This window comes from Chionomys nivalis, chromosome 2, assembly GCF_950005125.1.
Source record: "Chionomys nivalis chromosome 2, mChiNiv1.1, whole genome shotgun sequence".
Taxonomy (NCBI): Eukaryota; Metazoa; Chordata; class Mammalia; order Rodentia; family Cricetidae; genus Chionomys; species Chionomys nivalis.
In genome coordinates, this window is record NC_080087.1 from 106,557,772 (window position 1) to 106,834,479 (window position 276,708).

At 47.9% G+C, this 276,708-nt stretch overlaps 4 protein-coding genes across 5 annotated transcripts in view; 2 read left to right on the forward strand and 2 right to left on the reverse strand.

Moving 5' to 3' along the window:
- Ackr3 (atypical chemokine receptor 3) overlaps window positions 1-10,231 on the reverse strand; it is an 11,552-nt gene extending 1,321 nt beyond the window's left edge. The window contains exons 1-2 of the mRNA XM_057761946.1: window positions 10,164-10,231; window positions 1-543 (exon numbers count right to left, since the gene is read on the reverse strand). The exon at window positions 1-543 is cut by the window's left edge and continues 1,321 nt beyond it. Of these exons, the coding sequence (XP_057617929.1) occupies window positions 1-517 (517 nt within the window). The 5' untranslated portion in view covers window positions 518-543; window positions 10,164-10,231. The remainder of the gene's footprint in view (window positions 544-10,163) is intronic.
- A 47,327-nt stretch (window positions 10,232-57,558) lies between these two features.
- On the forward strand, window positions 57,559-179,620 carry Iqca1 (IQ motif containing with AAA domain 1). The gene is made up of 19 exons (XM_057761984.1): window positions 57,559-57,830; window positions 66,536-66,860; window positions 69,493-69,612; window positions 72,171-72,362; window positions 73,882-73,953; window positions 85,807-86,012; window positions 109,686-109,770; window positions 115,932-116,075; window positions 128,011-128,086; window positions 134,797-134,903; window positions 135,058-135,150; window positions 137,911-137,978; window positions 140,597-140,679; window positions 146,221-146,328; window positions 149,764-149,963; window positions 160,785-160,871; window positions 166,366-166,543; window positions 171,796-172,034; window positions 179,069-179,620. The coding sequence occupies exons 1-19, from the start codon at window positions 57,820-57,822 to the stop codon at window positions 179,189-179,191; spliced, it is 2,517 nt and encodes an 838-aa protein (XP_057617967.1). The 5' UTR covers window positions 57,559-57,819; the 3' UTR covers window positions 179,192-179,620.
- A 30,632-nt stretch (window positions 179,621-210,252) lies between these two features.
- Asb18 (ankyrin repeat and SOCS box containing 18) lies at window positions 210,253-273,988 on the forward strand. Of its 2 annotated transcripts, XM_057762263.1 has the most exons (6): window positions 210,253-210,457; window positions 230,998-231,120; window positions 234,093-234,360; window positions 256,429-256,936; window positions 271,958-272,071; window positions 273,117-273,988. In XM_057762263.1, the coding sequence occupies exons 1-6, from the start codon at window positions 210,253-210,255 to the stop codon at window positions 273,300-273,302; spliced, it is 1,404 nt and encodes a 467-aa protein (XP_057618246.1). In that variant the 3' UTR covers window positions 273,303-273,988. The 2 variants fall into 2 exon arrangements, with proteins under 2 accessions (XP_057618246.1, XP_057618247.1); XM_057762264.1 differs by lacking the exon at window positions 230,998-231,120.
- On the reverse strand, window positions 243,449-243,847 carry LOC130869817 (40S ribosomal protein S12-like). Its single transcript, XM_057762265.1, has one exon. It carries the CDS (start codon window positions 243,845-243,847, stop codon window positions 243,449-243,451), a length of 399 nt encoding a protein of 132 aa, XP_057618248.1.
- Window positions 273,989-276,708: the final 2,720 nt, after the last annotated feature.

Sequence of the window (276,708 nt, forward strand, 5' to 3'; positions counted from 1 at the left end):
AGGCCAACAGCCACACCAAGACGCAGACAACACGGCGTGCCATCTTCTTCTTATAGCTAGAGGTGCTAGTGAAGTAGGTGATGGAGAGATAGCGGTCCACACTCATGCAGGCAAGGAAGAAGATGCTCCCGAAAAGGTTGATGGAAAAGATGAGGTGTGTGACCTTGCATGTAAGCTCACCCATGGGCCACTGGTTATGTTGCACGAGACTAACCACCCAGACGGGGATGGTGATGACGACCCACAGGTCTGCAATGGCCAGGTTCAAGATGTAGCAGTGTGTGTCATAGCCTGTGGTCTTGGCCTGGATGTTCACCCAGACCACCACGGAGTTGGCAATCATGCCAATCACGAAGATGAAAATGTAGATGAAGGAGAGGGTGTACAGCAGCACGCTCTTGTTGGGCATGGTGGGGCACTGCACCGTGTCCACCACAATGCAGTCACTGCTGTTGCAGGGCCAGTTGATGTCGGAGTAGTTCCCAGGCTCCGCGTAGTCAAACAGATGCACATCCATGGTCTGGAAGAGGGCCACCGAAGGACCTACAGCAATGGAAAGTGGACAGACAGAGAGACAAGATCATTTCACAAGGAAAACCTCAGGGCTCGGTCAAATCATTCTTCTGGGGTCCTGAGAGTGCTCATCTGTTTGGCTTTTGGTTTATGATGGCTTCAGAAAGAAAGGGGGAAAGAAAATAACCTCCGCGGACTGAAAGAAGCAAAATCAAACACACGCCAGCTACAGCTACATGAGGCCGGAGAGACGCTGTGCTTGCTTTCTGTGCATTTCCACGGCTGTGTTATGGAGGCATCAGCTTGGCTGTGTCCTGGGTGTGAAATCAACATGATACAGGGGCCAAAGAAATGTCAGACAGTGGAGCCCTGGCCACAGCAATGCTGACGGCCTGCCTGTGCTCAGCAGGAGTCCACAAGAGCCATTTTACTGACATCCCCGAGAGTGTCAGGGTTGATTTGCTCCTGGCATGAAAATTACAAGTGTATTGCTTTGGTGTCTTAATGAAAGCACTTTAAATTCTCTTGCAAATTGCGTTTAAAATACGACTCTCTTTTTAGCCTTTTTACAATATCCATCTGCTAACCTGGACCCTCCCTGGGTCCTCCCCTGCCCTCAACTGACAGTCATGAAGGCCACAGGAAACACAGCCAGCATGTATGGAGTGCCCTGCCATCTTATTGTACCCCAAGCTTGCAGATTCTGGGTTTGCTGGGAGTTTTCAGCCAAGGGCAACCAGCCAGCTGCTTCAAGCACTCGGCATTTGCTTGGTTTTCCAATTCTTCCTTGCTCTATGGACTCAGGAGCACTATGTGCCAAGACCCAAAGCACATAAGCCACCAGCCACCTGCTGTGTATCTGGAGGGCTGGTGAGCTCGTTGACCTGTCTGACTGGAGGCCAAAACTCTTAGCTGTCACCATGTCACACCTAGTGAGAATATGACCCCAGGGTAGCACTATGCCTGCGGTGATTTCTCCGCAGACATTGTAGGAACTGCCGGGAGCTGTTTTCTATTGCCCATCTGTTCATGGTTCTGGGACAATCGACCATGTCATCACAGCCAAGCTACACTGCGGGACCAGAAAGAAGAGGCATCCAGTCACTAGTGATAACTGACACAGGCAAGCTGGTCTTTCAGGTTCACTTGTAGTGGCCTCTAAGAGACACATGAAAATTCCCATGGGACAGCAATTTTTGGGCCAGTGCCATGGTGGCTGACCCCAAGGTATGAAAAACCACCAGATCCATGATTGGACATACCTGGGTTAGAATTATAGCTTCTCAATCATATCTAAACTAAGATTTAACTACCTGTGTCTGCTGTCCCAGGGCAGAAGGGGACAACACAGAATCTGAGAACTCACCTGTGCTCCACAAAACCTCACCACAGTACCTGCCAGGACACAGGACCCTCCAGAAGGAAGTTATCCCTCATTACAGCCTGACCTCACTAACTTGAATGCTGGCAATGCGCTCTTAAGAGTACTAAGTCCCCGGCAGGACTTTTTCCTTCAAGACACGGGGAAAGAAATCTTGAAACGAAATGACTTCTGATGCCACCTAGGATCACACCACACCCCCAGCCCACAGCAGATCATTTGCCCTTGAACCCCAGTTAAGGGAGACAGCCTGAAGGCTTGGAGGGGGCTTCCTTCCTGGCCACCTAACTAGACTCCATATCCTCAGCTGCTGATGAAAAGTCTTGCCTTCTGCATGGGAAGCTTCGCCCTTCCTATTCAGAGCATCTCCCATGGATGGAGTGGACGATGGTCCTCAGAGATATCCTGGCAGGTGAACCCAGAGCCCATGCAGTTTAGGAGATGCTGGTTCTGTCCTACAACACAGCTCTGAGAGCTTTAGAAGAGCAGCAGCAGTCAGGGCTGCGGAGAGCATGTTCCAAAGAACGGGTTCTCTGCTACCTGTTAGACTGGCCTCTGATAAGAGTGTCAGCTCCAGGTGACTTAGAACTGTTTTACACGCACACACACACACACACACACACACACACACAGCCTGCTGGCTCTGCACTCTTACTTGGAAGGAACAAACAAGAATTGCATCCTTCATGACTCCAGAGCAAAGATCTATTTTCTTTTCATTCGGTTTCATTAAAATAAGACACATGGGGGTGCACACCTATAATCCCAGCACTCAGGGGATGAAAGCAAGAAGATCCAGAATTCAAGGTTCGCCTCCACCATGTAAGAAGTTGGGGGCTGGAGAGATGGCTCAGAGGTTAAGAGCATTGCCTGCTCTTCCAAAGGTCCTGACTCCAATTCCCAGCAACCACATGGTGGCTCACAACCATCTGTAATGGGGTCTGGTGCCCTCTTCTGGCCTGCAGGCATACACACAGACAGAATATTGTATACACAATAAATAAATAAATATTAAAAAAAAAGTTGGAGGCCAGTCTAGACTACAAGAGACACAGTCTAGACAAAAGCCCTCTCAGTCTCCTCTGACCCAGAGTCTCTAGAGAGCATCAGGGATTGGAAAAAATATTCCCTGGCCCACAAGCAAAAGGAAAGAAGGCCATGGGTACCATGGAATGCTTGGCTGACCGTGGTGTGGGCCCGTCCTTGACCTACTGATCCAGCCTATGGTTTCAGTAATCACAGTCACGGAGGCTGAAAATCCCAAAGAACTGGCTTCGAGCCTAGATGACTTGACCTTGGATCTGAACCTGTCCTACTTCCCTCTCCACATCAGGAGGCAGCCCCTGCTTCCCACCTCCCTTGCCTCCAGTGCCCAGGCATGTGTAGTGCTGGCAATGGTCCACAAAAGCCCCATGCAACACAGGGGACAGGAGACGGTGTCTACCTTCTGTATTCCTCCACTGCAGAATTAACTCTCTGGCTCTCAGGTGCCTTTGCTAATCTTGGCTTTGCTGGGCTTTTAGAACAGCAGTGGACGGTAGCATGGACTGGTGGGCCTCCACCCAGCCCTTTGGCTTCTGGCTTTTACCTTTGGGAAAAGATCCTTGGCTTCATGACCATTGGGCTCCAGAGACACAGCAGTATTTCTTGGGCAGGCACAGAGTCCCAACCACACCTTCCGGTCTGTCCCTACTTCTGAGGCTTCTCGGTACAGTGGAAGAGTCTCAAGTAGGGGCAAAGTTATTAGGGTACCATTCTGAAGGACAGAGCTGAAGCAGGTGACCCCTCCAGGCACTGTGGCTAACAGTCACCTATTGTGGGCAGCACACATCTCAGCCAGTCGAAGCTAGAGAGTCTCACCCTGACAACCCCTACCTTCCCCTGGCCCCTGACGGGATGTCTTCTCCCTGCTAGAGAAGGCTCCTGGAAACCAGACAAAAGGCAGCAACCAGACCCGCTCTGCTTCCAACAAGTGACTAAAACAAAACCAAAGGGTCACCCACAGCCTGACCTTCATCATCTGGACATCTTGCAGGTATTAGGTTCTAACAACAACCTAGCAAGAACAAGACTGATTCTAGAAAGAAAATGAGAACTAGACAATCCATCTGCTTGGGAACAACAAAAGCTGCATGTCATGTGGGTGTGGTCTGCAGCCACAGCCCCTTTGCAGGACATAAGAAGTGTGCCCTCCTAACACTAGTAATGCCTGCCCACCACTGAAGCAAAGAGCCCTCCTCCATTTCTGGTTTAATCCTCAGCAAATGACCTTCAGCGTTTTTGACAGAAGCAGAATCAGGACATGGTAAACGGAATGGCATCCGCCCACAGTCCTTGGACTCCAATTGTCCTGGACAAGCTCTCTGAGCAATCTGAAAGTGAAGGCTAATGGGAGGAAAATGAGACTCTCCCCCACATCCCAGAGAGCCCTGCATGGGGACCTGGACTCCCTGGAGCGGACACAGGGGATTCCCGGGCAGTTCATGAAGAACGCTACATTCCACACAGATCTGGATGGGCAGGGATTTGTGTCCAGAATTAATGTCTCCTGGCCATCGTGACTGCTTGGTTTCCCCATCCTGCCCAGTCACCTGCCGCTGCAATCAACCCTGGTTCCTTCCCTGCTGTCTTTAGGTCAGAAACTAAGAGCGATTTGTCGGGCACCCCTGCAAACGATCTCACTTTTTGTTCCCTCAAAGTCCACCCCTGGGAAGGCCAGGATGAGACCCAATTCTGATGCTTTCCCAATTCCAGTATACCACATCTGGATAGGGAGAAGCAGAGCCTTGGAATGACGATTTTATTCTATGATTTTACAAGGTCATAAACATCTTCTTGAGATACCTGCGTGTCCTCAAGTATACACCTTAGGCATCTACTAAAGCCAAATTTGCTACCAGCCAAAACTGCTGACAGCATAAATGTTCAACAATAGCAGGCTAGTGCAATAAAGCATGGTGGTGCATGGACTGTTTGGACTACAACACAGCTGTAAAGGGGGAGGGGAAGAAGGGGCAGGGGAGGGAGGGGAGCCAGGCTACTTTTAAGAATAAGGGCAGTAAATGGTGCGAAAGGCAGGAAGAAGCAGATGCGCAGCAGTTTGCAACACAATCCCACTGATGTCAGAGAAAAGGCAAAATCACGAGCGGTTTATATGCAAATGCACGCCTATAAAGACACGGACAAAGATCTACAATGAGGAGAAGACGCTGGGCGGGGAAAGTAAAGAGAAGGCAAATGCAGAGGCAGCCTTGGCATTTTTACTCCAGAAAAAACAAAAAACAAAAAACAAAAACAAAAACAAACCCAAAAAAAAAAACGCCCAAATGATTGGCATGTTTACATCAAAATTATGCAAATTTTAACAGAGGGAGGAATGAGCCCCTGACCATCAAAGGTCCCTGCTCCACTTTTCTGGGACCAGAGATTTACCTAAACAGGAGTGTCTGTCTGGGCTCCCTCTTCCCAAGACTGACTCTCTTAGTTCATTCAGTCTTGTCTGCCAGGGACTTTGCCCACTATCTACACACAGACATTACCCACATCTGTCCAGCTCTCCCACAGGTTCACAGCCTATCAAGTGGTTTCAGCCATGCCTCCCAGTCCCAGTGGCCCGGGAGTCCTCTCTGTGAAGTGGAAGTCATTCTCAGAGATATGCCTCTCGCTTCTAAGGTTCACTGCTCTCCATAAAATGTCCTGGATCACACCCAGCTGCTGTGAGCAGCCTGCGGTATCCAGCTGTTTTCAAATGGCTCGCCTAAGCTCCCTAGCATGCCGGGACAGCACCAGAATTAGAAGCATCCAAATTTAGAGTCTCCATGGGGTGGTGGTTTGGGCTGCGATCCATATGTCCTTATCCCCAGAAAGATCCTTCGAGAGAGTGCCAAGTGTGTTCAGGTGTCTGGCTAAGGCTCCCCAAATTGCCTCAACATGTTCGCCACATCCCATCGGAGAGCAGAAGACCCTGCTCAGCCTGGTTCTGTCCCACTATGCACCGCAAAGCTGTCCACGTCACGCCCATCTCCTCCCCATCAGGTCACATTCACCTTTGTTCCACCAATGGAGCATAGGGACCTGACAAGGAGCCGTGCTCCAGGGAGGTCAGCAGCCTGGCCAACACTGAGCTGCAGTCCTTTTCCAGCTCATTCCAGCTCATTCAGCTGATCTTCTTCTCAGAGGCACCGCTCTGGGGCAGGTGAAGGTGTCAAACCAGGACCACTCCCACCCACCCCAGGACCCACCATCTAAAAAAGGCCATCAGGGAGGCACAAAGGCTTGCCACCCTCCCAGGCATGGGTTCATCCTTCAGTAGGAAGGTGGGGAACCTTCAGGAGAAGGGAGACAGATGAGGGACAACACGGGGGCCTTGCTGAGAGGTGAGTCGCTGTCTTCATGGAGGAGAGCAGAGACCAGAGATGACCGTGACCTATGGACAAGGAGATCTGGCTTTAGCCCGTCTATGCCAGCACAGGTTTAGAGAAAGGCCATGGCTTTGGGACAACGAAGGTTTAAAGACAGAGGTTCCACACAGTTGAGAAGGCCTGGCCCAGGATCCCCTGGACAAACACTTGCTGCCCCACAGAAGTCAGACAAGCTAATGTAGTCCCAGAGTCTGCTAGGAAACAAGAGGCCATCTGGACCTGGCAGACCACTGCCTCCACTTCCTTCACAGATTTCCCACAACTCGTGACCTGTGTCCCACATGAAACTTCCATGAGAAAGTGTGGGTTCAAACCAGGAGGTGACATTTGCCCAGCTGCCTTCACTATCTATGCTTCTGGAAACAGGTCAGTGCAGGTGACAAGATAGAGGGATGGAAACAAAAGCGGGCATGGGATGCACCTTGTCCACACTCCAGCTCTGTGGCTCCCACTTGGGTCCTGTGCTGCAGGCACAGGGTTTCCCTTTGGCTGGAAAGTCTACACAGAGGGTGCTGCTGACGTGGGCCAGTCTGGCCACCTCTGCAGAACTGTGGAGCATTTACCCACCAAGAAGGTGATGGCTGCAGTGTTGCCGATGAACCAAATCCTCTAGTAAGTCTACTTAAAACCCATGCCCAACCCGGGTACATCCACCCAGGCAGCTCTCCATGGCCAAATACTAGTCTTGAGTGCAGAAAGGGACTCCCATCCCCCAGCACCAAACCAATGGGAAACAATGCCGTCTCGACCACACATTTGCTGTGGCCCTGAGTGACCTTAATTCATATAAGTAAGGAACTGCTTTGAATTATTTGAGAACTCAAAAAATAATAAATACAGAGAGAAAAATCCACACCCTGATTCCGATACAGGCCACCTATCCCAGGGGATCTTGGCTGAACTTTCCACCAACATAGGAGAGGGCCTCCTTCACCGTAAGCACTCACCAGACTTAAAGGAACATCCCATCCAGAAACCGGATCAGAGCCATTGTGCTCAGGAGCCCAAGGGAGCAGAGTCTGCATGTAGCGGAGAGATCTTGCCATCCCTGTACCACACAAAGGCTGCCAGCTGGCAGGATATCACCAGAGACTGCATTCCCACCAGCTTAGGACCTGGGCAAGACAATGGGAGGTCCAGAGTTCCCAAGACCATGCTATGAGAGCTTGGGTTCTTCCTATATATCACCCTCCAAAGTGTCAGAACCAACAAGAAAACTAGAAGATCCAGTGGGCACAACCTTCAAACTCAGCTTCCCGTGCTGCCCAGTAGCAATTCAAGGCTGCCCAAGACAGCCTTCATCTCTCCCAGCTGTGGGTTACAGAATAAAACACTGTCCACTGTCCATGTCCCACCTACTTGTTCTTTACAAAACTGTGACCACAATATTTCACAACTCCTGGGATGTGCTTACTAAAAATAAAAATAAAAGTGGAGTCTGGGGGAGGGCAGGCTAGCTGTCTCCTTCTTAAACATTTCTAAGTGAGTAAATTCTTAGCCAGAAATGCATCAACTAGCCCCTGCAGAAAATGTCCTTGGCCTGCCACCTGGTCCCCTCTGTTTATTTAGGCTGTTTGCTTTCATTGTAATCGAAGATGGGTGTCCCAGTGTCTGGGGACTTTGAAAATGCTCATCACTACACATGATTATCAATTTTATCTAAACACAGAGATTTCAATGACAAGACTTTATTTACTTATTTTGAGGCACGGTATGTATGCTATGTAACCCAAGCTGGCCTCAAACTCACTGCAATCCTACTGCCTCAGCCTCTAGACCTCTAGAGTGTTGGGATTACAGGCATGCACCCACCTAACAAGCAACAAGAAGCATTTTAATATCGTGCCGGTCCTTAAGAATCCCTGGACTGCTTAGTTTAAAAATACAAATGCCTTCTGGCTCAAATTCCATTCTGTTTGCTACAAAACCTGGGAGAAAAATAAAAGTTCTGAAATCTCTGAGGTCCTTTTGTCCTCCCTCAGTGACTCCTAAAGTTTATAAAGTGTGTCCCTTTCGCCTCAGCTCTGAGAAACTCCAACTAACTTCCCTAGGTGGATTTGAAAATAAGAGCTCTTTGCCTCAAATCCTCACACAAAAAGCCACTGTTCTGATTAACTAGGGTGTTTCGTGCTTTTTTTTTTTTCCCTTTTTCCATCTAGAAAGCCTATCCTTGGCCCAGCTCTGGGCCTGATTAGAAATCATAATACCTTCTTAGCTCCCTAAGGACTCGCTATTAATTCTGAATAAACTAACCTCCAAAGTTCTGACTCGGTTAAGCGCAAGCATGCTGCTGTGTAACTTTCTGGAACCTTAAAATATATGTCTATGTGACTGCCCCGTGTATACCCCTTTAAAAGCAAACTGGAGATGGAGCAAGCGCAACAGGCAGCAGGCAGGCAGTCAAGTTCCCCAGCTTTTACACCTCTCTTTGCAGACATCTCCCTCCTGCCCCTGCCGCCTCCTGGAGGCAGTGGCTGAGCTCAACCACAGGGTAACCCTCGGTGTTTACTGCTCAGAAGGGGGAAAATTGGAGCAAAATGTTTCCAAGCCGGAGCTTGCGCTCTGCTCCTACCGAGTTGTCGCTCCATCTGGGGCAAGCTCATTTTCAGACAGGAGAAAGACGGGGGCTTTCTCCACTTTAAAATCTGCTGCAAGCCACGCACAAAAACCAGACACCCCGCCCCCTTCTCCCCGCACGCACACCCCGCTCTCCTTTCTGGTCCTACCCATTTGAGCTCCACATTCTCCTGAACTAAATGCACACAAAGCCAGCATCTGCTTCTTCAAAGAAAAGCAGAAAGTTTCCACACTGGCACAGTGCAGACTGAGGTCTCGGAGATGCCGCCGCCCCCAGACACCTTAAAAAGATGCTCGCTCCCACTCTGGAGAAATTAATTGATCTTGTTGTGAGCAAATGAATGGAGAGAGACACAGAGAGAAAGAGACAGAAGGAGGAAGAGACAGCCAGTCTGCCTTTCATAGCGCCTCATTCTGCGAGCAGCAAGCAACCAGGAGTCTTGGCTGACCACCCGCCCCTGACCTCACTCTCTGCCGACCTCACTCCCAGGAACCCCGTGAACCTTTACCGCACCCTATCAAAACTCCCCAATACTCACAGTTTACTTGGAAAGAAGATTGAAGTTATAAAATACTACACTTTTTGTGTCTGTTGCCCCCCTCCCAATTGAAGTTGAACAATACTTTCTCAGAATGAGATTAGCAGGGATGCAATGAAGAGGTAAGGTGAGCTGTATTTAACAATCACGTTTACAACTTTCCGAATTCTCGAGGTGAGAATTTCCCCTACAGCACCGAGTTTAAACCCATCCTAGATTCAGACACACTTAGCTCAGTTGTCTGGTTTACTGGAGGAAACCTCTGAACACAGCATATGCCCTTCTGAAAGTATGATTATGTTTTTACAGCCAGTTCTAAGTACTTCCAATCTGATAATTTGAAGCAGAACAGGTAAACAGGGTTACCAAGCTCACTCCCAAGCCAGTTTGGGGCAAGCTAAATGGGGCATTCTCCATTCTCTCCAAAGTTCCTCTACCTCTTGGGACTTAAGTACTCACAGCAACAAATCAGCGTCCAGTAGCAAACAAGTACACACGGAGATTTCCCTCCACCAGTGACTGAACTCGGATCCCCCAAATTAGGAGTAGTTTGCAATGCAGGAGTGCAGCAGGCAATCACCCTGAGTTTTCAAAACCAGACCTGCCGGTTCAAAGGACACCAGCTCTGGGAGCCAAGAGTTCTGTGAAAAAGCCCAGTTCCTGTAAGAACCGGAGCCCTGCCCCTTGTTGTTGTTGCTCAGCAAAGCTGACACAGAAAAACCGCTTTCTTACCTCAGGGCTGCCTGGGCTGTGGTTTGCCTTCCTGGCTGTGAGCGCTGCAGGCTCCTTCAGTGCTGAGCAGTTTGTAGCAACTGAGATCTCTCAGGCTCCGGACTTGCCTTTTATATACACTGCAGGAAGGCGCCTCTAGGTGGCAGTTTTGCAACCCTCATTGCTCTCCCTCCCTCCCTCCCAGCAGGCGTGCACGCTTGTATACGGGCACACGCCCTCCTGCAACCCTCTCTGGGTTGTTGTTTTCTGCACAAACACACTCTTGGGAGCCTTCAACCTCCCTTCCTTTGCAAAGTCTAGACCCCATGGGGGCAAATGTCAACAGAAGAAAAACCAAAAGAGATCCTAGTGTTTTGCAAAATAATCAAATACTGATCTGGTCTCAGGTATATATATCTTTAATAATTTCATGAGCATGGGGGGGGGGGGGGATCCTTTGAATGCCTGTAGCTTCAGGGAAGACTTTGTTCCCAAGACAGATTACTCTGAACTTCTGAACTTCGGTGTTGATTTGTCAAGCTTGCCCTTTTCTCTGTCGATGCCTCCGAAACAGAAGTCACACTTTGGAAAGGGAACAATTAATCAGCCCTGTACCGCAGCACCCAGAAGTGAGGAGCAGTGCTTTTCGGCTGAATTCTGCTGAAACTCTTACACAAAGTCCTTGGGACCCTCTCAAGACCGTGTTCTACGGAGCAGAACAACGCCAATCACTGATAAGGTTTTGTCCCAGGTGAAGTAGCAACCCTTTATCACCGCGATGAGGTTAGCAAAACCTCTCTATCGCCAGCGCCATCACCATTATCAAAATCTACATTCTTATCTAGGTGCTCATTGTTAAGATTCTGTGTAAAAATGTGTCCCATGCAATGCCCCATTTAGTAAAATCAAGCATGAAATAACCCAGACTTTTACTTTTAAAGTCGAGTCCCTGTAACGCCTTCCCCAGAGTCCCCCATCTTCCAAGTGCTGGCTGCCACCCTGCTCTTCGCTTCTCCTGAACTTCTAAAGAGCTGTTGCAGTGACCAGAGAGGAGGCGTCAGCTGTATCAGGCGCTAGAACTTGCTGAGTCTACTTTCTGAGGTTCCCGAGAGCCACTGAACGCAGAAACCCGAGGACTCTGGTGGGTCAGAGTCTCGCGCAGACTAAAGAGCTTCGGTCTGGGGAAAAACCTTAACAAAAGGGATGGCTTGTTTAAACAGCCTTGTACTTTACTCCAGGCGGGGCAGATCCTGCTCAGTGGGCTCCTGAGGAGCACACCTGCTTTCCGGGCTGTGGGAGGGCACTGCGTCTGCAAGGAGTAGTGTGAGATCTGGGTGGGGGGTCGTGCGGCTTCCTGGGGTGACTGTGGCTTCGCTGCCGGGGAGTGGTCCTAAGGTCTGGGGGCGAGGTCTATGGCCCGGAGGTGTGTCCTGTGGTCTCTAGGGTGGATCTGGGTCTGATTAGAGAGAGGGCGGTTCTGTGGCCACAAAGACCCATCTGTGGTCCCAGGGGGTGGGTGGCTTGAGTCAACAGGGAGGGAGGGTCCGCACGCACAAGGCGTGTCCAATAGCTCCTGGCAGGAATGTCTGAGGCCTCAGGGTCAGAAGGGAATCTGGGGCCTAGCAGGCAGGCCTGCCCATCCTGCCCATCCTGCCATCCTGCCACGGGCTTTCTAGCTTTCATTCACTAAAGACCCGGCTCGATTTGCTGAGTAGCAGACCGCCCTAGCTTCAGAGTGGGATGCTAAAGCGCCTGCGCGCCGCTGCTTGCAGAGGCCCCGAGGCAACTCCTAGCAGGGAAAACTCCTAGCTGCCTTTGTCCACAGTCCAACGCTGTCTTGGAGCAAAGCAGAGACCTGCCCTCGTGCGGCCAGCCCAGGATGTCCACAATAGAGGACCGGTCGACTTCCACCGCGATGCATGGACCATGGCGGACCGCAGAGGATTAGACTCTCCCTTCAGGAAGTGCACAGAGTATGACAGAGCCACGTTGATCAAATCATGCACTTTCCAAGGAGGAAGACACAAAGTAAAATTTTAAGAAACATTAAGTATATATCCAGCCTGAGCGCTCCAGATGGTTCTGCCCCTTGCCAGAGTATCCTACCTCCGACTTCCTGCAACCTCATCATGTCTCAGCAACATGGGTGAGGGTGGGCAAGATAGTGCAGAGGGTAGAGGCGCTAGGGGCCAGGCCTGATGATCTGAGTCCGATCCCCAGTACCCAAATAGCAGAAAGAGAGAACTAATTTGCAAAAGTTGTCTTCCAACCTCCATGTGCTCATATCTCAATGTGTATGTGTGTGTGTGCGCGCGCGCGTAAAAAACAAAGGTAAGAAAAAAATGCATTGAAAATAAGTCCAGTGCCCAAAGGTATAGGCCATGTCCTTGAAACCATTGCTGTTCCCCAGCTCTAGAAAGGACTGTCTTGGTAAGGTATGCCTATTTGGTTGAGATACGACATAAGGTCCTATTTAATACCTCCCTGCTTTGATCAGGAACCTGTTTGGTGACTCACAATAGGACAAAGCAGGTACTGGACACTGTCCCCGCTTCCCAGAGTTCTGCTCCTAGATGCTACAGTCCTCAGGGACTGAGTGAGAAGTATCAGGTGTCTCCCACTCAGCTCCACGCAGAAGCCGATACAACAGCTGTGCCCTCTGGAGCTCCACTGTCATGTTAACAGGCTGTTACCTCCTGTCTGGAGCCTCCCTATGCAAACCACCACCCCTTGAAGGGAGGGCCAGGGCTGTGACAGGCTAGACCCTCCCCTCAGGCCGCAGACTAAGGCTGTGACAGGCTAGACCCTCCTCTCAGGCTGCAGACTAAGGCTGTGACTGACAGACTAGACCCACCTCTCAGCCTGCCGGGTAGAATGGAAATATTGAGTTACTGTGAATAGGTCCGGAGTTCTGCAAGCAGCTGGCCTGGGGCCAAAGCATTGCAATGTCCTTGCATCGCAACCCAGGAAGAGGCGTCATCACTGAGTGGCCAGGTGGGAAGAGAGTGCTTCCTGCTGGACAGGACGTCCTTCTGGATTCCTGCAGTATCTGATCCCTTCCTTAGAAGTGAAGTCAATACCCTAACCTCCAGATGGTTCAAACAGCCCCATCTTGGAACTGACTCTCCTGTCAGCTCTCCACAGGGGAGTCTCTTTGAGGGCCAGGTTGTCTGTCATCTGTAGTAAATGGACCTTGTGTTCTTGCTGGATGCCAGTCAGGATTCAAGGAGCAGGTGCATGTCAAGGGTACCCAAGAGGGGCTCAGACAGGCCGCTCCTCCTCCTCCTCCCATCTCTGTAACAGCCTAAACTCTTGGGACATGGAAGTCTTTAAGGAATATGGTTCATTAGCTAATGCTAGCCACACAAATACTTAAAAGTGACCCTTGGCCATTGCTAGGTGTGAGCACTTGGCTTGCTGCCTCTAATCCCTCTGAGGGTCCCACCCACATTCTTCCTTGCGATCCTCCTCGCTTAAGTCATGAAGAGATAAAGACCCAGAGAACAGGTAGCTGTGCATGTCCAGAGGGGCATACAAAATTGCATTTGCCTGACTCCTGCCCCATACCACAGAAAGAAGGTTAGAAACCATGTGTGAGATGTGTCTCAGGGCTGGGATGTGGCCTGATGGTCCCCAGATCTATCTATAGGCTTAGTGTGGCTCTGAAAAAAAAAAAAAAAAAAAAAAAAAAAACCAAGAAACTGGGTGTTTCTTTTAAAAACTGGTGTGGTAATCGCTGAGCTTCGTGGAAGGGCAAAGGATCTACGTGTTTCTAAAACCATCTTTAAATGGAAGAATGTCAGATGCTCACGCTTCAAAGCTCCCTGACTTATCATGAAGCTATGCGATTGACCTGGCTTTGTGGCTGAGAGCCCAATCGGCCCTCACAAGTGCATTCCAGAGAGAGCTGGGCCCGAAGCTCGGTGGGAAAGTGCTGGTCTAGCATGGCAAGGTCCCGAGTTGCCGCGGGAGAACAGCAACCAAGTGCACACAAGAGATAGCTAACAGCAGCAGCACAGGGTAGTTAGCCGTGGTGGTTTCGAAATGGCCCCCACAGGCCCCCAGGGAGCGGCACTATTAGGAAGTGTGGCCTGGTTGGAGTAGGTGTGGTTTCTGTTGGAGGAAGTATGTATGTTCTGGGGGATGGGCTTTGAGGTCTCAGAAGCTCAAACCAGGCCCAGTGTCATTCTCTCTTCCTACTGCCTGCTGATCTGGATCTAGGATTCTCAGCTATCCCTCCAGCACCGTGTCTTCCTGTGTGCTGCCATGCCCCTCACCATGATGAAAAAGGTCTAAACCTCTGAACTGTAAGCCAGCCCCCAACTAAATGCTTTCCTTTATGGGTTGTTGTGGTCATGGTGTCTCTTCGCAGCAATAGAAATCCTAGCTAAGACATTAGTAAAGTTAAGAATAGCTGTATTCGTCTCAGGCAATATGAACAAAATGGTTATTAGCCTGTATCTTTCACCAGTAACAAAAATCACTGCCGGACTTGACACTGTGAAAGTCAAAGTAGGGACTGTAGAGGAAGCAGCTCGGTGTGTTAAAATAGACAAGGGATTTGGGAGCACCATCCTCAAAGTCCAGGAAACAGAAGCAAAAATAGGTGAACAGGATTTCACACAACTCCAAAGCATTCACACAGTGAAGGAAGCGGTCAGCAGAGTGAGGACCCTACCTCAGAACAACGGGCAGTGCAGGGAAATGCTTGCAGCACACACACCTGTCAGGGAGTCAATACCCAGAGTATAGAAAAAACCCGAAACGCAGCCTGGGAGCATGGCAAATAACTCAGTAAAAATGAGCAGCAGACCAAAGCACACACATATCCAAAAGAGGCATAAAATTAACCATTAGGCATGTGAAAAAACTGTCCAGCATTACTAATTATCATAAGCATGCAAGCCCAGGGCAAACTGAGATGCCACTTCACTCCACTGAGGTGACCAGAATCTTCACAAGGGGATAACAGGATCTGGCAGGTAGACAAAGAAACAGGAAAGCTTGCCCGCTGTTGGGGGGCTAAAAACCGGTACAGCCACTGTTGGAAGTTTGTGGAGGGACCCTGATTTAAAAAAAAAAAGTTCCAGAAGCTTCACTACCAGGTGTGTATCCAAGGGAGATAAAGTGGGTATGTACTCCATGTTTATTGCAACACTGTCCCCCAATAGTGAAACACAGGCATGGCCCGAGTGTCCATCAACTGATGGAGGAGTGGCAGACTCATGATGGAACACTGTCTTTTCATATTGCTTCTATCTCTGTGATAAACCACATGACCCAAAGCAACATGGCAAGGAAAGAGTTTATTTCAGCTTACAGTTCCGCCTCTCCTAGGGAGGTCAGAGCAGGCACTCAGCTGAGGCCAAAACCTGGGGCAAGAGCTGATGAAGAGGTCTTGGAGGAGTGCTGCTTCTGGGCTTGCGCCTCACAGCTTGCACAACCTGTTTTCTTATATTCTATGCCCACCTGCCTAGAGGAAGCACCACCCCAGTGGGCTGAGACCTCCCCTATCAATTGTCAGTCAAGAAAATGCACCATTGGGGCTGGAGAGATGGCTCAGAGGTTAAGAACACTGGCTGCTCTTCTAGAGGTCCTGAGTTCAGTTCCCGGCAACCACATGGTGGCTCACAACCATCTATAATGAAATCTGGTGCCCTCTTCTGGTGTGCAGGTGTACATGTAGGCAGAACATTGTATACATAGTAAATAAATCTTTTAAAAAAGAAAATGCATCATGGCCTACAGGTGGGAGCATTTGTCTTGAATTCTCCCTTCCGAATGATTCTAGCATGTGTTCAGTTGACATAAAACTAGGCATCACAAGTACTACTCAGCCATAAAAGCATGGAATCATGTCATCTGCAGTAAGATGAACAAAACACAGCTCACTGCAACGTTAAACAATATATTTTATTACATATAGTATTTATATAGTATACTACATATGTATACACTCATACCCACACACATGATGTGGAATATTTATTTACACTGTAAAGATGTGTCTTTGCCAAGGCACCTTCTGATTGGTTTAGTAAAGAGCTGAATGGCCAATAGCGGGGCAAGAAGAGGTTAGGCAAGAATTCTGGGGATAGAGAGGACTCTGGAAAGAAGAAGGGTAGAGTCACCAGCCAGCCATGGATAGAAAACAGAAGGTAGAAGATGGAAATATAAATGGGTTAATTTAAGTTATAAGAGCTAGTTAGGAATAAGCCTAAGCTACAGGCTGAGCTTTCATACTTAATGAGAAGTCTCCATGTCATTATTTGGGAACTGGTAGTCCAAAGAAAAATCCGACTACACACAAACATAAAGTTGAGGGCAGAATGGTGGTTACAAGATACTAGGGAGTTGGGTGGGAGGAAGAGATGAAGGGAGGCTGATCAGTGGGTGTTGTTGAACAGTAGGATAACTGTAGGTAACAACCATGCCCGTGCATTTACACCTTTAGAGGAAGAGAACACACAGGGTCTCACTATACGGAAATGACAAAGGCAGAGGAGCTTACCTTGATTTAGAACAATACAGTGTGTTTGTGCATCACAAAGGCCACATGGTGCCCCACTGATGATCTGTTTTGAGTTTTAGGTGTCAATTAAGAAGATGTTTTATTTGAGCTAAGAAGATGACTCATGGCTAAGAGCACTCACTATGCAGGCATGAGGACTCGAGTTTGCGTCTCTACCCTCTAAAAAAAACTGATGGCCATATGAGCTTTCAACCACAGTGCTTGGTGGTGTGGCAGTGTGTGTGTGTGTGTGTGTGTGTGCGCGCGCGCATGTGTGGAGCAGAGTTAATCCCACAAACTCAGTGACCAGTCACTCTGGGAAGAGTGGATAAACACACACACACACACACACACACACACACACACATAAAAACTGATAAGCTCCAGGTTCATTGAAAGACCCTTTCTCAAGGAAATAAGGAAGAGAGTAATACCAGAGGACATTTGTACACAGCTGCACACACATACTTGTGCACACACATACATGTGCATACACACTTTTATTTCTTAGACATTGCCTCTTACATTTGGAATTTTTCATGCCCAGCTGTCTTTAAGCAGATGGAGGGGCCAAGTTCTTGAACCTTTGGCGCTAAGCACCCTTTTCCTTGCTCCTTCCTCGATGTGAAGATTGACACAGTCTCCTGTTATCAAAGAGGCTAGAAACTTCCGCCCTGAGAATGTCTCAAAGCTTGGAAAGCCTAATGAGATACCGAATTCCTTGGGTCAGACCTGAGGCTCATTTTCCCAACTTGGACACCCTTCTAAAGCCTTGCGATTTCAAATCCTTGAAACTACAATGGATAGATATTAGCTTCAAAACAGTTAAAGCAATTCAGTTTAAAAATACCCAGACTCTGAAGGCCAGCCAAGAACGCATGCCTTAGCTGATCCTTCAGCGATTTGAGCTACATGCTGGTAGAACTAAACCTTTCCCTTTTCATTTATGTTTGACATGCCCTGAGTCAACAGAGAGGTAAACTGAGTCAGGAAGACATTGCTTCCCCTTTCCTTTTGGTCTTCCTTTTCATCTCAAAGTCACCACAAACCTACAGAAACGTTTCTGGTAAAGAAGAAAGGACATTTGTCCTGGCAACCCAATGCCTTTCCATTCTTACGTGCTGTTTCTCACCTGCAGGAATGTCCTCCTTGTTCGGTCACCAGCGGCAGCAGCAAATGACAGCACCCACCACCTCAAGCTACCAAGCCCCACTGGAGTTTGGGAGGGTTTTGATTGTTGTTTTGTTTAATGTGTGCACATGTGTGTGTTTGCACATGCATGGTGAGAAGTGCCTGCAGAGGCCAGAAAAAGGCGGGTACTACTTGACATGGGTGTCAGAAACTGAACTCAGGACCTCTGGAAGAGCAGCAAGTGTCCCTAGCCTCTGAGCCATCTCTCCAGTTCCCGTACTGGGGTGTTTGGTTTGGTTTTTCGAGACAGGGTTTTTCTGTAGCTTTGGAGCCTGTCCTGGAACTAACTTTTCTTGCTAGTCCAACAAGCATGAACAATGTCAACTTGTTCTCATTCAGATGCTCTTTTCTTTGATCTTTTAAGGGGTTTCCTCACCTTTTCTCTTTTTCCCTAACTAGAACACACTTTAAATATCTCATTCTTTCGTAAACGTTCAATTTATTCATTTGTTTATTGACATGTGGTTTTCTGAGGGTTTTTGTTTGTTTGTTTGTTTGTTTCTGTTTTCCAGAGATCAGGTTTCTCTGTATAACAGTCCTGGCCATCCTTGAACTCACTCTGTAGACCAGGCTGTCCTCGAACTCACAGAGATCCACCTGCCTCTGCCTCCCGAGTGCTGGGATTAAAGGCGTGTACCCCCACTGCCCAGCATGTGGTTTCCTGCTTTAGTTGTTGAATTATAATACACTACTCTCGATATTTATTTTTGCCGCTCATCTCTGTATTCCCTCAGCAAAGAGGAGCTGTCTTCTATCTTTTTAATATATTCCCATCATTCTTTGGATAGTTAATTGTTGTCCAGCTAAAGAGTTGGTCCGTTCCCATCTTCTGCTTTCTCTATCCTGCCCTGAAATCTGTCTCTTCAAGGAGCTTAGCGATGATGCTACGTAAAAGCCAGTGGATACAAAGTATTCCCTTAGCTGGCCTCAGGAAGAACAGGACAGGGACCCCAATGGTGTCACTATCCCATCATCTCTGTTCCTGATGGTTAGTGTTGATGTTGCACTTACTGGATTGCGGGCTGCTTAGGAGACTGATAAAGAACACCTGGGCCGGGCGGTGGTGGCGCACGCCTTTAATCCCAGCACTTGGGAGGCAGAGGCAGGCGGATCTCTGTGAGTTCGAGACCAGCCTGGTCTACAGAGCTAGTTCCAGGACAGGCTCCAAAACCACAGAGAAACCCTGTCTCAAAAAACAAAAAAAAAAAAAAAGAAAAAAAAAAAAGAACACCTGGGCATATGAAACTCCAACGCGTGTGACACCATTCATAGGGGCGGGGACGTGATAAAAGGCGAAACAGGAGGAGGTGTGGGCATTCTTGTTCCCTCCTTCAGGTCCACCATGATTGGAGCTGCTTTCTGTCACACACTCCCTGTCGGCATGTGTTGGGGCTCCTGAACCATAAGCCAAACCAAGCAACCCCTTAGTCAACAAAAACTCAGTAAAGCCAAAAGAGAACCAGTTAACGTCTGCAAAGAGCGAGCTCTGGGCTCTTGGTGGGAATTAGCTCAACTTCACTGCATCTCACCTGAAGTGATTTCCCAGCCTTCTCTACCGTGGCTACCCAAGAGAAAAAGGACCTTCATACACATAGTTATGAAAGTTACTAGGCAAGCAAAGTCTCTCACCATTTACCTTCAATTTTCAGTCTCTCTTGGTGCCTCCACGCCTCTGTAACTGTCTGTGGAATCCACTGTGAGTTCCCAGGTTGGCCATGATGGTTAGTCCCTGACAGTATCTTTTTCAAACAGGTACCGTGCAGCATCTTCATTCATTGAGTTCAAGTTCATTGGCCAATGACACCAGTGTCTCAATGCTTTTAGTGTCTTTTTTCCCCTCAAGGAAGTATAAATCAGTCAGTCAATTAATCAATCCATCAGTCAATCAATCATGCTGCCCTTCACACCATCCCTGTCAAGCATTTTGTCACAGTCAAGTCCATTCTGGAAAATTCACTACTTCTCTTAAGTCTCTTTATCCTCTCAGGCTGGAATCGGGGCTGCAGGCAGTTGATGGGGGGCTCTGTTGCCAGGTACAGAAAGAGCTAGCAAAGCCCCATTTCTGGTATAGACAGTCACACAAGCAATCACTCCCTTAGATACATCAACTGCTGGGGTCAAAGAGGCAAAGCAAGCCCTGAGTGACATGCCAGAAGATGACCTAACCCCCTCTGTTGGCACCCCTGGAGCAGGGTTTTGAGGGTCTTCATCACACCTGAGCATGCCTGGTTTCTGTCAGTGAGACCTGCCCATGCTCTTTGGTCCCCAGAAGCATCTAAATAACAACAAAATTGGAACGTGTGTACAGTTGATAGGGTATAGGAGGACTGGGGAAGAAGCAGAGTGAAAACATCGATAGATCAGAAGGGCCGCTGGGGGACAAAGCTGGTGTGTTCAGGACCAGATCTGGCCCAGGAAGCCGGCTCAGTTCCAAGACCTACTTCTCAACCATCCAGAGGGAAGCAGCCTATAGATAGGACACCCCACCACAAGCTTGGCAACTGTTTGATTGAGGTGCGAGGCTGTGGGATTCACGCCTTCAGTGGAGGGGCCAGAGGGTTTTGACAATGAAGGATATCATTTCCAAAGCTGCCATTATATGAAACTCTCCCAAGATGTCTAAGATCTCACTGCAACCTGGCTACAAAAGCCTTTGTGTCTCAGGTTGGTCCTGTGGACAAGATGTGGGTCACGGAGCATTCTCACTGTGCCAGCTGAGGATGGTGTTCTTATGCAGGTCAGGAGAATGTACCAGGGATGGATGTGGGAAAGAAGTCTTGCCTCCATGCTGGGCACAGTGGCCCTGTGGGCTTCCACTGTAGATGGGACTTCTCCAGTGCCAGGTTTCAGAGGTCAGGTAGCCTCAGTTTCCCTGCAGAGAGATGTCTCATCTAAGATTCTCCCCCAGCTCTATAAGATGGTCCCTGCCATCCTAGGAGCCCTGCCTTCTAGATACCATCTGTACCTTATTCCTGAATGAGTCTTCTGCGTGTGTCTCAGCCTTGGGGTCTGTCTGCTCTGAATCTGGGAATCCCTCTTTCTTTCCAGTCCTTTTGCTAGTTAGTTCCTCCTGCCTCCTTTCTTGTTACTGTCTTTTGAGTTGCTGATGTGGATATGTTAGGAACAGAACCCAAGGCCTCACATATGCCGGGCAAGCAATCCATCGCCGAGATACACCCCAATCCCTCAGAAATGGCAGCCACTGTTTGCGGGATCCCATCACCAGGCTTACTGTCTGTCTCCCACTGACTGGCCCTCTTCAGTCTAAGCACCTTTTTGTCCCTGCTGCCCTGACCCTTCCTGCTCAGAACTCATCACCCTCGAGGGTCCACCCAGGGCCTCTTCTGATCTATCGGCCCTGGCTGAACCATGCTTCCTGCTACAGTTATTCGTGTGACATGCATAAAGGAGTAATAACCCTCAACATCAGGGACTACTTGTTTTCCAGAATAGAGAAAGGTCGAGATCCACAGGGGTGGGCTGTGGGGGCTCTCTGCGGGGGTCTGTATCTGTGACCTTCTGTCTGGGACCCTAGATAACTGTGACACAGTTGCAGGTGTGAAGCAGGTTCTGAACAAAGCCACACTTGGAGAGGATGGCGGAATAACAATGCAAGGCAAATGTCCCCTGATGCTTACTTAACAGGTGGGGTGGATCCATGAACACATCACCTAATAAAGCACTTTGTCCCTTGAAGGCTTTATTTTCCCAATTTCTTTCCTGCATCAAATGCCAGCCAAGCAGCCCTCAGCCCCACAAGCCTGCATGACTGTTCTAAGCTGCTGCCGCAGCACTTAGCTGTGTACCCCTCTGGGCTGGAATCTTTGTGCACCAGTGATGCTGTGGGCCGGCCAGCAGATGTGTTCCTGACCCCTTCCACAGCATGAGGAGTGCCCTTCCTGAGTTCCAGCTAGGCTCGTCTCTATCTCATCTCTAAAACACTCACTTTGCTTGTTCCAAGCTCAGCCTGGGACCCCTGGCACCCTGTCCATTCTCTCTTTTTCTGACTCTACTTTCCCAACCTCTCCATCAACTATTAGCAAAATTGTAGTTCCTTTTAAAGGGTACTAAGTATAAACACGCTAAAACTAGCCAGTGTTTCCTTTAGATATGGCCAGCCTGGGTCTCCTGAACTTTGTGGTAACCTGTGAGTCCTGACTCTGGTGGCCATCCCTGGCTGTGTCCCTTTGGTGACCGCCTGATGTGTGTTAACTCGGGCATCCCTGCAAACACACCTAGGTAAACGAATATACTCCTCACGTGACTACCACCACTACCCCTGTGTGTGCTCATTTCATTCAAAGTTTGTAGCTATCAGCTAAAGCTCGTGCTCACTGTTTTCCACATAAAACGTCCCCTGCCCATCCCCCCCCCACACACACACACTCCCTGTGATCAGAGAGAGGGAGGAAGGCTGGGAGGAAGCACATCTTAAAGGGGCTTGCTGACAGGTCCCTTTGCTCCACCTTCGCCACTTTTCTCAAAATTTCCCCAGCCAATTAATGAGCTCCAGATAAATAACAGTCTTTTCTCTGTCCCCAGTGCCTGTTCCCCTGTGGCCTTTGAACACAATCCCAAGGACACACTGGCAAGTCCTGGGCCTTTGACCTGGCAGGGAGGTCCTCCCCCACTGCTACATCTCCTTTCAGGGACTCACAATGCGAATTTACATTCTAAAAGACACTCTTCATTCTGCCCTGAGAAATGCCAGGGTCTGTGGCAGACAAGTGTCAAAACTCTGAATTGGGTCTGAGACAGCAGACCCAGGCAGAGAGTTGCAAGATTGCATGGGCGCGTGTATTAGGAGAGGGGTGAACCAGGTTTCAACTGCAAATCTGCAGATGTGAAGAAAGACTGCAAGGTCTGAGCAGGCGGAACAGCACCTAACCAGTCAGGAGTAGGACCAGCAGCATGATGGGAGATGGGGACCCCTCCAACCCCAACCCTAACTGTGGCTGTGACCTCCCTGGGCCAGGGTAGAGCTACTAGCCAGTGGGGTCCGCTGGGGCCATTCTTCAAAGGTGCCAACTGCAAGATCAGACAACGAAGGAAACAGAGCCCAGCAGAATCAGGTCTTGGGAGGTCTAGACTGCAGTATGAGTCAGAGCTGGCTGACACTGGAGATGAGAGGCCATCATTCTCCGCAGCCCAAGGCACATTTTGCCATGGCAAGTCCTTCACTTGGCATCGCAGAGGCTCTCCTGCTGGATCAGAAAAGGGGGACAAGTGAAGAGACACTTTGCTACCTGCTTGCACGCTGGGGTCAGTGAGTGCATGAGCCTGCTGCTTCCTGGGTCTACTTGTCACAGACAAAGGTTGAACCAAGTACCCTTATCATGCAAGCTACCCAGGATCCCTCCTGGTACTCGTCCTACCCTCTGGGTATCACAGGCAAGCACTTCCTGTGTGTTTACAGAAGCGCCTAGAGTTTGTTTTCTTCCCTATAACCAGACTGGCCTTGGGGCCTTAAAGTGGCAGAGGAAGAAGGTGTCTAGGATGCAGGGAGAAATCAGTGTGTTGTCTAGGGCTGGCATGTGGAAGGAGCCCTGAGTTTCAAGAGTCTGACACAGAAGTAGGGAGATATATCATCCAATGGTATCACCTCTGCCCTCAGATGGATGCAAGATATATGTTTCCATCAGTGCTAAGGGAGGCAGGGAAACTGAGGCAGGGCATCTGAAGAGAACTCCTCAAGAAAAAAAAAGAGAGAGAGAGCTTTGTAACAAGAGTCGACACCCAGGCTGGAGGCTTGGTGCCAGAAACTAAGAAGCAAGGCAGACACTCCCTGTGTGCCCTGTGCGCCTCTGGAAGAGGCGGGAGCAGACCTGCACCTGCCCATCAGGATAGCTGTGCGTGATGACACATGGCATGGTGCACAGCTGTTGTCAGTGACGAGAAGGACAACAATACACACGAACCAAGAATCTACTCTGGAGCTCTAGCAATAGCCCTGCAGAGGGTAAATGTCCCCATTTCACAAACGAAAAACCCAGGTCCAAAATACTACATGTCCAGTCCGCAGCCTCTCATGGGACTAAGGTCAAGTCTGTCCATCTTGGGCAGACTCAGATCCACCTGTTCATCCTGCCCAGAGCCAAAGAAGGTTGTTGGCTCAGTGTGAGATGACGGCTCAGTCCGCAAAGGACCTGCCTCGAAAGCCTGCTGAACCCACATTTGGAAGGCTGGGTATGGTGGTGTGCTTTTGTAATCCCAGAGCTGGGGATGGGCAGAGACAGACAGTCTCAGGGCTCCCTGGTTAATTTTCTGACCTAATTGCCAAGCTCCAGGCCAATGAAAAACCCTACCATCTCACCATAGCAAGATAGACGGCACCTAAAGATTGACAGTCAAGTTTATCCTCTGGCCTCAACAGGCACATGAACACACGAACAGGCTCACGCACACATGAACAGGCAGTGCACACACAGACAGGCACATGTACACACAGGCAGACTCATGTGCACACACGGACAGGCTCGTGCACACATGAACAGGCACATGCACACATGGACAGGCACGTGCACACACGGACAGGCTCGTGCACACATGGACAGGCTTGTGCACACATGACCAGGCTCATGCACATGAACAGACAGGCTCGTGCACACACAGACAGGCACACACATGCATGTTTTTGTTGTTGTTTTAACACATGTTGGTTCTTCGGTTGCAGCAGCATCTCTGGAAACTGAGGAAATTCCCTTCATTCCAGGAAGAGCACCTGGTCTGGATAGCACAGGCAGCAAGAGATCCAACCTGACTCTAGCAGCAGAGCCCACTGGGCCCCCGGAACAGCATAGGGAAGTAAGGTTGTCATTAGCTTGGCCTCCCATGCCATCATCACTGCATAGACTGGCCAGAGGCAGACCTTCTCATGACCCTGAGGACAGAACAAGACCAGAGTAGGAGTCTCCATCACTGCCGTCTGGCTACCGACAGTAGATCTGGGCCGCTCCGTAACTGATATTCCAGAGTTCTCAGACAAGCTGGTAAGCATCTGGGCAGGCAGATGGAGCCCTGGGCAGACAGATGCCACCCTTTGCCAGCCGCTATCTGCAGGCGCAGTCTCAAGAAGAAAGCCATGGTCTGTGGGTGGTGATCACGCCTCAGTCCTGTGCACAGGTCTCACACACATTTGAGGTTCTCTTCTCAGAGGTACGCCCAGCTTCACCACCGCTTCTACCTGCCACAGCATACCTGGGGTCATACCAGGTTTGCCCCATCCCCTTCTAGATGAGTCATGGACCAGGCACGAGCCTCTCAGCCCAGCTGTGCCCTGCTCCTGCTCTCACACACAGCTGCAGCAGGGGAGGTGAGCATCAAGGCTATGCCACAGGCTCTGCATGCCTGGCCCCCTCTGATGCACCTATAATCGACACACGCCCAAGTGACAAAGGCCAGGTAGGTAAGGCTGACTTGTAGACTGATTTTGACTACCAGTTATGGCTAACTGAGAGCCATGGGCCCTGGGAGGATAACTGTGTCCACTGAGAAATGAGGAACACTCGGGCTCATCCTGCTGGTTATGGGACCCAGCCATGACAAGCTCAACATCCAGGTACACCGTAAAGACACTTTGCCATGATGAGGGCACAAGGGGTCTTCTGAGGAACCGCTCTGGAGGGAAAGCAGACTCTGAGGAGAGTGGACCACAGCACCAGAGGAAGCCACAGTTGGAGAGAGGGAATTTCACAAAGAGCTGTCAGCCTGGAACAGGCAAACCGGGTCATTAACTATGAAGAAGGGTAAGACCACAATGGGCACAAGTTGTCAAAACCAGCATTTTTCTACCAGGAAAACCTCCTTCAAAGACTTTTAGGGACTGGTTTGTTTTAATGTTTTAAACTTATGTGGCTGCCTGTGGCTGTGTATGGGTTTGGTTGGGTGAGTGCAGGTTCCCATGGAGGCCAGAAACCGACAGACTGGGTGCTGGGAACACAAGTCCGATCTTCCACAAGAACAACTATTTCTCCAGCCCTATAAAGCAATTTCTTAAGAGGTTCTGCTGCTGGGGGAATAAAGAGTATTACTCCAGGAACAAAGAACAAATCAGTTATAAATACTTATCATCATCACCATCACCAATATCACCACCATCACCACCACCATCATCACCATCATCATCATCACCATCATCATCATCACCAATATCACCACCACCATCATCATCATCATCATCACCATCATCATCATCCCAACCACTATCATCACCATCACCAATATCACCACCATCATCACCATCATCACCATCACTATCATCACCATCATCATCACCACCATCATCACCATCACCATCATCACCATCATCACCATCACCAATATCACCACCACCATCATTACCATCACCATCATCACCCATCTGTGACTAAATATAAATATCCTCTGCTTTGGGTCAATTCTAAATCTGCCTCTTGTTGGTACCTGAGATTCAGGAACTGCACTTCATTTTTATATGGTAGAATCTGAATACGTAGCAACAATAATCTTATTTTAAATGGTTTTCCTCCGCATGTGGAAGGGCTTTGGGTAACTCGCGCTCCCATTATTATGTGTTTGTGAGTTTCGCACAATCATCTTCGCTGCGATCCGGCATTTCCACCTATGACCGTGACAATGTGTATCTGTGGCTGGAGGCAGGTTCCAACTGTGCTTTGTAGCCAGGGGTGGGAGGTTGGGGGGTAGGTGATTGGGGAAGGGGATCCCAAATGAGAACATCAGAGCAGAAATCTGCCCCGACCTCCAACTCCCTTACACCAGAGCCAGTGCCCATGAACCGCCACCCAGAGTAAAGGCCAGTGAACAAGGCTGTGCCACCTCTCGGGATGAAAAGGGGCACTTCCTTTGCTCTGTGTAGTGGATCACCAGAGGGAAGCAATATGGAAGGAAAGTGGTATCATGGGGCCCAGCTAGGCCAAAGGGGACAGAAAAAAATCACAGTCCCCAGGTAAAACACAGCGTTAATCCTTTTTGACACTGGACTAGATCACCAACCTCCTGGCATAAGCATCATGTCCCTAGGCAGGGTCTGGGCGGTGACAAGCCCTGGTAGTTTCCTCGGACTGCCTGATTCCTCTTCCTTAGTGGATGAGCCTTGAATCAGAAGGAATCAGGTCTGGCAGTCCAAGACTCCTAGAATATCAGACGTCTGCTCACCTACGGATAGTACCATTTAAATCACAGAGGATACTAGACAGTCTTAAATCTCACCCCTCAGTGGGGCCCCAAGAGCTGGCAGCATGTACTATTACATGTGGAGCTGGGGGGGGGGTGCTACCGATGTAACTTAGACAACAGAGTGCTTGATCACCCTGCATGACGTCTTGGGTTCCCTCCTCAGCACAGACTAAACCCAAGCATTGCAGTACCCAACTGCAATTCTATCACTCAGCAGCTGGACGCCGTAAGGGGCTTAGAGGCCAGTAAGCGCTCCACGAGACTCAAAAGGAAAGAGAATTTGGAGTGAAAAAAAAAATGTTAATATAGAACCGGATAATCCCAGCACTTGGGCTGGCAGAGAAAAGCAGCTCTCTGTGAGTTTGAGGCCAGCCTGGTCTACAGAGCGAATTTCAGGACAGTCAGGGCTACACAGAGAAATCCTGTCTCCAAAATAAATAAATAAATAAGTCCCTGTAATAAAGTGATTCATTATACAGAGAGACAAGTGGAGGAAAAGCAAGGAGATTCACTGAAAACTGAAGGTGACAGACCTAAGTGGCCAGCACTGAGGAGCCACCCTTCCAGCAGAAGCCTGAAAAGGGGGCCAAGTTTCCTTCCCGTCCTACCAATTATCAAAGGACCCATTTTTCTACAACTAAGTAAAAACGCAATCCTCACATGACAAAATCAACAAATGTCACTGGGTATCTAGTTTCTCGAAAGATCAGGGGTCACCAGAAGGAACGTTCTAGAACACCAACACAGCATTATGTCACACACCATGAGTCCCTGAAAAAGAAGTAAAAGTCACTGGGATCAGAACAAAACCTCTTATCTGTAGCCGGGCCAGATGGCCCACGCCTTCATATCCCTACACTGGTGCTGAGAACCAGGGGCCTTCAGTTCTCATATGCTGGGTGTTGCAGGCATGTGGGAGAAAAAATTATGCAAATTATTTAATAAACGAACATGATTTGTCTTTCTAGCAATGGGAAAGCGTGTGACTTGGAAAACACTGTGGTCTCTCCTCCTAAGAGCTACAGATTTTCTCCCAAGGGTGTCGCATCACATCCCCAGGGAGGAATGACCCCACAGTACCCTCCCTGAATTCACTGTTTTATTACCAAATTGTGAAGTGCAGCATCGTGAACATAAGGTTCCTGCAGAATCTGGTCCCTGCCCCAGCTCACCGCTGAAGCGCAAATGCGTCTGGGGGATAGAGAAGCTGAAAGCCATCCCAGATGACTCCCTGACCTTCGCACTGGAGAGAGCCACAGGTTAGTTTCCATGGTGTTATTGACTTCTTACCTGCCCTGCTTCATCCCTGGAGCACAAAGATTTTGTGTATACCGGGGAGTGCAAAGGTAGGTGGGTGCAAAAGTGTGTGGGTGCGTGTGCACATACATGTGTGGACCCAATGTTAAGAGTCATTTCCTAAGTCACTTGTCCCCCTTTATTTTTGTGATGGGTGCCTTCCCGGAACCTAGAGTTCACTGATTGGCTGAGCTGGCAAGATGAAGCTAGAGCTCACTGATTGGCTGAGCTGGCAAGATGAAGCTAGAGCTCACTGATTGGCTGAGCTGGCTAGTCTACAAGCTCCAGGAACTCTTCTATTTCTGCCTGTTTAGCAGCAGTGTTACAGGCTCATGCCACACCTAGCTTTTTTATGTGGGTGCTGAGGATTCAAACCCAGGTCCTTATGCTTGCGTGGAAGCTCTTTACAGACTGACCCATGTCCATAGTCCCGAGTCCTAATACCTTCTTCTTTCCTCTTGCTGCCAGACCTTGTACAACCTCTCATAGGGTGTACATTGCATTACTTAATCTCCATCTTCCTTCCTTAATACAAGGCCCTCAGACATCCACCCGAGACTATGGAACACAGGTAGGGATTTGGAAGTGCTTGCCACTTTATCCACTGGGAACATAGAGGTGCACTCTTCCGGTAACTAAAGATGGTACAGAGGGTCCCCTGCAGAGTGAGCTCGTTGGAATGAGGCTGGCACCACTGGGCATGATTCTCAGATGAATATTTGCCTCGTATTCTTCAGTTTCTAGAAGCAAAAGTCTCTCTACCACGTGGAAGCATCTAAACAATGAGGAGTGTGTAGAGAGGTAGCTGGGCATCCTGTAGAACCCAGAGGAAGCCAGTGCAGCTCTAGCAAGAGACAACCATGAACATGAACCAAGGTGATGTCCATCTCTAACTTCTCCCCGACTGCCTGTCATCACCAGCAGACGAGATTGTCCCTTTTGGGGAAAAACATAAGTGCTCCAAGTCTCCTATGAATTTGTTCACAAGCATCCAACAAAAAAATCTTCTTTTGTACTTTAGTGGATTAAAATAATTGCCTATACCTTGAGTCCCTATTTTCTTTCAATTATATTGTTTTAGTGGGCCTCAGATTCTGCAGCGAATCAGTTGTCTTCTTCCTGTACTCCATGCCTCTGTGTTTCTACAGCTCAGGGTGACCACAGTCCCCTGCCTGCACTCGCTTATCCAGGGAAGTTGCTGCCCTTCTTCTTCTTCTTCTTCTTCTTCTTCTTCTTCTTCTTCTTCTTCTTCTTCTTCTTCTTCTTCTTCTTCTTCTTCTTCTTCTTCTTCTTCTTCTCCTTCTCCTTCTCCTTCTCCTTCTCCTTCTCCTTCTCCTTCTCCTCCTCTCCTCCTCCTCTTCCTCCTCCTCCTCTTCTTCCACTCCGTCTTTCTTCCCCTTTCTCCTCCTCCTGCTCTTCTTCTTCTTCTCCTCCTCCTCCTCCTCCTCCTCCTCTTCTTCTTCTTCTTCTTCTTCTTCTTCTTCTTCTTCTTCTTCTTCTTCTTCTTCTTCTTCTTCTCCTTCTTCTCCTCCTCCTCCTCTTCTCCTTCTTCTCCTTCTCCTCCTCCTCCTCCTCCCCCTCCTCCTCCTCCTCCTCCTTCTTCTTTTTCTTCTTCTTCTTCTCCTTCTTCTTCATATTCACATTCAATGCTCACTTGGTCTTTGTTCACACAAACTATCCTCTAAGTCTTTCTCTAATATCAACTGTGCTCCAGTTCAGAGACTCCAGATGTTCAGAGCCAGATGTTCCCCAGCAGCCCAGTCACTGGTCTTCTGGCCTTTAGTCAGCGGCCATCTCCTCAGGGAGGTTACCTGCTATGAAAGACAGCTACAGAGCTACCTCCCCTGTGTGGAACATATATGGAAACCCTCTGGGCCCTGGGACATGCCTGTTTTGAACAGGTAGAAATAGCTGTAGCCACTACACTGAAGAGGTTCAGTCAGTGAGTTTGAGTCTGTGCCAGTTCTGTTGGGACCCTTCATATCTGTACCAGGAGGTGCATCTTCTGCCACAGCACATTTTGCCATCTGTCTGTCCTAGTTTTCTCTCACTGTGATAGACACTGTGACCGAAAACAACCTGGGGAGGAATGGGTTTATCTGACTAACATGTCCCTGTCACAATCTATCACTGAGGAGATTCAGGGCAGGAACTCAAGGCAGGAACCTGAAGGCATGCACTGAAGCAGAGACCACAGAGGAACATTGCTCACTAGTTAGCTCTCCGCACATTGCTCAGCCTGTTCTCTCACACATCCCAAGTCCACTTGCCCAGGGATGACACGCTCTACAGTGGGCACAGTCCCTCTACCCCCTACATCTATGATTAGTCAAGAAAGTCCCATGGACTTGCCTCCAGGCCAATCTGATGGTGGTAGTTCATCAAGTGAGGTTCCCTCTTCCAAGATGGCTCTAGCTTGCGTCAAGTGGATGAAAAGAAACAAGTCCCATCCCACCGTCCCCACTCACTGTCAGCTGATCAAAGTGTCTAAGACAGTAAAGGAAACAGCGTTTACACTACAAGAAGAAATGAGTGTTTGAAGGGATGGAGGTGCTGAGCCTGCCTGAGAACAGTGCAGGGGACACATGCTTACAAACATCTCACGGCACCCCACAAGGATGTACAATATTTTTATTCCTTGTCAATTAATAAAAATTAAACATGCCCAGGGTAGTGGTTTAATTAAGATGTAGCCTGCCAGCCATCTGCAATGTCTCATGCCTATAACCCCAGCACTTGAGAGGCTAGGACGGGCAGGAAGAGTGCCCTAGATCAGCAGTTGTCAACCTGTGGGTCTCAACCACTTGGGGGTAGAACCGCCTCTCCATAGAAACAGTTACATTACAATTTACAACACTAACAAAATTACAGTGGTGAAGTAGTAATGAAAATAATTTTATGGTTATGAAGGGGTCACCACAATATGCGGAATTACATTAAAGGGTCACAGCATTAGGAAGGTTGAGACCCACTTCTCTAGGCTATGTGGTAAGTTCCAAGCCAGTTTAGGCTATAGAGTAAAACCTTGTCTCAAACAAACTAGCAAAACTATGTATGCCAGTCCCTTGGAGCTCTACCTGCTTGTCAGCCCAAACCTCCTATCAAAGGGCAGGTACCTGCTCAACCCCCCACCTCCATTTGTATTTACCTATCTACAGACCCAGGAGTAGGGGTGGTCTGGGACACAGCACTTCCCTAATTCTCCTAAATCTGTTTCCTGTCTAAGCCCTTTCTAAAGGCTCACTGTGGGTGAAGAGCTAAGAGCTATGGGGTTGCTTTGGCTTCCACCATCTCCTCTTTGGTGGCCTCAAGCCGCTTTGAAACATGGCTTCCACCTTCTTGGGTATCAGTTCCTACTGCATAGAGTCATTCCACATTAAATGCCCTATTTCACATCACAAAGCATGACCCCAACTCCCCAAGTAGCTTGCCTGACACTGAGCTGCACACCCCCACGCAAGTCCTGAGAGGCCTGAGGCTCTAGGGTGCTCCTGCCTTCCTTCTGTGGGAGCATAATCTCCTTGTCTTCTCCTGGAGTCACTCCGGCTCAACAGAACCTAGCCCAGGGAGGTTTCCATTTAGAGCCAGCAAAGAATTTGTCAGACTAAACTAAGAGTGTCTGACATCACTGTGTCCTACAATAGATTTGTGGTTCTAAAGAACTGTATCTGGCCATGCCTGGTGGGTGGTACGTCTTGTAATCCTAGCCTCGGGAGGTTGGGGCAGGAGAGTCATGGGTTCTAGGCCAGGGTTGGCTACATGGGAATCTTTCTCGGATGGATATATAGATGGATGGATAAATAGATGGATGGATAAATGGATGGATGGATCAATAAAATAAAACAGAGCAAAGGGCTAAGAAGATGGCTCAGCAGGTGTAGCAATTGTTACACCAAGCCTGAGGACCAAAGTTTGGATCCTCAGTATCCCCAAAGGTGCTGTCTCCAGCTTGCAGTAGGCAGAAAGAGGGATTCCTAGAGCAAGCAGGCTAGCCAGACCTGGGCAGGACAGAAACCCCAACAAGCAGGCCCTCATGTTACACAGACCAGCTGAGTAATGAGCTCTAGGGTCAAGTGAGAGACTCTGCCTATAAATATAAGATGGAGAAGGTTTGAAGACACACAATCTCTGCTTCTAATATCCTCACGCATACATATGTGTACTTATAACCTACATGTACACATAAGTAAACCTGCACATGCACACACACAGGCCCACACAAAGACGAGCACACATAAACACAGGAAATTAAAATGAAATAAAACAACAGTGAAAGTGTTCTCTCTTCCTACAGCCTTAAAGCCCACAGGGCCTGTGCACAGCAGGTTCTAGAGCCGTCATTCCTAAGGCATAGCTGAAGGGCCCCGAGGGAATGACCTCAGGTATCAAGGTTACGGAATGTTCTCCATATGAAGGGGGAAAATTCCATGCTGGATTCTCATCCATAAGTGCAGTCCAGGATCAATCAGGCTTCCCTTTCAGGCTCAAACTGTTTATTAAAACTGCCATGTACTCTCTAGTCCCACGAAACCTTAATACAAACTGAAACGCCCTGTTTCCAGAAACACGGCCGCACTGTTCAGAAAAGAGCCCGCCCCATTCCTGCCTAACCCCAAACACGTGCATGTAAGACCATAAGGCTCTCATTGCCAGTTTGGTCTGTTGTAGTCACAGACCCAAGAGATGGTTCGGGGGCTGTGGGTAACTTCAGCTGAAGTGAATTGGGAGTGTTGCCAAGTCTTTCCAAGTGCTGAGCCGCTCTGCCTAAGGAGGCCAGCCATCCTGGGAACAGGGCAGCCGTCTTGCCTGCACTTGATAGAACATAGGAGGGGCAGGAGAGAAGTCAGGGGCAGAGAGGCACACCCAGAGTGGACCCCTCAGGCCCCACACACTGACTATGCACTGTCTCCAGTGGGGTACCCTCTACTAACAGGCTGCAAAGTTGGTCTTGGGCTTGATTCCATCCTGGTGTTACAACTGAACACAATGTGTTCGCGTGTCTGTCCCTGGCAGGAGGATGTCCAGCTCCAAAATCAGCATCTTGTGTGGAACAAGCCTCTGTGAAAACATGGTCATCCTCCAAGCAGGAAGCCTGTACAGGTGATGCGGTGTTTTCCACATATTGCTAACGACTTAATGACCATTCCTTGGGGCTAACGGTAGGACATCCTGACTTTGCAGCTCTTACCCACTCCTGTGCTGTAAATGCTTCTGCCATGGCTGACCTCAGCTTACAAAACTTACCTCGCTGACTGCAAGTGGGAAGAGATAAGCACCGCCCACTTATGCAAACTATCACAAGTGAGTCTCATGATGGGCCATAAATTGCCATTGCCTGGAAGTACCAAGAACTGTTCCACTGCTTATGTGTGCATTCGCCCTGGAAACATGATGCGCCTACTGTATACATGGTGCTATGCCGGGTCTTACTATGCAGGACAACAGATCTCTACTGGGGGCCAGGACACCACAAACTGTTGTGCTCAGTGAAGTATCAAAGACAGCTACAGTTTGAACATTTGAACCCTTGACCCCCAGCGGACAGAGAGGAAGGATCTTCAGGAGGCGGAGCCTGCCCTGAGAAAATTGGGAGGATCTTATGGGTCACAGCCTGGCTCTGGTCCCATCCCAAACCTTCTGCTACCTCTGTCAGCATGATGTAACCAAATGCTTCATGCTCCTTCTGCCACACCTGTGACCCACTCCCGCCACCACATCGTCCCAGCAGGATGTACGGTGTCCCCTCAGCCTGGGGGACAAAATAAGACCTTCCTGCTTTATTCCGTCTCTGTCAGGTGTCCATCTAGTCATGATGAGGCCGAGTCGCCAATACAATCACAGAAATTCTGATCACTTAAAAGCTAACTGAAAACTGGGAAGATGGCTCGGTGGTCAAAGCACTGGCTGTGCACGCATGAGCCCGGGAGTTTAGGTCCTCAGAGCCGATGTAAACCCTGGGTGGGCATGACAGCCCACCTGCAGCTCCACCATGAGATGGTAGAGACCAGAGAGCCCCAGAATCAGCTGACTAGCAAGACCAGCCATATTGGCAAGCTTTGGGTTTGACTGAGGGATTCTGTGTCAGTAAAAAAAAAGTAGAAGGGCTATTGAAGATGACCTTAATTTCTTGCAAACACGCCCATATAGACGTGTTCCCACACACTGGCAAAGAAAAAAAAAGACAACAAAAACAAACAAAAAAACCACGAACACCCCTCTCTGTGTCTGTCTGTCTGTCTTGTCTGTCTGTCTGTCTCTCTCTCTCTCTCTCTCTCACACACACACACACAAGAAATGGAGAAACAACAGAAAGCTGAGCTCTCCCCAAATAATCTGACACACACCGGCATGGAGCTGGCTCACAGAATGGCTCAGAAATCCGGGGGGAATTGTGGGAAGGCGCTAAACAAAGGAGGTTTCACCGGCAGCAGCTTTGTGGGAGAGGAAATGGCGGCAGCCGCTGTCATTGGGATAGGACCCTGCGTTTGTGTTTGTTTGCTGGGTAGCATTTTAGTGGCAAAAGTCGAAGATACTGAAAGCTTAAAAGTTTAAAGTTTACGTGTGTGTGTGTGTGTGTGTGTGTGTATAGCTAAAGTTTAAAGTTTACGTGTGTGTGTATATATATATATATATACATACATACATATATATATATATATATATATATCAAACCTTTCTATTGTTATGCCTTAAAATGTGAAAAGCGAAGTAACTGCAAAAGACAGAGGGGAAATTTATACCTTTCTCCCTCTTATGAACAGTATGTAATGATAGGCAGTGCTGTCTATGTATCAAGACAGGCTAAAAGGCCAATAAAGGGACAGATAGGCTGGGCTTGCTGTGTGTGTGTGTGTGTGTGTGTGTGTAAACATACAAGTGTACACGTGTGAACAGAGAAACACTTTGATTCCATCCAAGCCCCCAGTTATTGGACAGTGCCCCCAATATTCAGAGTAGGTATCCCCTACCCCCTCTGCTGCCCTCTCTGGAAATGCCCCCGTTCATACATACGCAGAAACCTGCTCTACTAATTTGGTGGACATCTCTCAATCCAATCGGGACAACAATCAGTACTGACTATTGACTTACCACAGGGGCAACGACAGGACAAATCTGATGGGACCATTCAGGTTCACTGACAGTCTGTCTGGTCCTTCCCTGCTCTAAGTCAGGGTGGCCAGGGTCGGCAGGATGCTCAGCTATGCTTCTACTTCAGACAAAACCAGGCATCATTTTAGGACATATGCAGCCCCAAATAACACCAGAGCTAGGACAGGTCAAGGGTCAAAAGGTCCTGTAGCCTGGCCTCACTCTGTCTGCTTCTCAGACACGGACCAAGCCCTGCCCAGGTCAGCTTGAGCATACAACCAACTCCTCCACATACTTGGTGCCCTTTGCCCTGGGCTTCTCAAAGGATCCACCCCATCTTCCTGTCCATCAAAGGTTCAGAGGTTGTGATGATGCTCTGAACCCAGGGAGGGCACATAGCGCCCCCTGTGGGTGCAGAGCTGAATCTCTAGCTCAGATGGATCCTCCTGATCAGGTTTTTGTTTTTGTTTGTTTGTTGCCCAGTTCCCATTGTGGAAACACCACTCTGCCGCTTTTCACGTTGGTAATGGGACCGGACGTTCTGCAGGCCCCTTCAGGAGACATTGACAGCCTCCGTTACTCTCCAGGACAGGCTTAACCACAGTGAATTAAGTTAGAAACTCAATCTGCCAATGGCCTTCAGAAAATTTCCCAGAAGTCAAATCCAGATGAGACAAGGTGGCGTACAAGCAGTCACCTTGCACTAGGAAAGGGAACCCTGTTCTGCTCAGAATGATTTTCATCCTATGGAAGGGAAACACATAAACAAACAAACAAAGAGGCCTTTAACTCCAACCCTGTTAAGATTTTCTCTAGGAAGAATTTCAAAGGTTCGGTTCAACAACAGCGCATTCTCCAAGGCTACTTTTAGCTTCCCTCCTGTCAGTGAAGGAAAGGTGCAAAAGCCAAAGGCGTTACAGAAGCGCTCTGGGAGAAGGGGTGTGAGTGCACACTCAAGCCGAAGCAAGACTAAACTGGAGGAGGAAATCACACATCTGGGGGAAGGTGCAGAATAGGAGAGAGGAGATAAACACTTTGACTGAATTGTTATGAATGCCCCCTCCCCCTGGATCTCTGAAGAAAATTACTAACTTTGAGTCATTAAGCCACAGTTTTGTTTTGTTTTAAAAAGGTAAGAACAGAATGAAAAACCGTGGCTCTAAATTTGGGAAGGGCAGGCTATGAACTGTGAACTTTGGGGAGGGCGAGCTGTGAACTGTGAGCTTTGGGGAGGGCGAGCTGTGAACTATGAGCTTTGGGGAGGGTGAGCTGTGAACTGTGAGTTTTGGGAAGGGCAGGCTGTGCACTGTGAACTTTGGGGAGGGCAGGCTGTACACTGTGAACTTCGGGGAGGGTGGACTGTGCACTGTGAACTTCGGGGAGCTTAGGCTTGCACTGTGAACTTTGGGAAGGCCGGGCTGTGCAACTTTTTGTCCTAAGATAGGTTCTGTGCTGTGAGCTGGCTTACGCACTGAAATAACCCAGAAGGAGCAGAGTTAAAAGTCTCTGTTTCAGACACTGTGAGGACACTACACTAAAATCACAAACCTGCTACCTAAAAGAGATACCTAGAAGAGACAAAGATATCAGACCAACAAGCCCAGCAGACTTAGACACTCTCCCCGCCATTCATTCAGGTTAATCAACTTGTGCCATGCAAAACCAAGCTCAGTTGTGGTTTCTCAGAGCTATGACTGTTGGCCACTGACCTCTCACAGTTAGCACTGGCAGATTAACCTTTTACCCCTATGCCCTTCTTCTCTGAAGATGGTACTCTAAGACTTGGATGGTGACATTAGTGGTCCCATTGCTGTGGGACAATGGTCTATACCCTGTCCATTATATTTTAAATAAACGCTGATTGGACAGTAGCCAGGCAGGAAGTAGAGGCAGAGCAATGAGAATAAGAAGCGCAGTCTGCAGTCGCCTTCCAGACACAGAGCAAGCAAGATGTGACTGCCTTGCTGAAAAAGGTACCAAGTCACATGGCTGTCATAGACAAGTATTATGGGCTAATATAAGAATTAGATAATAAGAAGAGCTTGGCGACTAGGCCAACCAGTTTCTAATTAATGCAGACCTCTGTGTATTTCTTTGGGACTAAACAGCTGCGGGACCTGGTGGGACAGAAACCTTCATCAACAGTCCCATGGTCCATGGCCAGAGGCCATCAAGTATGACCTAAGCTTCAGAGAAAGATTTGGAGCAGGCTGTGGGCTGCCAAACCCCTCCTTCCCCTGTACCTCTGATAGAAGAACCTGCATGTCTCTGAGTCTGTGTCCTGTGAGAGAAGATGCTAAGCGTAGCCACCTTGGGTACCAGAATGAACACCCATGATGCATTTTGGCAAGACACAGGATGCTCATTGGGTTCTCCAGAACTGCAGGATGCCATTGTTGCAGCAGCCCACAGTCCAGGTTATTCTCTTTCTGCTTTCCACCGAGAGTCTGGCTTGACTGTAGCACGGGATTTAAAAACTGAGAGCTCTTTCATCATCATCCATCACTCCTAATTTGTCAACACCACGCAAAGCCGAAGAGGCAGGAACAGAAGAGAGTATCGCTCTCACTTCAGAGGTGAAAGACTGAGTCCCGGACAGGCCAGGGAAGCTCACTTTCTAGACTCCCAACCCTAGTACCGCCCTCCAGAGCCAGGCCATGGGGACAGAAATCCAGAAGCTAAAAGTCACCTGTGTACTTTTCTCCAGATAAAAGACACAGGTTACCCACATGTGCCACCCAAGCTCCTGAATCATCAGAGGGACTGCTGAACCCTGATGCCCGCACACACCTCAGCTATGACTCAGGCCCTGAGGCAGGTCAGAGACCCATCCCTTGACCTCCCAGCCTACCTCTCACCCCAACCATTGCGGTATCAGCCAGCTTCCTGAATGAGGGGTAACTGTGAATTCTTCACCTATGATACCTGCTTGGCCCACAGGCACGGACACTCACAGACACAGCTCGGAAGAACAAGAGGTGCATGCAGCAGCCTTGAACTCGGTACAGGGATAAGCGAGAAGGCTTGCTCCCTCTTCCCCTGACTGAGAATTCTGAGAGGTAGACCCCACAGTGCTCCAGACAGGGCTCAGGACTGCATGGCCTACAAGATCAGTAGCTATATGAATTAGCATATATATGTGTGTGTGTGTGTGTGTGCGTGTGTGTGTTTATATATGTGTATGTATGTATGTATAAATACACACACACACATATATATACACATATGTACATGCAACTCATTTCATAGACAGTGGACATACATGCATACAGATATGTATGTATCCACACACACTGTGTGCAGCTCTCTTTATAAGCAGTGGATAGTATCCAATGACCCAAATGCACACATGTGCTCCACTTGGACACAGTGTCTCCAAGCCCTCGGCTGGTGAGTTGAGCACATCCCCGAGAGACAAGAGCATCCGTAGACGCGGTGGAGGTGGGATGGTTTGAATGTGAAATGATCCCCGTAGTCTCGGTCCCTAGTTGGGGGCTCTATTTGGGAGATTTAGGAGGTGCAGTCTTGTGGGTGGAAGCGTGTCCCTGGGGGCAGGCTTTGAGAGTTTAACGACTCTTGCCATTTCAAATCCTTGCTCTCTGCTTCCTGCCTGACATTTGATATGTGAGTTTTCCTCAGCCTCTGCTGCCGTTCCTGCCTGCTGCCGGAATCCCTACCATAATACTGATGCACTCTCCTCCCTCAGGAGCTGTGAGTCCAAACAAACCCTTCCTTCTCTAAGATGCCTTCGTCACAACTACAGGAAGATGACGAAGACAGGCTCCTAGTTGGCAAGTGGCCCAGGCAGTGATGGTGTCAGATATCTGCTCCTTTATAATTTAGGGCTGAAGAGAATGAGCCACAGCACCTGCTGGAGGCTGGAAACTGAGTGCAGCTCTGAAGGAGTCCTGAGCAGACCTGGAGGGAAGGGAAGAGTCCTCGGGCTTCACAGAAAGGAGATCGTGATGATGGTATTGGGGATAACATGATAAGAGTACACGCAGCTGCAGTGCCAACCCTCACAATCTCAGCCTGGGTAGAGTGTCATGCCCCCATGTGATGGGTATCTGCACGCCCCATAGCCACCAGGGGAAATCAAACTGTGCAATAAGACTAGAGCCAAGCATGGAATAAGCTCGCATGTCCTTCTCTGGATGAACTGACAATGAGAGTGTAGCAGATTTACTGCCAGAATACTACTTGGCCATAAAAAGAATGAAATCCTATTATTCTATAGAAACCAGTAAGCCTTCCTGTAGAACAGGTGGAAGAGTGGGTCCCTGGGAAGCTGGTACAGACATTCAAGAAGAGGTGCCAGGCAACTGAGTGGAGACCCCCTTGATTTTGCTTAGCACTGTAAGGCAAAGGAACCAATAGTATGTTTCTGAATGGCCACCACAGAAATGACAATGCCCAACATGTCAACGTGGTGAATGCTGTAGAGATGTCGGCTGTATTAGTCTGCTTCCCATTGCTGTGAAGAACACCTCATCCAAAAGCAACTTGGGGGACAGAGGGGCTTTGAGGGATGTCAGGGCGGAAGCAGGAACCTGGAGGCAGGAGCTGAAGCAGAGACTGTGGAGGGGGCTGTTCACTAGCTTGCTCTCCATGGCTTGCTCAGCCTGCTTTCTTCTAAGCCCAGGACCCCAGCCCAGGATGGCACTGTCCACAGTAGTCTGGCCCCAGCCACATTCGTCATTCATCAAAACAACACCCCACAGACTTGCTCATAAGTCAGTCTGATGGAGACAGTTCCTCCATTAATTCCTTCTTCCCGGACGACTTTAATTTGTGTCAAATTGACAAAAACCAGTCAGCACAGAGATACTTACTAGTCTGAACTGTTACACATAGCTTCACATACTAGGCATGTATGGGCTTAACATCGTGTGTGCCTTAAAGCTGGATGAATTGAAAAGTAAAAATAAAATAATAATTTTCTAAACTTAATTGTTGAGCTGGAATGTTACTTTCCTGTATCTGCTCTGTGAAAAATTGTGTGTGCGTGTGTGCGTGCGCCTGCCTGTGTGTCTGTGTGTGTGTTGGAAGATAATTCAGTTTCCACTGCCTGTCCAAGCATAGGGTATCTTCATGCCCTCCATGGTTCGTTGTGGGTGTTCTGATGACCTTGACTCTCTTCAAATGTCATCACCCCTGTTCATGAGTGTGGCCCACCCACGAGTCATGCAGAGTCTATGTGGAGGATGACAGAAAGGCAAGCACTGTTAGGCACTGTTTTCCTTCATATGTGGAAGGTCTGGGGGTTGCTGGTCAGTTTTCTGGCTGTTCATCTGCTGTTCACACGGACACTGTTCTAAAGATACTCAATGTCATATCCTCACTGAAAATAAATATTCAGACAGGTTGTTCCCGTTAGGATAAATTCTCAGGAGTGAATATTCTTAATCATTTCCCTTGAGGGGAAATCAATGACATCTCCTGGTTACATTAATGAGTGGACACTTTCCATCTTACTTACTAATTGGATTTATTCTTTTGGAAATGTTTACTAATAATTTTATCCATCTACAGATTCTTACTATTCATAATTTTCATCAGTTTAGTTAGATGTTGCTATAACATGTCTTTTTATCACTTGTGTGTGTGAGAGAGAGTGTGTGCATGAATGCATGTGAATGTGAGCATATGTGAGCATATTATAGAGGCCAGAGGCTAACCTTTGACTTAATTCCTCAGGTGTCATCTACCTTGTTTTAATTTACTCATTTTAGTCAGTTATTTTATTTATTTATTTATTTATTTATTTATTTATTTATTTATTTATTGAGAGACGTTCTCTAACCTGAACCCGGAATTCACAAATTGGCATAGACTGACTGGCCAGCGAGTCCCAGGGATCCACTTGTCTCTGGTGCCACAGAGGTGGGTTTTACAAGTGTACAAACACACCAGTGTTCTCAACTGGGGTTGTGGGTTCCTCATCTTACACGCTAAGTTGTCTTTTGGGTCGTTCATCATGATTTTTATGAGTTCTTTCTATGCCTGACTTGGTAAGCCACCAAGGGCCATGTGTCCATAGCCTGTGTTGTATAGGTGCATCTTAGCTGATCTACAAAAAGTCTAGTCCATCACTCCTTGAGCGAGTTCACGCTCACATGACAGAGGAATTTCAGAGACTGACACCCACACTAACAGTGTTGATTCTACCGTATGTTCTCTATAAATGTTCCAGAACTTTCTATGCAGTATCATTCCTGCTTTAGAACCTAGTTTTTTATCCACTAGTTATATTTGGCTTGATGAAAAGGCCAAGCTCCATACATTTCTTTTATAGGGGAGTTCATTCAACATTCAGTGATGAAGATCAGCAAACATTCCAAAAAGCAGAAAGGGACATACACATCTGGGAACTTCTGAGCAAAGAACATACAACAGTGTATGTGTGAGGAAGTGATGGGTCATAGTCATTGCCCCTGGGCTGGCAGGATGCTCAGCAGGCAACTTACTCACTGTGCAAGTCTAAGGACCCAAGTTCAAATCCTGGTATTCACGTGAAGATGGAAGGAGAGACCAGCTCCACAAAGTTGTCCTCTGACCTCCACATGGACTCTGTGGCACTCATGTATCCACTTGCAAACACCTTACACACACACACACACAGGGAGAGAGAGAGAGAGAGAGAGAGAGAGAGAGAGAGAGAGAGCGCATGTGTGAACGTTCACACACAAATAATTTAAAGAACCGGTTTCACCTTGTTTTAAAATAATTGGCAATTTAAAAGTGATTGGCATGTGACATTTCCCTTCCTGCAGCCTCAGGTGTTTTCTTGGTGACCTGGTGTGCCAGGACGTGAATTACAGTTTGTCCAGACTGTGCCTTCTACTTATGCTGAGATGGAGAGACTCAGGGCTCATGATCTGAGGTCTGATGTGGAAGAGACAGCCACAGGTGATATGGGAGTGATTTTTTTCTAATCTGTTGCTTTCATTGGTTGATTAATAAAGAAACTGCCTTGGCCCATTTGATAGGCCAACCCTTAGGTGGGTGGAGTAAACAGAACAGAATGCTGGGAGAAAGAAGCCGAGTCAGGAGTCGCCATGATTCTCCCACTCCAGACAGACGCAGGTTAAGATCTTTCCTGGTAAGCTAGCTCGTGGTACTACACAGAATATTAGAAATGGGTTAGATCAATATGTAAGAGCTAGCCAATAAGAGGCTGGAACTAATGGGCCAGGCAGTGTTTAAAAGAATACAGTTTCCGTGTAATTATTTCAGGTAAAGCTAGCCGGGTGGTGGGACGCAGCCCTGCCGCCGCTCCTATTACAACAGAGTGAAAGCTAACTGGGTGGCGGGGACGCAGCCCCACCACTTCATAATTCAACACACAGGCTCATGAGCAAACAGAGTTTGAGACTCACGGCTTCAGACAGTGACTCAGCAGCAGCCACCTGCTTCCTGCCCTGTATCTTCTGGGGCCCTACCCTTGGACTACAGCAATATTTTTTGAGCTTTTAGTCACTATGGCAAGATACCGATGTAAACAGAATAGAAAGAAGAAATAGGTATTTTTGCTCACAGTTGAAGGGCTCAAAGGCAGAGAGAGCATCTTCAGTGGTTTTCAGAGCTGACTGGCATTTTGATTTTGTAGCCACTGAAGCTGAGAACATTGCTTCACATAAATCCATGGCACAACATGGCCAAAAAGACGTATAGGCCTGCTCCAGAAGTTGTTGGGGGTTCTATCCCGGTTCCCAGCCAAAATTCATTTAAATACTTTTTAAAATGAAGCTCAAGTCAACAACTCAAACAACCATTTTTAGAATCAGATATTCTAGCACAGTCCAACGCGATGGTAAACCAGCCCGACCAGTGTATGCTGAGGAATGATGGTAGGAGATTAGTAGAAACCTTTGCTTTCTGCTGCTAATCCATCCCACCTCCGCAAGAGCAGGAGGCTTTGTGTTTTTCAAGTAAAACCCTTGAAGCCCGTGATCCACTGCAGTCTCTCATAGTCTGAGTCTGTGTTTCAGTGCTTGCTGGTGTCGTGTGGCCTGAGGGTCCGAGTAGTGCAACCTCTGTGTGCTATGTTGGGAACCAAAGTGGCCGTGCAGCCGTGTGGCTTAGTCAGTACAGGTGAGTTCTGCCAGAACCCCTCCGATTCACTGCGCATTTAAAAATCTGAATTAATTTTCATGGTTGTATGTTACAGAAACCTTTTCCTGCCTCTTGCCAAACGTTCTGCAACCCTCACATTAGAAACCATGGTTTAAGAAGCTGGGTTCTCAGCTAGAAAAGTCATGAGGTAAAGTCTTGACTTTGCTCCTGCCGTCTGGGCTAGCCTGGGGAAGCTCCTATGCCCTCCATCTCTTTATTGATGGAATAAGAAGACATCCAGCCCACTATGGTGGTGCAGGACAGTAAACACAGGGACTCGGGAGACTGAGACCAAACAAGTTCAAGGGCTAGGCTGAACCACACAGTGAGTTCAAATCCAACCCAGAAAAATTGCTGAGAACCTGTCTCAATTTTTTTTCCTTCAGGAGTTTTTTTTTTTTTTTAATTAAATCACTGCTTGTCCTATTAGCTCTAGCTTCTCATTGGCTAACTCTTATATTAATTTAACCCATTTCTATTAATCTGTGTATCACCACGTGTGTATCACTAGGTAAAGTTCCCAGCATCTGTCTCCGGCAGCTCCATGACTTCTCTCTGACTCTGCCCTTCTTTCTTTCAGCATTCAGCTTAGTCTTCCTTGCCTAGCTAAGTTCTGCCTTGCTATAGGTCCAAAGCAGTTTCTTTATTTATTAATGGTAATCACAGCACACAGAGGGGACTCCCACATCATACCTCTGTTTAAGACATTTTGTATATTGATGATATGATTTGATTTATTTATCATATTGCATTATACATTTCTATCTCAAATCAAGATACTTACATATTGTTTACATTTTGAGATCATTGTCCTCATTTGCTTCAGCAGTGTTTTAAGGGCTAGAGATAAAATCCCACAGTACAGCAATGTCCTAGTACGCACCAGGCCCTAGGTTTAACCTTAATACCACAAACAAACAAATGAACAAACAAACAAAAATGTTATTCAGATAGCCTATCACCTACAGGCCAGTAACTTCCTACGTTGTCAGACTTTCAGCTTGTGGGTGTGGGTGGCTAGCTGGAAACAGGCTAGAGAAATTCAAGACAGGCACTGTGAATCTTTCTTTGAGACTGAGATGCCAACAGACAGAAGAAAGAGAGCAATCCCTGCACCCAGCCCCAGTTCAGAGACTCCATCAGCCCCAGGTTTCGAAGGGATGCCAGTCAGTAAACAGCTAGTCAATTTAAGCTGTTCACTACCCCCACCCCCTGACATTTACAATCTTAAAAACATAAACAACCCAGCCAGAATTTCTCTGAGAAAGAACCCAGGCCAAGAAGAAATATCACCATGGAACTGGGGTGCCTCTGGCCTTTGAAGGCAGCCTAGGGATGAGGGATGTGGAAACAGGGTACCAGTGAGAGCTGCAACCTAGTGAGAGCTCAGCCATGGTCCTCCCTGGGGTACCAGGTCTCAGTTTAGTGAGGGAGAAATGGAGTCAGAATTTCACTCTCTAGACAGAAGGGTCCAGTGTGGGGCGGGCCATATGAGCTCTGGGACTTGTCTTGGTTAATCTCTCACTGAGGAGATAAGAACCAGCTCTGGTCTGATAAACAGCTTGACATTTCAAGTACCCCGTATTATTGGAATTCATGGTGCCAGGTCAGTCTTAAGTGCAGCATCCAAAGCCCTAAACAGGGGGGAGTTTGGGGTCTAATGGTGGTTACTAAAAGCCGGCCTGATGTGTTTACACTTCAGGACCAGGTATGGCTCTCTGCACCTGAGGAATGAGAAGCGCCATCAATAACATCTCTTAATACAAATTCATACCAGGCCAGCATAGCACTAATAATTCCTGCATGCAGAGATGGATGCTGGCCCCACCACAGGTATTTATTTTATGCTTTTCACCAGTTCTCAGAGGGCAAGAAGGCTTTGGGCTCCTGATGGGTCTCTGCCCTAGTTGTTCCTGTCAGAAGACTGGGCTTGCCTCCATCTGGGAAGGTCACAGCTAGGGGATGGGGCAGTCATCCCTTGGAGGAAACCCTAGCTGAATGCAGAGAGGCTAAATGGCTTTAGAATAGTAAACCAGCATGCTGGGATGGGGTGAATGACTGGGAAGCCAAAGATGGCCTTGATGAGCCCACAGATGCCCTCTGTCAATCAAAGCATGCTCATAAAGGGATCCAGAGCATTGGGAAGGAAGGTGGCCCAGATGGAGCTCAAGCTTAGCACAAGGCTGTGAGTAGGGAACCAAGGATACCATTGTTCACTTTGACAAGTGGGCTGAGACAGTCACTCAGAGCCCATCTTCCATGAATTCTACCCATTTGTCCTCCTTTTCCTTTTGGCTTCTTCTTCGCAGTGGCCATTAACTGCCTCTGTTCACCTCTACTTGAATTCTGTGCCCTTCACTCAACATGGCCGCCATAGAGCCTCCAAACCACAGGAGAGGAAGCCACCATTCGCTGGCATCTCTGAGCCACCCAAGGTCATGAAATAAGCAGAAAGAGGGGGACAAGTGAAGTCTGTCCTCTGGTCCTGTGGAAATGGGATTGCATCCTTGTCACAGAAGCCTGTACTTTCTGTAAGTAAACCCAAGTGTTTGGTGTGGAAGATGCTTGCCCTAAGAGGCCGTAGCAAGGAGTATTACAGACCCGGTCAGAGCCCTGTGCTGGGATTTTTGAGGACATCACATTCTCTCTAAGAGTCGGGAGATGTGAATGATTGACCGCTGTACAGCAATGTGGAGATGGTAACATATATACCAGGCCCTACACACCTGTCCTCCTGCCTTCTCGTCTTGGGACCCCCTCCCCTCCCCTTTTTCATCTCATGGTCTTTCTCAGGGAACGCGAATGATGGTCTCAATTCCAAAAGAAAACCATGGACCTGCCAGAGTCCAGACTGGTGTGTGGCGCTGAACGGGAAGGCACATTGGAGAGGAGGAACACTAACAGGAACGGGATAAACAGTCTAAAACGGAAGCCAGTGGAGGGCTGAAGAGGTGGGTCGGTGGGGAAAGCATTCGTGAGGAAAGCATAAGGACCAGAGTTCAAATCCCAGAAAATCCAGGCATTGTGCTGGGTGCTGCTCACCACAGGGTTAGGGAGGCAGAAACAGGAGAACCCCTGGACTTCACTGGCCAGCCTACCTAGCTAGAACGGTGAGTTCTGCAATCAGTGAAAGACCTTGTCTCGGGATATATGGTGGAAGACGGGCAAGATAAAGACGTTTATAGCTGAGTCTGATCACCTGAGGTCAATCCAAGGAACCCACACAGAACTGACCCCAGCAAGTTGCTCTCTGACCTCCACACGTACCTTGTGGCACATGTGTGCCCACAGACATGCACACAGGCTGAGACACATGTACACACATGCATAAACAAAGAAGCCTTGTAACTCTGTTGGTTTTGCGTGTCCAACATTAGTTCCAACCCCACAGGATGGAGCTTTGCGACTGGGTGCCTTTGTGTAACAACTGTCTAAGCTCCTCAGTCACGGGTGCGGAAAGCCGCCAGAGCTATGGGTGGAAAAAACAACCTTGCTGATTAGACGGCCCATGCTGTCACGCTGCTTGTGTCAGTTAAGTCTAGACAATGGCCAAAACCTGAAGAGAACAGAGGCTAGAACAGTTCCAAGGCAGAGCATCAAGAATTGTGTTCAGAGATACAATCTATCAGTGAGAAAGAGCCCAAAATACTAAGGGAATTATTAATCAAAATACTAATAATCAATGCTATCAATGTGAATATGAATATTAAATACTAATGGCTGTGTCCCCCTCTGCAGTCACATTGGACCAGTCTCCCTACCATAAAAATCACAGAAGGGACCGAACCGGTGACCCTCCCGTTTTCGAGCTAGTTTTTTTCTTTAGGAGCTAGAAGATATAGAAATTGAGAGAAAAGAGACATGGCTTCCCAAAGACAAGGTGACTCTGGCCCTCCCCTCCCTTGTTGTTCCTCCTGGTTCCATCCAAATGCTCACTCCGCTGGAGTCAGTCACTATGGCCTGGCCTACCTGTGGCAAGCCCCTCCCTCCCCATTGTAGACAGGCACAAAGGGAACCTCCTCCAGCCAATGCCACAGCTCAGGGGACAGGATCCCCACCCTGCTGACAGCTCTGTGCATCAACCCAGAAGCTGCTCCCCCACCCCCTCAGGTGGTTGGGTAATGCTGTTGTGCCAGACAAGCCCTGGATTCTTCAGCCTGTGAGCGAGCAACCCTCTGGCAGGGCCACGTGAGTTGTCCGGTTCCTGATCACAGAACTCACTCGGGGTCGATTTGTTTAAGTGACTGAGGCTGGGGGGATCATTAGTTATGCAACAGTGAATAACTGGAGCAGGAAATAATCAAGAAAACGAATCTACCAAGGGCAGCTTCCAAAAACTACGGAAAAGAATGATAAACTCCTAGAAAGAGAAGTTTAAAGACTGAAAACAAATAACCAAACATGGCAAAGGGATGGGGGAGAGTCACCACGGACTCGACAGGTATTAGAGAAATAGCACGGAGTCACTAAGACCCCACTGATACTATTGAGATGATGGGGAGTCGCCAAAGACCCTAGAGATATTAGTGAGAGTGTGCAGGGTCACCACAGACCCTGCAGACATTAAAGAGATAGTGTCGAGTCTCACGAACAATTGAATCAAAGAAATTCAACAACTTACAAATTGCCGGATGCGACAGACAACCTCCCGGAGCAGACCAGTGAGGCCTAGGGAGCTCGGGCCCTGCTGTACCACTGCAAGTCACACTGACGTTTCTTCATTGAGAGTCCTCCACAAAGAAAATTCCAGACCCAGCTGGTTTTCATCAAACATAAAGACATAATACCAACCTTATGTAAATTCTTAGAAAATACAAGAAGAAAGGAATGTATCCCATCTTATGAAGCCAGCACAACCCTGATAATGAAACGTGACACAGTTGTTAAAAGAAAATCACAGGCCAATTGCCCTTCATTAGCACACAGGCAAAACCCTTCAAATTCTTTTTTTTTTTTACTTATTTATTTATTTTTATTCTTTTTTAATTAAAATTTCCACCTGCTCCCCATTTCCCATTTCCCTCCCCTCTTCCCAAATATTGCCCTCCCCCCACTTCCCTCCCCCTATCCCCACTCCTCTTCTCCTCCCCCCACTCCATTCCCCCTCCCTCTCGATACTGAAGAGCAGTCCAAATTCCCTGCCCTGCGGGAAGACCAAGGTCCTTCTATCTACGTCCAGAAAGGTGAGCGTCCAAACAGGCTAAGCTCCCACAAAGCCAGTTCATGTATTAGGATCGAAACCTAGTGCCTTTGTCCTTGGCTTCTCATCAGTCTTCATTGACCGCCATGCTCAGAGAGTCCGGAATCAACCCATGCTTATTCAGTCCCAGACCAGCTGGCCTTGGTGGGCTCCCAATAAATCAGTTCCACTGTCACAGTGGGTGGGTGCATCCCTCGTGGTCCTGATTTTTTGCTCATGTTCTCCCTCCTTCTGCTCCTCATTTGGACCTTAAGAGCTCAGACCGTTGCTCCAAATTGAGACTCTACCTCGATCCATCGCCAGATGAAGGTTCTAAGGTGATATGCAAGATATTCATCAGTATAGGATAGGGTCATTTCAGGTTCCCTCTCCTTAGTTGCCCAAGGTACCAGCTGGGGACATATTCCTGGACACCTGCGAACCCCTCAAGAGTCAAGTCTCTTGCCAACCCTAAGATGGCTCCCTTAGATAGGATATATACTTCGCTGCTCCCGTATCCATCCTTCCTATATCCCAACCATCCCAATCCTCCGAGCTCCTCCCATCCTCCCCTTCTCATATTTCTCATCCCATTTCCCCTTTGCCCCATGCCACCTCACCCGCAAGTTCCCAGTTTTTGCCCTGGAATCTTGTCTACTTCCCCCTCTCCATGCGGATGACTATATGATTTTCTTTGGGTTCACTTTCTTATTTAGCTTCTATAGGATCACACATTATATGCTTAATGTCTTTTATTTTATGGCTAGAAACCGATTATGAGTGAGTACATCCCATGTTCCTCTTTTTGAGTCTGGGATACCTCACTCAGGATAGTGTTTTCTATTTCCATCCATTTGCACGCAAAATTCGAGAAGTCATTGTTTTTTACTGCTGAGTAGTACTCTAATATGTATATATTCCACACTTTCTTCATCCATTCCTCCATTGAAGGGCATCTAGGTTGTTTCCAGGTTTTGGCTATTACAAACAATGCTGCTATGAACATAGTTGAACAGATACTTTTGTCATTTGATGTGGCATCTCTTGGGTATATTCCCAATAGTGGTATTACTGGATCTTGGGGTAGGTTGATCCCAAATTTCCTGAGAAATCGCCACACTGATTTCCAAAGTGGTTGCACAAGTTTGCATTCCCACCAGCAATGAATGAGTGTGCCTCTTTCTCCACAACCTCTCCAGCAAAGGCTATCATTGGTGTTCTTGATTTTAGCCATTCTGACAGGTGTAAGATGGTATCTCAAAGTTGTTTTAATTTGCATTTCCCTTATCGCTAAGGAGGTTGAGCATGACCTTAGGTGTCTTTTGGCCATTTGAATTTCTTCTGTTGAGAATTCTCTGTTCAGATCAGTGCCCCATTTTTTTATTGAGGCAGGAGCATGACCAGGTTTTCCTCTGACGGTTCCACTCCTTCACAGCACAGGTAGGCTACATTATCTGAAACCTGAGCCTATAAGACGCTGGGCAAGAGTCACAGATGAAACCCAACATTCTGCAGATGTGGACTGGCTACTACCCTGACCCCTAGTCTGTGGGCTTGTTGCCATCCTGACCCCTCGTCCAGGTCAAGGCTAGATCTAGGAATTGTTGAACTTGAAGGTAAACAGTGAATCTAGCCTGGAAGGCAGCAGGGGGGAAGCAATAAAAACAGTCCATCTTCCAGCCTCCTGTCTTTAAAACAAAGATGTTTCTACAAATCCTGACAGTTTAACACGGTAGATGATAAGCCAAGGATTTGTTTTCCCTGCTTTTCAGCTGTGCCTTGCTTATGTCACTGGGCTGTTGGCGATCCCCGTCTCCCGACTCTGGAGTGACTAAATGTGTCACTTTTGTTTTATGAAAAGGCCAGCTGGTGTTTGCAGTTAGCTCCCTGTCATGGGCATCCAACCTATTGTCTTATTATAAACCTTGTGAAAATAATATCGAAAGAGACGGGACGCGAAAACCCAAAACAAACCAAGAGAAGCTGGACGGGGACATGTGTTGTTTACTCGGAAGTATTTATCGGGAGTGAAGTATGGGAGACCGTCGAGGGGGAGGGGGCAGGCAGGCTGGATTTCTCAATGGCTTGGGAAGTTGTGTTCCTTTGCGAAGAGAGCAGGTGTTAAAACAATGAGAAGTGACCTCTGCTCGGGGTTAGGAAGGCTGTCTCAGTGTTTGTTAAGAAACAGGACAATAATAAAAACAACATCCTGCGCTCCGGAGAGAGCCTTTCTACTCTGTTCTCACGCAGGCCAGCTTTATTTATAGACAGCAGAAGTGGCTTAGAAGACGCACACTTACACACACACAGACAATCACTCACACACATTCACACACACTCACATTCACACACACATACACGCATGCACACATTCACAGGCACACACACACACATACACATACAGGCACACACTCATTTCCCACAGGAGGTGAACTTTACTTGACGTAATTCGGCTGTGGTGTCTGTGGGAGCCTTTTTCTCCCCACGAACTCTGTCCAGAATGCTGTGCTCTGCTGCTTGAATCTTTTTTTGTTACCAGCTTCCTTTCCACGACATTGACCAAATCAGACTCATTTCCAGGATATACGGTGCTTGGAGGCACAATTGTGACAGCTGGAGAGAAGCCAAGATTGGCAACCCAAACTGCAGCCTGGGAATGACCTGACCTGGCAGGGTCCCGAGGACAGCTGCTCCCAGAGACACCTGTACTAAGTCTCATCTGCAGACCTGTGTGGGGCAGACACTGGATGATTGGCGTATGCCCTAAGATCCCTAGCTAGTCCCTGGGGCTAGAGGGTGGCCTGAGGGTTAAAGAGCTTGCTGCGCAAGTAGAAACCAGGACGACAGATGCAAATGCCAGGATGTCACGGCAGGGCACCTAAAATTCCAGTTCTGGGAATGTGGAGACACTTCTAGTTAGGTTTTTGCCAGGTTGACACAAATCTAGACATACCTGGAAGGAGGGAATCCCAACTGAATAACTGCTTCTATCAGGTGGCCCTGTGCACATCTGTGGGGCATCTTACTGGTTGCTAATTGATGCTGAAGGCAAGAATGGTGCTACCCATGGGCAGGCGGTCATGGGTTGCATAAGGAAAGGTAGCTGGGCAAGTCAGAAAGCAGCCTTCCTCCAGAGTCCCTGCGTCGGTCTGTCCTGCCTCCTGGATCTTGCCTTGAGTTCCTACTTTGGTTTCCCTTGATAACAGACTGCAAGCCAAATAAACATTTTCCTCCCCAGAGTTGCTTTGGTCATGATGATTTTATGGCAACAGAAAACAGACTCGGGCCCAGTGGATGCCTGGAGTGAGCTGGCTCTTTTGACTGATTGTGTTGAGCTCTGGGTTCAACTAGATCCCGGCTTCAGTGAATAAGGTGGAGGGAGAGTCATTGAGAAAGACTTCAGACATCAACCTCTGGCCGCCACATACAAGGCCACATACATGCACACATGTGCATAGGCACCCCTTCTACATGAGAGCCAGATGTTTCTGGCAGCCCCGGAACAATGCTGTATGAACAGTTCTGGGGAGAACTTCAGACTCCACGTAGCTTGTGGACCTACGTAACAGTCAGCAGAACACAAGTTCAAATTTGCATTTAGGTTCCATTCAGTCCCATAACTGCCTGAGGAGAGCCAGAAGTCTCCCCCTTAAAAATTGGAAACTCCTTAGGGACCTCGGGGGGGCTCTCAGGAAGGGTAAAATCTGTGGTGGTCTCTCTTGTGATCTTGGTGAAGGTGCCATCGATGTATGCCGTAACTAATTCACTAGAGGCACTTGTTACCCTGGTCCAGATACACATGCAGCCATAACGAGCCAGTTCTCATCTGCTCCTTCTGTATGGACTTGACGCCTGACATGAAAGTGGCCCGCCACAACAGACAGCTTCGTAGCTGTCATCTTAAAACACTTCTCTCTGAAGAATGACATTTCTGACTCAGAAGCCCAGAGGCGTTTCTTACATCTCGGTTTGGAGGAGCAGGGCCTTCCAATTCCGAGTGAACTTCGGGTACCTTGACTTTCATCTAGCCCGGTACACTTCTCTTTCTGCGGTCTACCCGAGAGGCGAGCTGGACAGAATCAAAGTCGACCGGAAACTCCTGCTTCCTTTCCACTGGGCCTTGAAGTGCCCATCAAATGATGTCTGGATCCCGAAGTACTGTTCGACTCCCGCACTACAGACTCTGCTCGGGTTGAGTAAACTCATTCTGACAGACTCCACTCCTGCCTGGGCTCAGTGAGGGAACTGAGGGAAGTTGCTGGGGACACCAGAGCCCTGACTAGAGGAGGAGCTGGCAGAGTCTGACCACCGTGAAAGAGTCCCCCTGCCCTAAGGGCTCGTAGGATGTGTCCAGCTGGTGGCACTGTTTATGAGAGGCTCTGGGGATTTCAGGAAGAGAGGACCAGCTACTAGAGGCAGCTAAATGGTTGTGGGTCCTGGATGCTCCGTTTACCTCTTGACCTCTCTGCTTCCTGGACACTGTGAGAGAGCAGCTCTGCTCCACTGGGCTGTTCCTATCACGATGGACACACACCTCTTAACTGCGAACCAATAGAAACCTTTTTCCTTTTGAGGAACCGATACAAAGTCCACCTTCTAAACCATGAGGTAGTTACTCTGAATACACAAGGCCACAGTCCCCAGTTTCTCCAGCACACGGAAGCTTAAAACAAACAAACAAAAATCATTGAGGGCTGCTCAGTTTCAACTCCAGTGCCAGGCAAAGCACAACTACCCACAAGTCCAGCCCCCCAGGAAATCTGTCGCCCTCTTCTGGTCTCTTCAGGTACTGCACTCACATGGCACATACCCACACATATTGAAATTAAAATTAACCCCCCTTTAAAAGAAACTATCAAGGAGACACCACCATGTGCTTTGAGTGGCACAAGGGGTACGCTCAACCTGTAGAGGAAGACTGGGGTTCAGAAGTGTTAGTGGCATCAATCCCAGATGAAAGAACAGGGGCTGGCCATTTTGATTGACTGCAGTTTTACTCGTGTTAGTTAAACATCCAGTTTAGAACCTGGCTTCCAGAGGGCTTTGCATGAGGGGATCTATTCACACACTGCCTATGTCTCCTGCTCACCTCCTAAAAGCACAGTTCTTATTGAAACTCCCTATTCTATGGCTGTATATACTGAACTAAGCATCACACTGAATGGCAAACTGTGCTTTGCCTAGTATTGAGTGAAGGGCCCAGCACGGCGCCGAGCGGAATACTGTGTTTTTCATACTCCTGCAAGAAGTACTGCTTTCAGAGAGGGAGGAGGCTCCAGCAAATATCTGTCCCATTAATTTAGTGTATGTCAAAAGGACAAGGATGAAGAATTTCCCCCAGAGACCCGGTAGCCAGGCCAGGAGGCTGCTCAAGAAGACAGTCACACTTTGAATGAAGTACGGCATCTGTTATTTAAGACAAAATGGAGCAACTGCAGAAGAGATGCTGATCACACGCAAGGACATGTCCAGAATGACAAACTAGAAGAGAGACATGGGCCTCAGATGTCCAGCACAGCAGACCACAAGTGTTAAAATGTTCTTGTAGAGGAAGAATAACCCTCCGCACTCACCAAGGCCTGTGTGGTGACCTCTGGACATGCATCAACAGCTCAGAGGTCAGAGGGGACCAGAGCGGAGCCCAGGCATCCCTGGAAATCCCAGGGCTGCCCAATAAGCCTTCTGTCCTCTTAGGTTGGGTGTTTGTCCCTTGGTTCCTGGTGCGGTTTTCCTGCCTTGATAAGTCTTGTTATTTCTGGGAAATGAGAAGATGTTGGGGAAGGAGGCAAGGAAGATCCTGGGACCTTTATAGGGGGTTTCCGGGGTCCTTGTGGAGACTCACCGGACTGGACAGTGGTGGTGTGCCTGAGGTGGTGGTGGGAATAGGGTCCGAGTGCTGAGGTAGACAAGGTGTGGGTTGGAGTGAAGACACTTGAGTGTGCCTGGGCGGCCAGATTCCTGCTCTGACAGGATTATCGAGGGGCCGTGAAGAATAACATCTCACTGATAAGAAGGTCGAGTTGAGGCCGGTGAACTTCCTATGATCCCAGGAAGCAGCACAGATCATTAAAATGATTTCTGATTCTCTGGACAAAGCAGACATAGCAAGCACCACTGTTTGAGGTTCCCCACAAATGTGCCGGGAAACAGGAAGATGGAAGACTGTGGTTTTGGTTTCACGGTTAAGCACGATGCTGTGACTACCAAAACAGAGCCATGAGTCAGCAGCACCAGCCTCTGTCTTCATCTCAGAGAACAGCTGAGGACAGGGCAGCAGGAGCAAGGTGGGCTTACGGACTGTTGATTGACACTGTGCCTTTAGCTGAGAGGTACCAAAGGCTCCTCAGCTTTGGTGGGCGGAGCATTTTAATCAGTGGCATTGGTTAGATTTGAGGGATTGCATAGACCCTGATGGGATGATGAACCACTACATGACAGAAAACATTGCAGGCTGATAGAGTCCCCTAGCCATGAGCACCCCATGAAACACCAGAGTGGAGCAGGCCCCCAGAAATAGATGAGGTGGGCAGGAAGACTCTGGATGGGCCAATCTGGTGCCCACTGCTCCCTTCCTGGAGGTGGCATCCTTGTTTTCCATTCAAAGGATACAAGGAAGAGGAAATCCTCCACAATATACCAATGAATGGTAGACAGGAAAACTTGAGGGAGACTGGCATGGGAGTTTAAGCACCCACAAAATTGCTCCTGTTGCAGGGGCTTGACAGGGGCCAATTGAGCCTACACACAGGAAAGAGAGGTTTTTATGCCTCCCCACTTGCCAGTGTGGCCTACACAAATGCTCAGGAGCCTAGACTCTCAGGGACAATTCAAGCTGCAAGGGCCAGCAGGGCAGACATACCTCTACTATCCAGTCCGGTGGAACCCCATGGGGACTCCAGAAACCCCTTCTCAAGGACCACTATCCTCCTTGTCCCCCTCCCTAACATATGCCCATTTCCCAGAAATGTGACAGACATATCAAGGCAGGAAAACCCTGCACCAAGGAAGTAAGGGACAAAGACCCAACATAAGAGGACAAGCGGCTCCCAGGGCTTGCTAGGCAGACCAAGCGCCCAGGGACACAGCCACCCTAGACTTCCGGGAATGCCTGGGCTCTGCTCTGCCCCTCTGACCTCTAAACTGTTGATGTGTGTTCAGAGGTCGCCTTTAGGTATTGGATACGGACATAGCTCAGGTGGCCATCCATAGCCACCTCAGGGCCTAGTCACTTTCAAGGAAGTGTCCTTCTGTAAGGAGAGCCTGTAGGCCCCCAATGGCCACTTCTTCCCCAACTACATGAAGGCAATTCACTCCATCAAAGCACTCTGCTGCCCCATTGGACTTTACAAATGGCAACAGAAATGTCTATTTGCCCCAAACACAGCAAGAAGAAACACTCCCTTCTCACTGAGCTGGCAGCCAGATCCTGAGGCGGCGTAAATTATTAAAGTCTGAGGAGGAGGTGGACATTCTGTTTTGTCCACACAGCTACGAGTGTCGGGTTTCCCTGATGGCTAAGTGGCTGGGAACCCACTGTTTGAGTCTCACAGAAACCTGAAAATTTAAAGCAAGGGCAATGTGGGTGCCCACGCAGAGACAGAGATCTTTTGCTGTTTGTCCCTCAGCAGGGCCACTGAGGACCTGTCACGTAGCCATCTGTCTTCTCAAGGATCTCACGCGACAAGGTGTGGCTGTTCCCATCTTTACACGGTCAAAGCCCAACCAGCCAGCGATTCGCATCAACTCCAGCGTCCATTGGAGTGCAGCCTTGAAACCAGTTGCTCATGCCCTCCGGCTCTCAGTTTCCACCATGCATAACTCTCAGCAGTGAGGCAATGGCCAGCGTCACAAGTTGTCATCTGAGTAGACCCATGCTTGAGACTCTAACACCAAACTCGCGGGAGCACCACAGTCTCTGAATACAGATTGTGAAGGGTTATTTAACACAGTGTGTACCTTCTTTGGCTGTCTGAACGCCATCATCAAGTTTGCTTTCTAGAAGAGTTCACGCGTACTCACGCGTGACTCCTATTGACTATATATATCTGGCACTGCCTTCTGCCAGCTGAGTCCTGACGGGGCTGTTTCTTCTACTTCTGCCTGGGAATGTGGGAGAATCAGAGAAGTTTATGCATTCTCAGTGGTTAAGCTGTGGGGTCCTGAGATCTCAATTTGCATTTTGTGAGCATGCTAAGTTAGGTCCCGGGGGCCTTGCTATTTGACTATTAACTTGGGTCCCATTTTTGCTCAGGAGCTTTGCACATTCTACTTGGCATCTAAGGCACTTGTTCCTGAGAGCCAGCTTGACTCCTGGTGTTGTTGGTTCTCCCACAGCACAGCAAGATTTTTTTTTTTTTATCAAATGATTTCATCTTAGAAATGTCTCCTTTCCCTGTGTGTGTATATGGGTTTTGTTTTTGGCTAGGGGAACTGTAGACTCTTTGTAAAGTTTGCCAGTAAATCTCAGCTTCAACCAAGGCCAAAGAAAGAGGAAGCAGGAAAGAAAGCCTCCCTGTTTCTCCCCTTTCAGGAGAGCAGGCCTCTTTGCACTTGCCAGAGTGCTGGACGAAGGAGTGATTTCTGCGCCCACTCTGAAGGTGGAAAGACTAAGGTCTGCTGTCAGGAAGGTCCGTGCCCAAGACCCTTGGCAGAGAGAGCTGCGACCCTGGCCAGACGGACCTCGAAGCCTGACGTAGCTCCCGATTGGAGCAGCTGTAGAACCTGCCCCGCCCCCGTTCCTAACCACGCCCTGCCTTGAAGTTGCCACGGAAACGGGAAACGCGAACATGAACCGCGCAGGCGTAGGCGTAGAGTCCCTGTTGCTAGGGCCACCTGGAGGCACTCTAGTGGGAGAAGTGAGGTTCCAGAGTCCGACGCAGCAACCAGAGCGAGGAAACCCCAGTCCGTGCCTGCGCCCCTGGGGGGTGACGGCAGGGTAACCCACCTCTCCGAGCCTTTCCCTGCCCCAAGCGACAGGCTGTACTCTGTCCCTGTCCCTCCCTCCAGAGGAACCCCCACCTTCTGGGAACCTCTAGGGTTTCTCTGACCTCTGTAGTAGGCCAGCCTTCAGAGGGCAAGGAAGAGCTTCCTGGTGGGTGAAGGAAAGACAGAAAAAGGCAGCCATGTCGAACCTGTAAGTGGTGGGTCACCTGTTAGCCTCTGCCTTCTCTAGGGTGGCTTCTTCTGCTTTTCCCCCTCCACCTCACCTCCTCTCCACCGTCCTCCTCTCTCCTCCTTTTTTATCTTTTATCAAGTTCAATATGTCTCAGGATCGATTATCCCTGTCTCGCTGGCCAAGGACACTAGTCTGTTTCCCTCCTTCCTCAGAGGGAGAGTCTACCTCCAGGCCTCCATCACATGTCCATGGCTGACGGAGGCGTCTTTTCTATTGGTTGTGAATGGGTTGCTTGTGAGGTGAGAACTCCAGACCCTAAACTGCATTCCAGAAAGCTCCCAGGCCATTGCTGAGTATGTCTCTCTCACCTCCTTATAGCCTTGGCTCTGCAGTTACCCCATGCTGTGCGCATGTGGTATGGCTAACTGGAGAAAGTTCCAGGCGGAGCCTTGGTCACCACCACCCTGCAAAGCGGTAGCTCTCAATATTGTTTCCATGCAGAAGAAGAGAGTTCCCGGCACCATGCAGGGCCGTGATTCACAGCGTACATCTGTGGCCGCTGTAGACCGCAGCTCCAGGTCCGTCCAGCTTCTCTGTACTGTCTGCCAGGAAACCTAAGCCTGGGTGTTCCCAGCTCATGGAAGGAAGGGGTGAGAAGTGGGGTATGGGGAAATCAGGAGAGCAGATGGAAGCCCGTGGAGCTGGATGGAAGGCTGTTGAATATCAGGTCTAAGCCTCCTGGAGATGAAGTAGGAACTTGACAATGTGGGCCCGGGATGGTCTATATGAGACATGGAGCAAGTGCAGGTAAAAGGACCAGCAGGGAGAAGAGCTAAGTTAGCTAAGGAACTAAAGCTTCCCTCAGTGGGAAAATGGTGTGTGGAAGGAGGCCAGGCTCTGCTCTGTGCTGCTGGCGTGAGTCTGGAGAGGCAAGAGTGGAAGCCAGATTTGCAGCATAAGGTCCATGTTGGTAGCAGACAGCGGAGTGAGGTGTCGGAAAGATCATTCTGGAGACAAAGGAGAGAAGCCAATGCAGTGAAGGCCCGAGAGTTTCAGTGGATAGGGGACAGAGTGGTCACCTTGTCAGAGGGTGACTGGGTGGCCACCCTGTCAGAGGACAGGTTATACAGAGTCATTAGATGTGAAACCACTTCATTTTAGTGAACCAAAGGAATGCCTGGTGTTGAAGGAACCAAGATTGTATAGGAGGCCAGGAGTGGGCGGGTGCCACTCTTGAGAGTGAGGGCCAGTGGGAGCTCGTGCGCCAGCAGACAGCTCTGGGTACTGACTTTGCAAGCCCAAACTGAGTGTAGCTGGACATCTAGAAGGAAGGCAGAAAAAGAGTGCTCTTCCTAGGGAAGGGCGTGTGTAAGAATAACACAGAAACATCAGAGCAGTAATGTTAGCCCCTGAGGATGCGGGACTCAGAGCTGGGAGCTGGAAAGAGAGTGGGGCTGGAGGCTGTATGAATAGCCAGGAGGCCCCTAGAGCTGCACACAGCCAGGACTGAAGAGTTCCACACAGAAGGGGACCCACATTAGAGAGCACCCGCATACAAACTGCACTCTACAACACACACACACACACACAGAGAGAGAGAGAGAGAGAGAGAGAGAGAGAGAGAGAGAGAGAGAGAGAGGGAGAGAGCATGAGCATGTGGGGAAAAGCCAGGTGTCTCTCAGAGCAGGAAGTGGGAGCACACAGAAAGAGGTAACCATGAGAGGCAGGATGATCTCTGTGAGTTAGGTTCCAGCCTTGTCTACAAGAGCTAGTTCCAGGACAGGCACCAAAAACTTCAGAGAAACCCTTTCTCAAAAAATCCAAAAAAAAAGGGGGGGGGTAACCATGAACTCAGTGCGAAGGAAGGAAGGTTTATTATTGTCTGTCAGTGGCAGGAGGTAATCCCCATTTACACACTTACACACTTAGACTTCCCTAGGAAGCTCAGCTCATGGTCCCTCCCCAGTCATCAGCGGCAGGAAGAAATCTATCAAGCTAAAGAATAGCTATGTGGTCTTTCTGGGCCCTTACCTACTGCCCTCCTGACTCCAGAGTCTGTCACGTTCTAGGTTAGGTTCTCTACTCTGAAATCCATCATGGGCTTTCGAAACCACTAGGCAGTCTCAGGACTGAGATATATCTAAGTTCTCCACACCATCATACCTGTGTGCCCCAACCCCTTGGGGGGCCACCTTAGGGATGGGGATCCACTCCTGAGGATTCTTGAGCACAGGAAGTGACATGGTCTGCCTGTACCTAAATACCTTGAGAGGAAGGAGATGGCTTTATTGCACTCTCACCTTTGACCCCACCAGGCCACAACCAGCGAAGCAATCCCATGTCCACACAAAGAATTGTGTGACTGAAGCATCACCACCCTGCTCAAGGCAGGACAGAAATGTCCCACGGGGCCGGTGTTGGATAAGGGTGTGCCGGCAGCATCATAGGTTGTTTGGCGTTAAACCAAAAGAAGTCCTGGCGTGTGCTACAACAGGAGTGAACTTGCTACCCGGTGTGAGTGTAGGAAGCCACTCAGAGAGTGACTTGGGACAGACTCCGTTTGCAGACAGCTCTAGACTTACGATAGCTCAGCTTACAATCTCTCTGCTTCAGGGAGTTATCAAAAGCCGTCGGATCTAAGTAGACACTGTACTATGATGAGTTTTAGAGGTGGATCTTCTCCTGGGTTAATGATTTGTCTGGTTCTCTGGATGCTTGGCTTGGTCACTTCCTAATCAACAGAGAAACTCCCACCTCTCTGTAATGTGCCATGCTACTGAAATACGTTTTCCTTTAGGATGTGTGCAGCAGGGACAGACATATGCAGGACTGTCTAGACAAGACCAACCAAGGCACACTCAGGATTCATGGCCAAGGGCTGGGAGGAGGCAGACTCAAGAGTGACTGACTGGACTGGATTCTCTTGGAGTGATGAAAACATTCTAGAACTGGACAATGTGATGGTTGTACAGCACAGCAAATACACTAAAGACAGTGTCACGGTTGTACATACAGCACTGTAAATACACTAAAGACAGTGTGACGGTTGTACATATAGCACTGTAAATACACTAAAGACAGTGTGATGGTTGTACAACACTGTAAATACACTAAAGACAGTGTGACGGTTGTACATACAGCAAATACACTAAAGACTGTATGACAGTTGTACAGCACTGTTAATATACTAAAGCCACAGTGTCACACCCTGGAAATCAGGGTTCCTGTTGGTTTGTGAAATGTGTCTCCATGATGCTCTTGTTTGATACCTTGCTGTATCCCTGATCTCATATCATCACGGGTCCTACATGAGTGAAGGGACCAGGTACTGCGGGGATGGTACATGGGCTCATGCACACCGTGTCTATGAAAGAGGTCAGCACTCTGCAGGCTGGTGTGGCTGAGGCATGTTAGTTAGGTCCCTGGAAGGCCAGAGTGGTGGAGTGTGGCTATAGATAGATTGAAGGGATCATGGCCAGAAGCCCTAGTCTCTAGGGAGCAGGCCTGTCAGGATGCGATGGAGCCATCTTTAGTGGTAAAGAAATCCAGCCAAGACATGGTCTCACATGCTCAACTAGCACTCCGTATTTCCCTTCAGCCAGCACCATGCCTCTAGGGTTGTTGAAAGGTACAGCAGGAAGAGAGAGGAGACCAGCCCAGAGGGAGAGTCTGTGAGGCTCCGGTCACCAGGACTGTCCCTGAATCAGTGTTCCATGCCCCCTGCTGCCCTAACCCTGGCTAAAGTGGGTGCATGAGGGCATGGACTCTGTGGCGGGCACAGCCCCTACATGGGCCTGCCTAGCTGGCCCTCCCTGTCACAGCACCCACTCATCCTGCATTTCTGTTCAGTTAGGGCGTCTAGGGATCCCCATGGTGGAAGACTGAGTCCATGGATACATGAGTGGGGTCAAGTCACCCAGATCTTAGGAGGCCGCTTCCTTACAGTACTTGCCGCAGCGATAAGCAATTTGAAGTATAAGTTGCTGTGGTGGTTTAAGAATGGCCCCCATAGGTTCATGTATTTTAATATTTGTTCCCGGTTGGTGGAACTATTGGGAAGGATGAGGAGGTGTGGCCTTGTGGGAGGAAGAGTGTCACAGGAGGCAGGATTTGAGGTCTCAAAAGCCCATGTCATTCCCAGTTAGCTCCTCTACTTCCTACTTGCTGATGAAATATAAATTCTCAGCTACTGCTCCAACCCCATGCCTCCCTGCCCTGGGCCACACTCTTCACCATGATGGTCACAGACTCTAACACTCTGGAACCATGAGTACAGTGACATTTTGTTTATGTTTTAATAAATAAAGCTTGCCTGAAGATCGGAGGATAAAACTAAACCACTAGAGGCCAGGCAGTGGTGTCACACACCTTTAATCCCAGGATTTAGGGGACAGAGGCAAATGGATATCTGTGAGTTCAAGGCCACCCTGGGCTACACAAGATCAGTGCAGAAACAGATCCAGGTGGTGGTGGTTCGCATTTTTAATCCCAGTACTAGGGAGTCATGCCTTTAATCCCAGCACTAAAGGAAATATAAGACAGGAGGAGACAGAGGCTCGGGTCTCAGTCTGCAGTCTCCCAGCCTTGGTAGAGGTAAGACTTCTCTAGTGGCTTGGCTGTTTTGCTTTTCTGATCTTCACCTTGAGCCCCAATATCTGTCTCTGGGTTTTTATTATTCATGCTACACATGAGCCTTTTCTAAGTTTCTTTGGCCACAGTTTGTTATGGTAATAGAAAACGTAATAAGACATTTACCTTCATCTTTTATTGTTTATTCCATCCCCACATTAAAATTATGATATTTACTCCCAGTTTATTATTTCTGGGTTCTTGTTCATGTTGCATTTGCCTATCAGCCCCCAGACTTTGCTGTTTTTATGTTTGGTGTCTTCGAGCAGGAGCAGATCACCCCTTCTGTTTGTTCTCGACTCCTGCACTCTAAAATGCTTTTCAACTGGATCTGCATAGCCCCCCAGTGTTCTTTAATGCCCTTTATTTGAGCTGGGTTATAGGTGAGATTTCTCTTTTTATTCTCATGCTTTTATTTATTTGGGTGTTGTCTGAGCCTTGCTGTTTTAATCAACATCATTATTGTTACTGATTTCCTTGCATTTGGCAGTTAGGCCATTTCAGAGAGCAGTGTTAGAAGGTTGTTGTTGTTGTCAATATCTTCCTCCCTCCTCCTTTACTCCAAATTTCCAGGGTCATGTTGCTCCTGTTTCCCTGATGAGGATGCAGTGGTCCTTAGATTCAGCATCCTGTAGCAACTATCACTTTTGTGTGCACAGGGCATCTTCACTCAGGAATGGGCTGTCTATCAGTTTGCTGAGTATTTTCTCAAATGCTGGCAACTGCCCTGCGGTTTTGACATCCTGTAGCTGTGAGTGGTCAGGGGCTCCTGCATGCCGAGCCACAGTCCTTCCGAGATTCACCCTGCCTTCTTAGAGATGCTTTTCTTCTGGCTGTATTTGGTTTGCTGTGTGGAGCTTCAGATCTGAGTTTGGAACAGAATCAGCCTGTGTGTCTGCTGGCTGAGGCCCCAAGCCCTAGTTTGTCCCAAAATAAATCCTGCGATGTTTGTGTGTTTGATGCTATCAGCTGCTGGTGTGCTCCACCTATGGTGTCTCAGGCCAATGACCATCTTAAGTTGTGTTCTGCTCAGAGTCCGGAAGTCTGGGCTTTGGTGACACGACCTCCTTCTGACTTCACACCTTCCTGACTTAGCATTCTCCAGGTGGATGAGCAGCCCTAGCTGCTCCTGTCCGGGCCTGACATCACCTTTGACTTGTTCATCTGTGCTTCCCCCGTCTTCCCCCACTATCGCTTATCTTTCTGAGGTGTGAACACACAGATGCCGAAAGTCGGGTACCCCAGGTGCTCTGAGCGGGTGCACGTTGCTTCTGCGGTTCTTGCTCTTCCCTGGACGGTAACTGCCTCTGGTCAGTTACCGCTGCCATTCACCAAGTATGTGGGCACTGGGATGTCCTGCAGCAGTCACGGCTCAGGCTTCCTGACAGCACTGCTCTCCTCTGTGAGAAGCTATCTAGCCCTTTCACTAGTAGAGTCCTCTAACCGTTGCTGAAGTTTTAGGAGTGTGGCGCTTGCACACACTGCGGATGGTGTGCCGGATGCCACTCAGTGGGGTGGGAGGGAGGAAAAGCTCTGACTTGGGATTCACGCAGTCTTTACGTCTCATAGTGGCCTTGTGTCTGTGCCCCTAACTATTCACACTGGCTTTCCTCCTGACAAGCAGGAAACATAAAGCTTAGAGGGCAGCAAGGAGCCCGAAAGCCAGCACACCCAGACATGGTGTGCCCTCACACCCTGTGACTTGAGCCATAGCTTCTGAATGCTCTGGTTTCCTCACATCAGAAGGGTACTGTGAGGATGCCATGCACTGTTATATGGAAAGCTCTCAGAAGAGTGGCTCAAGGCATATACATTAAGTAACCTCTATCACCATTAATTCACCACTGTCATTGTCACGGTCATCATCATTGTGATCGTGACATCATTACCAATATGACTATCATCAACCACTACCAATATCATTAGCCACTGTCACCACCACCATTACCGTCATCATCACCATCACAATCATCACCATCATACCACTGGATGCCAGAGCTGCCCTGGAAGAGGGGAGACCCAGAGGCTTCTGAGGGGGCTGGAAAGGAGCTTTGACTGTAGAGCTGTGTCAGGCCATGTGATTCCTAGCCCTGTTTATGACACACTCCAGGGAACAGGTGGCTAAGTGACTCCAGTTCCAGCAGAAAATGACACACGCAAACTGATAGCTGGAGACCAGGCGCTAGGACACCTGAAAAGTGTTTGGACTGGAGCCACAAGGGCGTCAAAGACCACAAGCTCTGACTTCTCCGAGTCAGGGGACACGGCTGTCCTTTCCAGAGCCGCCCTCAGCCCAGACACCCGTGATGTCTAGCTGATCTCATTCCGAGTTCTTAGGTATAAAAGGCCAAAGTTTGGGAAGGGGAAATCTCTCCCATAATTATTTCGGTCTGAAAAAGGGATATTATGCAAATCTCAAGGTAGAATCAACAGAGACAAGAGACAGGGATGGTACAGTGCCCTGGTAGCTCCTTTGGTGAATGATATCTCCAGCCTTCAGCTGCCCTCCAGCCCAGGGAGGGCATGGAACTGCATTTCATACATTCATCCAGCAAACTTCTGGTTGTGTAGACTCCATCTAGTATGTGGGGCAAGAGGACCCAGCAGACCCAGAGCCCGTCAGACCCTGGCTTCTCATATGCTGACGTGACTCTAGGGACAGCAACTGTTGTCTTTAGCTATGGTTCATCTACACTTTCTCACCTCTGTGTGAAGCAGTTTGGTGACTACCCTACAGTTATTCACTGCTCCTTGGTGGGCTATCTCTAGATTTTTGCTATTTTCTTAGATATTTTTTGTTTTATGTGTATTAGTGTTTGTCTTTATGCATGTGTGTGTACCATCTGCATGCAATGTGCAATGCCCACTGCGGGCAGAAGTGGGCATCAGTTCTCCTGGAGCTGGAATTACAGAAGGCTGTGAGCTGTCATATGGGTGCTGAAACTGAACCCAGCTCCTCTGCCAGAGCAGCTAGTACTCTTAACCACGGAGCCACCGACCTCAGACGTCTGCTCTTCTTGTCTTTAAAAATACTGGGGCTGGGGGCTGGAGAGATGGCTCAGAGGTTAAGAGCATTGCCTGCTCTTCCAAAGGTCCTGAGTTCAATTCCCAGCAACCACATGGTGGCTCACAACCATCTGTAATGGGGTCTGGTGCCCTCTTCTGGCCTGCTGGCATACACACAGACAGAATATTGTATACATAATAAATAAAAAAAAATACTGGGGCTGGAGGCTGGAGCCAACAAAGTGTTGGCTTGCAAGTAGGCAGACCTGAGTTTATTAAAGAGGGGAGGAAGCTGGATATGGTGATGCCCCCTTACACTTCCAGCACTAAGGAGGTAGAGAAGGGGGAATTCTGGGGACTCACTGGCCAGTCAGTCCAGACTACTGGATGAATTTCCAGGCCAGTGAACTCCTGAGTCAATAAACAAGGTTGTTGCCTCCTGAGAAATGACATGGTGGTTGGCCTTTGACCTCCACACACCTGTATGCATGCATGCATGCACGTGTGCACGCGCGTGCACACAAACACACACATCAAGATTCCTAAAGGCTAAGGATATATTTTAGTAGGAGAGTACTAAACATGCCCAAAGCCCTGAATTCTTTCCCCAGCACAGAAAAAAAAATATATTGCTACAATTATACTTGTTACATAGTCATAAAATTTTATCCACAAAGTCTGCACACATCCAACTTTACAAGACAATGTGGAATTACTTTCCAAAATGGTAGTTTCATTATAAACTCTATCATATATACATATATACATTTAAATCAGTTAAGATAAGTTCATTGGTCTGGTTATAGATTGCTTTATTTAAATTAGTGCAGAAACACTGGCTTTACAGACATATTGAAGAGTTATTATATTATTTATAATGAGTATTTTAAAAACTATTTACTAATCATAGTAATGCTTGTTTAAAATAATGGGTTTGTCAAAACACTGTAAGTTGTCCAGAAAACGTTCCAGCCACTTACCGTGTCCTGAGCTCGCTCCTGCCTGTGTTCTGTCTTATGACGCCGGTACATGTGTCCAGTGGGGTAAAGTTTATATATGAGGTCTCTAAACTCCATGTCTTCCTCCAGCATGTACAATAAAATGTGGCACCAGACCCAAGAGGCCCTCAATTCTCTGCTTGACAAGGAGTCTCAGAAGATGACCGAACCACAAAGAAACAAAGTCTTAGTTTTCCAGATGTTAGCCACCTTCTACATAAAGTATGTGCAGATCTTCAGGAACATGGAGAATGTCTACGACCAGATCGTCCATCCACAGAAGCGCATGCTGATTCGCAAGGTCCTGGATGGAGTGATGGGCCGCATTCTGGAACTGAAGAACGAGATGGTAGAGTTGGAGCTGACAGAGTTCCATTATTTTGACGATATCTTACAGGACCTGAAGTTGGCGCCGGTAAGATTTTGTTATTATTTCCCTCTTTAGGCTTTTGTTGTAAATGAGACACTTAAGGCTGGGTCCCATTGTCTACAGACTCCTTAGCCATGCTTGCACATGACAACCTTGTTGAATTAAAAGCCTGACCACTCTCTTCACTTAAACCTCACCAGTATGAGGAAGCCTTTGGTTACTTCCTTGTCTGGGTGGGCCAATCTTGGCGCAGCTCGGGGGTCTGACATTGAAGTCCTGTTATCATCACAGAGATGCCACAATGTCACGATGGTTGAAATGGAGTTAGTTGACTGACCTTCTCACAAATACCCCATAGCCCAAAGGCTCCCATTTTCTCTGGGCCATGCCACCAACTCTCTGGTCCACAATGTCCTTCTGCCTGTGTTACTCCATCGTCACTTGGATGATGGTCTTGAATGGCCGGGACCTGTGCCCAGCTGAATGAATGTCTTCCTTTGCTTTGGGTCAGTACTAACCCTGTACGTTTATATCTATGGCCTTTGTTCTTTAGGTTCTGTAGGAGGAGGTAACCCTCTTTATCACCCAGGGAGTCTCCCTCTGTCACCTGGTGACCTGGGCACCTCCTGTGGTCACTCAGCCCCTGCCACTGAACCTTTCCCTGCCTGCTGACAGACATTTGCCTGAAGTTTTTCTAATATCCTGAGTGGATGGACTTTCAAGGGCCACTAGACATCTCATTTCTTCCAGTGTAGGCCCTGTGAGCTCACCCTCTATTTTGAAAGGGTGATTCCCTCAGGTAAAGTTAAGAAGAGAAAATGTCTTTACCACAGGGCTTAATGTTTCTTCACTTTGAAAATATTTTGACTTTTGGAAAGGCCATTCCTTTTTCTGGTGAAGATTCTTCTAATATTGGTATCTGATGACGTCAGAATAGACTAAAAAGAGCAATTGGAACGAGTCAAGGCATTCCAGAATTCGCACGTGCCTTCCTGCATTTCTAAGAACAAAAGTCAGCCGCCAGATGCAGTCAGGTGTGCTTGATGTCCGCCCCCCCCTCCCCCGCGCCCTGTCCTGGTGAAAAGAGGAAGAACAACCTGGGCCAAATGTGTATTGCTTTTTATTGAATTACAGTTTAAATTTAATTAGTAAGGTGACATTCAATGTCTAAATCTAATTTCAAGGCTATTAAACAGTTACAGTCTAAAGAGGTTTGGGGACCCACGTGCTGGGCTACCTCCATTTTCCCTGCTATTTACACTGCCCCAACCTTCAGCTGGTCACCGTCCTTACAACTAGGAAGTGCTGCGGCTGTGAGAAGCCAGCTGTGCCCAGGGAGGAAAGGGGTGATGGGAGCAGCCATCTCCCAGAAGTCTGTGCTGTAGGATGACATCAACAGTGTTTTCCTCCAGCCTTGGAACTGATGGACAAGCCGTATGATGTCTTTGACATGCAGGGGCCAGAACACTGGACCAGCAGTAGCATTCGGGTTCCGTGAAGAGTGTCCTGGCAAAGAAGCAAGCCTTAGGAATATTCCAGGAATTGGGATGGACCATTCCAGCCAGTATCCTCTTGGTCACTGTGGTCATTCTCTCACGTAGTCCATGATCCTTGCTGTTTTTCTGGCCAGCCCCAAACTGTTTGTATGGTAGGACTTAAGTCCTCACCACAGAGACCAGGACACCAGGGAAACTGTATCCCTCCCTGAGAGAATCTGAAGCCAGATAATGATGGTATCTGCCTCTGGTCTCAACTGGCCTCCCAAGCTGGCAGCTGAAAGTTGTGAAGAATGGAGCAAGGAGAGCTACTAGAGCCAGAGAAAGCTGGGGAGGAAAAGCAGGGCATCTTTATTCCCCCACCCTTGCCTTGGCCCTGTGACTTCCCCAAAATGCTTCTGTTGTGCCCAGATTGCGGAGTCTCCCCAAAATCAACAAGGACACCAAGTCCCGCATCTAAAAGTAAAGAGCTTTTATTCTTATTCAAGTTTGAACTCAGACTCTCCATGTGTTCAATGCATTAGCACAATCAGAGATCCCTGAGCGCATTTGGGGTGGGGTTTTTATAGTAGAGGTTGGACTGAGGGATTTCTAAGGTTCAGGATCCCTGATTGGCTGACATTTGTCTAGGGATGCCCTGGTGAAAAGGGGATGGGTGTGTGGACTAAGGAACTCCAGGTGATCCTATCTACAATGGTTGGTGTTTTCTTTGGATGCTGATTGGCTGACATTTGTCTAGGGATGTCCTGGTGAAAAGAGGAGGGGTGTGTGCTGACTAAGGAACTCCAGACGATCCTATCTACAATGGTTGGTGTTTTCTTTGGATGCTGATTTGTTCATTCCTGGGGGGTGACTTGATGGTCTCAGTTTGTGGTCTTTTCTGGAGTCAGGTGTTGCCTTAGGGTAAACTGAGACTCAGGCCTACTTTCTGGTTGGTCTCTATAGAGCCTTTCTTGGCAGGTGTGTACAAAGCTGCCCTAGGGCCTACATGTCCATAAGTAACTACTGGGATTTGAACTCAGGTCTTCATGCTGTGCAGCAAACACTCTGACCCACTGAACCTTCTCTCTACCCGACCCCCAAGCAAGTGTCGGTGATTCACTCATCCTACCATAATTCTAGGTGGATTTGAGTCCTGGCATCCTAATGAAATGGTCTTGCGTGTATTCTCTCTTCTTCAGCAACAGCTGGATGTCCCCATACCCAGGTATTTTTTGAAGGAGAGGCTAGAAGTCATAGAAGGAAGAGAGAAGAACCTCGCTCGGATCTTAAATGAATGTGGATTGGACCTTCCCAAAACGGTTTGTATCATTTTAACAGATGTCGTTCATTGTCTGTAAAACCTCCTCCTCCACACCCCCGACTGTCTGGGAAACATTTGCCTTATTCTCAGGTAGAGAAAAGTGCCTCCCCTCTGCTATATGAGGTCTATAAGAGATTATGTAACTTTGGGGGTGATTGTTAGGGATTTGTTATGCTTGCTTTATGTGAAATAAAAATCAAATGATAATGCCTTGTGCCTTACATTGGGAGCCATTAAGAATGAGCCCGTTACCAGCTGGCCTTTTCCTCTCTGATTCACCAGGTAAAGTCAGAACATAAACCCACCAAGTTCAGAATTCCCACACTCAAAGCTTACTGTGTGTTCTCAGTTGCTCTCTAGCCTTTTATGAGTTCTGAGTGACATTTGGATCACCTAGAAAGACTGCCACTGGAAAAAGAAAGGCCTGGAAGAGGTCTGAGGGAGTAAAGGGTTTTGCACACAGGCATGAGGACCCGAGTTCAAACCCCCAGACCCCTTGTAAAGCTGGATGCTGCAGCAAATGCACCTCTGTCCCTGCAGGGACACTCTCTTCCATGATGCTCCTCATTCTTGTACGGCTCCCTCCCCTGCTTTCAGGACAACAGTGGCCTCACCTCGATCCCATTCAGGTCTCCATGGGCCTCTAAAGACTCCCAAAAACCTTGCTTACGTTTGTCTGCCCCCTAAAAATGGCACACTCCAAGTACCTAGCCCTGTTGTTACATACCCCACCTGAGACCCCACAGTCTGCAGCATGAACCTAAATTCTTTTGTTTATGTGTGTGTGTGTTGTTCACATGCATACAAGTGCATGTATGTGCACTTGTATGTTGAGTGTATTTCTCAATCAGTCTTTACATTATTTTCTGATATTGATGCATATACATGCAACAATTGTAATTACATTATAATGAGATATATATATTCTCACCCCCCCCCCGACCTGGAGCTCACTTATTCATAGACTGGTTGGCCACTGTGCCAAAGATCCAGTTGCCTATGCCGCACATGCACCCCCCTGCACTGGGGTTCCTGACACACAGAGTCACACCCAGCCTTTTAGCTGAGTGCTAGAAATTCAAACTCAGTTCCTCAGCTTTGAGAGTGACTGGGTCCCAGGCCCCACCTTTTCGCACACAGGTGCAAACAGTCCTGAGTGGTTTAGCGTCCTCATCACTGGTCAGTCTGCAGAGGGAGGGACGCGTGAGTCCTCTTCTCAGAAGACAGTTTCCATCGCTTTTTCTCCCATTAAGCAAATGATGGGATTTGCAGCATCAATCGGTATGTCTGATGGACATTTCTGGTCATCTCAGCTCTAATTTGCTATGGAACTAAACTTTTGGGGTGCCACTTAGCTTTCTGTTTGGAAGGATCGTGGTCTGGCCTTTGGGGGCTAACCTTGGTTATTAACTTCTCACGCCTGGGAAGAGGGAACCTCAACAGAGAAATTGCTTCCATCAGATTGGCCTGTGGACATGTCTATGAGGATTTTCTTTGTTTTTACAAAGGATATTTGGTTGGGCTTGGTTTTTTGAGAATTTTGTATGTGAGCCCCATGTTTAAATGGCTTCCCACAAGCTCTTCCTGTGACTCTGCCTCCTTTCAAATTTATGGTCTCAACTTTAGTTACTATTGTTGCTTATAAATACATATACATTATATATATTATATGTAATTGTATGCAGTTATATAATGTGCATATGATATAAATAAATGATTATATATTTATATTTCATTATAATGTAATTACAATTGTTGTATGTATATGCATAGACATTATATATTCTATGTAATTGTATATAATTGTATGGTGTATATATAATATTTTATAATTTATTATAAAATAATGAATATATGTATATATAGTATATATGTATATATATATATATATATAAAATCTACAACCTACTAAGTCCATTTAACATTGCTCATGTGTACGTGTGTTCTGAGATGACCACTTGAGACTGGGCATCCTATTTGGAAACTTGTCCCTGGAAGAAACTAATTCTCCCTCCCTTAGTAATGTGAGGGCATTTCCTTGATTGCTAGCTGTAGGAGATCCCCGCCCACAGTGGGTGGTAGCATCCCTCAGCAGATGGGCCTAGGCTTTACAGAAAGGTAGCTGTCGGGGAGCCTGGAAGCAAGCCAGTACTGCGTGCCTCTGTGCCTCTGTGGTGTTTGCTCCATGCTCCTGACCTGAACTCCTGCCCTGGCTTCCCCTGATGATGAACTGAAACTTAGAAAGTGAAAATGAGCCCTGTCCTCTCCGAGCTGCTTTGGTCACGGTGTTTGTCACAGCAACAGAAAGGCAAGCTAGAACACAGTCCTTAAGTCAGAATCACAGTTCGCTGCTGCCGTAGTATAGTATACAGTTGGCAGCAAGCACAGTTCACTGCTGCTGTAGTATAGTATACAGTTGGCAGCAAGCACAGTTCACTGCTGCCGTAGTATAGTATACAGTTGGCAGCAAGCACCTTTGCGTGCTAAGCCCATCTTGCTGGTCCAGTTCAACATCTATAAATATTGATTTGCCTATTTTTTTTTTTATTTTTGCAGAAATATACTGTAAAGAGCCTAGCATTTGAAGAGGCTATTAAATTGATCCAGATCGCGGAGCGAGCAAGGCAGGGCCGCCTCAGGGCAATGTTCATGAGGCAGATCTTCCTCCAGGAGTGCAGAGCCAAGGAGATCAAGCTGCTGGGCCACAAACTAGCTGACACCAGTCTGGCTGCTCTGCAGATTCAGAAAGTATGAATGTGGGGGCGCTTCTGGGTTGGGGGTGGGAGGGGCAGAAAACATGTTTCAGCCTTTCGGCTGAGCTCTGAAATTCAAAACCCAAAGCTCTACCTATAAGAAAGCTGTGTTGAGTTAGTAAACCCACAAAGATTTATTGGCTTACCCTAGAGAACCATCGTCTTGTTTTTATTTTGTTTGTTGTAAACTAGGAAGTTTAAGATGCAGAACACTGTGTCCAAAGACTTCCAAAAGGGCCCCCCGATAACTGTTGGAAAGAATGTTGCTAGGAGCTTGCAAGGAGGTAAACCCACAATGAGGTTTTTTAAAAAGCTGCATCTGTGCAGTGACAATTGCAAAAGGGAGACGCCAGGAGCAACTCCTGGGGCCTTGAGGACAATCTCACCACTTAGAACATTCCAGCCACCACCACCAAAGGGCCAGAGACTAGATCTTCCTGCTAGTGGGGCCTAGGGGCGGATTGCTCTCTTTATATAGTGTTACTAGTAGTGTATCCTTTACCTAACGGAGGGCAGGGTTGCTTGTGGAAAGATGAAAGCTACAGCCATGTGGCACAGATCAGAATTAAAAAGAAAATAAATGTAGGGACACACTGCAGAGCCTGAGGGGCAGGACACTGGCCCCAGCTGTGCCTGGGCTATCATGGGAGACGGCGGTGGGAAAGGCAGACAGATCCCTTTCTTTGCATCTATCCGGCCCCTGCACCCTAAGCTAAGCTTTGGCTTTACAGTTTTTGGAAGTACCTGAGCTGTTACCTCCCATGTTCCTTTGGAAGGTTTTAATTGTGAAACAGTGAAGTTGTCGCTAGGTACTGCCTCATTCTTCTGACTTCTAGAAGCATCTCTTGAAGACTCCCAAGTAAGATTCAAGAGCAACTATGAGTCATTTCTGTGATTATCCTTCTTTAAAACTGTTGTCTGGGGGGACTGCAGAGATGGCTCGGTGACTAAGAGCACCAGCTGCTCTTCCAGAGGACTTGGGTTCAATTCCCAGCACCTACACGGTGGCTCACAACCATGTATAACTTCAGTTCCAGGGGGTCTGATGTGCTCCTTTGGCCTCTGTGGTTGTCGGTACCTGTGTATTGCACACATAGGCGAAACACTCATACACATCACATAAACTAAAAATGTAAGAAAACTGTTGCCTCGTCCAGCCTTTGATAGGAGGGTTTGTATCTAGTCCTATTGTACCTTGTGCCACGACACTCTTTTCTGAAGGGAAACAGAGGAGCAATGGACCTGGGGGAGCTGGAAGGTGCAGGGGGAGGGGCAGAGACTGGAGGGAAGGGTGCAGTTGGGATGCATTGGCTGAGAGAATAAATGAAAAGAAAAAGGGGAAGGAAGGGAGGGAAGGAGGAAGGAGAAAAGAAAGCTGTTGCCCGTTATCCCAACATTTGAAAAATAATTCAGTGACACCCACAAGTGCAGGCTGGAGTTGGCTGTCAAAATACGGGGACTGGGCAGTTTCTACAGGAGATGTCTGCTGTGAGTAACCATGTATTTGTTCGCAGGTTTGGCGAGGTTTCCATCAAAGCAAGAAGACAGTGAAGGAGAGGGAAGACGAGATGGTATTTTTGGGGATGGTAAGTCTGCTGCTTGAAGAGTAGATTCCATAGGATGTGCATCTTCTCTAGTGATGTCCCAGGAAAGAGGGGAGAGAACAATCCGTGACTTCCAGCAGGAGACCCAAGAGGTTGGGAAGTGTCCCTCACATGTCCCTGCAAGGATGCAGAAGACTCCAGATAGGAGACAGGCATTGAGGCCTTGGCCTCCTGAGTGTCCTGCTGGTGAGACTGGAATTGCTTTGGTCTAGCTGGTATTGAAGGGTCCGTTTCCACAGGGATGAGTTAAGTCATGGGTGCATTGTCGTATAGCTGTGTCAACACAAAACAGTGACTTAGGCAACCACCTGTGTCATGGCACAGGTCCCTGGGTCAGGAGTCTGGCATAGCTCAGTTCTCTGCCTAGAGTGGCTAACTGTTGTACAAGCTGGGCTGTCTCATCTAAGGCTCAGGTGGGGAAGGATCTGCCTCCAAGGTCACGTGGCTGCTGGCAGCATCCCTTGTGGATAGTCAGAGCAGGAACATCAGTTCCTTGCCAGTTCTCAGCTGGATATAGCCCAGCACCTAACTTCATGGACCTGGAGTCTCCCACGTGGCATCTTGCTGCCCCCAAAACAGCAGAGAAAAAGGGTACACTCATGGTACGCAGATCTTCACCACTGTACTATTGTTAGTTAAAAGTGAGTGACAGGTTCCCTCAGAAGTGTTACAGCAGGATTTAGGGACCAGGAGGCAGGGGACCAGCATGCCTTTAGAGTCTGGTGTAAGAGGTCCTCAGTGCCTTCTGTGCATGGAGTATGGGCTTTGTCTCATGTGTCCTGAGCCCAGCCCATGGCTCCCAGAGAAGAGCCCATGGTTCCCAGGGCAGAGCCCATGCCTCCCAGGGCAGAGCCCATACCTCCCAGGGCAGAGCCCATGGCTCCCTGAGCCAAGCCCATGCCTCCCAGGGCAGAGCCCATGCCTCCCTGCTGTAACCCATTCTTGCACACCCCCCAACACACACACCCCAGGTCCTGCTAAAGTACTGGGTATTGTTTCCTGCCAACGCTCAGGAGACCTCTTGTGTTCTTTACATATGACCTTCCTTCAGAGCCCACGAAATCAGCTCTGTAACACTCGCATCATCAGAGATGTGATCATTCCTGATGGGGCCTCGCTTGTCGACAGGCTCAGTTTCCATTAAAGGAAGTTTTAGCTAAGAATACCAGAACCCCAGCAAGTCTCACAGCAACAGCTTCAGGTGCATCACGTGGAGACAGCCGAATTGCTGGGGGCTCCACTCATCCCCTCAGATAAAAACACACCTACAGCAGTGCCGACAGGACAAGGACTAACCGCCTGGAGAGCTCTGCTGAGGCTAAGCAAGAAAAGAAGAGATAGGAATATAAATATACCATAAATAACCACAGACACTAACAGGCTGGGAAAAAAACTATTAGATCATGTCTTGAACCTCTGCAGTCATAAATTAGAAGACACTAAAGAGAGAAGATCGTCTCAGGAAATATAAATATCAAAACTCATGGAAGCCGCAAGAAACCTCAATGAAGCCAGTCACAGTAGCAGAGATTCTGCAGCCTCTGGGTTAGTCGGGGCCTGGGAGAATTAGGCAGGCACCAAGGGCAGAGGTGTTTGCCCAGGGCTTCAGCAAGGTCATTCAGGAAACCACTGGATGGAGCTGAGCCCAGTCAGCGCAGTGGAGGTGGCTCGGGTGCTCCTGTGTAGTGATGACCTCCTGTGTGACTGAGCACCAATGCCGGTGCCCATTGAGTTGGCCTGGTTGGACCTTGGGGCTTGGAGCTCTTGCCCTTGAAGGTTGAGAGGTGCATCTCATTCTGCTCCATTCCTCAACCTAAGCATTCAGCTACCATCAGACTCTGGAGAGGGCCCTGCAAAACCATCAAAAAACAAAACCAATATAATACAGTTGATTTTCACTTGGGAGACAGAGTGAATTACCAACAAGAAGTGGCCTTTGTCATATGCCATTTCTGCAGTAGTTGGGGCAGTGCAGACAACAGTGAAGTGTGAACCAAGACACTGCTCCCCACCAGGGAAGCAAAGTGCCTGCTTGGTGCAGTCCCTGCTACCACCTCCCTGTCACCTCCCTGCTTCACTGGCCTGCTGTAGGCTGCTGTTAAGGAACCGGGACTTACTTTACATGCTTTTGAATTATTGTTGGAAAGTCAATAATAAACAGTTTATGCCCCTTCTCTCCCAAATGACATGTGGTAAAGAGGACAATAAACATCGGGTCAGAATAGAGAAAGAAAAATATAGAAGAAGAAATAAATCCCGGCTATGGAGTTCAGGTCAAGAATAACACTGAACATTGAATAAGCCATCTGAAATGTCACCTGCTCACAACGGGCCCTCCCATAGTAATCATCAACGAAGACAGTCCTTTGCAGATGTGCCCACAGGCCACTCTCACCTGGGCAGTTCCTCTTTTGAGACCGCCTGTAATCCCAGTGTGCAGAAGCAGAGAGGATAAATCCCTGGAGGAAATCAGCTAAACTAGACCAATCTGGTTCGAGTGAGAGACCCAGCCTCCATGTATAAACAAGGTAAAGGGTAATCAAGGCATGTACTTGAATGCACAGGTGTGCCTACACACATACAAATGCCCACACAAACACACCCACATACACACAGAGGTATACATGCAAAAAATATCCTAGTTATATTGGTTGTTCTTACTTTAAAACTCAAATTAGCAATCATGCCATGTGCTTAAGTGCTGTATGGAATTTCACAATGGTCAACTTTTGACTCAACAGCTTCTATTTGAGTAAACTTCTATTTAATGAGATGCATTAGCCTCCATTTACTGACTATCTTCTGTATACAAAAAAAAAAGTCCAGAACCCCAGGCAACAGCCAAAGGCCATTGCATGCACCCTTGACTTGCCTGCCTTGGTACCATTCAGAGGTGGATCTCTCGTGTATAACTCAATCTCCTCCACTTTCCTCTGTAATTCCATGTGCTGGGCTCTAAAGAGATCCAAGCGTAAGAACTTCTCCACAGCGCATGTAGTTTGCCCAACATGAAGAGAACAGCTCCCCTGCTGTGTGTTCCGTGCATGCTTTCTCTGCACGCCTTTTACCCAGCATGCCACCTCTTGATAATACATGTTCTATTGGAATTTTAACCACCGAGAAATACATGGATTCAATTTGTGAAAGAATGTTATCTGCAGTTTGCTGGCTGATGACCATAAAAAAAATAAATCCACTATCCCCAACCAAAGACATGTTTTCAATTGAATATATTTTCCACTCTGTCATTGATGAGACTGTTGCCTCCGCATTTCAAATCTCAGTTTTCCATGTGTTCATCTCAATCCATTTTGTCAATGTAAAAGCCAGTGGTTTAGCCGCTCCCAGCTGTGCTTTTACCTTCACACGAGCCCACCACACTTCCAGGAGCGACGGTTTGGTCTCTGAAAGCGAAATCAGAGCAAAGGGCATCGCTCCGTCTCCTACCCCAACCAAATGTTTCTCTTAGCCATTGGCATATCAATTATTTTATTTTGATATTGCCATTTTAAATATGTAGGTTATAGAGTCTACAGAGGAAAATAAATAGTGGTCTAAAACTCACATAGAGCTATTTTAATTGGCAGAGCCAATGGCGTGGATCCCAGGAAAGGAAACTTAATGAACACAATCCATTCTCTTCTGCGGACCCCCAAAGCCATTCGCCCTGTAGTCAGGGCCCTGTATGTTTTACGTTACCCCGAGCCATCACTATTTGCATTGTAATGAGGAACTCTGGGGCACTTATTAAAGGGGAGGGTCTGTCCCTTCAACAAACAACGCAGAATCCTGAAAACACCACAAAGCCCTATTCGCTTTCAGACTCTACCGCCAAACAAGCTATTTTCTCCACGGCTTTGGGGCTAATAAATTAGAATTTTATTCCTGTTAACCCCAGACAGGCTGGGATAGCCTGTGACGGGGCTCTCAGAGCTCCTGCTGTATCCTTTAACATTGTAAGTGCTGCCTGTCCCCTAAGTGTTCCAGCCACAAGCATTTCTTCTGCACTCACTGTCCCCTCGGGGGCCTCTGGTTGGCACCTTAGAGGCGGACTTGTTACAAAGCCCGGCTCTGTACCTCGCCAGGGGCAGGGCCCCAAGTCTCCCACACCTTCCCTGGGAGCCTTAGTTTGCTCTTTGGCCAGCACAGTACTGCCTGCAGCAGACAAGACAGGGCAGCTGACAAGACAGCCATAGAGCTTAAAGGGAGAGGCCTTGCCAGAGTGTGAAGGGGGAAACACCTCTGAGGAACGTGATTGATGTCATCTTAGAACATGATAAAATGTATGATGGTTGAGTGATCCTGAAAACAAAAACACCTTGAACAAGCCCTGAAAGTTCATGTACAGAAACATAACATAATTCAAACTAACCTCTTGTGTAAAACACATGTATCGAAGACCTAACGAATTCGGCGTGTCTAGGATCTTATTTGCTACGCCCTACTGAATCTGCATACCTAAACTAGCCTGTCAAAATTTGATCTGGAAAAGTCCATGAGGCGGAGTCTGTCTTAATGCTTCCTTACCTAGCTACAGAGGGGCCTTCTAGAGATTTTCCAAGGCAACAGTTGGGAACCCTACACTGGGGTCTAACAGAGGAAAGCCTTCAGAGGTCGCAAGCTGTCCCTCCCGCCCACCATGCCCTCTCATGACGAGGTTTCCCTGAAGTGCCCACTGGTCTCAAAAGCTCGCTTCAGCCAGGCACTGTTCCCCATGCCTTTCATCTTGGACACCCAGAAAGGAGAATGCTCACAGGGTCCAGGCCAGCTGGGGCTACAGTGTGAGGCTCTGTTTCAAAAGGAAGTGAGCATGATCCACCTGTGTTGGAGAAAAGGCGAGGCCAGTGCTCTTTTCTTTTAAGTGGGATTTTACCATCCAGTTGCCTGACCTGACATACCTTAGTTTGATTTCAAGTCTTATTTGTGTATGTATGAATATATATATTCATTAGAAAGATTCATGCATTCATATTCATTATATATATGTGTACATATATGTTATATTATACACCATATAATATATTCATACACATATGATATATATTCATGCAAATATATCAATTATATATTAAGAAATAATATTTTGTTATTATTGTTTCTTGTTGTTAATATTACGGTCCCAGGTTTCCAGGACATCAGGCATCAAGTGACAGAAAGAATTAGTTTCTTTATCCTCCCTTTGTCCTCTGGCCCCAGGAGTCCCTTATGGGCTCCCCTGAGCTGGTGGCTTGCTTTCATTGATCTCACAGGAGCCCCTTCAGAAAGCCTCTCAAGGCTCCATGGATTGTGGGCAAGGCTCAGGGCTCCAGTCAGCCTGACTGGCTCGCTGGGTCTCCCGGGCCTGTTGGTGCCACCATGCTGTCCTACGTTGAGCAAATCATGTGAAGCTGTGTCCAGCTCACAGTGTACGTGAACACTAGGCAAGCGTGGTCCGCTCTGCTCTTCAGAAAGCTTAAGATCCTGGGTTAAATACGGACATCATTTACAACCCAGACATGCCCATTGAAGTGCTAGCGGGTTTTTTTCTTTGTTTCTTAGCCCGTTTAGGTTAGAGAGAAAGCAGGAAGGTTTATGTCACCATAAAGTCTTGAAACGGCGCTGTCGCCGACTCAATAGGGAGAATGCCTTGTGAAAGTCACCGTGTAAGGCAGTTCAGCAATAGCCACCAGGTTCAAATGCATGTTGTTTTCAAAGTTTGGTCCACAGGATCTGTAAGAAACCATCTTCAGACAAAGTGGCTTAAAGCCTGAGACCCAGCCAAGAGAGGCATCAAACACAGAGAGTACGAGTTGCCTCGGACTGGGCGCTGGTGACTGTCACTGTTAATCTCAGAGGCAGGCGGATCTCTGTGAGTTTGGGGCCAGCCTGGTCTACAAGAGCTAGTTACAGGACAGGTTCCAAAGCTTCAGAGAAACCCTGTCTCAAAAAAAAGAAAAGAAAAGAAAAAAAGAAAGAAAGAAAAGAAAGAAAGGAAGGAAGAAAAAAAGAAAGAAAAAGAAAAACAAACAAATAAAAAAAAGAGTAGCCTCAGTCTGTATGTCCTGCCTGTGTGACCCTGGGCAAGGCCCTTGATATCTCTGTGCCTCTATTTTCTCACATATAAAGTGGACGTAGTAACCTTCTCTCTGCTTACGGCCACTGTGAGGACTAATTGAATTCACATTTTAAACCACTCAAACTCTCCTCACAGCGCTGACTTTAAGAGCACAAAGGGAACAGACTGAGCCTCGGTAGCTGACAACCCGAAAGCTCACCAACACCCTATCCTATTGTAGTTCTTAAATAGTACCGGATTTTTAAAGAAATTGAATCGAATGGGCTAGAAAACATTCTTTTTTTTTTCATTAGAAAATTATTTTTATTGTTTTGTAAATGTCTCACTTTGGGCAAACTGAGGGACGTGGTGCTCACAAGAAGTGGGGATAAGACAGGCGGAGGGGGGAGGCCTGGGTTGACCTATGCAACCCCCTCTGGCAGCCTCCCCAACACCTACTGAGGCTGAACCCCTCTCCCATCCTCAGAGACAACAGAAAAAGAGCCAGGTTAGGACAACAAGATAACAAGACTTTGGACACAAGCCTGGAGGAGATATGGTGCTCCCCCCAAGAGCTCATAGTGACGATGCTGAAAGTCTGTATGCCAGTCCCTAGCAGAGCCAAGAGACACACTAGTCTTCTCCACGTCTGGTTCCTCCAGGTTAGAAGGCTCAATTGCTGCACAAGACAGTCATAGTGCAGCGGCCACACCGAGCATGTCACTAGGAGGCTGCTGTAGTCTTCCTGGGGACTCTTGGACACCCACACCCCTAGGTGGATCTCAGCTGGGCATGACCCCAGCCCTACCTGTGCCTAGGGGTATGCCTTTCATCTCCACAGATACCCAGAGCTCAACTGTTGTCTCTGACCCCTGCCAGTCCAGCTTCACTCTCATGCACAGTGTCCTTGCTGGCTTGTGCCCATGGGGGAATAAGCCTCCTGTCCTGTTTCTCCCCAGGAGACTTTTAGGCTGCCTTCTGTGAATCAGTCCCTCACACATCTAGACACAGGTTATTAGGGCAAGCTGGCCTTGCCCTGCCTTTTCATACTAACACCTTAGAATCTAGAGGGACTTCTAGAGGGGCCTCCTCTGTTTTCCAAAGATCCTCTATGCCTGATAGCTGAGCACGCTTGAGAGGCTGCCCCTAAAGGCAGAGAAAATCAAGGAGCTGCATCTGCTCCCATGGATGTGCTGGGATCTGGCATGGGGTCCTTCGTAGTAGGCAGAAGCCAAATATTGGCCTTCTTACCCTTCCCAGCCTGGTCACGTTTGCAGGAAAACTCCCACAAGCCCCATGCAGGAAGCCAAACAGGTGCTGAAAACCTCTCAGCCTATGAAAAGGCAGAAGGGCCACACTGGCTATATTCAGGAAAACAGATGGGACCTATACCCCATGTCACAGTTCCTTCTCTTCATTTCTCAGCTCTTTGCCTTCTTGAAGGTCAGGGTGGGTGGAACATTAATACTTGCACCCACATGGCCAAGACCACCCTGTCCCTTAACTTGGAAGGTACAGGACAGTTCAGGCCCAGGCAGTTTGCATGGGATGGTGGGAACTACTTTGAGGCATGTGGAGGTCTGGTTAGGGCAGAGGAAACCGGTTCTTTGGTATTAAAGCAACAAAAAGCTATGATAGAAGAGCCTCATCTCCTAAGCAAAGACAGGAGACAAGTCATACCTTTCTCAGTATCTCTGAGGAACCCAAGGAAGAGAGGATCAGGGCCTAGCCCTATCAAGCGTGGCTGCTTCATATTCTGTGAGGCCCTAATACTTGTCCTGCTTACAACCACAACTCAGAGAATCTGTGAATGGCCCAGCAAGGGGAAGGCCGGCGTTGCCTAGGCGATAAACCATGCTGCTCTGCCTTGGTCCTGTGGTGCCCCTGCCACCATTAAATACAGGTCTCACAGACAATGGCTGCCTCCTCGGCACTCTGAGGACACCTGGCCCTCTATGCTGAGTTAAGCAAATGGGTTATTTCTCGCTAAAATCACATCACTTAAAGAGCCTGTAGAGTTTCATTTTTTCCTCGAAGAGACAGAATTTCACCCTGCATTCCGAAAACATTTGCTGAGCCCTACTAGCCAAGTCCTGCTTCCTCTGAGTGGCAGCTGGGGAAGTCCAACCCTCTGGCTCACTGGCCAGGCTTTAGTCCCAACCTCTGATAAGACTGTGGGGGAGGCAGTGTCTCTTAAGTCTCTCCTGGGGTGCACACATAGGTGCAGTATCAGGGACAGGACAGGTTCTGGCCAGCGGGCCAAACCAAATCTCCCATGAGGTCCATTCACAGCCATACCTTCCCCTCCAACAAAACAGAAAGTAGGAAACAAGGCTGCCTTTTTAAATTGCAATCAAATATGCTGTCTGAAGTCAGCCAGGGCCCCTGAGCCTGGCCAGAGAACCACCGTGCCACCTCGATGAGAAGATGGGAGCTGGGGTAAGGGTAGAAAACATTCTTATTCTTTAACAGACTGGTGCTGGCTAAAATGGTGAGTCTTAAAGATTCACATGATCCTTCTCATGAGAGGACCAAAGAAAAAGATTCTCTTTCTCGTAGGCCTAAACTTCTGCTTCTGCCTGTCCTTGCGCAGAGTGGGCGTGTTTGTGGACACACAGTACATACATACAGACAGGGGACTCTGACATGACAGGACGTCCACCAGCTGGCACATTCACAATGGGACCTGATGAAGAGTAGGGTGTTGTGCAGCCTGAGGTCTTCCTCATAGGAAGTCAGAGCCCTGGATGTCAAGGCAGCCTTTCTGAGCCCCTCCCACAGGCACAAGTGCACAAATGCAGGCCCGGGGAACCTGGTGTGACACGGGCACTAGCTGAGATCTGTTCCTCTATTTTGGGTGACAACCACCCCCACAGAAAGACGGTCCTTGGATAATTGCCAGCACCAAACTGTGTGACTCCCAGTCTGTTTGGGACTGACACACTGAACAGCTTTTTACAAATGACCGTTTTCCCTTCCTAATTTCAACAAGGGTTTTTAAATGCAAAGCCTGTCGAATGTTAGCTAAACATGGACAGAAACGGAGCGTGGAGTCTCTGTCATCCCCCGCCCCCACTCAGGAAGTATCACTTCATGTCGCGTTTCTTCAGCAACATCAATTATTAATGTGTGTGTTTTTTGCTGACAGAGGACCTCGCTGGAAATGTAGGTTTCGTTATTCCGTTCTGGGTCGTTAACTGTGGAGAGCTGGCAAATGTAATGGCTTGCTCACATGGGGAGCCTTCATTAAGATGCATTAATCTACAGCCCATGCATTTCAATACATCGTGTGTTATCATGTTCTCCCTTTCCTTTTAATATCCCTAATTTATTTTTAAATGAGTTGCTGTTTATGTGGCCAGCTAACAAATTGGAATTCATATGACCAGTGTTGCTAAAGAAGATAAGATGTCTGTGCCCATAGGACAGGATACTCGTTAGCCTAGGGTGCAAATTTATTAGAGCCTTCAAATGCAAAAACAGCAAGCGGAGGGAGTTCCGAATAACCCAGACGTATTCTTGCCCGAGAAAATCTATACGGAGAAACACGCATGAACTCTCCCATCTGAATGACACAGCAAGGAGCGACAACACAGAGGGGCAGGAGGCCCGTAGCTTGCTTCTGCTATCCGCATTGGCACGAGACCTCTGCTTCCACGTCTGCCCAGTGGGATCCTCCACATTCTCATTCCTACTTCCAAAGATAAATTTGAGCATCCCCGAGGAGAAACAGTGCCAGGGCGTATGGGACAACGTACAACCAAGCCATGAGATGATTAGATCAGCCTGTAAGTGATTTTATAGGAGCTAGAGGGATGGCTCAGTGGCACAACGTGTTTACCGTGCAAACATGGGTACTGGAGCTCAGGTCTCCAGCCCCACAGAAATGCTGGACAGACACGGCAGCACCCCCCCCCCCCCCCGTATTCCCAGCTCCCAGGAAGTGAATCCAAGAGCACACTTCCTGGCTAGAATGGCCATTTCCAGGAGTTCTGGGTTTAGACGAGACACTCCAGGAAGATGCTCAAAGCCAGCCTCTGATCTTCATGCGCGCGCGCACACACACATACACACACACACTTGTATTTGCATGCTCACACATGCAAAAAAAGAAGACTTTGTAATTCTCGCTCTGGATCCACCTTAATAAGAATTGTGCTCTTCATATTAAGTTCTCTTTATACTAAGTGAAAAAAACTGGGTCATCTTTAAAAGTTTCTAGTGGGCACATTTATAAAGTATTATGCATGTAGGTTCCTCTTCTGTTCCACTTGACTGTTTGGCTTTAAGTGGATTCTAAATTCTAGCAGATGGAAAGGTGAGAGAATCTCTCCCACATGAAGGTCCAGACGTGTTCCTTAGAGGTGTGTGTGTGTGTGTGCGCGCCCATGCGCACACATGGAAGCTTGTTTGTCCCACTGGCAGTGGTACAGAATTCTCAGAACAACTGAGTCTGGACTTGGACTTGCCTGGTTGTTCTGGGACATGAGCGCCAAAGCCACCAACGCACTGACTACCTCAGCGTCCCCTGGGACTGACCAAGCTACTCCCCCAAGCAGTTAAGAAGAAACTCAAACTAAGGCAGTAGGTGTTGCCAGAGAGACAACAGACATAAATAGCCGCAAAAGCGTAGGTGGCAGGAGAATAGCTCACAAGTAATGAGTTCTGAGTATTGGTCGCTTTGGTTACCGACTTAATTGATTTAAATTATTCATATAATTTTAGATTTAACACCAACATGCGAATTTCCCAGAAATGTACATTGGTTCTCAGGACCCGTTGAAAGGCTGGCTTCAGTGCTCAGTCGCCCTGCTTTTGATGTGAGAGCCTTGGTTGGACATCTGGGTGTCTCTAGAGGCCAGACTTTTTCCTTGTACTGGAGAACTGTCCTGCTCTTGTATTTCTGATCACAGGGATTGTAAGCACCAAGCTTGGCTTCCTTCTCTACGTCCCTTTGCTTCACCGCATCCAAGTCTCCTGTGTGGCACTTGGATAGACTACTGCGTGCCAGCATGGGCTAATCTACCTGAGTTTGCTCCCTTGCAGCTCCAGAAGACCTGAGGTCTGTCCTAACACCATTTGAAGGATGTCTGTATACAGCCTGGTGCAGATGTTGTGCGCGGCTCGAGACTAGGGCCCAGAAGATGCGCCACAACCAACCACTTTCCGATTTGTTGATTGACAGATCTGGAGGGAGAACATTCTATAAGACGTGTCGGGATGTATGTCTGAACCAGGCTGCACGATGTCTTTATGTAGAGAGTCAAGAGTTGACGTTTGAGTCCCTCTGAATAATCAGAACACAGCCCCTTGTAGCCTTCATGACACATCCCTTCCCTGCACTCTGCTTCCTCCCACTGACCAGGAAGATTGGGAAGCTGTGGTGTCTGAAGTCTGGGGACTTTTTAGGCTTCCTGGATGTATTAGTTTTGTGTCACTGTAACAGAATATCTGAGGTGGTCAACTCAAATATAAAAGATTTATTTTACCTAAGGGTTTTAGAATTGTTGTTCATAATCAATGGGTCCTTGCTTTTTTGGATCTGAATACGTGTTTTTTGAGCTATCATCCACCCAGGTGTGTGCAAGGGTGTGGAGCTAGCCCTGTCTTCTCTCCCTCCACAGTGAGTGAGTTCTTCAAGCGCTCACACTGGTAGACGTAATTTTTTTTTCTATATTGGTTTGTGGTGAAACACCTCTAGCGACATCAAAATAGCGACATCACACATTCGATTCACTTATAATATTTCCCCCAGTCCTATGACTTTCAGAATCTCAACTTTTGGGGGATTTTCTTTTCAGAAGCCACCCCCTCTCTTTAACGAAGTCAGTGCTGCCATCGTCCAGTCCGAACACGTGACCCACCTGCGAAATGAGGTGCAGCTGAAACACGAGCAGAACTACCAGGAAGCCTTGGTCAATATCAAGGAGGAGCTGAGGCTGATGGAAGGCCAGGACATCAAGGAGCATCTTCAAGACCAGATCCGACAGTGGTTCATTGAATGCAGGTGACCCGCCGGCCTCTGCTCAGGCGCCTTAGCGCAGTAGCTGGTTTTGCAGGTGGTTGGCTGGTAGCTTGTTTGTTGGTTTTGCTTTGAGATGAGGTCTTGTCGTTCGGTTCAAGCCAGGCTTGAACATAAAAGAAGCCTCTTGCTTCAGTGCTGGAGTGCTGGAATTAGAAACACGAGCCTCCACCTGGCTTGTGTTCTTAAACACCAAGGGGCCCAGGATGGAGACATGAGGTTTCTTGACTTCGTTTCAAAAAAAAAAAAAAAGTCAAATGCTGACACTAAGGGTTCAGAGAGGTTTTGAATTAAATTGCTTCTCTGTCTGTGTTTGCTTTGTGACTACATAAAAGAATGTGTTGAGTAGGGGACAGCTGACCAGGTGTGTCTAAAGCCCATGGAGCTAGAAATAGCCAGGTCTGGCTGCCTTTCCCTTGAGAGCCAGCAATCCATTGCTTATAGGAGCCTTCTTCAGGCTTTGAGCCCGGGTCCTCCATCAGTCAGAGGCAGCTGTGAATTCTGGGTCCTAGGACTCCCTCAAGTGCTGGGTTACTAGTTTTGAGGCCAAGGTCCCAGGTCTATTCTTATATTAGACTTCTTATTGCCTTTAGATGAAATGCCATGTGGCCTGAAACTTGTTTGCTGGAAATGTTTTAAAGTACATCTTTAAATAAAACGTACTTTAAAACAAGGGTGCTCTGTCATGGGTACTGGAGAAGGAGACTTAGACATCTCCTCCCATGCTAGGGTGTTATATTACCCCACCATTAGGTCCTGAGACACTCCAGTGGCCAGTGCTAGTCAACTCATTGGGTCTAGAAAACCCAAATTGTGAGGAGTAGAAAAGTCATCTCTTCTTGAAATAAAATCACAGCCAAGAGTGTATGTGTGTGGCAGGCAGGCTGTGAGCAGACATCTGGGGACCCTCCCCTTCCAGCAGAAGTGAGAGAGCCTCCCTCCGAGTCATCATTCCCCTTCTTGCCAGTGAGGAGGCCTACAAGGGACAGAGGGAGGCTCGCAGATAACAGCTGGTTCCAGCAGCTGGAAGCCAAGCCCTGTCCGCAGCCGCATGAGTGGACTGGGGAATGGACAGAGGCAACGGTTTTCCACCTCCCTCTGTTGCCCTCATCTGGAAACTGAGCACTTGTTCCCTGTGTGATAGTCGAACTTTATCCAAAACTTCATGGTGGGTCTTAGGCATGGCAACTCTATGCTTTGAGCGAGAGAGTTCTTTTTCACTCTTTCTTGAAAATGGCATTTCTCCACCTTTAATGATTTTTCTCAACTTCAACATCGATTGACTTTGGGAGGGGCGTTGAAATGAAGATCTTGATGGAGAATCAGGAACTCATTCTAGGAGACAGGTGGGTTCATCCTGGGGGAGGAATATACAGACCAGCACGCACACCCCTCCTTTCCTTCCTGCCGATCTCCCTGTCTCCTCCTCCTGGTGATGGTTGTACAAATGCCCACATTTGTCAAAACTTATCAAATCCCACTCTTGAAATCTGAGCAGTTTATCACCTGTCAATTATACCTTGACACACTGTTAGGAGCTATGAGATGGGTGGGGTACCAGCAATATGCCAGCATGTCACTTCTTAAAAATCACACCAAGAGCTGTTTCTCAGAATGCTAACACCCAGTGTATCAGCCTGACTCTCAACCCACACCCGCTCACAGCATAAGGGAAAAAGTTGTACTTCTGGCTTCAAGCAGTCGCTTTAGGTCAACTGTCTTTTTCTATATAGATGTATGATCAGTTCAGGTGTCTTCCTCTCAAGCATCTTGCCTGATTTTTTTTCTTATGGAGCCTGCCTGCATAAAGAACCAAACAGCAAACACCCAGCACCATGCCTGGATAGTAAACCAGACTGCAGGTGTAGGCAGATACCTGTCAGTTATCACCTTCATGCCGGGTCACATGGTGGGAAATGAAGCGTTAGGTGAGTTCACTGTTGTGTGTACATCACAGGTACACACACACACACACACACACACACACACATACACATCTGGATGCCCAAGCCTCCCTCCTTCATGACTGGCACCATGATGCTTCTAGATAGTGTGTGTGTGTGTGTGTGTGTATAGGACCTTGTGGGATAGCACAGCACCGTGTTCTGTCACACTCCTCCAAATGTCACGCTGCTTCAAGGGAATGAGCTGTTTACTCTGGAATTCGGAGCTCAGTGTTCACAGACTGCTGCTGACAGCTGGTCACTGAAGCCAAAACCACAGAAGGCAAAGAGCAGATAACGGGCTCCCGAGCTCACAACACAGGGAACACCCTGAGCTTTGTGCGCACACACGGAAAGCATTTGGAAGGGTGCGGCAGAAAGAAACTGAAGGTTGCCTCCAGCTAGGCTCCAGGGAAAGGGATACTCTAGAGTCTGTCTTCTTCTGTTCTGGGAGAATTTTTTTTGTATCAGTAAGTATTGTTTTTATGATTAAAAAAGCAGATAAAAAATATATGAGAGTTAAATAGGCAATCAGGTTGTGTGGATTTAAAATATTTAAGACACTCAGGTTATAGGGAAGTAGAGTGACCTGATGTCTTCATTATGCATGGCTGTATCGTTCCCAGTGAAGTATGAAGTGGGATGGAATCGGGTATGAATTATTTTCCCTACCTGAGTCCTGGGAGGCCCTGACTGTCACTCTGGGAATGCCCAGCTTTTTCAGCATTTATGAGTTTCTTTGAAGATACAGCTGGTGGGTCCTCTGAGGACACTTCCTTCTGACCCCACCGTCTGGGGGCTGGTCCGAGGCTCCCTCGCAGGTACACTGGGCAGACTCCACAAAGGCCTAAGAATTCCTCTTTTTGAAGTCACGTGAGGTCGAGGGTAAATTTATTTTCATAATTGGATTAAAGTCATCTGATGGACTTTGATAAAGAGCTTTGCTCCTTGCTTTTTTAAATCAAAGGCAAATAAAAGCAAATATTGTCTTTTGAAGTATGAAGCACGGTCAGTTCTCAGAATGAATTCCAAACGATGGGCAGGGCAGGGCAGCAGACCATGAGAAGCCGTAAGCAGTCAGCAGACACTCTCAGCTCAGCTAGTCAGCACGTATGGGCTCCAGTTCCCCGCGCTGCGGAGGATGGAGCTGACCTCTGAGGGCGGGGTCACAGTGTGCCACACCATGCCCTCTGACTATTTGCTTCTTAAGCTTTAAAAAAAGAATAGTTTTATACACATATACCGTGAGTTTTGCTTGTTTTCAATCTCATCCTCAGCTCACATCCCCTCCCCCCTCCCACTGAAAAGTTAAACTCCAAAAATAACATATGTTCATTTGAGGCAGAGTTTAGAGAAGACAGTTTGGCCTGCGTGTAGCCTTCATTTCAGCATACAGAGTCAGTGACGGTGAACGTTTTCTGTCTAGCCCCTTCTCGTCTCGTTTCTCTCTAAAATATATTTTAATTAGTTCTATTTATTCACATTTTTGCCAATGTTTAAGTTCGATGTTTCAGAATTGAACTTTCTCATGACCCGGTACTGCTTTCCAAAATATTTTTTTTTTTTAATGAATGCTTGGCATTCAATTGCATGGCTGCACTAGTTAATAAACTGATTGTAATCTTTTTAATATTTTGCAGAGCCGATAAAAAGGCTATGAAGTGATCTTGGAATTTGTATTAATTTCATTTTTTTAAAGACAGGGTTCCTCTTGGTAGCCCTGGCTGTCCTGAAACTCACTCTGTAGACCAAGCTGGCCTTGAACTCAGAGATCAACCTGCCTCTGCCTTTGGTGTGCTAGGATTAACAGCATCGTACCACCAGCCAGCTAATTTAATCAATTGGGGGGGGGGTTGAGAGTAATCCCATTTCTGTTTCTGCTTAGAGACAGGGTCTAAATATGCAGCCTGGGATAGTCTTGAATTCAGTCAAGATCCTCCTGCCTCCGAGTGCTGGGATTTCAGGTATATAGCCCCAACTTACTTGAGTTTCTGTTTGTTGATAGTTCTTCATCTCTGAGCTTTTCTGTCATTTATCTACTTCTCTGTGTCGTGGTATTGTTTTTCTTCAAATGATCTCTGGTGTGTAGTTGTGAATGTTAAAGATTCTTGGCTTTGGCATGTTTTCACAGTGATGGCTGCCTGGGTTTCCGTTTGGCATTAGTGTGCCAGGGAGGCATCAAACCCTTGCCAGGTACCTTGCACACCTCTCCTCTGGTCTGTCTTCTCCTCCTATTTCACACTCCAAGGGCCTAGGATCTCCTGCAGAGTATGACAGTGTGCACGTCATCCGTGCTATGGGGTGTGCTATTTGAAACAGCAGCCTTTGTCAACAATCTCCGTCTGGGAAGCACAACTAGTTAGAAGTGCTTCAGTTGTTGGTTAAAGCAAGAACCAGCTTCCTGGGCTTTACCTTCACCCCTCCTCCTAGCCCCAGGGTCAGACTCAAAAGTGGGATTCCCCGCTGTAGGTCCCAGGGTCTCATTTGCAGTTGTGGCCATCTTAGTGGCTGGGTACATCAGGTGTGCATATGGGGGGCGAGAAGGAACTATTGTTTCCTGAATATTTATTCTAGCTCCAGAATGCTTTGCACCTGAGCTCATTTGATCTTTGTGCCAATTGCTTCTGTTGCCATGTTAAATCACCACAGTCTTGGTGACTTGAGTGGGAGGTGGAAGTCTGAGATGAAGGGGCGGAGCTGTGTTCCCTAAGAACCCCAAGGATAATCCAGTCATTGTCTCTTGTAGCCTCTGGCAGCGGCTGCCACTCCTTGGCTTCTGTGTCTAGGTCACTCTAGCCCTCATCAGTGGTCACACTGCCCTCTCCTCTGTGTGTCTCTGACCACCTGGCACATGTCTTCCAAGGCATTGAAACAACATGGAGGGAATACCACAGGACACAGATAACCCCTACTAGAGGTTCATTCACCTCTTCCAGAGCCATTCTTCCATGTACGGTGTCACAGACTCCAGAAATTAAGAACAAGGGACTTTTCAGTTCACCACTTAGCCCACCACATACCTACAGCCCTGTGAGATAGCGTGGTATCCTTTCCACCCATTGAGCCACACTGAAGGTCTTTGGGACGGTCTAGATAGTTACTACCCAACAGGACTCTCTGCTGCGCTGGAAATGTTCTGGATTCTGCCACCTAGCACAGTGGTAGAAGATGAGTCAGTCTGGGCACATCTAGCAGAAATGACTTTCCTAATTTGAACATGAACTTTTCCTGGGGTGGAGCTATGCTATATGATCCTTGTTGACGGGCAGTAGTGGGTAGTAGAAGGGTAGGGTGGGGCACAGTTCTCAGTCAGTCCAGCGACCTCAAGGAGATTCTGTGGTGTGCTGTATGATCAAGCTGGGATGCTCGGCGGGGTAGATAATATTAAATGCATTTTCCACTTAACATGCTTTCCAACTTATATTGTGTTTATAGGACACAGCCCTGGAAGTTGAACAGTCACTGTATATTTCATTCTACTCCATTCGAATGTAGGTGAGGCAGCCACATGTCCCTGGTGGCTGCCACGTTGAGCAGCACAGCTGGAGGATGTTTGTTTCCAGAAATCGCTTACTGTGCGTGGTGGTGTCTTTACTTGAGATATCCCGTGCAGACATCCTGAAGTTTCAGGGATCAGTTGTGAACATCATCCCAAAGTCTTATGAAGGGGTCTTAGCTACAGCATCATCCAATACAGAGTTATGAAGCAGAACTCCAAAGCCCAGCTAGGCTGCAACATCCAGAGCCAGTCTATAGAATTGGGGCTCTCATCACTGAGGATGCAGCAGCCTTTTCTCCTCCCAGTCACATGCATCAGCACCATGCACAGTTTCCCTCACCAGAAAACCGGGACTAATTCCAGGTCTTAAGGTCTTTACAGAGGAAAATCCCAAGTTTGTTTTGGAGTCTTGTGGGTCCTCTGCTCACTGCCGTTCATTGCTCACTGACTTGGTTTAGTTTCTGTTGCTGTGATTAAACACCCGGACAAAGAGCAGCATAGGAGAGGAGAGCTTCTATTAGCCCAGGTTACAGCCCCTCGTTGCAGAGATATCACGGAGGCAGGAGCTTGAAGCCATCGCTCATGTCATATCCACTCGAGAGTGAAGAGAAACATGCACCCTTGCTCCCTGCTTCTGCTATTCCTCTTCACTCATGCAGTTCAGGACCCAGCCTAGGGAATGTTGTCACCCACAGTGGGCTTTGTCAGATACTATTCAAGCTAATTCCCAGAGATGATAGGCCTACAAGCCAACCTGATCTGGGCAAGTCTCCCATCGAGGCTTTCTTCTCAGGTTATTCTGAGTTATGGCAAATTGACAGTTAAGGCTAACTGTACTGTGGAGGCCACACATACACATGCTCTCATACTAACTCGGGAGTCGAGGCTCTAGAGTAGAGGTTGCGTGGGTTCAGATCTCCACTCTACCACTTAGTCTTTGTGATCTTGAGTCACACCTTCTCTGTCTGCCTTTGTTCCCTCATCTAAATGTGTGTTGGTGATGGGGACAGTCTTAATGCCTACTTCATGGACAGGATAGTATAGACTGATAAATATGATGCCATTAGAATAATGTGGACTCTTGGGACTCTATCAGACACACAATTTAGGGTTCAGAACATGTGTTATATTCCTGGTACCCTATGTTTCGTCCCTGGGTCTAGCACTCTGACGTCTATGGGGGATCTCTGAGTGCCAGCCTCAGTATCCCCTATAGCAAACATGGGACTTAGATCTGAGGGTGAAATGAACTCTCCCCTACGCACTTTTTTTATATCTATTTCTTTATTCCTTTCCTGCTGTTCTCTTCCTATTTTGTAAAGCTTTCAGCTTATATACACACACAAAACAAAGGCAATCCTCTGAGCTTGGATGTTCCTTTATTTTTGAAGGTCCCAAATGTGATCTGTATGAAAGACTCCTTTCCTGACTGCGTGTCCTGCCAAATGGAAGATAGTTGCAGGGAGGCGACTTCTCATGTATCTCAGAAAACAGAATGGAGATATGGCTGTGGAAACCAAGGTTATTGACTGTGTGACTAAATGTCTCACTAAAGGACCCACAGAGTGTGGGAGGAGATGACCTAATATACCAGTACATGGGAAAGAATTGTGCCCAATAATTCATATTCTGCTGGATCTTGCACCAAGGGAGAATGCTTATGGTTTCACGAGAGATCTATTGTAAGAATACCCGATATACAAAAGCACATTGTGAACAGGGTTTATCTCCATCAGAATGCATTCATTCTGGTGGGTCAGCCTGCTGCACTATCGGCTGAAATCTCACTGCATGGTTTCTGCGACCGCAGCAGACATCCACAGCCATAGACATGTTTTGTGGCCTCTTAGTCACAGTGCTGCCTACCAACCTACAAAGGAAGAGGCTGGTGGGGATGTGGGGAGGGGAGGAAGGTCTGAGAGGTAGGGAAAGGCATAGATGGGAGAGGGGTCATAAAAGGGTCGTGACACCAAACAGTGAGTGTGGAATGTGCTCAAGCCCCCAGCATGGGAGCAACTTGTCTGAGATCACCGAGATCACAGGCAGATATGCATTCTTTCTGGAGGAGGGTTCAGTCATTGCCGGGGAGGAGGAGTGAGCTGTTTTTAAAAAGTGCAATTTAAATTGAGGCTGTTCTCCACCCCCCATCTTAGTTACATGTTAACCTTTGGCATTTCGAGACTGGGAGACCCTGGATGCCAGGCCCTGTCTTTTCCCTTTTCATGTACTGGGAACTCTAGAGCCAGCCATCACCGCAGAGTCCCCGTGCTCTGGCCCTGGGAGGGTCAGGCTGGGAGCAGAAGTTTGCTGGCTGTGCTGCTGTCTTCAGTGGACAGCAAACCTGTAGCCTTGACACTGACCTGAGGGAATGGAGTCCCGGTTCTCCCACTGCGGCCCTTGCGCTCCCTGCCTCAACCAGTAGCTCTTCCCGGCCACCTCAGCTCCTGCGAGCTCAGTCCTAAGGGTCTGCCCCTTTCAGATGAAGCCACCTGCCTCCTGCTCTGCTAGAGAGGGGTCTGTGCCAGGTGCTCATAACCATCCTCTAAGAGGCATCTGTCTGATTAGTTTTCTAATCTTCCAGCTTATTTCCCTTCCACGCCTTGCACAATGACTAGTGCCGTCAGCCCACACAGCCATCAGGGCAGCTCCGCCCCCTCCCACCCCCACCCGCACCCCTCCACCCCCCACCCCCACCACACACACCGTGAGCGGAGCCATCCTCCGCTCTGTCATTCTCATTTTAATGTCACCACCATCACTTTGAATTCTTTACATAATACAGATGGACAACCCACCCGTAACCATGGTAACAGTATACCACCAATGAAATAGAAATTAGTAACGTAGAGATTGGAAAGAGTTCTATGTAATCCCTGAATCAGACCTGGGGGCTTTGAGGGATTTCCTCAGGGTTCTTGACTGAAATTCTCTCTCAGCTCCGATCCCCAATGCCCAGTACATCACTAACTTTTCCCATTGCTGTGACAAATACCTGAATTTAAGGAAGGAAGGATTTGCTCTGGCTTTCAGTTTGACAGAGCACTGTCTTGGCAGAGGAGACACGGTGGCAGGAGCATGAGGCAGCTGGTCGCAGGGCATCATGGTCAGGAGGCAAGGAAAGGTGACCGCAGGTGCTCAGCTCACATTCTGCCTTGTATTCCCTTCGGGATCTCAAGCCCTCAAGGGTGTCCCCTCAGTTAACCTGATCTAGAAACTTCCTCACAGACGCACTCAGAAGTTGGTATCCTAGGTGATTCCAGATCCTGTAAAATTAATTATTATTTTAATTAAATATTAAAAATATTAGCCATCACACCAACCTCTCCTGCCACAAAAGACTGGCTGACAAGAAGCAACTTAAATGAGGAAGGGCTTATTTTGACTTTCAACTTAAGGAGACACAGAAAGGCATGGGAATGGAAAAGTCAGGACGCAGAGAACAACAGGAAGTAGGGTCAGGCTATCAAATCTCGGCGTTCACACCTAGTGATGACTCCCATGATGCACCACCTTTTAAAGGTTCTACAGCCTTCTAAAACAGCATCACATGGGGAACTGAGTGTTCAAACACGCGAGCCTGTAGGGGATATTTCATGCTCAACCCCACAATAATGCTCAGGATCGTAAGGCTCACTGGGTACCTCCTGGGAGCCCAGGTCTTTGCCCACTCCTGGTTCCTCCTCCTCCTCAGCTGCTTCATGTCTTCGTGCAGCAAAGTTAAAAGGAAAAGAGGGAGCCACAGAGAGAGAAATAATGGGGTGAGGAGGGAAGAAATGGAGGAGAATCCAGGGATTTAAGAAATCCCTGGCTGTGGCTTGCTCTAGTTCTTTCTCATGAGACATTTGCAGATTATAGAAGTTGGGCAACTTGGCTAGAAGTCCACCTAGTGACTAGCAGATGGAGAATGAAGATGCAGGAGAGAGACTTTTAGACATGTTGGACATTGTGTAGCTCCAGTGTGGTCTACCTGGAAAGGGCAAGGGCTTCCCTCTGAGAAGTTTCAGCGGCATCAAAAGAAGCCACGAGCCTGCTCCTGTCGGATACCCTCTGGGTGGCTGGAGCTGAGCTAATAGCTGTTTTATTCTTCATGGTTTCTGCATTTTCTTCTGGGACCCTGAGTTCTATTCAATGGGAAACAGAAGTTTAAGGAAGGCAGGGGGATGGTCGTACGTGGAGAGATGAGTCAGGGGCTTATTATTGTGATTTCTTTGTATAATTACACATTCCACGAATTTTCAGAAGCAGCTGCGGTCAAGAGGAGACTCAGACACACATGTGGGTGACCCACGTAAGAAACCAGATTAGCTTCCTCCCTGCCATTGCTTTCATGGAAAATGTATGAGGTTGAACAGAGGACACGAGAAAGGGCGGGTAAGGACTCAAGGTCCAGGCACTATTCACTGAGGCTTCGGGGACAGGTGTGTAACCCACATGAAAGCACATGTTTTGGTGTGGCTCATCACAGGAAATTAAACTCAGAGCACCCAGCACCCAGGGCCTCTTGTGGTCCCCCATACAGGTACCAGAGCTCGCCAAAAGACAGATACTAGCCTCTACAAGCAAATACAGTAGGCCAGTTTCCTTTGTCTAGACCCATAGATAGGTCCAGGCAAAAGCCTTGGGCCGTTTGCAGTTCTCAGCTTACCCCACAGACTGCAGGGACAGAACAGTCTTCTCCACGATAATGGTCTCCCAGAAGCTCCGTGGCCACTAGCTGCCCTTTGTGTATCTTCTGTCTCCAAAGGGTGGCCCAAGGTCACCCAAGAAATGAAAACTCATCTTGGGCTTAGATATGGCCTAAATACTCCTAAGTATTTCTGCTGCAGTGTGTTTAACCCTATGGTGACATCACACACAGGTCTTTCCGCTGAACAGACAGAAGTGCTTTATTTCCGCACTTCGTGGTTGTGTATAAACACTGCTAGGACAGAAACAGCCGCACCTTTGTGTTTTATAAATACAGTGGCAGCACAGATGACAGGCGAAGCTCCTTCTGACGGGGAAGCGATGGGGAAGAGGCTGCCTGGGTTTGAGCCATGTCTTGAAGGGAAAGAACAACTAGGAAGAACGGCCTTTGCTTTTCTCCTGACAGGGCCAGCTCTGTCCTGAGCATTAATTCTCCTACAAAAAAAAAATGGCATTTGGGACAGGAAAGTAGAAATATCATCAACATGTCACTTTCTCAAGAGAGGAGCAAACCCACCTAGGCTCTCATGTCTTCCCTAACATATTATTTCTCTTAATTACCTTGTAAAGGGAAGGGCAAGCTGGATGGGGGCGGTGCTTGTTACATTCAAACAAGCAGAATTCAAGATGGTACTCTTGGGCCAAGAAGGAAGCCTTGATCTTGACTAGTACCAGCTAATAACATCCACAAATAAGGAAGGTGTCTATGACTAGATGGACTCTTATCCGGCACTAGGGGATCAAGAGCATGGGCTCACGGGGCTCTCCCGCTCTTCTCTGTACACAGGTCCACTCGATGTCGCAAGGAAGCCATGTAATCAAGTCCATCTGAAGTCCATTGGCTTTATTGAGTGTCTGTGGATTTATAGGCAGCAAGTGACACCTTCAGAGGCTTCTGTGCAGTGGCACAAGCTGCTTACTTTAGAACTTGGGAGAAATTTATGGCGCTGCTGACATTAATGGAGGTGGCTGGATGACTGGGGGGGATCGGCCGGAAACCCCTCCATCCATATATTTTTCATACTTGATGAAACACAGATAAATCTCTGTCTGTGTGTCTGAGACGGTGAGACCCGTCGAAGCTCGGTGTCGGGCCTCGGGGGGAAATTTATCATTTGAGGAGTTCTGCTTTCTAAATCACTGTGAACTCCAGACTGGCCATTTGCACATTTGTATGAGAATTTTTGACAATATCCATAAATTTTTAATAGGCCCGAACTTTACCAAGCACGCCACACCTCCCGTTTGTTAAGAGAAAAATACGAGGCCAGAGAGTTTCCCCTTCAGCCATTCAGATAAAAGAGCAGGAAAACAGCACTCAATGTCCGTCATATTTTTAGTGAGAAAGACAACATTAGTCACTGAATAAATCCTATAAGAAGCCGACATCGTTCCCATCATTTGTAACATGTAAATTGTAGAGTTTCCAGAAATCAAAGGAAACACAGCAATTGTCTCGTGGGCACAGGGTTCCTATTTTTAAAACAATAAACCTAAGATTTGCAGAGATGGAAATGCTCTGATCCCCATGGAGATTTATTAATTTATTATAATTATTATAAGTGTGCCCATGCCACTTTTTAATTGTTACTATCATTATTGTTGTTGTTGTTGTTGTGTGTGTGTGCCCATGCCATAGCACAGGGCTAGATGTTGGAGGACAATTCTGTGGAGTGAGTTTTCTCCTTCTACCTTCCCATGGGTTCCAGGGATTGAACTCAGATCGTCAGGCTTGGCTGGGAGTGGGCCTGAGAAAATTACTGCTGAGCTATCCAAGGGGATTTCCTACTTTATCCCATCCCAGGAACGGCAGCTGCCACGCGGCTTTCCTCATTTCCAGTAAAATTCTGTTTATCGTACACCCCGTCTCCCAGCTGCTTCCTGATCTGGTGTGAGGCTTTATGCAAAGCTCAGTTTATTGGCGTCTTCACGGGTAGTCAGTGTGCTTGCCTGCCTCAGTTTCCTGTGTGCCGTATTATAAGAGTCTGTCACCATACCTGGTGCTAGAACCGTCCTTTCAAATCCTAAAGCAGAGAGGGGGCTGACGGGCACAGACCTGTAATCCTACCTACTCGGGAGACTGGAACCAGAGGATAAGAAATTCAAGACCTGTCTAGGCCACAGAGTGAGTTCAAGGCCAACCTAAGCAATTTAGCAAGACCTGTAGCTCAGTTGTAGAGATGTATGTTCTAAGATACAGAGAGTCATGCCTCTGGGTTCAATCCCCAATACACACACACACACACACCTATGCACACCTCCACACACATGCATACACACATAGACATACACACTCACACATGCACACACATATACACACATGCATATTCATGCACACATGCCTTGCACATATACACACATACATGGGCATATGCACACTCACACACACACATGCACACATACATAGACACACACACACAGTGCCCTTAACACTCCTCTCGAAGGCCCCAAATTCAAGTATGACATACTGTGTTCTCGTCAGAGTGTACACTGGGCTCTCGGGCACTTAGGGACACCCTTTTGTCAGAGGCTGTGTGATGTCCCCTCTTTCATGGGAACCCTAGCTCAGGAGAGCCTGCCCATGTTTTTCTGCTCCCAGAATTGTCTCTAGTGTTTCGTTATTCATTCTACAGACGATGGTAAAGGGGCAGAGAGTGGGCTGGGCTCACATTGTTCAGTTCTTGCTGTGCAGGATTAAATGGGCTTCTGTGGAGTCTATGACATCCTGTTTTGTTTTGATTGCTCACTTCCTCCTTGTTAGTACATCCAGAGTTTCCGTGATTCATTCCATACTTCAGAAAGCACTGTTGGCCTTTCCAAGAGATGAACAATTAGAATGCTAGCTATCTGTCCTCACAAATATAGTTACACAGTAGGGAAGTTGGACATTATGGAAGACATCTGATCACTTCTGCTTGTGCAGAGAGAAAACATTTGATCAAGTTAAATGTCCCTGTCTTATCGTAAAATCTAAAACATGGGGGGAAGGCCATAAACTGTAATGATATTTTACATGACAAAATGTAAGCTGGGTGTAGAAAGACTATTTTATCTTCTACCTGATGACTTTTCTCAGGGCCACAGACACAGTCTAGCACACCACACATACTCAGTGGGCATATTGTGAATGACCGGATGCAGGATGAAGGGACGAATCAAAGACGCCATATCCTCAATAGAGACACACTTCACAGATGATGGGCACAGCCTTTGTCCCTACCCGTAACTGGTGCCCTGATATAAATGAGCGTTGATAACCAGGATAGCACAAGGGGAAGTAACAAGGATAAACGCCGTACAGAGAGTGGGAAACCAGGGAAACCATACCGTTGGGTGACGGTGGACGACATACGCAAGGGAACCATCAGAGCTCCGTGAAAATGATAGCGGGCCTTAAGGAAACAAAAGGATCACTGGAATAGATGGAGAGGTGGACTCCGCTCCTGGCTAAATGGAAAGACGATGAACTGAGCCCAGGAGATTTATAGGGATAAAACAGTTTCAATTAAAATCCCAACAGGATTATTTGTTGAACGGGAAATATAATTATTAAAGTCATTAGGATTAAAATAAGAAGCTAAGGACAACGAGGAAGAACAAATGGCCGTGTATTCTCAAGTACATTATAAAGAAAAATAAGATGGCTGCTTGGTGTTAATAAAGCATGAACGTAGATCAGTGAACGAAGAGGGTGGCCAGGGAGCTGACAGATGTAGATGGGACAAGTAATTCCTGATAAATGCATTTTTAAAAGGGAGCCAGAACATAAAAATACAGTTACGGTAACTACATTGTTAGAGCCGACTGGTAACAGAAACAGAGAATTTAATGTCCTGGGAGAGATGCCACAGAAGCATAAATATTTTAAAATAAAATTGGGCAAACCCACCGCCAAAATGATGACGTCTACTTAGTATTAAGACTCTAAGGAAGGAGCGAACCCAGCCGAGTATGACAGTTGGCCGTGATTACAAATTGTTTTGCTCTGCGGTTTATTTCATTTGACACATCATTCCTACTTGCTGTGCTGAAGAAAGCGATACTGAAGTGGATTAGAGAGCTCAACATCTCTGCTCCAGGCCACCCTCAGGCCTTCCCTGTCCCCAGGCCCTGAAAACCCAAGCACAGAGCATCTCCTGTTGTCCCCTTTGCTCTTAAGCAAAAGCAAGGAGTGCTGATGGCCCCCATCGCTGGGTCTTTCCCACTAGGAGCCGCATCATCGTTTCAGGAGCTGACAGGTGTTTGATGCAGTCCCAGCATCTTGAAAACACTCAGTGGGCGGAAGAACGTGGTGAGCGTGAGGCACAGCTCTGTTCCCTCTGCTTAAAACCATGAGAACTTAGCTTCTGGAGCGTGGTTCTTGCACGGAATGCCTGATGTTGAGGAACAGGCTGTTGTTAGCTGAGATGCCGCCCCCCCCCCCCCACGGCGGCTGTAACCTAAAGTGGCTGAGGTGGGCTGAGTAAATTTGGGTAGGGCAGGGCAGGAAAGGCTGGCTGCTGCCTCCCCATGGGAGTCCAATGCAGGTTCTCTGCCTTGGAGCTGAGAGGTACAGGCGTGTGCTTTTTAATGCCTAGAAAGAGAAACCAACAGTACTTACTGTCCAAGTCTCTCAGAAGCCAGGTAAATGTTTCACAAATATGGTATAAAATCCCCTGTGTGAAGACCGGCCCTGCCAGGCCTGCTGGCCACAGCTGGAATTGGAGGCAGTCTGTCTAGCGGTTCTTGGGCTCCATGGTGCCTGGCCAGGGGTTCTTGTTGGAGACTGAGACAGGCTCCGGATGACGCAGCCACATCTGAGAGAGCCAAGACAGGAGGATGAAAGCCAGGTCCCGAGGCCACAGTCACAATGGAGGAGGAGTGGGGCTGGAAAAGTTGGAATCAAAGCACTGAGAGTCAAGCCCTGTGGTTGATCCTAGAAAAAGAAAAAGAAATGTCCAAGGTTACTATCTAGAACTTTCCCCGCCCCAGTGGAGCTTCAGGGCACACAGCTTACAAAGCTACAGTGGCCTCCAGCAGGGATGAGCACCCCAGGCTCCCCCTTTGCTGGCTAGCTTGCTCTCTGGGCTTTTGTTTCTCAATATTCGAGAGGTGATTTATCATTTAGTGATGGAGAGGTGGCATTCATTCTGTTAAAAATATTAAATAATCTCTAAAATTTAGTGTTTTCGTTGTTTCAATACATTTCAGGAAATGCATTAAGGAAACACATTAAGAAAACTAAAAGTTTTCTTTTGGGAAGTTAATATTTGTCTTGATACAAATAAAATACTATGTGCTGGGGCGGTCATTCATTCAGTAAATTATTTACCCCTTGTAAACTCAGGAACCTGAATTTGACCTCCAGAATCCATGTAACAGACAAGTTAATGGGAAAGGTAGAGACAGGAGGTTCCTGGGACTTGCTGGCTGGCCAGCCTGCTTGGTGTGTTCCAGGCCAGTGGAGAGCCTGTCACAACAAAGGTTGTCCTCCAGCCTCCACATGCATGCATACACACATGCACACATATGAGCATGCACATGTAATAAATAAATACCCCTCAAAGTTGAAATGCTTGCTTTAGAAAATATCAGCCCTAATAAAATAGGCCAGTGTTTGCTTGTAGTGTCGACAAACGGTTCGTGACTTTTGAAGACTTGCTTTGCCAAGACAGCAAGAGTTTTCAAGCTTTCCGTTCCCCGTTAGCTGCCTTCGCTCCCCCACCTCCCCCCTTCTCCCTCCCAGCACCCCACCCTTTCCACCCCTTCTCTCCCGTGTTGTTCTGTAGACAAGGGTGAACCCGTAGGTCCCATGCAGGTGGCTCTGGCTATTTCCCATAAAGCTCTCTGAGAGGTTGTTCCACCCGGTGGTTCCGACGCCCACTTGAAGAGCCTTCTCCCACCATGCCTGTTGCAGCAATTTGAGTGTGAATGGAAATGGGTAAGGAGGTGGGGAGAAGGCAGAATTCTGGAAAGGCTTTTAGCATGCTACCCGCTGCATGTCAGCAAGACAGTGCAAGTTTAAAGATAATCAAGGCTTTAGAACCATAGCTGAGGGAAAGCTGTAATTTTAATAATTATGCATAATCTCAGCATATTGAACATCTCGGAACTGTGCAGAAAATTCTGCCTCAAAGTTCATTTTAAACTGAAAAGATCCTTGCCTTTATTAAACTATTTTCTGGACTGCAGAGAGAGACCCCAAAACTATTTGATGTTCCCCCTTCTTCATTCCACAGATTTGTGTCTCTACAAGATCTTGGGTTGTAAATGAGAGAAAAGTGACTATCTTTGGTCAGTTTATGCCGTGCAGTGTGGTTAGGCAGGACCTGTTGGACACTATGAATTTGAGCAGATTTAAAATGAAGAAACGAGAAGGTGGCCAGATGCACCAGAGCTAGACATGCAGACAAAGGTCCCAGAGACAGAGTGAGAAAGGTTGGATGCAGCGTCTTACGGGGCCAGGGTCATTGGAGAAACCACATAACCTGGTCACAAACCAGGACAGCTTAAGGCCTCTTAAGAATAAAAGGGGCCCTGGTATCAATTGTCCCAGGAGAGCTGGACCAAAGCTTATTCTAATGATATGGACAAGAGTTCTGTTTTGAAAGAATTCGTGTCCTTTGAGCAAAGAAATTGCACAGTATGGCTCATGTTTTAAAGGGGTCACCCCCCTGCCACCTACCCCAGGTGGCCACAAAACAGTAAGAAGCCGGGCGATGGTGGCGCACGCCTTTAATCCCAGCACTCGGGAGGCAGAGGCAGGCAGATCTCTGTGAGTTTGAGACCAGCCTGGTCTACAGAGCTAGTTCCAGGACAGGCTCCAAAGCCACAGAGAAACCCTGTCTCGAAAAACCAAAAAAATAAAATAAAATAAAATAAAATAAAATAAAATAAACAGTAAGAAGAGACCAGTTCATGGTGTAAGCAAGTGCTCGGTGGCAGTGTCCTGGGCCCAGTGCGGTGATGTATACCAGTCACCCTTGACACATGCTAGGAAGGGGGAATGGAAAAGAGACAGCTGAGAACAACTCCAGGCCATGCTCCGTGGAACACATCAGAGCTCTACAGCAGGCGGAGGAAGAGTTTGGGGGTCAGAGTGCCAAGAAGGCGTGGGCTGCAGTCACTTAATCTTGGAACTTCTGTGCTTCCGGGTATTGGGTGGGCCACTGGATCTGGGTCAGCACCAGGGAGAGGTGAGAACTGGAAATGCCATTGGAGCTGAGCATATGGGTGGTGAGTCAAACTGTGGACTGGGTGGGACAACAGGCTGTGAGGGTGGACAAACTGAGAACCGGAGCCCTAAGACAGAGCCCTGAGCTCAAGGAAAGGGGTGGATGCAGAACCCTGGAAACTGAAACAAAACGGGATCATGTGACTTCATGGAGGGTGTAAGTTATGAGGCTGGAGAGATGTCTCAGCCATTAAGTTTAAGAGCAAGAGCCTATATTGTTCTTCCAAAGGACTTGAGTTCAATTCCCAGCTCCCACCTCAGCAGCTCACAACCTTCTGTAACTCCAGCTACCGGAGATCTAACACCTCTGGCTTCTGAGGTACCCACACACACTGCATATGCTCACACAGATACACATACTCACATAGGTAAGGGTGAGAAAGGACCCAGCCAAGAGGATAGGGTTGCAAGGGTCGGTGTGAGAAAGGAGAGCCCACAGAGCATCCCCACCAAGAAGGGAACAGGAACTGTGCCCATCCTGTATGTGACCAGCTGTCTCTGTGGAAGAAAGAAGGTACTCACCAAGAGAGGAAGAAACCTGGAGGGCGGTACAAAACACTGGACACTGAGGCAAGAGAACCTTTATAGAACTAGGACTCTGCCTTCCAATTGGCTAGTTTTATGTCAACTTGACACAGGCCAGTCTGGGAAAAGGGAACTTCAATTTGGAAAATATTCCACCAGTTGGCCTGTGGGCAAAACTGTGTTTTCTAGATTGATTATTGTGGGAGGGCCCAGATCACTGTGAGTGGTGCCATCCCTAGGCTGGTGGTCCTGGGTGCTATAAGAAATCAGGGTGAGCAAGCCATGAGGAGCAAGCCAGTAAACAGCACCCTGTTGTATGAGAGCCACTTGCTCGTTCCTGGCTGCTCAGCCCTGAAATAATCACACAGAAACCATATTATTTACAATACTCTTTTGCCAACAGTTTAAGCGTATTGCTAGCTAGATCTTACATCTAGAATTAACACATTTCCATTATTTTATATTTTACCATGAGGCTCATGGCTTACCAGCAAGTTTTCAACTGGCAGCTTGTATCTTTCTCCTCTGGCAGCTACATGGTGTCTCCCTGACTCCACCTACTCTCTTTCTCTCTCTCTCTGTTTCTCTCTGTCTCTCTCTGTGTGTCTGTCTGTATCTCTCTCTCTCTCTCTCTCTCTCTCTCTCTCTCTCTCTCTCTCTCTCCATATATATATATATATATATATCAGCCTGGCTTTACTCTATTAAGCCATTGGCCTAAAGCAGCTTCTTTTTTAACCAATAAAAGCAACACATATACAGGACTACCCACACCAGCACCTCTCCATGTCACCTGCATCAGCTCTGCTTCCAGATTCCTGCCCTGACTTATCTCAGTGATGGACCATGGTATGGAACTATAAGCTAAAATAAACCCTTTCCTCCTCAAGCTGCATATGATCCTGGTGTTTAATTACAGCAATAAAAACCTTAAGACACAGCATCACGATCAAATGCCCTTTAGAAAGCAGCAAACCCATACCAGGCCATAAGCTGTGTACTAGGATGCTGGACCGCAGCTGTCATAATGACGTCCTAAGCCGGGTGGCTGAGCATCAGGATTGCATTGTCTGGGTTCTGGGCAGGAAGCCCAGAGTGTCAGCAGGTTGGTTCTTTCTGGGGACTGTGAGATGGAGCCTTGTCTTAACCAAGTGCAGCTGCAAGAAACAAGGCCATATCCTGAGGTGCTGAGGTTAGGGTTTCAACGTAAGCATTGGTGGGGTCAGGGTCACAGTTCAATACTCCACACCTGTGAGAGCTATCTTAATGGGGCGGTCGTGCGTGGACAGTTCTCCCAGCTGAGTTCAAGGGGTGAGAGCTAAGGAAAGTGAGCATGCCGAAGGAGGGGCTGCAAGATTCATGGGATCAGATAGCAAGGGGAGGAGGGGAATCAGGGTGGGAAGGAAGTATGGAAGACTAAGGGAGAAAGCACCTCAAGAAGTGTGGCCCCTGAGAAGGCCAGAACCCAGACAACAAAGCCAAGCCCTTAAGGACAGAAGTGTGTCTGAAGGAGGTGACAGGAAGGTGGTGACCCATTGATGGATGGAGTACCTGGCTGTAGGAGCTTGTCGAGATGCAACTGGCCATCATTAAAAGGTCCCCACACCAGTGCTCTCATCTGAAGCGGTCAAGTATTCCAGGTACATGCCTGTGGATGCTCAGTTCCATGGTGGGATGACTGCGTGTGTCCAGGTGTCAGCTTCCACCACCCCTGGGATCCAAGACTGCAGAAGAGAGTGTGCCATGGGGGTGAGGGTGGGGGCAGAGGCATAGGATTCCCCAAGACAGATACTTGGTTTTCCACCGTTAATCAAAAGCGTCTTGGCGCTGACACTGTATAATTTGAGGTCCTGACACTGTATAATTTGGGGTCTTTGGTTCCTTCTGGGAGGGCGGCTCCTTCCAGAAGGGCATCCCCTGCAGTCACAGCTGACAAGCACCATAAACAAAGCTAAAATTGCCATGGAAGCCTAAATAGCGTCCGCCGTTCTGTCTTACAAGACCATCAGCCCTTCTGCTCTGTAGCTCTCACACCATGAGAGCTGCTCCAAAAGCCTAAGACGCTCGGGGATACGCAGAACATAAATTACAAGACATAAAGCACAGTCATGAAGATGAATACATTTAAATTATTTTACAAAAGTTACTGTGAATTCTCATATTAACTCTTCCTATGAAAACTGATATATTCTAAAATTAAGAAGTAACAGGCAAAATGGGATCATGTGAATCTGGTTTTTCGGGGGAGGAGAAATGTGAGTCACAAGGCTGGAGAGATGGTTAAGAGCACATATTGTGCCTCACAGCCTAACACCTCTGACACACACACAATACTTTTAACACACACACATATACACACAATAAAAAGTGTGTGTGTGTGTGTGTGTGTGACTAAATTTGTTAAGATCCCTAGAGAGTTCGAGTTCAACAATACAAGGAGAGAGTCATGATGGCGTCACTTGTAGAGGTGCTGTAGAGATCTTGTTAGTGAGTGCGGTAGGAAGACTGTTGCAAACACATTCCAAACACACGTATTGTGTGACAGGGATTGAGAAATGAAGTGGGGGCACTCACCCAGTGACTGAGAGCTCCCAGGTCTCAATAGTTTCCAGGCAGCTGGTCGCATTGTCTCTGCAGACAGGAAGCAGAAAGAAATGAATGCTGGTGCCCAGCAATACCTTCTATTTTTTGAGATCATATTTTTATCATTTCTCCCTTCCCTTTCCTCTCTCCGAACCCTCCCATAAACTCCTCCTTGCTCTCTTTCAAATTCATGGCCTCATTTTGTACTGCTTGTTGTTATTGTTGGTGGTGGTGGTGGTGGTGATAGTGGTAGTGGGTGTGTGTGCGTGTGTTTGTGCTTGTGTGTGTGCATGCATACCTGTGTGTTTCTAAATACACAAATACAACTTGCTCAGTCTCTATCTCTCTTTCCTCAAGGCAAGGGCTTACTAGATAGACAAGGCTGGCCTAGAACTCACAGAGACCTGCCTTCCTCTGCATCCCAGGTGCTGTCACTTTCCCTTTTACTCCAGTGTGGGATCACAGCCCCTGGGAGGATGCCAACAACATTTAGAGTGGATCTCTCCACCTCAATTAAGCTAGCCTAGAAACTCGAAGACGACCCATCACCGGTCTGGGGGACCCTGAAAACCAAGTAGACCACCATCTTCTAAATGAGCAGGACCTGACATTTCCAGCACACCCTGTCAGACCAGTGACTTAGTGACAGAAGAGATGTTTGCTGAGATGGTTGATTCCTTATCGTGAGCAGCTGCCACAAACTGCACTCCTCCAGCTGCAATGCCAAGTCGCAGCAGGATGTCCCAAGTTGCCGGGGAGACCGTCAACACGCTCCTTCCTTTCACACTTACAGGTGTGCGTAAGACCAGAGATCCTGAATTTCCGACTAGCATAACCTATTGCCGCATATTGGAGCTTGGAAGCAGAGTAGAGCACCCAACAAGATCTCATTAAACCAGACTCCAGTAGACTTGAAAAGTCTAGGACTTTGGAAACTGTGTTTACTGCTCATAGAATTATATCTATTCAAACATATGCATGGTTGGTTCTTGTTCGTTTGCCACTCCTCTGAGCATTTTGTGCAGTGTATGTTGATCGTATCTACCCCCTCCCCAACTCCTGCCAGGTCCATGCCCACTTCCCTACCCACCTGACTTCTTCATTTTCTCTTTTTCCTTCTGCTCTTCAAGGCATTTTGTGCTGCCCGTACATTCTTGGATGTGTGGCCTTCCTTTGGAGTATAGCCAACCTACCAGGGGCTACACTCTTAAAGAGATCTGACTCTCCCTTTTTATTATTGCCAGTAGCGCTTCGGCTAGAGCTGGGTCTTCAAGACCACCCCCGTCCCTCAGTGTTGGGATTTGGACTGGCTTGAGCTCACAGGTCTTGTGCAATGCTGTCACCATCACTCTAAGCCCCTATGTGCAGCTGTCCTATTGTGTCTAGAAGACGTTCTTTCCTTGGAGTCATCGGCAGCGTCTAAATTGTACCCTCTCTCGATCCCTCTCTCGACCCCCTCTTCCACAGCGACTCCTGAACCTTGGGAGGAAGGGAATGTGATTTAAATGTGCCATTTAGGGCTGAGCATTCTACAGTCCCTTGTTGTCTTCATTTAGGCCAGGTGTGGGTCTCTATAGGTCTCTATGTCAATCGCTGTCCTAATTAAGGTTACTATGGTGGTGATGAAACTCCATAACCAAAAGCAAGGTGGGGAAGGGGGTTTATTTAGCTTATGTTTCCTATCATAGTCTGTCACTGAAGAAAGTCAGGACAGGAATTCAGACAGGGCAGGAACCTGGAAGCAGGAACTGATGCAAACGCCACGGAGAAGTGCTGCTTCCTGGCTTGTTCATCACGTTATTCACCATACTTTTTCTTTAAATACAACCCAGGCTGGGCCTTCTCTGACAAATCACTAATTAAGAAAATAACCCACAGCCTGATCTTATAGAGACATTTTCTTAATTGGTGTTTCCTCCTCTCTGATGACTCTAACTTGCGCCAAGTCGACAGAAAACTAGCCAGCGCCATCTTCTACAAACAGAAGTTTCACGACGATAGTTGAGAAATGTGCTAATCTGTGGGTATAGTGATAACTCATTAGAAATTGATTTGGTTCTGTTTCCATTTAGCAGAAAAATAGTAGGAAGTTCTTCCCTGGGGCCTATGACCTGTCTAGCTGTAGGTTCTTGTCCTAAATAACAGTGCTAGGTATGAGTTTCCTCTTGTAAAGCTGGACTTCCATCCAATCAGAATGCGGTCGGTCACTCCCATGACCCTTGTATCGCTGGTGTAGCCATGGGCCTGCCTTGCTAGGCCACTGGTTATTGTAGCTCAGCATGTTCAGAGCTGGATAAGGCTGGTGATTAATTTCTTCCTCTGACAATAGGTTTCTTATTCTTAAGTGAAGTAGAAATACATATTTTAGCATTTTCTGAGTTTTAATATCTAATAGTGTAAACCAATAGTGTAACCCATAGAAACAGAAATCCTTAGAGATCCTCAAAATTTGTTAAGTGTGAAAAAATCGTTAAGTGTGAAAAGAGTACCTTGAAGCAGGAGTCTGAGAAGCTGTTAAACATGGCCACCTCCTCCAAGCTTTGGGCTCCCTGCTTCTGGGAAGGAGAGGCTCTAATTCAGCTGCTGAATTACATATGCATAGTATATTTTCCTACACATGGAGTAAGTGTAACACTTACGCCAAAGTCAGCTTCTCTTATGAATAATGACCACATCCCCCTTTGGTAATTCTCCACACTAAATTCTACAGTCTGCTTTCTCTGTGGAGAAATTATGTGGTTAGAGAAAGAAATACTTGTTGGACCCTATCAAACATGGGGCCCCAGACTTCCTAAAACCTAAAGGTTTCGGACACTTTCAGGACATGCCGTTTGTTCAGCTCCACCCTTCTGTTTAGTTTCAAAGTCCTGTGTTTACCCTAAATTTTAAACAGGAAGAAATGATTTGTGCTTCTGGCTTTGTTGAAACTAAACCACAAAGCATCTTGATATTAAAGGAGGAGGGGAGACAGAGGAGGAAAAATAGAATCCGTCTAAGAGAGAGATGTCCCTCTCAGACTAACATGTCCCCAGGGGCAGGAAACCTCAGGTTGCTTGTCCCTATTCCTCTGCTACTCAGAGACTCTGCCAGTACCAGCACAGGGGCCCCCACCACCACTTACTGATATTAACCTACACGGGTTGGCAAGTGAGACATTACCAAAGACACTCATCCCGCTCTCTTTCAAATTGCATTCTTTCTCTCTGCAGGAATTTAACAGGTACATTTCCAGACTACCCCAACGAAGAAGAAGGAGGCTCAGCTATCATCTTCTCCAACAAGACCCCAGAACAGGTAAGCAATGCATGACAATAAAAAGTGGTTAAGCCATAGTCACTTTTCCTTAGACTTGGATGTGGATGAATTCACAGTGTATTAGGTCTCCAATATTTTCTTAGAATTACTTACATGACGCATCCCAGAGTGAATATCATCACACATATCCCTTCTGGTTTGTTTCATGATCAAGTCATTCTTTCTCCTGTCCAGTTTTGAAAAGACTGTGATGTCATATCAAGCCATTTTTCTTGTCAGTTCCTAGCAGTCTGAGTTCTGGTTCCTGGTACCTAGCCATCCCTCCTTCCCCATCCCCCATCATCAGACCACGAACTCTGGCCATTCACTCCCTTATCTTCCATACCTCAAGCTTCTAACTCACGATCTCCACATCTCAAGATGCTCTCTCCTGTCTGCCCACATCTCAGGCTGCTCTCCCTAGCCCTAAGGTGACTCCTCTCAGACCTAATATTTCCTTGGCAACTCTTACAAATGCAATAAGATTTTAAAACAGACAGTTAGAAATACTTGAAGCATTATTTTATTATTTTTACATTTTGGGTTATTTTCCTAGAAAATGCAGTAATCTCAACATGAAACCATTGACAGATATACAGTTGTCTAGAATTGCAGGGGTAGAATTTGACTGGGGAGGTGAGAGAAGCCTTAGTGAGACAAAGAGAGTGCTGGATCATTTCCCTGAAGACTCAATAAAATAGAAGTATACGTTGTCCATTAATCCCCATCCTTGATGCAGTTTCAACCAAAACCAAAGTCATTTTCATATTGACAACCATATTTTCAAGTTTGCATGGAAGAATGCATGGACTTCTCCAAAAAGAGTTAGTGAAAGAATCCGTAACGCGGTGATGCCACAGAATTAGGGAAAGAATAGAAGATCATGGCCACAGTAGCAGTACATTCACTCACTGAGAGAACGTTCTGTGCCAGCTGCTATGCAAAGACATGCAAATTAACCCTGTGAAGATCAAGCAACCTGGGCAAACTCACAGTTAATAAACTGTGATTCTGAAAGTCAAGTCACAGAGGCCAACTGCAGAATAATGTGTTCAGAAGCCAATTCAGACCCAAATGAGAAGTCAGTCATCCTAACGGTCCCTTTCAAAGGAGGGAGAATGGAGCAGCAGGTAAAGAGACAGCCAGGCCCTCTGTGGCAGAGTTCACTACATCCTTAGACTCCCCTGACTTGCAAAATAAATTTCTTTTGCACTGATTATTTACATGTAAAAACATTAGACTGCAATTGCCAGAAGAAATTTCTGGAATATTTAATAATCAGAAGGGTGGCGGATAACTTTGGAAGCATGTTGCCACAGGCAGAAATCATATAGAAGACAGACGGATATAACTGACTACACAAATCTCAAGCAGTTAAAAATGACACTGCCAGTGAAGTTAGAGTCATGAAAAACTAAGGAAAATGTTTGGCGGCATCTCTGATGAACAGTTTGTTCATATTTAAAGAGTCCTTAGAAAATAATAATTCATCTCCATAGAAAAGAAATGAACAAAACTTTTTTTAAAGAAAAAAGTTTTAATCATTAGCAAAGACCTTTCAATATCAAACAGTTTTGCTGTGTCTCTTTATCCACACAGCTAATAAAAATTTTAAGTTAGAAAACCAGCGTGGTGTGCCTGTAGGAAAATGTCACTCTCAAGCACTATGCCTGGGTAAACTCATTAGCATGGCATTTCTTAAGGGGCATGGACCAAGTTGAGATCCAGAATTTCACTATGGATGCTCTCTGCTCAAGGGACACCAATTTGAAGAATTTATGCTACAGAAAATAACTAGGCAGGTTGACAAAAGTTAGAAATGGCAACCTTTTTCAAACAGGGCAAATAGTGAGGACTTTAGGCTGGTTATGGGTACCCTCTGCCACAACTCAGCACTTCCATGATAGCAAGAAGGCAGCCATGATGGTATGTAAGTGATGGGGCTGTGCAGATCTTCCCTGAGTACCATACCTCATTATCCCTGCCATGTGTGAGTGTAAGAGTTGGCCAAAGTTGGTCATGTCTGCCTTGTGTATAGTATGGATGAAGAACACCCGGGGGGAGGCATTGAAATAGTCTCTGTACCCCAGGCTAGCCTCACATTCATTATGTATCAAGGATAACCTTGAACTTCAGATCCTCCTGACTCCAGTCCCTAGGTACTGGGGTTACTGGTATGCACCACTACATGCATATGTGGTGTTAAAGATAGAACCCAAGGTGGCTTCATGCATGCTGAGCAAGCACCATTACAGCCGGGTGACATTCCCAGCTGTTCTTGTTTGGTTGGTTTTGGTGTTTTGTTTTGTTTTTAAGATTTATATTATTTTACATATATGAATGTTTTGCCTGCATATATACATATGCATACATATATGTATGTGTGTGCATCTCATGTGTGCCTGTAGAGGTCAGAGAAGATGACATTGGATCCCCTAGAGCCGGAGTTACTGATGTTTGTGAGCCACCATGTGAGTGCTGGGAACTGAACCCAGGTCCCCTACAAAACCAATCAGTGCTTTTAACTGCTGCATGATGTCTCCCATTCCCCCAACCCTCCAGTGTTCTTAGGAGGATCTAAGTACCTGGAGCACCATGCAGTGGATGGAGTACCCACTCTTAAGGCCAGGGTCAGAGACTTCACACCAGCCCCTAAGGCAGACTGTCCATTTTGTGCCCCGTTGCCTATGGGGTCAGGTGTAGGGTTCCTCTTCAACCTGGTGTGTTTTGGCTGAACATGTTCTGAAGCTAGCATCATTCTCCTTCCTCCATACCACACTCTGGCCCTCCCCAGAACACTGTAAGCATGCAGTACCAGCACTGTTACCGGGCAGTTTAGCAGGCCTTGCCCTAAGGGACCATCACTTTAACTGTGTTGTTTCTTTTCTTTCTTTCTTCCTCGTGTGTGTGTGTGTGTGTGTGTGTGTGTGTGTGTGTGTGTGTGTGTTTATGTCTTGCCCTGCCGCCAAGTCTTCAGGAACAAGCAGGGTCTTGAAAGTCAGACCAGGGCAAGCAGCCAAACATGCTTCACTGTAGTTTAGAGAGCAGTGATTATGGGATTAAGAATGTTGGTGGAATGTCTCAGTTGTCCACAAGAAACATGAAAAGGAGGAGCTGACTCTAGTCAAACTAAAAACAAACCTGAGGGCGCCTGGTTAATGCATTCCGGTAAAGCAAAGGGGACCACAGGGCAGCTTGACATTAAATGACAGCTGATGGAAAGCGAGAAAAGACCAGCAATTATAAACCGCATTCCACCCAAGGCTGCATCTGCGGCCTGAACCTGCCAGTCTGGAGATGGAGATCAGGCTGGAGCTTCCTGCCTGGACCATGCGTGATCAGACGAGAGAGCATGCATTAAGCCTTGAGTTCAATTCCTAACACTGTGGGGGAGGGTGGAATACCGGCTCACTAAAACTAGCAGCATACTAAAGAGGTAAACTGTGGTGATAAAGTGGCAATCATTTCATAATGCCACAGCCCTTTGAGTTTAAGGTATATGTGAACTCACTGCATCATGGGAAGTAGACTGAAGAAAAGAGCCTGGACTTATCCAATGGATGTGGAAGGGCCGTTTCCAAACCTAGCATCTCTCTCTGATACTAAAAAAATAAAAACCTCTTTTAAGTACTTGGTCAGTGGGGTTCCAGCGATACCCTCAAACATCACAAGCCATTTCTATTGCTCTTCGTTACCTTCCAGAAGTTGATAGTGAGACCCTATTGCTGCAGATACTATACACTTGAGTCACAGGACATGGAGAAATCAATCTGGTATGGACTTAGAAGTTTCATCCTTGCTGGCTAGATTTCATAATGCCAGAAGGTTCTACTTACAGTATTGAGGGAGAAAGTATTCAACCATCTTACCCAACTGTGAACCCCACGGACTGACTGACCTTGCAAGAAAGGCCCGCTGGTGCAATAGTGGGAAGGACGTTCCAGACATAATCAAATACTTTCTGATTAGAGCCAAAGCCTTCCATGAGACATAATTTGTTCCTGGACCCTAAACCCATGGCTGGATGGGTCATAGGCCATAGGAAGAACCTACTACTATTATTTTACTAGAGGGACAGAGTAATAAACTGCTCAGAATCATTGCAAAAAAGGAAGTGGTAAGATTGTAAAAGCCAGAGGAAGAAGATGTCCATAGAGAAATTTTATTTGATGGACATGTCAGCAAACCAGAGCCACTCTGAGTGCATGCATAAGACCTGAACAAGATCAAGCCAGTCAAAACAAGATCAAACCAACCAAAATCCCGGCATGGATAGGGAGGGACTTATGAGATTACATTCCTAGCTAAGGAGCTACTGGAACTTGGTGGCTGCTGGGGAAGGGAAATTCATTTTCTTCAGTGATGTGACCCCTGCGAAGACTACCCATGCTTCAGCAGATGGTCCTGCACCCACCAATGCACATACAGGAAGCGATAAGGGGACTCAGTGTCTGTCTGTCTGTCTGTTTTAAATAGCAAGTACATGAAGCTGGGAGGAAATAGTGGATAGGAAAGGACTTGGAGGAGTTAAAGATGAGGGTGGATTTTATCTAAACACATTATATGCATGCATGAAATTCTCAATAAAAAATTGAAGTCAATGAACTTGAAATATATCCACCCTTCTTTATCATAACAACGAATTTCTATCTTGTTTTGAAACCCAATGTCATGCCTAATTAAATTCATGAGAAACAGTTCCACTAATGGCAGAAACACAGGAATGGCTGTTATACCACCATTATCAAACATTGTTCTATATGAACTGCCGTGCACACTCAGACAAGACAAAGGGCAAGGCACAGAAATTGGAGCAGGCAAGGGATTGTGTACTGCAGATGTATCCTATATACAGAAACAAAGAGGATCAACTGAAGAACTGAATAGCATGAAGACTGAAACAGTAGTCTTCTGTTAGTGAGCAGAGCAGTGGGTCTGTGTGTGCAAACACTGATGGAGAAAAAGCATCATGGAAACCTCTGGCAGCACCAATGCCACCATAAAGATGCAATGCCTATGGTAAACATGATAATGATGGTGTGCTCTGTGAGTTACAGGCAAGACAACGGCGGGGGGCTGTCCTTTGGTTGAAATGATCAGCACCACAAACCCCCACCTCTGCTGAATATTGTTCTATAGATATAATTGATCCAAAAATCCCCATAATATTGTTATTTGTTGGGGCCTTGGGGGAGAGAGAGCAATTAGAGTGACTGCTCTAAGCTTTGGGCAGAAAACAAATAGTCAGGGACACTCAGTCAAACCTTGTTGGGGGAGGCATCTTGTTCATTTCCCAGCTGCCCAGCTGCCCAGAATCCCAAAATAATCACACAGAAATCTGTATTAATTGCAATATTTTTTGGCCAATAGCTTAAGTATATTTCTGGCTAACTCTTATCTCTTAAATTAACCCATATCTATTAGTCTGTGTAGTGCCATGTGACTGTGGCTTACCAGCAAGGTTCTGGTGTATCTGTCTCCTATGGGCAGCTACTTGGCTTCTCCCTCACTCCAGCTATTCTCTTTCTACATCTGTTTGGATTTTCCACCTGGCTTTACTCTGTTAAGCCATTGGCCGAAAGCAGCTTTATTCATTAACCAATAAAAGCAACACAAATACAGAAGGACTTCGCACACCAAACCTCATGCCAAAGTGACCTGTAGGGAAAGAAACCAACTCTTCCAGGTATTGAAACATTATTTATTAGGAGCCGACTGAAGTTTGCAAATGCTGAAAAGCTTTAGCTTCCATATGCACACACATGAGTACACACACATGCATGCACACGCACACATACACACACACACACATACACACAGTCATCATCTGGGTAGAAAACAGAGCAGGAGAAGTCCTCAGGTTGAATGACTTGGGTTTAAAATGTGACAGGACTGACATGTCCTGCTGCCGTTGACGGGCTGGGGAATGCATGGCCTCTTCTAGCGTTAAAGCAACCCCTGAAAAGTGTGTAGCTGTGGAGAGAGGTGTCTGACCTCCAAACATCCCTCTTCTGAGAGTGAACAGACAGCTCCTTGTGACAAATCCTCCTCAAGGTAGGTGGCTGCTTCCAGCAGGGTTGGAGCCCAGCAGGATGGGGAAACCGTCTTCCTCCTGGTCATGGTGGGTGAGGTGCTATGAGTGTTTTTGGTCTTTTCTGTAGGTTATTGAGGATATTTTAGCCAGTCAAGAGGAAGAAGAAAAACTCAAAAAGAAAAAGAAAAAAGAGGAGAAGAAGGAGAATAAGCCCAAAAAAAACAAAAAAGAGAAGGAGAGGAAAGGCAGCACGAAAGAAAGGGCTACAAAGGTAAAGAGTGTGTGGAAGTCTTAGAAGTCTGACTCTGTCTTCCTTCTGCCGGACTCTCAGGTAGGGGATAACCTCGGAGCTGCTAAGGTTGCCTTCAGTAGCATCAGAGTTCGTTGCATTCTATGTTGACCAGCATCCCATCACAATCTTTCCTACATTTTATAAATATCTACCAGGATAACTGTCAGTGTAGACAACTCAGTCAGTTTTTGCAATTTACATAATTATTCCCCAAAATAAACCATCACACCTGTCTTTCTTCAAGGCAAGCTGCTTGGCAAACCAAGGAGTCACGGTGAAGTGTAAATAATCCTGTCTTTTTTAGCCCATGCGTGCTCATGTGAATTCATCAGACACACTCACTGCGGGTGTGCCTCAACAGCATACCTGTAGAAATCGCCAATAAAGTGTAAGCAGCTAGCATTTACCCCAGGGGACAGTTGGGTAAAAAGATATTAGCCTTGCCTTATTTGTTTTAATTACATACTGCCCTAGTTTTATTTCTCTTGTTATGGTAAAACGCCCTGGGGGAGGAGGAAAGCAACCTAGGTGAGAAAGGGTTTATTGCGCCTCACGACTCCAGTTATAGTTCATCATAGCAGGGAAGACATGGCGGCATGGCAGGAGCTAAAAGTAGACGGTCACATCTGTCGAGAGAGGAGAGAAATGAATGCATGCATGTTGCATGCCTGCCAGTTCTCAGCTTCATTTTTCCACTCGGACATAGTCACCTCTGTCTAAAGAATAGAGCGCACACAGTGGGCTGGTCCTTCCAAACCTTGGAGAGACTTCATCTTAGAAATGACTGATTACCTTTTAACTACCTGCTATTAGTAAAAAGTATGCTCTTTCCAAAACATCACACAAGCCGAAAGCCGAACACTCTTCAGAACCACAAGACAGTCTCCAATAATCATCACTGAGACGAAAAAGCCACATGGGTGGAAAACAATGACCTGAGTGAGTGCTGTACTCTAGCTGAGGTCAGCAGTGATGTGGTGTCTGGACTCTAGCTGAGGTCAGCATTGATGTGGCTCAGTGGGATGAGGAAAGGGTGTCTCTGGGTTTGCACATAAGAACATCATCATGGAAGAGCAGCAGGAAGACGGGAAGAGATGGGGCGGGAAAGGAGCAGAAGTTTGCAGGAAACAGTATTTGCCAGACAAGACAGGACCATCACACACATGAACTCACAGTGACTGTGACCACACAGATAAAGCCTGCAAGGGGCCAAGCCAGCCAAAATCCCAGCCTGGACTGGGAGGGGCTTGTAAGTCCCCGCCCCCACCCCCAGCTAAGGAACTGTTAGCACTTGATGGCTTCAGGGGCAGAGGGATTCTGTTGTCTTTAAGGATGTGGTCCATGCAAGTACAGGAAGACCCAGCCGATTTGAAAAAAGAAGACATGAATGGGGAAGAATTTGTGCAAACTGCATTATATACAGGTATGAAATTCTCAATTGACAGAAAAGTTCAAATTAAAAAAAGAAGAAGAACGTTTTAAAATAAAACACCTGTGGGTCACTTGATCCTGCTGTCATAAGCTCAGCGAAATAATTAAAATAATGGTGAAAACAGACATTTCTCCTCCTATCCTGGATCCATCTAGAAACACCGCCACAAGCTTTAAGAAAGAAGACAGATCTTGCAGGCGCTTTCAACTTCATTTCAGGCTAACGGAAGGGAAAATGGAAAAGCCAAAATAACACATTCACATCTGAACTTGTAAATTTCAATTTTTCGAGTAAGAATTTAGAAAGATATTTATGTTAGTATCATAGCCTGGCGTGGCAGCATACACTTGTACTCCCAGCATGGACGGTGGAGACAACTGAGTCCCTGGGCGCCCAGCCAGGCCAGCCCGGGGAACTTGGCAAATTCCAGAGTCCTGAGGGAGCCTGTCTTTAAAAACATGATGGCACTCCCGAGAAAGAGCATTTGAGGTTGACCTGTAGACTCCACACATGTACTTACATACTTGCTCCAAATATGGACACACAAGTGCACACACATCATAGAAAAGACGTTTTCACCCATAGTTAAGAAAAGTAATCTCTCTAAGCTTCACGCCTTCTCTAGATGTGAACTCAGACTGCGCTGTGCACTCGGAGCCCAAAAGAATGAAAATTTGTGAGACATTGTGAGGAGAAACTTCAGGACCAGGACTAGGAAAAGAGCTTTGCAGATTCGTCATCAAGAGTGGAATCCAGGGGCTGGAGAGATGGTTCAGTGGTTAAGCACTTGCTGCTCTTCCAGAGGACCTGGGTTCAAGTCCCAGCAACTGCATAGTGTCACAACCATCTGTAACTCCAGTTCTAGGGGATCTGATGCCCTCTTTGACCTCCATGGGCACCATGCACATACATGGTACACATACATATTCATGCATACATACATACATACAGTAAAAATAATTTTTTTTAAGTAGAACTGAGTACTGGGTAGGTGGCTTGTATATAAAGCCCTTACCAACCAAATGCAAGGACCAGAGTTCAGATCCCCAGAACCCACATAATTGCCAGCTGGGTCTGACAAACGTCCTGTAGGTCCAGCTTCAGAAGACCCAGAGCCCGCTGGCTAGTGAGATATCAGTGAGCTCCAGGATTGATTGACAGTAATCCAGGATGATTCCTATGCCAGCCTCAGGCCTTCACATGCACATGTACACACTTGCATCCCCCCGTACACACACACAGAGGCATATACACATGTGTATACTAACACATTCACAAGAAAATGGGCGCTGGGAGGGGTGGAGTCCCTTTAAACATCACAAGTTGGAGTCCATCAAATGGAAAACCCCTTGCAGTGTGACCGGCCTGACAAGGAGGACTTAAGAGTGAAGTATGCAGCTGTACCTGGAAGAAAATGCGTACAAGCTATCCCACAATGGATGATACATAGCATGCATAATGCATTCTCACAATTGCATGGTTTTAAAAAATACTTTTCAGTGGATTTTCAGTTTGTCATAAAAACTGTTGAGGATTTCAGACAAGGGGCTCCCATTACTATACATCCATGAGGGGATCCCTCCCTAGGGGGATCTCTCAATGAGTGTATACCTCCATGATAGATACCTTCATGTGGGGAGTTCCTCAGGGAGGGAGTACCTCCGTGAGGAACCACTAAAGCCACAAGGACATTTTCTGCCAATGTGTGGTCACCTCTGCAAGCATGCTGTCAACAGCAAAGTAATCTCATTTGTCTGGCTGTGGTTTTCATGGTCCTCATATTGGCTTCAGGAATGAAAACAAGGGAAACGGACCCACCTGACAACTGTTCTCTCTTTGCAAAAGTCACTGGGTACGCCATTATGAATTGTTATCAGTGCACTGCTGGGAAGACCTTTGGGCCCCCAAAGAGCACTGTCATTTCTAAGAGTTCTTGGGTGATGTGTCACCCAGCCAGGACTGGCCACAGCCTTCTGTCTAGTCTCTTGGCCCAAGGAGGAGTTCCTTATTGAAGACTGGGCACCAGCCATGGGATGTTGCTGTCCACATTCAGAGATACACTCTGGACTGTTAGAGTTACACCCATAGGTTCGTTTTCATGGGCATCCTAAATCCGTTAAGTTGGCAACAGAGATTAATCATCACACGTACCTTCAGATAAGACCAGTAAGGGTTGGGAATGGCCTGGGACAAGGATAAAACCCTGTAGTATGAAGACCATATTAAATGCCCACTGTTGACACATTTGGGAAGATAAAAAACACATTGCTTTCTGTCCCTCCGCTGTGAGAGGAGAGAGCTAAGAATGTAACAGAGACAGTCGGGTGGCCTCTTACAAACTGACTCTCATCGACAACGAAGGAGAATGGGGTCTGGAGAGATGGCTCTAGTTAAAAGCACTTACTGCCCTTGCAGAGGACCTGGGTCTAGTTCCCAGCACCCATAGACTATCTCACAATCACCCACAACTCCAGTTTTGAGGGACCCAGTGCGCTCTTCTGACTTCTGTGGGCACCAGGCACACACATGGTGCCCAGATATACATGCAGGCAAATGAGCATAAAATAAATAATAAAATACATCCAAAGTGATTTTTCAAACTGCAGAAGGGGCAGGAGAGTTGACCCCTTGGTGGCTCCCAGGTGTCCTACCCAGCCTGGTCACTGTCCTGGGGTACAGGAAACATTTACGGTGGAGAATCTTCCTTTCTCTAGATCTTAGATCTAGACATCGAGGTCATCGCTGAATGAGAGCGATCATGGCTGGAAACTGTATTTGAAGGTGAAGTATGCCAAGATCACACGACAGCACATTAGCTTGAAATATAGATCTAAAGTTCAGCATATTGGAACTGCTTTGACCTTGCATTAGAATGTCATGTTCTGTCGTCATTAGAGACCCAGAGCTGTCGTGCCTGTCAAGGTTTGAGGGACTTTTCTTATCCACACAGAACCAGTAACTGAGCTGATAGAATTTGAAATACGAAACCTAAAATTAGAGTGCTCTGACCCAAATCTGTCTCAATTTTTTTTTTTATGATTGTGCATGTGAATTTTGTCAGAAGAACGCCCTGGTTTTTGCTTGAGAAGTGGCAGTGAGGAAAGAGTGCTCCCTGCCACACACAAGTGGTGGTGGGGTACAAGAAGGACAAATGAGGTTTAGTCACACCAACCAACAGAGTGGGAATCAAGAGTGAATGGCTTGCTGTACCTACTCAGCCCACGAAACCTGTAACTCCTTGGCATATGTGATGGACAGGTAACACACAGTGGAAAACAATGGAAAGTTCCTTCAGTGTAGAGTGGTGCGTGTGGCCCTTTTCCTTTGAGTTTTAGGTTGTGCACGGTGCTGTGTGTGATGGTGTCCTTTGTGGAATTAATGGGGTGCAAAGCAGCGGGAGGGTCCAGAGGGTGCTGTGAGTGCCTTCAAGGGAACCACACCCTGCTGTCTGACACTGGAGGCCTGTGTGCACCCTAAGTAGGCCCTGAGCAACATTCGCAGAGCTCTGGAGAAATGCAACGGTGGAGCGTGCGGGAGCTCACACTCCTTACCTGCAAGCACTGGGCTTGTTGGGTGGCAAAACAAGCTTGCTACAGTCATCAGCAGTAACTCGAGAAGGGGGAACTGCAAAGTGCAGGGGCAAGAAGTGTGACCTCCCTGGCCTGGCTACCAATTCAGATCCATGCGCCAGCACCTTCATCTGTCTCCTCTGAAGATACATGCAGCTAGTCTTTTCCTGTCCCACCAGCCAGCTCCCAAATAATGACACAGAGACTTTTTTTATTAATTATGAAAACTTGGTCTATAGCTGAGGATTGTTTCTACCTAGATCATAACTTAAAGTAACCCGTTTGTGCTCATCTACGTTCTACCACATGGCTTTTACCTCTACCCATTCTGTGTGTCTGTCTCATGCCTTATCTGGTTGACATCTCTGCCTCTCTTCTTCCCAGAGTCCTCTTTGTCACCGGAAGTCCCCCCAAACCTCTTCAAAGCTACTGACCATTCAACTTTTATTATACCAATCACAGCAATATATTTTCACACAGTGTACAAATATCCCACAGTGTACACACACACACACACCAGATTCTCACGGCTCATCTACCTGGCATTTGCCCTCCCAACTCAATGCTGTACAAGCTTTGCCTGCAAGAACCTAGGGTTGGGCTTCCCTCTTTTCAAAACAATCTCCAACCCCTAGGCTGAGCTGAGAACAGCAGGGTCATGGCCAGAAAGCTTCCATCAGAGAAACACAGGGCTGTGACCACGTATGCAGTACACTTATATGACTCTAGCCAAGTAAAGATTCGTGACCTTGGGATTAAGATGGCAGATGTAAACTTCCTGGAGGAAAATTCTACAATATTTGTCCAAAGGAGTGATGTGTCGGTTGCTTAGAACTGCGGCCAAAGGAGAGTAACTCAATGACGCTGAAGGCTCCTTATCAAAGAAAGAAATGCATTTCGAGGGGGCAGCAGAAACTCCCACTGTGTTTTACCCTCCAATGAGAAGCTCGTATAACTGCCAATTATGTCATTACTGCATGGAAAGCCGGGTCCTATTATGTCATGGGAATGTCTAGTGCTCTCTCTCTCTCTTTAAAATCACCAGGATCAGAAGTTTGCCAAACCAGTCTCACAATGGTTTTTGCCCTTGAGAACCTAATCTGTATTGTAGAAATCAAAACAGTCCTCTAGTCTTGCTTTTATGTCCATGCCTCAAACACCTGTTGCATAGGAAGCTGTCCACTGGTTTCAGACAGAGCAGGAGGCTTGTGTGAGATGGCGTTTTTGCCTGGAGGGTGCCTCAGCTCGAAGCAGTGAAGCCAGCACACTGACAGTCCATAAAGAGATTTCCATAAAAGGAAAGCGCCCCCCTCCCCTGCCCTGCAGCGCCCCACGCCTGTTCCAGCCAAATCAGTGACCCAAGGGCCAAACCCCTCCTCTGCTGCCCTGTCCTTAGGCCAAGTCCAAGGTCTGTGCAGAGTTCAGCTCTGGGGCCTTCCCAGGCTCTTCCTCTAGGCTTGGTGCTTTCTCTGTGTGTGTGTCTGTCGGATCTCTCGCTTTCCTCCCTGCCCTCTCCTGCACATGCACATACATGTGTGTGTTGGTGTCAGTGTTTTCACACTAACTTGGAGGAACTTTCTGCAGCTCAGAGTTCCCACTTGCTTCTCCATCTTCTATTATGGCTCTGCGGCACCACTGTGCACCTTCCCTGGGATCCTCTCTTCCTTCTCCTCCTCCTGCTGCTGCTGCTCTCCCCCAGCACATCCTACTGTTTCTAATCCTGCTCCAGATCCCCCTCCTTCCTCCTCCTCCTCTTGCTGCTCATTCTCCTGCTCTCCACTTCCTCCTCCCTCACCTTTTGTTCCTACCCTTCTCCTCTTTCCTCTTCCTTCTCCTGTTTATCACCCCCCCTGCTGTTCTTTCTACTCTTTCTCCTCCTCCTCATTCTCTTCTGTCTTCTCTCCTCCTCTTCTCTGACACCCATTGTTCTGTGGCCATTGGTGGTGCTAACCATTGCTGTAATTGATTTGAGTTGATTCCCATATGTGCTTGGGTTTGGTGTAGTTGCTGTTGCAGGGTTTTCTTTCATCCTTTCTGAGAAGTTCAGGGACTGAGTCCTCAAGTATGGGCTCCTCAAATAAAACTAGAAGAGCACTGCATCCCAGCAGATGCACCCACAGCAGCACATAAGAGCACTGCATCCCAGCAGATGCACTAACTGCAGCACAGAAGAGCACTGCATCCCAGCAGATGCACTCACTGCAGCACAGAAGAGCACTGCATCCCAGCAGATGCACTCACTGCAGCGCAGTAACAAAGAACCTGGGGAAAGCAAGATGGCAGAACCACTCCAAAAGGTTAGACTCCTTGGAAGACAACCCAAGATCAAGATGAAGCTGAGTCTCTCCTCCTCTACCACTGGCTGTCAGAAACTTGTTGAAGCGTTGAAGTGGATGATGAACGAAGGCTTCGTTCGTTCTGTGAGAAGCACATGGCCACAGGAGTGGCTGCTGATGTTGTGGGTGTAGAGTGGAAGGGTTGTGTTGTCTAGATCAGTGGTGGGAATGAAAAGCATGGTTTGCCCATGAAGCAGAGCAGCTTGACCCATGGCAGAGTGCGCCCGATGTGGAGTGAGGGGCATTTCTGTTATAGGCCGAGGAAAACTGGAGAGAGGAAGCGCACGTCTTTTCACAGATGCATCAGGATGCCAGTCTAAGCATCCCCAAGTTGATTGTTGTAAGAGATTAAATTAAATTCAAATAGAGAGAGAGGAGGAGGCTATTCCTGGACAGATACTACAGTGCCTCATCTGTTGTGACCTAAAAGAGCTAGCAGAACCTGAAAGCTTTTAATCTCTACCAAAAAAAATCATGATGTCCATCAATATCCTATCACAAAGCCCTTAAAGAAGCTAAGAAGCACAGCACCAAAGCACTCAGGATTCAGCATCTTGTTGCTCAACCTGTCCTACAGCAGAAAGGCCGATGTGTTGCTCTGAAGAATCAGTGCACGAAGGAAAACTAGAGGAGGCTGCAGAATGTGCTAAATTTTAACCAAGAGAATGAAAGAAGCAGAAAATCACCAGGAACAGTTTGCCAAGGGACATAGGATATCCTCACTGGGAGTTTCTACTGCTAAGTCTGAGTCCAGCCAAAAAATGAATCTTTTGAGTAACAATTAAATAATCTTACTTAAAAAATAATCAAAACAGACTGAAATGGCTGAAATGCCAAGAATGTGAAAACGCTGACTAAAAGTCTTCAGAACTTCAGAGAAGATGTGAACAGATGAATGGAGCAAGTAAGTGGGTGAGAAAGCCTGCAGCCTGACGCAGAGATCCAGAGAGAACACAAGTGTTGTACAGAAAGAGGGAGAGAGCGCCAAACTGAAATTTTAGAAATAAAACCTCAATTTAAAAAAAAAAATGTTGGACAGTACCACCAATGGAATAGATCAAGCTAAAGAGAGACTTTCTGGGATGGAAGACAAGACTCAGGACTCATTCCTCTCCAACAGCAGTAAAGAAACAAAGAAACAAACAAAACCAAAACCTAAGCATGCCCACAGCATGCAAGCAAGGCTCTGGATCCTAAGCTGGAGAACAAAAGCAAGAATCCATGACATAGAAGCTGAGATAAAAATGAAAGGCTCCAGAACCCATATTAACAAAAGAAAGGAAAAAAAGAGGCAAGCCCAGTGGGAGACAGAGACAGGTGTTAGAGACAGGAGGATCCCTGGCATGTAGAGTTGTGGGAGAGAAAAGAGGACCTGACATACACACATGCAGCTGTCATCCCCTGACATTTTACAAAGGAACTAAAAACACACTGGAGGAAAGACAGCCTCTTCAAATAGTGCTAAGAGAATTGGACACCACATGTAGAATGGCTTTCCTACGGAAAACAAATAGCCGGGCATCATGGTACAAGCCTTAAGGCAGAGGCAGGCAGATCTCTGTGCTACATAGAAAGCTCCAGGACCCAGAGCTGCAAGGCAAGACCCCGTCTCAAAAAGACAAGGAAACAAAGGAAACCGAATACGGACAATAAATGCTGGTGAAGTCGTTGGGGGGAAAGGAGTCTTTCTCACACTGCCAGTGGGGTATAAATTAGTACAGTCACTGTAGCTATTAGTGTGGAATCCTCAAAAGCTGATTTATTAAAGAGAATCATCTGGCTACACCAGCCTGAGGCATGCATCTGAAGGGTTCTAAGTCTTACTACAGGGATCCCTATGCGTCCGTGCTCACTGAGGCACCCTTCACAGCAGCCGAGATAAGAACAAACCAAGGTGTCCATGGACACGTGATTAGATAAAGAAAACGTGGTCCATATACACAGTGGAGTTTTATTTAACCACAAACAATAGTGTACCCTTGGCGGGCACACAGATGGGACAGGTCATCATGGGATGCACAATAAGCCAGACTTGAAACATGAGTGTTGTACGTTTTCTCTGATGTGCAGAAACTAGATTTCAAGGTGTATTGGGGGATTGAATTAAGGCAACAGCAGGAGGGGAAAGAGAGAACAAAAGAGGGTGATGGGATGATTATAGGAAAGTAACGCACACGTGAAGGAGGGACCGGAGGGAAAGACGCTGGGGACATGGATAAGAGTACAATCCTCTAATTGGACACAGATTGGACTTCTGCCCGTGAGCACCAGCTGTCGCTGCTGCTGGCTTTGTTGTGTTTGACACTTTTCTTGCAGAATTTTCACTTGTGCCTGGGTATCTCCATACCAAGGGTAGGGTAATGACCAACCCTGGGATAATGGTGCCATCAGTGGTCTTCTCAGCCAATGAGTTTTACTTTAATATGAGACTAAAGTAATCTGACCCAGCAGTCAGATTAGCGGCTTCTCCTGCACTGAACCCTAGTACTTCTGGAACCAAATTCTATTCTGGCACTGCAAGGCAGGCAGCTTCCTTACCTGCCTGACAAGCTGTGGTCCTAGACTCCTTCTGTAACCCTTAGGAGCACCCTGAGCATCTACGTGATGGCCTGAACCGCTTGCTTCAGGTTTCTTTCCTGGTGAGCAGGGACCTCATGTCACTTTCAGTCTAGCAAAAGCCTGTGGGAGGAGGGGGTCCCACCTTGGCCAAGCAGAGCACAGGGCTCATCTAGGGTCAGAGACTGCCTGGAATCTAACTAGAGTTTCTTATGTGTGAGACCCTCTGAAATGTGGTTCTTGTGTCTAGCGTCCCTCGCTTGATACATCCTTGTAGCAGATGTTGGTGCCTCGTTCTTTCCCATGGGTAAAGGGCAGTGTAATATTTATTCATCTGTGGGTTAGGCATTTATGTTTTATATTCTTTTCTACCCAGTAAGTGTTAGTGATAGGCAGAAATGCCAGCTCCAGGACTAAGGGACATCCCGCTATTTTAGATCTTCTGTCTGCTGGGAAGTGGGGGATACTCACAAGGACGGAAAGCTCATGAGAGTGTGGGCAAAATCCATCCAGTGCTGGGGTGTAAAGCTGACTGCTGTGGATTTCTGGAGGGGAGGAACCTGAGTCCAAAATTATCAGAAGGCATTTGCAGCCAGAAAGAGGGAGCAGGAGAAAGGAGGGGGCAGGAGAAAGGAGTCAGTGGAAGGAAAGAACACGCCACTGTACACATAAGACAGCATCCTACGGCAGCCACAGTGTCAGGAGCAAGGAAGTGGCCTGGGGACCAGAGCTGGAAGGGCTGCATGCAGTCTATACAGGCTGGTACTTCATCCTGTGGTTACAGAGCTGATGGGGAGCTTCTGGGCTCTTCAGGGCTTCAGTTGAAGAAAGTCTTAAGTTGATCAGTTCCTGCCTGAGTCCCTTCTGGCAGGACAGAGAGGGAGGCCCCAAGTCGAACAGTGTACAAGCAAGAGTCCCCTCAGAAGGCTGAGACAAGGAGAGGGTATGGTCCCTGGAATCAGAAGTGTCAGAAAAGATGTGGTTAGGTGCCCGTTTGTCTATAGACAGTAGGAGGAGGAAGTAGTGGGGATCAGAGGCACAAAGGTCATGCAGTCTCCAGGGCATGTGGGCACAGTGACTGGTGCCACCACAGAACCCAACACTGGAACCCGGAAAAGGAAGGACTGTCGGTTTTCCAGTGTCCAGGGACTCACAGTGCCCCGGTGAAGAGATTCTCGTAAGAACCTACAGTCCCCTCATCATGAAGGTGCTGAGAGCATGCAGAACGTGCAGGAAGCTTTAGAGACACTCGTGGGCACAGCGGCCAGCATGCTTCCTTTGGCCCTTTGTGACACGAACAAGAACCATGTATGACATTTGTCACCAGGAACTACCGATGTGACAGAAACCCCAGATGAGAGCCTGCAAGGCTGGTTCTCACATTCAGGGACAGAGGGACAGAGGGGCTCAAAGCTAAGCTATGACTGCAGCTAGCAGATGGCAGTCTCCTGTCCTGGTGTATAGCACTGACAGAAGTAGCCAAGGAAAGCATCTTTGGGCTTGGACTTCAGAGTTCTCCAGACCCCGACTCCACAGGGGAAGCCAATTTATTTCCAGTGAAGAAGAGGCTGTGGCTGATTCCCAGACTCAAAGGACAAGTGACAAGGAGAAGGAACAGCACCAGTACACACAAAAGCCCAAAAATGGCAAGGGGTGCAATAAATCTCAGAGTGCAGAGAAGCTCAAACCCTGGCTATGGGGACGACAGGGGATGTAGACAGGACCCAAGCTGAGAGCTCAGCCTTTAGACAGCAATGAGCAAGTCCTTATAAGGTGGGACCCAAACCAGGCCTGTGGGTAGGCCACCATGCAGAAACAGTGTGTGGGTGACAAATGTCTCAGTAGCCTGGCCATCCAGGCCTCCAGTGCTGGTTGTGACACTCCTTGCTCAGATCATGCCCCGGGTGGGAGGGGCAGGACCAACAGTCCCCATCAACCACAGCTTGTGTGCCTTTCGCTGTCTGGTCTTAACAGATAAATTGCTCCTGTGATTCACAAGAATATTACTCTGCTGTGAACAGGAAGAAGACGAAGAATGGAAGATGTCACCAAGCCTTTTCCTTCAACTGATGGAGGAAGGAAATAGCTTATACCAAGGTCAGTCCAGGAGAATGCCTGTCTGCTGAGTGTGCCCACGCTCCAGTGGGCGGGCACATCCCAGGTGCTCAATCACGGGAGGCTATGTTATGCGAATCCAGCCAAAACCAGTCCCTCTCCTGCTCCTCGTACTTCCAGAAAGCATAGAGTCGTGGTGGCTACTGTCGTCTTAGTTTAAGAAAAGCGACCTGGGACAGAAAGGGTATGTTTTAGCTCACTGTCTGTCATGAAGAGAAATCAGGACAGGAACTCAAGTCAAGAGCCTGGAAGCAGGAACTGGAGCAAAGACCATGTAGGAACTGTGCTTACTGGCTTGCTCCCGATGGTGGTTCACTTGTTTTCTTAGAGCATTGCCTACCAGGGGTGGCACAGCCCACAGTAGCCTGGGCCCCTCCCACATTAATCTTTAGTCAAGACAGTGCCTCCATAGACTTGGCTATAGGCCAATATGATGGAAGCAGTTTGGTTGGTTGATTGGTTTGGAGGTTTGTTTGGTTTTTCCAAACAGGGTTTTTCTGTGTAGCCCTGGCTGTCCTGGGACTCACTCTTGTAGACCAGGCTGGCCTCGAACTCACAGAGATCTGCCTGTCTCTGCCTCATGAATTCTGGGATTAAAGGCATGCACCATGACCACCTAGCAATGGAAATACTTTTTAAACTAAGATTCCCACTATCTTATGTTAATTTGGTAAATAATTAACAATAATAATAATCTAATCAACACAATTATTTTTCATTGTCAATTTGACACAGCCCAAAAATCACCTAGGAAATAGTCTCAAAGATTTTCTAGATGAGGTCAGCCTGTAAGCATGTCTTTTTCAGATTGTCTAGATAAGGTCAGCCTGTGAGAGCCTCCATGGGAGATTGTCTTGAATGTTCATTGATATGGGAAGGCCCAGCCCACTGTGGGAGGCGTCATTCCTTGACTTGATCCCTGGACTATATCAGAGTAAAGAAGGCTAGCTGGGTGACAGCAAGAAGGCATCATGGGAGATTCTTTCTCCCTGTTCTTGATGGTGAGTGTGATACAACTAACTGGCTGAGCCCTTGCCTCAGTGTCCCTACAGTGATGGACTGTTGCCAGATTAACCTCCCTGCCCTACATGATTTTTCTGGTCAGGGTGTTTTTCACAGCAACAGAAATGAATCTAGAAAAACTGAGGAGAAAGACACACATACAGGGTGGGAGCATTCTGGAACTTTCTCCCATTGTGCACTCTGCAGCTGACCACTCTCTGGCTTAGTGGCATGAAGAAAGGCATTACATCAAAGAAATGAATTCCATATGTACAAATCTTAATCCCCTCAGACCAAGACCCGTCTAGTTCTGACTATTGTTTTGTCGGGGGCTCAACTCCATTAGCCTAGCCAGAACCTGGCCGAGTGTGTGAGCGCATGGGCTCTGACTTTTCAGATGTCTGTCGTATTTTGCCAGGACTGATATGCAGCTCCTTAGCTCTATTGCACCCTTGGGATAAATCTCAGCAGCAGATGATTGGTCAGCATGGCCCTGGTCCCTAGTACTGTTGTGAAAATTCCTGGGAAAGGAAATAAGGAGAAAGTTTTCAAACATCAGCTAATCGTGGACCTCCTTCCTAACCTGAGTCTGATCTGGACAACACTGGGTCAGATAGATGAATGGATTGATAGATGATAATAGATAGATAGGTAGAAAGATAGATAGAGAGATAGAGAGATAGATAGATAGATAGACAGACAGACAGATGGACAGATGATAGGTTGACAGATGATAGACAGACAGATAGATATGTATGTATTTAATATTGATTCAAGGTGTTTATCCCAGCAAATTGGATCATATCCTTAACAGCAATTCCACTATAGTTACAGGTCCACTATGCTAACTATATCCCAGCAGGTGCCGTCTTACAAACCACTAGGGCGTGCAGGATGCTCTGGGAGAGGCCACGGGTGACCGTGACAGTTAGCATACGACCCCTGAGTCCACCAAGGAGGAACGAAGCCAAAGCTAACATTCACCAGGTGCCCAGAACATGCAAAGACAATTTTTTTTTGTGCCCGTGTCATTCAGTCTTCATAGGAATCATACAATGAACACAGTCCTTGCCCTTGTCAGGAGGGACTGACTATTGGGGAGCCTGCCATCTTAAAGTCTGAGAATTCACCCTAACATTGACTTGCAATGGAGCAGAACAGTTGCCATCGAAAACATCCCTCCGCTCACATATTCACTCGGCAAACTCTGATTGTCTCCACTGTGCTGGATGCGACACTAATCTAGAGATCCAAAAATGACATCACCCACCAACATGTCTGCAGGGCATCAGATGGGGAGGGTCCAAGCTGGGCAGTTGTGCAAATGAGAATGAAAGGGGAAATGGGCCTTGAGTAGTCAGGGCCTTCAGCAATCCACTCTGCAAGTCTAGGCCTGACTAGGGTTTCACTGGTGTGTGTATGCGTGTGTGTGAACAAGGATGATAGTGGACAAGACACTGCACTGCACCGTCTTGTCTCTTGTCCTTTTACCCCCATGCGTGCTGTGTGTGCATTGTCTCCCACTAGCCTTCAGAGTGGCTTCCACACAGAGGAGCCGAGGAATTTCACATTCATTTTCTCCCTTGCCCTCTCCTGGGAGCCCTCCAGGCCCTCCCAACCATCAGAGGGCCTCCCCGATCTCTGCTCACTGCCAGCCACACTCCTGTCTTCTCTTCTCTCCCTCACTATGGCGGCACCATCATCCGAGATAGGCTAAGCAGGACGGACTTCCAGCGTGTGTAGGGCCACGTGCACATATTTACCCTCAGAATTTGCCTGACTCCCCCAACCCCATCCCTTTTCAAACAGCTATGCACAGCAAATGAGGGCAGAGGAAGACATGTTAGGGAAGGAAAGCCTCCCTCGTCACGCCAGGCTCTGAACTCTGACCATACAGGGAGTGCACTATGCAAACCTGATGCGTTTAAAGGAGCTCACAAGGCCACGCCTTCATCCCCCCTCCCCCAACACACACACCTCTCTTTCTCTAGCATGCCCAGCAGCGATGTGCCGCCTACTCCCCTTGTGCACAATGCTTGTCCCTTCAGGCCTTGTGCCGGGAAAAGCCTTCCTGGGGCCTCCACAGAGCGGCAGTCTCTGTCCCCACCTGTACCCACCTTGCCCCTTTGCACTCAGCCCAGATGCCAAGCAATGGGCGTGTGGCTTCCCGCAGTGGGGCCTAAGTCCTGGAGGGCAAGATCTGTCACCTAGTTGCTCTGGAAGCAAGGCCTGGTCTGAGACTCATCAACTCGGCAGCTTTATAACTAACACTGAATTTCCTTCCTTTGCGAGTGAATGAACGCGGAAATGAATGCATCAGTCTGTGAGCCAGAGGCAGATGGTGCAAGGGTTTCATCGTTGCTGTCTTTTAACACTATTGCAAGCACTGTGTATCCGCTTCTTTTTTGACAAAAAGCAAAAATGAATTTGGGGGTAATTCAGCATTCCCATGGAAAGCCAGGTCTTTTAACCTGTGACATCCTGTCTTTACCACTATCTATTGGGCACAGCCGGTTTCCATGAAATCCAAGAAGCAGGGAGAAGCCGCAAGGGTCTTCTAGTTGGAGGCTTGGCTGTCATCCTCCAGCTCTTCAGTAACTTAAATAGAAATTTCTTCATCTTCGAATCCTTCTCATTAAAACCAAAGGTTTGCCTTCTCAAATAATGCGTTAGCATTTTAATCACTAAGATTAAACCCCTCAGCTCCCCCACCCCCCCACCGCACAGCCCTCCCTGTCCCCTCCATGTGAAAGGGCCCTGGCCTGCTTTTCACAGTCTCAGGATAAAAAGCTCCTTCTGGCTGCGACAGAGTGGGGACAAGTGCCCTCTGAGGGTCCCAAACAGCTTCCTGCATTTACAAATGCCCATGAAATTCCTGAAGGGATTGAACAGTGCCCTGTGCAGAAGTGTCATGAGAAAGCAGCACTTCGAAGGGAAAAATCAGCCCATTGAGAACTTGTAGAGGGGAGATCAGAGGGCTGCTTGTGAGGGACCGTCTAACAAAGCGTAGCTGCGGCTCCAGTGTGTGAATGGCTGGCTAACTGTGACCGGGCAGGATACTCGCGGAGCCTTAAGCATTCCACGCTCCTATTCTGAACGTCTTGTTCTCAGAGTCTGGGGAGCCTGAGAAGTGGGTCCCTGTGCATAGATAGTGAAGCGACTCTGCTCTCTGATGTCTTAATGCAAGCGGTAAACGTATGGTGATTGAAAACTTAGCAGTCCTGCAAAGTGGAGGCGCGTCAGGCAGTTAGCATTAGTAGACGGCACTTTGTAACTCACTGAAACTCTCTTTGCTATTGTCAGGGGGAAATGTAAGGGGTGTTTTGTTTTGTTTTGTTTTGTTAACACAGAGAAAGAACCCAGCGAGCCAGGCAGTGCATACCCATAATCCTATCATAAAATAGGAGACCTCTAGGTCAAGGCCAGTTGGACTATATAGTGAAACCCTGTCTCAAAAAATCAAGTAGCTGTCAGCCCTACATTTAGTCTGTTCTACATTTTAGAATAATGTGTACTTCACGAAATGAGCTTATTAAGACTATTTCTATTTATTCTTTGATAATTTCATATATGTATATAATGCATTCTGATCATATCCACCCCCGGTTCTCCGTTCCCATTCTCCCTAAACTCCCCTAGCACGTCCCCTCCAACCTTCATGATCTCTCGGTTTTTTCATACTCTCCTGAGTCCAATCAATGCTTCCCACATGTACATCCTGTGGGACCATCCACCAGAGCACGGGTGACCACAGCAGTAGTACCCCCCCAAAATGACCCCCTCGCTGCCAAAACAGCCATACACTGCCAGTGGCTCCTTAGCTAGACATAGGGCGTAATGAGCCCCTCCCCACCCATGCTGAAATGCTGATTGGCTTGATGGGTACAGGTCATGTGCATGTAAACATGGCCGCTGTGAGGTCATGGGTCCAGGGGCCATGGCACGTCCAGAAGCCAGAATTTCCCATCTTCCTGCTCATACATTCTTTCTTCCCCCTTTCCCATAACGTTCCCTGAGCCTCGGTCAGACTGATAGAGATATGACCTGGTGCTTTTTCTGGGCGCTTTGCCCAATCACAGCTGCCCATTTCAGACAGAAGCTTCTCTGAGGAGGGTTTGGGCTAGCGCTATGGGTACAGACATAAATGTTCAGAAGGCAGTCTGACACGTCCATATATCAAGCCAACAGTAACAGGTTCCCCGCTATGATCTGGGACTTCCACAGCCATGGGTTTTAACCAGGTGTACAGTTCTAGGCATGGATTCCGTCCTGTGGAGCAGGCCTCAACAGCTCAGAAAGTGGCTGGTTGTCCCTCAGTGGTCACACTCCTGGTTCACTAGTGGGCACATCTGGCCATGCAGCTTACAGAGCCCAGCTGTGGGTATGACTTCCCTGCCCCAGCAGCTACACAGCACCTTCTAGCTCTATGAGCACTAGCCAGCATAGAGAAGCTTCCTGGTCAGCTCCAGCCTCGTTACTATGTCTTCAGCAATACAGTCTTACCATATGGTCATGACGAGCAACCAAAACTACTGGCCATAGCTCCTGTTCCTTCTGGGAGACCTCTGGAGGTTCATTGACCAACGACTTCTTATAGGAAAAGGTCCTACCCCCGACATTGGGATTTTCATTTCATACCACATGTCTTCTGGTAGAAGCATCGTCTGCCCATGCCAGGTATCCCTATTATTCCAGGCTTGGCCCCTGCCACACCAGATGACAGCACACCTTGAACTTCAGCCCCAGCTCTTTCATCGCCTTCGCACTGGTGGCACCATTCATCCCCTCCCCCTACCCTGGCATCCATCCTGTGCTCTGGACCCAGCCAGTGAGGCCCTTCGCATGCAGCTGCGCTGCCTAGGGGAGGACACGGGGAAGAGTCGGGTCATGGAGAACACTCCAGTTTGAAATCTGTTCTCTCTGTGTTTCTTGTGAGTCCACATTCTGCATTTTCGAGCACCCGCCTCGCCCTTGAGATCCCCCACTGGCTTACCCACAGATCTTGGTGGTGGAGACTGTGGTGTGGTAAGGTGGGGGACCCTGACCAGCTCACCCAGATCTGCTCACATCATTCTCAGGCAGGGTTCAGGCGGGGTGAGCGAATCCTTGCTGGAATCCGCCCAGGATCTTTGCCAGTTAGCGTCTGTTGACCTCGGAGCTTGTCTAGGAAGTGGCCCATCTCACTTGGGCATGGTGACATCCGTTAAAGTAGGCCCACCTAACCTGCGCATGGTGACATCCATTGCTTTTCCGTAAGTGACCACGTGGCCACTGGGTTGATGTCTCTAGCTTGCAGATCAGACCCACACTTTAGAAACCAGACCTTTGTGTCCATGTCTTCTTGAAGCTGTCCTGTACCAGGCCTCCCCAAAATAGTGCATCACAATTCCTGGTCTAGACAGTTCCTCAGGCTCCTCTCAGGAGACTCTAGGTTGTGTTGAGCTGACAAAACCACCCACTCCCATGTCTTTACCTGATGTTTTCGTATTCCATTTCCTCTCCTTCCTTCAGGATATCACACCACGGCAGGGCTATGAACCCTGTCATTCTCTGGCTTCCTTATCCCAACTTCTCTTCTAGAATCTAGACAGATTAGTGTGTGTTGAGATTACAGGAACAGTGCTCATAAACCTAGATGTGGAACAGAATTTTTTTTTAATTTCCTTTTTCTCTGTCCTTGTGGAGTACAGACATGTGGCTGAATAAAGATGAATCTTGGAATTTTCCTCAAGACTATGACCCAGAAATGATCAAGGAGGAGAAACGGAAGGAACTAGAGTTGGAGATAAGGGTTCAGGTATGCATGCACTTGCCTCCAGTAGAACAAAACCATTCACTGCAACAATTACACTTTTTACAGTTTTCAAATTGATGAGCAATCCGAGAATTGACCCCGAGGAGACACGAGCATGCAGAATCACATTAAGAACCGTGTACAAATTTTCTCCTAGGTTGACGAGTTGATGAGACAAGAGCTGAAAAACCTTAAGCTGGCTGTGAACAGAGAGAAGGAGCTCCCGGCCCGGAGGAAGAAAGGGAAGAAGGTGAGTGTTAAACAAACGTAGGCAGCAGACTCTGCCATGGACAGCAGCGCCTGCTGGGTAGCTGCTGTTCCCAGGATGCGTGTTACACGGAGCGTGGTGATCTGAATAAGAATGGCCCCCATAGGCTCACTTATTTGAATGCTCGGTCATGAAGGAGTGATGCTGCTTGGGGAAGATTCGGTGTGGACTTGTGGAAGGAAGCATGTCACTAGGATGTCACTAGTGACGTGGGTTAAGGTTTCAGAAGCCCAAGCCAGGCCCAGTGGCTCTCTCTTCTCCCTCTGTCTGTGGATTCAGATGTAGGACTGTCAGCTGCTTCTCCAGCACCTTGTTTGTCTGTGTGCCTCCATGCTTCCCCATCATGGTAATGGACTCAACCTCTGAAACTGTAAGCAAGCCCCAGCTAGAGACTTTCTTTCATGAGAGTTGCCTTGGTCATGGTGTCTCATCACAGGGATAGAACAATGACTAAGTCACCAAGCATCCCCCTTCCGCTGATCTCACTGTTCACCACTCAGTGCTCTGTGGTATGGCCCTTAAGTAGGACTAACCCTGCCTTCTGAGAGGATCATCCACAGGACGACCCATTACAGGTTCATATCACCTTACCCAAGATGAGCACTCTCTGAGGGACTGTAACAAATGCCCCAATCCCGCCACCCCATCTGTTCCTGCGGGTCCGTCTGTAGTGAATGCAGTAACAGTAACAGCAAGTGGGCTTTATGAGTGTGAGGGTCAGGCTGAAAGAAACTGGGTGGGTGCAGCTCTTGAATCATCACACATCCATCTCACGGCGGTTTGCAGCAGCCAGTCAGACGGAAGCATGTGCAGCGCCTTCCTTTAGCCTCCTGTTTCCACCTTCATCCCACAGACAGCCCAGCAACTGAGCCAGAATGCTCAAAAGAGAAATCCAAGACTCCTCCCTGGCAGTGTTATCAAAGACCCAAGAATCCTATGGTTTGGAGACACTAAGCCATCTTGCCTGTGACCCATGAGCTCAGTTGCACTGGGTCGAGTCTTGGCATCTCAGGGGACACCTGACCTTAGGACAGTTCTCTTGGTCCATTTTGTGCTAAAATATAGCTTAACTCTAAAGTCATTTAAATTGTCCCCCAGAGCATTGTTCTGAAGGAACAACACAGTGACCTGAAGCAGTCCCCTCTCCTTTACAGGAACAGCTCTTGCTGCCACTTTGGAACTTCACGTGTGTCTTCATCTATGAAAAGGGGAATGTGTTCATAACTAGACATGGAAATTGAGCTGATCACAGTGGGAAACATATTTCAAAAGTGGCTGTGACCTCCTATCAGATGGCAGGCTTTCTCCTCAGTGGCCAAGTCAAGGCCACAGCAATCTTGCCTTCCTCCTCCGACCTCATCTCATTCCCTGTGGTCTAGCATCTTCGAGAAGCCACCATATCACAGTGGTGCCAGGATCTCTCAAAGGATTGCGGGCAGTTGTGTAGCTAGAAGGGTTTTCACAGCCCAGTCCCAAGCCAGGTGGCCTAAGGATGAACTTCAAAGCAAGTTAAAACTTAATCGATAACAAGGAGTCTCATACGAAAACCATTTAGCCAGGGATGATACACACACACACACACACACACACACACACACACACACAGCATAGCCCACAGCAGTTTTCTGCCCTTTCTGGAGATGGTGACTTGGTCAGAGATTATCCAATATCCTAAGTGGTCCTTCCTAAACACAAGTCTGATTTGGACACTCCTCATTCACACTCTCGAGTGGCATCTCTGTATCTTCCTCAGGGAGGCCTCTGGGAATCCCGTAGTGGCTCTGGTTTCTTTGCATATGAGTCACACTCTGTGTCACACCTGTGCTTTGTCACCGGTGGATGTCATATTTTCTGGTGATGCCAGGGTAGCATCTTTCTCCTACCTAAGGGCCATGAATATAGGAATGTTTGGACATAAGCGACTATCTCTGGCTCAGAGCAAACCCTTAATGCATATTATTGTGTGTATTTATTGTTAAGTCTAACTCCTATGAAGACTGGTCCCTACAGACTAAATGAATAACTTGGAGTGTCACGGTCTAACTTCCAGTGAAGGTGAAAGAGAAAGAGAAAAAAAAGTTGGTTTTTAAAAATCCAACAGTAATAGAAGAGGGGAGACTTCTAAGTTCTTTTATGAGCCCTCTAGCATCCTGAAACCAAAGCCAGATAAAGACACTGCAATAAAACAAAGCTAGGTGTCAGTATTCCTCACAGGGGAACACATATCTTCAACAAGACACTAGAAAACTGAATTTGGCAACAATTAGATGGATTTTGCTCCAGGACCGTGCAATGCAAGGATGGTTTGGCATGCACAGATAGGTCTCTGTGCACCACCACATTGATGGGATGGAGTTGAAGAGCCTAAATCATTCATTATTATTAGATCAATTGTCTTGTTCTAGGCCATTTCAGAGATAGAGGGACATAGTTCAATATTTTATTGTGAGAAAAACTCTCAACCAATTAACTATAGAAGGAATTTGCCTCCAAGCAACACAGCTATGTTAATCAATAATATGTGCTGTTCGTAGGAGAATACAGACATACAGACTGACAGCAAGTGAATGTCGGTGCAAAGGGACAAACGGCCCAGGGAGCCCTGGACCACAAATACATACAACTAATTTTTGTCAAAGATGCAAAAGCAATTCAAAGGAAGGCGAGAAGATGCCTTCAGGAGCCGTCTGCTTGCTCTTTTTTTTAATGAAAACATTGCTCATTTCCACTTTCTTTAAACAGGGTAAAGGAAAGAAAGGCAAGAAGAAAGGGAAACGGGGAAAGAAGGACAAGGACCTAACAGCTGACAGGTGAGGCGTGGGGCTTGTTCTGGGGGTGACAGGTGCAGAATACATAAGAAATGTAGAGATGCCCCCCCAAATCACAGAGCAGGCCAAGGTGAGGCAGCCCCTCTCAGTCCTACCATGCACCTCCTAGACAGAGTGGGGTAGTGGCAGGCACTGGAGGAAGCCCTGTCTAGACTCTAGATTGAAAAAAAATACACAACAGGACTGCTTGCTTGGAGGTAAAGCTGCCTGCCACATCCGCGTTCCTGTTACTTCTAAAAATTCTAATATTTGCATGGGAGTCAGGGGGTGGCACTTATTAAAAATGGCCGAGAAAATAACATCATGAGACTTCAGAACATGCAAGTTGAGTTTCTTCTGCGCAGGGGGAACCTCATTTTCTTTACAGCCTCACCCTGTCCCCTTTGCACGGCTTGGAGGGAACCAGAAGAAAGATGTGTTGCAGCTGGGTCTCCAGGCAACTCTTTGTAATCTTGAGGTTCATTTGCCCCACTTCAATGCTAATAGATGGCTCGAAATGCTTGTGTTTTGTGAAGGCGTCACTTTGTCAGGGAGTTCAGTTAACGCCTGCCGAAAGGAGGCTGGGCGTCATTCTTCAGCATGCTCCTCTTACTGTGGGTTTTGCTCATAGCAGATATGAATGACATCCATGGAAAAAGAAGCCTACTGAATTCTTGGAAGTCCCCCTACGGTCACCCCCGAGGCAGGCAGAGTAACCCACAGCTGGTGTGTGCTTGGAAGTAGCCCCCCCTTGAGGTTACATTGTTCAATGGCTTGGCGCCTACAAGTGTTCTAGGGTACATTTTGAGTCTCCGGTACCCTCATTCATGAAAAGACAGACATCTTTCATTGCATGAATGCTGAAACTATCCGGGACAGAAATACACGATACGTGGTCATTTTGAGGGGAGTCTGGCCAGATGAACACATAGAGCCACTGAGTTTATATCCATTTGGTTTTGCCTTAGTTCCAAAACAGAGTGAAGAAATGAGAAACCGGGAGTGAACACTGGGGTCTCCCAACATGACCCTGCTCCTTCCTAGTTAAAGGATTCGTCCACTTTCCTTTGTATTTGAAGTGTCACCATCACCAGTAAAGTGGTGCTGACCGGCATGGCTGCAGAGGTGGCCCCCTGTAATGACTGCTAGACGCTGAATGTATTCTGGGATGTTTCCTTGCCCTGGAATCTGTCTCATATAAGTCAGAAACAGTTCATTCTAGCTTCCTTTCTGATTCTGTGATAAGAGCACTGATCGAAAACAGATTAGGAAAGAAGAGGGTTATTTTAGCTAAAACTCCAAGCCATAGCTCATCATTGTGGAAAGTCAGGATGGGGACTTGAAGGTGAGCCTGCTCGCTATTCCGCACAGCCAAGGAAGTCACTTACAGCCAAGGAGTAGAACAGGAAATGTGGAGGAGGCCGATTGCTAGCTGGCTCGTTCACTGGCTCACACCTAGGTTGCTTTTCATCTGCCTAAGGAATGATGCTGCCCACAGGGTTCTGGGTCCTCCAATATCATTTAATGATAAAGACAAACCCTGACAGGCATACCTGAAAGGTCAAGTCAGTCTGATCTAGACGACACTTCAGTTGAGACTCCTTTCTCCCATAACTCTTAAGCTGTGTCACATGGAGGTTACAAATCTTCCTCATCCTGGCTGTATGCCCAAGCCCTTTTTGAGAAGTGTTGCTGTTGTTGTTTTGTCATGTATATACAACACAGAGAGCCACACCCACCTGACACAAGCACAGATTTGGATGATTTAGCTTCCATATAAGAATTATCTTCAGCCAGGAGTGGTGGCAAAGTCCCATTACTCATGAGGCAGAGGTAGGTAGATCTTTGTGAGTTCAAGACCAGGCTGGTCTACATAGTGAGCTCCAGGACAACCAAAGCTACATAGTGAGACCCTGTCTCAAATAAAACAAAAATAGTTATTTTCAGGCTGGGCATGGTGGCACCGCCTTTAATCCCAGCACTCAGGAGGGGGGAGGCAGATGGTACTCTATGACTCTGAAGCTAGCCTGGTCTACATGGTGAGTTCCAGACAACCAGGGCTATGTAGGGAGAAAAAAAACTTCAGGACTGAAAAGATGGCTTGATCAGCCTGTGAAGCTCCAGATAACACATCAACACATCAACCTCTGGCCTGTACTGCATACACACACATAGCACACACACACAGAATTGTCTCCAGTATAAGCAACTCTTGCTTTTTGTAGATGGTAAACCACTGTACTAGCAAGTTCCAAAGAAACAGAAATTTCACAAAGGCTAATGATTTATTGGCTTACAGATGCTAACTGAAAATAAAATTCTAGGCCCATTGTATTACTATTATGGGTAATTTCTAACTCATATTTGGACCATCATGAAGACTGATGGAGTCATAGGAGGTCTCGGAAGCCCATAAATATAATGGGAAATTATTAATGGGAAATATCCAATATGCACATGGTTGGCTGAAAATACTGTTTTCAAAAAGCCTAATTTATCCCTAAATTGTAGAAATATTTCAAAAACCCATTTATTTGCATATATGAAAGCATACTTCAGAGAAGTCGTGGCCCTGTGTGTTAGTGCGTGCTGATGACAGAGGCCATGTGTTTCCTCCCCAGGACCATCGATTCTCTGTACAAGGAACTGGTTGAAAAAGGCCTGCTGATCCAGTCTCTGAAGGTTAACCTCTCCGATTACATCGGTAAAGTACACTGAGAACAGGGTGCGCCTCTGTCACACGGCACTCGTGGGTGCTACACATGTATGCCACTTGTGTCTCTCTCCAAACTGCACCGTTCCGAACAGTCTGTGTTGCTTTACAGGCATCTGGGTTCTTTGTTGATTTCTTCGCTGTTTCGTACAGGTTAAATATTTTTGACAGGGGTTGCATTGGTGCATCCTCGGGCCTCTCACTGGAGATACCCTAAGCCTCTTTGTCTCGCCTGGTGGCGTTTAAGTTGAACTGGTGGTGAAGGTGTTATCCTCAGACTGTTTCTTGGAAAGCTTCCTTTTTCCCTTTACAGATGATGAACGGTCTCCAGGGCGGAACCTGGGACTCACTCTAGAGATTGCTCCAAGCCATCTGTCATACAAACACCTGAGAATCCACTGGCAATTTTGCCACCCAGATGCCCATTCACCTCTTCCCCTCTCAGAGTACAGGAACGTAGGCTCGGGCCAGCCTCACCCAACCTTCATTTGTCCAGGAGTCTGGCTCTGTTTGTTGAGCCTTGATTATGGAATCTTCTGTTCTATTGTCTTAGGTATCTCCTCACTACCCCACCATTCCATGGTTTTCTCTTTTAGATTTTGCACATGTGTGTTGCACGTATGTGCACAGGCATGTGGAGAGCCGAGGTTGACCTGTGTCTCCTACTGTCACGCTCCACTCTGTTTTGAGATAGGGAGTCTCACAGAACCTGGAGCTCATAGATCGACCTGCTAGGTAATGAGTTCCCCACATCTTCCGTCTCGGCCTCCCCAGCACTGGGGTAGATGCACACCCCTAGTCTAGCTTCCACCAATTCATTTCCTCATGGTTGCTCAGCAAGCACTTTACCCTCTGGGTCATATCCCCAGCCCTGGTTTCCTTCACGTCCATCTTGGCAGAGCTGGGCAACACATGAGGCTAACTTACAATCCCGCCCTTCACTCCCAGCCTCCAACTGAACATAGACCTACCAGTCAAATGGAGGGGGCCTTAGCTAGTGCTTTGATAACTGATCATTACCTCCTGGGATCCATTTCTGATTTTGGACCAGCCACCTCACGTCTTCAGGTGCCCTTCATCAGAAAAGCAAAACAGACTTCCCGTGTTACACATGGCCCACCCCTGGGAAGAGCTTCGTTCTCAGCATCGCTCAGCCAGCTCGTGTTTCTGATCTTCTCATCCAGAAACAGTGAAAATGATCAGCTTTCCCTCGTCCTCTGCCTCACTGGTTTTGATTTTCTTTTCTCGGTTTCTTTAGCATTTTTAGACAGAGGTGGCCCCCAGCTGACCCTGGGTGACTCATGCCCTAAGAGAGATACCATCTCGGAGTCCTGATTTTCCTGTATGCGAGGCAGGAGAGAGCAAGAACCTCGGACACAGCAGGCTGCACAGCCTGCACATTCCAAAGACCAGGGACACAGTGCTCAGCGACGCTAGGATCTGAAATCAGCTTTTGGAGCCCTGTGGTTTGCAGCTCCTCTCTCACGTTACCCCCCTTAATATACCAGACGTCACCCACACCACAGCAGGTCAGGGCTGCCCTCCCCACTCTCAGCTCTGCCCCTGCCCAGATGCTCAGCTCCAAGCACTGACCCTGTACCCAGAAGTCCAGCAGCAGGCTCCTAGCCAGATCTCAGGTTCACAAGAAACAAAACATTTAATCTGGTTTTGCAACCACTGCATGGTCAATGCTGTTCAAACACACTCATCTTGAAGAGCCCAGACCCCACTCCTAGGGAGCCGTAAGCTCCAAGTTCCTGTGTGTGAAGTATTCTGGGCACTTTAACTCCTTTACCACAGGGTTAAGGCTGGGTGTTCAGTGTTTGGGACTGTTGATCGGGATAGGCAAAGCTAGCCCACCCCAGCCTTTCAGCATCCCTGCTCTTCCCTGGATCTTCCAATGCCTTCATTTCTGCTACTGTGGAGTGGAAACGACCATAGCAGCAGCCTCAATGCACGAATGGCAACACTGCGTGAGTCACACCCCCAGTTCTCAGCCCTTCATTAGCTCCTGTTAGCCCTCTGCCAAAGCTGTTGTCACCTTCATTGGTGGACTCAGGGGGTTAGCATGAGAAGGGCTGGTGTCTTCAGGGTGCCCCCACCCCTCTCCTACACCACATTTACTCAGAGCACGAAGAGATCCCGCCACCTACAGACGACTCAAGACTCTCCTGAGTGGTCTTGGCACACCATGACTTAGCAGCTGCTGCGCTTGATGAGAAATGGACCAAAGCTCTCTTCATGCCAGGTCACATTCTCCTCGGTGCTCATCACCTCTGCTGAAACTTGGAAGATTCCACAAGCTTCTAAAACTCCACTCCCAAAAGCCACGGCACACAGGCATGGTCTTGCATGTGTTCACCTGGAGATGTCTCTTGAGTCACTTGGTATTTGTACTCTCTTTGGAAGCTGGGGAGCTCACCCCAAACACAAGTGTAGTTCTTCAGCATTTCCAGAAATTCTCAATATGCATCACTATAGCTGGACCTGAACCCTGTAACTATGTAACACTAGGCTTGTCCATAGACCATCACACCACAGGCAGTTCCCACTATGAGTGACAGGGGTGAGTTAGTCAATGTTGGTGATGTGCCAAAGACCACTGTTTATGTTCATAGATGCTCCTGAGTGCCCTCATCCCTGTCCCTGAATAGAGATAGATCAGTTAGCGTGCGGACCTGACTTCTGTCCCTGGATCCCATAGACAAGGAGTTGGGTATGGTGGGGCCTTCTTAGTGTTGGGGAAGTAGAGACAGGTGGCTCCCTGGTGCCCACTGGTCAACAAGCCTACCTGGTACCCACCTACTGAGCCCCAGGCCAGTGAGAGACCCTGTCTCAAAACCAAGGTGGACAGTTTCTAAGAAACAGCACACACACACACACACACACACACACACACACACTAATATTTTGATAAACTGCTCCGTCCTTTATTCCTTTATTAGTTCTATATTGAAAAGAACAGAAACACAAGTAGCCGATTTTGTTTTGATTTCCAGGGTACTGTGTGTTTCTGGTTGCTTTCAGCTGTGCTCTTCCACGCGGCTTCTCTTTACCTTGCTCGCTCTGTACCTGCCTGGTACGTTTGTCTTAACAGGGATCGCAAGCCTGGCAGTTTAAACGGTGGAAAGTGATGGGCTCACGGTTCTGCAGACTGAAAGTCTGATGTTGAGGTGTGGCAGGGTGGGCTCCTTCTGAGGCTGTGAGGAAAGCACCCCACGCATCCCCCCTGCTTCTGATGTGTGGATGCTTTGCCCCTCCTGCACCCTCGTCTCTGGGTCCCATCCTCCCTCCAGGCATGTCTTTCTCTGTATCCAATTCTCCTGTTCCCGTAAGGACATTTTCAGGCCACCTGGTGGTCCCATTTCCTAAAAGCATTGTCACAGACCCCCCCACACACACTTACAGGTAAGTCACATGGTGAGAAGCTGGGCTTAAAGACGCCAACATCGAGATTGTACCAGAACTCAGTTCAGCCCTCCGTGCATTCCAGGTTTCTTCTCTTTCAGCTGTCCTGCATTTCCTAGTCCCTTTTCATGTCCTTTGCCTCACTACACTTTCTCCTGGCTTTCACCTTTTCTCTCCCTTCTGGAAGACCTGGTGCTTATGCAGGGGATCCAGAACCTTCTAAGCTCTGACTCTAGAGATGGGGAGGGATAATGGCTCCCATTCCAGGCAATCATAAAACACAGAGGCATGCTTTCAGAGTGAGGCTCATTACTTGGCAAACAGCCCGGGCTAGTTGGACCCCTCTCTCTATCAGAACCAACACCCCCTAATTTAATTTAATATAATTTGTTTAAGTAAAATCTGTTAGGTTCCAGAAAATATGGTCTGCCTGGATATTAATATGGATTTACATAAGCAAGAAAATTGAGGTCACTTTCACAGCCCTTCTCCTGTCGTGTTTACTGGCAGTCAGCACTAGATTTAACGGTTGCTACAGGGTCTCTTTCCCTTCTGGTAGAGGCTAAATTAACCATTCTGCTATTTATTACCTGCTTGTTAAAACGCAGGAGTCTCCGGATCCGTAATGCAAGTGTCCACTATCACTCATTCCTCCAACCCATACCGTTGTCCTTGCCAAGGACTTCTTGTTTTCAGGCCGAGGATTTGGATGGCTGCCCTGCGCAAGACAGCAGCCAGTCTCCCAATGGTAGCTCTAATTTTCCTCATGCTTGGAAATGCTGTAGGCATTGGGTATCTTTGGCATTTCACATACAGGAGTGTGCACGCTGCATCTGTCACACACACACACACACACACACACACACACTCACCGGGGTCAATGAGGACCTGAAGTAGGAAAGAAAGCATCTGGGTGGGCAATCAAATACCCTGTCTCCTTCCGGGAGTATTTTCACCGTGAATTCAGAAACAGATCACAGGAATCATAGCGGTACATAAAGGTTCACCCTCGTGACAAATGGAGACAGCCAAACTAATTTTCTTGGTGACCTTATCTAAATGAGTTAGAAAATAACACTTCAGATTTATGGCTAGTTACAATTAAGCCCTTTGATATCTTTAATTAAACCTGTAGAGATTTATTTCCGTATTATTCCTTTGGTAACCCTTTAAAAATGATAAAAATGTAAATTAATATCGCCCTCAACAGGAGATGTTTCTATTTATTCTAAATCAGTCTCAGACCCTTCCTCTCACACTGCACTGCTCGGGCACACGCTACACATGGCTCTTAAATAATTTATCGTGGGACTTTGACAATTTAAGGAATCATCTCTTAGCATCTCAAGCAAAACCTGCAACGTTTTAGCTTCTTTGTCTGTCACTCAAAATTTTATCTCATTTCAAACAACACGATGCTTTTTTCTCTCTCTTTATGGGGACTATGAGGGGCAACGCGGAGGATCACATCCAGGGCCTGGTACATGCTAAAGAGTCGGCATTTTTCTTCCATGAGAGATTGTTGTAGCTATTAACGTAATTTGCCTTTTATTACTTCTGGCATCACTATGCTTTCTTGCCTAGTTTCTCTTCAAACCTTATCTACAAGAAGATGTCCTGGGTTCATTCTGCAGCTGGGATAAAAAAAAAAAAAAAAAAAAAAATCCTATGACCAAAAGCAACTCTGGGAGGAAAGAGATTATTTGGTTTACACTTCCGGTCACAGTTCATCATTGACAGGCGTCAGGGCAGGAACTCCAAGCGGGAACCACTCCTGGAGGGAGACCTCTAGCCACCTTGCTCCTCTGGCTTTCGTTCATCCATGTTTAGCTGGCTTCCTTATAGAGTCCAGAACCACCTGCGTAGGGATGGTGCTGCCCACTGTGGACAGAGTCTTCCTCTATCCATCTAGACAATCCCCCCATAGAGAAGCTCACAGGTCAGTCTAATCTGGGCAATTCTTGATCAAGGCTTTCCTCTCAGATGGCTGTGGGCTATCAGGAATATGACTGGGCCAGACATGTCCTCCATAACGGCTCTTTCGTGTGGCATCTGTGTTCTCTGTGTTTCTTTCCAGACCAGCTTGGTTTCCCATTCGCTCATCCAGGTTTCCTTCCTCCTCAGGTGAGTACAGCTACCTGGGGACCACTCTGCGCCAGGTAGCCGTGGAGCCCATGCCGTCCCTCCTGGATGTCAAACAGCTCATCACACTGTACGGAATCCTGCCTTTGGGTAAGGCCTGGCCATTCCTACAAGCTGGGGCAGCAGCCTCCCTTCTTGCTTTGATAGTATTTCCTGTTTGACTCCAAAAGGACTTTTCACTTTCCCACCTGAGAATATAAACCTTGTCTCACTTCCATAGTACGTGCCCAACATGCCCATCAGAGAAGGGCCTGCTGGGAAGAGTATTTCTGTGATATCTTTGGGTCCAGTTTGCAGTGTGGCAGTCCGCTGGAGATAGGCGGCCTCTGTGAAGTCAGTCAGCAGAGCCCAAGGGCTAGGGCCGCAGTGTGCCTTCACATGGTGCCTTGTGTGACTGGATCCCGAGGAGGTAACGCCTCTCTGAAATTGGTAGAATGTCTTTCCTGTGTACTCAGTCTTTCCCCGAGGCTCTCCTGATCCTCCCCAATGTCCCTTCTCACCAAGGAAGAGTTCCATCACGTGCTTCAGACACCTCTCTAGGGCGTGCCTAAGGATGCAGGAAGGCATGGAGTCTGTCTTCCTTCCCTCTGGTTGGTGACTGCCTTGGGAGGGCAGCACCCCAACAGTGGAGCTCTGCCCACAGCTCTGAAACTGGAAATTGCGGCTGTTTCACCTGCTTCATTTACTGTCCCGCTTTGACTTCAGCCCTTAAGTCTGTTGGCAAGAAAGCCTCACGTCCCCCCTGACATTACATCACTAGTAGTAAACGTAATTGGAGGGCCATATAAATATACAGGTTCTATATTTCATATTGTATCCCGTACAAGTATAACATATTGGAGAACACGACTTAATGTCAACAAACTCGATATGTAATATTCACGGGGCCAACTTAATAAAGTACATTGAGCCTCGCACCTTGTTATAACAGAGTGGGAGACAGAGAACACAGTGCTGGGTGTGCTACATTTGTCCCCTTGGTTTGCAGGACCCTGGTGTTCTTGCTTTTCTATTCTGCTTCTAAAACCTCCCTTGAGAAGACAACCCGCCTCCTCTACCTCCCTGACCCCTTTGTCGTGGAAGACCCTCCCATCCCCACCCCTCACCCCACACCATCCCCATCCCTGGCTGTCATCAACAGCTGCCAAGGCCTCCTGGCCACAGAGTCAGCTGGAGAGCTTGTTCTCCTGAGAGAGTTTGATGTCACCTGTCAAGAATGCAGACACGAGCAGGGCAGATGAGCTGTGTGCGGCAGATATGCCTTCGGGGCTGTTGAATGTAAATTTCGCAAGTCACCTCCAGCTGCAAGTGAGGGCAACATGGGGAGATGTCGGCTGCTGCCGGCACAATTCCCGAAGCTGCCCCTTGTCTCCCCACACTCCTGGGGAAGCCTCATGTGGAAAGTGGTGTCCTGTTACCAAAGGAACCAGGCAAGGCCTTAGGGAGCACTGATGGTTCAGGTCACTTCAGTGGCAGAAGTCCACAGAGAGCACTTTCCACTTCCCACATCTGGCCTAAGTGACTAGAACTAGGTTTGAAGTTCCATAGATCTCCTCAGGGGAGAAGGGAAATCCTAGGACCTGTCTATCGGGTCTGGGGAGATCCAGAGAAGAGGCTGAGGGTGCTGGGGAGGGCGCTTTGCTGGGTAGATCTGGGTTTGTTCCTATGGTCACCTACCCTCCAGAGCCCTCCATCTCCAGACAGCAGAAGTGGGGTCAGGGCCTAGAACTCCATCCCTCCCGTTACCCTGCAGTCCTCCAGACCTTTGACAGGCCCTAAGCTCAAAGCCGGAAGTATCCTGACTTTCTAGGCCACTCCATAAGGACGTCAGAAAGAACTGCAGTTGCCAGGCCTGTGAGGCCCCCTGGCTGCCTGCTGAACCCCAACCACAGAGACCTTCCCTGGACCCCCTCTTCACCTCTGAGTGGTCTAGGTGGCCCCTCCCTCAAAAGCAAGATCCTGCGTGCACATCTGGTACATCTTTCCCGAAGTCTCCTTCTGCCCCCTCCCCAGATTCTGTCCTCCACACTATCCTTTCCCTCTGCCAGCCCTTCCCAGACTCTCCCACCCCTGGCCCAGCCAGCACCCTTGGCAAGCCTATGATTCCCACCCACCTTTCAGACATCCAACATCTATCACCAGTCTCGCCATCTGCCCCATCACTGTCTTTCCCAGTCACCTCACCAATCAAAATGTACACAGCTCCTCCAAGACCTACCTGGTTAGCCTCTGTGCCTCCATCACTCTGACCTTCCTCGCACACTGCTCCTGGGTCCTCCTCCAAAGTCTAGCACGTATGTACCCTTCTCCCAGAGACCAACTGACGCCCCTAGCTTAATTTCAGCCTCTCCAGCACCCGTGGATCTTGAAGTTCCCAAAACCCTTTGCCTCCCATGGCAGGAACACCTGAGGCTCAGTCCCATCCTGGCTTCTCATTGCAGGTCCACCGTCTCAGGGCTCAGTTCCCTCCTGACCATAAACTCTTAGCAGCATATCTCAAGGCATTTCCACATTTAAAACCCACCCTACATAGCCACGGGAGCACCCAGGGCTAGCCAGGGCCATGCCCAAAGCATCCTTCCATATCCAAGTATGAACAAAAGAGGAATGAATGGCCTCTTTCTCCTGCCACCAAAAAAGTGCACCCCTTCATCATGCTATGCTGCTATATAACTCCCACTAGCCACAAGCAATTCTCCCTTGCTTGTGTCACCTGAAAGGACATGGAGAATGGTGAACAACTATAAAAATATGTTTCTGATACCCAGCGTCACTAAAGCCAGAGTCCCTCAAGGACAGCTGCTCCCCTCGCCATACTGACCAGCACTGAGTTCTGTGTACCTGGTACCTCCTGAGTGCCCGCTCTGTTCTGCCACTCCCAGCCCCCATGTTGGAGAGCACCTGGCCTGAGGTGTAGACTGTGGTTGAGGTCTGGAGGCAGCAACAACAATAATCCAAGTTGCTTCACAGTCACGTACCAGATAACCTTTGCTCCTGACAGCTTGGGGCCAGCTCAGGAGAAACACCTCTCAGCTTTGACCCCGGCCCTTGGCCTTTCCCCCCTCCACCCAGTCTCATATGCTTCAATACATAGGAGAAAAGAAGGTTCCAGAGGAAATGAACACGTCTCAGCCGATTGCATTGTCTGTCTCTCTGCATTCCGTTCCCAAGCTGTCAAGGATTTAGTGAAGCTCTTGACAGAGAAACCCCACAACCATTACACACACACACACACACACACACACACACACACAAAGCTTTGGTAAGCTATTGTGGGAATGCTCCTTAAAATTTTGAGTCTGAAAAAATTCAGAACCAGTGAAGAGAAGCTGGCCTGGAGGACCCCAGAGGCCTCAGAGCCCAAAAGGGCAGAAGGTGAGCCTTGGACTTGACATGATTTCCTTGCATTCGTGGTGGCCAGAGACCCCTTCGTACAATGCAGCCACAGCCTGAGGCCCGCTAGCAGAATAAGGACCTCTGGCTTTCTTGGCAGCATCTAGCAGCATTGGCCTCTGTCCTTTCCAGGGTCCCCAGAAGTGCACGAGAAAGCCCCCTTGGTGAAGTCGCTGCTGTTGGCAGGGCCTCCAGGGGTGGGGAAGAAAATGCTGGTCCACGCCATCTGCACAGAAACGGGAGCTACCCTCTTCAACTTGTCCTCCTCCAACATCGCCGGGAAGTACCCCGGCAAAACCGGCCTGCAGATGATGCTACACTTGGTTTTCAAGGTACGCGCCGGCTTCTCTTTCGAGTCCAGCGGGTCATTCTTCTAGACCAGCAGACACGTTTGTGTTGAACTTCCATTTCATCTGCCCCCGCCCCCATAAATTAACTCATTCTCACATCTGGCTGGGCATCACACAATTAGAAACAGCTTCTTTGGAGCGTAAACACCCTACCGCGCCGCCCAGCCCTGACTCCTGCGGCCACAGGGTTCCTTGCTGAAATGCCTGCACGTCTCCTGGAAACTCAGACCCGCGTTTGACTTCCTCGGCTCATCAGTGTGGGATCTGTGTGTAGATTGCTCCTCATGTGGTATAAATTACCCTGCTCCGTTTCCCTCTCTGCGCTGGCTCTCACAGCGGGTCTGAAGGAGGAAAGTGCAGGAAGCTAACGGACAAGGATGACACAGGGTCACAGACAGCGTCTCAGAGGATGCAATGCAGTGCCAGCTCTGTGACCTTAGTTAAGTTCTTAACAGCCCCTTTGGGTCCCATCACCAAAAGGAATGAACCTTAAGGAACTCTGATAGGAATCTTTTATTATGCTATGAAGATTTTACAAGATGTAATTTTTGACTTGGCCGAGGACCTTGCGGTCATCCCCCTGCCTGTCAGCTTGAAGTGTAGAAACCAGTGTGGCTGCACACACTATCCAGGTTGAGCACTGGGCTGAACCTGCCTGTCAAAGCTATAAGAAATGGGGACGGTAGTGTCAATGAAACACAGATAGAAGGGAGCCCCTCCTAGGAATGCTGGCCCAGTAGATCTCAGATGAGTGAAGTCAGGAGTGGACTTAGTTCCCTCAGCCACCTCTCGCCATAGGATCCTTAGGGAGGGTTGCTCTCTCCTCCTTTCGTGCTTGTCACAAAGGAACCATACAGCACAACGCTTCCGGTCACAGGACGCCTATCTGATGTGCTCTGCTCAGATGACTGACTCCTTCTTGCGAAATATCTCTTCAGGGCCTGGCCTGCTTTGGGGCGGATGGATGGGTGAGTGGGTGTGTGTTTGTGTTTGCACATGTGTGAGTGGGGGTAAGCATGCAGACGTGTCAGAATGCATGCGACAGCCAGAGGTCAACCTTGGGTGTCATTCTTCAGATGCCACCCACCTCGTTGGAGGAATCAGGGTCACTCACTGGTCTGGACTCACCAGATAGGCTGATCTGGCTCTGGCCGGCAAGCACCAGAAATCTGCATGTCTCTACCTCCCCAGCCCTGGAATTAGAAGCGCACACTAATGCCCAGCTCTCTCAAATGAGTACCGACTAGGGATCAGGCTTGACTCGTCCCGCTTATTCGACAAGCGCTTTACCAACCGAGCATCTCACCAGCTCCCTCATTGCCTACCTTCCTTATTGGCTTCTTGGTTTTGTTATAATTTTTGTATATCCTGGATGCGAATCCTTGTTACTCGTGAATTGTAAGCATCCGCATTTCCCCAGCCCCTCTTGGGCACATTGTTCCGATGTGCTGGTTAAACTGTCAATCTGACACAACCTAGAATCACCTGGAGTCTCAAAGAGGAATTATCTAGATCAGATTGGTCTGTGGGGATTGTCTCGGTTGCTAATTGGTGTAGAAAGATACAATCCACTGTGGGCAGCACCATTCCCTAGGCAGGGGGTCCTGAATAAAGAAACTGAGCTGAACATAAGCAAGCAAGAGAGAGATATTCATTCCCCTCTGCTCTCGGCTGAATGTGATGTGACCAGCTGTTTGAAGTTTCTGCCTTGACTTTCCTGCTGTGATAGACTGAAGCCTAGAAGTGTAAGGCAAACAGAGCGTTCCCAGCCTATGTTGCCCCCTCCCCTGGAGCCGAGATCCCAGGGCCTTGTGCTTGCTAAGTAAATGCTCTATCACTGAGCTAAACTCCGACAGCCCACTGAAACGCTGGTTTTACTCCGGATATTTTATCACTGCAACAGAAATAAAACCAGGACGGTATTTCTCCTCACAACGCCCTGTGATGTAGACACTGCCCGCTACCTCCATTACCAATAAGAAAGCAGAGGTACCGGGGTTACAGTGCTGCTTTGTGACCCCCGAAGTCCAGCCGGCGCCTCCATCATTCATAATCTGAGTTATGAACACACAACTTGTGCCTGGGTCTCTTCACTTCACACACAGCGCCTGTTGTGACTCTGGGCACAGCCAGTGACCTGAGCCTTGGCAGGTTCTCCCTCTAGGAAAGTGAGAGCCTTTGTCTGGATAGCAGATAAACAATTATTACACTTTAGAGCAATCACAACCCAACGTTATGCGGACAGGAAGTGCTAGACGTCAGGCTATTAAAATGTAGGCCGGCACATCATCCACCTAGGCCTCTTGGTACCAGGATCCTGACACACACCTCATTAAGCGTCACCTTCATTGTGTATGTAGCTGATTAATGAAAGATCCAGAAGTCTCGGGAGGGGGAATCATTCAATTAAAGACCGCTCCAAGAGGCCACTGTGCCCTGGCATGGCAGACATAGTTATCTGCATTTAATTAACCAGAGGAAGGCAGGATTAGGAGCCAAGGGTAGGAAGCCGGAGGGTGTGGCTCACTAGGACCCCAGGAAGTCGGAGGGTATGGGTCATTGTCGAATCTAGGACCCAGGCCGTGGCTCAAGGGCAGCAAGGCTGGCTCTGTGGGGTTTGCTGGAGATGAATACAGAAGGACCTTATTGTCCATCATGCTTCCTGAGACTAATCCCTATGCCTGAATGAATCTCTGGGGAGAAGCTGCAACTGCAACTTGAGGCCAGTGGGGGGCACTCAGTCTCCCATGGCACCCTCAAAGCAGGGTCGGAAAACAAACCTCTGGTTTGCTTTATAACCATAGATTCAAGTTCATTTTGTGGCCATGGCTCCTGAAGGATTCTTGTATTTTATGCGAGTAGCAGGGGGAGGGGTCTCCATTAAGACGCGTTCAATGTAAATGAGAACAAGTTCCTTCAGATTATCTGTCTGGTTGGGGTAAGATGAAGACAAGAAGGCGTTGCCTTTAGGAAATACTAGAAATTCCTCGTGCGATCAGTTCAACATTTGGAACACTGTCACTGTCCCTCCGGCTCCTGGTGTAGGCAGGGAGAACTGAGGGTAGAAGGTGGGGAGACACGGGGGAACTTTCATCTTCAGGGAGCCAAAGAAAACCCAAGGGGACAGAAACGACGGCATGGGGGAGTCCTAGGGCGGACCCAACTCTGCGGATGCCTTGATCTCAGGCTTGCAGCCCCCAGAATATAAGCCAATGCATTTCTGTTTTTAAGCAGACAGAAAGAACAAAACATTGATTGATGGGTATATGATGATTCCTGAATATGTGTGGGCAGAGAGGCCATTTCCCAGGAATTCACAGGCACACGTCTCTCTGGATTCTTATGACAGTCAATTAGAGGCAGGGATACCGAAAGGATTTTGGGAGACATCCAACCGGAAGTGAGGCACACACTAAGCAGTTATATGCACTGTTCAGGTGTGAACACCAAGGGCCTGGACATTGAGCATCAATCCTATAAGGGTGTCTGTATGAAGGCCAGGGTCACCTCCCACAGCACAATGAAGGTGGTTTCAGATTTAGGGATGGGGTCCAGAGCAATACCTATACCTTTTCCTGCACAAAACTTTATTCATAGCAGTTTGAAGCCAATGGCAGGTTTAAGCAGGATGTGTGATGAGTTCACTGTATTCTTCCCCACGCACATACGGCCCCCGCCACCAGCATCCCACAGTGTGAATGTGCTGTGGTCCAGGACTCGGCACGCCGTGTATGTCCTCATCATGCCTGTTAGTGGTGAGCGTCTGGGTAGCCAGAGAGACATCTATATTATATTACACTCTCTGAGTCTTCAGCATTTAATCCTGGGAGGACAGAGTCAAAGCAAGAACACCCCAAAAGGAGCTCAGATGGAGCCGTGGGGGAAAATCCACCCCAAATTGGGGACATTGTAATCTAGAAAAAAGAAAAGGAAAGGTTAGGTCCCTTGATCACAGAGCCACATAGTAGGTGTGTCTCCAGCTCTGGGAAGAAGGGAAGTTATTCGAGAGGGAGGGAGGGAGGGAGGGAGGGAGGGAGGGAGGGAGGGAGGGAGGAAGGAAGGAAGGAAGGAAGGAAGGAAGGAAGGAAGGAAGGAAGGAAGGAAGGAAGGAAGCCAGTTTCTTCAGGGAGATGTTAGCTTTGACTGCCCTCCAAGGACAAGCAGGGCTAGAGGAGAGAGCGCACATCAGACCATGGGCACCCTGCACTGTCGGCAGAATGTGAGGGAACACAGTGGACACTAAGTCCTGAGTGTGGGATTGAAGGCTGCTGATGTTGTTCATGGAGGAGTGAGTGATCTGTGGCCAGGCTTAGTTAGACATCACAAGCATGGAAGGATGCTTCTCCACCCTGAAAATACTTAGGGGGGTAATGGGGCATTAACTGCAGTCCAACCTGCCCTGGAGACTTAAGAGTGCCTAAGTATTCAGCCTATATGTACCCCGTTCTTCCCAAGATGCTCCAACATTAGTGTAGCGTGGAGGGGGCCCTTGGGCCAATGTACAGAAGGGCATGGACTGGAAGGAATGGGACTTTCAATACAATATCCTCGCATGTGTGAACACAACACTCCATCCTGACCTCTCCCCTTACAGTCGCAGCATTATTGTGTCCGTTCCTGTCAGTGCTGCCCTGCCCCCCAACACACTGCCCATCAGAAGCCTTCCTCACGAGTCCCTGAACCCCTAGTCCTTCTCCTCTCCCCTTCCTCAGTTTACCTCCTTTTCATCAGTTTTAGGATACTTCTGCTCTGTGGTTGGTTATCATTTGCAGTTTCAAAACTAAGTTAGCCCCTTGCTAGGACTTGAAATCGTTTCACAGATTGTATAAAAGATGGCAAAAGATGACAGCAATTAACAATAGAATGTTGAAATAGTGGGCGTGCAGAAGAAAATGTCTTCACATCCTCTTCAAATGGACCCCTAGTTAGTAAAGACTGTGAACCTCCAATAACCTGAACCCTTCTGTTCCTCTCCAGCATGGCAGCACCTCGCACACAGACTCAGGATACTGTATCCCTGCAGGCAGGGAGGGGTCCCCACCATCAAAGATCCCCTCCCTTCAGCCAATAGCGAATGCCCTGCCAGTGCTCACGGAATAAAGAGTGAGTGGGTGGAGGAATGGGCGTGAGTGGTCCTTTCCAGCTTGGTAAACTGAGGCAGCATCAGTTGGGTTTTGTTTTCCTAAAGTTCTCCCTGTCGTGTGGGAGAGAATCCTAACACATCCAGGGCTCGTGTCTGTAACACATATGACGTAGGCATGTTTTGACCGCTCAGACTGTGTGTCCTGAGACCTGATGCCTGTGGTAACCATTGAACAGCGTGCTCGGAGGAATCACGGAACTCAGTGAGGACACCTTGTTTTCATGAGGCTCCGACTTAGTCATTGACAGAAACATTTGATATTTGATAGGACTGAAGAGCCCTCTGCTGGTCGCAGCGTAAATTATCCCACATGACTTCCAGAGGTTCAATTACATTTAATTGGCCATGACCTCAAACTATCTGTATAATTTAAATGAACCTTCTCCATAGCCGCATGAAAATTAAAAGGGATAAAGATAGCATTTTTCATTAACAAATTGTCAAATCCATTTTTTTTTTGGTTAGTAATAACATACACTAGACACATGGGATAGCAGACCCGGGTCCTTATTGTTGGTCAACAGAGCCTCCACTCAAGAGAGTACAGGCAGGTAGAGCTTCCAGTAACGGTGACTGTCAGCTCCTTAGACGTGGAAATAGCAGAGATGAGACCCGGCTGTCCAGGCCTCACCAACTCAAGCCGAAGGAGCCGGTGCTAAAAGCCGAGTGGCCAGACTGCTCCACTGGCTGATGAGGGAGAGGAACCGGCTACAGTTTGGTGATCATCACGGTGGCTTTAAAAGCTTTTCTTCTTGGGTGGAAAGAGCCTGGCCTTGTACTTGGTGGGTTCGGATGGTCGACTTCCTTCACGGACTGCTGGGCTGCTGAGGCCAGAGTCCTCTTGCTAATGTCCTGGCCCCTTATGATAGCTTACTGACCCTGTGATGAAGTTTGTAGAAAAATGCAAGTGTGGGATGGAAGAAATGTAAGTGTTCTAGCAGGCAGCTGTCCAAGGTGCCACCTTCTTCTTCTTCTTCTTCTTCTTCTTCTTCTTCTTCTTCTTCTTCTTCTTCTTCTTCTTCTTCTTCTTCTTCTTCTTCTTCTTCTCTTCCTCATCCTCCTTCTTCTTTTCTTCTCCCTCTCTCTCTCTCTCTCTCTCTCTCTCTCTCTCTCTCTCTCTCTCTCTCTCTCTCTCTCTCCCTCTCTTCAAGACAAGGTTTTTTTGTGTAGCCCTAGCTGTCCTGGAACTCTGTAGATCAGGCTGACCTTGAACTCAGAAATTCGCCTTCTGAGTGCTGGGACTAAATGTGTGCATCCCCACCATCTAACAATATACTTTTGGGTGATCAACAGGCCTGTGTACTGGTGAGGTGAGTCTGAACCCTTAGGATAGTGATGGGTGTAGAGGGGACATGAAGACAGATGCCTAGCACTATGTACCACCCCAGTATCTGCAGGATCTTGTAAAGAGCCGGCCTTATTATACAAACAGAATCACACAGTGACTGTGGCCACTGAGAGACCAGTAGTGGTCCTGGCATCCTAGGCCTGGTTCTTCCCAGAGTTAGGTTGCTTGGGAATGGAGCCCAAAGAGGGTAATAAACTCCATCTAAGGCTAAATGCTAACCCAAGTCTGATGGGCAATAAGGAAAGTTGAAAAGAACTTAGAAGAAAGAGACTGGCCCTGGTGTGAGACTCTGAAACCTCAAAGCCCACCCCCAGGGACACAGTCTCTCCAACAAGGCCACGTCTCCTAATTCTTCCAGTCCTTCTCAAATAGCACCACCACTCCCTAATGGTTAAACATTCAAATCTATGAGCCTATGGGGATTATTCTTATTCAAGCCACCACTTTCAGTTTTTGCAAGGTGACCTAAGTGGCCATTATTCATCCTAACTGCCATGCCAGAGGCCTTATCCACAGCCATGCTGGAAGCAAACCCAACACATTAGTCCTATGCTGGCCTAGTCAGAGTCTGGCCTTGTGACCTAAACTGGTGTTTTGTGACAAAGCTTTGAAAGAGTATAAGGACCCAGGTAAAGGTCCACATACCACACTTTTAACAGATGGCAGATTAATGGTCCAGAATTTCCAGCTTTTAGTCCCTTTGTGGTCCCTACCTGTTCACTGGAGGTGGGTGGGTGTAGACAGGTCGACCCTCCAAGAGACTATGACTTTAAACCCACGCAACCTATGTGCGACTTCCACCAGTTTCTCTCTCCCCAGAAGTCATTCTAAGGGAATATCAACCATGTGCCCCCAAAATGCCCATCTAAGTACCAGTAGGTCTAAGGTGGGTCAGAAGTCATCTCTATGTTCAAAATAAAGTTAGAACCATGAATGACAGTCCCTCGTGTTATGATGTCAGAGAAGTAATTTCCTGTCTGGAGAATAGGCAGCCTGCACGACAGTCCATGGGGCAGTGCTCAGAGCCAGAGACCCTTCCCATGTCTGTGACTGGCAGGGAGGGGGCTGTAAAGACGGGAAATGTATGAAGACAGCTGTGGAATGGGCAGATTCAAGAGGCCTGTTCCAGTCTATGCTCCGGAGCTCTGCCCGATGGAGAGCCTTTCCTTGACAGGCATGTTTGCCCAGTTGATAGAGTCTTCAGAAGAAATCCAAGAAGAGTCCCCAAACTGACACAGCCTAGGGGTCTTGGTTGAGTTCCTTTACTCTGCCAGTTAAAGGAGGAAAAGGCAGGAAATATCTGAACCACAACGGCAGCAGCAGAGAAACCTACACCGCAGCCAGACTCACCGGCAGGGAATCGTGCTTGCTGGGGGTGAGGAAACACACACGCAGCAGGCACACACACAGAAGGCCCTGCAGAGGGTGACCTGAGACGCCGAAATTGGTCAGTCTCTTCTTGAGGGCTGGGGGTCCGAAAGCCTCTGAAGAGTCACCTCGCCCCTAGTTTAGGGTAGATCAGCTTGAAGAAAGGAAGGATGGTTGATTGGTCCAGAACTGTTGTGTGACCTCCTGAGCCGGGGTGAGGGGCACTTGTGGCCTTTGTTTTAGGCTGACAGACTTCTGATTCCAGTCAGAAGATCGAGGAAGAAGTTGGCCATCTTGGAGATTTGCCGCCTCTATTACCTAGCAATGACCCCTGTCGCTGTCTGCCCACCAGGGACTCAACTCCTAGACTCTCACAGCGTCACAGTGTCCCACAGTGGTAGTCCTCTCTCCTTTGCCCCACCCACCTCCTACCTCATCTCCCTCCAAGGTTATCTTCTCGGAGCCCTCACCACGCCAGCCAAGATCTTGGTTCCTCAACATAATAGATGGCTGGCTCCAACCCTCCACCTACAGTACGTTCATAACCTTCCCTTGATACTCGAAGAATGTTGAAGCTGGAGAGTCATGAAATAAGATGCTTTGACATCTCTGGGCACTGATTTTATTAAATAAAAGGCCCTAGAGCAAGATGAGAGAAGCAGAGAGGGTATTCTTTTGTCTTGTGGCATGTATTCACCACAAGGGTGACAGCTGCTGGGCTGGTGGCTTGGTTTGTGCTGGTCACTCCTCAGATAATTGTTTTGAGATTTTTTTCAGCCCATTCACCCTCCCTAGCATCCTTGCAAGGCTACACCAGAGCTGGAGGGAGTGGCTGTGATGATTCCAGGGATTACTGGCAATGAATGGACTTGGGAACTGGAGAGAGGGGAGCTTCATGGAAGGGCCGGGCCAGACACAACATAGACAAACTGTTTTAGTCCATTACTAGCATAGACAGAAGGGTGTGTGTGTGTGTGTGTGTGTGTGTGTGTGTGTGTGTGTGTGTGTGTATGTGTACGTACTTACCTGTCTGTGTGTGTGGAGGTCAGAGGTCAGTAATGATTGTCTTCTTCGGTCACATGCTACCTTGTTTTTTGATGCAAGGTCTCATACCCTGAAGCTGATCTGGCTGTTTTGGCTGGTCTGGTTAGCCAGCAAGCCCCAGGGGGTCCTTCTGTCTCTAGCTCCCAGCACTGGGGTTACCGACATGCACCACTATGACAGCTTTAAACCTGGGCTCTGGGAATCCAAACCCAGGTCCTCACGCCTGCACAGCAAACGCTTTCCTGACTGAGCCATCTACTCCTCCCCTTGATTGAGGTTTTTATTCCCTTTTCTCTAGCAATCAAACTCTAGAAAAGAGAAAATATCTAGTGACAAAAATAAACCACAGGAAACAAGGCAAAAATTAAGCCCCAGATTCAGAGGTCACAGTGGTTCAGGTTGGAGCTCAGTAGAGGTAACGTCTATGGAGAAAGAGCTGGGTTTGTGGAATCAGCAGTGTTTGGGTCTCCATCCTCTATGCATTCACCTCCAGGGCCCGTGCTTCTCTCCTCTGAGGCAGGGACTCTGGAGCTGCCCCATGTCCTTGGTCCAGGGCAGCTAGGGAAACACGGGCCTAGCCTGTGCTTTCTTCACCATCCTGGTCTCTGTCCTGCATCTGCCATTTTGCAGCTGCGTAGTTCGGGTCCCGTCTGACTCTCAGTATTCCTGTCTATGAATAGGGTGTTGGTAATGGGACACACTGTGCGACCGAGTTGAGGACATTGGATTCATGTGAAACCCTGGGGAGGGGTAGGGTTCAGCGGGTGATGACTGGGTGGCACGCACTGGCTCTGAGGTGTGCAGTGCCCCTGCCCTGTGTCTGGTCCAAAGCTGTTCCTCTGCTCACCGCTAGACTGTCCTCAGGGACACTCCACACCACTTGAGGTCAGGGATTTTTAAAATCAGACATGAATTCTCGAACTCTATGGCACAGCGTCTGAAAGCCGAATATCTCCCCAACTGTGCTGGATCCTAGGGTGTTGGGGCACACCGATGCATCGGACACAGGTGTTGGATCAAGTTCAGTCAGCATCTGCTTTGTCACTAGAGGTCCATAATCTACTTTCCCATATCGCATAGAATACCAGGGGACAGGCCCCGCCATCAAGCCCCTAGTGACTTTTCTGTCAGCCATTTAACAAATGACTGGGTTTGAAATCCCACCTGCTGCCAAAACGATGTTCCTTCAACGATGATTCAAGAAATGTACAAATAAGAGGTCCCAGCTCTGTATGGAGCTGGTACTGCCTTTATCCACCACAATTTCACACAAAGCTCAAATTGTTGCAAAAATACTTGAACTCCACTACTAGGTGGGTGCTTTGAAGAAATTGTTAGGTGTGTGGCAATTATTCGCATGCCTTGGTTTAGTGAAGTCCCAACTCTGCCATGAAGCCCTGCTTGCTCTAGCAAGGCTCCGAGCCACCGGCCTGCAGGGGAGCCCCGGTCACAAAGGCACAGGTGAACAGCCACGAACAAACAGCATCATGGGAGCCCTGATGAAACTGTTTTCCGGTAGCAAGCAGACCTGAATGAACCTGGGAACTGTGAATAGGCCGCGACTAAGACACGTGGCCCCGTTCCCATTCACTTTCCGCCGAAACCCGGGGGTTTAGTACAAACCAAACCAGGCAGGGGCTCTGGGCACGGATACAGGAATGTGTCCATTAAGACAGGCCTGTGGAGGTGGAGGCCAGCCCGTGGCCTCACCTCCCAGCCAGGAACAGAGATGCAAAGTGCACAGATGATCCATGCAAGGGGACAGACACACTTCCAGGTGACCTAGGGCCGGCCTTCCTTGAGGCGTGCCAGGGATGCCCCAGTCACGACACTGGGAAAGAGAGCAGATACCCTCAGGAAGAAACACGGTCACCTCTAGGCCGGATCTTGTCCTCTGCAGGTGGCTCGCCAGTTTCAGCCGTCTGTGGTGTGGATCCAAGACACGGAGAAAACCTTCTACAAAAGAGTCCCACAGGCTGAGAGGCAGGTGAGTCCTCCCGGTGGCCTTCTTGTCATTCTTTGTTTTCCTTCCTCCGGGGGGGGGGGGGGGGGGGGGGGGAGCTCACCAGGAATCATCTCTACTTTTCAAGAAACTCTTAGCTTTTTCAAAACAGTAAGGGAGACACCGCAGGGGCTTTAAATCCTTCCACAGTAGGCTCTCTGCCCTAAGTGCTTGTCAGTATTTGAAAGAAGCCAGGGCCTTGATTTTTATGAGGCATAATTTGGAAGAAAAAAAATGGAAAAATAAGAAAGGAAGGAGGGAGGTTTTTCAGCCCAAACATGATTCAGAGGAAAGAAACAATACCGAAAACTCCGCTCAGTTACAGCCAGGGGCGCACACGGAGTTATTATTACAATTTCCTATTGTTCATAATAATAAATAGCAAAGGGCCTGGAATTCGGGAACAAAGGCCATCAACAGCAAAGCTAAGTGCCCTGCATTCAGGGCCTCTGGGGAGCTCAGTCTCAATTGCTTCCTTCCTCCTTTTCTCTCTTTTCAATGGCCCTCCTCCCCCACACTTCCCCCCCCCCACAAATCACCAGCAAATTTCCCACAAGTTTAAAAAAAAATTACAGATACACAGGCTTGTTATTCCACACCAATTTGTAGCAAAGCAAATAGTGGTTAGCTGTGGATTCTGATTAAATCGGTAAGGATTTTAATCACTTATGTATTAGACATCATTTTCAGCAGGTAGAGGTGATTTGGGCAAAGCCCGAAAGCTCAATCTTTGCTTCTCCAAATGAGCCCTGATTGCCCTGTCATTTCAAAACCTCTTAGGAAGACTCATTTGTTATAGTTCATCTGGGAATCTGGTGGCTAGCGCCCTCTGCTGACCGTGTCAAGACATTGAGGAAGGAAAAAGTCCCAATCTGAAAAACTGAGGACAGAAAACTAGGATCATATGTCTAAAGGGCATCGTATGTCTAAAGAGGCTATGCGTATTAGACAGGGGTCATCGTGGTGTGGGCTGCTAGTGGACGTGGAGATTTGCTCTACAGGACTTCACCCTGAGTGATGTGAAATTCAAAAGGCAGGTTCTGCCGCTCGCCTTAGCTGGCTGTGTGTCTTTCACCAAGTAACTTAACCTCTCTTAGTCTCTACTTACTTAACTATGGGCCAGAAGAGCCTCTGACTTCAGGAAATTTCTCTGGTTTCCTCTCCCATAACCCCAGTTGGCTGTCACAAGCGACTAAAGCCTGTTGATGAGAGATCTGAAGGCCAGGGCAGAGAGCTGGGGTTGCCTTTTGGGGGGTGCTGGTGGCAAGCAGCAAGATGAGATACTCCCGTGGAGAAGCTGTGTGCAAGGCGGGAAGCTGGCAGGGATGGAGAAGTTGGTGGTACAGAGGGACCACCTCTCCAGTCTCCGCATCCACCCTTTCGCTCCTGTCTCCCTGATCCCACAAACACCATCCATAGCTGAGTCTGGTCTGTAGGTGATGGAGGCTGGGGAGGCACAGGCCTCACTGTGGACAAATTGAACTTTTGCTTTGTTCACATCCTTGACTGTCAGCGGAATTTCCCACTCTGAAGACCACAGATTGCACCCTGCACAAGTCCCGGAACATGGTAGTTGCTTTTCTGTTGCCGCGATAAAACAACGTGACCAAGGCATCTTAGAAAAGAAAGCACTTAATTTGGCTTATGGTTTCAGAGGGTTCGAGCTCACAATGGCCTAGTGAAAGCATGGCAGCAGGAACAGCTGAGAACTCACATCTTGCTCTAAGAGCTGGAGGCAGACTGTGCACTGGGAACGACATGAGTCTTTTGAAACCTCAAAGCCTGTTCCCACTAACACACCCCCTTCAACAGGCCACACCTCCTGGTCTTTCCTAAACAGTTCTACCAACTGGGGACCAATCATTAAGATATATAAGCCTACAGGAGCCATTATCATTCAACCCACCACATAAAATATCCCATTGGATTTGAGTAAAAACATTCCTAAGATGTCTGAACACAAGGCCCAGGGGTGACCCAGCCACCCCAGCAGGAGGTGGATGCTATGGGGAAGAGTCACATTTGTGCATGGCAAGCTCCAGAAGATCTTGAGCACAGCAACCTCCTATCTGACCCAGGGGAGCAGGACCATAAAGTTCCCATCGCCTTTCACCATGCCAAACCTGAGGCTGGACTTGCTCTACCCACGTTTCCCAGTCACCAGATCTTGGGAACCAACAGCAATGGGACCCATTTTAGAAGGGAGGACCAATGGCCAGGTCCAGCAGTTGTTACGCTGGAAAAGAGGACTTGGGGCAGCATGCTCACCAGCTCCTGGCCACATGGGACCCAGAGTCTTTTTCCCCACGTCCGAGCCTCTATCCCAAAGGATTCTCTGATCTCCAAACTTCAATGCCCAGAGAAGAAAACACCTACCTAAAACCAGGAGGCCAGATCTGAATGACAACAACCACAGAGAAAGAGCAAGGCCACTTGGCTTAGGGTGGCCTCCTGCCGTGCTCAGAGATTCCGGGAGCATCCTCGAAATCATATCTATGGGAATGTATCCCCCAGTACCTCTGCCTGGGATTAAGGTCCCACACAGTGAAATTCATGGAGCTTGCCCCATTCTGAGTGATGAGGGGATAGAGAAGGCCTAGCCAACCATGGGGAAAACGGAATGTAGAGCCTATGTCAGGATGCCACACTTGTGGGGTATGAAGACAGCTTCTGGCAGAGATGGCAGATAGAAGAGGCACAATAGACCCATGTGAGAGACTCCCCGCAAGCCTGGGAGGAAGCCTGTCTGTCTCTCACAGAAAGAGACCAGAGATCCAAGTGAGCACAACTGGGAAGGGGTACTGTGGGACTTGGAACCAGGCTAAGTGTGGAGGCCATACCTTCGACCTGCCTGGGTGCTACTCACACTCAGGAAGACCCTCAATGTGGCTCTGACTTTCCCTTCTGCTATAGGGCCAGTCCTCTGTTCCTCTGTACCTCCCATAACTCCCCTGGGACCATGCTAGACCTCTCCTGGAACCTGGGGACCTGCCTTCGAAGACCTCTTGTCTTAGGGGCCAAAGATGAGAAGCTGAAATTGCCCCTCCTCCTACTCACTCCCAATCCTCCTCCGTGTCACCCCAGCAACCCTTGGCAAGGCCTCAGAAATGTCAGAAAAGTCACATCCTTGGGGGCTGCAGGGGTTCAGCCATGCTGCTTTGAGGAAGCCAGCCCTGCCCTGGTAAACCCTTGCTAGTGCCTGCCCCATGATGTTGCTATAGCCAAACAGTCAGTCATGTCAGAGACGAAGGTAAAGATTGAGGCAAGGGTGCCTGCTCCTGCATTTTCTGCACCATTGCCCTGTGTTACTTCATCTAGTCCCAGCCTTCCTTGCCACCACAATAGGTCCCCACCGGGGAATTGCTTGCTTTGCTGGCACTGACTGTGACGCTCGGTTCGCGGAGCTAACTGCAGAAAAGCAAATTGCAATTGCCCGTATGGATGCTAGCCACTAATTTGAAATTGCCCGCAGTAATACAGTTGTGAGGGACTGGCAGGCCAGCCATGGGGGGTGGCGGATGCGGAGGTGGCCAGCTAATCAGAAGCCAGTTCCCGGCACGATTGATGAGCAGGTCTTGTGCTGAATGAACAGCTCTGAAATAGAACTGTACCGGCCTGAGCACTGGGGAGCTGGGGACTGGATGAACACACCCCTGCTTTCTCACTCCCAGCTCAGGAGAATACAGCCCCTCCGTGTGAAGGGGTCACCATGGATGCCACCCAGTGTCAACATTTGTCATCCAAATAGGCTACTTGATTTTAGATCCCCCTGCCACTTCAGGGCATGCAAATCGCAATACCCTGCCTCAGAAAGGGAAGAGTGGGCACTGCCATCTCCATAGCAACCAGAGTACTAAGGGTGGATGGACTGAGCCGCGAAGGTGTGTCCCTGTTTCGAGCCTTCCAGAACCCTCAGACCAGTCCTTTCTCCACCAGTCTGTGGGTGGCTCGCTCATGCACTCCCCTATGCTATCCACCCTGCAAGGCTTCTTTACTTTGTTTGTTAAAGGACCAGTCTACCCTTCCCATTGCCCCTCACCTCTCAACCCACCACCGTTTCATCTCTACGCCACAGGAAAAAATGTTTCCAGAAAGTGCTGTGGTGTAAAAGTAGCGCAAGACTCCTCAGAAAACTACAAAAGCCTTGAGGAATTCCGAAGACCTAAATAAATAGGAAGACATTTGGTATACATGGGTTGAAGATTTAATGTTGCTAAGATGGAATCTTAGTTGGGTTTCTGTGCCTGTGATAAAAAACTGACCAAAACCAACTTGAGGAACGATTCATTGCACCTTATAGGTCCACTGAGGGAAGCCAGGGTAGGACCCTGGGACAGGAACTGAGGCGGAGACCGTGGAGGGATGCTACTCACTGGCATGGTCCCCATTGCTTTCTCGGCCTTTTCTATAGGGCTCAGGCCACCTGCCCAAGGGTGGTCCAGCCTGCAGTCGTCTGGGACCTCCCACATTGAGCATTAGTCAAGAAGATGCCTTACGGATGTGCTCGCAGGCCAAGTGGTGGAGGCAGTGTCTCCTCTGAGGTTCCCTCTTCGCAGGTGGCACTAACCTGTGTTGACAAACTAACAAGGCAGGTGGCCTTACCCCCAAGAGCTGTCCTACAGGTGCAGTGTGACCCCCATAAACATGGCGGCTGACTCGTTCACATACATTTAAAGCTAATCCTAAAGTTTATGTGGAAATCCAAGAGACCCAGTCAAAATAATAAAGCCCCCTAATTTTTAATAGGCTAAAAATCTACATTTTTCTCCAAAGAAGATACATGGTTGACTCCCTAAGCTCATGAAAAGATGCAGAATATCATTAGACACCAGACAATAGGAGCCGCAATGTCCAGGGCTGGGCTTGGGCATCTCCGTCCAAGCTGCCTTCCCATGCTTCCTCTTTGTTCAGCTGGACCAATCAGGCTTAACTCGGAGGCAGGCATTGCCCAGGGCAACAGGGCTAACCCTGCATCTCCCTGGGATCCAGAGCAGACCCCTCCACATGCTAGCCCCTCCCTCTTGGTGTGGACGGGATGCTGGAACGCTGCAGCCTTGAGCTGCCATCAAACTGCTCCAGCTGCAGAGCCCGTGGTAACGTGAGAGCCAGCACCTCCAGTCCTTGTGGTCCTTTGAGGGGCAAAGGAAAACTTGAGCCCATCTTCCAGACAGCCCAGAACAAAGTGGGCTCCCTCCGCTAAGAGATCGGCCAGCTGCGGTGGCCTACTGAGGGTCCAAGTCCTGGGTCTTCCGTCTGGGGCTTCCTTCCTTCTTTCCGTCTTTCTCGATCCTGAGTGTGAATACCAGAGGCCAGAGGCAGGAAATTGCAACAGAACCAGGAGACACACTTGGAGAGGTCACGATCAAAACCTCAAAATCCCCTCACCGAGTGCACATCACCGCACGCCCCTCCCCTTCAGCTTCTCTGCTCTCAGTTCTTTTCTCTGTGCGACCTAATCTTTCCTCCCCTCTCTTCCCAGAATGAGCCAAAACGCCTAAAAAAGCACCTCCCCAAACTCCTGAAGCTCCTGAAGCCGGATGATAGGATCCTGATAGTGGGGACCACACACCGCCCCTTTGACGCTGAGCTCCAGTCCTTCTGCAGGGTTTACCAAAAGATTATTTTGGTCCCCCGCCCCGACTATGCTTCCAGATATGGCAAGTATTATAAGGCCTTCCATGTGGCCCCGAGGCCTGGTCCCTGAGCTATGCATGCAGGCAAGTAGCGCGGGAGGACCACAGATGGGCTTGGAGCAGTGACTCTCAACTTCCTAATGCTGAAACCCTTCAATGCAGTTCCTCATGTTGTGGTGACCCCAAACCATAAAATTATTTCCATTGCTACTTCCTAACTGTAATTCTGCCACCATTATGAATCATAATGTAAATATCTGTGTTTTACGATGTGCTTAGGTGGCCTGTGAAAGAGTCATTTGACCCACAGGTTGAGAACCACTGACTTAAAGGACCCTGGGCACTTCAGGCCCTAGGTTGCTAGTCCCTCTATTTGCAAAGCATATGACCCTGACTACATAAAATCCATGTCACATGCATAGCAAGGTTGTGTCTCTACCCACCTAGGGCTTGTCTATCATGTAGAGTCACAGCAGATTCTTCATAGCCAGCCAGCCCAGAGCAGAAGGAAGGTGGGTTGGCGGGTGTCACAGATGATGGGACAGGAGAGAAGAATATGGGGCATCAAGGAGCCAGGCAGAGGTGATGGGAGAGGAGACTGCAGAGATGGGGAGAAATGAGGAGGCTGCGCTGTGGGGAGCAGAGAAAAGAGGGTGCCGTGCAGAACAGGAGTAAAGACGCTGCTCTTGTACCACTGGGGAGGACGCCGTTGCTCTCAGGCCTCCCCTCCCTCTCCATCTCGCTCACTTTTCCTTTTCTTTTATTGTGTGGGGTGTTCACTTTAAGGGACCACAGCACGAGGCCTGGCTTTGGATTGAGTGGCAGCTTTGGATTGGGTGGCTTCTGTTGTCTGGCAAAAGGGAAGTCATCAGCGGATGTCACGGGCAATTGTAGTCTGAGACAAAATGCTGGGCATCGCCAAGAACTCAGCTTTCTTTCCTAAATCTAAGAACTATGGATTCTTTCCTGAATGTTTTCTGACTTCATCACTGTGGTGGAGAAGGCAGCCCTTCCTCTGGGACGGAAGGTACCTCTGCTGGGCCCAGGGCCAATCCACCATGCGGCTGCTTCTCACACGTTTCTTACTGGTACTGATTTGTCTGACCACCATTTTTGCTGACATTATAAATCTTTCCGTGTTCCCCACAGGACCTTGAGGCTTTTGCTATCAGTGCGGTAGAGCATCTGTCTTAGAGAAAGACCACTCCCGCCTCCGAGGTGATCGAGGTGATCACCGTGGTTTCCTCCAGCCCTGCGGGCGGGGGCTGCAGATCCATAGCAGGGCCGCTATGCAGCCATTTATCTATCGGCAGCCAGAGCTCCAGAGGTTTATAAACACCACCCCCACAAAACACACACAAAAATGCCACAGGGCCAGAGAGATCAGCAGGCAGCTGTGGGGCTCCAAGTAAGGCTTCCTAGACATAACTCAGTGTCTACCTCCCGCCTAGCCCCAAATCAAGCCACTCTACAAACCACCCCCAGGCTGATGAATGCCCTGTGTGGTCCCCAGAAGCCCCCCTGGACCACCCTAATGCTTCAGTATAGCTGATCTCCCCCAGGGTCTACCTAACTAATTACACAATTCATCACAGGCCCCGCCCACATGGGGGATGAATGCAGAGGCGATGTCTTCATGTTTATTTGGAAATCAAGGCCCCGGAGGGTCAGACACTCCCCCAAATCATATCACTTAACTCTTTCACCCGTGAAGCTCAAGATAAAATGATACTATGTCATGGTGAACCCAGCCAGGGTCAGGTCAGTTAGGGACATCAAAAGCAGATGGCGGAGCCCAGATTCTTCCCCTTCTCCACAAAGGAGGGGGAATGGGGATTGGTCTGTAGTGAGGGGCCTGCCCTTCCAAAAGAGGAAGTGCGAGATGGACCAGAGTGATGGCCCAGGCAGCCAGTTGCTTGCTGACCTGCAAGTGGACCTGAGCTTGGAGCCCCCACCCCCTAGCTCCCACTTTCCATGCTGGGCATGGTGATGCACGCCTATTGTCCACGCTCTGCAGAGGCAGGGACAGGGGGCTTCCTACCTCCACCTGCCTCCACCTGCCTCCACCTGCCTACCAGCCAGCTCGGTCAAATCAGTGAACCCTGGCTTCAACCAGAGATCCTATCTCATGAAATGAAGTAGAGAGTCACTAAGATATAGGACATCAGCCTCTGGCTTCTACATGTGAGAGCATGTGCACGCATACGCGCACACACACACACACAATTCCCACCAGAAGGCCCCTTGCTGTCATGGACACTCTTGAGTCCTGACAGGGTCCTTCCCCCACCCACACCAGCCCTAAGACATCTGTACTTCTTCCTCCCCATCCTAGGTCACACCAGCTGCCTGCCAGCTGGGCCCACTGTGGAGCTCCTGTCTCAAGTGAGACTTCCTATGCAAGGTCCCATAAGTTCTGAGGACAGTGGCTCCATAGATTATTTCTTCTTCTTCTTCTTCTTCTTCTTCTTCTTCTTCTTCTTCTTCTTCTTCTTCTTCTTCTTCTTCTTCTTCTTCTTCCTCTTCCTCTTCCTCCCCCTCCCCCTCTTCTTCTTCTTCTTCTTCTTCTTCTTCTTCTTCTTCTTCTTCTTCTTCTTCTTCTTCTTCTTCTTCTTCTTCTTCTTCTTCTTTCTCCTCCTCCTCCTCCTCTTCCTTCTTTTAAGACAGAATCTTACTACTAGCTCTGGATGACTTGGAGCTCACTGTGTTGGCCAGGCTGGCCTTGAACTCCCAGAGATCTGCCCGCCTCTGTCCCAGAACATGCCACCACACCCCAGACATGTTCTTTTAAAGGTGAATAGGTCAAGTTCATCAGCCACAAGGTGGAAATCAGGCTTCTGCTGTCATCACCGAGTCCTAAGGTCACTGTGGGCAGGTGGACAAGTCCCCTGACTGTTCTCACGTTGCCTCCACTCGGGGTAATGAGCCTTGGGCTGTCAGCGATGTGTGCCCCCTGAGAAATTTTCAGAACAGCGCTATGCAATTTCTAGCATCATACATTTCTTTTTTGTTTTCTTTAAATGATTTTTGGTTGCTGTACAAAATAATGAGTTTCATTAAAACGGTGTCATGTAGTATCATTGTAGCTTGCTAATGTAGAACCCCTATCACCATCCCAGCTCCCTTCTCCTCCGCCTTCTAGACCCTTTCTCCCCCCCCCACCCCCTGATAGTCTCTCTTCTGTTTTTATGTTGTGCGTGAGTGTGCACGTGTGTGTGTAAGTCTGGTTTCTGTATATAGGAAACATAGTTGGTTACACCAGACTCTACATTTCATGACTGATGGAGAAAGAGATTGCTCATACTAGGCAGTTGGATGGGCTAGGCCAGGAGAATCCAAGGCCGTGCCTACTACAACCTGACATGCAGCAGAGACAAGATGGGGGCTCTGATTCTGGGGTGCCCAGGCTCTCACTGCTCACCCAGAGACAGTTCCACCTCGTGCCACCTGTAGCAGTCTTGTGTGCACAAAGACCCAAGCCATCTGAGTTTCCATCTTGGTTTCTGCTGTGGTTTCAGCTACTTGTGACTCTCCCCTCCTCAACTGCCAGAGTCACCACTGGGAACCACTGGTCTTTTCTGGAAGTTGAACATGCTTGGGCAGAAGCCAAAGCTGTTTGGAAGTGACACTGTTGCCTAGCCGAGGCTGCTGTCTGCCATTTTTGCTGGAGTTTGTATTTTCTGATTTCTAACTCAGTGGTGTTTATATTTGGATGCAAATTTTCCAGGCTTGCTATGCTCTGTCTCCACATGTGCACACGCGCACACACACACACACACACACACACACGCACAAATGTTCTGTAGTTCATGTTTCATAGTTGATGATTGGGGGATGGGGTTAAAAAACTTGAAGGCATTGTTAATTTGAATCACAGTAATAATCCAAGTACAGAGAAATCCCTGTCCATGATGGGCACTTCCAAGTATTTCAGGTACATTGCTTTACTTCTTTCTCCAGCTAGCACTAACTGGAATTCCAATCCCAATAAACCCACCAAGGACATAGCAGGATTCCAAGAAGTTGGCTGTTGTGTTGTTTTGAGCCAATAGGAGCTCCCCATGGCCCTGGCTACTTCCTCCACAAGCCCCCCAAAACATCTTTCCTAATGATGCAGTAGTTTGACTCATTCAAGGGCCATACACACAACCCAGGAGGTCAGGAGCCATGCACCCAACCCAAGGGTAAACACTGGGCAGTTCTTATCTGGGCAGTGGTACTCCCTAACATTGCCATGGGTCTTCCCTCAGCCATTTTAGCCCTCATTGTCATAAGCAGAACTTTACATCTTGGCTGCTTTGGGTGAATGGATTCATGGAGTCATTGAATAGACCCAGAATGGACCCCTGACCAATGGACCCAATCATCAGATTTGGGTCATTTTTAAAATGTACTTTTTGGTATTCCTTGAGGAAGTTAAAATGTTCTGGGATCTCACCAGACCTTCCCAATGAAGAGACAGACAGATAGTGACAGGAACACTCCTCACCCAGCTCAGTTGGGAAACAGCAGGCCCCAGTGATCCCCTTGAAGGCCCCTGAGCAGTGGGGACACAGAACACTGGACATGGTGTTATTGTGAAGATCATACAAGGCATCAATCTGTCTCTAAAGTAAAGCACCACCAAGCATTTTATAACTCCTTTTCTCTGCATCCCTGTGCTGCGATAGAAATGACCCTGGACCAGCACCCATCTGATGGGCTGCAGTCAGCCAGTGTGTGGACAGCTAACAGGGGGACAGGGAGCACACTTGCTCTGTTGGGTCCAGTGTGTGCTGTTGCTATGTGGGGCCTGGCACTAGCTAATAAAAATGGGACTCTGTGTTCTTATTCCAGTTACACTGATAATACAAGAAATGAACCTTGTAATTAAAAAGATAAAGGCATGCGTCTTCCACTTATCCACACTCATGGGGAAACATGATACTCAATGACACCACACACGCCCAGGGCAATTCCCATATCTTTATAGGTGCCACATTAAAACCTCATGAGTTTCGTGTGTGTGTGTGTGTGTGTGTGTGTGTGTGTGACTTTACAAGGGACCCAAGTGAAACTACAGACCTGAGGGTCTCCAATATGCATCTCCAATGCTGAAAAAGTCCCCAGAGGAGACGAATTCAGCTGGCTGCTCATTTGAATTGCAAGCCAACTGGGGTGGGTTTCTCTGAGAAATTCTTCTCTAGGTGAGACTGGGCTCTGGGTGGAGACCTTGCTAAGGCTGCTAACCTTGCAACTTTGTTTTCCGTCTTTCCCGCCACCTTGGATGTTGGCAGTTCTGTGGAAGCAAATCATCCTGCGCAATGGAGGCGTGCTCACCAATGCCTTGAACATCAGTTGCCTGTCTAAAGTCACCGACGGCTTCACGCAGGGGCAGATCGTCAAAGTGATCAAAGAGGTCCTCACAGACCGCAGGATCCGGCAGCAGCCACACAAGCCCCTCACGGCCGTCGAGTTCATCACCATGATGACCAGCATGAACCCCGTGTACAAGGAGGAAGAAGAGAGTTTTAAGGTAACAGAAGCCCTGCTAGCCAAATCTTAGGCAAACTCTGGTCACATGACCTCCTCTCTTCTTCCAGTTGCCTGGGTTCCGTGGATTCAAGTACTGCCACATTCAGGGAAATTTGAAGTGCACTATTCTGAAATCACAACCTCTTTGAGGTTTTTGTCTTCTGAGTTTTCTTTGCACCCGGAAGGTAGAGCGCATGTCTTCTGGCTCTCGGAGAGGCAGTGGTCTGTGACCTTGGAGAGTAACAGCAAACTGCGGGATTCAAAGCTGCTAATTCCAGAGCTGAGAATGTGGGGGTTGAGCTCAGAGGCACAGAACTTGCCTAGAATGCACAAGGCCCTGGGTTCAATCTCCATCCCTGCCTGCCGCAAACAAAATCTCAAACTCTCTCTCTACCTCCCTCCCTCTTTCTCTCTCTCTCCCCTCCCTTTTCCCACCCCACCCCCCCACACCCCACCCCCTCCCCGTCTCTCATCCTTTATTCTGTTTCCACTTCACATTTCATATTATGGAACAAGTTTGGGATAGGGAAAACTACTCTTGAAATATCAAGCTGAAGCTATCTGGCCCCTGCCCTCACAGGCTCCCTCCTTTCTCAGTCTCCTATATATATATACAATATGAAACATGAGTCAGCTCCTAAAAGTTCAATTTGCTAGTGTTTGGGAACATTCTAGTGCATTTGTGGGAGGTTTTAGATCCAGAGGGGACCTAGAGAGCTTTCATCCCACATCCTTCTTTCTGTGAGGAACAAAGCTACCCAAGGACCATACTCTCTCCATTCACATAGCGGGGCTAAGACACAGTCAGGAGCCCTTGCCCCGGTGCCTAGGCTGGCAGGCATTCCTCAAAGACTGCTTTCTTTCCTTCAGCTCAGGGGCTTTCGACCTTCCTAGTGCTGGATCCTTTAATATAGTTCCTCGTGTTGTGATAATCCCAAGCCATATAATTATTTCATTGCTACTTCATAATTTTGGTACTGTTATGAACCATAATGTTGTCTGTGTTTTCTGATGGTCTTAGGAGACCCCTGTGAAGGGGTCATTCATTCCCCCAAAGGGGTCAAGACCCATAGGTTGAGAACTACTGCTTTAGCTCAGTGTGAACAGAGGTGTGTTCTAGATCAAGGGATGAAAACTACCTGTGCCAAATAATATCACCACAGTGTCACACTGTCACCAAAAGGAGGCTTCAGAGTTTCATTCAAGAGTCTCACCTCCAAGAGCCTGCTCAAATTTCCACTCTAGAATGCATTACTTTTCTACCAAGCCTAAACTGCTTTTCCTTCCTACTTTGTCCCCAAGTGCTCCAGTGGGAAGTGAGAAACCATAAAAATAATGTCCCTTTGCTTTATGTCGAGAAGCCACTTAGGAGTGAGTACATGTTGTATTTATCTTTCCGGGTCTGGGTTACCTCACTCAGTATGCTTTTTTCTAGATCCATCCATATGCCTGCAAATTTCAAGATGTCATTATTTTTTTCTGCTGTGTAGTGCTCCATTGTGCAAATGTACCACATTTTCCTTATCCATTCTTCAGTCAAGGGGCATTTAGGTTGTTTCCAGGTTCTGATTATGACAAACAATGCTGCTATAAACATAGCTGAGCACATGTCCTTGTGGTATGATTGAGCATTCTTTGGGTATATATCCAAAAGTGGTATTGCTGGGTCTTGAGGTAGATTGTTTCCTAATTTTCTGAGAAATTGTCATACTGATATCCAAAGGGGCTGTACCAATTTGCATTCCCACCAGCAGTGATGGAGAATTCCTCAACCCCAGACAACCTAGACAACAAAGAGGACCCTAAGAGAGACATATGTAGATCTACATAGGAAGGAGAAAAAGACAAGATCTCCTGAGTAAACTGAGAGTGTAGGGGTCATGGGAGATGGTAGGGGGAGGAAGGGAGAGGAGTAGGGAAAATGTATAGCTCAATTAAAAAAAAGAATCTGTGTTCTTTAAAAGAGACAAAAATAAAAGAAAAACTAATAATGCCCCGGAACTAGTGTCACCACCAGGGTGGGGAGCATTTTCTGTAAAGATCCAGAGAGAGAGTCGGGCATGGTGGCACACACCTTTAATCCCAGTACTTAGGAGGCAGGGACAGGCAGATCTCTGATTCTGAGACCAGCCTGATCTGCAGAGTTCCAGGACAGCCAGGGCTACACAGAGAAATGCCATCTAGAAAAAAAAAGAAAAGGGAAAGAAAAGAAAGGGAGGGAGGAAGGGAGAGAGAGAGAGAGAGAGAGAGGGAGGGAGGGAGGGAGGGAGGGAGGGAGGGAGGGAGGGAAGGAAGGAAGGAAGGAAGGAAGGAAGGAAGGAAGGAAGGAAGGAAGGAAGGAAGGAAGGAAGGAAGGAAGGAAGGAAAAGAAAAGACCCAGAGAGAACGTGGGGCTTTGACAGCCTTGCTGTTTTTGCTGTTGCTGCTTGGGCCACCTGTGAATCTTAACGCAAAAGCCTCTTACCCAGTGTGTACACAGATGATGATGGCTGTGTCCCATAAAACACTCTTTGCGCCGGGCGGTGGTGGCACACACCTTTAATCCCAACACTCGGGAGGCAGAGGCAGGTGGATCTCTGTGAGTTCGAGACCAGCCTGGTCTACAAGAGCTAGTTCCAGGACAGGCTCCAAAACCACAGAGAAACCCTGTCTCAAAAAAAACAAAAAAAAACCACTCTTTTCAAGACAGACAACAGACAGGATTTGGCCTATTGCTATGTTTTATGGACCCCAGCTCTTGCAAAACTGGGAAAGAGAAAACCTCCAACTGCAGCCAGTTTGTTGAGCACTGGAGTTTTTTATGCTGTCCTGTTAACTGCTGAACATTCTGATGGACTAACTATATTAGTTAACAGATATTCATCATCTCCCAGTGATATAATCTTTTCTGAAATTCTTCATTTTTACCCCTTTCTAAAACACTGGCCTTCCACCTTGTTTTGAGGAATGTGGTTGATCATATTAAAACTTAAAGCTGGTTTTTTAGTTTGCAAATTGATCTCTAGGAGTTTTGCCTGTGCTGTGTGTTTGAGGACTGTGACTGTGGGCACAAACGCATATGCCTCTTGCTTCCATCCTGGGTGGGTTTAGTCATTCCGTTTATTTCTAAAGAAACAGCATCATTTTCCCACCATTAGCCTAGCCCCAAGTAGATGTTCAATAGATTTGCTGGTGACACATTTATGGAACAGATGGGATGATATCATCACACTCCTGGATACTGTGATGACCAGTGCTGACATGGTGCACAATCGGGCCCATAAGTTTTCCCTGACTGTGCTTCTGAGAATGTATCTACTGAGCTCACAGCTTCTCCAGAACATTCTGTCCTATTCCCTGGGTGTGGTAGAGAAAGCGTGTAATGATATAGATGGTATAATTATTTAGACCTCTGAGCCTTTTATTTTATAGGTAAAGAAGCCTGAGCTATAAGAAGTGTGGTGAGCGTCTAAGTTAGGGCATCTATGGCAGTGAAGAGACACCATGACCACAGCAACTCTTAGAATGGAAAGCATTTAACTGGATGGCTTACAGTTCATTGTCAGCATGGTGCAAGATGGTGGCATGCAGGCAAAGATGGTGCTGGAGAGGGAGCTGAGAGTCCCACATCTTGCAGGCAACAGGAAGTTGACTGCATGTTATGCTGCACAAAGCTCGAGTGATAGAGACCTCAAAGCCCACCCCCACAGTGGCTCACGTTCTCCAACGAGGACACGCCTACTTCAACAAAGTCACACCTCCTTATAGTGCCACTCCCTTTGGGGGCCATTTTCCTTCAAACCACCACAGTGGGTACGCAGAGCTTGGTACACAGAACTTGCACGGCAAAGGAAGAATAAGTTTGCTGTTGGCTGACCCTAAGATCCTCAGACCAGCCTGGCCTGTTCCAGTGAGTTCAGTGAAATCCTGAGAGTAGAGGAGGTCGGGAGAGAGACGGGGCAGTTGGAGGGATACTCACTGTGTCACTAGCCTGTGGATGGACGGGGACAGACAGAAGAGCAGGGGTGTGGGGAAGAGCAGAAGCTGCAGAAGGCAAGAGAACAAGAGGTGCACAGTCTTACTGATGCCTTGACCTAGGTCGGTAAGACCATTTCCAGGACTGTAAAGTCCTAAATGTGCTGGTTTTGAATACAGATTTGAGTAATTTGCCAAAACACCAGAGAAGAAAGGAAAGCAATACAAGAAACAGGTAACTGTACAGTCACTCAACTGAGAGCAGCAGAGCTATGATTCATGACTTACTACAAGATCAAGTTCCTTAGCAGGACTCTAAACCAAAGAAGAAAGAACTCAGGCCTAAAGTTCTAAAAATGGGGCCAAGGCTAAGACAAGGAGGAAAGGGTCTTTAGGGAACTCTCAAACAGGTACTAGCCTCTGGGATAAAGCATTTAGCTGAGTTCTGGGAGCAGAAGGTACACATATGTGGGAACCTTGGTCCCAGATAATGGCAAAATGGGCCCTGCATAGAATTGGGATGCTTTCGGGCCACAATCATGGATTGTTCAATAAAAAAAAAAAAAAAAAAATGTTCTATATGATACTAAACACCTCGCCTGCACATTGTCCATGAACGATTCATATCAGCACTACTCCAGGGCACCAGAATCTCAACTTAAAAGTGCTAACATGTTTTAAAAATATTTGTATTTAATGGTCATAATTGTATGACCATTAAAACCCCTGAAAGCATTATGAAAAGCAAGGAGAAAAACCACCCTATGTAGAAGTGCATCCAAGTCAAGGGACATCTGATTCCTACAAGAAACATGACTCCTGATGAAAACAAGTTCATAATAAAAAGCACTCTTACCCAGAAGGAAATGACATGGCATACCAGTACTGAACTTACAGAACATTCTGAGGGACAATACATATTAAGTGTGATCAAATTACAAAAAGCCAGAAACATTACAAGGGGACAACACATACACTAGAGAAAAAGAACCAAACAGAATATCTGATACTGAAAAAAATTTAACAGACATTAAAGTAAACATTCAATGAATATGCTGTTTGTTGGTTAGACATAGACACTAAACCTAGCCTGCAGATGGTCAGGGAACCACAGACCGTTAAAATAAATGTAAAAATTAGAAGAGGAAAACATTGCAGAAAATATAGTGTTCATGTAACAACAGTTAATGAGAAAAGAGGCAATGACTTTGAAAAAGAGCAAGGAGAGGTGTATATAGTATAAAGGCTTGGAGATAGCAAAGGAAAGAGATAAATGACATAATTATATTACAATCTCAAAAAAGCATTAAAAAGTTTAAAAAGAAGGATATGACAAAATGGCTTGAATACATATAATTACATGTTCAAGAAAATAAGGAAAAATATGACTTCCATAGAAATGCACTTTTAAAACAAAAAATTAAATAATAGGAGATCATTATCTTTTAAAACTACAAAACAAAGCTTATACACGAAAAAATACACTAGTTAATTAAATGGCAAAAACTAAGGCAAGTATGAACTCCAGACTAGGTAAGGTCAAAGAGCGAATCACAGAACTGGAAAGTGGTCCTGGGGAGTTCCCCTACAGAGAATCACAGACGAGCAAAACACGTAAAGTTATAAAACTAACTTTATAGTTACACGTCCAAAGGAATTGGCCTTCAATTACGAGAATTCTCAGAAAAAAAGAACACAAGTCTAAAGTGAGACTGGCAGAGAATTTTCCCAAATTAAAAGCATGAGGTATCATATTAAAAATAAACTCCAGGATGGAGGTGGGTGCTCCTTGGACCTCCCACAGGGCAGAGAAACCTGCTTGCTCTTTGGGCTGAGGAGGAAGGAAGACTTGATTGGGGGAGGGGGAGGGAATGGGAGGTGGTGGCGGGGAAGAGGCAGAAATCTTTAATAATTAAATAAATTAATTAATAAAAAAATAAAAATAAAAAAATAAACTCCAGGAAGACAGCCAGGCAAATGGAATGAATGCATTTTATCAATTCTTAGAAGTCTAAGAAAAGATAACAAACTCCACTTAAAAGCTAGATTGTCCCCAAAGAAACAACATGTGCAATCAAACATCTCTTTGACAGCAGAAGATGCCAGAAAACAGTAACTTATATGTTCAGAGTGTTGAGGGAAAATGATCATCTAACTAATATTTATATCCAGCTAAACTAGCATCTAAGTGACAGGAGAAAACAAATTTGAGACAGATGACTGAAACAGTCTCCCACTCACCAAGAGCAACAGCAAGTGGATCCGTGTCATGTAAACAGAAGGAATTTTCACTTTTTATGTGCTGTTCCTAAGGAAGTCCTCTCACATATGTCAAGGGGCTGTAAACTGGGCTAGAGAGAGAAGCATTGCATTCAGGAGAGTGCTTACTGCTCTTCTAGAAGACCCTAGTTCGGTTCCCGGAATCCACATCAGGTGATGTACAACTGCTATTGTTCCAGCTCCAGGGGATCTAGTGCCCTCTTCTGGCTTCTGCAGGTACCTGCACACATGTGGGCACACACACAAGCAAACACACACACACAAGAGAGAGAGGAAGCAAAGGAGGGAGAAAGAAATCTTTTTTTTAACTGAATTGTAAGAAAATGGATAAATAGCATCCAGTATAATCATTTTCTGAGATTATCTGTAAGGTTGTACATTGAAAGGTTTCTCGGGTTGTAAATAAAATATTATCAGTGCCATGTTTTCCACATCTCCCTCAGAGGATGCTGAGTGGCCCCCTGTGGTCTTACATGTCTACCAATTGAGCTACTAATAGCTGACCACATGTGAGGTAATGACTGCATTACCAGGAAAGCCGCATCCTCGGGGCAGTCTTAATTAGGCAGGACTGTGTGTGGAGGTTGCTATGTGGTTCTCTAGCACAACTAACTACCTGAGAAGTTTCAAGTCACAGAAACACAAGCTAGAAATTCAACGAGACGTTTGTACTGAACGCATGTCAAATGCCCAGTGCCTAACGGCCACTTACTGTCCCCTTCTTAGCCGATACATCTTTACCGCCAGGATTATCTCTGTATTTTCACATCCAATCATTTCCGCAACATCTTCTCATTTCAGAACTGGTATGCCAAAACCCCTCTCGGGAAGAAGCGAATCTTGTCATTAACGATCGGCGGCAACAAAGACAAGGAGAAGGATAAAGGCAAGAAGAAAGGGAAAAAGGGGAAAAAGAAGAAGTAGTTTCTTCCTCAGGAGCCACCCTGAGCGTCTTTGAGATGGTGACGGCCCCAGCTCATTGGGGAGAGGCTCACCCCTGCCCACCCAGGGATGCCCAAGGAGAAGCTAAGATGCAAGCAGTTATTCCCAGCCTCTGCCCGCTAACCACTGTGCTTGTTCAGCCACCCTTTAGGAGTCTGGACACTAAGGAAGATGTCCTTTACAGCCACTTCTACTGCTTGCCACTGTCCCTTAACTCCTGCGAAGTCTGTCTATAATTTAAGTTTGCTTTCCACGTGACCGGCACTCTCCCCAGCACACACACCTGTCAGTATTAGCTCCAAGATTACAACGTTTCAGAGGTCTCTCCTGTGACGAGAGCACCGTCATTGTGTTGTCGATACTAGCTGTTTATTAACCCATATGTACTGTATATTTTATTGCACATATTTTAATAAATTAATTATTTGCTGTAGTAATAAATATCACATAATGAAATAAAGTTGTTGCCCTTGAACTGACTCAGTAATTGGATTGTCGGAGCTGAGCCAGGTCTTCACTGTGGAGTCTGCAGCGTGTAGATGAGGCTCAGGAAGTACGGCGGCCCCCTCTGATGTTTGGACCACAGCACTGAGACAGCTGGCTCCTAGAAGCCATCTGACCTCTGCAGGCCAAAGACTAGGCAGAAACTACAACATAAAAATGGGGTAGGTAATGAAAAGATGGTTAAGAGAGTGTGTTGCGTTTGTAGAAGCCCTGGGTTAGGTTCCCAGCATCCATATCGCAAAGCTCACAACTGTCTGTAACTCCAACTTCAGGGAACCCCAACCCCAGGGAATCCAACACCTTCTCTGGCCTCTGAGGGCACCCATGCTAATGTATATATACCTACACAGGAGCACATGCATACACATAATTAAAAATAATAAATCCTTATTTAAAAATAAAAACAGTAAGTGAAAATAAAATAAAACCCAAATGGGGCACTTTAAAGAGATAAATAAAAATATTTGAGGATTGATGCATTAAGGGGTCCAACACAGAAATTTATACTTTGTCAGAGTATAGCAGGCTATTTGGTGGGAGACACATTAAAAGAACGTTGAAGGCTTAGTTACAGAGAGGAGTCATGTCTGAGATGGGGTGATGTCATTTTGGTGCTAAGGATACCTCATCTAACAGTTTTGGACACAGCAGAGTCGCCACATCTCCCAGTAACAGGCCAGGCCGGATATCCAAGTTCTCCAGGACCCAGCAGCATGGCCCACGGCTCACAGAAGACTAGTTATGACATGTCCTGGCCTGCATCTGTACGCAGTGCCGTGCAGCACAAACAAGGAGACACAGAGACCCTTGCTGACCCGCAAGTCTCAGACATGCTCTGTGCACGCCCGAAAGCACAGTTGTCCCAGAGAAATTCCTGGAAGAGAAACTCTGGGCACAGTCATTGATGCATTCTTCGGATTCCGGGCCATGCCCCTTAACAAGAGTTAAGGGCACGTAGGAGTCCTGTCGCCCTACTCCACAAAGCAGCTGCAACTGTCAAACTTGATGAGCTTGCCTGAAATCACACTTAAAACCTAGCCTGTGCAGGGTAGGGTGGAGGGGTGCGTGAGAAGAGGGGATGCTCTCCTCTGCAGTTCTGCCGTGGCCTCAGTTCTGCCTGGGCCGTTATGTGGCAATTAGCTCCTCGTGAGCATGCTCCTAAGTGGAGGGGGCAGTAATTAATGTCATTAACCCTCATTAAGGGAGCATTCTATGGCGTGGCATCTGACTAGCGTGGAATTAGAGTTCTCTGGTGGTTCCGCACCCAGCCTGCACTTGTGAAGAGATAGATCCCAGTTCCCAAACCATTGCCTGGCATCTCAGCATTCCTCACAAAGTGCCCCAGAGAACATCAGTCCTTTGACAAGCCCTCTGCTCGGAAATCTAATACAGAAGGGTCTGGTCTTGAGGCTTTTCCTTTGCACCTGTCGGCGTGCGTGGCCGAGGCAAGCCCCGTGGCAGGTGATCACAGGGTAGCTGTACCCCAACCGTGCTATTTGTCATCACTGTGGTACCTAAGCCACTGAGGAAGGTAGCTCCCGATGTCCCTGAAACCCTACGAGTTTATTGTGAAGGAGGCAGGGACGATGTTAGTGAAAACAGAAGGATCTGGAACCAGCTGCCACCTGTCTGAGCAAGATTTGGAAAACCCTGCTGACCCTGAGCCAAGGCCTGCAGGGGACCTGAAACAACTCTTCTCAGGGGTTTTCTTTTTTTGAGTGATCAAAGAAGATACTCATCTATGCCTTTATTTTCTCTTGTTGTCCAAATAGGCATATCTGCACAATATATTGCAATGTAAATTATGCTCAGTTGAACAAACCAAATAACGGCATTGTCATTGGAGTAATAGATGCTTGGGAAAATACATATGCATTGTCCTCCAATGAAAGACAATGCTAATTCAAAAGGTTTTTTCCCCCTCAGGGGTTTTCACTTGCTAACATAGGTCCCTTAGCAATTCTGTTTCCGTAGAGGCTCAGTTGCAGCTCAGTTAGCTTCTAGATCTTTCCATGGGTCATCACCTTCTAGGTGATGCTCAAAAAGTTTCTGGGTGGTTCAGTGGCCACGAATGTTTCATAAAACGCCGTGTGGATGAGGGTACAGACAAACTCTGGACCACCCTGGGAGCTGGTGTGAGAGGTCACGTTCCCTGCCACTAGCTTCAGCCCTCGGGAATCATCAGTTGTCGGAGCCTGATGAGGTGTGTGAGTCAAGCTCTCCTGAATCCATAGCTTTGTGTCACCTAGGAAACCCATGGGATGCAGGGATGCAGCCCTCGTCTCTAGAGCCTTGTCCCCTCCTCTTCTCAAGTCCCAGCCTGACAGGAAGTTAGACTAGACAGTAGCCTATGAGGAGGTTCATGGTCCTCTACTCTGGGCCAAGTGGGACAGGGCTGAGTCCAACTTAGACCAGTACAGTCACACACATACAAACACACCCATACATACAGGCACAAAGAGAAGACCAAACACTTTTTTTGCATGCTTGTATGCAGATTACATGCATAACCACATGTGACATTCATAAACTCACATGCACACATACAAACTATGCCAAATACACACACATACCCAGGTACACACATGTACACAGAATGCTCATACATGTAAACATACTACCACTACAGATGTGCACAGAGATGCATATGAAAACATTCATGCATAGAAACAGATTAGACGTACAACCATATACACTCACGTATGCACAGGTTTACACCCATGCACACACTCAGCCCTGAGTCCCCCACTTCCTCAGAGGGTCGATAGCAGGTGCCCTGGCCTGCACAACCCTGGGTCTTCAGGACACATCCGGGAGCTACGGCAGGGACCAAACCAGCGCAGCAAATGCGGAAGACACTCAGGCAGGTGCTCAGATGACGTTGACTGTTTACCCACTACGCTCTGTGTAAACATCCTCTTCCTGCTGCTCCTCGTGGGAGTTAAAGGACACCCCAGCTGCAGCAGGAAGGGCTGATGCAGGAACCACAGCTCCCAGCTGGACCTCATTCACAAGCTGGTCCTACAGCTGCTCCCCAGGAGATCGCTATGGATAGGGGCCACGTTGTGAGGGTGTCTCCACTAGGCATAGGACCAAAGAAGCCTGGGGGTGGGGGGGTTAAGTTCTAAGATACCAAGTCTGACACGCCAGCTGTAGGCAGAGGTGGAGCTTTGAATGGCCTGGGGCCTTGTTTCCTGCTTCGTTCATGAAAGACCTAGGGAGATTCCAGACAGCTCCTTCAGCCCTGAGTTCCTGTCATTCTGAGGACAAGCTATCTACAGGACCTTGGGCCACTCTGGAGATGAGTAGTGGTGTTGTACAGCCAGAAGACAGACCAGCATGCCTGGGTTTCCATTTGAAAGGCCAAGACACAACATTCTGGAAGGACAAGAAGAGCTGGAGAATTGAGCGTCCACTCCCACAGGGCACATCGTTCTCTGAGTATCCTGTCTTATATAAGCCTGAACTTTAGTGTTAGAGCCAGAACCCACTCTAGGCTGAGGTTGCCTTTATCCCAGACAGCAGAGGTATTGTTTAGCTATCCACAAAGCCACCTGGGCTAGGCTGTGCCTGTGCCCCAGGAGGCTACTGGGAAAGATGGGCTGCCTCTGCCTCCACCAGGATTCTGCTGGCTTCTAACTCAAAACCTACCAGCTTGCATGTCATGCCCCACCCACCATCTCTGTTACATAAGCCCATGTTTTCTCAGTCTTTGCAGCCTCTGGACATGAAGTCCAAGGATCTGGTCTCTGTGCTCTCCGAGCTGTGCTGGAAGGAGAGAATCAGAAAAGAAAGATTATGACCATGTTGTTGGTATGTCTCCAGAGGTAGGACGAGCATGCCTTCAACACTGGATAAACAGTATACAAATTAATGTACATAACTCTACTGTTACCAATAAACTCCATAGGTACTTATATGATACTAGATTTTTGATTAGTTGGTTGGTTTATATTTGATTGTAAGTAGATAATGATAGATAGATAGATAGATAGATACATACATACATACATACATACATACATACATACATGATAGATAAATAGACAGATGACAGATAGATAGGTGAGAGATAGATCGATGATTGATAATAGGTTAATGAGAGATGACAGTTCCTTGACAATCTGATTAATACCATTCCCTCATCTGCCTGAAATGTCATTATTCTTTTGAAAGAGAAACTTTCCCATAATCTTTAACCAAAATGCAAATACCTTAGAGGAGTAACTGCTCTTGTGTTTATTGAATGGTGACCAATACAGAAAAGTACTTCCCTGTGAACCAGGCAGATCGGCTCCTTCCGACGCTGTCTATCCCTTCCTGAGAGGGCAGACCAGACGGGTCTCACCTGGTTTTGAACTTCACATAGATGTAAGCACATGCACTCCTCGGCCAGGTTTCCTCTTATCCGCATTGTACCTGAGTCTCTTCTGCTTTCTGTGGCAGCATTTATCCCCTGTCATCATGGAACTGGGTTGCTGTGTAGACACTGCGTTTAGAGGTTTTATTTCACAACTAAGGAGAATCTGTCTCTGCCCTTAATTTGAGGGCCCTGGGTGTGATGTTACTGTGGTCGCTTGTGTGAGAACCTCTCCGTGTACACATGCGTAGATGAGAACCTCTCCGTGTACACATGCGTAGATGAGAACCTCTCCGTGTACACATGCGTAGATGAGAACCTCTCCGTGTATACATGCATAGATGAGAACCTCTCCATGTACACATGCATAGAAGGGCTGCTATTCTCCTGGCATAGCATCCCCCAAAGTGGCCAGCAGCGCTGTGGCTTATTGCCATGGCTTTGCATTTTCCCCATGAGCACAGACAGACTCTCAGTTCCGCATCATCCCCATACTTAGCATGGCCAGATGCTTTCATTGTCCCTGCCTTGGAGTGGGAACCAGTATCACAGGGGAGTTTGAATGTCCTTCCTCTGGTGACTTCTGGGTGACATAGCTCTCCCTAGGCTGAGATAACACGCCTGGGAAGGAGAACGGCCCCTTGCCGCTGGTTCATCTCTTTCTTAACAACTTTAGGCTTCTTGGAGTTTGTAGCTTCCTAGGAGGAAGCTTTTGCATGTACATAAGCCACAAATACAGTCTCCTATTCATTAGTTCCCTTCCAACTGTCAAAATGGTCTCTTGCTGAACACAAATTCTTTTGTTGTTGTCGTAGTGTTTAGCTTCTCAAGACAGAGTTTCTCTGTGTAATTCTGGCTGTCCTGGAACTTGCTCTGCAGACCAGGCTGGCCTTGAACTCACAGAGATCTGTCTGCCTCTATCTCTGCCTCCAGAATGCTGAGATTAAAAGTGTGCACCACCACCGCCTGGCTGAACACAAGTTCTTAATGTTAATATCACTTTGCTGATCAGTTTCCCCACGTGGACACAGGGTTCACTGTGGCCGTGAGTAAACTCTTCGGCCGCTTCAAGACTATGAGGCTCCCCTTGCTCTTAGAAGTCTAGTTTTTTACATAGCAGATTCGTGTCAATCAGTTCACCTAGAGTTGACTTTTGCTAACGGCTTCAGTATTATTTTTTTACCTGTATGAATGTACAACTGACCCAATGGTCCAGGACCATTCATTTTAAAAGACCCCTTTGCCTGGACCTCTGCAAACACAAGTATTCAAAAATAACAATAAATAACTAACATAAGTGTTCATAGATGCAACATCTGGATTAGGAACACCCCATTCCAACCAACCGCGTAAGAGTCTCATTCTGCCAATGTCTCCCACCATCACAGGAGCTGATACATTCTTTATGTCCAGAGAGGGGTCCTTCCTACCTTGTTTCTCTCCAAAAGCGTCATAGAGAGGTTTGACCATTTGCATTTCTTAACAAATTAGAGTCGATTTGTCTAGTTCTACTGAAACACCTGCTATTTAATGTGCATTATAGCAAATCTACATATTAATTTGAGGCGATCTGACATCTCTGCACTATTGAATTTTCCAGCCCACGAAAGGTGTGTTTCCCAGCATGAAGCTTAGACTTTTAAATTTCCTCATGATGCTTTGTTCTTCAGGCATAGAAATCTCACCCATTTTAATTAACTTTTAGTGCGCAAAGATGGGTTCCACTGCATCATTCTCTCCGTGAATGAGATTTCCTCACTCACTCCCACTTTCTCCTCTTCTGTGCCCTTCCTAGTATCCCCCCATCTCCCTAAAAATAGCCCTGGGTGTGTATATAAAAGAAAGTGCATGAGATTTGTCTTTCTGAGTCTGGTCTATTTGTTTTAACATGTTTACGGTCCCATCTATTTTCCTGAAAATAACCTAATTTTATCCTTTACACTTTAATGAAATTCCATTGTGCATACACACCTGTGTGTACACAACATTCTCTTTATCTCTCCGTCTGTGAATGGGTAATTATGCTGATTTCATATCTGGGCATTATGAACTGCAGTGGATGTGCATTTAGCAGTGTCTCTGCAGACCTTACACAACCTTCCTAATAGGTACTTTTAGCTATATATTTTTACATTAGTTTTGAGACTTTAATACCAATTCATTACTGATATATAGAACCAAGACTGCGTTTTTATATTAATTTTATATCTAGAAATGTGTTAACTTGCAATCAAATTTTAAGTATTACCTGCAATTTTCTATGTCCGTAATCACAGCCTCTTTGAATAATAAATTTGATCTATTTACAACTATCATTGCTTTTATTACTTTTTCTTGCTTCATTGCACTGGACTGGGCCTTTCATTACAATGTTGAATAGAAGTAACAACAGACAATATTAATCTCAAATTTTTATTGAAAGAACATCCAGCACATTTCTATTCAGTACCAAAGTCCATATAAGTTTTATGAAAATATACTTCATCACTTTAAACCTATTTGGGGGCTAGGGAGATGCCGCAGCAGGTAACACGCTTGCTGTCCAAGTGTGAGAACCTAAGTTTGTATCTCCAAAGCCCGTGTAGAGCAGCCTGCATCTTATCCTAGCACTCAGAAGGTGGGGACAAGGATCCTTCCCACCTACCCACCCACTTTGCCCCCACCACACATAAACACACAGACACACAGATATACACACACACCCAGAGAGAGAGAGAGAGAGAGAGCGCGCTACCCAACTAGCCTGGCCATATCATTAAGCTCTGAGTTCGTCTGAGCAGCCCTGCCTCTGTAAATAATGTGGAGAGAGATCAAAGATGGTTCCCAATGTAGCGCAATTTCTAATTGTGTTAATAATAAAAACCCAGAGTCAGATATTAGGGAATGAGAGCAGCCAGCCACTAGATCTTACCTCTATGAAATTCTTAGAACCAAGGGGTCAAAGATCCTGTCTGTGAAGCCTCCGATGAAATGCCTTGAGCACCTGTCTCCGCCCGCCTTATATTCCTCTCTCTGCCTAGCCATATCCCTTCCTGTCTCTACCTTCTCAGTGCTGGGATTAAAGGCATGGGACTCCCAAGTACTGGGATTAGAAGTGTAAGCCATTACCACCTGGCTCTGTTTTTCTTTGAAACTAGATCAATCTCGTGTAGCCCAAAGTGGCCTTGAACTCACAGAGATCTGTCTGCCTCTGTCTCCCAAGTGCTGGGATTGAAGGTGTATGCCACCACTGCCTGACCTCTATGGCTAACTAGTGTGGCTAACTCCACACTCTGATCTTCAGGCAAGCTTTATTTGTTAGATCACAAACAAAAATATCACCAAATGCCACTCTCAGTCTCAGGCTTCCACACCCACACCAAGATATGTGTATGACATACATACATACATACATACATACATACATACATACATACACATACACACACATACACAACAGGAAAAGGGGGTGAAAAAATAACAAGACCTCATGACGAAACTTGCCACAGTAAGAATTTTTTTTGACCATCTGTGGTTATAACAGTACATCAAGTGCTTTTACATCTATTGAGAAAATCATCTTTCTCTTCCATTTTGTTATCATGTTGGATTTAACTAAATGATTTTAATTGAGTTTTCACTGAAGTAATTACTTATTTACCTTCTTATGAGAAATAACACAAAGATCTCTTGTACACTTTGACTCTCCTTCAATAGTAACCATAGGTATAACTAGTATGTCATTAAAACATATTGATTCTACTCAGACTTTCCCAGTATAATTATACTCAGACTTGTGTCAAGTCTCATGGAATTTTGCCATCTGCGTATATTTGGGTATCTCTGGCTACTGTGAAAACACAGAGCAATTCTAAAACCAGAAGATACGCTAACACGTTGCCCTGTTATCGCCATGTCTTCTTCCTTCCTAGGACTCTTCCTCCAGCCCCTGGTAACCACAGACCTGCCCTCTGTTTCCAAATGTTGTATATGCAGATTGCTACATAAGTGGGATGATACAGTTGGACAGAACCTTTGCAAATGGCTTGCTTTATATTGTTGTTGTTGTTGTTGTTTTGCTTTGTTTTGTTTTTCCAGACAGGATTTCTCTGTGTAGCTTTCCCCATCCTGGAACTCTCTCTGTAGACCAGGTTGGCCTCAAACTCACAGAGATCCACATGCATCTGCCTCATGAGTGCTGGGATTAAAGGCATGTGCCACCACAGCCCAACTTGGGGTTCATTTCTTAATGTGTGATAAGACTTTAGATTTTCTATTTCTTCTAGTGTCAGCTTTGGGGAGTTGTAATTTTAAGAAATGTGTCTATTTCACCTAGCCTTTAAGATTTTAGCATAAAGCTGTCACAGTGCTCTTTTCTCAGTTCTAACATGTTCAAGACTCAGTCAATGTCTAGGACCTCACTCTGCATTTCATTCCTGGCATTAGCTACTTCTGACTTCTCTTTTTCCTTCACTGGCTTCAGAGGGTCTTTATGGTCTTTATTTTTCTAAAACACAAAGAAAAAAATTTCAAAGGGTCAATTTTTTGATTTAATGGCTGTATCTATTATAATTTATTTTCTTATTGATTTCCAGTCTTTTTCATTTCTTTCTCTCTACTCTTTTTCTGACTTAATTCAGTCTCTCTAGTTTTCTCGGAACAAAGAAAACTCTTTGAATGTTCAGTCTTTCTTCTTTTCAATATATTAACTCAGACTGTACGTTTTCCTCTGAAGTCTTTCACTTAAGAGTTACCAAGATTAAACTAAAAACAGTTGTGTAAAAAACACTCACTATATGGCATTTGAGGTTCCAACAGGAACATGTGCAAACAGAATCAGAAAACTGTTGTCATCTATAAATAGTGGGCTTCGAGAAGTGCCTATTTTCTTCGTCATTTTTACTAATTTTGATAGGCCTTTTCTATTTAGTTTATGCTATATTTGCAATTAGAATTAAATGTCTATGATATATGATATCAAGTACTGCTTAGGAGAAATGAGATAATAGAGATAAATGGAGAAACGGTGACTGGGTCCACCATGATGTGTGGAGCTTGGGCAAGGACAGAATCATTAATTTAGTCAATGCAGAAAGGAGGATTGTAGTGTTTTAGCCCTATAGTCTAATTTAATTTTATTTTTTGTACTAGCGTCTTCTCTCAGCCTATCCCAGGGAAACACATCTACACTCTTTTAGATTGTTTTTAAGTGGATAGTCTATTAAATGATGGAATTTTTAAGTTTTAATAAATCGATTGATATTGAAAAGATGTTGAAGGAACACACACTCACTAACCAATGGCTAAAGAGGAGAGGGCGGCCTCGGAATATTTGTAGAATAGAAACACAGAGGGACAGAAGGCTACACAGCTCAGTCTCCTGGACCTGCCATCTGCCTTCATTCCTAGATGCTGCCCTGATGGCCTGGATTAGAGATAGGCACACACCCATGTGTCTGTGACACCCACGGCCAACCATGAGCTCACCACAAAGATCAGAGGTTACTACAGCTTCACACACTGCCCTGCCCAGCCACCAAATCCATAATCCAGCTGTCCGCACCTGTCCCTTTCACTCTCTGCCCTACCTTGTCCTTGAGCCCACTGTCTACTTACCTGTGGCCACTCCCTTGGCAACAATGACTCTCAGACTCCAGGATCTAAGGAGAGGGAGCACACTGAGTGAGGGCTGAGTCTGATCTCAGGATGTAGAGTAGATGCAGGGCAGCTGACATCAGCTTAAAGAGCCTGGTATTAGCACATGCTCTCCCTGGCCATGAGAACCAGAAAGGAGACCAACGGGAACAATAGATTCAACAATGAAGCAGGGCTCACTATGAAGCCCTGGCAGGAAGACGCTAGCATCCAACTCCAGGTAGACGCCTACACTCACAGGCCATCTACACAACATCCAGCCACTCACAACACTTTCAGCTGGAGTGTGGTGCTCTGGCTGTCACTTATATAGCTGTGTGCCAGTAAACTGTGGCATTTTCCTCCTACCAGTCAGACTGCAAGGGTCACAGGCTCTGAGGAGTGAGGCCTCTCACCTGAGGGTAGTCAGGCAAGGCTAGGCCCGAGCTGCTCCCAGAGGCTGTTCCAAGGCCTCTCCACTGTGTGCACTGGTGGCTATGAGGATGGCCAGTATCCCTCAAGACCCACTGTCCCCACCAGTAAGGCTGGCACTGATCCACACAACCAAGATAGAGACCAGACCCGCCCTCTGAGTGGAAATTGGCTGATGCTGCCTTCACAACTTTCCCAATTTGCTAGCGTTCTGCAACTGGCAGGGCAACTGATGGGAATGATACCTTTCTATAAAACGGTTAGCCCCAGACTTCAAAGCCTTCTCAAAAGGACTTTTAATTGCGTTCTCCCCAACGAGGCATCCAAACTCGCCTCACCTCGCCTTTGTGTGGGTATTTATCCTAAGCACAATGCCCACGTCCTGTGCCATCAGTATTTCCTCTCTCATCGTTGGAAACGCGAGTACTTTGGAACTGACTGGAGCAAATTATAATGCACCCAACCAAGGCCTTTTGTCACGCAGCCCTGCACCAGCGCTGCCCGCCTGGCCCTGTGAAAGCTGTGGGACCCACTGGAGTTCATTTGAGAATCCTCTACCCCAAGTTGGTCTTGCAAATTATTTCTGCCCTATGCAGAGTCTTTTTACTCATAGCATCAAGGGGCTTTGAATCACGCATAATACATACTCGCTCATACACAGGGGGAAGGATTATTGCGGAACCAGGATTAAATAGCGCTGGTGGTAATGAGCTGATGAAAACCCCAATCGTCGCGATTCCATGTTTGCCCCTGTGGCGAGGTGGCGTGAATACGGGTGGGGAGAAACTTCAGGGCTGCCAGGGCTCAGGTTGTTTATTCCTATGGAGATTAGCCTGTGCCATCCTCGACAGGATCAATACATGGCCTGGGACAATGGTGGCCATGGGGAAGGTAGCCCTGCCTTTTCTTCAAGACTCAGGAAAATGAGGAAGAATAGGTCGTCCCAAGGTCAACCAGTGGTAAGATGGCAGCCAGGAAGACTAGGGTCTCTGTTGCCACTTACGGGACATGGCTTCCTCAACCTAGTAGTGAGCTTGATGCTAGTAAGGCTAGCCCAACTGTGGGCTCTGGGAGGAAGAGCAACCCAGCCCCTCCCTGACCAACTGATCAAATGGAAGACAGGCATGTGGGAAAGACCAGAGTGCCTACTGTGTTTACAGAGAGTGACAGCCAGTTTCCTTTCTAGTGGCATTCCTCCGGTGACCAAGGACACGTAGCACCGTCTCCATGTTGAGCAAACAGACAAAGCCAGTCGCTCAGCTCATGACCCCCATCCCTATGGGTGTGAAAACATCTCTCATACCGTTAGGAGTGTGGAGAGAGTTTGAGGACCATTGGTCACTTGTCCAGGTCCCTCTCTAGGGGACACCCATGCAATTCCTGCTTCACGAATCACTAAAGTGGACATGTACACAGTTCTCTCACCACCACCCCCAGATCAGATCCATGCTGTCAGGGACCCCACCATGACACATACCTCTTCTCTAAATGCAAACACGGTGGTCACTATGGATAAGAATATTTAGTTATCTCAGACAATTACTTTAGGACCCTACCACACCCTGAAGGTCCCCATTGACCCTGGAGAAAAGCCGAGACTCCTTGGGCAGGATAGTTCGAAACCTCCCTCATTCTCCATTCTCCCTGGGTCATAACAGGGTCCAGAAGACGGGGGCCACTTAGAGCTGCATAGAGCTTAGCAACACGGTCTGTTTTCTCCCAAAGTATCCTATGTGTGCTATTGGGTAAATAAGTCTTCCTGAGTCTCCCTGAACCTCCCCCAGGAGCGAAGACCCAACTGCTACGGAACTCTGGAAGCTGGAACAGGACACTTGTCACATTGCCACCTCCTTGCAGGTCTCAGGACAGTTGTATTGCAATAAAATGGTCTCCAGTTTGCCCAGAAGACTCTGTCTCTGGAGGAACACCTCAGAATGCAGCGAGGACTCAGCTAGGGAGGGAGATGTCCCCTGTGTAAACTAGGTGCCAGCTACCTGGAGAGAGGGCTCAGTAAATGGAGTGTGAGGGCAGAGCTGAATGTCACCCGTGTCACCTGAAAAGAGACGAGTGGCGGTAGGACACAGAGAACCTGCACAGGACCCTGGCGCCTAGGACAGCACCTGGCAGACACCAGCATAGTGGTTGCCTGAGGCAGTCCCCTGCAGCTCTGGACTCCTGCGAAGTCACACAGCCATGATGAACTGTCCTAGGCATTCAGCTCTGGTGTAGCGTGGTGCCATATGTGGCCCGTGTCTCTGTTTACGGACATGAGGTCCTCCCTTCTGATGAGGGACACCTGCTCCTTTAATGATCCCAACACAGAACAGAGACAGGCAGATCTCTTAACGTTCTTTGGCCAGCTTAGACAACTCAGCAAGTTCCAAACCGAGGTGGACATGGACAATAGCTGAGGAACAACACTGACGGTTCTTTTCTGTTTCCATATGCATACGCTCACACACACTTTCTATTCTGAGATCACTGTCCGTTACACTGAGTTGTAATTTAAAAAAAAAAACAAAAATAAAAACACAAGAGCAGAGGGAGATCCTTGTGTCCTCCCCAGCTTTCCCTGAGCCAATGCCTTGCAAAAGCATACAGGACCTAGAGACGTGATTCTGAGACTAAGAGCACTTGCGGTTCTTTTAAAGGATGTAAGTTCGGTTCCCAGCACCCACGTCAGAGGGCTGGCAACTCCCTATAATTCCAGCTCCAGGGTATCCGATACCCTGTTCTGGCTTCCACGGGTCCCTGCACACATATGAGCATACACATACACACAGTTAAAATTAAATGTTAAAAAATAAACCATAGTGCAACATCACAGGAAAAAACACAAGGCTCTCATTCAGATTACCCAGCTTCCCTTGCATTTGTGTGTGCAGCTGCATGTGTGTCCTGTGTACACCTTAACAGTATTAACACATACAGGTGTCTGTGTCTGCTGCAATGGCAGTCTTCAGAACATCTCCACTCCAATGATTCCCGTCCTTAAACAAGCAACACCTTCTCTCTTCCACCCTCCTCCATCCTCAGCCCTGCCAGTAACTGACTGGCTCCCGGTCACCACTTGCATCCACCTCGAAGCTGTCTTGTTTCGATTCCCTGGGCCTGCAGGGAGAAGCCGAGTCTTAAAATGCAGCAGACCGTCATCGGCAAGGGTGTGTCCAGCAAAGACTCAGTGTGTCCAGCCAAACCGGCTAACTCAGCAGCACTGCTGGGTGGTCAGGGAAACTCCTCTACATTCTTCCCGCACTGTGAGGCTCTGCCTTGTGAGAGTCTCACACCAAAACTGGACATGAATCAGGAGCCTCGGAGCTAACAGATGCTTCAGATAAGCTGGCCCAAGACACTACCGTCACAGAGGGGAAAATGAGGCAAGGGCAGATCACAGTGCCTGATCTTACTCGACATCCAGCCTTAACTTTGGTGATTCAGTCATCAGACCGTGCATTCTGCCACCAGCCAAGTAGTTTAGGGAAGGAGAAGCCTCAGTTCCTCTCGGTTCCTCTCGGTTCCTTTCGGTTTCCCTCGGCTCCTCTCGGGGCTCCTCTCAGCTCCTCTCGGCTCCTCTCGGCTTCTCTTGGCTCCTCTCGATTCCTCTCGGTTCCTCTCGATTCCTCTCGGTTTCTCTCGGTTCCTCTCGGTTTCTCTCATCAGCGCCTCTAGGCTCCTGTTCTTTGATGCCAAGAGGTAATCACGCGAACACGGGACTTTAGTATATGATCCATAAACAAACACTCTGTCCTAACTCCGTCACTCACGAAGTCACAGGGTCCAGCCAATGAAGTCCTAGCCACAAGTCAGAACTGTCCAGATACTGTCACTCACAAAAATTCCATGTTCCTCCCTCTTTACAGACAAGACAACTGAGGAACAAAAAAGCCAGTCTATAGGAACCAAAAGCTACAGAGAAACCCTGTCTCGAAAAATCAAAAAAAAAAAAAAAAAAAAAAAGCCCGTCTATGTATGGCTGGTGTGATATGAACCCAGTCCCACTTTAAAGGCTCCAATGGCTGTGTCAATTGCACTTACACCCCATGGTGGGGAAGCTCAGCCAATGCACATCTTTTACAACATTCTGGCCGGACCTGCACAAAGTTCTCAGAGACTATTTGCAACTTTACCAGACCAAATATTAATCTTGGAATTTAACCATCGTTTACTTTCACAGGATCCCCTAAGAAGAATGTCGCCCCCATGACAGTTGGAAGCAATTTTAGAGGACGACGTCCCCTCTCCCAGCAAAGTTTGCCCTCAGGTTTAGGGACATCATTTAGGAATTGGTTATAATTGGTATATGGTTGAGGGATGGGGGATAAATTTTATAGGCTCAGGGGTGTTCTAAAAAAAAACCAGAGGGATAATTGGTGATGGGATAATAGATTGGTATTTGTGAGTTATTGTTTTTAGACAATTATATTGGTATCGATTCTTGTATATTGATACAAGGTTAAATTATATTAAATATTGTATGCATGTATGCTTCTACCTCTGTTTAAAACATTTTTCATGTATTGATATATATATTGTATTGATATATATTTACCATATTGCAGCGTACATTTCTACCTCTGATTAAGATACTTATATATTGTTTGTGTAATGATATACATTGTTTACATTTGAAGGTCATTGTCCTCATTCATTGCACAGTTGTTTATTCTCTTAGTCTTTAAGTTAGATAGGTATTAAGAATTATAGATCAATAGTCATCTATGTCTGTCATATTTATAGTTAGGCTAACCAGGTTCTTTAGATACTTAGAGATTATATTCAGTATAGATATTATAATCTTCAACCTCTTCAAAGAGCTGTAGAAAATGGCATTTAAGCTAATTTAGAGTTCTGTGCTAGTGAGACACAATCGCTCCTGGCAACATCGATCTATTCCCGAGAGATTTTTGAGCACCAAAGACACTCCACTTGGAGCTTGTCTTCTTCTTGGCAAAACTGGCCTTTAGGCAAAAAAAAAAAAAAATATCTCAACCACTGACAGAGATACAGAGTATCCAAAAATGGATAAACAGAACTGTCAAATCTTGCCAAGATGGGGTAAGACGGTTTTGAAATATTTCTTGCTTTTAAAAATAATCTGTCAGTTACGTTAGACCTTAGCAAAAGTTGGTTGCCTCAACATTGCAAATGAGACTTTGGGTGATTGCCCAGAGTCAGTTGTCTCTGTCATTTATTACACATTTTGGAAGTTTCTCGATTGTACTTCCTGGCTACTCAAGTAATATTACTTCCTTTCTCAGATCTTTAATGGAGTTAAAGATTAGATAATCGTAGCTACCCTCCTCATGATTTAGCTAAACTTAATTTCAATACATTATTTAGACTCCTTGAAATAGAATGCTTAGTAAAACTTTTGTTATGTGTCTCTTGCTTAATATTGTTTATTGCTTGTAATTTTATATTTGGTATCTGTTCCTGTAGTATATAGTTGTATTGGGTTTGGTTCAATCCTGTTTAGACAAAAGAGGGAGATGATGGGGAAGCTCAGCCAATCACATCTGGCTAGGGTGTGGCTGCCTGGAGCCCAGGTAGATAAACGGGGGTGGGGGGGAGATAGGTGTGCGGGCTCTCTGTGCGGTGCTCGCCGACCTTCTACTCTGATAGCGTGAGTTTCCCCGTTTTCAATTACTAAATTATATCTGTTGTTTTGAGCTGGTTTGGTTATTTAGTGTACCGATCGAATAAGCCAATACTTACAACACCAGGTCCCACCTTTATAACCAAACCCATTTCTCCTTCACAGAGTGGGTACACAGCATTCTTGGCTTACCACTAAGGCTAGTTTCCCTTAGCCTTACTACTCTCTTCCACCTCTTGACGTGAGCCCAGGCCAGACAGCCATCAGCAGAGTAGCAAAGGAACTGCTGCCCACTGCTGGCTGATGGGTGCAGTGGCCCCGGCCATTTCTCAGGTCCCCCTGTAAAGAGAGCAAAGTCAGCCTCTGGCCCATTCTAAGGGACCAGTGAAGGCTCTTTCTAGAATGAAACAGACCCTCCGTTCATAGACACCGAGTATCCCACGGAGAGTGGGTGGATCTGTTGATGTGGCTCCCTCAGGCTCCCCCAAGGAAGCTTCCCCCAACTTCCCTGGTGTAGCCAGATGTAATTAAAAGCTTGGATATGAACTCTCCTCTTATCCCAAGGGAGAGTTTCCATCCTGATTCCTCGCAGGGTGGGATCCGAGGCCTGTCAGAAATGGAGCGGAGCCCCTGGACAGACTATAACCCACAATTCACCCGGGGTGACACTCTTCTCTGCTGTTTGGAAATGTGATCAGTCCCAGGGCAAGATGACCGTGTTTGTGGATAAACAATCTGCCCCTTTGTTCACACTCAGGGAGGTGTCTCGGGCCCCAGTAGAACCTGCAAGCAAGAGTAGCCACGTAAGCTCAGAATGATAAAATACTACGCCGCGTGTTTCCGCACAAGTTCAACTCAGGGTTTTGTTAGCTAACTGCTAAAGTGTTCAGCCATCGGCTGCCAGGTCTCTGGCCAACTGGCTGTCTCACACAACTACAGAAACAGTGCCCAAGAACAAACAGCATTGGCTTGGAGCTGGTGAGAGGTTTAATTTTTTTCCCACCAGAGTTGATCTTTATCTCCAACAGTGTGCCCAAGACATAATACATGGGTCAAAACTCAAACAACACACTTAAAATGAAGATTCAGAGCGGGGCATCAGCTCAGCAGTTAAGAGCATGTACACTGTTCTTAAAGAGGACTTGAGCTCAGTTCCCAACATCCAAGTGGCCTGTCACTCCAGCTTCTGAGGAACTGATACCCTCTTCTGGCCTCCACCAGCACACAAGAGAGAGAGAGAGAGAGAGAGAGAGAGAGAACTTTAAAATAAAAACAAAGTGTGTTCAAGGGGGATTCAACTGTATGTGAGCATTGCCTGAGGGTTTTGAGTTTGTTGTTGTTGTTTTGCCTGAATGTTTTTTGGACTTCTTTGGGGTTTTCCTCCATCTAAGGGGGTTCACCATTGGCCTTCTATGTATGGCACATTATCCGAGGAAACCCTGGTAAATAGCACCATTAACAACCTTTCCTAGACTGGTGTTCACTGGTGAGCCTCCAGCTGTGGCATGTCCCCAGGCTCCCAGAGCAGGGGACAGTCCCCCTCTGCCCAGCACTCACCACCAACATCACCTCCACTTCATCCCTTTCCCCCTGGTGGTGGTGCTGAAATGGGCAACTCCATGGCCAGATATATTGTGAGAAATCAGAGCACACAGGTGAAGTGAGGGGGCTTGACTGTGTTCCTCTTTTCTCTTGTGGTCCCCCCTCGCCTTCTTTTCGTAGCTGCCTTTTCTGATCCTTTAGACCATTTGATTCCCTGGATAACAGCATCCCAGATGAAAGGTCCCAAATGTCATCGAAATGCTAATCGTTTCGAATTCCTGTCCTCCCCTGACTCTTCTGTAACTAAACAGGCAGGTGTGTAGCCAACTGCCTGCTCAAGCCCTGGCATAGACACGGAACTGGCCACTCACTCTTCCGAAAGCCCACATCAGACTCCACAAAGCTCTCCTCCCAGTTTTCCACATCATGGCCTGTGAAAACCCCAGGCTCCCTCTCCTCCTCCCCTTACCCCCTCATTCATGCCCATCCATCAAGGTTCTTGTTCCTGCAGTCTGCTCTAACTTCAGCTCAGTAACTAAGAAGGGTGAGCTGCCCTCTGCTTCAGATTCTACGCTGGCTTCCATCTCCTCTAGAAGAGTCTAAGCCCTTGCTAGGACCTCAAAGCCCCACCATGACGGAACCCCCATTCTCTGAGCCTCACATTGCTCCAGCTCAGGCTGTCCCTCACACTGCATTCCTTGCTCCAGTGCCTTTGTCTTTGCCATTGAAATGCCTGCAATGTACCCCTGCCCCTCTAACCCACTGTACCCTCAGGGCTTCCTCCCACTCTTCCCTTGGTGTTTGTCCCAATGTCACCTAATCAAAAGAGACTTCCTGGTCATCGAACACAGCAGCCACCCACCCCCAAGCTTTCCCCAACCCTCGTCTTCCTTTGTGACACCTTGTGTGCATTCACTGCCCCCCCCCAATGCTGGCACTAATGCCCTGTGATCTTCTCTGGTTCACCACTGTCTTCCCAGGACCTTTTAGCTCCCAGGTTCTTGCTGCATCCTTACCCTGATTTTGTTGGGTCCTCCTTACCTGGGGTCTTCTTTCTGTCCATCTCTCCCAGGAATTCTCCAGAATGAAACCCAAGTTCCCAGACATCATCTGGGCCTCTGCCATTGTATCCATATCATGATCCACATTTGCCCCTTACCTCTAAATCCTATAGACTCATGGTTGTCTGGTTGTCCTGTCAGCCTCATCACAAAGCTCACATGGGGATGAATGATGTGGTCACGCTGTCTGTAATCTCCACCTGCTCAGGGGCAGAAGGAACTCACTTTGTTTGAGTTTAAACTTGGGCCAATAGATCACTCAGAGAGAGTTTCTCCCAGTATTGAGGGCCCAGCCTCCAGGTTAGCTGGTCTGGAAAATGAACTTATTCCCACCCCAAATGTGGCATTGTCTATCCGGTGAATCAATGGGACTATTGTACAAGAGGTCTCTGCCCCAGCAGTTAGAGAACAGTAGCTCTGTAGACACACAGATCCTCAGACATACCACTCAGCGTCAGAGAGTGGGGAACATGTCTCGCTCTCTGCCTCCTCTTCCGTCTCCCCCACTTCTCCTCCAAGCAATCTGGCCCATCTGGGGAGGCTGAAGATACTGCCCTTCTTCCTTCACTATTAAATCTGGCATGCACCTTCTGATCTACCATAGCAGAAATGGCTGGTGGCCCACATCATCTTGTTTAGAGTGTGGTGTCTGGATTGCCTTCTGGCTTGTTCTAACATGGAAGGCACCATGCTCCACTCCAAATGTCCTTGGCATGTTGAGGACTCGGACAAGCCAAGGCAGCTCCAATCCACCTTCAAGAACGGCACTTCTCAGGGGACACAACCTGATCACAACTGCACAGCACAGAGTGTATAGAGGTGAGATCCTTGAGCAAGGCCACACAACCTGGACTCCTGGGGGGGGGGAAGCTAAGATACTGCTGATTGTTGACTTGAGGTTACTTCCCCTCCGCCCTCCTCCCCTGTCACCTCCAACAGAGAGAAAGCTTCATCCAGAATACATTTGAATGGCAAAATAATTTATGCTTAATTAGTGTGCTAGATTTAAAATTAGAAGTTTAAATGCACAATCAATGGATTGTTTAATCTCATTGTTTTGCCACTCATTAGTCATTCTTTCTAGATGTCTGTGACAAGAGAGTGTTCTCCTTATTCCCAGGGTCCCCTTTCCTCTCCTGCCCATAAATTATGCCAGATTAACCTTCCTCAAACAGCATTCTTCCAGGGTCACAAGATGCCTTCACAAACTTGGATGGTTTCTCGTTGACAGTTGATCCCTGATACTGGGGTCCCATACTACTTCTAGGGTCCACTGCCCAAGGTCACATGGTCACAAGGTTCCTTTCACCTCAACTAGCTGGGCTGCACCTTCCTAATGCAACCAATGCTGCGACACTTTGATACAGTTCCTCATGTTGTGGCGACCCCACAAAGCATAAAATTATTTTTATTGCTATTTCATAACTGTAATTTTGCTACCGGTGTGAATCATACTATAAATATTTATGATTTCTGATTATATTAGGCGACCCCCGTGAAAGGGCCATTCAATCCCCAAAGGGGTCACAACCCACAGTTGAGAACGATGGGTCTAGACAAACACATTTCATCTTCCAAAATCCTACTCATTCCTTGACTTGCAGATCTGACTGGCTCACTCATCTCTCTGACCCTCCTGAGCTCCTGCTGTTTCTAGTGTTCCAGCTCTGAACCCCAACATTGCAGCCTGCTCACAGCAACTGACTTCTGCTCACAGCAACTGACTTCTGCTTCAGCAGAAGAGAAGAAGCCCTGAGAACTCTCTCACCAGTCTGGATGGGGGACAACCACGTCTCCTATCTCCAGCATCAGGGCGATGTCCCTACCAGTGCTTCTGGCTCTCAGGTCATCTGCTCCTTTGTCCCATTCTAGACTTCCTCTCTTTGCACTACTCTCAGTGGCGTGAAGTTCCTCTCAACAGGCTTCCACCTTGTGGGGGCACACACACTCATCTCTGTACTCTCTCGCAATGCCTGATCTGTATTTTCTTCTCCAAACCGGGTCTCTGCACAAACACCTGCTCTCAGAGTCTCCCATTCACATCTATGTTACTGCTTGCACTGAGTTGCAACTCTCCATCTCTGGCCAGTCTCTTCCACTGCCTGTGGAGACCCCTGCTCTCTGTGTCCAAGTGTCAAGCATCACCATGGCAACAACCCTGTCCTCAGCATCTTTTCTCTCACGTTCTCTATGTTTAGCGGGGAATTTTATGTACTGATGCCCTGTACTTGTTCTCCCAGCCAAGAGTCCTAGAAGATGGGGTTAAAGAGATGGTGCAGCAGTTAAGAACACAGGCTGCTACTGCAGAGGACCAAGGTTCCGTTTCCAGAACCCACATGGCAGCTCCTACCTGTAGTCATGTTTCATTTGTATTTTAATAAATAAAGCTTGCCTGAAGATCAGAGAGTGAAACAGTCCCACTGGCCAGCCTTACAGACCAGGCAGTGGTGACACACACCTTTAGTCCCAGTAGTCACCCCAGTTTGCCATAGAAACCAGGCAGTAGTGGTGCACGCCTTTAATTCCAGTCCTAGAGAGGGTTATATATAAGATGGGAGGAGGCAGTTCTCAGTCACAGTCTCATTCTGAGAATTCCTGGAGGCAGGATCACCATTTTGGACAGCGGTAGAGGTAAGAGCCAGTGTGGCTGGCTGCTTTACTTTTCTTTCTTTTTTTTATAATTTATTTTATTTTTTTTAAAAGAAAATAAAGCATCTTTGTTTCATTTTACATACCAATCCCAGTTCCCACTCCCTCTCCTCCTCCCATTCTCTCCACCTACCCTCCCACCCCACCCACCCCCCATCCACTCCTCAGAGAAGGTAAGGCACATTGCTTTGGGGAAGGCCCAAGGCCCTCTCTACTATATCTAGGCTGAACAAGGTATCTATCCAAAGAGAATGGGTTCCAAAAAAGCCAGTACAAGCAGTAGGGATAAATCCTGGTGCCACTGCCAGTGGCCCTGCAGTCTGCCCCAGCCATACAACTGTCACCCACATTCTGATGGGCTGGTTTAGTCCAATACTGGTTTCTTCCCCGTCCAGCTGGAGTTGCTGAACTTCCATTAGCTCAGGTAGACTGTTTCAGTGGGTGTCCCCATCATGGTCTTGACCTCTTCGCTCACATTCTCACTCCTCCCACTCTTCAGCTGGACTTAGGGATCTCAGCCCAGTGCTCCGCTGTGGATCTCTGCCTCTGTTTCCATCAGTTGCTGGATAAAGGTTCTATGGTGACATTTAAGATATTCATCAGTCTTACTACAGGGCAAGGCCAGCTCGGGCACCCTGTCCTCTATTGCTTAGGATCTTAGCTGGGGTCATCCTTGTGGATTCCTGGGAATTTCTTTAGTGCCAGGTTTCTTGCAAGCCCCGTAACGGCTCCCTCAATCAAGATATCTCTTTCCTTGCTCTCATCTCTGTCCTTCCTCCATCTCATCTATCCCATTCCCTCAAGTTCTCTTCTCCCCTCTTCTTCCTCTTCTTCCCTTTCTTCTCCCATGCTCCCAATTTTGACAGGCAATTTTACCTATTTCCCCTTTCCAGGTGGATCTATGTATGTTTTTCTTAGGGTTCACCTTGTTACTTAGCTTCTCTAGGACCATGGACTATAGGCTCGTATCCTTTGCTTTACAGTTAGTATCCACTTATGAAAGATGTTTTGCTTTTCTGGCCTTCGGGTTGAATCTCAACATCTGTCTCTGGGTTTTTATTACTTGTGCTACACACACATCTAGAACAACAGTTCCAGGGCATCCAACACCCTCTTCTGGCTCTGTAGGTACTTTACACACATGATACACATAAACACATGCAAGCAGAACATTCATGCACTCAAAAACTAAAATTAAAAAAAATGCTTAGAAAGCCTTGGAAGATGTGAGTATCAAAACATACTGACCCAAATCTGCAGGTCAGCGTGTCCTCGCGTGTGGGTAGCCAACCGTGAAGTCACCTTTCTCTTCCCAGTGCAGCCCTCCTCCCCTACAGCCATGCCACCTGTGGGTCTAGGTGTCCCAACTCCCAACTCACTATCTCTGAGTCTTCTGCCATTGCTCAGCCCTCCAGAAACACACACACATACACATAACTAATGCGGCCTCCAGTGTTGTGGATCCAGAACAACACCAGCAGTTAGCTGCATGAAGCTTGTCAAAAGGCAGAGGAAGCTTAGAGGAAAGGCACCAGGGCAGGGCGGCCTTGAGTTCCCATCTCACAATACAAGTGTTTCATCTTTGGATCTCTTCCATTTGTAGTCCAGAGGCTAAAGGTCTCCTCCCGTGGGTGTGAGACTAAGGAAATCCTTCCCCTACTCCTGTCTCTCAGTCACACACGTGGAATTGACCCTTGTCCCTTCTTTGTCTGGCAGCCACCTTCTGGGTGACTTTCTCTTGCATTTAGTGACTCATTCAACCATAAGAAAGCCACATCTTACAGGAAAACCATTCTATATTATCTATGAAATGAATGTCCATCTAAAAGCATGTTCTTGGTTTAAAAAAAAAAAAAACTATAGAAAATGCCTGGACCAGCCATATGAGGAACCTCTCAAGGAAGAGGCTTACAGCTTGTTGGAACACCTTACGGAGGAGACAGAGGTGGGTCAGCAGAGGGTAGAAACACACCTTGCCAGGGGAAACACTTAGATATGCACAGCTATGGCCTCTACTTAAACCTCAACCTCACTCCAGAACCTCAAAGGTAGACTTGTGTGTGTAGGGGTGGGGGTGGGGGTCATTGGATCTCTCTGCCTTTCTTGTGACCACGCTGAATTCATCTATTTCTGCTTTTTGCTAATTTTTTTAAAAACTCAGATTAAAAAAAAAAATCCTGCAAATCTTTCCCGTAAAAAGTACATCCCTGACAAACAGTGATCAAACTCACTCTTCAATCAGTTTAACACAGAGTTTCATTTAACAATAAACAGTAAGCAAATTTCCGTGCCATTAAATACCCCACCATCACAATGCTCTCAGAGCAACCCTGAGCCCCGCTACGGCCTACTGAACCAATTCCCTCTTGTGGGTATTTGGGTTGGTTCCAGATTGCAGGGGGTTCATCAAGCGACTCCTTCCAAAGAAAAGCGTTCCCTGGAGGAAGGGCTCACTCTCCTGCAAATGACAGTTCTCCAGCTCCAACAGTTTCAAGACCCACCATCCATTGAGGACAACGTGACTCCCTGCTCCATCCGTCGCTAATCCCCGTGCCCACACCGCGCTCCCAACCACGGTCTCCTCTTATCATTGAGCCACTGCTTTTCCACTCATTCTGCAACATTTTCTGAGTCTTTCTCATAAATGTATTCTTTTGAAAAATGCATTCTTTTAAAAAAAATAATAATAACAACAGCTTTGGGGGCTGGAGACGCAGCTCAGTGGTAGACGGCACGCAGCAGATGAGGTGTTGGGATTTATCCCCTGCATCAGCTATTCACAGAAGTAGTACCATTTTCTTACAATCCGCAAACACTTGCTTAGCAATGTTAATATTGATGCAGTCACCGGGCTCTTTCGCCTTCCTCCCTGCATCATTTCCTATGCATGCTACTGACAGTAAATTCGGACCGCATGCACACTATGCCCTCCAGACCACGTGCATGTCCAGCTCAGGTGGGTTCAGGCCTTCCTTTCCTAATTTAATGTCTCCATTAAATTCGAGTTCCTTTACATACTGGTGAGATTGGTATTTTTTCCCTTCCTGGTGAATTAGCGGTAAATGTCCTTGGCCCCTTTTGCCCAGGGCTCATCTCTTGCCATCCCACACAGCTCTGCAGTCAGCACACACTTGGGAGAGCGGGGTTTTCCCATGGTGTTCTTTTGTTAAATTCCCTCAATGCTGATGTGGTTTGTTTTGCAGGAGTCCCTCCTCACATCTTGTCCAATTTTCTACTTTGTTGGTCTATAGAAAAGATATTGTTTTTGTCATTCAGAAGCATAATAGTCTTGCTTACTGAACATTTTATAAGTTTTTTTTTATTGAAAAAAAAATTTTCTGCCTCCCCCCCACCCCCCGCCTCCCATTTCCCTCCCCATCCTCCCGCCCCGCTCCCCCTCCCCCACTCCTCTTCTCCTCCCTCTCCAGTCCCAGGAGCAGTCAGAGTTCCCTGCCCATTTTATAAGTTTTAATAAATATGTTTCAGTTGATCTGCTTGTGTTTTCGTCTCTGTGTGTACTGCATGCATAGGCATGAGTGTGTTCATGTGTATACCTACATGCATGTGCAGATGAATCTGGAGGCCAGAGGCTGACATTGGTGTCTCCCTCAACCTCTCTCCAGCTTTTTTTTTTGTTTTTTTGAGACAAATCCTCTCAATAAACCCAAACCTCACCCATTCATCTAGACTTGTCCAGTTTAGCTTGAGGGATCCTCCTGACTCTGCCTCCCCAGCACTGGGACGGCAGGCACACATCACTGCCCTGGCTTTTGACCTGTGTGCTGGGAACCTAATCACAGGGCCTTAGTTTTCTGCAGCAAGCATTTACACACTGAGCCATCTCCAGTCAGTGCCTGTATTTTCTAACCAACCATATCATCTGCAGATAGTGATTGGTCATGGTGGATTTTTTTAAATATTTGTGTGTGTGTGTGTGTGTGTGTGTGTGTATACCATGTTATAAGGAGTGTGCAGAGGTCAGAAGAGGCATTAGATTCACTAGAACTGGAGTTACAGACAGTTGTGAGCCAATATATGTGTGCTGGGAACCAAATCTGTGTCCTTTGCAAGAGCAGTAAGTGCTCTTAGCCACTGAGACATCTCTCCAGTCCTGTCATTTGGGATTTTTAGGATATGCATTGTTATTATTTCCTATTTCTGTCCTAGCCTGATTTCTAAACCTCAGAGAAGGGAGAACACGGCTGGGGTCCTTTTGACCTCACGTTCCCTCACACACAAAGTCGTATCTAGGAAGTTTCATCCCTGCATCCCTGCGACACTCCCGGATGCACCTGGCCTCCATCTGATCTCTCATGCATTTCCCTGACAAGGATTTCATTTAGGGCAATGAGTTTGTTTGCGTGACTTTGTCCCTTCTGGGTTCTCTTTGGTTCTTACTGAGAAGTATCTTTTGCTCCTTCAGCTTCCTACGAGGGGCCAGCTTTAGTCAGGCATGCGAGGAGGAAGCAAGCCAGCAGTGACTGAGAATGCGGTCGTCTAATTCAGGGATTGCTAGAAAGATCATCTGGCTTCAGATGGGAAGCGACATTCTGCAGATGGCTTCATCAGTAATGAGGCTGACACTCTGACCCCCTAGGTCTGGAGCCTCCTTTCAATTGGTTCCAAACCAAGACAGTCAGGAAATGGGGACAGTGTGAGCTGCTTTATTTTCCCTTTTGACAGGAGCGAAAAATATGTCCCCACATCAGCTAAGACACTGGCTGTTACTTCCACAAAGACAGTCACCCACACCTTTATTCTAGTTTACTGCAAGATGTTATAAGAAATAGATATTAAAGATTACCAAATGGTGTTGTCAAGATTTTTTTATTATTTTTAATTATGTGTGTATGTGTGTGGGGTGTGTGTGTGTGTGTGTGTGTGTGTGTGTGTATGATCATAGGAGTTATGTTCACCTGAATGCAGGTGCCCGTAGAGGTCAGCAAAGGGTGTCAGATTCCCCTGAGCTGAAGTGACATGCAATTCTGAGCTGCCATCTGGGTGCCGGGAAATAAAATTTCGGCATGCTGGAAGAAAAGCAGCATGCTAGCTAATTTTATGTCAACTTGACACAAGCTAGAGTCATCTGAGAGAAGATGGCCTCACCTGAGAAAACGCCTCCATAGATTCGGTGTGTGGGGCATTTTCTTAATTAATGACTGATGTGGGTTGGATGGCACAGCCTACTGTGGAGGGTGCCACCCCCAGGCTGGTGGCCCTGGGTTCTGTAAGAAAGCAGGCTGAGCAAGTCATAAGGACCAAGCTAATAAGCAGCACCCTCCATGGCCTCTGCTTCAGCTCCTGCCATCAGGTTCCTGCCCTGTCTGAGTTCCTGTCCTGACTTCCTTCAGTGATGGACAGTGATGTGGAAGTGTGAGCCGAAAAAAATTTCATCCCCAAGTTGCTTTTGGCCATGGTGTTTCCTCATAGTAATGGTCACCCTAACTAGTAGGACAAGTAGTGTGACCTCAGCCAATGATTTCTTGCCCATGTCCTCATGAGCTAACTGGGGACACAAAAGTCCCTGCCCCTGAGCTCTGAGAAAATAAAGCACAATGACAGCCACGGGACTTTAGAAACATGCAGTCACGTGCCAGAGCAGTCATCTGCCTACTGTAGGGTACGGTTTGCTAGGTTCTCCACACAGCCAGCGCCTGGCCTAAGACAGGATTCAGAAGGGACTTACAGGTGAAGTGTGGATTTCAGGAGGCTGAGGCAAGAGGGTCACCATGAATCAAGACCATCCCAGACTACCGAGTGAGACCCTGTCTCAAAACAGTAAGTGGAGTGTAGGAGCTGGCTCCTACAAAGTCAGCTAGGGTTCCTGGATAGGGAATGCTCGAGGCCAAAGAAAAGTCAGATGAAAGAAGCAGAAGACAGGATAGAATCAGGAGGTCTGTCTGGTCATGACAAAGCAGCCTAACAGCCCAGAGTTTATTTCAAAACTTGCTTATATACAAAAGCAGAACAAAGCACAGCACAGACGGTCGGTCAGTATCTAACCACAAGACCATTCCTGTCCTTGAGTGAGCAGCCTCCTCTCTAACATGTGCTTGCTGCTCAGAAGCAGCCTTACTTTCTATCCTGATGTTCCTGAGGTTTGTCGTCAGCAGTGTACTGTTTACTAGACAGAGTGTTCTTTTCTCACGGGCTAAAACAGAAGTCTCTCGTAGCCCTCAAGGTTATAGGAAAAAGCAGAACAGGCAGACTTGAACTCAAATGACTTCTTTAAGTCAGAAATGACTCCAGATGGAAACTGAGTCACATGTGGGCTCCCACAGTGAGGTAGTGGAATTGGTGGATGAAATCCAGGTGTTTGTTCTCAAGAACACACCCTCACCTCTATCTAGGCAGCCCAGTGCTTAGGCCTTCAAGTCAAGCCCCTCAGGACAGAAGCTCCTGCCAGTCACCCGACACCTCTGACATGCCTGGCTGGTGTCACCACCAAGATGAGTAAGTGGTCTTGCTCCCTCAGTGCATAAATGGCCGCCATGGAAACCACTCTGCCACCCACAAAGCTGATGGGCGAGTCAATCCTGCCACAGAACAGTGGGGTTCACTCTAACACCTTGGTTGAAACTGTTTCCTTGAAAAGGTGTGAAAGACACAGCTAGAAAGAATCAGAGCTTTCCAGCCAGGCTGTAAAGCTCCTGGCTACCCCACCTCTCACTACAGGAAACCACTATATTAGCCACTAGAAAGATCAATCAGACCCTTCTTCGTTGCTATAACAAAATACCCGAAGCAGGCGACTTTATAAAGAAGAGCGTTCTCCTGTGTATCAAAGTTCTGGAGGTACAAGGTCAAAGGTCTTATCTAGTGATGGCCTTTTTGTTGGTGGAGTCCCAAGGTGTCATAGCTATTGTGTGACGAGAGACAGGGAGCATTGTGTGTGTGTGTGTGTGTGTGTGTGTTGCTCTTACAAAACCAGACTCAATCATGGAGCCTACACTCTAGTGGCTTTTATCTTAAGCACTTTACCTTGAGCTGGGTGTGATGGCTCATGCCTGCAGCCCCAGCACTGGGAAGACTGAGGCAGGAAGATGGCAAGTTTCAACCAGACTAAGCTAGATAGACCCTCCTTGTGTCACAATCCTTTCAGCCCCCTAGAACTGGCGAAGTTCAATCATAAATGCAGACAGACAAAGGTTCGAGGAGATGACTCAGGCAACACAGTGCCTGCCACACAAACTTGAGGACCTGAATTCTCTGGCACCCACATAAAAGCTGGACATGGCGATGAGCACATACAACCCCAGCCCTGGAGGTGACAGACACAAGGCTTACTGGTCAACCAGGCCAATCAATCTGTGGACTCCGGGATCAGTGAAAGACCCTGTCTCGGGAAATAAAATAGAATCATTGAAAAACTAAAGACACCTGATGTTGACCTCTGCCCCCCCACATACACACACGTATGTACACCCACAACACGCATACACATACACACAAATGTATACATACACCGCATACATACAAAGAGAAAAAAAACAGTTCCGTCAAATATGGGGCTTTCATTGCCACCAGTGATTGTTTTAAAAGTTAAAAGAGAACAAGGAAGCTCTCCCTGCTTTAGCGGAAGCCAGGATCTACCTGCCATAATGGCCTTATGTGTTGTAAACCTTTCAAAGACAACCACTGAAGGAGAGAGTGACATCCATGGTTTCTAAGGAGAAAGTGGGGGCGGGGGAGCTGACGGCACGGGGCTTCTTTCTCATATTATGGGGGAATATGGTGGGGCACAAGGGAAAGTTCATCCGAGAAAGAAGCCAAGATGAGAGATTTTCATACTGAAATAAAGAAATGCATGTTGCCTTAAATATAATTTGTGTTAGTTACATTTCAATTCCTAATTTATACATCACGGGCTTGATAAAGGATTACATTATAACAAAATTAGCCAGGATCATTAGCATAGTGTGTGTGCCGCTGATTAACCACCCAGCAGATAGCTGGGTAATTAAGATCGGCGAGGGCCGTATTTTGAGACATTGTCATCCTATTATCTGCCTAACAAGTGCCGGGCCCTCGCCTCCCTTCTGATTTGGGGTTGGATAGCAGCTTTGTACAATGCCGCTGGGTCTCCACATTCCTTCCCCCACTTTCCTCAGTCCCTGTGGCCACTCCCCAGCCACACAGCAAATGGCCTGCATGTGGGGGCGCAGACTCATGACCCTGATGCCAGGGCTGGGATGGGGCACTTGCCTAACCTGCAGGAAGCCCGGGGTTCCAGCCCCAGCCCCACACACAACCAGATATGGAAGCACACGACTATTATCCCAGCTCCGGGGAGGAGGAGGCAGGAGGCTCAGGAGTTTAAGGTTATGCATAGTAAGTTTGAGGCCATTCTGGACTGTATACATGATGTCTGTAAATCAATAAGTAAATAAGTAGTAGAGAATACCAGCATAACCTCCTGCTAAACACAACAGAAGACCCACGGCCAGGTCAGGTAGATGTTTCTGAAGCTTTCGTTTTGAGAAAGAAAGCAGTCACCGATAGCTCTAAGCTGGCCACAAGGCATATACCTGCTGTCCATGCACTCTAGAGGCTGAGGCAGGAGAATGGCAGGTTCAAGTTCAGCGTCAATTACAGAGTAAGACCCCCCATGGTGTGGTTTCAATGTAAAATGTCCCCAAAGGTTCCTGCGTTTTGGCACTTGGTCCACAGTTGGTGGCATTGTTTCTGGAGGTTGTGGGGCCTTTAGGAGGTGGAACCTTAGTGTAGGAAGTGAGTCACGGGGATGGAGAGGCGGGGGGGGGGGTGGCTGACGCTCCACTTCCTATCTGCTCAATACTTTGTAACTGCGGAAGTGATGTGAACAGCTGCCTCACACTCTTGTCACCATGCCTGCCCTCCCTCCTATACTGTCCTGTTCTTCCCTGAAGGACTGTAGCCCCTCCAACTGTGAGCCAAAATCAACCCCCCATCTCCCCCCTCCCCACTGTTAAGTTACTTCCTGCTTCCTGTTAGGTATTCGGTTACAACAATGAGAAAGGCAATTGATCAAACCTTCTCAAACAACATCCCCTCTAAAGAGCTTTACCACTTCTCCAAACATACTGAACTGCCTACTACCCCTCCGTGTAGAAGCCTGCACAGTGATCCTGGGGAAGAGGCCTCCTCTGCCCTGCCATCGAGGTAGCAGCGGCAGCTTGGGCCCTTCCTGCTGGCAGTAACCCAGCATGTTTCTATTTATAGCCACCGCACTGCTCTGGGGACAGGGCTAACTTTGGACATGCATTAGAGGAAGAATAGAAGGTTGGCCCTGACACAGGACACCATGATGTCCAGCTGGGATTTGCCACCAGATTACCCCCTCAGCTCAGACTTTGTGAGGAGATTAAAGTCTGCCTTGGCCACTGGGGACAAGGACACGGTGCAGGAACTGATCTGCACTGAAGCGAAGCCCGTGGACGCCGTGATAGAGCTGGCTAATGACGACTGGATGAAGGAGCCCTCAGCTCAGCTGCCCACGGGTGCACTGCTAGGTAACCCCAGGAGGCCACAGGCCAATTCTAGTGCATGCTGGGGTCTGCTCTGGGGAGGGAAGGCAAGGGTTCAGACAGGTGGTGATGCATCCTTGATATCCATTCCTCATATAGCTATGTGTTAAGCAAAATAACAAATGGTGGTGGCGCATGCCTATAATCCCAGCACTCGGGGGTGGGAGGCTGCAGAGGCAGGTGGATCTCTGTGAGTTTGAGCTCTCCAAGAGCTAGTTCCAGGACAGGCTACAAAGCTACAGAGAAACCCAGTCTCAAAAACAACAACAGTAATAATAATAATAATAAATAGAGAGGCTCTCCACAGCAATAATTGTGTTGGCAGGCAGACACTGTGATGGACGGTAATTTGCAGGCATGTTTAAGTACAGGTGGCAAACAGAAGCTGTTAAAAGGTGGGATCTTAGGATTTCTACTGCTATGAAATGATACCATGGCCACGATAACTCTTATAAAGGAAAACATTTAACTGGGGCTGGCTTACAGTTCAGAGGTTCAGCCCATTATCGTCATGGTGGGGAGCATGGCAGCACGCAGGCAGAGATGGTGCTGGAGAAGCAGCTGAGAGTTCGACATCTGCATCCACAGGTGCAGGAAGAGGGAGTGACGCTTGGCCTGGCTTGAGCATCTAAAACCTTAAAGTCCACTCCTAATGACACACGCACTCCCCAAACCCCACCCCTACCCCAACAAGGCCACACCTCCTAACAGTGCCACTCCCTGTGAACATATGAGGGACATTTTTATTCAAATCACCACAGGGAGCAAGAAGAACAGCCTAAGATATTGCTGCAAGGATCACTAACATGGGTGAGGCTGCAGGCGTCACTGGGTGCTGAAGTGTTTGCCCACTATGCCAACAATTCTTACTTCCTGGTAGGCCATTCCTCTGTGTGTGTGTGTGTGTGTGGTGTGTGTGTGTGTGTGTTCACATGGGTGCACATGTGTATGTGCCTGGGGAACACCGAGGTCAGCAATCTCGGGTATTGTGTCTCAGGCTCCTCCCATCTTGTTTTGTTGAGACAGGCTCTCTCCTTGGCCTGGAATTCACCATGTATAGTAGGCCGGTGGGCCAGAGAGCCCAGGGATCCACCCACCTGGGCCAACCCAGCTGTGGGATTACAAGCATGCATTGCCACACCCAGCATTTCTCCCTGGGTCCTGGGAACTGAACCTGGGTCCTCGTGTTTGCCTGGCAAGCACTTTTGAGCCATCTTCCCGGCCTTAGCTATCCTTTCTTTTCGCACCAGACACAGGATTTTGTGTTGCCTTGTGGTGCTCTTCATTGTGCTGCTTGTCTGTGTGAATCCATGGCCGGTGTCTCCCACACCCTTGATCCTTTTTGCTGTTGTTATGTAACATAGACATGGTCTCCTAGTCACATTTGCTGCAAGGCTGTTCTTAACCTGTAGTTGACCGCTGATTGTTGTCAACTGTTTTCTAGCTAGTCAGGTGTGTTCCCGTGGTTCTGGTCCTGAGCCCTCAGGTGTATCCCCTGGTCAGTCCTCCTAATGTACATGTATTCATGGGTACATATGACATTACACATTCATGCATACATAAATACATGTATGTACTATCATGAGGAGCATGCATGAAACACTACTGCCAGGAATAACTCAGAAAGGAGGAGGATGGAAGTTCAAGGTTGGAACCTCTGAGGGATCCATCCCACGCCTGTGACGGGAGTATCCTTCCTAGGCCAACCTTTCTTGTGATAAGCTGTGTTTAAGCTCCTTTTAGAGAGGTGCTTCTTTTTCCTCACATCTGGGGTCCACGGGCCCATCAGCCTTGACCTTCAACTCAGCACATCTGTTCAGGAGCCAGGTCGGAGCATCAAAAGGAAGAAGTCTTGTCTGCACAGATGGCAGTGTGGTTGGAAATAACATACTTGCCCTCCTGAGCCCCTCTGTGCTCTGCCCTGAGCTGATCATCACGAACTGCCTCAGCTCCTCCTTGACCTCTAGGTTCCTGTTCAGTGCAGTGTGTAGAATGTGCTAGAAAGGGAAGGGTCAGGACGCTGTTTCAGACAGCAAAGGTCTTACCGTGCATGCCCAGCTCCTGCCTGCAGCTCCCACCTCCTCGGAGCTTCCCTTAATGTGCTGCCTCCCTTGCAGCCTGCAGTCATACCACCTGCCACCAGATGGGCCCTGGCCAGGGCGAGGGTCCTGTCTGCATGTTTCTTGCTAACATGTCCCGAATGGTTAAGGATTGTATGTTGGCGTGCTCTCCTTAACTCATCACTTCTTCCCATGTGGCTACTTATGGGCAAAGTCTTTCCCATCCAGTTCCTCTCAGAGTGCTGGAAACTGGCAAAATATGTCAGGGAAGTTACATTCCTCCCACCACAAGTCCGTTGCTTATAGATTTTTATACCCAGACCTCTCCCTGCTGGATATGTGACAGCCTGAGAAGGTGAGCTGCCACCACACACTATGTGAGCTACGCATGGTGCTTTGTGTGTCTGACCAGTGTCCCTGAGAGCCCTGTAGGTCATGAGAGTGGGCTTGGTAGGTCCTGGAGCCTCACAGAGAAGCTCCCAGATGGACTGAACTTGGACCTGGCCTCTGCACTGCCCCCAGAGACACTGGCATCCTAAAGGCTCACAATGGTCCCAAATTGAAGCTGGCATGCTTTTTTCTCATATGAACTTTGACAGATGAAGCTGTTGACTCTTAGCCATCCTTAGGGACCCGCTGCCTTAGGTCATGGGCTATTTCCCTCTGTTCTCACAAGACATACTGGGATTAAAATGTCCATGCGGTCTTTGGGATTCCTGAGAAGTGGTCACTGTGGCACAGGTGACTGCAGCCTGTACGGGGCATAAAGATTCAAGATCATGTGGACCCTGTAGAAGGAATGTGGAAGGCTGGAAAGACACAGAGGAAGGGTTGGGGAGGGGCAGAGAAGGGTATACCCACCACATGAGAAAAATGAGAATCAAGTGTCATGGGAAAAATCATTCTACACGGAAGAGAAGAGGTTTCCACACCAAGGACAACCCCAAATGGATGGAGCCCCAGGCAAGGGTCAAAAGATGATAGTGTGGACAAAAAGCTGAAGAGAAACCTGCCCATCGTGGGCTCATTGGCCTCTGGACCCAATTCTCCACCAAATAAAGAGAGAAAGAGAGACTCCTGCTGAGAAAGTTGTGGAAGTAGATTTTTCTGGAGAAGCCAGCCAGGTGCTCATGTACCCCTTGTTACAGGGTCAGAGAAACCAGGAAACATAGCTGAGACAGAAGACGTAGCCATCACCTCCTGAGGAGGCATCAGGAAGGGAAGGTTCATTGTTCCAGATTCCTTTAGGGGGGTGACAAATCTTGGGAGACACCTGCTCTGCTACAAGAATGGGTGTGGGGGACCAAACAAGATACTGGGGAGGGGCCAGAGTCTTCTAGCTAGGTCTGAGCCCTTTTAGTAGGGGCCACTATGACTCCCAACCCAATCTTGCTCAAGACAAGATCCTCCCACTCACCCACTGGGAGGAATCTGAGGTGCCCTAGGTTGCTGGCTCTACACTCACTCTAAGGATGAGGGGCTCTGTGTGTGTGTGTGTGTGTGTGTGTGTGTGTGTCTGTGTCTGTGTCTATGTCTGTGTGTCTGTGTGTGTCTGTGTCTGTTTGTCTGTGTATTTTCAGACCAACTCACAATCAGCTCTGCTCTCCTACCAGAAATGTTCTAGTAAGAACTTCCCCTCCCCCACTAACCTTTGCCACCCACCTCCTTCCAGACCCCACTCAGGAAGGTCACCTCTCTGAAAGGTCACACTATTCATCCAGGTGGCCACCTCCCCTCCTCCTCTGCAAGAACATACCCCCTTCGTCTCTATTTGTTACTGGAAAACATGGCCGTCTTAGTCTGTTTTCTGTTGCTGTATCAAAATACTCGGTGCTAGATAATTACAAAGCAAAGAGGTTTATTTGAACTCACAGGTTGAGAGACTGGGTATGCTGAACCAGGAAACTTAGCTGTTCACCCCCTTGACTGCATTGTAACCTGGCATGCAGCATCATGGTGGGATACAGGACAGAGTGATCCCATGGTGGAATACAGCATCATAGTGAAATACAGCACAGCATCATGGTGGAATACAGGACAGTGATCCCATGGTGAATCAGAAGCCAGAGACAGGAAGAGGCCAGCCATGATTTTTATCAAGCTTTTCTTTTTCTCTTATATTCCTCATTTAATACACTTATTATTTTTCATATATGATATGTTTATTATATATAATATTGGACTTCCTTATGACATTGTATACATTTATATAAAATATTTGTATCATATTCATACCTACTACTGTCTCTAGATTCCCTCACAGTCCTGCTGATCCCACTCCTTTTCCCAGTCAAGTTGTACTTGTAGTGTGTGTGTGTGTGTGTGTGTGTGTGTGTGTGTGTTGCTCACAGGAGCCTGGATCATCCTCCCTCCACCTCCAGGCACTGAGATTCCAGACACGTCCCGCCCACTGTGCCTGCCTTTTTCTGTGGATGCTCGGGATCTGAACTCTGATCCTTGGGAGTGTGCAGCAAGCTCTCTACTCACTGAGATGTCTCCTTGGGCTAATTTTTTTTATGCCACCAGATGTTCCAAACTCACATACCCCTCCCTGTGAGGATACTCACACCCTGTATCCTCAGCCTTGAGGAGACGCCCAGTCATAGGGTACAGTGCTGGCATGGACTAGCCACACCCCTCTGTGCACCCCGCACTGGATGGATGCAGACCCAGTGAACAGTGCTCCTCTGCGGGGAAATATTTCATTCTGCTTCAAGCCAAAGCCGACCCCCTGCTATCGATTGTCCATGACAATCACATCATTCGTTCCGACTTCTTTTCCATACCGACTGAAGTACGGAGAGGGGGAAAGGGTGGCTGAGAGGAGGGTGCCAAGACCCACCTAACCCCTCAAATGCTTCCGCTGTACAATTTAGTAACTGCCATAATCACATACTTAAGAAACAACTGATTACTAATTGCTATTATTAAGGGTATCAGCATTCTGTGATTCTGCGGAGGGTACACCATATACAAGTCAAGATGCTACTTGAGTTCCCAATGGAAATAGAGGAACGGATGTATTACGTTGTGTTTAGGGCAACGGTGTTTAAGCATCCAGGGGAAAGCTAAAGAAAGACTAATTGAACTTTTATTAAGAGGTCTCCCCGGTAGCATGTGTAGATGGAATGAGTGTACAGGAACGTGCAATAGACGTGCACACGTATGAAAATGGGGACCAGTTGTGAAGGGGCTTCTTACCCAAGGCTATATGCTAAAGGTGCCAAGACACTTAGCCTGACCCACCACGCCACATCAGTCAGACTTCCTTACGTATGGAGAGAGACACCACGTGGGACCTTTAAGTGGAGAAAGCACATGTGGTTCCTGCCACTAAAGAGGCAGGATGGCGGGGTGAGTGTGTTGATGGCGGCCTCTCAGCCTAGTGGTATAGTGTTCAAGGTAAAGGTCTCAGAGTAAAATGACCCAGGCTCTCACTCTACCACTGTCCATGGAGCCTTGACTATGTCAGCCCATTCCTCTGAAGCTTAATTTCCTCACTGAAGAATAAAGGACAAGATATCAGTCTGTGTCAGCTCTGAGGCTCTCTACAAAAGGTCTGTGCAGAACATCCCCTGCCTTCAGCAGAAAGTTTCGCTGACTAGTTTGGGGGGCACTGGGAAGCAGTGGTACTGTCTGAATGGTTTGTAGGAAACCGGGTGGCACATTTATGCCAGGCTACAAGACAAAGGAGAGCAAGTACCTCAGCAGAGTGTACCAGACCTGCCATCAGTATGGCGTGGAAGCAAAGTGTCTTAGTCAGGGTGTCTATTGCTGTGAAGACACCAGGACCACAGCAACTCTTATAAAGGAAACCATTTAATTGGAGTGGCTTTCAGTTCAGAGGTGCAGTCCCTTATCATCATGGTGGGACATGGTGGCATGCAGGCAGACGAGGTACTGGACAGGTAGTTGAGAGTTCTACATCTTTGCAGGCAACAGGAAGTGGTCTCTCTCACTTGGTGTGGCTTGATCATTTATGAGACCGCAAAGCCCGCCTCCACAGTCATATCCTTCCTCCAGTAAGACAACATCTAGGCCTGGAGACATGGCTCAACAGTTAAGAGCACTGGTTGCTCTTCTAGGGGGCCGAGGTTCAATTCCCAGGACCCACATGGGAGCTCGCAATTGTCTATAACTTCAGTTCCAGAGTGTGACACCTTCACACAGACACGCATGCAAGCAAAACACCAATGCACTTAAAATTTTAAAAATGAATAAAGAAAAATCATTTTTTAAAAAAATACCACACCTAGTCCAACAAAACCACACCTCCAAATAGTGTCACTCCCTTTGGGGGCCATTTTCATTCAAACCACCAGAGAGAGAGAGAGAGAGAGAAATCAGCAATGCCACACTGACCTGCTCTTCTCAATGCACTCCCTAAGAGGTGTTATCTTCCCACTTTGAGGAAGAAAAGAGCTCCGATGAGGCTCAAAGATGTTAAGCAACCCAGTTGATGTCTCCCAGCCACCGTGTATCCAATGCTCCCCTTGGTACCTCATAAACCCTAGAGTTCATCTGGGCTGCACTTGGCAGGACACCAAAGCTCACTCTTCACTCGGTAATCAACCACCAGGTACGAGTGGAGCATGTGTTTAAAAACAAGAACATCAGAAAATTTGCAGGCAAATGGATGGAATGAGAAAAAAAGTCATCCTGAGTGAGGTGATCTAGGCCCAGAAAGACAAACATGGTATGTGTTCACTCATACATGGATATTAGCTGTAGAATAAAGGACAACCATGCTGCAATCCACAACCTCAGAGAGACCAGGTAACAAGAAGGGCCCAAAGGGGCACACATAGATTTCCCTGGTAAGGGGAAGTAGAAGAGACCTCCTGGCTAGACTGCAAGAAGGGTGGGGATGGGAACATGAGGGATCAGGTTGAGGGGTGGATGAGGGGAGAGTAATGGAAGAGGTGACTGGATGGGGGTGGCATTTCTGAGTCAGGTAGAAACCTGAGGGAAGGGAAACTCCCCCAAATCTACAAGAATCACCCCAACTAAGACTCCTGTCAGTAGTGGATAGGTAGCCTAAACAAACCATCTCCTGTAATCAGTATGGTGACTGCCCCAATGGTCATCGGGAGACTTCATCCAGTAACTGATGGAAGCAGATGCAGAGATGTACAGTCAAGCACTGTACTGAGCACAGGGAATCAATCTTGTTGAGGAGAGGAAGGATTTATGAGTCATGAGGTCAGAGTCATCACAGGGAACCCAGAGAACAACTGGCCTCCTCATGGGAGCTCACAATCCATGGGCCAATGGCTGGGGAGCCTGTGTGGGACCAGCGCATACGTGTGATGGCTGTGTGGCTTGGTCTACTTGTGAGACCTCTGGCAGTAGGAATAAGGCCTATCCCTAATGCTTTACTGACTTTCAGGAACCTATTTCAAAATTCTGGGTTACCTTGCCCAGACTTAATACTAAGCTCCTCTTAGTCCTACTCAACTTGATATGCCATGCTTTGTTGACACCCATGGGAGGCCTGCCCCTTCCTGAACAGAGGTGGAGAGAGGTGGATAGGAGAGGGAGGTAGAGGAAGGAATGCGAGGAGGGGGAGGGGAAGTTGGGATCAGGACGTAAAATTAATGAAAAAAATTTTAATTAATAAAGAGGGGGAGATAGAGGAAAAAGAGTGGAGCATGGGGACTACCGCCTCCAGCCAGGGCTCAGGCCGCCTGCCCACCTAAAGGCACTGTACAAAAAGGTGCATGAAGGCACTTTTGCCATGGAAGATGTCACAACCCACGGAGCTGGTACCCCAGGGACACATACACCACCAGCACCCATGCACGTGTGTGCATTCACGAATACCTGCAATATTAATAGTTCAAAGTCCCTAGTTCTGAATATTTCAGCAAAAGACAAGGAAGGAGGGAGGGAGGGAGGGAGGGAGGGAGGGAGGGAGGAAAGAAAGGAGGGAGAAGGGAGGGAGGGAGGGAGAAGGTAGGGACAGAGGGAGGGACAGAGGGAGAAGAAAGGAAGGACAGGCAGAAGGAAGGATGGATGGACAAATGCATGAGGTTCTCTTCTAGAGAATAAGAGAAGACACTAGAAGCAGGAGGTGACCCATGGCAGGGAAGGGAAGCAGAGATGTTCCCCCACTAACTCGGCTGCTCACCCGGTCATACACTGTGGGGGCTGGGAGACCCTGCTCGCAGCAAAATGAAATTAAACCTTTCTAAGTACTTATAAATCAGAATCTAATGACACTATCCCACCACCAGCCTGAGCATTGCTCTTATTACTTTGATTCACAAGCCAGGAAAAGATCCGGAATTATGCACAAATTATTGTCCCATCTTCTTAATTAACGCTGATTGCAAAATTCTTGCTAAAGTCCTTGCTAACAGACTCAATTATGTACCGCCTGAATTGATTCACCCAGATCAAGTGGAATTTATTAGAAATACACTTTCCTACAATAACATCAGATTATCTTTGAATATAGTTAAATTATTTAGGAATAAGAAGGCTACGGCAGCCGCTCCTGCCTTCGAGAACACAAAAATACCTAGAATTAGAGTGTTTCTTTGCTTTCTGCAAGACACACACCCTAGGCGCTTACTTGTCCCAGAAGCAGGTTGAGTCACACTGTGAAGAGATGAAATGCATGCCTTCGAGCTAATGCTCCAGCTTCAAAGACATATGGGCAGGAAGAAAAATCCTACCGGGTCGTGTCTCCACTGCCCCCCACCCCCAGGACAAACCGTCCCTGCCTTCCCTGCCTGCAGAACATGGTGAAATCGCAATTAGACTAAATCAGGATATTTTCAGAATCAAAATGAAGAAACAGACTAATAAAACGGTAATGTATGCTGATGGCATCCTCCCATTAGCATCACTGCCAAGCGCACTGGAGAGTTTCATTTGGGGAGAACAAAAGGAAAGGGGGATGATAGGAGAGAGCTTTCCTGCCTCTCCGGAGACAGCTCCAACTCCTGCGATGGTGCCCTGCCCGGGAAGCTTTGCAAAGGCAGGACACGGCAAACACACTCTCTGTAGCCAGGTTCTACCTTCCTAGCCCCATGAGCCCTTGGCTTTGACACCAACATCAGGACCTAGATAATGAGGGGGAACTAGCTTTGGCCTTCTTCCACTTCTCCAGCTAGACAGTGGCCAGTACTTACAGACCGGTGGATTACGAAATATTTAGGTTGTCCTCGGATGGGTGAGCCGCTGTCGAGAGGCTGGGGTGAGAATGAAGGAACATGACAGTGGGTGAGGGGCACACAGAGTATGAGATGTTGTACCGGGCAGTGGGGCCCAGGTGAAACCAAGGAAGTGGGAATCAGAGGAAGCAGTCGAACTGTTGGGTGCGACTGGAGCCCGAAGCTTTAGGGCCAACACCTTCCCGAAAAACAGTGGGCGCCATTAGGCAGAGAATGGAAGGAAGCATACGATTTGGAAAGAAAACTGAAAATACTTTAACAGACATAGGAAGGGTGGAAGCAGAGAGATGGGTGCCAAGATACACACCACCTTGCTTCCTCACCTCTCCCTCCCTTACGGATAAAATCCTTAGAGCAGTATCATGTGCCCAGCATGACCCCCTTCCTTGGAGCTGTGACTGATCTTGTTCTTATCTACAGAAGACCCAACAGCAGATCAAAGAGGAGATGTAGGTGGTGGGGTGGGGTGGGGGAGACACGGCAAACCTGAAAACATGGCAGCATAAAGCTCCCAGCCTGAAAAATAGAAAGAAAAATGCACGATAATAAAATGATCAGGGACTGTTGCAGAACTTAAAAATCTGACATAATTAGTTGGGGTCCAAGAAACAGACAGAATGGGGCAGAAAAAAAATATGATCAAATGCCATGCTTTGTTGACACCCATGGGAAGCCTGTCCCCTTTCTGAACAGAAGTAGAGGAGGAGTGGATTGGTGGGGAGGGAGGCAGAGGGGAGGCGGGGGAGGGAACGGGAGGGGAGGAGGGAGGGAAAACTGTGGTTGGGATGTAAAATCAATGAATAAATTTGATAATATTTTTAAATGATCAGAGATAACTACCCCACATTTCTCAGGATGAGTGATGAAAGACGTGAACGGACATACAGATCTAAGTTCTGTATGCCCAAGGCAGAGATGGGACGAAGGTGCACCTGGATATCTGGGCATTTGGTTACCATGGGAGAGTCACATTCACCTTGTAATAAAGAGCACATCCCATTGGAAAGAAGGAGGGGAAAGCAGATTTGGTATAGTGCTCCTTCCCACAAATCAGCAAAGATTTCTGTGACAGCTGGTGCTTTTTGTTAGCTTGACAGACTAAAACCACCTGACAGATGCCTCTACGGGCATGCCTACTGTGGGCGGCACCATTCCCTGACCGGGATCCTGAACTGTGCAAGTGGAGGAAGGAGATGAGCAGCAGCATCCTTCATCACCCTCCACTTCCTGATTGTGGATGTGATGTGGCAGGTGTTTCAAGCTCCTGCCACCTCGACTGCCCCAAAATGAACTTCACTCTTGGTCTGGGAGCCAGAATAAGACCTTTCTCTCTTAAATCATTTTTCTTAGAGTATTTTAGCAAAGCAACAGGAAAAGAAGCTAAGACAGTCCCTACTGCCCACAGCAAAAGTCAGCCAACTGGTTTTATGAATAAAACTTTATTGGCACACAGCCACCTTCTGTGTTTACAAATATTCTCCAGGTGTTTTGATAACCCAAAGGCAGAGTTAAGTACGTGGAGACCATGCAGCCCCTAAAACCTAAAACATTTACTGTGTGGTGCTTCACAGAGAAAGCTTGGCATCCTCTATGCAATGGCACATGGTTTAAGTTTTAGGCCAAACACTGGATGACCTACCTGCCTGCCCCAGTTATTCCCTTTTGGTCTCCTTTCACCTGTCAGATATGATGTCCGCACTCCAGTGCTACCCTGAGTCTGCTGGGAGCATCTCTCAGGGAAGTGTTTGACATGACACTGACTGCTAGCCTTGGGAAATGTTTGCAACGATCTGATGCAATATCACAGTTTCACGGGTAGGGCTCATGGACTTCTGAGTCTATATTCATTTTCCTTCCCTCAGTAATTGTTTTTCAATGGATCTGGGAAAAGAATCAAGTCTATAACAAACTGGGAACCCTCGTTTAAAAAACGAGAAAGAAAACCCTGGTCCTTCATCTCAGGTGGTTGGAAAACTGAGCCACACCTCAACAAGGGGTTCAGTCTGAAAGCCTCTCAGCCTCTGAGACCTTGAGGCTCTCTTGATGCTGGCAGCATACCAGTTCCTCCTTCTGGGAACCTCCCTGGGGTTTCCAGTTGGACACTGGGAAGAGCTGGCCTCATGGGATACTGGCTAGGATCAACACCTAGAACGCATGCTTAGTGGAAGCATTGACACAGGTCTGACCCTGTCGCTTTGGAGCCCAGGTGACTTGTCATAGGTTTCATGTGCAAATGTCAGGATCTCCACTGTTGCCTGAAGCCACCAATACTCCTGGATGCGACTGAGTGAGGTGACTCTCTAAAGCTGTGTCAGATCCTGAGGCCACTGACAGTGAGTGCCCAGCTTTCCTTGCAAGACAACCCTCGGCTCCAGCCCTCAGGCCCTCTGCCGGGCTGGTTTGTTTTCTGTCTATATTCCTTCCATCTGGACTCCAGAATGCCATCTTTTAGATGACACCCTTGGTGTTATAGTGCTGCGCCTCCTTCTCCATGAAGAATAGCGGGATTTGCTCCCCTGCAATAATCAGGGAGGAAGCATACCCCCAAAAGAGAAACCCACCAGCTTCCCACTGCTCTGTTCCGCTCCTCTTTCTTCCACCTCCCAAGTGCTGGGATTACAAGCATTCTCCATCACATTCAGTCTTGTGTGGTGGCTGGGCTCGAGCCCCGGGCTTGATACATGCTAAGCAAGCACTCTAAAAACTGAGTTACACGTGCAGCCCTAACTTACATTTCCCACGTGTGTATATGTGTGTCCGGTATGTTTAAGTATGTTCAAATGTGTGTGGGAGCATGTGTGAGTGCATGTGGGGGCATGCAAAGGAGAAAGGTGGGTGTCAGTTGTCCTCCTTGACCGCTTGTCATCTCATAGATTGAGGCAGACGTTCTTGATTGACCCCAAAGCTGGGGAACCCCTTTCTCTCTGGGCTTACAAGGGGTTGGCCATGCCCAGCATGCCAGTCACTTTTGTGGGCACCGGGGGTTTGAACCCAGGTCCTCACACTTGCCAGCACTTTACTCACTGAGCCATCTCTCCAGCTGTGCAACTTACACTTTAAATTAGTAAACTTGGATACTGTGTTTGTTTAATAATCATTAAGTCTATGTGATTCTCCTATTGGAGATTTATTGTCATTTTTTCCGATAAGAAATAAGTCCAGGACCAGCAAGATGGTTCAGTGATAAGGGTACCAACCTCCAGATGTGGCAACTTGAGTTCTATCCCTGGGACCCACATGGTGGAAAGGTAGGCGAGTCTCTGAAACCTTTCCTCTGATCTCCACACATGCCCCACAATGCTTGCTTGGGTGCTCGCTGGAACATGAACCCAGAGGCAATCATACATGCACATAAACATACACACACACAAGTAAACCAATAAATGGGACAAAAGTAAACTTTAAATAAAGAAGCCCAAAGAATTTTCCATCCATCAAATGAAACTGGCTTTACTTGGCCCTGTGTAAAGAATGAAAAGAGACCCCAGGAATTTCTGGTTTCAAACAGGGCCACAGAGCTCGCTCAGCACAACAATCAGACTAAACCAACTTCAAGAGGGAAGCATCCTGCTCCCCGTGTGAGGTTCATAGCAAACAATCAGGCTGAACATGCAATTTGTCTCAAGAGGCAGAAGCTGCAATTTCACCATGTCATTAAACCCCCAGGACAGTTGCGAAGAAAGCTGGACCTCCCTGGGCATGGAACACTCTGTGATAGCCTCTCCAGCACTGTCCCTATGGGCTGGAAATGTCCTGCCACAGCTGCTGCCATGTGGTCCTGCCCGAGGAGTGTTTGGTGGCTCTGCCTTGCCTTCAGCCACAGTGGCGGCTCACGAGCAAGCGCAAACCTTTGCACTCTCGGCACCGGAAAGCACTTGCAGGCTGTCCATGCAAACGGTGCCTGACCTCTAGCTGGGACCGTGTCGGTGCTGGGGCTAGACCTTGTTGCTTTACATTGTCTGTGCTGAGTTCTGTAGCACATCGTGGGGAAAAGAAGTTACAGGAGTGATTTGCCCCCTCCCCCATATTGTGTTCCTCTGCACGATGGAAATGAGATTTCTTAATAATGTGAAATTGGCACAGATAATTTAAGTCATTATTAATAGATACACTTGATCTGAGGAAGTAAATGTTTTTAATGTTTTGTTAAATGGGGTGTGTTGTATCCACATTGTCATTCGGAGAAAAGGTTAAGGCACTTCAACGTTCTTCAGATTAATGTTGGGGCAACTCACTTGGGTGGATGTATCTTAGATGTCAAAAATGGAGCTTCATGCACCTGCCAGGCTTCCTATTGAAACCAGTAATAATCAAAGTGAACGCAGAATATGGGATGAAGGAAGGTGGCCTTCAGGAACTGCCAGAGAGAATGCGATTGGAAAGGGGCAGTGAAGGAACCCTATGGTCCAGCCTGCACTGTGAGGCTGTCAGAAGAGATGCCGTCAGCCTGGGGTGAGGGGATCTAGAAGGTGGCAGTATCAGAGAGCTTTCTGCTGCTTTGGTAAAATTTCATGACCAAAAGGAACCTTATTTGGGCTTCTATTTCCAGAGGGTTATATGCCGTAATGATGGAGACAGAGCGGCAACAGGCAGCAGGAGCAGGAAGCTGAGAGATGGCATCTCAACTCCACACAAGAGGCAGAGAGGGCAAACTTGAAGTGGAATGAGGCTATAAACTCTCAAAACCTACTCCCAGTAACAAAATTCTTCCAGTAAGTTATGCTCCCTGACCTGAAGGTTCCATAACCTCCCCCACACATCACCGCCAACTGGGAACCCACTGTTTAAATACCTGAGTCTATGGGGGACATTTCTCATTCAAACCACCACAGTGGCCATCTATGGAAAGGCCAGCAATGCGAACGAGCATGTTTATGAGCACATGCAAAGACTCTGACGTGTCTTCAGGGACTGTGACCTCTTGCCCCTTCGACTTTTCACTTCCTTGGACACTTGACCCCAGTCGGAAAACAAGTACGTTCCAATGGCCCAGGAAGAAAGCCAGGCATTGGTCCTACCTCAAGAGCATGGGAAAATGGCAGTGGTACCCTGCTTTGGAAACTATCCCTGGGACAAACATAAAATTATTGCTAGAGAGAAAGAGGTCATTCCTGTCACCAAGCCACCAGCCCAGCATTCAGAATTGACTGGATGGTCCCACAAAGTCCCTAGAGTATGAATATTTAGATGTTATTTGGGAGAAAAAGATGACCTTTGGTCAGCTTGGTTACAGGAAACCAAGATCCCATGAAGCTAAGAATCACCTCTCAAGCTCCCCCATGTGTGCAACCCGTGGTCATCTCAAGGTAGAATTCACCCTCATCTCACTGGATCCAGAGGTGAAAAACAACAACAAACATCTCTCTCATTAGCTGTCTCCATGACAAGATGGCATTAGGAAAGACTAATTGGTGTCCCTCCTGTGGACCAAGCATCATGCTTATTATTTAAATATCCAAATACTCTTCTCTACAATATGATATTCAAATCCAGTTATCGCCTGGCTCCAGAGTGGAGAAGCGACTCCTCATTCTGTCATTCAGACAAAAGCTGGGCATCCTCTCCTCTCCTTCTGAGATTTTTCCCTTCCTCCTCCTCCACTCACACTGTGCCCTGCCACGGTTTACCAGACAAACAAGGCTTGCACCATCAAAGTGGTACCATTTGTTAGTCGGTATGCAGAAATAAAATTATTATATCTGCTAACTCGGGGCATACAAAATTCATTAGCCATCCTCTTTTCAGGAGAGAAGCATCCAGAAGCATTTGCAGGTAGGACCAGCTCCTTGGTCAGAACATTCATGGAACCTCACTGCAAGAAAAGAGAGACGATCTTTAATGGCGACACCAGAGACAGGGAGAGGAACTGAAGAGAAAGGTCTACAAAGGCTGTGTGAGGGGTGAAAACCCACGCCCATCTTCAAGGTAACTGCTAACGTTGATCAGTGATAAAGTAGTCGCCTAACTGGGAAACATGACACTAGCCATCAACTGTGACCAGCGTGGAGGCAGAATCAGATGTGTGCAGACTTCAAAACAGAGATCAAAGGAAACCCTGGGCAGCAAAGCACAGTTGCTTGGGGACTCCAGGAAGGACTCGGGGTTCTGAAAGCCGAAGTTAGTGAACTTGAACTGATCCTTTACTGATGCAAGTAATCCTTCTGTACAAACATGCTTTGATGGTTTAAAATAACTCCAAATAACTTGCTACATTTGTGTCACCTAAATTTGGGTGCAAACATCAGTATGCCCTTGGCACCAAGTGTCTCTGAGCTGGACAACAAGAAAAAGAAGTCTCTAGAGTCGTAAGCAGGAGGACCCAGAGCCATGACCCAGCAGTTTGAGACCCTTGATTCATAAGAAACAGAACCCTATATGCCTGCACTCCCCCCCCCCTCCAAGCTTGGAACACTGACTCTGTCCACTGCTCTAGCCTGCTGAGATCGTTTGGAACCTGATTGCATCCCTGAAGCTCACGGTTTCCCCTCCGTATATTAGTGCAAATCATCAACCAGTAGACATGCAGGGCAGGGCTGAAGGCAGCATTTTGCAGTATCTCTAGCTCCCTTTCTGAAGCGTGGTTTCTACGCAGCTGCAGATAGAAGCACTCAGAGAATTTACAGTGATCCTTCTGCACAGGCCACTGCCTAGAACAGCTCGAGAGAGTCTCTAGACTGGGGTCCTGTCATCCCTGGATCTCCTAGCTCCTCGGGTGATTCCATTTTGCAACCAAAGCATCAGGCTCTTCTCTGGGGCACCGCACATGGCACTATTCCACTGTGAATCACTTAGCCAGATTATCTTTTACAAAGAACCACATTTTTTTCTTCTCTGAAGTCTTCAGAATGCCTGCCACGCATCTCAGGTTGAAGTGCACACACCCCTTACCTCACCCCACTGCACAGCAGCGAACAATTGCCTCCTAAGCCACACTCTGTCCTGCTCACCTTGATAGACTCCTACTGACCTCCAGACCTACAGGTGACACCCATTTTTGAAACATCCTCAAACCATCTTTTCAAATCCCGGGGAGGCATTTCCAGACCTAGTGTGATGCTCCCTAGTCTAAGGAATCTCAATGTTTCGCATTTGACAAGTAAAGCTATCATCTCTGGTCCTGCTGTTTTATGATAGTTCCTCGGGTTTTGACAGGTTTTCAGCAGCTTACACACAAAATCACACTTAAAACAGGTTTGGTTTCTGTGTGGACTAGAGTTGGCAAAGAAGGCAAAGCCTGAGTCAGCTCTGGGGCTGTGCGCTGATTTTGACTGAGTTGAAAGCGGTGAGGACGGGGGGGGGGGTAAAGGGAGAAAAAGGAGAGGCAGGGAAAGAGTCTGTGGGAACACTAGGTGTACCTAGGCACTGTCACTTAGAGGTAGAAGCAGATAAGGATCGGAAAGAAATGTCTCCCTATGGGACTCCCCACAGCTGGTGAAGAGGAAGACCAAATGGCTCTTGTTGGGGTCTCCTAGACACTGATTTTTTTTTCCTGTGTGATCATTGCAGATGGGGTTTTCATCTCCGAACCTCCGAAATTTTACAACACCCCCCCCAAAATGTAATAATGTTTGGTGAAAAACTAAAGGATAGAATGGGTTAGTTTCTAGGCTGGTTGGTTTATTTATTTAAAGTAACAGTTAACAATGCTTCTATTCTTGTTCTTGGGGGGAAAAAGCCAGCTCTCTGTCCAGTTTGTGAAGTCATCCTCATGTCCCACTTGCAAAGGCGGCCCAGTCTGCCAGGAGTTATTTTTAAAGTTCGACTCCCTGGCTACTGAACTCCAGCTCCAACATCGAGTGAACTGGCTAAAGCACACCAGAAGCTAAATTTAGCCTGGAGCATAGCTCGGTTCATCCTGAGATTCCCCTCCAGGCCTCTTAAAAACATCCAGTGTTTTAAAACAGATTACAACAGGTTGGAAGACATCTTTCAGTTTAAAGAGCAGGGCAAGCTCAAGTTGCCTCATGTTATAGCCGCGCTGGAGCCCTCTAGAAGAGGACCTGATTACCACCCATTTCAGGAGAATGAGATGGTGCCATGCCTGCATTTGGAGAAAGGGAGAACCAGAAACACTTACTATGGCTGCTGGAATGCTGGAATGAGCGTGGGGGGAGAGAAGGGGAGCTGTAGCTCATGGCTAAGCCCCTCCAGCCACACTATCTCACACCAGTGACTTTGCCTCTCTACACAGCCAGCATCACTTACCTACCTATTGTAGAGGCATCCCTGATGGGCAGACAGACAGCCATACCCCTCTATATTTAATATATCCTGAGGCCCTCCTTTGTGGAGCAACTGAATTCAAGCATCACGGGCAGTCTCCAGTCATTCGGTCAGCCAGTGCAAGTTCACCCGTGCCTGGGACTCGGGGCTGTAACAAGAACAAAGACAGGTACACTGTCTTCCTTGTCACTGTGGCCGAATGCTCATGAAAATCAAGCCAGCGAAGGAACGGCTTCTCGGGGCTCAAAGCTTGAAGGCACAGCTACATAGCAAGGAAGGTACGGAGGTAAAAGTGACTCTGGCTGCGGCTGCAGAGGCATGGGGCGGGCTGCTGTTCATAGTGTCCACAACCAGGAAGCAGAGAGAGAGAATGGCTGCTGCTCAGCTCACTTCCTCCTTTCCACTCAGTCCAGGACTCCCGATGAGACCATGCTGCCCGCACTAAAGGCGGGTCTTCCCACCTCAGTTAGACCTTTCAGGAAACGCCCTTGTAGGCACACGCAGAGGTTTATATCCATGGTGATTCTAAATCTAGTCAAATTTACAATGAAAATCAACTGGACACCCAAATACGTCATTCAAAGCATCGTGTTCCACTCCTGGGCCTAAAGCTCCATTTTCATTTCATGGAGCAAAGTGCATTTAACTAATTTCCAAAAGTCTCCACAGTCTCTAATGGTCCCAAAACTGTTCGAAAGTCCAGGACTGAGAAGCTGGCTCAGTGGATAAAGCACTTGCCACACCAGGGAAAGAACATGAATTCAGATTCCCAGATGCCCTCGGAAAAGCCAGGCAGGCATGAGGGCTGCATGCGCTTGCAGTACTGAGAAAGCAGGGACAGAGGGGATAGCCTGGGCAAGCTGGCCACCCCGGCCGCCTAACTTAGTAAGCTCGGGATTCAGTTAGAGACGCAGCCTCAATAAGTAAAATGGAGGGCTACCATTAATTTCAGGCCTCTGCATACGTGTGCCGTCTACATGTATGCATGGCAGGAGAGGGAGAGAGGGAGGGAAGGAGCTCAAATTCTCATCTGAGATTCAAGGCAAGCTCCTTTGCTCTTACTTCTTGTTGCGTTTGCGTGTCGGGGAGTGTGTGGAGGTCAGAGGGTAGCTGTGTGGAGTTGGCTCTCTCCACCGACCTTTATGCGGGTTCCGGGGATCAGACATGGGTTGACAGGCTTGTGGAGCAGGCGCTTATATGCCTAGCCATCTCACTGGCCCTCGAGACCAAAAGCAAGTCGCACACTTCCACTATCCAATGGCACGCAGTAAATATTATCAGTCCGAAAGGGAGTAGGCAGGAACGGAGGCAGAGCAATGGAGGACCAGGCTGAAGCAAGACCAAACACCAAGTCCTGTAGCTCCATAGCCGCTGTCTGAGCTCCAATCCCTCCCTCCAGCTCTGCTGCCTTCAGCACACCTTGATTCTCCTGGGCCAATTCCACCCTGTGCCTGAAATTCTCTTTGGTGACCATCCAATGATTCTAGTATTGCCAATGTCCTGAAGTCTCCACTGAAACTCAGGCTTCACCATCACAGCATTGGGCAGTGGCTTCCCATGACCTTGCGATGAAGCTAACCTGCCACACACTGCACAACCTTGGCTGCCTTCTCAGACCTTGGTACAAGTCTCCACGATCCTCTCACTCTTGCTTATTTCAGGACCGCAAAACCAGTGCCAGGTAGATCTACACTACAAGTGTTTGCTGTCAGCTTGAGGTATAGCCTGGTTCCCTTGAAACACAGTCTTAGTGGTCTGTCATTCCTCAGAAGCCACCTACCTTTATTGGAGACATGCCACTAATTAGGCTAAGCTGGCTGGTTAAGCGGTTCCAGGGATCCTTCCATCTATGCTTCCCCAGCCCTGGGGATGTGCAAGCTTCCATCGCTATACTCGACTTCTTTCTAACGTGGGTTTTGGGTATCGAACTCAAGTCCTCTGCTTGCAAAGCAAGCACTTAACTGATTGAGCTAACCCCCAAGCCCCTTGAAACTGTCAACCATTTCTCCATGTAGAAAGCACTGTTAGGACCTGAGCCGTACACACACTGGGAGCCAAGAGCTGGGATGGGCAGACAGCTTTCTGCTCCAGTCTCCCTTGAGTGACTCAAAGGAGCCAACACATCCTTCCTTCAGCACCAAACCGTGTTCCAGCCACAGGACCCTCTCTGCAAAGCTGCTCCTCGCAGTTCAGCCTGAGCTCTGAGCAGAGCGCACTGTCAGTCAGACACGGGATCTGGGCAGTGTGGCGTGCTGTGCAGAGGACAGGTTCTGGAACACAAATGTAACGGGCTCAGATCACAGCTTGGCCGCATTGTTGAGCAGTCCTGGCCCTGCCTCTTTCTCTCCAAGCCTGTATCCCAAGTGGACGTCCCAATCCTTAAGTAGTAGGCATGCACCCCAGGCCTCCTGTGTCTTCCCTCTGAACTTAAGACCTTGAGTTACCATTTCTAAATATGGCATTTTTTTTTATGTGAGCGAATATTATCTACTAAGCATTTGGCCACTGAGGTCATCTTTACAAACTAGTCACTTAAGCAGCACCAACAGGTATCAGTGATGTTGTGTAAGGCTGGGGCGACCTGACCAAACTGTGAATAAGAGAAATGCTGTGTCTGTCTGTCAGCATAAATGCGTGTGCCTGGTGTCTGTCCTTGACTAGACGTGTGCTGAGCAGCGCTGAGACAGGCAGAAGCATTTTCCCCGCTTTGGGGTTAGCATCTATACAATCACAAAGGTGATTGAAGGTGGTGACATCTCAGTGGTCACATGACCATGGTCATATCAAGTAACCATTATCACATCGGAGCCCACGGGAGTTATAAATACACTGCCATGGGGCTCCAACTGGAGGACAATTGAGTAATGACAATAGAAATAGCCCACTCTCCATAAGGCCATCTTCCTCTGCTAAAGAACCTATTCTGAAATCAGCTGCTCTGCAATGGAGAGACAACCAGAGCCAGCTGGAAGGAGAGTGCAGATCTTTCAGAAGATGAGCAAAAAGCCTCAAGTTAGAGCCGGGACCCCCGAACTTGAGTTCCATGCTGCACTGATCACAGGAGACCTGGACCATATTCGATCCCTCATGGACCAGTTCTTCCAGGATGCCAACGTAGTATTTGAGATCAGTAATGGAGAGATGGAATGGCAGGTGACATCCTTGGCCACCTTTGGGCTCTCAGGTACCCTGCTTCCTCTAAAGCTCAGCTGTGCCTCTTTAAGCTTCAACTAACACTCTGAGGATGTGTACATCCTGTGTGAAGGTTGAGTACTCAGTACCTTGGGGACATCTGTGACCTAAGGAGGTCTGAAAACAAATCTGGTCTGGTGGGTGCCGGGCTATGGAAAGGAGAACGATGAGTGGGGAGCATCCACCTAGCGATGCTGGGTGTGCCTCTTGCCTTGAAAGCAAAGCCTTGGTTTAACGTTGATCTTGGCAGCTGACGGAGCTGCAGAAGACTAGACAGACCTTTGACACCAAGCCCTGTGTGAGGTCCTTCTATGACTCACTGAACAGCACTGTAACTTGGCAGGGCGAGTGGCATCCTACAACCCAAATGGTGTCAGCAGAGGGAAGGACACTAGGCTCCCAGCAGACCCTCTTAGAACCCAGAGAAGCCTGAAAACGAGGAAGAAAGGGGAAGTAAATCCATAGGTCCGTGTGTTGTGTGTCAGGGCACACTCCTCCCTCTCAGATGTCCCCAGGCTGCGGGGCTGGCAGGCTGTACTGGACACCCATCTGCCATGGACTACTGTGTTGAAATCCATCACCGCTCTGGTAGACTACAGGAATTTGAAGATCAGTAGCCATTGTCCCAAGTCCTAACCTGAGCCGGTTAAGAATGCGGAAAGGGAGGTTCTTTACCAACGTGTTTCTGTTTATACCTCTCTCCAGAGGGGGAAACTGAACCCCAAACACTGCTATGCAGTTTGTAACAAGCCTGAGACCTGCTGGCTGGCTGGGTGGTGTCAATCCTAGTCTGACCACACCGCCTCCAAGTGGGATCTTTCTGGGCATCCCGTCACCTGCCTCAGACCAAGAATGTCAGCTGCTTCAATGCTAGCTAAGCCACGATCGTTTTCCAAATCACATGCTACCCAATCCTGGACTCACATGTGCTCAAATGGCAAACTACCCTGCCCTGCTCCCCCGGGGGGAGGAGGGAGGTGTTAGCTTAACCCATTTTTTGCATGTTGTCAAAAGTCTAAATTCTAGTTCCTTTTCTCCCCTGTAGCCTTTTGAACCCTATGTTCTACAACTTTTCTAGAACACATCCACAGGACAGGACATCAGGACGTGCTGAAAGCAGGGCACCAGGGAAACGGCAGTCCAGTTAGTCAGCCTGGGCTCAGTGAGAGCCAGGAAAGCAGGGGCCCGGGGCTACTTGGATTTCCTGTTCTTTTGCCCAGTCACCTGACTCCCCACCCCCTGGGAACATTGATTCTTGAGACAGAGTCTCTCATCAGTCTGAGGCTTGTCAACTAGGCTAGGCTATGGGGCTAGTAAGCCCAAACGTCTTTGGGTCTCTATCTCCCTGGCACTGGGATGGCAAGCATGTTGCTACTCTACCCAGATTTTATATGTAGGCTCTGGAGATCAAACCCAAACCCTTGTATTTCCATAGCAAGTGCTTTACCAACCAACCGAGCCATCTCCTGGGCCCAGAAGTTAGGTTTTCTTGTTCTCTTAAAGGAACCTTATCAGAACAACCCGGGACCTATGGAGTCTTGGTTCCTCGGGGTGGGCATACAGAAGTGTGAGGGTTGGGGGAGGCAGTAGAGTAGGCTGGGAACTTCAAAAGACAGAATCCATGGGAAATGCATCAAGGCAGGAGTCCAGGGTGTGGTGTCTGGGGAAGGCAAGGGGCCCACTCTCCTCAAGGAAGATCCATCCCATCCCTGTAATCAGACTGTCTTTTCCTGAAAAGAGAGTCCAAACCCAGGTACACACACACACACACACACACACGCATGCACGCACGCACACACATGCATGCACACACGCACACACAAGCACACAGACACGCGTGCACACACACAATCCCTGGGCCTCTGACTACTGTCCCTCCACACCAGTGATGGCAGTTGTTCCCTCCCCTACTTCCCCACTGAGCGAACAGCAAGCCCAAGGCTGGGCCTTTGGGATGAGCAGCAGGCTGGGATTCTCCGCCACTAGCAGGTAGGTAATTAATGAGAGTGGGCTTTCAAAACAGCCCAGCATGTGTCCCTGGAAGGAGGTGGCCTCAAAAGGGGTCTCCTGTACAGCTCATTACAGCCACCTTATCGATTCTTCCATCCTCCCAGAAAGCCTGCCATGTCAGAATCTGTCCCTTGATGGTATTCACAGGGGACACCTCCCCCTCCCAGGGGTGCTCCTGGCCACTAACAACCTTGCCCCAGCTATATGAAAGCAGAGAAGTGTTCAGAGAAGCCAAACACACAGCCTCTGCTCATTTGTCCATCAAGAAGGAATAGCCCTATACACACACACACACACATGCACACACACGCACACACGCGCGCCGGAATTGTGTGGACTGTGGACAGTTGCATGAAAGCAACCTTCTATAGCAGCCACTTCCAAGAACATTCGACTTCTTCCCTGTCTTTTCTTCAGCAAACCTTGGTGATGGGGTTTGTTTTGTACGCATGCTTGTTTCCTTTTAAGGATGAAAGGGTAGGTGGAAGAAAGTTATAGTCTGTAAAGGTCCTCACCCCACTCCTCTCTAAAGTTACCCCCAATCCAAACCTAGGAGAGATCCCTTCTATACTGAGATTACGTACATAGATACATACATGGATACATACATACATGCATACATCCTATCCCAACCCATCCTTCCTCCAGGACCAGCCTTTAACTCTAAATCTTTAAATCATTCCAGATTTCCAATTGCCCCACATCTGGGAAATCCATCTTATCTAGCAATATTCTCAACTGTAGCCCTCCGAGTCTCTTCTTTCTCGTCTTCCTCCATGGATCCTGTCTTTCACTGCGTGTGTGTGTCTCTCTGCTCTAACTATGCTCTCAAATGACTCTCGCTTACTTACTTTCAAGAAGTGGTATCACCCTCCAGCCTTAGCAAATTGTGCGCCCGCCCCCACCAGTCCTTCCATCTACCCCAGCCTTATATCATATTCCCTCCCCTTCCAGGCCTCTGGACCCTGGAGTACAAGCGGGAACTCACCACGCCGCTGTGCATCGCTGCGGCCCACGGCCACGTGCTCTGCGTGAGACACCTTCTCAGTCGCAGCGCTGATCCGGATGCCAGCCCCGGAGGTCGTGCTGCCCTACACGAGGCCTGTCTCGGGGGGCATACCGCCTGTGCCCAGCTGCTGCTGCAGCACGGGGCAGACCCAGATCTGCTCAACGCAGAGGGCCTGGCACCCCTGCACCTGTGCCGCACGCCGGCTTCTCTGGGGTAAGATGCGCCCACACTGCCAACTGGTCCTAGGACCCAGATTTGGAAGGGGGGGGTGTCTCAGGCATAGACCCAAGTCTGGCCTTTGGCCACGAGCCTCCGGACTCGAGCCCATACTTGCTTCTTTCCCCGGCCCCTGACTAAATTAGAACCCTGACTCCACTTCCCAGACCCGGCACCTCTCTATGTCTAGTCTCCAAGCTGGAGATTTTCTGAATCTGATCCCCAGTCCAGGACCTAGGTGCCCTAGTTTCCAAACCTGGGATTGTGACTCTAGTCCCCAGATCTGTCCCTAGTCTCCAGGCCCAGGATCCTACTCCCCACATCACAGAATCTGACCCTGGTCCCCAGGTTTAGGATTCTGACCCTAATCCCCAGGCCAGTGATCCTGACTCCCAGCTCCAGGCTAGGATCTTTAGGGCCCAAGGCAGGATAGTCCCCGGGCCATGAACCCCGCCCCATGGGCCGCTGGACCGTCCCCGACCCCGCCCCGCCAGCGCGCGCCCGGGCGGGTTAATTAGCGCTTGATTGCGAGCGCGCGGGGCGCCACGCCGCGGTAATGAGCCTCTGATCACGGCCTGCAAATGCGGCACTGAAGAATGCTAAAAGGCCACTGGCGGGGTTGGAAGCTGAAAAATTAGGGTTTTTAATGATAATTTTATGCAGAATAATTGTCACAGTGTGACATAAATGGTTAGCTCCTCGGGCGGGGGCTTCCGAGGCCCGCAAGGACTCCACCCGCCCGGGGTTGCGCTGCCTGGGGCCGGGAGCAAAGCCCTCCCCCATTCCCCACGCCAACCCCACCGCGACCTTGGTGCTGCTGTTAGGGTTTCCTGCCTGCGTTGTGTCTCCCAACATTTCATTTCAAATGTTCTAGTCCCTGCTCTTGCGTTATAATTGCTTGACTGTTTTCTGTTATGACGATAACATAAAATCACTTCCTTTCGTACTTGGATCTTGCTGGGGTCCGCTGTTCCCCACCTGCTCAAAGTTAGGGTTCTTCTGCCCCTAGAGGCACGTGCAGGAAGCAGGCAGAGATGTTAGCCATGGATTCAGAGTGGGGGTGTGTGTGTGCAAGAGGCCCAAAGCAGCAATACTACCACCCTGTGAAGGACATCAGTAAGTTGCACGTGTTTGAAAAGTCCAACAGTTTCTAAAATTTCGTTCTAATAGAACGTCCTATCTAGCTTCTTGCCCTCAACATAATTCTTCTGAGATACATCTGTGTTGTCCTGGGTTCATGCCTTCCCTTTTCATGCTGAGTAGTATTCCACGGTGTAGACATACCACAGTGTGTTTAACTCCTTCCTAACTGAACCCCTAAGGGAAGTAGTTCAGGTTCAGGCACTCACTGGCCTTTGTGAGGCTCTGGGTTCAATCCCTAGTTACTGCAAAATGATGATGATGGTAATGATGGTGATGATGATGATGATGATGATGATGATGATGATGATGATGGTGATGATGATGATGGTGATGATAATGATGATGATGATGGTGATGATGATGATGGTGATGATGATGATGGTAATGATGATGATGGTGATGATGACGATGGTGATGATGATGATGGTGATGATGATGATGGTGATGGTGATGATGATGATGATGGTGATGATGGTGATGTGATGATGATGATGATGGTGATGATGGTGATGATGATGGTGATGATGATGATGATGGTGATGATGACGATGGTGGTGATGATGATGGTGATGACGATGGTGATAATAATGAAAGACATTGTTTACAGTTTGAGGCTGTTGCAAACAACCTGAGTTTTGTGTCCTTTTATAAGCTTTTTAAAATTTTGGGTAAACCTAGGGTTACAATAGCTAGCGCATCTGATATGATTAAGAACTTAACTTTACCATGCTTGTTTGCAAAGTTATACATTACATTCCCCTCAGCAACAAGGGCATTTGAATTGCAGACATGTGGGCAGACACAGAGAAGTAAAAGCACCAAGGCTTCCGTTTGCATTTCCCCAATTACGCTATTTCCCAATTATATTGAACTTATTCACAGATACTTACGCCATACTTATCTGTCATCCGTATTTCTTCTCGAGTGAGCTCTGTGTTCAGATCCTTTGCCCAAATGTTCAATCCAGTCGTTTTCAGATTAAAACTTCGAGATCTCTTTATATATTGAGGGTGTGAGGCCCTCTTCACACCTGTGATTGGCACGCACCATCTCCCAGCCTCTACCTTCTGTTTTCTTCTCTTAATGTCTGTAAAGACTAGACACTCTTCATTTTGATAAAACTTAATTTGTCAGTTTCACTCTTTCAGGCTATTTGATCTAAAACTTCTTTGCCTGACCCAAGCCCACAAAGGTTTTCTACATTCTCATCTACAAACTTAAACCTTACAGTCCTACCTTTAAATCTGGATTCATTTTGCCCAGACTGCAACCACCTCGAGTTTTGAGGCCAAAGCAACCCCAGATACTTTGTCCTGCAGTTTCTCAGGAACAGGAATAGACAAGAGCACTCTAACCGTGTGAGAGGTTCCGCACTCAGAACATGGCTGCAGGAGTGTCTGGCTCTTTGCTGACAGCCTAACATAAATTAGATCCATTCCCACAGCCGTGAGCTCACAGCAGTCCTGTTTCTGATTAAATCAAACTTGCCAAACTTGCTACCTCTGAGGTCACAGTTCACTTCCTAGGTCCCCAACAATTGTCAGATGCAAAGCTGCTGGTTCCCCTGTCCTCTTTCTTCTGTCCTACAGCACCATGGGACCTGCTGTCATACACCAAGACAGCTGATCCAGAAAAATCTGTGACCCATTTTGAGTTATTTCTGAATATGGTATGAGGGGTGACCAAAGTGACTGGTGTGTGTGTGTGTGTGTGTGTGTGTGAGTGTTGTGAGAGTGTGTGTGAATGTGTGTGAGACTGTGAGTGTGTGTGTCTTTGCTTTCCCATATGGATACCAAAGTGTTCCAGCAGCGGTTCCTCTGGCTTCTTTCCCTTAGCATATTTCCTTGAGGCACACCCATGCTGTTGTGTACAGCCCATGCTGGGTAGAATTTCAGACCATGAAATGCTAGTTGGAAGGGTCCTCCATGAGGATAGCAGGGTGACCTACCGACACTTAGCTTCAGAAGTGCATCACCCCTTCTGGTGTCAAAGCCCCTTCCTTACTCTACTCTAACATGGCTTTGCATATTGTTCAAAAATCAATTAATCAGGACTGAGTAGATGCCCCTTCCGTAAAGTGCTTGCCTTGCAAGCATGAGGATTGGAGTTTGATCATCAGTAGTCATATTTAAATTTAAAATAAAAATCATATTTATTTTTCTTTAATTATTTATTTTATGTTTTTGTAATTATAACATAATCATGCAATTTTCTCCTTCCCTTTCCTCCCTCCAAGCTCTGGCATGCACTTATAATCCTGATACTGGGGGGGGGGGAGGCATATGGATGCCTGGTGTTTACTGGCTGAGCAAGCTAGCTTACTCGGTGGGTTCCAGGCCAATGAAAGACTCTATCCAGAAAAAAAGGGGGTTGGGGACAGTTCCTAGTCACCCGAGGCTGACCTCTGGCCTCCACAGACAACCACACACATACACAAATCAACTGGCTGTTCATATCTGAGGTCATTTATAGACTCTCATGGCAAGTACACACAAGATAAAACACAGTCTTACTGGTTTAAACCGTAACAGCAACACAAGCCATCTCACTGCCTAAGCACTGAGAGGAAGAGCTGCCCTGGGTGGCAGCTTCCCACAGTCCTCTTCTCAGATCCAAGAGATAAGTGCTGGCCATGTGAGGGAAAGGGTATCCCACCGCGAGCAACCAGATCTGGACTCGGCCTAAGCAGCTTCCGTCTGTAGCTCTAATCTAAAGGGAGCAAGAAAAGAAGCCCCATAGCTCCTCAGAACCCAGGAAGGGACAGGAACTTGCCCCATGATCGCCATTAGGGAGACAAGTGGCCTTGTGGTGGCGCCTCATGAGGATTCAAGAAGACAGTGGGGTATTCCACTAAGACTGTCTCAGCAGTCAGCCAATATGGCCACACACAAAGTGGTCAGGATGGAAGAGCCATCATCTCCCTTGTCTCTATTCTAGTTTATGGATCTATTCATCTATTTTTAGACCCATGCAACACTGTCTTGACTGTTACAACTGTGTAGTAGACCTTAAGATAAGAGTAAGCCCTCAAACGTATTTTCAGAGTTGCTTTTGGCTCTTACAGCTCATTTGTATGTTATTTGAATTTTAGGTTCAGCTGGGCACCTCCTACATGCTGCCTGCTGGGTTTGACTGGGGCTGCCCTGAGTATATACATCAGTTTGGAGAGAGTAAACACCATAAACAAATGTTTAAGTTTCCAACATATGGATATAATTCACCCTCCCGTTTATTTAGATCATGTTTTATTTCTCCCAAATGTGATTTGTAGTTTTCAGTGCATGGGGCTTGCAAATATTGTGTAAGATTTATTTCTGATTCAAATGTATGCACACACACATATATATGTATATATACATATATATATATATGTATGTATATTTGCTTGCTGGTTGACTTGAGAGGATACTGCTATATAGCTTGAGGTGGCTTCAAATTCATGATCTTCTTGCCTCTGCTATTTGAGAGCTGATCCCGAATGCCCACCAGGTCCACTGCCCTAGTTGACTTTGTCACCTTGACATGGCCTAGAGTCACCTGAGAAGAAACTCTCAATTGAGGGACTTCGCAGAGCACACTGGCTAGCAGGCATGCCTGTGGGTGCAGTCTTGACTGATAATCGATGCAGGAGAGCCAAGTCCACTGTGGGCAGCATCATCCCTAGGCAGGTGGCCCTGGTCTGCATGAGAAAGCCAGCCAAGCATGACCCTGCGGGGGCGGCAGCACAGAGCAACCCTCCAGAGTTTCTGCTTCAAGTTCTTACTTGAGTTCCTCCCCTGGCTTTCCTCCATGATGAACTATGACCTGGAAGAAACCTTACCCCACCCTATCCTGCTTGCTTTTGGTCAGTGGGTTTTATCACAGTTGCAGACAGGAAACTAGAACCCCCCTGTGACCAGCTAATTTCGTAGTTTTGATGCCAATGTGGGAGGTATTTTGATTTTGATTTCTGATCTTGTGCAGCTACCAGATGAAACTGTTTGTTTTGTGTGGCAACCTTGTAGCCTTCTGCCTCAGTGGGCTCCCTGGTTTGTAAAGGCTTTCATAAGTTCATGGGATCTCTAGGCGGGCGGTTATATCATCCGCCAGCAAGCTCGGTTCTGCTTCCTTTGCGGTCTGAATCCTCATTCTCACACTTACTTTGCTGACTGGAACCCCCAGTGCAGTTCTGGGGAGAACTGTTGAGGAGTCGCTTCTCCTTGTTCCTTGCCTTAGAGCATGGTATTTAATGTCTTGCACCATTCAGAAGTTCTTCTAGATTGCCTTTCTAAAAGACAAAGCACTCTTTTCTAGTCTTAGGTTGTTGAGAGTTTGTATTATATATATTGGGACACTGAGTTTTCTTAAATTTCTTTTCATGTATGAAAATGATCATATGACCTTGCTTTTGTCTCTTAACAATGATTTTCAGATGATACACCAACCTTGCTTTCCTAGGATTATTAACTACACTCCTGGATTATTATATGCAGATAGATAGATGATAGATAGATAGATAGATAGATAGATAGATAGATAGATAGATAGATAGATAGACAGACAGATGGTAGACAATAGGTAGGTAGATAATAACAGGTTTTAATTTGCTGTGATATTTTAAATGCCTACTCTTATTTTCATGAGAGATACTAGTTTATGGCTGTCTTACACCATCTTTTTTGCTTCTGATCTCATTGACCCTCTCTCATTCATGATATTAGAATTTGCCTGGCCCCATAAGTTGTTTGTGATTTCATTGACCTCTATTTTTTTGTTTTTTGGGCTTGTTTTTTGGTCTTCTCTCTATTATTTTTTGCTTTCCTTTCTTTCTTGCATTGAGTTTTATTTGCTTATCTTTTCTAATTTCTTTAAATTAAATTTTAATTTAATTTAATACATTTAATTAAATGTATGCTGTTGGTTTGAATATTATTTTCAAATGTAGGCTTTCAAATGTCCTCCTATATACTATCTTTACTATTATTTCACTAAGCCCTGATCTCACTGTGTAGCCCTGGATGGCCAGAACCTCTCCAAACCTTAAACTCACAAGATCCACGTGCCTCTGCCCCCCAGCTTAATCAAAGGTGTTTGGAAAATTTACTTTGCACAACTTTATAAATTCATTGAGACTTATTTTATAATCAAAAATATGTCTCTCATGGTAAATGCCCCGATGTCCTTTAAAAAAATGAATCTGCTTTTGGCAGTAGGGGGATTCAACACTCTAGGAAAGTCAAAGCAGCATCAGGTTCCCCAGGCCTGTTACTACTTCTGTGTATCTGATTCACCTTCTCCCTGGTTCAGATTACTGGAGGGAGTTAAACTCTCTACATGGGATGACTGTTGGCCTGAATGTATGCTTGTGTGCTACGTGTGTGCCATGCTAGAAAGGGGCATTGGATCTCCTGAGACTGGAGTTTCAGATGGTTGTGAGCCACCACGTGTGTGCTAGAAATTTACCCTGGGTTCTCTGAAAGAGGAGCCAGTGCTCTTAACCACTGAGCCATCTCTCTAGACCCAATGAAATGCCATTCTTAATCTTTAGTGATCTTTTTTGGTTTGTAGTCTACCGTTTCTGCTATTAAAAATAGCTACTTTAAAATGCTGAGAGCAGGAAGAATAGCCCTCCCTAGGGAAGATTCCCCAAGTGTTTATTCAATACCAAGTGGCTGGCCCTGAAGTCATATGTATACAGTAATTTTACATAGACTGAGCAGGTTATATTTACATATTTAGAACTCTCTCTCTCCCCCATGTATGTGAGCATGAGTGTGTGTGTGTGTGTGTGTGTGTGCGTAAAACAAGAATTAAAGAAAAAGAGATCATGAACTTACATTTGAGAGAGAGCGTGGAAGTGGATACATGAGAGAGATTGGAGTAAGAATGAGAAGAAAAATTATATAAGTACATTTTAATTTCAAACATTAAAAAGTAAAAGGAAATCATTTAAAATCGCTCCTTTGGCATCAGCATGGTTCTCTCTGGACTAGTGTTAGCATTTCACATCTCCTGAGCTCTGTTGCTGCTGTTAGCACAAGCAGACGACACATTTCAAGACTGGAGAGATGGCTCAGCAGTTAAGAGTGCTCACTGCTCTTGCAGAGAAATCTCACTCGGTCCCCAGAATCCACATGGTGGCTCATAACTGTCTTTAATTTCAGCCCCAGAGGACCCAGTGTCCTCTTCTCACCCTCAAGGGCACCTGGCATGAATGTAATGCACAGACAAGCATGCAGATACTCACACGCACACATGAAATTTAAATTAACTCTTTGGAAATGCATGTATTACCTCATAGTTTCTGGGGGTCAGGAGTCTGGCCATTGTTTTGTCAGTTTTTCTTTTCCCAGACCTTTCAAAAGACTGCACTGTAGTGAACACGAAGGTCTATGGTCTCATCTGAATGGCCAACCAGAGAAAATCTATGGACAACCCATGTAGTGGTTACTAGCAGAATCCAATGTCTTAAGAACTGTTGAGTTGGGAGGTCTCCATTCCTCACTGGCTGTTGATGAATTTAGTTCCTTGACGCCCCAGTCCATTCCTGCTGCTACAACAAAATCTCTTAGGTCAGGTAGTTGACAAATCACCCCTATTTATTTCCCCCATTTCTGAGGCTGAGAGGTCCAAGATGCAGCTCTAATGAGGGCTCCATCCTCTTCCAGCATTGGACTTTCCTGTTGTATAGTCATGTGGCATACAAGGGAGAAGAGATGGAAGCAATGAACTCACTTCCCTCGAGGACTTTTCTAAGCGCCACTTCTACCTGTGATGTCAGAGACCTTAAGATCTAATCGCTTCCTACCGTCCATCCATTTCTCTTCGTACTTTTCCATTGAGCATTGAATTTCAAGGTGAATCTTGGAGACACATAAAGACCTTTGCTACGTAGACCTTTCTAGAGTGGCAGCTTGCTTCATCCAAGTATGCTAGTTGAGAAGACAGAGTCTTCTAGCAAGGGAGAAGTCACAATTTACTTAACCTACTGTAGAAAAAAAAATCTTGTATCTTTTTCCATGAAGTATCTGTTAGAAGCAAGTCAAAAGTCTCATCCATGGTCAGGAGATAGAATAAAGGAAATATTGAAATAGGTGTTGACTGTCTGTTGAACCAGCCTTTCAAACTTTAACTGTTTGTTGATTTGTTTGTTGTTTGTTTGCAGACAGTCACACATATCCCGGCTAGCCTCAGATTCCTTATGTAGCCAAGAATAACTTTGAACTTCTGATTCTTTTGCCACCACCTCCCAACTGCTGAAATAATGTGCCTATGCCACCATGCCCAGCTTATGAGATAATGTACATATGACAGCATGCCCAGTATAGGAAGTTTTTTGTTTTTGAGACAGGGTCTCTCTATGTAGTCCTCGCTGTCCTGGAACTCACTATATAGACCAGGCTACCTTAAACTCAGAGATCCGCCTGCCTCTGCCTCCTGGATGCTGGGATTAAAGGCTCATGACATTTATCCCTTCTTGTTCTGTGTGCTATTGGAATCTTACACTTTACTTATATATTTAAGTCCCACAATGCATTGCTGTTGCTTTTTAACAGTTAATTATCTAACTAAATATGTTGAAATAATGCAACACAAGATTTTGTTTTTATTTATGTAGGTACTCTGTCTTTTTCATTGCTCTGTGGATATCCAGGATTTCATAAGTTCTCATTTTGCTTCTCCTCCAAGGACTTCCTTCAGCGGTTCTTGCACTGAGACTTGGCAGCTGGTGAGCGCTCTCAGTATTTGCTGTTTGAACATAGTTATTTATTTTGAGTGTTTGAAAGGCATCTATGCCGGTAAGGAATTCTGGGCCAATAACTTGGACTTTCTTCTTTCGCACTCCTTCCCATCTTCTATCTTCTTCCTTATCTTCCTCTTCTGCTTCTTCCCCTCCTTCTACCTGCACATTAGACACAGATCCACTGTCCTTTTTTTTTAATTAGCCAAATTTTGTATTTCTTCATTTCTTGCATTGAAGTAGTCTTTGCTTGACAACCTTGGCCTGAGATTCTTTGCCATAATCCTTAACCTCTACACAACCGCAACCAACCACTATCCGTGGTTTCCCGTCTTGATCAGTTCCACAGAGGCCTGCCCACCCCCAGAGTTTCCTGTTGTCATCAACCTTAGTTACGTGGATTTGGTGCTCAGCACAATGTGCCTCCAGGAACTCGACATACATAGGCTCATCACAGTTGAGTGCAAGCACACAAAGATGGACGTGGTGCTCATCTAAGGCTTTGGCAGCTTTGGGTAGGCCACGTGCTAAACCATCGTGGATTAGGACAGTCTTCAGCACCTCTTGTAGTGCAGTACTAACATCCATTACACCTCCAGCAGCAATGGCTTCCTCGGCCATGGCAGTGGATTAGGAGTGAGGCCGAAACTTGAACGCACCCCAGCCTCCGCCTTTGTGCGACTCGGAGGTGGTGGAGGAGAAAGCAATCCTCTGTCTCATAACCTGCATTCCTTCAGTAAGAAATCTGCCATCCCCCTGTCCAGATTCAGGAATTTCTATCTATTTCTCAATTTAAGCAATTGATAATACGTACTTATCAAGTTTAGAAATGTGTTGAGAACCGTGACTTCGTATGTCTCAGTAGACCTTCCATCGCAATGACAGACATCTTACGTAAACAACTTAGGGAATTCATTTGGGCTTATGGTGTCAAAAGCTTCTGGTTCACAGTGAGCTGACTCCACTGCTTTGGGTCTGAGGAGAGACAGAATCTCATGGCCACAGGAGCATGGTGGAGAAAGCCACTCTCCTCACTGGAAGCAGGGTTGATTCCTCTGGGTTCCTCTTTTGGTTCCACCCACTCTCCTGTTTTAAGTCCACGCTTACTGACTGGTTCCACCCACGTGCACAGCAAGTCTTCCCATCAGTTGTAAAATTGCTGTTATTTATTTTCTAGAGATCAAAACACTATTTCCATTTAATTGGGGGTTTTACTGTTCCTTCCCTTACTCTATACATTTGTAGATCATCTGTGACTTTTCAGTTGCTGAACTGTCCTTCATCAAGAACAAAATTCCAAAGTATAGCACGTTCCAGGAGGAAATATAATCTGTTTGATGATATTCCACGTGTAGTATTTACCCTACCCCAGACCTTTAAGGACACACACATATTATTTACTTACGTCTTATTCAGAATTAAGGTTAAAGAACTCAGATGCAGCAGAGTACCCTAGACTGGATCCTAATGCAGAACACGGATATGAAGTGGGAGAGCCAAATCCAATCACCACTTTTATTCCCGTTAGTTCATCAAATCATACCAACGTTAGTTCCCTAATGTGACATATGCCCCATGATAACCCAAGATCTTAACTTGAGGGAGAGCTAGCTAAAGGGGATTTGTGAGCTCTTTGCTCTGCCTCAACAACACTCCTGTGAATCTGAAATGAGGGTTAAATTAAAAGGTGGTTTCTTTTATAATATTTTACTAAGAATTGAGAATGCAGGACCTACTCAGAGCAGAAAATACTGCGATCCCTGAGAGCAGTCCTTATGATAAGCCAAGTTAGCATTTAGATCAAGGCCCTGAGATCTGGTACCGGCCAGTAGCGTTGCTCCGCCTCTGCATCAGACAGAAACCAGCTTCCTGCTTCCAGCTAGCTTTTAAGCACCACACAGGTCGAGGGCATGGTTTCATTTGTGCTCTGAACACATCTCAGTACAGAATGATGTTAGTTCAAATCTCCTTTCCTCTGCCTTCCTCTTGCTTCGTCTGAGTCATTTTCTCTTCTGTCTCTCTCTGTGGGAACTTTCCCTTTGACCACATACTTTGGGAGTCTTGTATCATGTAAATTGTTGGCTTGGGATATGGGGGAGGCAGTTTAAGTTTAATGACTGAACCAGAATTCCAGGCAGAACGATTAGAACCCCCCCACGGTGTCAATGATCGAGCTGAAAACACCGGCGGACTCCATTGCAATCTCTACAATAACGTAGGCCGCTACCTTGGAGGATAAAAAGTCAATAGATGTCAGAAAGGACTTGAGAGTGCGACCAGACTTTTCTGCTCCAAAAAGTCCTCTTCAAGGCGAGACTCTAAGGAGGTCTGGCTTCAGGGACTATAAACATTATCACTTTGACAACAAAGAGCTACTTTCTCCAGGGTCTTTTATACATAGTCAATTTTAGGTCATCCTTAATTTTTTTTTTTACCTCACAGTAGCAAGAAGGTCGCTGACCCACATACAGAGCCATTTCATCCCCTCGCTCTTCTAACAATGGTCCCCATACCAAGGGACCCAGCTCTGCCCCCATCCCCTTTCAGTCAGCAATTCTCCATGGGCACAGGACTTGAAAACCTTTGAGTCTCTGAGTTCTTGGGATTTAAAAAAAAAAAGTTATCTGTGCTTCCTTCCAACCAGCAAGCTTCAGAATTCGGAATTTCAGCACACGAAAAGGGATATGAGACCTTTAATCTGGTGGTTGTTTGAAGAGACTTTTTTTTTTCCAAAAAAGAAAAATCCCAGAAAAGTTCCTCTGTTCCCCGCCTTGCAGGCTGCATGCCAGCCTCGCCCTGTTTGTTACTGTCCCCCTTGACCCTAGCCACTCTTTTCTTTTTACCCTTAGCGATTAAAACCGCAGCCGACTTCTACAGTCCTGATTCTTGCTCTTGGCTCTACCTGTCTTTATCGCAGCAAAGTCAAGATGACTTGCTTTCTCCGCGACATACATTAATAAGAAGCACGCCGGCTCACTTTTTTGTTCCCAGGTGTGTCAGTTCAGCTAAGCGAAAGATAATTCATAAGTCAGAATCGGACCTGTGAATGCAGCTGATTGGGAGGGGCAGCCATCATTGAAGGGAATCATTAAGCAATTCTGCTCCAGTTCAAGCCTGGCAGGTGGGACTATCTAAGCAGAGGGAAACGGCAGGCAGGCATTCCTCGGTATCCACGCAGGGTTGGTGCCAGGATATCCATGGGTACCCAGAATGTGAGGATATAGGAAACACTCTCAAATTTTAACAGAAGTCACACACAACCTCCAGCGTACTTTAAATCACCCCCAGATCCTCAGAATGCCAAACACAAAGTAAATGCTGCGTAAACCCTCAGCATGCTGCGTTGCTTAGTGATGGGGGGGGAGATCTGCGCATGCTCAGAACAGATGTAATTTATGTTCAAATATTTGCAATCCACAATTGCTTCAATCTGTGGCTGTGGGACCTACACATAGGGAGAAGCCTCTGCACTCTTTCTCTGAAGTAAAATAACAAAGAAGCAAAGCTGCTCTGTCCAGGATTTCAGCGGGACGATGGTACAGACTCCCAGCTCCAACACCAACAGCCCCTACCCCCACTAGCCGCAGAAGCCTCGTCCACAGATTGTGATCCCGATATGCAATCCAGTCAGCATCCCGCTCCAGCTCCCATCAAGTAAACAGTAAGAAAGTCTCAGTTAACATAAATTTAAGGCGTCTTGGGGAATATTCAAAAAAGCAGGCTTAGGTTGCCCCACTTGGCTTGCTGTTCGGAGACCTCTGTCCTTCCGGAGTATTCTCAAGCGTTTTCTTTCCTAGAAGCTTCTTGACCCTGAAAGACATGACCATGCCTCATCTGAAGATTAGGAAACTGAGGCGCAGGATGGGCTGATGCTCCAGGGTGGTGACAAAGCCTCTCCAGTCCTGCCTGTGTCACAAAGTAGCTCCACTCATCCCCACAGTTACAATACAATCATGTTCCACCACAGGCTCCGCCCCCTTGAGGGCATCACTGGCGGGTGACCTCAGCTTTCTTCTTCTCCCTGTATTCCTTTATTTTCTGTGGCTGTGATAAAATGCCGACCAAAATCAACTTGAAAAGGAGTGAGTTTCCTTGGCTTAAAGGTCGCAATCCATCGTTGAAGGAAGTCAGGGTGGGAACTCAAGGCAGGAACCAAGAGTCAGGAACTGAGGCAGAGACCACGGAGAAACCCTGCTTACTGGCTTTCTCTCAGAGCTTTCTCTTCCTATACTACCCAGGACCCAGGTAGGCTGGGTCCTCCCACATCAATCATTAAATAAGAAAATGTCCCCATATGTTGTGTGATGTTTTATCCTTTGGACTCTTTAGGGGTCCCAAATAAATCACACACAGAGGCTTACTCTTAATTATAAATGCCCAACCTTAGATTGGCATGTTTCTTGCCAGCTTTTCTTGTCTTAAATTATCCTGACTACTTTTTGCCTCTGGGCTTTTATCTTTCTTAATTCTGTATGTCTTACTTTCCTTCTTACTCCGTGGCTGGCTGTGTGACCAGGTGGCTGGCCCCTGATGTCCTCCTCTCCTTGTTCTCTTGCTCCTCGTTCTTCTATTTATCCTCTCTGTCTGCCAGACCTTCCTGTTCTTGCTCCTGCCTCGCTATTGGCTGTTCAGCTCTTTATCAGGTGTTTTAGTCAGGTGTTTTAGTCAGACAAAGAATCACAGCTTCACAGAGTTAAACAAATGCAACATAAACAAAAGTCACACACCTGAAAATAATGTTTCCTAGCACCCATGGACTTGCCCAGAGGCCAGTCTGATGGCAGATTTTCTCAGTTGAGGTCTCCCTTCCAAGATGCCTTCACTCTATTTTGTATCAAGTGGGCAAAACTAAACAGTACCCTCCCAGGTAGCATCTTATCACCTAGAAACCAGGCCAAATTCAAGCTCTTACTTCTGAACCACAGCCTTGGGAGACACTTCATAAAAGGCACTGAACAGCACTGGCTGTCAAGGACATGTAAATTAAAACTGCAATAAAATAGTCTCCATTTCGTGCTGGTTACAATTCAAAACAAACAAAAACCTGGCAATGGCAAATGTTGGTGAGAAAGTGGAGAGTCTAGAACTTGCCTACACCACTTTTTGGGTGTGTGGAAATGATCCAATCTCTTTGGTAAACTGCCATTGTCTTATAAAATTAAATATGGACCCACCTGTTACCCGTCTCTCAGGAAAATGAGGACCCATGTCCACAGGGAGATGATTACAAAGATAGTCGTGGCTTTCTGAATACAGAATGATGAGAAAATCAAGGCACCCAAACATCTGCGAACACTAACAACAAGACTGTACTTAAAATGAGGAAGACTGCACACCTGAATACAACTCCATAAGAAAAACCAGCATGGTTTGCTTTGTGAGCAAAATGGCATGGGGGCAAAGATGGGCGCAAAACCATAACAGACACTCAGACAAAATTAAACAAAATTAAACAACGTGAGAGAAACCGGAATGGCAGCTGCCTATGGCAGCAATGGCTGAGCAACAGGCAGAGGCTGTTCTTGGGAACTGCGGATGACGTGCAGAACTTTGAGGCGGTGGATTCTTTCATCAACATCACTCCGGGGCAGTCGCAGGATCTATGTGTTCCCCTGCGTGTGGCTTTCACTTCAGAGCTCTTTCACCTCATCATCAGTTCCTCCCCACCCCTGTCTTCTTTCTCACCTCTCGCTCTGATGCCTTTGGCGCTCCTCTTCATCCAGAGTGTTGGCATCAAAGAAGGAGCAAAAGAATTGGGAGCGAGAATTGCTGTTTCTCTCCTTTGGAAGAAGGAACGCTAGAGAAGTTTCTAGAAGGTCAGAAGTTATCTGGTAGGCCTTGTGTGGGGGGAAAAAGCAGAGCCAATCTTTGCAAATTTTTTCCGCCCTACAGTGCCTCCATTTGCCAAGGCATGGGGGTCTGTAAACTAGGGACAGTTGGCCCACAGATATCACCACTCACTGCAGCCATCCAACACCAGAAAACACAGCTGCAGCCATGCCCAAGGGAGACCCTGATGCTGCAAATGGCCAAGCAGTTATGTCCTGCTTCCTCTGCCTTGAAGGCTGCTGGGAACCCTCATGCATCCCCAGAGAAAGAGGGAGGAAGGACAATGAAAAGGGCAGATAATAAGTCCCCAAAGAAGACCCTTGGCAGAAGGTCCAGAGAAATTAGGTGGAACTGTTCTTCCATTAGTCTAGGGGTGTGGTTTTCTGTCCTTCATGCCAAGCTGGCTGGGGATTCGGTCAGTGGGAGGTAACCTTTCCGTAGCAGCTTCACTGGAAGACAGAGCAGGGTTTTTCTCTCCTCTTCTCCTCAGAGTCCCACTCCCAAAGGCTGAACACACACAGCTTCCAGACAGTGCTTTCTGTCCAGACCCAGCCTTGAGGCTTCTGGTACTTTACCCAGGGCCCTGTTTGCTGCCCGGTTTTCACCATGCTCACTTCAAGAAGGGACATAGGCAGCACCATGATTCAACTTGACCAGTTTCTGAGCCCCACCATGCTCCTGGACACGATGCTTAACGTGTAGCCTTCTGCAAGACAGAGGAGGTCTCTCTCTTTAGAAAAAAAAAAAGGCAAATAAAGAACAATAAAATAAAACAAACAGAAAAAAGAAAAATCACAAGAAGCATACACACAGCCAGAGACACATGCCCACAGAGAAAACCCATAAAAACACAGAATCAGAAACCATCATATGTAAGCAAAAGACCAACAAGGTTTTTAAAATGCCCAAAGCATCATGAGACAAAAAAAAAAAAAAAAAACCCTCCCAAAATGAGTTCATTGTGAGTTGTCTACCAACCGCTTAAGTGTGGCTTATAGACCCAGTGAGACTCCACTAGAGAAAATTAATTTTTCCTTTGCAAGCAGTGATCAGTTTGAGATAGCTTTTTGGGTAGGGAAAGGGGATGATCATATCCGCTTCTCAGTGCTGGGACCCCATCTGGCTTGGTCCTGAGCAGACTCTGCCTGCAGCCATTGTCTGAGGGTTCATTTGTGTGTCTGTCCTGTTATGTCTGGAAGGCACTGTTCCTTGGTGTCCCCCATCCCCACTCACTCTTACAAGTCTTCCGCCCTTCCCTTCCACAAAGTTCCCCGAGCCCTGAAGGGAGAAGTTTGATGGAGATGTCCCATTTAGGATTTGGTGTTCCAAGATCTCTCACTCTCTCCACATCATCCAGCTGCGGTCTCTGTATTTGTTCCCACCTGCTGCAAAGGGATGCTTCCCTGATGATGGCTGAGCAAGACACTGATCTATGGGCATGGCAAAATGTCGTTAGGAGTTGTTTTATTGTTGCTTTATTTCTTTATGTAGAACATGTCGTATTTGGTTTTCCCAAGTCCATAAACCACCAATTGTCAGATTTGTGGTATACCTGAGCAGTTTCAGGCATGGGTTCCATCAATTATTTTTTCAAAGCTCAGTGTTCAGGGGAAGTGGATCAGTGGGTAAAGTGTCTGTCCCACAAGCACCTGGACCAAGTTAGGGTCCCCATCACCCGTATAAAAGCCAGATGTGGTGGCTTCTGTCTGTAACCCCAATGCTGGGAGCAACAGAGACGGATAGATTCCCACGGCTCACTGATCAGCCAACCCAGCCAATGAGTGAGCTCCATCTTTAGTGAGACCCTGTCTCCAAACGTAAGTGGCAGAGGAAGACACCTGCTGCTGACTTCTGGCTTCTACACACACAAACACACACACACACACACACACAAAAATTCTTAGTGGAGTTAGGGAATGTGCTCAGAGAACTCTCTGGCTCATCAAAGATACTAAACAAAATATAAAGACACACCTCTGGCAAGGAGGTAGTCTGATAAATTCATCAATTGGGCTATTTTATAGTTCATCACAAAGCAATTGCATAGCCATATGCACATCATAACACACAAATCTTAGCGGAGTAATCTGCCCCATACCTAGGCTGGATAGGACAGCTACTCCCAGGCTACCAACCCGTTAGGACATGACTGTATAGGCAACCTTAGCTGGGCATACAGACAGACCTAAGCATAGAAGAGACACAATAGAAACACTAGGTAACAGGAATCCTTAGTCCAGTATAATCCCCCAGGACAGCCATTGGACATGCATAAACATGGTCATGAAGCACCAATTTGGTACCCAATGGGAAGATGCAACAGAGAGGATGGTGTGACTGACAACTCGGAAGACAAATGGAACAATCTAGAACTCTGCTCTGCCACTTCCTGGCTACATGACTTTCTGGAAGTCACTGGTCTTCTAAGGCTCATGAATGCAATACTGAGTCATGGCAGTGAATAAATAAAATTAAAACAAACAAAAAACCAAGTACATGGGCCAGCAAGGTGACTCACAGGTAGAAAAGGCACTTGTCACTCAAGTCTGTTAACGTGAGTTCCATTCTGAGGACACACATAAAGGAGGAATGAGATCACTGACTCTACAGAGGTGTCCTCTGGCCTCCACATGCATACCCTGGCACATGTATATGTGCACACACACACACACACACACACACACACTTACAACGATAAAATCAGTAAAATATTAAAAGAAAAAACCAAAATGCTGAAGATGCCAAAAGGCCTTCCAACTTAGGTACCACGCGAAGGGCTTTGCGGAAGCATAGTGACCGTGAGGCACAGATGAGGACGGTCTAGATGGCCTAGATGGAACGTGCAGGGATCGTGGAGGCTGAGCAGGCAGGCAAGGCAGGGCACAGGTGAGCGAAGAAGAGGTGGGAAGTGGGAAAGGCCAAGCAGAGGTGCTTGGACCTTCTGCCCGAGGGTGGCCAGTAACAGCCATAGTCTGCAGGGAACGCTAAGTGGGGCCGCAGCCATGTGCAGGAAGCGGTCTCTTCAGGCTTCTGCTATGGGGCGAGACAAAATGGCCCTGACGCAATAGCTCTTGTTGCCCTTGCTCTGTCCACCCCTGCCTTTAGTCAAGGGCCTTTGTGGTTTACTGTCCCCTAGATCTTGGAGCAGCTGCCCTTATCTCTGCAGTCATTGTCAAAGACAGGGGTGAAGATTGAGGTAGGGCAAGGGGAAGGGGTGAGTGTCTGTCCAAGTTTCTTTGCCTCAGACGCTTTCAAGACTATGCAGTGTCTTAATCCCTATGAGATGGAGTCCGTGGTTTCTTCTGAGAGCCCAAGTGATGGCTCTACCCTTTGCTCCCAGCAGTGATTGTACCACCCCCAGGCCCTTCTGACTCTGCCTGTAAAGCCGGCTATGAGAAAACTCCCTTACCAAGTCCCAGCCTCGCCTTCAGGGCTCAGCCCCAGCGGTGCTCCCCGCAGGCCTCTGAAGGCCTGAGAGATGCTCTTACACTGGGCCACCGCATTAGCGATTTGCTGTTTCTCTTATAAAACACCCTGAGCAAAGCGACTTACACGCGGGAGAGTTTATTTCGGCTTATGGATCGGGGGGGGGGGGGGAGGGGGAGGGGCGCCCATAATGGTGAGGCTGGCATGGCATGGCAGCAGGAGCAGGAGCTGGAGCTGGCATCTCAGCCATGTGGAGGAAGCCAGGCGAGCAAACTGAAAGTGGGGTGAATCTATGACCTCTCAAAGCCCACCTCCAGCGACGTTCTTCCTCCTCCAAGGCTCCACCTTAAACTTCTATAGTCTCCCCCAAACAGCCCCCCCCAACCAGGAACTAGATATTCAAACGCATGAGCCTATGGGGGACTTTTTCTTTCACTGAAGCCGCCACAAGCAGAGATGTGGCGTGGAAGTGATAAATTGCCGAAGAAGCGGTTTCGTCCGGGGGTGGGATGCAGAAAGTCCCCCAAACCGGCACTTGTTCCTTTGCCTTCACCATCAGCCCTCTTCTCTCTGCCTGTCACAGAGTCCCAAACCCCTGCTGCTCTCAGTGACATCAGTGGAAACCCCTAGAGTGTTCTGAAAACTAGGAAAGAGGGACATTCTCATAATCCGGCTGCTGCTGGGGCTGATGGGTGCCAGGCAGCTTTGTTATTAACAGTGTTGGTTATTGTTCTTACTTCTACTCCAACTTGCCTTAGAGATTTTGAAAATGTAAGTAGGTGAGAAGAAACCAAAGCCCCTCATCACCACAGCACATACTCCCCCCCCCCACTGAGGTCACCTCACTTTGCCCTGTGCAATGCCAGGCTTCCTCAAACATGTTCTTTACTGGTAGCTTTTTAAGACGGTCCTGTCGGCATGTCTTGTAGCCTGGTGGTTCCATGCATCCACGGGGCAGATCTTTCTGTGTCATTACCGTGGCTAGCACGCCTTCGTTTTTAATGACCGCCTGACCTATGCTGAGAGAGACGTGCCCCCACCAATTTGTCCTGTGGCTTCTCTCTCCAGCCTGTGATTCTGCATCTCCAGCCACTGCCCAGTGTTACAAAGCACCAAGGGCTAGCCTATTAAGCTCTCCATTACAAACAGAAAGGCTGGGCATCTGTAACCCTACCGGGTGCGGGCCAGTGTTCCCATTCTGTCCCTGTGCAGCAAACAGCAACCCGCCATTAGCCCATCAGGCCGAGGACTCTTCCTCTGTCTTTGGAGGCTGCGCTGCTTTAAAAAAAAAAAAAAAAAAGTAGGAGAAAATGTTTGTAATGTTTTCGAGGCTTGGTGACAAAATGAGACAGAGCCCTTGATTTCTAACCTCCCGCTGCACCGTTCAAAATTCCTCCCAGAGAGCCAGGCAGGAAGCAAAGCAAAGCGCTCTGATTGTAAAAATTTGCATCCTTTCTTAGCTGGGTACCTTCTTCCCAAAGGATGACTCCCATCACACTGCAGTTGTTTGTAAAGATCTTTCACCCAAGACAGACCACTTCTCATGTACTGCTGATGCGGAGGCAAGAGAAACACAAAGGGAGAATTAAAGATACTGAGAGTCCCTAGGAAGAAATAGAAATGCATTTCAGGGCAGCGGCTGTCAGCCCCCAAACCCTCGATGGATGATCTGGATCAGAGCCCCCAGTTAAGTAAATAATAGGGAAAACAGCAGCAATGCAATAGAGAGCCGAAAGACGGTCGTTAGCGACAGGCATTTGTTCAACAGGCTTTCAGGGAATACAGATAATGAGCTAGGCACAGCACTACACCCAATAGTCAGACACACTCTCTACACACAAGGAGCCAAGAGTTTTAAGACAAGAGACAAAGACGCCAGCCCTCATTGGAAATGCAATGGTACGGTTTTGTTGGGAGTGTCCTGCTTGGTCACATACTCACAAAGCAAAGGACAATACAGAGACACAACCCTTCAGCCTGGGGTTGCAAGGAAGGCTTTCCAGAGGAAGGGGGAGATATAGGAAGCTGGAGGCCATGTCAGTGAGTCCCTGGAACAGGTGCACACACAGGTATGAGGGCATGCAAGCGCAGGGTGATCCTAGGGGCTGTCTTTGGACAGCAAGAACTGAAACTCAGCAGGAGGGGTCTTGGCAAGGGATGCTGGCTCGGCACACCACGAATATTCTTTCGGGGTTGTGTGGAGCTTAGTAGGCTAAAAGCAGGCAAATTAGGAGACTCCCGAACATTCCAGAAAGGGGGGGCTCTCAAATGGCAGTGACAGTGGGAACGGTGAGAAAAGGGGCGGTCAAGTGATGGTATCACCAGCCAGGCTGGAGGAAGGAGGGAGGACAGCCAGAGGGCAGAAACAGGCCCTCCCCTGGGGATGGTAAGGTGGCAAAAAGAACCAGACATGGGGGAAACAGAAGGAGCAAATGTGGAAACTGACGCCAACAGGCACCGGAACAGGAGCCACTGTTGTAGACAGCAAGGGAGGGAGTTCTTGAAAGCGCCCCCAGCAGAGCTGGAGTAGACTCCTGAGTCGATGGAGCGGGGCAGGGGCCAACAGATTCCAGCGAGCTGTGGTAGCATGCTGGAGAGTCCAAAGATGGCACTAGCCAAGTGGCTGGGAAGTGGGGAATGACATGCTCCTAAGGGCAACCGGCTAAGACTGGAGGCTGGTGGACTGCAGAGAAGGAGCCGTGTGATGATCTAGATGGGTCAACCAGAGCTAGTCTCCAAGTAGGGTCCTGCCTCCCCCCACAGAGTTCAGCAGCCAGATGGGGAGGAACGGTTGACAATTTATAAATGTGGATGGCTATACTATCCTCCAGAGAGGGAAATGAGAACGGGGCGGTTACCACAGCACTGCCGGAGGAAGGGAAACCAAACGGGAAGGAGAAAGTCAAGGAGCCAAGGCCTCCGTGCTCACTAGGGCAGAGATGGAGTGTACTGCCAGCAGACGCGGGTGTGCTGTGCTCTCCAGTCCGTGTGCAGGAGTATAAAGAGATGGCGCTATCCCAGGACTCAGCCCCAGGAGACAAACTTGCGGGGGGGGGGGAACGACACGACACGGGACACACGGGACTGGAGGAGGGTCTGTAGACACTTTCCCCTTCTCAGATTGGTGGACTACATTTCCCACCCGAGGACTAGGCTGCCAGATCTAACATGGTCCAAATGGCCACCAGTGAAAGATGGGATGGGGGGAGGGGGAGGCGGGCTGGTCCCAGGGGACAGGAGAACAGCTAAGGAAGATGCTCTCCTGTGAGAAGGTGTCTGGGGTCAAAGGAAGTCTTGAATTCAGCTGGTGAGCCTAGAGGCAGCAGAATCCATCCTCCTCAGGGAAAGAAGCCATCCTTGATGGGGCTCAGAAACTCTAGGAGCCTGGAAACTTGCGTTACAGCCAAAGTGCACACTTGGGTCAAGGAGGAAGGGTATGTAGCTCCGTATGTAGTTCCGTATGTAGACACGGGTGTGCTTCTGCCTGGTGCTTCCAAAGCAGAAGCTCTGGTGCCTGGCTGAGTCAGTGCCCTTGAAGTAAGGATGATGCCCCAGTGTCGGAGCAAGGCTTACCTTGCACAGAATCTCTCTAGACCTTAACCTCCATGTTTTTTTTTTTTTGACTGAGTGCAGATAAAGTCCGAGTGACCAGTGCCCTGTCATGTAGACATTACTTTCCCAAATAGCACCAAGTAATTGCCATTCACATCCTAAATCTAAGTGCTTACAGGATGTCCCTATTCATTTGGAGTACGGTGGGACTGGGACCCTGGTTTGCTAAAATCTTGTTTTGTCTCAGTTCTATTCGCCTCGCCGTGGGTGGCCTTGGCCCTGGAACTCGGAAGTTCTGGCTTTGGCTGGAGCTCGCCTATAGTGCCCCTGCGCCGTGGGTGGCGGGTCGGGTCGCGGCTGGTCACCGGCTGGTTACCGGTTTGGCCTGTCCGCAGGTGCGCGCAGGCATTGCTGGAACACGGTGCGACAGTACAGCTGGAGTGCGGCCCTGGCCGGGACACACCGCTGCACGTGGCGGCCCAGCACGGCTTGGACGAGCACGCGCAACTCTACCTGGTCCGCGGCGCGCGCGTGGACGCGAGGAACGGCCGCGGCGAGACGGCCTTGAGCGCGGCCTGCGGAGCCGCAACGCCGAGCCCCGACGAACAGGCGCGCTGCCTGCGCCTGTGCGCGCTCCTGCTGCGCGGAGGTGCGGCGGCAGACGCGCGCGACGAGGACGAGCGCAGCCCGCTGCACAAGGCCTGCGGCCGCGCGCGCCCCAGTCTGTGCACGCTCCTGCTGCTGCACGGCGCCGACGCGGGCGCGCTCGACTACGGTGGCGCGTCGCCGCTGGCGCGCGCGCTGCAAACGGTCACGTGCGCGCCCCCGGCAGCGCAACACCGCACGGTGCAAGCTCTACTCAACTATGGATCCCCCTCGGTGTGGCCCGATGCCTTCCCCAAGGTAAGAGGACCTCCCCGGGAAGTTTGACCAGGCAGACACTGGACCTGCCAGGGCTTGCATGCTGTGTGCCCAAAGTGTCGTGGGAGGGTCTGCATTTCTCTCAAACTCCCAGGGGGAGGTGGAGGCTGTGAGTCTTGGGACCCTACTTTGAGGAGCGAGGACTTAGAAGTCTCTTCATGGTTAGCAAAAAGAAAAATGAAGAGGCCGCACTGTTGCTAAATATTCTAGAATGTCACCTTTCGAAGTAGTCTCCTGGGGACGCCTAGCACTTACTGCCGTGATGCGATCACAACGCCAGCTCCGAGTATTTCAAGCAGCTCGTCTTTTGGTGTAATTTTCAGAAAGATGAAAATGAGTCTCTTGTCACAGCTGGCGTTTGATCTGCAGCGAAGTCACCCAACCTGCTCGGCGCGTTGTTAATGAGAGCACTTTACACCTTTACAAATTCCTCTCCCCTGCTGTGAAATTCGCCTAATGTGCCCTGTTCAGGTCACCCTGTGTTGAGACCTCCACCCTTTGCCATGGCTGTGCCTTTGCAAAGTTTGTTCAGCTCACCTTGTCACTTTCTCTGTCTGTCAGATCGTTATGCATGTAAAAGGCTCATGAGGGAAAAAGACAAACAATACTACCACAATAAAATCCCCAGGCAAATGTGAACAACGTACAGTCACATATATATGAAAATGCCATAAAGAAATTACACATCAAAAAGAAAAAAGTTAAACGGACATCCAGGGCCTGCAGAGATGGCTCAGTCATTAAACGATTTTTCAGCAAAGTAAGAGGAGCCAAGTTTGGATTCCTAGCATCCATGTAAAGCCCAGCTTTGGTGGCTCATGCCTTCCATCCCAGCCCTGAGGAGGCAGAGGCAGACCCACCGGTCTATGTAGCCTAATCATCCAGACCCCACTGTATAAGTCAGGGTTCACAAAAGCAGTGGTTCTCAGCCTTCCTAATGCTGCGACCCTTTAACACAATTCCTCATGCTGTGGTGACCCCCAACCATAACATTATTTCCTTGTTACTTCATAACTGAGTTTTGCTACTGTTGTGAATCAGAGTGTAGATATGTACTATGCAGGATATCTGATGTGTGACCCCTCTGAAAGGGTTGTTCGACCCCCAAAGGTCACGAGGTCACACCACACATGTTGAGAATTGCTGCTCTAAAGGACCAGAACTGATAAAGGAATATATATATATATATATATATATATATATATATATATATATATATATATATCTCCGGGGGGTGGGTGGGTGGAGGATCTATTAGAGTGATCCAGTAATGACTGTCTCCAGACAAAAAGACTGAGAACCTGGTAGCTGTTCAGTCCACGTGACTGTACGTCTCAGCAGTTGTGAGGAGTCCTGGAGAACTGTTGAGTCTTCAAGTCTACGTTGGAATCCTGAAGAAGTTGGATTTCATGCCAGCCTCAGTAACAGGGTCGATGAGCTTGTCAGCAGGAGTGAGGGCAAGCATACAAAAACCAAGATTCTCTTCTTCAGTGTCCTTTTATGTGCTCTGGTGTGGTCCAGATTTAGGGTGAATCTTGCTGCTCCAAATAATCTGATTAAGAAAATTCCTCATGGGGCTGGAGAGATGGCTCAGTGGTTAAGAGCTGGTCTCCCAGAAGACCGGAGTTCAATCCCCAGCACCCACATGGCAGCTCACAACTGTCTGTAACTCCAAAATGCCAAGGCACATAAAATTAAAAACAAATACATTTTTAAAAAGAGAAAGAAAATTCCTCACAGGATCACCCAGAATCTTGTGTTTTAGTTGATTCTATGTGGAGTCAAGTTGAAAGCCAACATTAGCCATCACATCCACACCCTGGTTCCTGTAAGAAGGAAGGAAGGAAGGAAGGAAGGAAGGAAGGAAGGAAGGAAGGAAGGAAGGAAGGAAGGAAGGAAGGAAGGAAGGAAGGAAGGAAGGAAAAAAGAAAAAGCCTGTCTCAAAAAACAAATGGACAGCTCCTGAGAAGTGATACCCAAGGCTGACCTCCAGCTTCCATGTGCACATGTGCACACACCCGGATCTACACACGTAAATAAATAAATACATACATACATACATACATACATAAATCCTGAGGACCTGCTAGCCTGGTGTATACACCAAAGCGGCAAACCAAAGGGACCCGCCTCAAACAAGGTGAAAGATGAGGATAGTTTACCTGAACAAGTCCTCTGACTTCCACATGCACGTGGTGCATACACGCAAACACAGGGACACACACGCGAAATAACATCCCCAAACTATTAACTAGAAGAGACTGTCTTTCTCAAAAGCCTTCACTAAAAGAAGCCGAAAAATTTTGGTTCATTTCATCTTAAAAGTTGCCCCCATCTCCCAAGATACACCAATCCTATACAGCTACCTATGCACCTGTAAACATGTAGGTGTGGCCGGGCAGTGGTGGCGCACGCCTTTAATCCCAGCACTTGGGAGGCAGAGGCAGGTGGATCTCTGTGAGTTCGAGACCAGCCTGGTCTACAAGAGCTAGTCCCAGGACAGGCTCCAAAACCACAGAGAAACCCTGTCTCAAAAAAACAAACAAACAAAAAAGAAAAATGTAGGTGTGCCTGGTGCATTTTTTTTTAAATATTTATTTATTATGTATACAACATTCTGCCTTGATGTATGCCCACACCCCAGAGGAGGGCACCAGATCTCAGTACAGATGGTTGTGAGCCACCATGTGGTTGCTGGGAATTGAACTCAGGACCTCTGGAAGAGCAGCCAGTGCTCTTAACCTCTGAGCCATCTCTCCAGCCCTTTTTTTTTTTTTTGTGTGTGTGCCTGGTGCATTTTGAACAAGCATCCGGGAAGCTGTTACCCAAAGATGATCCAAAGGAACAGTTTTCAGTGTTCTGAGACAGTGAGATTCACACATTTCTCTCAAATGACTTCGTCTGTGGACACATTCAGCATGAAGGATGCATCTCGAGGGCCAGGAAAAGGGTAGGAACTCTACCGTGTGCCTCACCTGTTGTCCCCTCACCTATAGACTGTCTCTTATCGCTGTCACCCAAGTCACTCCCCCGGATTTCGATGTGGCAGGCTCTATACACCCATAGCTTACACCCTAAACACTCCCCATTCCCGGCAGGACCTGTTCAACCACTTGGGTCCTGGACACAAGACTTGCGCTGCCCTTTAGTTCACATCCTGTCTACGTTAAGCCCAGATGCTTGGTCATCATCACAGGGAACCATACAAAGAATGGAAAAACAGAGTGGATCTCACAGATAGGCTGGAAATGTCTGACAGTGGTTTCCCTAAAGGCGTGAAGGTGGCATGAGATGAGCAGTGGAGAAAGGTGCTTGATACCAACCCTGATGGATTGAGTTCAGTGCCCAGGACCCACATTGTAAGAGAGAACTGACTTTTGCAAGCCATCCTCTGACCTCCACCACATATGTGCCTTGACAAGTCATTTCAGTTTGAGGGAGCCCCCCATCCTGATCCCTGGGGATCGGGCTTCTAGGGGAAAGCAAGCACCCCACCTTGACCTGCAGCGGCGGTGCATGGTATTGCACTCCCCTCCAGGTCTTCAGGGCCTCTGTTCTGGGACATGCCCAGATGCCATGCCAGCCAGATGGAGTGTGGTTGTATGTTCATCTCATCATACCTCAGGATTGGGGGTGAGCTTGCACGTGTTGGGCAATATGCCACAGCAGGGTCATGGGAAGCACTTGACCCTGGCAGTCATCAGGATTCTCTGGTCAATATCACACCAGTATATAGGGACTGAACAGACCTTGAGAAATCTTTATAGTAAACAACATTGCCTGCCCTGCATTTGGCAAGCACAGGTACATACAGACCTTCAGTCAAGGTTTGCTGCATGCGTGCAAGGGACGCCAGCAACTGACTCCAGGACACAGGTCTGCATCCAGCCTCTGGACATGAGGTGCTGGCCTCTTTGCACAGACACCTTTGTATTTCTAGAAGTGACCCCACTTTCCTGAACAGCCTGCAGATGAGATGCACTTAGCCTGCCACATCCAAGCTAGATGGGCCTGTGATGGGCCAGCCTTGTCCAGGGACAAGCAGACAAAACCGCAGAGCTGGAGAGGCAACATACTTCCCCACCCAGACCCCCGTCGGTTTCACCTAACTGGCTTCAGCAGCCCCGGGGGGTGCACAGCACAGGGGGTGCACAGCAAGTTTATGCAAACTGGTCACAAAGGTGCTCCACCGGCAAGACACAGGCCCCATGGCAGGCAGCCGCCAAGCCACCTGGGATGCTACAGAGCAGGCAGCCCCCTCCCACCCCCCCTCCGTGAGCAACTAGATGTAAAGAGACGCCCGTGGAGCTCAGAATTACTGAGGCAAAAGGTTTCCCAGAGAGCTTGTGACATAAATCACAGTTTCCAGTGCCCAGACAAAGGCACCATCATGGCATCAGGTAGACAAGGAGCAGCCCTCTGAGCCTTGCTCACCATGCTACTGGGAAAGCCAGGGGGTGCCAGGCTCTGGCGCCACTGTGTCCACAATGTTAGGCCTTTCAGCCCTCCTGCCCTCTAGGTCACACCAGAGACAGAGGGGCAGGCCCAGAGCAGGTGTAGGTAGGCGCTGGCAGTCAGGGCTCAGTCCTAGAGGGTGTAAAAAGACAGAAGAGGGCCAACTCAGGGCAAGGGACTTGCAGTAGAGCAGGGAGCCCCAGGAATGTGGACCCAACTGTGATCTGCTGGGAGAGAGGCTTTCCTGAATGTCTCCTCAAATTCATGACTCTGAGATGAAGCCCGTTTTTCTTTGTCCACATCTTTCGAGAGCACATTTCTGGTTCACACCAAAAAAGAATGCTGGAGCCATCAAGAGACTAGGAGCACCTTAAGTCCAAACCGCCTGTAGGAAGGCCGTGCCCTGCCCTTCGGAGCCAGCATCCTTTATTGCAAACTCCTTCCCTCTCTTCCTTTTTCTTTGTGTTCGCTTGGAACCACTTGAAGTGGTGTGGAACGGAGCGGTCAGCTGTATTAGTCCCCTGATGTCACTGACCCTCTCCAGAGCCCTTTGCATCCCGTCCCTTCCTGCTGTGCTCTTTCTCTGAGCCAGCCCTGTGTCAGTGGAGACAAGATGTGCTACCTGAGGAGGGAGCCAGCCACATGTAAGTGTTCTGAGTAATGGAGCCGCAGGTCTCCCAGTGAGATCCAGAAGTGTAAGGACCAGGCGGGCTTCATGGGCTGTGCTGTCTGCCCACTGCGCCCCTTGTGTGCCCACCCGTGTTTTCATTTAACAACCACGCTGAGGGGTTGTAGAGACGGCTTGGAGGTGAAAAGCACACACACTGCTCTTGCAGAGGACCTGAATTCAGTTGCCAGCATCCGCATCAGGCAGATCACAGCCACTTGTGACTCCAGGTCTGGGGGTATCCAACATCTTCAAACTCCTCAGACACTTGCGTGTGTGCACGCACACAAATACGCATGAACTCTTGCATGCACATATTTGCATAATTAAAAATAATAATAAATTTTAAAATATGCTTAGCAGTGCTGGCTGAAGCTCCCTTGGGGCCAGGAACACACAGACGTTTGCCCTTGTAAGCAACCTGACTTGGGAGTGAGACAGTCAGACTCACTGAGACCTGTCACAGAACCACCTGACTTTGAAAGTGTCAAATTGGGTCTTGACCTTGGCTGGCTGAATGTATTTTTTTCATTGCTATAATTAAATAATCTGACTGAAACAAATTAAGAAAGGGAGGTGTTGTCAGGCGGTGGTGCCGCACACCTTTAATCCCGGCACTCTGGAGGCAGATGCAGGAGAATCTCTGTGAGTTTGAGGCTAGCCTGGTCTACCAAGTGAGTTCCAGAATAGCCAGTACTGTTATACAGAGAAAATGTATCTTGAAAACCAAAATAAATAAAAATGAGAGAGAGAGAGAGAGAGAGAGAGAGAGAGAGAGAGAGAGAGAGAGAGAGAGGAAGGTTTATTGGCCCACGATTTGTGGGTACAGAGTGTCATGATGGGGACTCCACAGCATCAGGAGTGCAGTGCATCTGGTCGCATTGCACCCACAGTCAGGAATCAGACAGAGCTGGGTACTGATGCTTATAGCGCTCACAGTCGGCCCAGACCTGTGGGAGAGCTGTCCACATTTAGGGTGGGTCTTCCCGTCTTACTTAACCCAACCTAGAAAGAAACTCCTTCACAGACACATCCTGAGATTTGTGTCCTAGGTGATTCTAGATCCTATCAAGTTGACAATCAAAATTAGCCATCACACTGGGGTATCCAAACCCCAAGCAGGCAGTGAGCAAGCCCAGGGGACAGGATTAGAGACAGCAGGCACAGGATAGGTGGATGCCCTGGCACAGAGCAAAAATGAAATGCGTGCCTCTGGGGAAAATGACCACAGTGGCAGAGAGGAAACATCAAGCCCCCACACCCACCCCTGCACCCACACTCCCACCCCTACACCCACACTCCCACACCTACACCCACACTCTCATCCCTACCCCTGCTAAAACAGCTGAGTGGGTGCCTTGTGCATGGCCTGGGCCCTTTGCCTAAGGACAATAGAAATCCAGTGCGTCACTTTAAGTGGAGGAGGTGACATTAACAAAAATCTGTGTGTTGAACTGAATGTGCTTGAGTGTGAAGAAGAAACTGGAGGACAGAGCAGAGGGGAACCACTGGCAAGTCTGTGCAAATTCAGATGAAGATGGCAGAGAGCTGGAAATGCAAAGGAAGACTCCAGAAACAGCTGCAGATCCCTGGTCTTGCCTCGCTCTCAGACGCTGCCGCTGCTGGAACCATAGCCGCCTGATTTCTTGTTTTGTGCCTAATTGCAAGAATTAGGCAAAGTGACTTCAGCCACTCACTGCAATTTCACCAGATTTGAGCAGGAGATTTGCAGAACCGTGGTCAAGACGCGCGCAGGCTCCCTGGCTGCCCGCTGCGCAGCCGTGTCTCCAGGGGAGGAGGGACGGGAGCCGTCAGGAAGCTTTCCCCTGTTTTCCTACCCTTCTTTTATTTCTCCATCTACATATAAAGCAATGTGCCTGTGTGATTTTTCCCCTTAATTTTCTTTCTGCCGCCTCATTAGCTGAAGAGTGTGCGCTTGGACACTAATGACATCAACGTGTCAGAGTAATGTGGCAGCCGCCTCTCGGCAGACAGCAAGGAGGCAGCGGAGATTTTTAAACTGTGTTGGCGTAAAAATAATGAAGGCAGCCAGCTGCCTGGCAAACACGAGGGGCACGATGCTGAGGGGCTAGGGAGGGGCGGGGAGCCCCAGAGAGGTGGAACAGAGGGAGAGACAGAAAATGAATTCCTGGAGACAGGCAATAAGACTTTGTCACAGTCTATGACCCCGGGTGGGGGGAGGGGCCAGCTGTAGGGGGAGGGCATCTCTTTCCTACCTTGGGTGGGGGAGGTCTGTGTAACGTGGTCCCTGGGAGCTATTTAACGTTTTTTTTTTTTTTTTTTTTTTTTTTTTTCAGAGAAGGAGCAGGTCTAGGGTTGGGGGAGGGAGTAGCGTGGCCTTGGGAAACAGAAAGTACCAGAACACACCAGGGAAGCAGGAGATTGTCTGGAGCTTAGCTTCCCCCAGCAGAGAAGAGAATGAATGAATGAAGGTGATGGCCCAGGGCTGGCAGTAGGGACACCAACAAGTAAAGAGCATCTAGGAGGGGACAGGGACACGCCTGGCTAGAAGAGGTAGGAAGGTGCTCCTGGCTCCGCCCTCCAACTGCAGCTCACTCTGTCTCCTTTCCTGAAAATGGCCTAAGCTCAATTGGTGATGTTACTCCATGGGAAGAAATGGATCAGATAATAATTCTGGCAATGCATTGTGGGGCATGAGAGATAGCTCAGTGGGTAAAGGCGTTTGCCACCAACCCTGACAACCTGCGTCCAAGACCAACATGGTGGAGAGAGAACAGACTCTCTCAGGTTATCAGCAGACCTCCATGTCCACGCCTGAGACACGGGCATACACAACATAAAGGGCGTAGTTACAATGTCGGCATGATGGCAAGTCTAGGAAAACACTGGTTCCTGTCTTCTTAAAGATGTCTTTGCAGACAGAAGCAAGAGAAGAAAAGAAGGGAAAGAAAACGGAAGCCCAGGGCCGCACTAGCATGGTGGTCTCTCAATTAGTGTCCGTCTGTGGTGGCATGGGAGTGTTCAGACAGCCAGGCAGACCCTGCCAGGAACAGTGGGCAGGCGGCTGGGGTACCACAAAGCAGAGAGGTGGGAATGGGGAAACCCAGGATTGCGCAGCCTGGAGACTCTCCCCGAAAGAGAAGAACAAGAAGAGACCTAAGCAGATGGGCACACGCCCCGTAACCCACACTTCACTCCGATGCCCAGGCGAAGAGCAGGACCTCACAGGTTGGCAGACTTTGCACACATTCTCGCCCTGATCAAAAAAGAATGAAGAGGAGCTGGTGTGGTGGCCCAGTGCCAGGAGCGCTTGCTCTGCAGTCAGGAGGACCTGAGTTCAAATCTTCAGAACCTACATAAAAATAGCCGTACACAGCCTGGTGGTGGTGGCGTGCACCTTTAATCCCGGCACTCAGGAGACAGGCAGACAGATCTCTGTGAGTTCGAGGCCAACCTGGTCTACAGATCAAGTTCCAGGATAGCTAGAGCCAAGATACAGAGAAACCCTGTTTCGATAGATAGATAGATAGATAGATAGATAGATAGATAGATAGATAGATAGATAGATAGATAGATAGATAGATAGACAGACAGACATAGCTGCATGAATGTAACCCTAGCCAGCACTGGGTGGGGAGGGAGGCAGGCAGATCCCTAGAGCACCATCGCTAGCTAACCCCAACCCACACTGTAAGCCTCCAGTCCACTGAGACCGTGTCTCAAGGCAGTCACTCAAAATTCAACACAGGAAGACACTGAGTGTGCTTTGTTGGCCTCTGCATGCACAGGCACAGGCGTGAGCACCCATGTATTTCTGTGCATGAGCCACACACATGAGAATAAAACCTTGATGGGTTCCCGGGGTCAGGGGACGGCAAAAAGCACAGCATCCGAGAAACAGAGAAGAAATACGTGTCCCCGCAGATGATCTAGAAGAAGAGCTGAGAGCTAAGTGAACATGGAGCTTCTGGAATCTGCGAAGATGGACAGGCTAAGAGGAGTCAATAGAAGGCCATGAAGAGAAACATGGAACAAGCAAGGGCGCCAGCAAACTAAAGTCGGGGTGCTGTTCACACTGCCTGTGTGTTATAAGGTCCCCTCCCTGCTGCTCCTGCTCTGCTCTGTATCCTGAGTGGTCGGAGGGAGGGCCTAGCCTGTCTGGGCTCCATGGATAATTTGAGCACGAAGGAAAAAGAAGACAGGTTTCCTCTGCTCTTTATAACCCCTGCAGCCAGTCCACAGCATCTTGTCTCCTTCGGGCTCAGCATCTACTTTCCTAGTTCGAGACCTCAGTCAACCCACAGTTGCTGCTGACTTAGCCCAGGCTCCCTAGATAGTCATCGTCTCTGGACTTTAACAACATCACCTCAATCAACTCATTCCCGGAGGCACATAAGGTAGAAGGAGAGGAAGAGAAAGGGGCAGAAGCAAAGGACAGGGTATAAAGAAAACCAATAGTTAGTGACAGAATTCAAGATGAGCCAAGGACAACAGAATCAAGAGCCATACCCAAAGACTTAATAGAAGAAAATGCAGTTGCACTAAAAAGCCTTAAATTTTAATTTGGGGTTAAATGAGTGTTTTTGAAAAGTACATGACAGAAAACATACCTGTGACATTCTAGCAAAACTGTTGTTAAAACACTTGGGAAAAATCTTACTAGCTGTCCAATCAGAAAACAGGGTATCAAATTCAGGCTAGAGGGGCTGGAGAGATGGTTCAGAGGTTAAGAGCATTGTCTGCTCTTCCAAAGGTCCTGAGTTCAATTCCCAGCAACCATATGGTGGCTCACAACCATCTGTAATGGGGTCTGGTGCCCTCTTCTGGCCTGCAGGCAGACACACAGACAGAATATTGTGTATAATAAATAAATAAATATTTAAAAAAAAATTCAGGCTGGATTCAGATTTCTCTGCTACAAAATCAGCAAAAGACAATGAAATATCCTCTCTCTGTATTTTGAGACAGGGTCTCACGTAGCCAAGACTGACCTTGAACTTGCTGAATAGTTAAGAATAACCTCGAACATCAGATCTTCCTGCCTCCATCTTGGAAGCACTGGGAACACAAGAGTGTGACATCACCCCAGAGGTGCGATGGTGTGGGTTGAACTCAAGGCTTCTTGGATGGTAGACAAGCATTCTACCAAACTAAGCTATATCCTCAGCCTTCATCAGCATAATTTTTCAGTTGAAGGATGGCTTTTAGTGGGGGTGAAGAAACACATGCACGCAGCATACTCACAGAGAAAAAGACCCTCTGCGAAGCAGGGGGAGAGGGGAGCTAGGTATGCTGAAAAATCCCTTAACATGTTTTTTAAAGTTAAAGTTTGGACACTAGAATATTAGTCTGAGCCAAGGTAGCTTTCGTTTGATGTCAAAAGAAAGAAGATATTTTCAGATTTGAGCAGCTCAGAAAACATATCCTTTCATCCTTTTTGTTAAGGACAAGAAAGTATTTCCGTTCCATTATTTAGTCAACAGATACGTGTGAGCACGAGTCAGGCCCCAGCGAGATGCTGGGCACTTGGGATAAATGGGTGAGCAGATCAGAGAGTACCATATTCCCTCAAGGAGCCTGCAGTCAACAGGGCAGAAAGATATTCTCTGCCATGAGCAGAATACACCAGTTGCTGCGAGAAGGCCAAGGGGATGTTAGCCCGACATCCATTACTGTCTCTCCGGAAGAGTGTCCCGTATCCAGAGATTGCCGAGCGCTAACGGGGGAGCCTGCTCACCATCGTGAACTAGGAGATTGCAAAGCAGGCGAGGTAAAGAATGTTCTTAAAAGCATCAATTAAAGGAGGTACAGTGGCACATGCCCGCCATCCCACGTATGGGAAACTGAGGCAAGGAACTGCAAACGGGAAATTCGCCTAGGAGTGGTAGCAGAATCCTCTCTCAGAACACAAGGGGAAAGTCAGGAGAACTGCGTGGGCCGGCAAGGTTCCTCAGCAGGTGAAGGCTCTTGACAACATGCCTGGTGACCCTGGTTCCACCTCTGAGACACATAAAGTAGAAGGAGAAAGCTGACTTCCTATGGGTTGTCTTCTGACCACCGCGCACGCACGCGCGCACACACACACACTGGCACGTAGACACCCATATACTTACACAAATAAGTAAATGCAGCTATTTTTAATTAAGAAAATTGAATGTATTTTTAAATAATAATCTCAGCCTCAGAGTTAGTAACAAGGGTGATATCAGTTGAAGCAGGACAAACAGGGATTAGCAAATGTCCCTTCAGCAATGTCTTCTGTATGAGGCTGTACCCACTAATCTTGGGCCAGCATGTAGCTCTTCGAACCCTTCCCTCAGGACTCCCTGGCTTTATTTTATTGTTATTGTTAAGAGAGTTGGCACCAGTACTTTCGTTTTATCCTGAGGTTTTTCACGGGGGGGAAAGAAGCAGAGTGGAACGTAGCAGTGAGTTCAGAGTGGGGAGTTCAGGTTGGTGGCCTTTGAACAAAAACTTCAAAGAAATGAGGAAGTCAGCTGTGCAGGTCTGGGGACGGGCACACAGATCCGGGGACAAGTAATTCAAATGAGCAAGTCAGTCCGTGGCCTGAGACTAGAGAAACCTGAGCTGCATGTAGAATAGCTGGGGACCATAGTGGAGGAAGGTGTTCGGAGGTGACGAGGGTGGGAGGCTTGAAAGGGACCCTCTAAGGGACACTGTTGTGACTTTGGCCATTGGGGATGTCTGCAGAGCAATGGCTGCACTTGACTGTTTCACTAGACCTGCCGCACTGCCACAAGGAAGAGAACAGAAGAGGAGAGCAAGTTGGGATGCTGACCCAGGGGCCCACATGAGGGGCACCGCTTAGGCTAGGGTGGCACTCTGATTTACGATGAACCTTGAAAGCAGACCTGTGGGGTCTTCTGTGTCGACCCAACGTAGACAATGAAAGAAATGGAAATCAAAGACGGTCCCGAGGCTTCCAGCCTGAGAGTCAGGAGGACAGGTGTGTCATCAGCTAAGATGGCCAAGGACAGGGCCAGGGCAGCAGCTGTGTGACCCGGGAAACTAAGAGTTCAGCGCACCCGGTCTAGGATGCAACAAAGAAGGGACCTGAAGAAAACCATTGGATATTCAAGCCCAGAGTTCAAGAGATTCAAATAGCCTGGGGACCAGCAGCATGGGATAGTATTGAGACCCAGGAAACTGGATGAAAGACGAGAGAGGAGAAACAGGGACAGGAATAAACAGAGGGGCATCCCTCTCTGGGAAAAAAAAATGGAGACGAGAAAACAGGCCAGGAGGCTAAGGAAGAGCCATCAAGAGGATGAGAAAACATGGAGTTTTCTTTCCTTGCCAACAACTGCCACCTGAGTGTGAACCACTGGCTGCTACCTCTCCCTGGACTCTGGAAAGGGTCTCTGTCCTCACCATTCAGCCCTCAGTGACACCAGTCCCACCGCTCCTCCACTCAGATGCCTGAAACCCCCCTGATTCCCGGTTACAGAGCGGACTCCTTACAGGGCGTGGTGACTAAAGACTTTCTTCAGTCTTGCCCCGTCCGTGGCGTCCCACACCTCTTCACTACATCTCTCTAAAATGGAGATTGTTTACCCAGAAAATATAGGTCATAGACTAAAATATGCTAATAACCGTAGAAGAAATTGAAAACGTGAAATTGTCACCTGTAACTAAGTGCCAAGCTTGGGCAGTGTCAAAGGCAAGGGCTGTCACCTGCTTGAAGCATAGCTCCACAGCATGGCCTTTGCCTATTTTGAAGCCTGGATTTGAATCCTAAAAAGTACTCTAAAGGAGGCCAGGTGTGGTGGCGCATGCCTTTAATCCCAGCACTCGGGAGGCAGAGGCAGGTGGATCTCTGTGAGTTCAAGGCCAGCCTGGTCTACAAAAAGTGAGTTCTAGGACAGCCAAGACTACACTAAGAAACCCTGTCTTGAAAAAAAAAATCAAATAAAAAAAACTTTAAATGATTATTATGTCTTCTTAATTCCAATAATTGTCTACTTTTTAAATTCTTTTCTTTCTTTTTTTTGGATTTTCGAGACAGGGTTTCTCCGTAGCTTTTGGTTCCTGTCCTGGAACCAGCTCTTGTAGACCAGGCTGGCCTCGAACTCACAGAGATCCGCCTGCCTCTGCCTCCCGAGTGCTGGGATTAAAGGCGTGCACCACCACCACCTGGCTTACTTTTTAAATTCTTCCCAATAACTAAGAGTACTGAAATTTTATGTGTTAAAATGCTAACGGAAAGACTAGAGAGATGGTTCAGTAGTTAAAAGCACTGTCAGCTCTTTTAGATGACACAGGTTTCATTCCCAGCACCCACATGGCAGCTCACAACTGTCTCTATCTCCAGTTCCAGAGGATCTAACACCCTCACAGGACATACATTCAGGCAAAACACTAATGTATATAAAATAAGTAAATAAATAAATAGATCATTTTTTAAGAAACGAATTTAACAGAGAAGCCAGGCATAGAGGCTCTTATAATGAGATGCTGTCCGCAAAAACTAGTGAAAATTAGACTTAAGACCATTGCGCCATCTTTCAGTGTCATTAACACAGAATGTAAGACTAGAGCCAATGTAATAAGATTAAAAAGGAAAGAAACATTAATATCAAAGATGAAAGAAGACTAGCTGAAAAAGAATGCTTATCTACGGGGGCTGGAGAGACGGCTCCGAGGTTAAGAGCACTGACTGCTCTTCCGGAGGTCCTGAGTTCAATTTCCAGCAACCACATGGTGGCTCACAACCAACTGTAATGAGATCTGGTGCCCTCTTCTGGCCTGCAGGCGTGGAGGCTGAACACTGTGTACATAATGGATAAATCTTTTTAAAAAAAGAATGCTTATTTACCCAGAAAATAGTGCTTGCTATTCTTCAAGAGGACCCAGGTTGCCGGGCGGTGGTGGTGCACGCCTTTAATCCCAGCACTCGGGAGGCAGAGGCAGGCGGATCTCTGTGAGTTCGAGGCCAGCCTGGTCTACAAGAGCTAGTTCCAGGACAGGCACCAAAGCTACAGAGAAACCCTGTCTCGAAAAACCAAAAAAAAAAAAAAAAAGAGGACCCAGGTTCGGTTCCCAGCTCCCACGTTGGACTCCTCACAATCCCCTATAGCCCCCTCCAGGCCATCAGATGCATGCTTTTGGGTTCCTCAAACACGCACATGGGGCACATTGGCCCATCTAAGTACACACATATACATAAGTAAAAATATAAATCTTTTTTTTTTTTTTTTGAGCCAGGGCCTCACTGTGTAGCCCTGGCTGTCCTGCTGCTCACTATGTAGACCAGGCTGGCCTAGAACTCACAGAGATCTGCCTGCCTCTACCTCTCCAGTGCTAGAATTAAAGATGTGTTCCATCACTGCCCAGCTAAAATATGCATATACTCCCACGTAGACACAGACACACAGTCAAAATAAAACTAAATATTTAAAGGTAAATAAAAAGAATATTTTCTCTGTGGGAAATGCAAGGACCACACCAAGTGGAAAGTCAACAGTAAAACAGCTCTTCCCCCTCTATTCTTACTTTTCTGACTCTAAAAAACTTGCGGTGGGAATTGGGAATACAATCCTCAGGCCATGCTACTCACAGAACTGCTTTCCTTTGCTCTGAGCAGCTCTGCAGAGGCAGAGAACAGTCACCCATAAGCATCCCCGCCAGACCCCCCCCAAAACCTGACTCCTGAGCCCCGCCCTGACTCCACAGCCATCTGGGGGACATGGGCCTCCAGGAAGAACCGCTGCCTCCTGGTGGGTTCCTTCCCTGACTCTGTTTGATGTGACTCTGACCTTTGAGGTCACAGAGTCAGGGGGCAGTAGAATGAAATGCCAGAATGTGCCTGCATCTCATGGCGGTCACCCCTCGCACCTCAAGCCCGTCACCCTGCATCGTGCCTCCCCACTTCCCCCCAGGTGCTAAGGACCTGTGCACAGGTGCCCGCTGTCGTTGAAGTTTTGTTCAACTCCTACACTCAACTGCGTGTTTCTGAGTCCTGGCTGGAGGTGGTTCCTGAAGAAGTATACCAGGTGAGAAGTGGCCCTTCCCCCGACCCCATGCTCCAGAACTCAGTCCCTCTCCCGCCTCTGTCTGGAGTTGTACCTTCAACTCCAGGAAGTGAGACCTAAGAGGAAAGACGGGAAGGTTGGGCCGTGATCTGAGGGCACCGCATGTCAACAAACCACATGCCCAAAATGTTGGGTGTGAATTGGGTCCTCCCCCAATACACAGACCTTCATCACTTGTCATTATTCTCTAAACATCACAGCATGCCATGACCCCTCTAGATAGCATTTACATTGTTGCACTGTGGGTAATCTAGAGGATTGTATATGTCTAGTATAAGAGACTGGCCCATCCGTGAAGGTTACCCTCAGCGGTTGTGGAACCAGTCTTCTGTGGAGAGCAGGGAACAATTGTGAAGTGCTATAGGCCATGAGGAGCAAAGAGACACTCCATGATGGCTTGAAGAGCGCTGGGGCGCAGGGAGCCATCATGCAAGAAAGGAAGGGGGCAGGAAAGCCGCTGGTTCCCCGTCCGGGGAGATGCAGCTCATGACATGTGACCTGCACCCCTGTGAGCACAACATGCATCCTCACATGACAGAATCCTCAGGCAAGGATTGATCACAAAGGGGGAGAACGCTCACTTCCAGAAGCTCCCAGAGAACATTCTCGGGCTCTCATGGCTTGTGTTAGTGAGTGCCTAGCACAGCCACTGAACTCGTGGACTTTGGCGGGGCTCCTGAGCCCATTGCTGTGGAGAGACAGCATGCCTGACCTGCTTCGGATTGGTGGGGGCCACCCCTAGATCTTCAGGACTGCTCTGCCAGGGGCAGGGCAGAAAAAGATTGAGGAAGCCATCCCCAGCTGTGTCCCTCTGCCACAGTGGGAGCTTCACTTTGGAAAACCATGTCAACCCTCGGAGTGTAGGCCAGGCCTCAGGTGACCTCTGCGGTGTCTGCCTGGCACCTGTGAGCCACAGGATAGCATGAGCCCTCAGTGTTCCTGCAGGAAAGACTGTCTGTTAGCTCCAGACACTGCCTCACCTTCTCTTCCTCTCCTTCCCTTCTAGACGCACGAGGCTTTCTACAGGTCCTTCTTCGCCTTGGCACACACCCCGCGCTGCCTGCAGCACCTCTGCCGCAGTACCATCCGAAAACTCTTCGGCAAGAAGTGCTTTCACCTTGTGCCCCAGCTGCCCTTACCTGAGCCCCTGCAAAAGTATCTGCTTTTGGAGCCTGAGGGTGTTTTGCGTTGAAACCACAGCCTTGGCACCCGGATTCTTCTCTGCCTCTTTGTCTTTCTGCAGAGACCACCGTTTGCAAGGCACAGCACGCTGGGGGTACACATCCAGCACCCTCCATCTCTCAAGTGACCCAGGGAGGCACAGACTCACAAGCCTTATGTTCACTCTGAAATGGAATTGGAAATAAAACTGTCTCTGTTATTAGAGCTGGAGAGATGAACAGGCAGTTAAGAGCACTGTCTGCTGTTGCAGAAGACCTGGGTTCAATTCCCAGCACTCACAACCATGCCTAACTCCAGTTCAGGGGATCTAGGGCCCTCTTGGTGATGTGGGATTTCCCTCTGTGTGCTGTGATTACTATTGGTTAACAAAGGAACTGCTTTGGGCCTATAGCAGAGCTATAGGGGAACAGAGCTAGGCGGGGAAAACTAAACTGAGAAAAAGAAGGGTGGATTCAGAGAGAAGCCATGAAGCCCCCCCACCCCAGCCAGACAGAACTTTATCAGGTAATCCAAAGCCACATGGCATTACACAGATTGCTAAAAATGGGTTAAATTAAAATGTAAGAGCTAGCCAATAAGAAGTTAGAGCTAATAGGCCAAGCAATGATTTAATTAATATATTTCTGTGTGATTATTTCAATTTAATTAATACAGTTTCTGTGTGATTATTTTGGTTCTGGGCAGCCGGAACAAACAAGCAGCCTTACTACATCTTCTGGCCTCTATGGGCACCACATGCACACGTGTAAATAAATGTTAAACTTTTCTATTCAGCAAATCCTGTCTCCTGGTTGGTTGTGAGGAGCACATGGTCAGTGGCACGCTAGTTGCTGTCAGAAAGCACCCAAAGCCAGAGTCAGACTAAAAGGTCTGAGTGGTTTCCAAGGTGTGTCTCCGGCCCCTGTGAGTCAGCAGCATGGCCGTTTCCTCCCTGGGCTTGTAGGAAAGGTTGCCCACCCCTCCTGGAGCCAGCCACATGGAAGGGAGCTGTGCCCAGAGCATCACAGACCCCTGCTAGGAGGATACTTGCTCCAGGGTCCTTCGGGGCATTGTGCTTGCGAACACATGAGAGCCGGGCACTCTCAGGACACCAGAGGGTAGCAAGTCAGACCTCTATCTTAAGAGTCTTCTGCCTGAAACCCTCTTTCAACCTTGTCGAGCCAGCTCCAGTGAATGATGCCGGAAGCCAGATGCCAGGAAAAGCACACAGACTGAGAGGTGCCTGAGCTCAGCCTGAGTGTCACACAGCAAGAGATGTCCAGACATCAAGGCCTGTATTCACTTAGCTCTCACATTCTTTGCTCTGGTGCTTCAACGTCGGAGGCCTTGCTGACCCCAAGGGACAACCCCACCCACGGCAAACCAATCCCTAGAGAGAAAAAGAAACTCTCCGCTGACCATGCTTGCCCTGTGCAAACTAGCCCTCCCAGCAGAGTCCACATGTGACCGCTGCCTTTGTTAGACTCTCATTTAGGACCCCTGCTCTGCCCCGACCTCTCCTTGACCAGCAGCCAGACACCTAGAAAGAAATCTTGGCCAAGTGACATTGGTACACTCAGTACTCGGGAGGCAGAGGCAGGTGAATCTCTGAGTTCAAGATCAGCCTGGTCTACAGAGTAAGCTGCAAGACAGTCAGGGTCACACAGAGACACTGTCTCAAGGAAGGAAAGGAGAAAGGGAGGGAGGGAAGGAGGGAGGGAGGGAAGGAAGGAAGGAAGGAAGGAAGGAAGGAAGGAAGGAAGGAAGGAAGGAAGGAAGGAAGGAAGGAAGGCCCAGGAGAAAGAGGCAACTATGGCAGTAATAAAGTCCTGTTTGTCCTTCCTTGGTCACCCCACATCTCCCATATCTCCCACCTCCTGACCAAGCCAAATACCTCCTGGGTGATCCTTGTTGCATGGTGAGCACCCCCTTCTTGGAATGGTAAAGACTGCACTGTCTACTCAGTGGCAATGGTGTCCTTATCTTATTTCTCTCCCTTCCCCCCATGCTGGGGATGGAATCCAGGGCCTCTCATGCCCTAGGCAAGGGCTCTACCACTGAACCACACCGCACCCAGCATTTTAAAGCAAGAATCTTCCTGGCCATCTTCTAAAGATAAGTAGAGCGACCCCTTTTCTTTCTAATTATAGCCAAAAATGAGACGCTGTGAGGTGACCCTCAGAAAGGGTTGAGCACATGTTCCTATTATGACAGTGGGTGAACAGAGTTCAGCCCTAGCAAGCACCTGCAATGTGGGATGTCTCAGTAAACCCCACCATGAAAGTAAAAACAGGGACCAAATAGTATCCGCCTGTTGAGGGTGGCCATCACAAGGGAGAGAACAGGGATGGGCCATGGTGGTCGGACACATGTCGTCACAGCGGCCCTTCCAAAGGAGTGGCAAGACAGCATCCAGCTCCTTTGGATGACCTGTCCTCATGCTGCCCTTGGAGAAGAGCAATTGGACTAACAAAGGGCTAACACTGCTTTAAGACTGTGTCCCAGACTGATGGCTCTCCACCAGACCTCCTACGTAGACTTCCAGAACTCCCCACTGTACATTCAAGGAAAACTCAAAGACAGGAGGGTGGGAAAGTGCTGGGCACATGGAGCAAGAGGGGTGCATCCTTTCCAAGGAAAGGGCCCCATACATGGGCAGCTGGAAGGAGGTAGTTCTGGAGAGATGTGGGGACAGACAGACCAAGAGGCCTTTGTCTGTGCCTCCAAGGAATCTGAACTTCATCGAACAGACATGAAGAACCAGAGAGTACGAGAGGAATTGCCGTCCTGAGAGGAACTGGGAAGATTGCTTTGCCCTGACAAACAGCTCATGGTGTCAGCCTAGTGATAGATGGATTCCGAGCCAGGCACCCTCACAAAGCAGTATAAAGAGTTGCTTCAAAGAAGTCAACCACAATTCACTTACACGGACCCCTCTAACGAGGTTAGAGATGGTGAGGTCCCTCTAACTAACTAGGTTAGTGATGGTGAGGTCCCTCTAACTAGGTTAGTGATGGTGAGGCCCCTCTAACTAGGTTAGAGATGGTGAGGTGGTCCATGAAGGGCTAGAATCTGGCCGTCTGCAGTGCTCTGAGTGCTTGGATTTCTCCACTCATCTGTGACATTCATGGCTGGTCTAAGTCACTGAGGCCCAGAATCCAGCCCGGATAAAGAAATGGACGGATGTTCCCTTCTGTCCGTACAAACAATAAGAGGAAGCAGAGAAAAGGGCTCAACACCAGCAGTGACTTGGAAGCCCAGGCTGCATTAAATTCTAAAAATGAGAACCTGTGCTTGTCTCTGTGACCATTTTCTCAGCCACCCTCTCCATCCCAGCTCACCTGAGAAAGTACTCCAGGCGTATCCCTAAATTATCATGATACCTTCCCCCCCCCCCACTCCCTGCCCCTCAAGAGTTCTTCCTGGATGCCTGACAA

What these genes read in the sequence shown, in the direction of transcription:
- Iqca1 (XM_057761984.1), top strand. An exon ending in CCAACAAGACCCCAGAACAG is followed by an intron (nt 109,771 to 115,931) that starts GTAAGCAATGCA and finishes TCTTTTCTGTAG; the next exon opens with GTTATTGAGGATATTTTAGC. An exon ending in CGAAAGAAAGGGCTACAAAG is followed by an intron (nt 116,076 to 128,010) that starts GTAAAGAGTGTG and finishes TGCTGTGAACAG; the next exon opens with GAAGAAGACGAAGAATGGAA.
- LOC130869817 (XM_057762265.1), bottom strand. Translation starts at nt 243,847, where the DNA reads ATGGCCGAGGAAGCCATTGCTGCTGGAGGTGTAATGGATGTTAGTACT.
- Asb18 (XM_057762263.1), top strand. Translation starts at nt 210,253, where the DNA reads ATGTCCAGCTGGGATTTGCCACCAGATTACCCCCTCAGCTCAGACTTT. An exon ending in GGCCCGATGCCTTCCCCAAG is followed by an intron (nt 256,937 to 271,957) that starts GTAAGAGGACCT and finishes ACTTCCCCCCAG; the next exon opens with GTGCTAAGGACCTGTGCACA. An exon ending in TTCCTGAAGAAGTATACCAG is followed by an intron (nt 272,072 to 273,116) that starts GTGAGAAGTGGC and finishes CTTCCCTTCTAG; the next exon opens with ACGCACGAGGCTTTCTACAG.